At 50.2% G+C, this 286,573-nt stretch overlaps 3 protein-coding genes across 3 annotated transcripts; 1 reads left to right on the top strand and 2 right to left on the bottom strand.

The window, feature by feature from the left end:
- The first annotated feature begins 6,883 nt into the window (after positions 1 to 6,883).
- Positions 6,884 to 82,619, top strand: LOC111148542 (D-glutamate cyclase). Its single transcript, XM_022505183.1, has 13 exons — positions 6,884 to 6,930; positions 41,608 to 41,736; positions 45,615 to 45,767; positions 47,527 to 47,726; positions 50,878 to 51,025; positions 52,131 to 52,253; positions 56,258 to 56,461; positions 60,575 to 60,835; positions 65,411 to 65,510; positions 68,919 to 69,067; positions 71,748 to 71,867; positions 76,611 to 76,762; positions 81,905 to 82,619. The coding sequence occupies exons 2-13, from the start codon at positions 41,631 to 41,633 to the stop codon at positions 82,052 to 82,054; spliced, it is 1,866 nt and encodes a 621-aa protein (XP_022360891.1). The 5' UTR covers positions 6,884 to 6,930; positions 41,608 to 41,630; the 3' UTR covers positions 82,055 to 82,619.
- Positions 82,620 to 88,829: 6,210 nt separating this feature from the next.
- Positions 88,830 to 89,915, bottom strand: LOC111148768 (G protein-coupled receptor 68). Its single transcript, XM_022505566.1, has one exon. The coding sequence runs from the start codon at positions 89,910 to 89,912 to the stop codon at positions 88,830 to 88,832; it is 1,083 nt and encodes a 360-aa protein (XP_022361274.1). The 5' UTR covers positions 89,913 to 89,915.
- Positions 89,916 to 115,900: 25,985 nt separating this feature from the next.
- LOC111148641 (coiled-coil domain containing 88C) lies at positions 115,901 to 241,484 on the bottom strand. The gene is made up of 30 exons (XM_022505391.1): positions 241,332 to 241,484; positions 240,467 to 240,567; positions 232,869 to 232,977; positions 190,685 to 190,754; positions 177,321 to 177,379; positions 176,559 to 176,642; positions 173,969 to 174,109; positions 173,511 to 173,695; positions 172,746 to 172,827; positions 172,227 to 172,385; positions 163,302 to 163,448; positions 162,504 to 162,648; positions 159,306 to 159,490; positions 155,457 to 155,594; positions 153,373 to 154,443; positions 151,010 to 151,137; positions 149,793 to 149,934; positions 148,794 to 148,982; positions 147,043 to 147,204; positions 145,349 to 145,626; positions 142,458 to 142,601; positions 140,049 to 140,235; positions 138,250 to 138,395; positions 136,288 to 136,377; positions 134,742 to 134,977; positions 129,774 to 129,962; positions 126,715 to 126,780; positions 123,649 to 123,717; positions 121,731 to 122,020; positions 115,901 to 118,215 (listed from the first exon to the last, which is right to left on the bottom strand). The coding sequence occupies exons 1-30, from the start codon at positions 241,389 to 241,391 to the stop codon at positions 117,193 to 117,195; spliced, it is 6,075 nt and encodes a 2,024-aa protein (XP_022361099.1). The 5' UTR covers positions 241,392 to 241,484; the 3' UTR covers positions 115,901 to 117,192.
- Between the last annotated feature and the right edge of the window lie 45,089 nt (positions 241,485 to 286,573).

The following is a 286,573-nucleotide window of genomic DNA, read 5'->3' as shown; positions in this document are numbered from 1 at the left end:
GGGAGGTTGCAGGAAACCCTCCCCCGCCCCCAGGCTTTGGTCCTAGATAAACTGTTCAGTGGGAGGTAGAGCTTTGGGATGGGGAAACTCAGAGAGGTAAGGTAATTCAATTCCTAGAGCAGGAGGCAGACAGGAATGTGCCATGGGCCCCAAGGGTCTGGGCCTCCAGACCCTTCAGCAGCAACTTCTAGTCTCTGTTCAGTGGACTTGGAATTTCTGGCTCTGATTCCTCCTGATGGACTCACTCCCTGGGACTTCTCTGGTCATTATCTAAAATGAGATTTGACATTCTTTTGCAGACTAGTCTTTTGGAATCAGAGTCCAGTTTGAAACCTGCCTGTGGCTTCCTAGCTGTGTGACCTTGTATAGGTTGCTTGGTTTCTCTGAGCCTCAGTTCCCTCATGGAGTTTACATGACAAAACCCAGCAAGAGTCAAATCCCTGCTTCTCTGCTCGGTGTCCCTAGGACGGTGGGCCAGACACTTCACCCTTCAGAGCTTTGATGTTCTCGTCGTTGATAGGGCATAACTATAGAGCTTACTGCACTTGTCCAGATCAAAGGAGACAAACCCCTAAATAAGATAAAACATGAACGTGACAAATAGTAGGAACTCAGTAAGCAGTTACCGTGATTACTGCTATGGTTGGAAGTAGTAGCTCTTATAACGTTAACTCTGGAATAAGCTGCAGCAAACATGGGAGCAAGTTGAATTTCAGGGCCCCAGTGAGATCCTTTAGAACTCTCCTCTGGCTCCCCTTGACTGACCCAGCCAAGCGCTGACGGAGCACCTACTATGTGCCAGTCCCTGTGTTAGGCACAGGGGACCCAGCAGCAAAACAGATATGCTTCCTGCTCTCATGCAGCTTGAGGTCTAGTGGGAAAATCAGAAAACCGAATAATTTTATGAATTTAGAGTTCCCTAAAGTGATTTGAAGGAAGAATCTAGCAGTTAGGAGAAATTACAATAGAAGGTGCCAGCATGGTCTAGGAGGCCAGGGACAATTTCAGAGGAAGTAAAGGCTGATATGAGATCTGCTGATGAGGGATGTGATGAAGCCAGCCCTGTGTCCCTCCCTGGTCCTGCAGGGCTGTGATGCCTGGAGGTCTTCATACCTCGGCTCTCCTATACTCTGGGGGCCTCCTCTGCCGGGTGTTAAGTACAGTCTGTAATACCCAGGGATCTCCCTCCCTGCTCTCCCTTCCAGGAGTCGAGCAGACCAGAGATCAGAGTAACAGGTGCACTTTGCAGAAAGGGGAAGTTGTATGATGCCCGAGAAGGCAGAAAGGCAGCTGGAGACAAGAGCCGACAACCAGAATCCAGGTCCTTCCTGGCTACCTCTGCGGACACAGCAGACAGGGATTTGCATATTCCCTGCCTAACCCAGATTCCCCGGGCTGATGTAAAATGAGTGAAATGAGGCCAAGGGTTGCTGGCTGCGGGCCGATGGCGTGTGGTTTCTCCTCGAGGTCTCTGTGGAGCCCGAGCAAGACATGGCCTTTGATCTCTATTCAGCAGTTGGCAGAAACCTCAGGTCTAACCGGAGGCCAGATCTACTTTTGAGGACTGATCCCTCAGCCCCACCGCTATCAAGGGGCAGCCACTTCTGGAAGCTTCCCATCAAATTCAGGCTGGGCAAAGCATCTCGAATTCCCATTTCTATCAACCACTCAATCCCTTCCATGGCTTACCCTTTTCTTAACTTTGGAATAGTGTCAGTCACCTGTCATACAGTAATTACCTGGGTTTGTTTATTTATTTATTTATTTATTTATTTACTTATTTATTTATTTAAGGGGTCTCATGTTAGCTAAGCAATTACCAACAATAGCTTGATTATACTCCTAAATTCTTTGGACACAAGCAACTGCTTCTTCCCCCAAGCACGCTCTGACGCTATTGGAACATTGTACTGGTTGCCTCCCCTAGCAGTTTTGCCGAATCTCACCCCCTGAAGAAACCAACTGTAAATATTTGACATTCCTCATACCTCTGGTAGTCCCCGCAGCCTAACCTTCTGGGGCTTTCCATTTCAGCTTTATGCCTCAAGGAAAAAAACAGAAAGAAAAGGCCAGGGTGTGTTCCAGGCTGAAGATCTTTATAAAGATTCTTTATAAATAATCACCGCTTGTGGGATGGGCGTTAGTTAAGGTGTCCCTGTGGTTTAGGATACGAATAAAGCCTTTTGTGTGTGTTTGGTCAAATATAGACATACAGAATTTACCATTTGCACCATGTTTAAGTGTACAGTCCTGTGGTGTCAAGGACCTTCACAGGGTCGTTGCATCCATTTCCAGAACTTTGTCATCGTCCCAAACACAAGCTCAGTACCCAGTAAACAGAAGCTCCCCATTCTCCCCTCCTCCAGCCCCTGGTAACCACTCATCTATTCTGACTCTACGAATTCAACTCTTCTAAGTACCTCATGTAAGTAGAATCAGGTAATATTTGTCCTTTGTTGTCTGACTTTTCACCTAGCGGAATGTCTTCCAGGTTTATCCATGTTGTGGTGTGTACAGACTTCCATCCTTTTCTAGAGATCCCATACTGTGTTTATAGGACACGTGATGTTTATCCACTCATCTGCTGGTGGGCACTTGGGTTATTTCCATCTTTGGGTTAGTGTCCAATAAAGTTTAACATGGGCTCTGGCTCCTTTGTGACTTAGGACCAATGTGACAACTACCTTTTACTTTTAGTTCATCTGCTAGAAACAGGACGTCCATCAGAGCAACTTCCCACTCTGGGGCTCTGCAGGCAAAGCTGGGGCTGGGGACGGTGAAGGAGGAGCATCTGGGTCGCTGGGGACCTTGGCAAAGTGACACGGGAGTAGGGTCTGGCTGGTCAGAGGTAGCAGCCTGGTTGGGTGGGATGGCACAACATGGGGTTCCTGATTCTATAATATAAGAGAGCTTCCATTCATTCATTAGAGTAATTAATCCATTCATTATATTTTTCTTTCACTCATCCATTCCAATATTACTAAACACAGTCATGAGCTCAGACTTCCCCAAGCTTCCAACCATCAGAGGCAGAGAGACAAGCGAAGCCTAAGGGTATGTGGCTTTGGGGGGAGAAGTACGGCTGGGAACCCAGAGGAGGCACCTGTCCTGTACTCGGGAGCCAGGAAATGCTGTCTGGAGGAAGCTCGCACCTGTGCCAAGTCATCAGGGAAGGGAAGTATTTAGCCAGGGGAGCAGAGGATGGAAAGGGGGAACCAGGCCTGGAGGGGCACACGAGAGCCCAGAGATGAAAGGGAGGACCAGCCATTGGCCTACATGCGTGTGACTCATGTTTTGAGGTTGGGGGTGCAGAGACTCAGGAGAGGCAGGAGGGGAAGCCACGGATGTGAGCTGGGACCATTCAGTGAGGGAACTCGGGTGGTGTTTAGGCTTGATCCTGGGGCAAAAGAGAAGTCAGATGGCTTTGAAGTGGGAGAGGAAAGCAGATCCTGTTCTACTTTTGAGGGAGCCAGCATCCCCTGAGCCCTTCCGGAGGGCTCCATGCCTCCCTCGGTTAACACAACAGCTGGCCTCAGTGAGGGAGGAGGTCCCGTACTCCCCATGGGGGCGGCAGGGTGCTGTCACCACCATCCCTTCGGCTCTTCAGCGCGGTCTGTGGAGCTGGTTGGAAACGCAGAACCTTGGCCCTCTACCTTCTGGATCGGAATCTGCCTTTGAAGGGGATCTGCTCGTGGTCCCTGAGCACACTGAGGTCCGAGAAGTGCTGGGGTGATTCCCAAGACTCAGTGCATATTAGAATCTCCGGGACAGTGCTTTGGCCCTACTCCTGGATCACAGTTTCTGGGACTGCCATTCAGGCATCAGGACTTTTCGAAGTTCCCCCAAGCCCCGTGAATTCCGCGTCCTCTTTTCCAGGAGGGCGGGCTGTCTCCTGCAGGAAGCACCATTGGAGGCTCTGCCACTTTAAGAACCGGAGCTGGCTGGCTGCCCAGGAGGCCGCGGGAGGCCACCCTGCCAGGGCAGGGACCAAGTGAGGAAGGGCTGCAGGCTGCCACAGTCAGCGCTGGGCCTGGCCTGGGCTCCCGGACCCGAGCCCCACGAACAGCCCCAGTGGCGCGGTGGCGCGGGCGAGCCGAAGAAAGGGGACCTTTATGCCTTTTGGGGGAACCACACATTCTGCGAGGCCGTGGAAACAAAGAGAGGAACTGTTTGTAGCCCTAGTCCCGACGTCCCAAACCAACAGTAAGTCAGGAGGGCGCAGAACACGACACAGCCCCCTCCCCCAGGACAGCACACACACACGCCCCTCCCCCTGCGCCGCCACCACCCAGGGGCTGTTCCCTGAAATTCTTTCCCCAGGGGGTGGTGGGTGGGTGGGGTGCCTCTGAAGGTCAGGGCTCAGCTCCTGACAGGCAGCACCTGATGACCTCAGGTGTGGGTGGTGTTTCTCATTCTGTCCCCCCTCCTGCAGGGGCCTGGAGGTCCAAGCCACTGTGCCCCAGAAGGCCAAGGTCCTGTGAAAGCAGAGAAAGTAAAACTGAAACCTGTCAGTGTAACTGTCGGTCTTGGGACCGCAGGCTTGCCTGGGACACAGCAGTGAAGCTAATGGCCACAACAGGGGTGGCCATGGGGGCTGTGGCCGGCATGGGGCAGTTGGCCTGGACCTAGGCAGGGCTCTTGAAGGAGGGAAAGGGGCGTGGAGGCAGTTGCCCGATCATCGACTGGAGGCTGAGCTCTGTGAATCCCATTCCAGGCTCTCTCCAGGCCTCGCAACTTGGCTTGTCAGGCTTGTCTCCGTCTCCACTGGGGGCTGCAGTGACACACTTTGGACTGTGCGCCACCAAATGCTAAAGGCAAAGCCTTGTGACTTTGGAGTGTCTCTTCTCTCATGTTATCTGTGCCTCCCTGCCCCCCTCCTTCATTGCAGACAATGGAGAGCTAACTATAATCTGCCTTGCTTCCTGAGACCGTGTGCAAAAATTATCATGCGTTGGGGGCGGGTAGCAGGTTGAGCTTGTGTTGGCAGAAAGGAGAAGGTTGGCATTGATTGGCACGCAGAGGAGGGAAGCTGCTTTGTGTCTTCAAGATCACTGGGTATGCGCTAGAAGGAAGGGAAGGGGAGGTCTGAAAGTAGGGAGCACAGAGAAAGCTGGCTTTACCAGGAGGTGGAGTGGAGATGAGGAAGAAGGAAGAGGAAGGTGGCCTGGGGTGAAGGGCAGGGCAGGGCAGGGGCGCCGACTGTGGCTTGTCCAAAATGATGATGAAGCATCTGAAAGAGCCAGATACGACATCCAGCAGCAGGGCTAAGTCCCAGAGATCAGTTGCTGGCCCCTGAAGTGTTTTATTTATTGATTAATCGGAGCTTCCTTGGAAAATGGGGAGATTTCATGTTTGACTCTGAGAGGCCTGGACACCAGGCTTACACAGCGGTCCCCACTCACACGCAAACATGTTGGCTCCCCACCCCCAACTCCCCGACCTCTGTACCTGCCCAGTTCCCATGGGCATTGCAAATTGCTGCTACTCCTGGTCTTGATAATAATGATTCTTTTATATCGAGCCTTCTGTTGAGTGTGTGTGCATGGGACTGTGTGTGTGTGTGTCTGTGTGTGTGTGTGTGTGTGTGTGTGACTGTGCGTGCGTGCACACCAGGCACAGAGGTGTGCTCTCTTTCAATGAATTTCAATTAATCTCTCCCCTTTTCCATTGAGGGTGACAGATGCACAAAACCAGCATACCCCTCTCCTTAGCAGATTCCACAGCCTTTCCAGGCGATCTGCCAAATTGCTAGATGACATTTGCTTTAAAAAAAATTTGAGTGCATTTTCTTTCTTTTTTTTTTTTTTTTTTAAGATTTTATTTATTTGACAGAGACACAGAGAGAGAGGGAACACAAGCAGGGGGAGTGGGAGAGGGAGAAGCAGGCTTCCCGCAGAGCAGGGAACCTGATGGGGGCTTGAACCCAAGACCCTGGGATCATGACCTGAGCCGAAGGAAGACACTTAACGACCAAGCCACCCAGGCACCCCATGAGTGCATTTACTTATTTTGATTTTAAGTATTTCCCGGCCTGCATTAAGGTGCTATTTCACCTGTGCCATACTTGGTAGTTTTAAAAGCATTCCTTAAACATACGTGAATTCATTTTCTCCTTCCAGCAGTTCTGTGAGATCGATAGTTTGTGTCCCCTTCCTATGGTCTCTTGGAGAAAACTGACAGCACAGAAACCAAATGACTTGCCTTGGCCCTGCAATGATTTTGAAGAAAAGTTAGTAAAAGTAAGCTATGTCCTTTACACTGCATAGAACTAAAGACATTCTGCTCTGAAAAGCATAGTGGCTAAGGGTAGGCTCTCCATCCAGATACTGGTCTGACTACTAGTTAGGCCACTCAGTAGCTAAGCATCTTCAGACAAAGAATTGTATCTCCCAGGGCCTCCTTCTGTCAAATGGAGACCACAGCCCTTATCTAAGGAGCACCGGATGGATTAAATGAGATAACATATGCACGGTGTCTAGAACCGTGCCTGGTACACTGTAATTTTTTAATAAATATCCCACTGGGTACTCAAACTGTTAGTATCTGTATCTCTGGGAAACTCTCTGTAGGACTTTGGGCACAGAGTAAGTTGTAACAAAAAGACCCCAAAATACATTGACTCCAAAAGGATAGAAGTGTATTTCCCTTTCACCTACTGGCCAGGAGGTAGAAGGTCAGTGCAGGACAGGGAAACAACTCTGCTCCATAGGGCCATTCAGGAACCCAGGTTCCTTGACCTGTGTTTCTTCCCACCCCTTCGGGGCCTAGGGTGTCCCCCTCTTCACCCTAGTTGTAGTTTCTCAACCATGTCCACCTTCTGTTCCTGCCTGCAGGCAAACAGCCCCCTTCTCGATGACGTCTCTCAGAAGCTGTTCAGGCCCTTCCACTCGGATCGCTCTTTGACCAGAACTGGGGCACACTTAGCTGCCGGTGAGTCTGGGAAATGTAGTCTGTAGCTGGGCTAACTAAATGTGCCCAACAAACACGTAGGAGTTCTCTTACTAAAAGGAAGAAAGGGAGGGCAGAAATTGGGAGCAGGTCACGGTCATGGGGCCGTAACGTCCCAGAGGTGTGCTTTGGACTTGAATCTGGAGTGGCTAGTGCCTGCTCAGGCTGCCAGATTCTCAGCCTACCTGAGCTCCACTTCTTAGGGATGCCTGATTTACTCTTGGATTTCTTCTTTAGCGAAATCCAGGGACAGCTCTTGGCTCTACGTTTCAAACACCTCTGGTGGCAGCATGGTTATCTCCTGCCGGCACGTCAGACTGTCCATTGGGCTGGGCAGCCTTGTCCCCTTACCACCCAAACCTCCTAGCAAGGGTGGCATCGGCTCTGTTTATTTGTTTGCTTTCTTCTGGATCTTTCAACAACTTCCCCAACCTGCAATGTCAATTTCATACTCCAGAGGTTGTCTCCAGAGAGTCACTACTCCTTGTGATCTTGAGTCCGGGGTATCTGATGAAGGAAAGGTCCCAGCTCCTTCCATTCTCCTGGAGTCCACCCTTGCATGCGCGGAAGAGGGAACCTTCTCCCCACATCATCAAAGATTACCCACGAGCCCACAGGGCTGTAATGAAGTGATCAAGCCACACGTTTGGTGGGTGGTTGGGCAGCATGTGGTCTGGCAGTTCTGTGGTCTTAGAGGTCAACCTCCATGGTGCCTGCGTTTCTGAAAGCGCTTGAGTTCAATAGCAACCTGGCTCCATGAAAGGAAGTGTAGATCAACGTTCCATTCTTATCATTGCAAGTAACAGCTTGGATGGGCCAAAAAAGGGAATACCAATGGAAATCCCTTCTCTAGGGACAGAGAAGGTAGTTTGAAGTATATTGCCTAACAGATGAAGGAGGAACTTTGCATGTGTTGAGGCCCTACCACGTGCCAAGCACCTGCTCAAGGCAGACCCAGAGCCCTGAATAACAAAACAGGCACCTGATGGAGTCTACAGCCTAGCAGGCTTGCTCTGCATTAACCATCTCATTTAATCCTTGTACATTCTGCAAAGCATGTATTTTTCCTATTTTGTGGACCAAAAATGTGAGTAAAGGAAATGGTAGGGACAGTTTTAACCCCATGTCTGCCTGATTCTAAAACTCCTGCTCTTTCCATTTTTATTCTGTCTGCCCTCAGACACTGTCTTTGTTGAAGAGGGACTCAAGCCTACACACAGATGTGACCTGGCCCCTGTGCTAAACACCTGGACCAGTTATTGCTATTAACTCAGGGCTTGGCTTCACTTGACTGTGGTGGTTGGGATTTCGCTCTAATCTGCATCTCTCTCTCTCTCATCCCTCTTGCCTATTTATCCTTCTCTGTGCATCTATCAAGCTAAACTACCCTGCTCCTTCCTGGGGCTCTGACTGCTGTAGGAGGAATTGTCCATTACATCATCTGGACCATTAGAGTCCTGGGTTCCCAAGGCTGCCGGGAAACCCTTCCAAGTGTCCCTAGACCCTCCCCTGTCCCATTTGGTCCTTGGTGTCTCCTCCTGACTGTTCCTTTTCCATCAAGCCCTGTTTGAATCTCCATTGCTTTGTCTGTCATTATCATGTTAGAGGATCCATCCTGTCCACTGATAAAACTGAACAAAACTGAGGGCCCAAGAAATTCTCAAGATCTTCCCTGGTCATTCCCACAGTGTGTCTCCTACTCTGCTTCTCTGCTCCTCCCACACCAGGAAAGGGGTGTGCCCCTGCTAATGGATGACCTTCTCTGTGTGCTGCTGATGCCCATCTCCCCTGGAAACCCGCCTTTGTGTTCTCTTGCTCACGTCATTCCCTCTTGTCTACCGATATTCTCATCAGTCTCTCCCATCTGAACAGGACTCTGTTCTTGATCCCATATTTCTGTCTAACTTCTCCCTTCAGTTTCCCTTTCTCTCTCCCCTCACAGCCAAGCTTCTTGAAAGAATTGTCTACACTAGCTGTCAACACTGTCCACCTATACATTCAGACCTCCATCACCCATTGTGTTCCGGTATATGTTCCCATGATCAAATGCCAAGACAGATGTCATGAAAGGCAGCCATTCTCCAGGTCCAGCTGGTGTTTTTCTTCCCGGAGGTGACTCCATCTGTCTAGAACATTGGTACTATTGCACACGCCCACATTTTGAGCCTCTCTCTCGAGGTGCCTCTGCTCTCTAGGTTTCCACGTTACTTTGCTGGACACTGTTTTCCATCTCCTTATGGTCTCTTTATGGAGACTGCCTGTTCCCTGAATGTCCCCTGCACCTCTGTGTCTTACTCACTCCTCTTCTTGCCTTCTCCCTTGGTGTCCTTGGTGTCCTTCCCTGCTCTCCCTCCTGCCATTGGGTCCTGAATGTCTAGTTTTTCATGGACTGCTGCTGTGGCTGTCCCCGGGCTCCTCCCACTTAGCATTCTAAAGCCAGACTCCTCATCAGACTCTTCTAAGACTTACCCATCTTCTTATGTCCCTAATTTTCAGGAATGGTATCATTACGCCAGCTGCCTGTGCCAGAACAAGGAAATCTAGTCATTATCTTGGAATCCCACTTCTCATTGCATCTTTTGCTTTCAATCTGGTAACAATTCCAGTGAAACTAGCTCTTCCAACTCCTGTAATCCCCCTCCTCCTCCCATTCCCCTACCATTGGGGAAAGACTTTATTGCTTCTCACCCAGATATGGCAAAGGAAAGGACTCTTGAGGGACTGCCTCTACTCCTGTCCTCCATTGGAGTCCTGCCATAGTCATCCCTCTAATGCCTTTGGCTCAGGGCATTTTCCTGCTCGTCAGTGCTCCCAGAGACCTCTGATCAAGTTTACACGCCTTCAGTTAATCACCTGACCCTTCCGAGTAATTTCTTGCCTACCTTTCCACCCCACTCCATCTTGACGACAAGTGTGCCCACCACTCGAGGGGCTGCAGATTCATGCCTTAGGACATGCCTTCACCGGCAGGGCATGTCTTCTACCTTCTTCTACCTTCCTCCTGGGGCTAATTTCCAGTTGTCTGTCAAAGCTCAGCTCAAGCAGCATCTCGCAGACCACGACTGCTGGCTCTGCTCTCACGATCTCACTCACCAGTCTCCCCATCAGCAGCTCCAGGGCGGAAGCACGTTGCCAGCACATAGAAGGTGCTCTACAGATGGTGAAGGAACGGACTGTTTTTTCAGAAACTTCTAACTCTCACTCAGGAAGCCTGAGGCATCAGGTTAAGGTCCTTTGTAAAAAAAAAAAAAAAAACTCTTCAGGGTGTATCCAATTTTTTTTTAACAGAAGTGCACTTTGGCCTTGACAATCAGACATGTAGAAGCTGCACAGCCAGTCAGCTGAGGACAAGGTTAATCCGCCCTCCAGGAGCTAAGCAAAAGAAAGAGACACCACGGTCCCTCCTCCCCACTGTGTCTTTCCTCTGGGTTGTAAGAATACAGGGGATTTTTGCATTTGCCCAGGGGTTCTTTATTCTCCGGGGTTTCTGAATTCCTTCAGTTATGGCATTTGGCCTGGGGGGGTTGACGGTTCTGCAGGATTTAAGGCTTCAGGTAGGAAACAGGTCTCAGCTGGTGAGTTTGTGGTGGATTGGACTTTCTGTGAGCAGTGACTTTCCTCAGCAAGGAGCACAGAAGGCTGGAGAAAGCACTGGTAGAAGGCGGTGCTGCCCGGGCCAGGGAACGCCTTGTGCTCCAGATCCGTTGTTGGCATCTCCCTCGGATTCTGAGGTTCAGTAGAAGCAAATCTTCATCATTTACAGAAACTTTCATTGTTCGTGATGATGCGATTTCACCTCCATGCTTGAACTTTACTTGCTGCCAAATCTGTTCTTTGGAATGGCCGGGATTCTGTCTGTGGTAATCACCTCAGCGTTTCAGATAAGGCACTGGCTGGCTGTCCAGCTGGGCAGACTGGGCTTGGTCCAATGGCCCAGACCATGAGCGCCAGAGATGCCAGAAGCCTCAACCCTGTCACCCGAGGAGACCTCTACTTCTGCTGCTCCCCCAAGTCTGGGCTCCACGTGGCGGAGGAGATCGGTTGGGCTCAGCTACCTATCTGAATGTGCAGATCAGGCCCTGGGGTTTCCAAGTGACAGTCCCAACTTATGACTTACGTAAGAAAGATGAATTTACTGGCCGAAAAGTCCCAGAGGGAAATCTGTATTTAGCTATGCTTGTTTGTAGGGTCAGGGATAGCCTCTCCCTTCCTACCCCTTGGCCCTGCTTCCTTCTCAGCTGGCTCCCTTCTCAGGGCAGCTCCTTCTATGGAGGGAGAGAAATTGTCCTTGCATCTGGTGATTTCAGGGCAAGGAACTATTCTTTCCCAACAGCTATACAAATACAAAAGGTAACGCCGATCGTCTATTCTGGGTCGTGTGACTGAATCTGTTTGGGGTGCTAAAACAAAAATACCACTAACAAGGAGTTTAAACAACACACATTTATTTCTCACGGTTCTGGAGGCTGGGACATTCAAGATGGAGGTGTTAGCAGGTTTGATGTCTAGATAGAGCATGCTTCCTGGCCGGCAGATGGCCATCTTCTCATGAAGACCTCACAAGGCAGAGGGGAAAGGGAGCTCTGTGGGGTCTCCTCTACAAAAGCACTAATCCCACTCACGAGGGCTCTACCCTCATCACGTCATTACCTCCCAGAAGCCCATCTCCTGGGGTTTAGGATTTAGGTTTAGAATAGTCCATTGGAGTGACCATCCCCAAACCAGCCCATGTGATCTTGGGGACGGGGCATTTTGACAGGTCCCCTGGGTCTGAGAGAGTGACTGACAGCCCTGCTGGGGGAGGGACAGTCAAATGTCTGGGCGTGTATGAGTTTCTCAGGGCTGCCACAATAAATTTCCACAATTTGGTGGCTAAAAACAACAAAAATATATTATTTCGCCGTTCTGGAAGGCAGAAGTTTGAAGGCAAGTTGTTGGCGGAGCCACATTCCCTGCAAAGACTCAAGGGAATTACCCTTCCCGGCCTCCTGCAGCTTCTCTGGCCTCCAGCAGTCTTCAGTCTTGACTTACCGCCCTATCCTCCCAGTCTCGGCCTCTACCGGGCTGTGGCTGCTCGTTCTGTGTTTCTCTCGTTCTGTATCTCATCCTCCTGTAAAGACACGCATCACTGAATTCAAGATCCACTAGATTAATCTATAAGGATCTCTTCTGGAGATCCTTCCCTTAATTACATCGGCAAAGACCCTTTTCCCAAATAAATTCATATTCAGAGGTGCTGGGAGTTAGGACTTAGACATACTTTTGTGGGGGCGGGGGGAGAACATAAGTAAATTCATTACAGGGCAGAAAGAAACTAATAGATAGCCACTGCACTGTACCCCTTGACTGCCTAGCATACAATTTCAGAAATGTGTCACCCAGCCTGGTACGGGCTGCCCACATTGCAGCAGAGCTGGCGGCTGCACATTCTTCTTGGTCGAGTCTGGATGTTACTGTTAAGAATCTGCCAGCTGACGGCTAACGATCAAGTTCAATACCCTGGCATCATTTAATGGTGGCGGAAACAAAATAAGACCCTGGGAAGAAAAGCCACTTGGCATTGAACAAAGGGACTGAGGGAAACAGCCTGTTGTGATCACTCCGCCAACAGGCGGCAGAAGAAGGCTGGCAAGAAGCCAGATCCTACCTACTGGAAGACAGGAGTTCCTCCATCCTCCAAGGGTGCCTGGGGCTCTGCTTTCTGGAAGACTTTCCCTGGCTCACTGCCTTCCGTGAGTGGTATCAGAGAGGATGTGTCTTCTGCAGACGGTATCCTCCAGCAGGCCCTTAACGAGCCTCTCAGCCCAGAGGTCCGGGCCAGGCCCCAGCAGTTGAGCAATCTCGTGTCTGGGTTTGCTAGAGGGGGTGTCTCTGGCAGTATGAGTCTCTAAACTCGAGACAGTTGCTGAGCAGTGAGTTTTCTGATAAGTCTGTGAGCTGGCAACCGGGGCTGGAGCCGGGTCAAGTCAGGCTCCGGAATCTGGACCCTGTCCTCACCCCGTCTGTCTGCTAACATCATCTCTGGGTTCTGCCCTTCCCTAGCTCTCATTTAGGTTTACAGCCGTTTGGCCTCTGCCCTGGACACACTGGTGGGGCGGGGGAGGGTTGGGAGGGGGGCGGGGCTAATTAGTCTGCTTGCCCTCAGGCTGTTTCCCAATGGACACCTGTCCACACTGGGAGGGAATAGTCACTTTGGCCAGACCGGGAGGGCCCAGCAAGAGCTGCTGGGAAGAAGCCCTCTCCAGCCTTTCTCTCTTATCTCCCACTGTGTTTTCCTTCTCCCAGACTGTGCTGGCACCAACCTTAGCCCCACGCAGGGATCTGACTTTTGCAATACCAAAAGATGGTGTTCTGGTTCTCGGCTCAGTTGAATTACTGGCCACAGGCACAAGGAGGATCTCGTGGCTCTGTTTTCCCATTTCCCTGCTTTCAGAAAGGCGAGCTGAGATTCAAGTGTGTCTTTTGTTAGAGTACCTTTCTAAAGGCAGAACAAGGGCACTTGGGTGGCTCAGTCAGTTGAGCGTCTGCCTTTGGCTCAGGTCATGATCCCAGGGTCCTGGGATCGAGTCCCACATCGGGCTCCCTGCTCCGTGGGGAGTCTGTATCTCTGCCCTTTCCCTGGCTTATGTGTGCTCTCTCTCTCTCCTAAATAAAGAAATAAATAAAATCTTTTTAAAAGTCTGAAGATGTAGCCATCGCATACCCATTACCTGTTTTTTTTTGTTTTTTTGTTTTTTTGTTTTTAACAAGGTCTTTGAATTTCCAAACTCACTGAGCATTGTAGTCTGAATCCCCAGACCCAACAGGAGAGGGTTTAGCGGCTTTGCTCCACGTATCAGACACTGCTTACTTCCTGGTCAGGGAGGGGGAGCTCCACACTGCTCTGCTCCCCACCCCAATACAGCCCATGCCACATATTAGGACTTGTTGCTTGCAAACCCCTGCTCCTGATACAAAATTCTGTGCTACACAGCACGTTTTTGATCACAGCTGGATCCACAACTGTCTCCATGGTGGGAATCAGGAATAGCTGGATCAAGGCCCTCAAATGACAGGATGAGGACTTTGTCTGTCTCTTACCCTCTCTCTGCCCCTCTGTGACTCCCCAGTCCTCATTTCTGCTTTTCTCTCTGCTGGCTTCATTTTCAGGCTGATTTCATGGAGCTCTAGCCTCACCATGCATTACATATAGCAATATTACCTCTTTCTTGATTGTTCCAACAGAGAGACATGGACAGCTCTGACTGGGCTGGCTTGGGACCTCTGTTCATCCCAGTATTAGCCACTGAGGCCAGCCGAGAGGAGGTACCCTGATTAACTGTCCTGAGTCGCATGCCCACCAGACAGCCCCTCTGGGTTGCAGGGAAAGGCAGGTTCAGAAAGGGAAAAATGCTTGAGAGGCAAAAATAGATGTTCAGAAATTAAGCCTTCTTGGTTTACATTTTCCTGTTGGTCCAGAGTATGACAGCCTGCCCTGCCTTTGCCTGTCCTTCAGAGGATTTGACTTTTCTCCTGCATCCTTAACCATCACGGAGAGGCTCTTTATCTTTTATGTTACTTTCTTTAATTGTGAAATGTATCATGCATACTTATAAGGCATATGTTCATCTTAAAGAATAGCAAAACAAACACCTGCATCCCCACCACCCAAATTAAGAAATAGAACAGTGTGAGTTTCTTAGAAGCCTCAGAATGCCCCTCCCCAGTCAATACTCCTTTCTTTATCAGGGAGCACCTACACAGAATTCATCTGCCAGGCTTTCCTTTATAGTTTTACCCCCCGCCCCCCACACACACATACCCACACACACGCACACACTCATGCATGCACACACTTAAATCTCTAGCAGTATATTATTTGATCTCGCAGAGCGTGGATGCCTACTTTAATGCTATATTATAAAATACAATACATATTCTTCTGTGACTTCTTTCATCCAACATTACATTTTTGAGATTCCTTACTGTTGATGCAAGTCACTGTAGTTCTTTTTTTTTTTTTTAAGATTTTATTTATTTATTTCATACAGAGAGAGAGAGAGAGCAGGAACACAAGCAGGGGGAGTAGAAGAGGGAGAAGCAGGTTTCCTGTGGAGCAAGGAACCTGACATGGGGCTCGATCCCAGGACCCTGGGATCACAACCTGAGCCCAAGGCAGATGCTTAATGACTGAGCCACCCAGGCGCCCCACTGTAGTTCATTTTTACTGCTACATACTAGTCCGCTGTGGGAGTATCCCACACTGCGTGGAGCTCTTCTATTCTTTCGAGTGTATACCGATGCGTGGAATGGCCAACCTGAAGGGCGCTCACAACTTCAAGTCTCCTGGATGATGCTAATTTAGCCCCCCACCAGCCCCCCAAGAGACTGTAATAATTTATGCTTCCAATTGTGGTCAGTGGTAGTGTTTTGGTTGATCTCATTTTTGTCAACTCTAATTTTTGTCGGTCGTGTGGGCGTGGTCTGGGGCTCCTTGTGGTTGTAATTTTTATGTATCATCTGCTTTTCCTCTGCTGTGAAATGCCCTGTTTATGTCTCTTGCCTATTTTTGACTGGGCTGTTGATATTTTTTTTATTGATTCCTAAGAGCTCTTTAAGGGTTTACAAGATTATAATCTGGTATCAGTTCTGTACGTTCAGATACCTACCTGCAGCTTGGGATTGCCTTTGCATTTTATTTATGGTGACTTGAACAAAAGCCGTTCATTTTCATGTGAGATTTTTTTCTTATCCAAGACACCTTTACCAAGCTGAGTCATAAAGGTATTTCCCGATACTATCTTCTAAGAATTTCTTATTTTGTCTTTCATATTTTAAGTGTTAAATCTTTCGTGTTTTAAGTATTTAATCTACCTGGATTTGATTTTTGTGCTTGCTGTAAGATGCTTGCCTCCCAGTTTTACTTTCTTCCCCATTTATTTGCAATGTCCTCTCCATCAGAAATCAACTTTCCATGTGTGAGCGGTTGCTTTTTTTTTCCTCTAAGCTCCCAAACTTTCTGTCTTGAAAGGGAGAGAGAGAGAATCTCAAGCAGACTCCATGTTGAGTGGAGCCAGATGTGGGGCTCTGTCCCATGACCCCAAGACTATGACCCAAGCCAAAACTAAGAGTCAGAGGCCCAGCTGACTTGGTACCCAGGCGCCCCTCACCCAATCTTTTAAAAAAATGTGGTAAACTATCCATAACTTCAAATTTACCATCTTAACCATTTTTAAATACACATTTCAGTGGCATTAGGTACATTCACTTAATATACAACCATCAACACCATCCATCTCTGGAACTTTGTCAGAATCCCAAACTGAACCTCTGTCCTCATCAAACAATAATTCCCCATTCCCCCCCTCTTCCTAGCCCTAGAAAGTGGAATAAGTGGGATCACATGGGATTTGTGTATGGCTTACTTCACAAGTGCAATGTCATCAAGGTTCATCCATGTAGCACATGTCAGAATGTCCTTCCTTTTGGAAATATTCCGTTATATGCATGTACCATATTTTGTTTATCCATTCCTCCATCACTGGACCTATTATAGAATATTGTGAATAATAATATTGTGACTACTCTGCCTATGGTGGCTGTTGAGTGATGCTGCTAAGAACATGGTTGTGCAAATGTCTGTCTGAGTTCTTGCTTTCCATTCTTTTGGATCCATACCCAGAAGTGGGGCTGTAGTTTGACGTTTAATGATTTTGAGTATCTGCTATACTGTTTTCACAAAGGCTACCTACACCATCTTACATTTCTATTTCTACCAGCAATATACAAATGTTCCAATTTCTCCACATCCTCATCAACACTTGATATTTTCAGTTTTTATGTATTGTTTTGTTTTTAATAACAACCATCCTAATGGGTGGTGGAGCGAAGTGGTATTTTTTTTTTTTAAGACGTATTTAGTTATTTTAAAGAGAGACTGAGAGAGGGAGAGCAGGGGAGAGGGACGGAGAGAGTCTTAAGCAGACTCCTGGCCAAGCGTGGAGCCTGATGTGGGGCCTGATCCCCTGACCCTGAGATCCTGACCTGAGCCAAAACCAGAAGTCAGATGCTCAACCAACTGAGCCACCCAGGCACTCCTGAAGCAGCATTTTATTTGATTTTTCTTTGCATTTCTGTAACAATTAGTGATTTGAGCGTCTTTTCATGTGCCTATTAGCTCTTTATATAATTCTTTGGAGAAATGTCTTGTCAAGTCCTTTCTCATTATTTCATCGGGTTGAGGTTTTGTTTTTCTTGTATTCTTTTGTTTGTTTTTAGCTTGTTTGTTTTTGCTCTTGAGTTGTGGGAGTTCTTTCATTTACTCTTAATTGCTATGGTTTTCTAAGAAGTCTTGATATCTGATCAAGGAAGTGTCCTCTGCCGCCAAACAGACCCATACGTGTCTGTCCTTTAAAAAATGATCTGGCATTTCTTGGCCCTTTGCTCTTCCAAATAAACTTTGGCATCAGTTCGTTGAGTATCTTTTTAAAAATCTTGTTCAGATTTTGATTGGAATTGCCTAGAATATGTATATCAATTTGGGGATAACGGATATATTTACCAGATTGACTCTTTCTGTCACAAGCATGCTATCTCTCCACTTACTTGGGTCCTTTAAAGTCTTTCAGTAAAGTTTTACAATTTTCTCCATAACGGCTTTCTCATGGTTTGTTAGATTTACTCTGAAGGGTTGATATTTGCTCATGCTCTTATAGGTGGTATCTTTTTAAATTACATTTCCTAACAGTTACGGGTAAATAGAAATGCAACTGACTTCTACATATTGCTTTTGTATCCAGAAAACTTCCTGAGCTCTCATACCAATTTTAATAATTTATTTGTAGATCACGCTGGGTTTTCCATCCAGACAATCATAAGAGCTGCAAGGGTATTTGTCCTTCCTTACCAATCCTTCCACATTTCAATTTCCTTTTTCCCCCGTGTTCTACTACACCGACCAGTATAATGAGCTGATAATGGGACTTCCTAGGCCTTGTTCCAGATCTTAAAGGGAGTGCTCTCAACATTTTATCATTAAGTATGCTGTGGGGCTTTTTGTTCTTTTTTCTTGTCTTGAGAAACAGAACCAATAGGAAATATATCTGTATTATCTATTGTATCTTATGTATAAAATATAAGAAATTGCTCAAGGGATCGTGGAGGCTGAGAAGTCCCACAGTCTGTTATCTGCAAGCCAGAAACCCAAGGAAGCCAACGGTATACTTTCAGTCTAAGGGAGTCCAGAGGCCTGAGAACCGGGAGCACCAGGGGTGAGGTCCTAATTAGAAGGCAGGAGTAGACCAGTGTGTCAGCACAAACTGCCAGGCAAAGGCAGATCTCCCTTCCTCTGCTTCTTGCTCTATTCAGGACCTCCAGGAACTGCATGATGTCCACCCATGAGGGCCGGTTTGCTTTACTCAGCCCACTGATTCAAATGCTAATCTCATCTGGAAACACCCTCACAGATACCCCAGAAATAATGTTTAACCAACTCTCTGGGTACCCCATGACTCAATCAAGTTGACAGAAAAAATTAACTATCACAATATTCTTGGTTTTGTTACTTGTCTATTTTATTATTTTTATTTCGTTCTTTGCTATTGATATTGTTCCCCTCCTCCTTTTTTTTTTTAACAATGCTTAAAAAATATAAAGACCATTCTTAGCTCACAGGCTATGCAAAAGAATTTGCCAGTCCCTGGTTTAGATTACCACCCATCTCAATGAAGTTTTCCTGTTTCCTACAATAGAGTGATTGCCTGTGTGATTTCTTAAAGTAAATATCTTCGGAGGTGCTGAGTCAGAGACACAGTCACCACCCACCATACTAATGCACACCACCCAGCTGTGAAATTCACACTACTGTGTCTCCACCCACCAGATCTGGTGTCTTTTCAAACTAGTACCAACCTGGACCACACCAAGTGCCTCTAACACTCAGGCATGGTGACTGGAAAGGCTACAGTAAGACTCTGGCTCTCTCTTGCTGCCCTCTCCTGGCTGGCTCGTTTGTTGACAATTTGCTGTGAGTCCTGGTGGAGTTCCTGTGGATCATGATACCTCCCTGTCCGGTTGCTGGTCTGCAGACTTGTCAAAACCTGTACTGGTAGACTCTTAACACTGGTTGTGATGGCCAAGTTTATTTCTTGTACATAATAAGCTCCTGAGACTTTTTGAATGCAGTATTATATAAAAAGAAGAGTTAGCTAGACTGCAAGCATGGTTAAACAAGCATTATCTCGCTGCATCCTTGCAATAACCACAGAAGCACCATCCCTCTTGAGTGTTCAGCATTCCCCTTGTGCAAGTGATGATCTTGAGACCCAGAGAGATTACATAACCTGGCCAAGGTCCACAGGTAGTAGGGAATGGAGCTGAAGCTTGGGATTCAATCCTTACTGATCTGACTGTAAAACCCAAGCTCTTCATCTGCGACCCAAGGTTCTCTATCTTTGGTTAGCTGTCTAAATCAGTGGGAATCCTATGGAGCCAGAAGTTTGCAATTTTATAAAGCACTGTGTCCTGGGGATCTATACTTTGAGAGTGCCGCCTCCCATAAACAGAGAACTGCTTCCAGCAGAAACAAAGAACCATTTGACAGAAGCCTTTTAACCAGAAGCCTCATCCTGGGGTGGAACAAAATGCTGGGCAGACCCGCCTTCTCTGAATACAGGAGGAGATGAGAAGAATTGATAACATGTAGGGCATTTTATCTCTTCCTGTCCCTCGGGCTTCCCTGCCCCACTCCCCGCCTTAGACACAGAGAAGTGCCGCTCATTTACCGAAAGAGGTAGAATATTCCCCTCCAGTTGACAAAGAGCCTTGAGCAAGTGTGTGCTGGTTATACGAGAATGCTTAAAACCTCAGGGGGAGTCTGACTGTTCTGAGGAACAGTGTCACCTCTTAATTGAAAAAATACAGACTGAACCACCCAGCAAATCCCCTTTCCTTTCTTTAATAAGTTAGACCCAGGGCTCAGGCTGTCAGATCTGGAACTGTTCACGGCTTGCTGGGCAGAGACAAAAGGAGAAACACTTCGTTATAATCCAAACACAATGAACTTGCCGTGAAACAAAGCAGCTTGGGCCATAACCATTCCTCCTCGGTACGCTCTGGCTTTCCAGCTGCGAATCTATGTTTGGCCAGGAAGGGGATGGAAAGTTCTCCCCACCTGGTGGCCCATGTTTCCTTGAACTTCTCTATCTCTTTGGCTCCTGGGTAGGGCTGGCCAGCATCCATGGAGCAAGGGTGTGGACACACACCTATGTGAGAACCAGCCGCTGGTTCATGCCCAGCAAAGAAGAAATATAACAGAACAGAGCCAAAAGGATGCCATGCATTGCGCTGGGTGTTCGATACAATGGAATCTTCCCACAGCCCACAGAGGTGTTGGGATTAGATCATCATTTGACAAATGAGACAACCAAGGCACAAATACACTGAGTAACTTGCCCAAGACAAGCCAGATAATAAGAAGTAGAGCCAGAAATCGAACCCAGAGTCCTGGCCCCTTCCGTGTGCCATAGTAAGGGACCCTGCCCTCTGTGTTTGTTCTTCGGGAGAGAGCTTACACTTTCAGTCCAAACAGGTTCTGCTCACAGGCCTTGGCGAAAGGCCACTTGCCCTTGGGCCCAAGAATAATGTAAATACAGTGAGCCATTTATTAAAAATGAGAATACATATGTCAAGCACTTTGCCCAGCACCTGGTACTTCTTAAATAACTCAGCAGATCTCTGGGCATCGTCGGGCCCCTGGCCAGGGTGTTCCTGGCTGTAGGAGGTTCCCTTGGCCACTGGGTAACAAACACATCCCACGTGACTCCAATGGATGGTCCAAAGAGGAAGAAAACATGGCTTTGGACTCAAGAAAGTTAGAATCCTAACTGGGGAATTAAAATAATTTCATTTTTAGAAAAAGGAATAAAAGCTTACTCATAGCCTCCCTATCACACAGGGTCCTCATTTCTAGTCCCAATCTCACCAACTAATAAACAGGTAGCCATGGAGAAAACTTCACCGGGGCCTCATTGTTCTCGGTGGGAAAAATGGAGACACTACCAATTTTATTGTGAAGCTTCCACGCATGGTTGAGTCCTGAATAAATAGCACACAGGAGCCCAGGGGAAAGGAGGTAATGGGATTCGTTGGGCTTTCTTCAAGAGCTAGCTTGGGAACTGAGGTCTGAAGGTGATGGCTGCTTTGGAACTCCCAAGAGGAAATCATGTTCGTGGTGCATTTTTCCTCGTGTTATGGAAAACCCAACTCAAATTGCTTTACACCGAATGGGATTTATTGACCTCTGGACCCAACAGAGTCAGAGGGGGAGCCCATCTGAGACGCAGTGTGGTCCAGGGGTTCTAAAGCCATCATGGCACCGGCACCAGGTCTGGGTGGGGCTTTGGCCGTCACCCTTCATGTGTCTGTTCTGCCCAGAGGCTGGTCTTGCTTAGGAAAGTTAGATGACTGGAGCCGTCCAGGCCTCACGTCTACAGCCCCTGTGGACCTTCTGTTTCCCATTCGCAAGACAGTCCCAAGGGACATTCTGATTGGACCCACAGAGGCCCCATGAACCACTCCCTGGACGCGGGAGATGGAAATATGTGATCGCCTTACCTCCGGCCACAGGCTCCGTCCCCAGCACCTTGGAGGGGGGTCCAGTTTCCTGGAAGCACATGAATCCTCAAGTGGAAAGTGCGCCCTCTTGGGGGGTGGGACTTGTCAGAGAGATAAGCATTGTAGGGAAATTACATCGGGGAAATTACTTTTACAAAATAAAAGGGACAAGTAGGGGCGCCTGGGTGGTTCAGTCAGTGAAGCATCTGACTCTTGATTCCAACGCAGGTCGTGATCTCAGGGTTCTGAGATCGGGCCCCATGCAGGGAGTCAACTTGAAGATTCTCTCTCTCCCTCTGCCCCTTGCCCCTCCCCAGTGAATAAATAAATCTTAAAAAAAAGAAAAGAAAAAAGTCACAAATAAGACATGTGTGAGAGTGAGCCCACCATTTTGTTTGGCAGAGTGTTCTTGAGAGGTGGTGGTGAGGGAGGGCAGCCAGCAGAGGCCCCGGAGCCAGCCATGCCAACCCCAGAGGCCCCAGAGTCAGCCATGCCAACCCCAGGCCTGGCCTTGGGTGAGTTTGGGAGTTTCAGCATCTACCAGGACCTCAGCAAACTCAGGAAACACACCGGTTTCCTTCTATTATAAAGGCTAACCCTTAATTCATTAAAGAGAGTATTTACTTCACCTTAAAACATTCAGTGGGGGAACAGAGAAGAGGGGAGCCCACCAGGTGCTGACTCTGGGCTGGAGGCTCTTCCTGCCTCTTCTCCTTGAGTGCCCCAACCTCCCTCTGAGACAGGAAACGCGACCCCATTTCACGGATGGGGAAGGAAAGGGAAGGGAAGTTGAGTCACTCAGGCAACAGATAGGCAGAGGGGAGATTTGAGTCCCCAGGGGCTGCTTGACTCCAAAAGCCCACAAGCAGAGAACTGGGCTGGGATTTTCTCCTGTTCAGGGGGATTTCATTGTCCTGTGTGTCCCAGTAAATGCTAGGCTGATGAGCCTTCTGCCTGGCGACACCTGCTGTGAAGGGTGAGCTTGTCCTTAGCCACGTGTGTGCCCAAGGACACTGAGGAAGGTGGGGGTCTGGAGGCAGGGGGCAACTCAGGCCCAGGGGCCCTGCTCATACCTGCCCCACCAGGATGGAGGCAGGAAATCAGGCTGGGGAGAAATAGGGCAAGCTGAGCACCCTGTCCTGGCCTTTGTCACATTGTCACCGCCCCCCTCCTCACAGCTTCCTCTCGAGCAGCTCTGCATTCTCTGTTGGTGCTCTACACACAGTGTTTCCTCCACACTCTCAAAGCTCTTAAGGCTGGCAATGCCCCCATTTCATAGCTGGGCAAACCGAGGAAAAACCGTGAAGGCTGAGGTCACAGGAAGTGGCTTGTCCCTGAGGGCTGTGTCTTCTGCTCCCCGTGTCATAGATGAGCACATGAACCCAGGCCTCAGAGGTGGCCCCACGGATGTCACAGGGCTGGCAGGTGCCCGAAGCAGGATTCAGACTCAGACTCTGCTGGACTCCAGAGCCTGGTGTGAGGCCTGGCTGGAAAGGATGGCCCGTAACTTAAGGAAAACCTTCTGGGAAGCTGTTTGGCCTCATGGATCTCCCCCTGGAGAGTGTCCCACATGCTCCCAGAGAAGCTCGTGGTCCACTTTGTTGGAATAAGCGCGTGTCCTTTCCTGGGTCATCTGTGTACACTGATGTCACCATCCCTCTCCCCTGTGCCCCACTTTCCCCGCCTTCCCCAAAACACCTCCCAGGAGGCCTCGAACAAACCCTGGGAGGAGCCATTTCAGAGAGGCTGCCTGGGCCTGGGAGTTTTACCCCCCAGGGCAAGTGAAGCGCAAACTCCCCAGAGCCTCGCGCCACATCACCCACAAGATGAGGCGGATGCTGAGACCAAGGCTTTTATTTTTCAAAGCCGCCTCCAACAAAATCGCGGAAACCAGGAAAGCATGAGGTCTGCATGAGCACACGAAAGGTCTGACACCAGCTGCGGGAGAAGGGGACTGACTGCGGAGAAGTGGATTGCCCCCCTTTCCTTCAGGTTCTGTTTTTAGCCTGTGTTTTTCAGAGCAAGTAGGTGCCATGGTGACAGGTACCATAGAAATAGATGGGGCACCCCGCCTAGTGTGGGGCTGCCAAGCTGTTCCCATGGAGATGCACCAAGAGCTGGGGAGCCCGGGCTTCGGCTGTGTGCTGGCTGCCCACCCGCCAGGACCCCCCCAGGGGCCTGGCACACCTGCCAGCCGCTCGGTCAGGGGAGAAGGCACCACAGGAGGCTGGCCCGCAGAGGCTCCTAACTCTCTCCCTGTGACTGTCCGAGGTCTCAGTTGGCATCCATCCAAGGGCACCAGTGGGGGCCTTCTCTCTGGGGATCCCACTGGACCCCCTTCGGGGGATTGGCCTTTGCCCAGCACGGGGAGCACCGAGGCCAACAGTGGCCTCTGAAGTAACGCCTTGCCATCGGCAGTGCGCCGTCCCCTGCAGGGTCCCTATCCTGCCCATATGTGGGACTGGCATGAAACTCGGTGTCTGTTGATGGGCAACAAGGAGCTCGCGTTGTGGGCTCTGGGTCCCGAATGGTTGGTGTCAGGGATACTCATAAAAGGAAACCTCCGAGAATCTCAGCCACGACCCAGTACAGGGAATGGCATCATCCCGTCTGAGAGTGTGTTTCTCAGTTCGTGAAAGCTCCGGCCATCAGGACCAAGGCCCGGCCTTGACTATTTCTGGACACGGCCTTAATGGGACCGAAAGACCCTTTGAAACAGCGGCCCAGGCCATCCCAGGGCGTTCACACAACCGTCTCCGCACAGCTGTTGAGAGACGTACGTAAATGAGACGGGTCCAAGCTTAGCTCATTTTTACTTGGGTTTACACAATTACAGTGTCTTCTGAAATGTGACCCATAGATACATATGTCCTTTAAAGCTGAATTGTACTGGGCCTGGCATAAGAGGGTTAAGTCTAAAGGGCTTGTGTTATTCCAGCTGCCCCACAATATCTGTTCTGGAACGGGGCTCTAGTCCTATAGTATTTGTTGCCATACAAGTACGCTATCAGGTGGCACGCTTCCTTAAGGGAAGGGCAAGTATAATTCTGGACTAATGTATGGTTCTCAGACCAATCATTCCAAGAACGGACCAACTAAGAGTCAATTTTACTCTCAAAGACACACACACACACGCCCTAACAAAGGAATTAAAAAAAAAAAAAACCTTTAATAATCAATACCTCCATCAACTCATAAATTATTGCCAAGTAGTTACAGATTATGAAAACCGTAGAACTGGAAGCCACTAAAGAAGGGTCTATCCTGGGGACCCTAGGTGGCTCCATCGGTTAGGTGTCTGCCTTCAGCTCAGGTCATGATTCCAGGGCCCATGGATCGAGCCCCGCATCGGACCCCCTGCTCAGCAGAGAGTCTGCTCCTCCCTTTCTCTCTTTCTGCCTCTCCCCCTGCTCGAGCTCATGCATTCGTGCTCTCTCTCTCAAATAATAAATAAAACCTTAAAAAAAAAAGTTTCTTCTGGCATGTCTGGCATTTGACACAAAGGGACCATGGCCCAAAATGTCAAAGGGTTTTTCTGTTTGGGTCACCGTATCTTCTTCTACACTATGCCAGAGTATTACCACTAGGCAAGACCTTTCCCAGCAGTGGAAGTGCGTGGAGCCACCAGCTCCTCCAGCCAGAGAGTTGTGCCTACTGTGACCCTGAAGTAGGCTTGTAGGTCATGCCATTGGTTGAGCTGTGCAGTGACATTAAAGCAACTGTTAGGTTTATCCCTAGTATTCACCTATGGAACTACGTGACAGCATTTACTGTTACTAACATTGTATACTTAACCTGCATCTGGATGGCTGTGTCACAATGGCTGTGGGAATTTGCTCTGACAGAGCATTCCAGTACCTCCATATTAAATATGCAGACACGCGAGTTCTAGTTTTATAGGGCCAAGCAAACTATGAAACAGAAGGATTTGCCTTGTTTGCCCATAGCAATCTCATACCTTGGAGTTCTGCCACTAGGTTGGATTGCTTTATTTAGCTAAGTAACTGAAAGCAGTTTTACTTTGAAGAATGAGCTCTCAAATATTCTATAACTCTCTAAGAATGGACATTCACAGTTTGGCAGAGAGTTTTTCCTAAATTTCTACAGAGTCGTAAAGTTACTGCTTGGCCATGTGAAGCATAGACATGAAAATTTTCCTTTTCCAAGATGCACTCCTTCTCACGGAGCTGGAACAGGAACCCTGAGCTGGAGAATATTTGACACTGAATTCAAGACACACACCGACACCTGTGTCACTTTTCATAGCAACAGTCCGAAACTGAACATTTAATGTGAATGCACCTTAACAATCACAGTTTCCTTTGTTCAATTTACATTTCATGTTGTAGTAAAACTGATAGAACATAAAATTTACTCCCTTAACCAGTTTTACATGTACAGTTCAGTGACATTGAATACATCCATGTAGTCCTACAACCATCACCACCCTCCATCTCCAGAACTTTTCATCATCCCAGACTTACAGTCTGTTCCCAATAGACTCTAACTCCCCATTGCCCCCAACCCAGCCCCTGGCAACCACCCTTCTACTTTCTGTCTCTGTGAATTTGACTATTCCAGGTACCTCTCATAAGTACCATCATACAGTATTTGTCCCTTGTGGTGGGCTTTTTTTACTTATCATAATGCCTTTTTTCCCTTAAAGATTTACTTATTTACTTGAGAGAGAGAGAGCACGAGTGGGAGGGGCAAAAGGAGAGTGAGCGAGAATCCCAAGCAGACTCTGCACGGAGCATGGAGCCTGATACAGGGCTCAATTCCATAACCCTGAGATCAGGACCTGAGCCGAAACCAAGTCAGATGCTCGGTCAACTACACCATCAAGGTGCCCCACTCATCCTAATGCCTTTAAGCTTCATCATTGTCATAGCATCTGTTAGAATTTCTTCCCTTTTAAAGGCTAAATACTATTCCATTGTAGGTATATGTCACATTTTGTTTAATTACAATTTAATTTTTCAATACTTGTTTTCATCATTTCTGAATTTTGAAACAATCACAAAGTGACAGGAAAGTTACCAGGGTGGTACCAAAAAAACAACAACAAAAAAACCCTCTTTTTTTTTTTCTTGAACTTCTCAGGAATAAGTTGTCCCAATAACTCCATCATCTTCTAATACTGTCCTATGTTTTTCCTACAAAGACACTTCCCCACCTAACCACAATACTACCAATTTTTGCAGTCGTGTCTTTTACCACAAGAGGATCCAGTTCAAAATCCCTCTTGGATTTAGGTATGTCTGTTTAGTCTCCTTCTGTCTAGAAGGACAGCTTCTTGGTGTCTCCTTGACTTTCATGATTTTGACACTTTTAAAGATCACAGACGTTATAGAACATCCCTCAGTTAAGATCAGATTTAAGTTATGCATTGTGGCGGGAATATCGTAACAGTGACTGCCTTCTCCTTGTACCCTACCAAGGGATCTGCCATTTTGGTTTGCTCCTATACTTTGACCACATGATCAAGGTGGTGTCTCCCAGGTCTAAAGATAAAACTAGTCTTTTCCTCTTCGTAATGGATAGGTATTTTATGGGGAGGAACTTCGAAACTGTGTCACTATCTCCTTCCTCATCAACTTATATTACTTCTATCTCCACATGAATGTATGGATTCCTGTATTAGTTAGTGGGTTATATCCATTCCCATCATTATTTAATTTAAAGCTCACACTGTCCCCAATTTGACTGCTGTTATCTCTTTCATTCTGTGTCCATTCTGTATGGCCCCATCATTCTTTGAGCATGTCCTTACTTTCTAACACAACGAGATGTTCTAGGCTCATCTTCCGACTTCCTGGCCCTGGTTGTGGAATCAACCATTTTCCCAAGGACTCCTCACTCATTTTAATGGAAGATGGTATTTTGAATCCAAGAGTGGGACACCAGATGGGCTCGTGCCTATTGAAATGTTGCTGCTCCCAGGCAGAGCTAAGGAATATATGTTTCCCTGCATGTAGGTGCACACACACACACAGATACATGCACACGTGGGTACACTCCTTACCCTCTGATGCTACATACTAGGCCACCCTTCTCTGACCCTAGGAAGCATCCCTCCTTGCCCTGAATCAGGCAGTGACACCACAGACCAGGCCACCCTCCCTGGGGTTGTCCTTCTCATCACTTGAGCTCCAATCCCCTGCTTTGGGCCACCATGGCTCCCTCCTTCTCTCCCCCACCATGGACCTAATGACTTTAGGTAGGACTGGATTGTTTAGGAAGGGGAAGTAAAAGGGACGACCATTGGCTTTGGTTGAGAAAACTGTTTTGTTAACAATCTTTTTGCTTATTGGGAGCATGCGTATCTGACCTCTTAGATAAACAATACTAAACATGACTGCCAGAATTTCCCCTGATCTTTTGTCTCTGTGATTATAATGAAGCTAAATGTATGAATTATTTATTACAGTTAGGATGCATCTTCCATATGACGGCATCTATTTCCAAACGTACCATTGTATTTGGGCTGTCATCAGCCACTCTCCTGGCAAATATTGAGTAACTCCCATCACAAAAATTTATGAGTGAAGAAAAGTTCTATACACCTACTTGCTCTGCTCTTTCATTATCAAGTTGTAGGACTCTATGCAAGGGACCCAGGGGCCTCGAAAGAAACCAGAGATGGAGTTTTGTATTACTGCGAATTGGCTTGTGCTTGTGAGTAAGTGCGATACTCCTGGCAGGGCTGTGAACATCAAGGAAACGGACTAGGTCTCCTACTAATTTTTTCATACCCTTCAAAGTCAGGGGCTAAGCACCATCCTGCTTCTGGTGTGGATGCTCCCCGTGCTTGTTAGCCGACAGAACCATGATGACTTCATCATGGCAGCGAGGGAGAAAGGGTGTGAGTTTCAAATGCTGATGGATGTTATCCTCCTTGACCTCCTTGATCTCAAATTCCTGCTTGCGATACTTGCTTCCCTGGGTTTCTGAGTTGTATGGTTTCTCTCCTGCCTCCTGGGCTTTCTCATCATGGTTGTCTTTGTGCCTGTCACTTGCTCTGCTTGTCTCCCCCAACAGCGGACTTTTATTGGGTGTTTTCCAAGATACAGTAAGGAATAAAGCAGATCAGAAGTCCTTCTCTGGCAGAACTGAAGGGAAACAGAAAGCCTCCTTCCTTAGCCACGTGTGTGCCCAAGGACACTGAGGAAGGTGGGGGTCTGGAGGCAGGGGGCAACTCAGGCCCAGGGGCCCTGCTCATACCTGCCCCACCAGGATGGAGGCAGGAAATCAGGCTGGGGAGAAATAGGGCAAGCTGAGCACCCTGTCCTGGCCTTTGTCACATTGTCACCGCCCCCCTCCTCACAGCTTCCTCTCGAGCAGCTCTGCATTCTCTGTTGGTGCTCTACACACAGTGTTTCCTCCACACTCTCAAAGCTCTTAAGGCTGGCAATGCCCCCATTTCATAGCTGGGCAAACCGAGGAAAAACCGTGAAGGCTGAGGTCACAGGAAGTGGCTTGTCCCTGAGGGCTGTGTCTTCTGCTCCCCGTGTCATAGATGAGCACATGAACCCAGGCCTCAGAGGTGGCCCCACGGATGTCACAGGGCTGGCAGGTGCCCGAAGCAGGATTCAGACTCAGACTCTGCTGGACTCCAGAGCCTGGTGTGAGGCCTGGCTGGAAAGGATGGCCCGTAACTTAAGGAAAACCTTCTGGGAAGCTGTTTGGCCTCATGGATCTCCCCCTGGAGAGTGTCCCACATGCTCCCAGAGAAGCTCGTGGTCCACTTTGTTGGAATAAGCGCGTGTCCTTTCCTGGGTCATCTGTGTACACTGATGTCACCATCCCTCTCCCCTGTGCCCCACTTTCCCCGCCTTCCCCAAAACACCTCCCAGGAGGCCTCGAACAAACCCTGGGAGGAGCCATTTCAGAGAGGCTGCCTGGGCCTGGGAGTTTTACCCCCCAGGGCAAGTGAAGCGCAAACTCCCCAGAGCCTCGCGCCACATCACCCACAAGATGAGGCGGATGCTGAGACCAAGGCTTTTATTTTTCAAAGCCGCCTCCAACAAAATCGCGGAAACCAGGAAAGCATGAGGTCTGCATGAGCACACGAAAGGTCTGACACCAGCTGCGGGAGAAGGGGACTGACTGCGGAGAAGTGGATTGCCCCCCTTTCCTTCAGGTTCTGTTTTTAGCCTGTGTTTTTCAGAGCAAGTAGGTGCCATGGTGACAGGTACCATAGAAATAGATGGGGCACCCCGCCTAGTGTGGGGCTGCCAAGCTGTTCCCATGGAGATGCACCAAGAGCTGGGGAGCCCGGGCTTCGGCTGTGTGCTGGCTGCCCACCCGCCAGGACCCCCCCAGGGGCCTGGCACACCTGCCAGCCGCTCGGTCAGGGGAGAAGGCACCACAGGAGGCTGGCCCGCAGAGGCTCCTAACTCTCTCCCTGTGACTGTCCGAGGTCTCAGTTGGCATCCATCCAAGGGCACCAGTGGGGGCCTTCTCTCTGGGGATCCCACTGGACCCCCTTCGGGGGATTGGCCTTTGCCCAGCACGGGGAGCACCGAGGCCAACAGTGGCCTCTGAAGTAACGCCTTGCCATCGGCAGTGCGCCGTCCCCTGCAGGGTCCCTATCCTGCCCATATGTGGGACTGGCATGAAACTCGGTGTCTGTTGATGGGCAACAAGGAGCTCGCGTTGTGGGCTCTGGGTCCCGAATGGTTGGTGTCAGGGATACTCATAAAAGGAAACCTCCGAGAATCTCAGCCACGACCCAGTACAGGGAATGGCATCATCCCGTCTGAGAGTGTGTTTCTCAGTTCGTGAAAGCTCCGGCCATCAGGACCAAGGCCCGGCCTTGACTATTTCTGGACACGGCCTTAATGGGACCGAAAGACCCTTTGAAACAGCGGCCCAGGCCATCCCAGGGCGTTCACACAACCGTCTCCGCACAGCTGTTGAGAGACGTACGTAAATGAGACGGGTCCAAGCTTAGCTCATTTTTACTTGGGTTTACACAATTACAGTGTCTTCTGAAATGTGACCCATAGATACATATGTCCTTTAAAGCTGAATTGTACTGGGCCTGGCATAAGAGGGTTAAGTCTAAAGGGCTTGTGTTATTCCAGCTGCCCCACAATATCTGTTCTGGAACGGGGCTCTAGTCCTATAGTATTTGTTGCCATACAAGTACGCTATCAGGTGGCACGCTTCCTTAAGGGAAGGGCAAGTATAATTCTGGACTAATGTATGGTTCTCAGACCAATCATTCCAAGAACGGACCAACTAAGAGTCAATTTTACTCTCAAAGACACACACACACACGCCCTAACAAAGGAATTAAAAAAAAAAAAAACCTTTAATAATCAATACCTCCATCAACTCATAAATTATTGCCAAGTAGTTACAGATTATGAAAACCGTAGAACTGGAAGCCACTAAAGAAGGGTCTATCCTGGGGACCCTAGGTGGCTCCATCGGTTAGGTGTCTGCCTTCAGCTCAGGTCATGATTCCAGGGCCCATGGATCGAGCCCCGCATCGGACCCCCTGCTCAGCAGAGAGTCTGCTCCTCCCTTTCTCTCTTTCTGCCTCTCCCCCTGCTCGAGCTCATGCATTCGTGCTCTCTCTCTCAAATAATAAATAAAACCTTAAAAAAAAAAGTTTCTTCTGGCATGTCTGGCATTTGACACAAAGGGACCATGGCCCAAAATGTCAAAGGGTTTTTCTGTTTGGGTCACCGTATCTTCTTCTACACTATGCCAGAGTATTACCACTAGGCAAGACCTTTCCCAGCAGTGGAAGTGCGTGGAGCCACCAGCTCCTCCAGCCAGAGAGTTGTGCCTACTGTGACCCTGAAGTAGGCTTGTAGGTCATGCCATTGGTTGAGCTGTGCAGTGACATTAAAGCAACTGTTAGGTTTATCCCTAGTATTCACCTATGGAACTACGTGACAGCATTTACTGTTACTAACATTGTATACTTAACCTGCATCTGGATGGCTGTGTCACAATGGCTGTGGGAATTTGCTCTGACAGAGCATTCCAGTACCTCCATATTAAATATGCAGACACGCGAGTTCTAGTTTTATAGGGCCAAGCAAACTATGAAACAGAAGGATTTGCCTTGTTTGCCCATAGCAATCTCATACCTTGGAGTTCTGCCACTAGGTTGGATTGCTTTATTTAGCTAAGTAACTGAAAGCAGTTTTACTTTGAAGAATGAGCTCTCAAATATTCTATAACTCTCTAAGAATGGACATTCACAGTTTGGCAGAGAGTTTTTCCTAAATTTCTACAGAGTCGTAAAGTTACTGCTTGGCCATGTGAAGCATAGACATGAAAATTTTCCTTTTCCAAGATGCACTCCTTCTCACGGAGCTGGAACAGGAACCCTGAGCTGGAGAATATTTGACACTGAATTCAAGACACACACCGACACCTGTGTCACTTTTCATAGCAACAGTCCGAAACTGAACATTTAATGTGAATGCACCTTAACAATCACAGTTTCCTTTGTTCAATTTACATTTCATGTTGTAGTAAAACTGATAGAACATAAAATTTACTCCCTTAACCAGTTTTACATGTACAGTTCAGTGACATTGAATACATCCATGTAGTCCTACAACCATCACCACCCTCCATCTCCAGAACTTTTCATCATCCCAGACTTACAGTCTGTTCCCAATAGACTCTAACTCCCCATTGCCCCCAACCCAGCCCCTGGCAACCACCCTTCTACTTTCTGTCTCTGTGAATTTGACTATTCCAGGTACCTCTCATAAGTACCATCATACAGTATTTGTCCCTTGTGGTGGGCTTTTTTTACTTATCATAATGCCTTTTTTCCCTTAAAGATTTACTTATTTACTTGAGAGAGAGAGAGCACGAGTGGGAGGGGCAAAAGGAGAGTGAGCGAGAATCCCAAGCAGACTCTGCACGGAGCATGGAGCCTGATACAGGGCTCAATTCCATAACCCTGAGATCAGGACCTGAGCCGAAACCAAGTCAGATGCTCGGTCAACTACACCATCAAGGTGCCCCACTCATCCTAATGCCTTTAAGCTTCATCATTGTCATAGCATCTGTTAGAATTTCTTCCCTTTTAAAGGCTAAATACTATTCCATTGTAGGTATATGTCACATTTTGTTTAATTACAATTTAATTTTTCAATACTTGTTTTCATCATTTCTGAATTTTGAAACAATCACAAAGTGACAGGAAAGTTACCAGGGTGGTACCAAAAAAACAACAACAAAAAAACCCTCTTTTTTTTTTTCTTGAACTTCTCAGGAATAAGTTGTCCCAATAACTCCATCATCTTCTAATACTGTCCTATGTTTTTCCTACAAAGACACTTCCCCACCTAACCACAATACTACCAATTTTTGCAGTCGTGTCTTTTACCACAAGAGGATCCAGTTCAAAATCCCTCTTGGATTTAGGTATGTCTGTTTAGTCTCCTTCTGTCTAGAAGGACAGCTTCTTGGTGTCTCCTTGACTTTCATGATTTTGACACTTTTAAAGATCACAGACGTTATAGAACATCCCTCAGTTAAGATCAGATTTAAGTTATGCATTGTGGCGGGAATATCGTAACAGTGACTGCCTTCTCCTTGTACCCTACCAAGGGATCTGCCATTTTGGTTTGCTCCTATACTTTGACCACATGATCAAGGTGGTGTCTCCCAGGTCTAAAGATAAAACTAGTCTTTTCCTCTTCGTAATGGATAGGTATTTTATGGGGAGGAACTTCGAAACTGTGTCACTATCTCCTTCCTCATCAACTTATATTACTTCTATCTCCACATGAATGTATGGATTCCTGTATTAGTTAGTGGGTTATATCCATTCCCATCATTATTTAATTTAAAGCTCACACTGTCCCCAATTTGACTGCTGTTATCTCTTTCATTCTGTGTCCATTCTGTATGGCCCCATCATTCTTTGAGCATGTCCTTACTTTCTAACACAACGAGATGTTCTAGGCTCATCTTCCGACTTCCTGGCCCTGGTTGTGGAATCAACCATTTTCCCAAGGACTCCTCACTCATTTTAATGGAAGATGGTATTTTGAATCCAAGAGTGGGACACCAGATGGGCTCGTGCCTATTGAAATGTTGCTGCTCCCAGGCAGAGCTAAGGAATATATGTTTCCCTGCATGTAGGTGCACACACACACACAGATACATGCACACGTGGGTACACTCCTTACCCTCTGATGCTACATACTAGGCCACCCTTCTCTGACCCTAGGAAGCATCCCTCCTTGCCCTGAATCAGGCAGTGACACCACAGACCAGGCCACCCTCCCTGGGGTTGTCCTTCTCATCACTTGAGCTCCAATCCCCTGCTTTGGGCCACCATGGCTCCCTCCTTCTCTCCCCCACCATGGACCTAATGACTTTAGGTAGGACTGGATTGTTTAGGAAGGGGAAGTAAAAGGGACGACCATTGGCTTTGGTTGAGAAAACTGTTTTGTTAACAATCTTTTTGCTTATTGGGAGCATGCGTATCTGACCTCTTAGATAAACAATACTAAACATGACTGCCAGAATTTCCCCTGATCTTTTGTCTCTGTGATTATAATGAAGCTAAATGTATGAATTATTTATTACAGTTAGGATGCATCTTCCATATGACGGCATCTATTTCCAAACGTACCATTGTATTTGGGCTGTCATCAGCCACTCTCCTGGCAAATATTGAGTAACTCCCATCACAAAAATTTATGAGTGAAGAAAAGTTCTATACACCTACTTGCTCTGCTCTTTCATTATCAAGTTGTAGGACTCTATGCAAGGGACCCAGGGGCCTCGAAAGAAACCAGAGATGGAGTTTTGTATTACTGCGAATTGGCTTGTGCTTGTGAGTAAGTGCGATACTCCTGGCAGGGCTGTGAACATCAAGGAAACGGACTAGGTCTCCTACTAATTTTTTCATACCCTTCAAAGTCAGGGGCTAAGCACCATCCTGCTTCTGGTGTGGATGCTCCCCGTGCTTGTTAGCCGACAGAACCATGATGACTTCATCATGGCAGCGAGGGAGAAAGGGTGTGAGTTTCAAATGCTGATGGATGTTATCCTCCTTGACCTCCTTGATCTCAAATTCCTGCTTGCGATACTTGCTTCCCTGGGTTTCTGAGTTGTATGGTTTCTCTCCTGCCTCCTGGGCTTTCTCATCATGGTTGTCTTTGTGCCTGTCACTTGCTCTGCTTGTCTCCCCCAACAGCGGACTTTTATTGGGTGTTTTCCAAGATACAGTAAGGAATAAAGCAGATCAGAAGTCCTTCTCTGGCAGAACTGAAGGGAAACAGAAAGCCTCCTTCTGTGTGTGTGTGTGTGTGTGTGTGTGTGTGTGTGTGTGTGTGTGTGTGTGATTTTTTACCCCCATTTCAGAGGAGCAACAGTTATGGACCCCCGGAAGGGTGTTGAGCCTGGCTGGTTCAGCCCAGCAAATGAAGGGTTAAGGCACCCACTCCCCTTCAGGGTTCTTGTCTAGGAGGGAGACTTTCTGGATGCTCATCCTTTAGCAGGCCTCCCCTCTCCTCTGCCAGCCTCCTACTTAGCTTGCGCTGTGGTCCAGTCCCCTACCTGTCCCCGGAACCTTCCTGGTAAAAGGCGAGTCTTACGGAGTCCCTCTACCATGGAACACCATGACTTCCCTTCACTCTTGGATCGCCCAGGAGCTGACTTCTGCTTGCCCTCCCAGCCCCTGCTCCGCCACCTACTCCCTTACCTCAAATATTCCAGCAGCACAGGAAGCCCGTTCCCTTCACAGGCCTTCCTGCTTTTGCTCATGCTGTCTCCTGGCCTAGAGAACCCCCTCCCCACCCGTCCGCTAGTCTGACCCCCACTCTTGCTGGTAGACCCAGCCTCTTTCCCTCCTCCCCTCCCAGTCCACGTGGCCCGGGAACGCTTAGCATGTGGTGTTGCAGCTACAGAAGACAGATAGGGCGGTAATTATGTGCTTCACGTCTGTATCCGGGGATGGTAAACCCCCCGTGAGCGGGGGCGGAGGCTGTCTTCTTCCCCGAAGTCCCTGCCGCAGGCTGGGTGCCAAGTGACAAACAGGTGGACCTTCCAGGGTGCTAAGTGTGGATCCCTGGCTAAGAACTGTTCTAAGACCCTCACATGTGCCAGCTCCTCGGATCCTTCCCACCACTCAGTGGGGCACAGATTGTTATTAGCCCCGGTTTACGGAGGAGAAGGTGGGCATGGGGAGGTCGGTGATCCCCTGCCGAGTGTGGAGGCAGGTTTGGGATCCTCACAGCCTCCCTCATCATCTGTGCTCTCTACCACCTGCCTGCTGGATGACAGTTGGAGGATGGATTGTACCTGGGACACCTAGCGGTCATCCAGGAAGTGACAGCTGTCATTGTTATCACCACGCTGTCCACTCTCCCAGGCGTGCAGGACTTTTACATGGGGATAAGTTTTGCTTTACTCACCTCTGTGTACTCAGTGCAACCCATACAGTAGGAACTAAATAATGTTTCCCAAATGAATGAAAAACTTATGACAAACGTATAAGGAATGACTTCATATTTATTATTATTTTATTAGTATTATTGGATTTTAGAGAGGGGGAGAGGGGTGGAGGAGAGAGGCAGAAGGAGAGAGAGTCTTAAGCAGGCTTTGTGCCCACAAAAGAGCCCGATGGGGGACTCAGTTTCGCAACCCTTGAGATATAACCTGAGCTGAAATGAAGAGTCGGATGCAGGGGCACATGGGTGTCTTAGTCAGTTAAGAATCTGTCTTTGGCTCAGGTCATGATCTCAGGGTCCTGGGATGGAGCCCTACATTGGACTCCCTGTTCAGTGGGGAGTCTGCTTCTCCCTCTATCCTTCTCCCAACTCATTCTCTCTCTCTCTCTCTCTCAAATAAATAAATAAATATCTTAAAAAAGAAAAGAGTTAGATGCTTAACCAACTAAGCCCCCCAGTGCTCCCAGGAATGATTTATTTGATCATAATATTTTATTTCTTTATAAAGAACCTAGTCCTGGGGTGCCCAGGCAGCTCAGTCGGTAGAGCATATGACCACAGGTCTCAAGGTTGTGAGTTCAAGCCCCACACTGGGTGTAAAGATGACTTTAAAAAGATCTGATTCTAACTTCTTTATATATGTTTAAATTAAATGTCATTTTTTAATCACATAATATGTCCATGTTGTCCCACTCAAAGGTGCAGGAAGGATAGATGCAAAAGATACCTCTTCCCTCAGGGCCACCCCATGGCACAACTCCAGAGGGTGCCATTCACATAAAATACAGTGTGGCAGCCACTGCTCCTGCTCAGGACCCCATCCACCTAATTTCCCTCTCTACAGGCAGCTCTTCTCCAATCTTCCAGAGATCGTCCAATACACTCAAACGCATCATGGGTGTTATTCAACATAGAATAACCTTGCCTTGTGTTATTCATTTTATCCATTTTCCATTGTTCATTTTATGTCTTTGGGAAATTGTTTCTCATGAAGTGTATAGACTAGCCTCATTCTTTGTAATGGTCACATAGTATCTCTTTGTATGGTAGGGATGTACCATAGCTTAGTTACTCTTCTATTTAACCAGTCCTCCATGTATCTGATCAACCTCTATTAGGTTGTTTCTAAATTGTTTCTATTACAAATAGGGCTGCCATGTGCTCCTATCATTTGGCCCCACTGCTTGAGCACATCTGGAGCATGCCTTCCTACAACTGGATTACTTGGGTAAAGCAGAGAAATGAATTTCTAATGGTGGAATTTCAGTTATCTGTGACAGGCATAGCTGAGATATTTTTACACTGATCTTTGGGGCGTGTCAGATTCTTCTAAGGAACTGATGGGCTGTGGGCCCCTCTCTGGTATATTCGAGGCTAGAGAATGATATTTGTGGACCTGAAGTTTGTTATTCTCTAATAAGAAAAGAATTCACAGTGTAAAGTAGCGTCTTAGGGTCCAACCAGTGCTCACTGATTAGTCCCTTATTTAGAGTAAGACCTCACTGGGCATTGAGGCACCTGGACCACTCAGGGCCACTCAGCAGTGAGTTCACTGGAGGCCCTGATGGAACGCCTGAGAAACTTCACTTTGTGTGGTCTAATGGTTTGAACCCATTCTCTACCTTTGAGTTCAGTCCCCCCAAAACACATAGAGACCCAAGAGACTCTGGCTCTGGAATCACCTTATGTGGGAAAGGGGAAGGTCCCTGCTATTCCTACTGAGGATGTGATTCCTTTTTTTTTTTTTTTTTTTTTGGAGAGAGAGAACATGAGTGGGAGGGGCCGAGGGAGAGGGAGAGAGAATCTGAAGCAGACTGCTCTGAGCAGGTAGCCTGACATGGGGCTCAATCTCACGACCCTGAGATCATAACCTGAGCAGAAACCAAGAGTGGGATGCATAACAACTGTGCCATCCAAGCCCCAGGATGAGATTCCTATTAATACAGAGGATGGGGCGTCTGAGTGGCTCAGTGGGTTAAAGCCTCTGCCTTCGGCTCAGGTCATGATCCCAGGGTCCTGGGATCGAGCCCCACATCGGGCTCTCTGCTCAGCAGGGAGCCTGCTTCCCTTCCTCTCTCTCTGCCTCCCTTTCTGCCTACTTGTGATCTCTGTCTGTCAAATAAATAAATAAAATCTTTTTAAAAAAATACAGAGGATGGATGGTGGGATCGATGGATGGATGGATGGATGGATGGATGGGATATGTATATACATAGACATAGGAAGGTAGAGTCAGTCAAATAAGCATGCACTTAGACTTTGTTCTTGGGGTTGAGCTCTACAATTTACTAGTTATGGGATTTCAGGGAGTTTCTTTGGTCTCCCCAAGACCCATTCCTTGTCCATAATGGGGTTAACAATGTCTTCTTTGTGAAGCAGTGATGAGGAAGCAATGGTTGTAAACCAGTGAGAAGAAAGGGTCTGGCTCACAGTGGGTTCTCGTATATGGTGGGTTGGTGACTGCTATCATTTATTACATGATCAGGCATTCTCTGGTTGGTGTAGTGAAGGCACTTCTCTGGCAGGAGCCAATGAGCACGCACTTCACGCCCTGTTTGACCCCTGCCTCCAGGGGATGACTCTGTAAGGGAGGGGTCTCGTCTTCTTTCCCTCCTGACATACTCAGTGGATGGTATTTGTGTGCCGGGCACCCTCCCAGTGTGCATTTCACAGGGCAGGATTTCAAGCTGCCCTCGTTTATCTTCAGGTCAGGAAAGCAACCTTATTAAAGGAATGACCTAGATCCACCTACATTTATATTAAAACAATAAATAAAAGAGAAGAAAAAAAGAGAAGGTTTGGGTGTTTGGGCTATAATTTATTGGCAAAACAGCACCCCGTTCCCACCGGCTATCTTCTTGAGTGATAATAATGAGGGGAAAGGGCTCACAGGTACCCCTGGGGTCTCTCATTTTGGTAGGTTTGGGGTAAAATCCATTCTCTTCAATAGACATGAGGTGAAGGCCATTATCAGTGTGGTCTGGCCACTGTCCCCACCCGATTATGGAATGGTTCTCTCTTTGACCTTTGCTGAGTTGCCTGCCTGAGGTGCTAAGCCTTCTGCTGTGACCCTAGGGGAACCTCAGACATCAGGCCTGCAGCTGGCCGAGAGGTCAGGCCTGCCACATCCAGGAGGGCTCTCTCAGCCCAGCGGGCAAGCTCAGGCTTGACCTGTGGAAGCAGCTGCTTTAACACTCAGTATCTTTCCCTGGGGAATGGAATCCTACCTGGCCTGATCCTCCAGGCACACAGCCCCCTCAACCCTATGGGACCAGCTGTTCTCTCCTCTGTGTCCCTGAAGCACTTTGTTCTGTAGCCATGAAAGCACTCACCATCGGTTTAAAATACATCTCTACCCTTTCCAGGGCAATGATTTCTTACATTTTGTTTGTTATAGAGTTTTCATACAATCTCAAATTCTCCATTAAAATGGCAATGGGGTTCGCATGGTTTTCTATCTATGAACTTGGAGTTGAAAACATACATTGGTGGTTTGGAATCTCATTGGGGTCTTCTCTAGATGGAAAGGGTTGTGGAGGGGTGCCTGGGTGGCTCAGTCTGTTAAGCATCTGCCTTGGGCTCAGGTCATGATGCTGGAGTCCCAGAATTGGGATTGGGATTGAACCCCGCATCAGGCTAGCTGCTCAGCAGGGAGTCTGCTTCTCCCTCTTCCTCTCCCCTCTACCCCAGACTTGTGTTTTCTCTCTCTCACTCATTCACTCTCTGTGTCTCTCTCAAATAAATAAATAAATTCTTTAAGAAAAAAACACAGAAAGGGTTGTGGAACATCCTGCTTGTCCAGAACCTTCACTGTGGACACTGCCCTGGATTCCTGCTGTCATCCATTCTGCAGTCAGCTAGTCATTCAACGAACACTAAACTCCCACTTTTGTGTCAGGCACGGTGCTAGGCACATGGTATATTGAGAGGTAGAAGACTGGGCTGTGCCTTGGAGGCTGACACGATGTGACTGTCTAACTCTAGATTGTTTTGTAATTGAAGTCTAGGTGACATACAATGTTGTATTAGATTCAGGTGTACAAATACTGATTCAATAATTGATATGCATTACTCAGTGCTCACCATAAGGGTGATAGTCACTGCCTGTCAACAACACAGGACTGCAATGTTATTGACCATATTCTCTATGCTGTACTTTTCACCTCATTTTTTCCCTTTCTTCACCTACCTAGCCCTAGATTTTAAAAATAAAACTGCCAGCTATTTTACCAGCAAAAATGGGCCTATTTGGAGATAGCAGAGAATTGCAATTCAGGGCAAGCCAGTTGTGGCCAAACCACAGGCAAGTCCAGAGGCGAGTCAGGGGGGGAAAGGAGAGAGGTAGCTCCTTTCCAGAGAAAGGCTGTTACAGAAACAAAGAGTCATTGGAGTAAACTCGGGGTTGAGGCTCCTCATTGACTGGGCTGTTGTGGGAGAGGAGGAAACCTTTCTTCCTCCTACTGGGGTGGTGAAATGGGAGCTCAAATCGAACTTGGGAAGTGCAAGGTGGAGGGCTTCTGTTGGGTGGGCCAAGGGTAGGGTGCGAGAGCGCCCCCTGCTGGCCGCCCAGCTCCATTTTTAAACCAAACTATAAACCAAAGTAAGCCGAAGGTTTCGTTTTAAAAATTTTCACAGGGAAGTCAACATACAGGATTCCTTTCTGGGTGTAATTTCCTAGAGCTTGGACACCATCTCCATATTTAAAAATCTACAGTATTTTATTCATTCACCAAAAGTCTCTGTGAGGCACAGTACCTAGAGTCGTGGGGGCGGAGCAGGGAGTATAAGGCAGAAAACATGAAACCTGTTCCTTCTGGGCACCCAAATCTAAGTAAGAGGAGTCACACGTGGGCAGAACATCTGGCCTCTCGTTTCGTTTGTGAGTGCACGTGGTATGCCATTGTCTGTTCTCTGGCGCGGGAGTGCTTCAGCGGTGTAAGCCCTGGGAGAGGTCCAGGAGGTGGCCGGGCTCTCCAGACACGTGGGAGTCTCCCTGGGAAAGAGAAAGGGGGCGATTCAGAGTCAAGTGAAGCATCAGGCCCAAGTCAGTGGCCCAGAGAACACTCTGGGGGCACAGAGGCCCAGCAGCAGCGGGTGTGGGCCTCTGGGCTGCTGCCTAGACGGGGAAGATGCCAGCTGGTTTTGAGGAATGGGAAGGCCTTCAGGAGGGAGGGATAGAGGACTTTCCCGGGCAGGGAAAGGGCTTGAGCAAAACTCTTGAAGTTCTGGGCATTTCTCATTAAAAATTGAGACATGAGGGGCCCCTGGGTGGCTCATCTGGATCTAGGTTTCTGCTCAGGTCATGATCTCAAGGTCAAGAGATCGAGCCCCTCGTTGACTGCACACTTGGGCCGGGCAGGGGAGTCCGTTTGAGATTCTCTCCCTCTCCCTCTGCTCCTCCTCTCTCTCTCTCTCAAAATGAATAAATAAAATCTGAAAAAAGAAGAGAAAGAGGAAAGGAAGTAACTGAGATATAAGATGGGAGTTTACTCCAAACAATGCCCACCTAGGGCAGGGCCAGGATAGGGCCAGCGGGGAGGTGGTAGGTACCCGAGGCCGAGTCTGCCATCTTCGGGAAATCTGTACCCCTCATTCTGTCCCCCTTCTTTCCTTCACCCAGACTCTGGCCCCTTCGAGGACGCCATGATATCCTTCACACTCCACCTGAAGTCCTGCCTTCTGCCTGCTATCAGGACCCTGATTCTACAAAAGAAACCAAACATCAGGAGTGTGTCCAGCATGACTGGGGGTGAGTGGTGCCAGACGGTTTAAAAAAGAAAGAAAAACTCCCTAGAAATACGAGCTGTCCCGGGCCCAGGAATCCCTGAGATTTCTAGCTTCTGCTTGGGAAACAGGAAGTAAGGGCAGGAGGCTGTAACTTCCAGTAGCTACTTGATTTCGCAGAAGGAGATGTGGCACCTGGGCCAAGACTCAGGTGTGAAAACCTTATCAGACGGCTCAGCACCAGCAGTTCTGCCCGGTCACCTCCCCACCTCCACGGGGGGCACCGCCCATGGCCTTAGATCATGCAGTGGGTTTTCCCTCAGGGGAAAGGTGCCCCCACATCACACTGCATTTTAATCTGGCTTTGATTCAGACCAGTTATCCCTGGTTTGGTCTCCTCTGGGTGCACCGTCTCCTGTGAGAGAAAACAGACATCCAAGTTGTCATTGACCCGAGTCCCAGCAAAATTTCATGACAAGGAAGACTTTTCTGGAAATGGGAACGGCCAGAGGGAGAGCCAGTGGCATGGTTTCAAGTGCTAGAGCAGGACAGTTTTCGTTGCTGACTGACACGTATGGCTCTGTTACTATTTTCAGGCCAGTAGAATTATCTATTGTTGCATAACAAAGCGCCCCCAAATTAAGCAATTTAAACCATATTCTGCCATGAGGCTGTGCAGAGTGGGTGGTTCTTCTGCCTCACGGGCTGTCCTGTCTGCTGGGGCTGGACTGTCTATGAGGGCTCCTTCCCTCATGTGTCTGTGGAGTGTCTCCTGGGAGGATCTGGAGCAGCCAGGGCTGGCCTCATGTTTCTGTCTTGCCAGGAAGCCTTCCCAGCAATGGCAGCCCAACTTCTTTACAAGGTAGCTCAGGATTCCAGGAGGATGGGCCATAATTAGCACATATTAAACACCTGCTTGAGTCACACTTCCTAGCGTCCCATTGTCAAAGCAAGGCATGTGGCCAAGGACAGAGTCAACTGGGAAGGGGCCACTCAGGGCTGTGAACATGGGGGAATGTGCCTTATTGAAAGCCACCAAGGTTATGATCTCCCACAGCCCTTCGTGCACACGACGTACCAGGGAACACCAGCTGTACCCCACAGCTCCCTAGAACTTCCCGGAGCCAAGAGAGCCACGTGTATCGGAGAGACTGGGTGCAAATCCCCACTTGGCCCCTTACTGACCAAAGCTGTGGGTGAGCTGTGTGACCTCTCTAAGCTCACCTGGGAACTGGAAGTAACAATACAATCCTCCCTAAGGAGCTCGTGGGTAAGATGGTCCATCCAAGTTGGCCGCTGTCATGGAATGTGCCACAAGGAAAGAAGCTCATTTTGCAGAACGTCTGAAACACCCCAGTTTGGGACTGTCTTCCAGGGATTTACATCAAATTAGGAACATTAAAGGGGCTTTTCTCTCTCTCCCTCTCTCTCATCATTAAATTAAAAAAGAAAAAGGAAAATACTGCATTGAGGTAAAAGGACTCAGAAGACTCACTTCATTTCTCTTCACAAAGAAAAGGCCATCAGGACCTTAGTTAGAGCTACCCAGGGGTTGCAGCGATCACTTCAGACCCTCCCCTCACGTGTCCATCACCCCCTCCAAAGAGCCACCCGTCACAGAGCCCTCTCTTGGAGTCCTGTCACTAATGGGGGCAACTCAGGGGACTCTCTCTGATCAGCAGTGGAGATGAACAAACCCCAAACACAGTGCCCTCTGAAGTGCATTTAATTAAAAAGGAAACAAAGAAGCTTTGTGCACATAATACCTCTCTGATTTGTGGTATTCAAAATCCAATTTGCTCTCCCAACAGGCTTTGGAGGTGAGAGAGGGCAGCTGAGGAAAGCCGGGCTTCTAGGCTGGCTGAATTCCCTTCTACCCCACTCTAGAGTATTTTTGGAGACACACCGGGCTTGCTCGAGACATGCAGTCGGCTTCCTTGGGCTTGCAGGGGCTGGGAGTGTCTAGTCTGTCCGCATTTTGAAAGTCTGCAGTGTGGGCAGGCACTGAGGGTTTGAGGTCATGAGTTCCAGGCTGTTAGACACAAAGGCTTGTTCTAGAACTTTCCCTGCGGATGGTTGCTGCTGCTTCATTCTACCATCCCCAAGGAGGAAGGTGCCAGAGGGGGTGGTGGACCCATCCTCGGGAGGCACGGTGCCTGCAGCCATGTGGTGACCCAAGAGGGACTCGGGTTCCCCCCATCTCAGGCTTAACTCCTGGCTATGCCACTCGCCAGCTGTGTGATGTCACTCATCCCTTCGAGGCTTGTTCTCCTCGTGTATAAAATACAAGTGACTACATCTATAAATGACTCTGCACGTAGTAAGCACTCTGAAAGTACCAGCTGACAGTTTCATGGTGGAAAACAGAGGGCCACACGTTGATACAGCAAACTGAGCATTTAGAATTGTCACCAAGTTCATTTCTTCAAAACGGCGTAATTATGTTTTTCTTTGGGATGGTCTTTTTAAAGGAAATAATTTTTTTAAAAAACATAACTTTTTCTTGTTTGTTTTTTCTCTAGTTACAGAAAGATACTATTTATTACATAAATTTTAGAATATTGAGAAAAGCATAAAAGAGAACATAAAAAAGCACCCAGTCTTGTCACTGGAGATCACCAGATTAACATGCAGATGTATTTCCTTCTAGTTCTTTCTCTCATCAATTTTATTAAAAGGAGAATATGCCGAACATACTGTTTTGTTATCTGGTATTGTTTCTTTTTAACCCTATGCTACCAACATCTTTTCATATCATTAAACATTCCTTCTGTCCCATAATTTTAAATGTCTACACCACATTCCACTGAATGAATGTAACTCCAACTCGTGCTTCCTGTACGTCTGTGTGTTGGGTAATTGACGCACAGGAACGAACTCACGGGGTTCCCTTTGAGGTGGGTGTCATTACGGCCATCTTGTCCGTGGGAGTACCAAGACGGAGTTCACACTGCTGCTCGGAGGCAGAATCAGGATTCAAACACAGTTCTGTTTACCCCAGAGGAAGTCATGGCATGCAAGGTGAGGGGGTCCTCCTCCATGGCTGCAGCAAGCCCGTCTGCTTGGAGGGAGAGTCAAGGATCCTGGGAGCTGCCCAGCCAAGAATCTGCCCAGACAGAAGACACAAGCAGTCTCTGTCCCATAAAGGATACCCAAATGGCTAATAAAATGTGCGGGAGGGCTCCCCGCTGTTTCCAGCCTCAGGGCAATGTGACCCCCGAGTGCACCTGCCAAGGGGCTAGAATGCAAAGACGGGCAACACCAAGCACTGGGGAAGAGAAGGAGCCAGCAAGAACCCACACAACCATTTTGGAAACTGCTTTGCTGAACTCCTAAATCTGGACGTGCACACACCCTACCACCCCAGGTCTATGCCAAACAGAAACGCACGCAGGCATGCCCCGAATTCCATCTATTAATATGCTCGTGATAGCACCATTGATAAGAACCCCAAACCGGAAGCCACTCGAATGTCCATCTGCAACAGGGCTGGGTAAGTACGTCGCGGCAGAGACAGTATCACCCAGCAACGAGGCTGAACAAGCTACTGTCAAACGCGGCAGAAAGGATGGCTCTCCCGAAATCATGGCTGAGTGACAGAAGCCAGACCCAGAAGGCTCACGCTGTAGGATTCCATCAGAGGAAGAACAGGCAAAAGTAATCCGTGGTGTTAGAAGTGGGGGGTGATGATCGTGAGGGGCCCAGAGGGATACTGGGACGTTGACAATGTTCTGTTTCTTGACCTAGGTGCTGGTGACCTGGGTAGGTTCGTTTCTTGAAAATTCACCAAGCTGTATACCGAAGGGCATTTTTCTGTGCTGGGCTACAAGAAAGAGTTCAAACAAAGTTTCCACCAAGAAGCAACTGACGAGGCGTGTGTCTCTTCTCTTGCCCCAAACCCAGGGCTCCGACCAGCCAGCGTGGTGGTCCTGCACCGGTCCCTGGCTCCAGCCTTTGAAAAGTTCTGCCAAGCCAACGATGGCCCTCTGCCCCTGCTGGGCCTCTGCGAGCCAGGCACGTGGTCCCTGCCCGCCCTGAACGCAGTCCCGGACCCCAGGTAAAATGCTTGGGAGTGTCAACAGGGACCTCTGTGTCCAGCCACAGGGACCCTCCATGCCTGGCACAGAGCCTTGCTCATGACTCTCTCAGAAACGAGCTGTCCTCCCCTCCATTCCCATCCCTACCCCGTTCTCGTCCTCTGCCCCTGCTCTGGGAAGAATCTTGGGGACCACCCAGAAAGTCCTACACTGGCTGCAGAAATGCTGATGCTGTCACCCACCCACTTCATCACCCAGGCCAGAAACCGTCGGCACAGCCTGCGGAAGAAGACAGAAACACTCGTAGGGACCATCCCTGGAGACAGCCATTGCTGACCCTGTGCGGTGTGACCCCCAGACTCAGGAATAGAACATACAGCTTCACGGCCCCGCAGACTGCTTCCACAGTAGCATTGCAGGGAGCCCCCCCGTGCTCCTACCGCCCCGGCTCAAGCTCCCATCTTCTCTGGCTTCTACTTGCCCACCAGAGCGACTTTTCCCAATGCGACATCTGGTCGCCTGACTTTCCCACTTCAAATCTTCAGTGCCTTCCCATGCCTTGCATCTTAGCTTGATGGCAAGACCTGTGTGGGGTGACTGGGGGAGGGGACTCAGTGGGTTGAGCATCTGACTCTTGATTTCAGCTCAGGTCATGATCTCAGGGTTGTGAAATTGAGCCCACGTCAGGCCCTGCGTTCTGCAGGGAGTCTGTTTTTCTCCCTCTCTCCCTCTCCCTGCTCTCACATGTGTGCGCTCGCTCACTCTCACTCTCTCTCTCTCTCTAACAAAATCTTTAAAAGGCCTGTAGTGACTTGCCCTCAGCTCCATGTTCTTCCCCACCCCTGACACTCCAGCCATCCCCAGTTCTCTCCCCAGAGAGAAAGCTTCTCAAAAACATTCTGCTTTTATCATTTTGTAGACTGTGGGGTGGGAGGGTCCCTCGGAGACCCACCCTGGACCCGAGGTCAGCTCCTTACGTTTTTCCCTCGCACCCCCTCTGCTGTCATCTCAGGGACTCCTAGAGCAGACCATCCCCTGATGGGTCACATGTTTGAGGCCTCCTGCTGTTCCCATACTGCTCCCTCTGCCTAGGATGTGCTTTCCTCCTTGTCCGACTGGCGAACTCCTATTCGTCCTTCAGGACCCAGCTCCGTCACCACCGCCTTTGTGGGAGAGAACGGATTTCTCCCTTCTCTGAGTCACTCCTCTACCTGGACTGTTAACACTCGCTGCTCTGTGTTCTCTGCTGTGTTCTCTGCTGACAATGTAGGATGGCAAGCTTCTTAGGGGCTTGGCCGGTGTCCTCTCCATCACTATGGTACCATCACCTGGCTTGTGCCTGGCATGAAGGAATGGCTCAGCAAATGATTTTGGAGTGAATGAAAAATAGGCTTATAACAACTCTATGGAAAAGTTTCTTTAAGGGAAGAGAAAGGCCTCACCCACTGCTAGCCCTGGAAACTTCTTGAGACACGTGTCCTTTGTCCCTTTGGTCTGCTGGCCCTGCCTCAGTGACAGAGAGGCCACCATCTTTTCTTCCTTGCTGGTGTGGTTGGTCCTGGGCGGAGGTTATAGGAAATATAATGGGGTGGGGGCAGGGAGTACGTTACACTCACACTGATTTAGTAGTTCCCAGTCTGGCATGATTTGAAGGATGCCAGCAGGTGCCTGAAATTTCAGTCCCAGACATCCTCTTCGTTCTCCCTCATCCGTTTAAGCAATACACGGTCAGGGGCCGTCTTGAGTCTGGGGACTGTGAGCCTTCCCTTGTGTCCCCGGGACGGGCCGTCCCCAGTTCCGCAAGTATGAGTTCGGTGCCTGCACGGGCAGCCTGACCTCGCTGGAGGAACACGGGGAGCTCCTGAAGGACATGGTGGCCTTCTGCTTGGACTGCAGCTTCTCCCCGGAAGCAGCCCTGGAGAAGGTGGGGCTCCCCAGAAGAGACTCCCCAGGCCACGGCCTCGCGGGGGCCTACAAGGTAAGGGCACGATCGACAAGGGGCAGGATGACCTGAACAGGTGGGTCACCTTGTGTTTTCTCGTGGCGGGGAGAGAACGCTGACACGGGAGGGAGGAGACCGATGTGCCCCCAGCTCAGCCACTTCCTAGGTGTGCAGCCTCTCCGAGCTCGCCTCCTCAGCTGGGGAATGGGATGTCCAGCCTCTCCCCTGCCGCCGTGGGATCACTGTGAGCGCCCCGTGTGGCCTTGGGCCCAGGAGTGGAGACCTTACAGCAGGGTCGTTGCTGCCGTGTACGCCGAACCCGTTTGGAGTTTTGTCTGGCTCCTTTAACTCGGAGCATGTCAGTAGCTTTTTGAAAAATCCTCCTAAGCTCCAAAATCCTTGCCGGGATTGGGGAGAGCGTGTCTGGCCCGTGAAAGGCCCAAGGATTTGTGGCAGAGCCTGGGCCGGCCCGCTGGTAGCCGGGCTGGGTTTCTCAGCCCATGGTGGCCCCTGGTGGCCCCTGGTGGTCGCCTCTCAAGACCCTCGTGCTGTTGGGGGTCACCCCCCTGCTGTGTGTTCTGAGCTTCTATCCCAGCCCCTGGTTGTCAATGAGAGAAAACCAGATTCCCTCAGGCCACTGACCCCTCCCAGGACATCTGTGTGAAACCTGAGAGGCCACCGTGCTGGAGGGACAGTTGGCTTGCGGGTGTCTCTGTGGAGACCTCGGGCTACAGATGTTGTCCTGGGCTCCCAGGTGCTGACTAAAATTGGCCCGGTGGGGGCTCCTGCCAGGGAGGCCTGAGCTGCCTCTGATGAGAAGCAATTTTATTCTCTCTTTTTTTAAAGATTTTATTTACTGATTTATTTGAGAGTGAGAGAGAAAGAGTGAGCGGGAAGGAGAGGGAGAGAGAATGTGAAGTAGACTCCACACGGAGTGCAGAGCCCGACGCGGGGGCTCAATCCAGTGACCGCTCGATCCAGTGACCGCAGGATCACAACCTAAGCCGAAACCAAGAGTTGGATGTTTGAGCAACTGAGCTACCCAGGTGCCCTGAGAAGCAATTTTCATGTGTGAAGTGTGTGCCTGAGCGGTTTTCACAGGCAGGGGAGGGCGGGGGGCAGAAGTGCAGCTATGGGAGTGGGGGCAGGGGTCCTGGGCATAGTCTGTCCTCCCCCCCCAAACACATGGCCATGTGTAGCAGACACCCACGCTCAGCCTTTCATTTAGATGAGGAGCTGAAAGCCCGGAGAGAGACAAGGACTTGCCTGCCTCCCCAAACCAGCCTGGAACCCAGGACCCCAGCTCCTATCTGTGAATGTCACCGGTGGGCGTGTAACACGAGGAAGGGATGCTTGGCACAGAGGGCTTGTCACTGCCCCTAGTCCGTGCTCAGCAGAGCCGTCCTTTTCCCATGACCTTGCACCTAGCCATGGGCTTCGGTTCAGCACGGTCGCATCTGGCCCAGGGCTCTATCCACAAAGGCCCGCCAGCCCTCCTGGATTCAGTGTTGGCCCTGAGGGGAACTCGGCCTGTTCCCTGTGAAAGTCCCTGACCTGCGTCCCTTCCCAAGTGCTGTGATTTACACGCCAACCGGGCAGACACAGCCAGCGTGCTGCAGGGGAAGGAAAGCTGCGCCTTCTTCCCTTCGAGGTCCTTCGGCTGGTCTATTACTTAAAGTGACCTAAGATGGATCAACAGGAGAAGAACAAGTTTAGTGTCAGCCCTGCAGGAGCCCCAAAGGGGTGAGACTCCAAGAAGTGACCAAAGCAGGTGGCTTTTGTGTTTTTCAGACAAACAGTGGGTTTGGGAAGGATTGACAAGATGGAGAAGTTTGGGCTTGGGGTAGTAAATCAGCCAGGAAGTCCCAAGGTTGTTGAGAGAGCTCTCTCGGCTTGGATGTCCCATCGCTGGAGACAAGGATGCCTTCTACCCTCCTGGTGCAGGGCGGGCGCCTTCACGTGGGACCTTTATTTCTTGCTTTTCGGTGGGCGGGGGGGAGGGTGTCAGAGTGTTCTTCTTGCACTGGCATTTTCTCAGGTAGCTTGAATTCAGAATAATAGTATACTGAAGTGGTGTGTTTGCCGGTGGCCTATTTCCCCCCTCAGCGCCAACAGCAAGCCCTTTGGGCAGCAGCCAAGACTGTCCCAGCGAGTCATCATCCTGGCCATGTCCTAAATCTTTTGTAAGCCCCACTGCAGCGACCAGAAACCACTCAAGGGAGAAAACACCACCACCAGAGAAAGGCAGGCAGGTCATCCCAAGGCAGGAGGAGGGAGGCAGGGCTCGGTGGGGTCTGGGCACAGACCGGCAGTCCCCTGTGTGGACTCAGGAGGAAAAGCAGACCCCAGCACCTCCTGCGAGATCCTTGTCCCTTGGGTTGCTCTGCCTCTGCCTCTCCTGGAGGTCTTCACCTGTGGTCCACGGGCCTCCTGAAGTCCGTGGAGAAAATTCAGAAGCTCATGGAATTAGATGCAAAAAATTACATTTTGCTAGTCATAGCCTCACACGGAGATTGAGCATTTCCTTCCATTCCAAACGCAGGCAACAAGCCACTGTTGCATCAGCAGATCCCGTGACCCTGGCTTCCCAAAGGACCCCTTATGCCCAGATGCCCAGATATTTTCGTGTCCCACAGCAGTTCTTCCTGAGAGCTCAGAAATATCCTATATGCTGGTCACTACTTCATATTCATATCGGTACATCTGCCAGCTCGTTCCTTAAGCTGTTAATGAAGCATGTGTATCTCTCTATCACACCTCTTCATAATTTGTTAAGCACATTTGCAATATAACTGGTTTCCTTTGTAAACCTATGCATTTCCTCTTATGCAATCAAAACCTTTACTCGGAGGGGGGGGTCCCTAGCTGCACCACGCTACCAGAAGGGTCCACAGCACAGACAAACTGAAGGTTCTCTGTTTTAAACCAATCACTACCAGCAGCCTTTCTCATTTCTATGTCACATGAAAGTAGAAGCTCTATTTTTATACTAGCTACTTGGACACCCTTTTTCATTCAACAGCCCTGAACTCGGTGCTCAGGGTTTCCATCTGGGTCAGTTCTGTTTTTCAACATCTTTTCCTTGATTTTTTTTTTTTTTTTAAGCAAAAAAAAAAAAAAATTTTTTTTTTGTGTTGTGTTAGTCCCCATTGGAGCCAAGTTGCCCTTTTCCTCCATTTCTTTTCAGACAACCGTGCCTTGTGCCTCCATGGCTGGCTTTTGCTGCCCCCTGGTGGTCACAATGAGGCCCATCCCCAAGGACAAGCTGGAAAGGCTGGTGCAGGCCAGCGGCTCCATGGGAAATAAGGGACAACCCATTCATATCGGCGACCCAGGTGAGTGTCCACTGTCCTTCATGATTCTGACAGCCACTCATGAACTTCAGCCTGAGAAGACGGGAACTTGCTATGTTCCTGAACTCCCCTGGCTTGTCCTTCTCCTCCCCAGAGTTCCTGGGGGTCCTGGACAAGGCGGAACTCCCGCAACAGCAGGAGGGCTGGGTTTACAGGGGCCCCTCAGGTCTGAAAGTGCACCCCGGCCAGAAGAGCCAGCCTCACCCACTGTCTCCTGTGAACTTCAGGTGAACCTGGGATGGGAGGAGCCGGAGGCAGAGGATGGCAGCTGAGCTATTGGTCCTGGAACTTGAGCTCTGAGCCACCTCTAATTTAGGGTGTTGTTCAGTAACATATTTGGGCAGAGGAGGGCTCTGTTCCAATTGTTAACTTGAACTGATGCCCTGTGTATTAACTCGGTCTGAGAGCGAGGGAGAAAATCCCAGCTTGGCGGCGTCTAGGCCTCTTTGTGGTTCTCAGAGAGCCTGATGGAAACTTGGGATTGGGTCTCGGGTGACAGAGCTCAGTGTACCTGGACTTCAGAATCACACAAAGCCTGCGTTCTGCAACGATGCAGTCAGCCCTGGACACCTCCCGCATAGAAAGATCTCAGGACCAGCCAAAGCAAAGTGTATTGCTGAATCCTTGACTTGTTTTCTCATTATTGGAGCTGGGTTGGGCCCAACACATCCATCTTTGCTGTCCTCGTGAACCTTCTGATGCCGGGCCACGCGTAGGGACGCTGTTGTTGGTAGTCAAGCGACAGAGCTTATGTCTGTGTTATGTGACCGGTAGCCTGTGCCAAGATAAATGCCAGCTCACAAATACTGCACGGAGTGTCGGGCTCAGTGCACCCCGGGCTCCTCCAGCAATCACAGCAGGTGTCTGATATCCATGTTCTGAAACTGTACTACTCAGAATACACTAGAACTTAGCCAGCGTCCTGGGTCCTTAAGGTCCCGAATTCTTTTCTCTGGTACCATCGACGACAATCCTATGATTAGAGTTTCTCTGGGAGAAAGAAACATAAACTATTCAATGTGTTCAATCTGGATATGAACTGCCAGGGCAGGACCCGCAGGAATTCATTTTCTTTTTCCATTTGCAGAATGGCTGGGAATCAAAGATCTTTCCAAACCTCACTACGGGGATCCTGTGGTGTGTCAGCCAGGGGACGTCCCAGTGTTCTGGCCTTCTCAGATGACCAGTTTTGAAGCCGTCAGCAGCTGCAGTATGTCGGGGCTTGAAGGGGGCTGTGACTATGACCCAGGATGGAAACGGCTGGGTCTCCAGCTCTTGGAAGCGCAGGGCTGCAGTGTAGTGGCTTAGGAAACTGAGTCACAAAACAAAACATAAAACATACAGCTCTCCCAGGACTGGGTCTCACCAGCAGCTTGTACGTTTTGATGAGATATATTTCCACCTGCAGAAAGATCAATGTTTAGCTTGACTTTCTGAGACCTTCTGAAGGTTTGTAGGGCTTTGAAAAGAAGAGTGAAGGCAAACAGCGGCACTAAACAGCCTATTTCACGTGGTATTTGCAGGGTGCAAGGTCCCCCCTTCCCCACAATTCCACTTCCTGAGGTTTGTTACCTGCAATCAGCTGAGTCAAGAAGCAGATGACCGTCCTTCTGATGAATCGGAGGGTCATAGTGGCCTCAGGTTACGACGCATGCCTACTGCGCTCCCCTCTCTTCCTCGAGTCATGTGGTTATGTTTTCATCTCACGTTGTCACAAGAAGAAGGGTGAGGACAGTACAGTAAGGTATTTTTAGAAAGGGAGACCACATTCACAACACTTTTATTATAGTATATTTTCTAATTGTTCTATTTATTATTAGTTATTATTGCTGTTAATCTCTTACTGGGCCTAATGTACAAATTAAAATTCATCCTAGGGATGTACAGATAGGAATAAAACATAATCTATACAGGGTTCAGTGCTATGCACTGTTTCTTGTCCACCAGGGGTCTTGGAACGTATCTTTATAAGGTTGGGGGGACCTCTGCATTTTAAAGCCATACTGTCCATTTGTTTTTTTCAAAGACATAGGGTGATATTACAACAAAGAGACACACGAGGGCGCCCTAACTAGCTCGCTGTAAGGTAGGGAAGTGCTAGAAACATTAAGAATAACTATGGCAGGGGCACCTGGGTGGCTCAGTGGGTTGAGCCGTTGCCTTCGGCTCAGGTCATGATCTCAGGGTCCTGGGATCGAGTCCCGCATCGGGCTCTCTGCTCAGCAGGGAGCCTGCTTCCCTCTCTCCCTCTCTCTCTCTCTCTCTCTCTCTCTGCCTGACTCTCCATCTATTTGTGATCTCTCTCTGTCAAATAAATAAATAAAATCTTCAAAAAAAAAAAAAAGAATAACTATGGCAGCCCATTTCATAGACACCAGAAAATTCTAGCCAGGTCAGCCACACTTGCACGACAAATCACAGAATTTAATGTTACTTTATTATTATTGTTTTTTTAAAGCATTCATATAAGTTTAGCTATCAGAATGGCCTCACGATAAAGGAAGATTACTTCTAATATGGCAGTGAGGCATAAATGCAAGACGCATGGAATTCTATTCGTTTGTTTATTTTTTAAAAGAATTTATTTATTTGACAGAGAGAGAGAGAGAGAGAGAGCGCACAAGCAGAGGGAGGGGCAGAGGGAGAGGGAGAAGCAGACTCCCCACTGAGCAGGAAGCCTGAGGCGGGACTCGATCCTAGGACCCTGGAATCATTACCTGAGCTGAAGGCAGACACTTAACTGACTGAGCCACCCAGGCCCCCCTACTCCTTTGTTTATTTAACATTAAATGTTTGGACACCTGCTATGTGTCAGGTAAGGACCCAGATCTTGGGAACACAGTGTTACACCAAACAAGATGCCGTTCTCAGGGAGTTTGTGGTCATTTCCGAGTGTGCGTGTGCTCATGTGTGTTCACACACCCACACATGGTGGTAAATATGGTCCAGCACGATGGCGTCACACATCTTCTGCACCAGCCATGGGGGATGGGCTGCAGAAGAGCGCTCACTGCCTCGGGCATCCCGGCGAACTGCAGGCATTAGCTCTGGCTTGAAATAGCACAACTGCTTTGTAACTGAGGCCAAATGACATCATTGGCTTAGGGACAACTCTGAATAGTTTTATAAAAATCGTGCTGGGACGCCTGGGTGGCTCAGTCGGTTGGGCATCCAACTCTTGATTTGTGCTCAGGTCATAATCTCAGGGTTGTGAGATCGGGCTCTGAGCTCAGTAGGGAGTCTGCTTCTCTCTCTCTCTCTCTTTCTCCCCCTCTCCCTCTGCTTCTTCCCCCACTAGTGCTCTCTCTCTCTCTAAAAATAAATAAATCTTTTAAAAAAAATCTTGTTCAAACCTCTATATAATATTTAAACTTTTATTATTTTTTTCTCAGATTTTTATTTATTTATTTGACCAACAGAGATCACAAGTAGGCAGAGAGGCAGGCAGAGGGAGAAGAGGAAGCAGGCTGCCCGCTGAGGAGAGAGCCGGATACGGGGCTCGACCCCTGGACCCTGGGATCATGACCCGAGCTGAAGGCAGAGGCTTTAACCCACTGAGCCACCCAGGCGCCCCTAAACTTCTATTATTTAAACTTCTATTAGTGGGGGGCCAGGCTGTCTCAGTTGGTGAAGCGTCTGCCTTTGGCTCAGGTAATGATCTCAGCGTCCTGGGATCAGGCTCCCTGCTCAGCGGAGAGTCTGTTTCTGTTTCTCCCTCTCCCCCTGCTCATGCTCTCTGTCTCTGTCTCTCTCTCTCTCAAATAAATAAATAAAATCTTTTTTATTTATTTATTAAGATTTTATTTATTTGACAGAGAGAGAGATCACAAGTAGAGAGAGAGAGAGGAGGAAGCAGGCTCCCTGCCTAGCAGAGAGCCTGATGAGGGACTCGATCCTAGGACCCTGAGATCATGACCCGAGCCGAGGGCAGAGGCTTAACCCACTGAGCCACCCAGGCAGCCCCAATAAAACCTTTTTTAAAATTAGAAATAAAGAAAATAAACTTCTCTTGGTGATAGATCAGTTGCTACATTACAGACCTCTCAGCTGATGGGGCAAAAGCCTGTGTCACACTTGAAGCTGACTAACCTGGCGTGTGCCTGGCATTAGAATGACCCGTTTTAGGTGCTGTCCAAAACACAGAAAAACAGTGATCGCATTCATCAAAATCCTTGATTCTTGCCTCTCTAAAAATTAAGTTAGAATGCTTCATGCAATTATCAGTAGATTTTCCTTCTGAAGTGTTCACCTGGCTTTCTGTTGAATTTGAAAAAAAAAAAAAAGTTACTGTTTTCGGTGACATTCATGGCATTGTTACTTACTCAATTCACACCAATTCACACGGAGCCCCTTTTCTGTGCAAGGTACTATATGGTGTTCTGAGATCAGTAAACAACGGTCCTCGTCTTTGGGAGCACACAGCTGCATGGAGTTAACGTACCCAAGGATAATAAGGACACTGAAGAAAGCAGGTGGTGTAAATTAAGTATTGTAAATATGAAGCCCCTAATGGGCCAGGCAAAAGGACATGGAGACTCAGTAACACGAACCTTCATTTACTGAGGGCTGGTTCTGAACCACGTTGCGAAAAACACTTCTATGTGCGTTTTCCAGTTTAGCTCTGACAACAAACACCTGAAGCATTATCATTATTTTATAGTTGAGGAAACAGGCTTAGAGAGAATCAAGTCTCATCTCTCTGTTTGGCACACGAAAACCATGTTCTTAATAATGACACTCGAGTGTTTCACATTGCCCGGAACTGAGTACGGGAGAGTTTTTTAAAGAATGAAATTAGCAAGCAAGGTGAAAGTGCTGTGGGAAAAGCAGATGCTACGTTCAGAGAGAGCTCTTTATTAGCAAAGTCCAGAAAGGTGTCTTCATGCATCTGAAAGCGTTCAGTAAGTACTTTCTGACACCCCTGGGATTCAGCTGATGGAAATTCCTAGAGCCCTTTCTAGAGCTGTGGTGGCACCTCCCTCATTCCCCACACTCAGCTCATCTTCACTTTCCTCAACACTGGAAGCACCTGTTTAAGTGGGGCTTGATTTAGTCATCAGCTGGTTTTTCTGATTTGGTGCAACAAGCTGTGTGAGGAACATTGTTGACAGCATTGACGCCTGGCACCATCTTGCCCATCAACCGTGGGCTAGATGAGAATGGACTGAATCTGATGACGTGAGCAGACTCAGCCCCTCCTCTTGTGTGTTTTAGAGACCCCGCTGGCTTTCACCAGTGCACCGGGTTGTACCGTCATGACCAACCTGAAGGATACAAAAGCTCCAGCCTGTTGTCTTACCCCTGAGGGAATTCCAGAGGTCCATCACATTTCCCAAGATCCTTTGCACTACAGCATGGCATCGGCTTCAGCTGTTCAGAAGATTAGAGAGCTAGAGGCTATAATTGCCATAGACCCAGGTAAGAAACAAAGCGTTCTCACCTTAATGACCTGGAGAAATTCATCACTGGTGTAAGGGTCAGTGAAAAAGGCCACATGCAAACCCCCTGTGAATTTTTTTTTTTTTAAGATTTTATTTATTTATTTGACAGAGAGAGATCACAAGCAGGCAGAGAGGCAGGCAGAGAGAGAGGAGGAAGCAGGCTCCCCGCCGAGCAGAGAGCCCGATGCGGGGCTCGATCCCAGGACCCCGAGATCATGACCTGAGCCGAAGGCAGCGGCTTAACCCACTGAGCCACCCAGGCGCCCTGAATTTTTTTTAAGAGAAGAATATATTCCTCTTTATTTAGCTAACACTATCAAAGAGAAGAGATTGATATTTTATCAAGAAAGCAGGCATAGCCTTAATGTCATGCAACGACTATAACATTTTTCATTAAATTATGAAGATTGAGACTGCATCCAATGAGAGTTAAGTTTCCACCTGTAAGGTCATTCTAAAGCACGAACCTCAAAAACCAATGTTATAACAAGGCTTCAAGGTATTTAGAATCCAAACTCTTTAAAAAGTTCCTTGGGAATAATTAAGGTATTTTCTTGAGTCCTCTTTCCCCTCTGCCTCCACCTTCATTCACAAGGGTCAGCTGCCTAAACTCTCTTTGTCTCTACTGTGCATTCCCACGGTGTGCTTTTCTAAATGCTTAGAGCGCATATGAATCCCCAAAAGAAGTAAATGGACCAAAATCCTGATGTTGATGATCTCTGGGTAGTTCAATTGTGAATAATTTTTGGATTTTTATTTAAGTTTTTCCCCCAAATTTTCAACACAAAACATAAGAGGGAGTTTGGAAGGCGAGCTTATTAGCCGTGCACATTGCCATAGCAATTACATTGGGACTGGGATGGTAAGGAAAAAGGGTATAGTATGGTTCTTAAGTCATCAACTGCCACCATTTAAATGAAGTCAGCCTTGTGTGCCCAATCTCCTTTTGCACCATTGCCCTGGGGTTGGATGTGGAATACATTTTTTAATGCTGGGCAGCAGAGGTTGGGGCAGGGGGCTGGATCCCCGCTCTCCCGGGGATGCTGGTGGGGCAGGACCCTGCAGTGAACAGCTTCACAAGACTTTGCAATCAATATTGTGCATTGCATCTCAGACAAAGGACAGCCCTTCTGTGACTTGCGCCCCGCTGGCTTCTAGAGATGGAATCCACTAGGGGTCTTCTGGTTGCAGTTAGGAGGAAGTTGGCCACCAGCAAGTTGACCACCCCATGGTCATGGAAGAGCCGCATGTCTTATCCAAGCCGGCCAGCAGAGGGCGCTAGTGGGCACGGAAACGATCCATTTGCTGGCAAAGGCTCCAGAGAGAATGAAGGTGCAGCCTTCCCTGCCCCTCTCTGCCTCAGTTTCTCATCAGTATAAGAGGAGAAATAACACCTAGACCTCCCTTTTGGGGGGTGTGATAGGAAATAAGAATGACAGCTATCGTCTACTGAGTTTTACCATGGGCCAGGCATGTGCTAAAAGCTTTAGGAAGTTTCATCTTCAGTTCTTCCGCGGATCCTATGAGGCCACTATGACTAACTGCGTTTAAGAGACGAGGAGACGGAGGCATACAGGGTCAAGAAACTTGCCCAAGCCCACAGACCTGGTACATGGTGGGAGCAGACGTTGAATCCGCGCCCACTGACTCCAAGGTCCACGACCTTAATAAGTACTAGAGAAATTGGAATCTGGGTTCGCATGGTATTATCACCAGGCCAGTCCCGGTGGGAAGCAGAGGGGGAGGTCAGCCCGGAGAGCTGGAGCCAGAGTCCCAGCACCCAGACAGAGCTGATGATGGTGACAGTGGGACAGAGAACAGCACCTGGGCGGAGCCACAGTGCCACCAAGCTGGGTGTATTTTTCTGTGAACGAAGATCATGGCCAGAACCGAACAATACAGAACAGCCTTAAAAATGTCTGCTCTCTCCCTTCCCTGCAGACCCAAAGTTCTGCAGTAGCAAAACTTCCTTCAGAACTACAAAGTCTAGCTTTTGGATGTTTTGTTTGTCTGTTAGGTTGTTCATTCATTCATTCTTTTGGCAGAGAGTCTGGTTTCTTTTGAATATAAACCCCCAGTAAATTCGGGATCTATGCCTAACCCCCCCCCGCCCCCCCCGCCGATTCCTCTCTTGGGACACACGCACCCATAGAGATGGAAGCTCATGGCTGGGTGTACAGAGCCTCTTACATAGCTGAGCTCCTGGGTGGATATATTTTTCTAAATTTTTGCAATCCTTTCTCCCTCACGAACATTCTTACCCAGGCTGACAGCCCTTCCATCCAGCACAAGGGTTGTGGGGGAAGAAGAATTATTAACTCTGCCATTAGCTCAGATGAAAAACTAAGTGGGAAGTAAATTTACGGCAGACCCGGGGCAACCCAACTGAATTAAAATGACCTGGGAGGTCATCCGCAAAACCTCCCCTTGGGGGCTTATGCAGACGGGGTCTAGGTTTGCAGCATGAGCGAGGGAAGGGCAGATTTACGATGGCCCAGAAACGCCAATACCGTAGATTACGGAGCATTGTCCAGCCTCAAGAACAAGAGATGCTTTGGGTCCTGCTGTAGTAAATAAGCACAAAATAAGATTAATGGCATTATACTGAGCATTGCTCACTGGGCTTAAATAACAGAGCTGCTCAGTCATTTTTGAGAGGATGTTGGCTTGCATTTGAGGTGCCTGAGAACAAGAAGGAACGCAGAGTTCATAGTGATGATGTCAGCCCTCATGCTAAAACCATCACAAGTGATAAAATCATTGACTGTCCTAAATTTGACAAAGTTCTCTCTCTCCTCCTCCTCTCTCTTTTGAGGCTTATCCCATCCTATGAAATAGGTTACATTCTGATTTTTTTCTTATACGGTGTTATACTTCTCCCCTTCCACTGACAGCCATTCACGTTGGTTGTAGAAATATCAGAAAATATATGAACGTAAAGAGGCTGTGAAAATAAGCAGAATCCCCTCACAATTCACTCACAGTTCAATATTTGCCCCTAAAGTCTTTTTCTTCAGTCCTAAGTCTGTAAGGCTGAAAAAAGAATATATATTTCCTTTTTTAATATATTGTGAACATCCTCCCATGTCATTAATCTTCTACAACATCCTTTTTAATGTTTGCATAGAATTCCATTTTGCAAGCATCCCACCATTTTTATTAACATCCATCATTTGACACCATAGTCAAGGCTGCAATGACCACGTGTGTGGACCTCCCTGCGATCACTTTATCAGGATAAATTCCTGGATGCAAATGGCTGGAAAGTACGAATCTGAGTGGAACATACAAATCTTAGTACTAATGACCCTCCAGACAGGGGCTCCTGTCTCCACTCCCACAGCAGGCATGCAGAGAGCCCTTTCCTGCAGCCTCCCTCCACCTGGAACCCCCACCCCTACCCCACCCATGCTCCATGTAGGAAAATGGAGACCCAGAGCAATCCAGGGATGAGGTCAAGGTCACACAGCTACTTTGGGCTTGAATGTTAAGTTTCTAGATTCCAAGTCTGGAACTGTCTCTTTACAACAGGAACCCCAACTCTGTGTCCTTTCGTGTTCTCCTGGCACCTCAAGGGGAAGCTGACACCCTCTGGCCACATCCTTCGGTCTACCTGTCAACTCAGCCACAGCCAGGGGGACATTCTGAGTCACATCCTGCCGTCACCGGATACAGATATGCTCTGAGGTGACCTGTGTATGGACAGGGCCACAATGATACGTAATGGGCCCTGGGGGTCTGTGCTGCCCAGCTGGGACCAGGTTAGCAGCCACTGGAGGACGTTAGAGCATCCCCTCAAATCCTCTGCAGAAACAAGAGTAAATTAAAAACCAAACTGCTCCTTACGTGTAAGTTTCCACTTAAAACACACGACGTTATTGTATGACTTTTAAAATGAAAATAACGAGCATCTGGGTGGCTCAGTCAGCTGGGTCACCGACTCTTGGTTTCAGCTCAGGTCGTGATCTCAGGGTCGTGAGATCGAGCCCCGAGCTGGGCTCCCCACTTAGTGTGGAGTCTGCTTCTCTCTCTCTCCCTCTGCCCTCCCCCTTTCTCTAGAGTGAATAAATGAATCTTTAACAAATTTTAGGCCAGCGGGGGATCAGACACCTGCTTGGGAGAGATGAACTGCTGCGAGCCTCCCTGTCACTGTCCCATGCCCACTCTGTGCTCGTCACCACTGGCTTCCCCACACACTTCAACCACCAGCCCCCAGAAGAGACGGACGGGCCACCGGGAGCCGTGGCCCTCGCCGCCTTCCTGCAGGCCTTGGGGAAGGGGGTCTCCATGATCGTTGACCTGAGAGCCTTGAGTTTGTTCGAGAAGCTTATGGAAGAGGCTGTCGAGCAAGGTAAGGAGTGAAAGGAGGACAGTCCGTTTCCCCCAAATGGGCCTTTGGGGGCAGAGGATGTGGGAGGTAGGGGGGACCACTGTGTGTGCAATTCCTGCCAGGCACCCAGCTCAGGACCATGCACCGGACAGGGGGCGTTTTCCTTCCTTTTTGAAACCTCTCTGGTATCAGCAGCATTAGCCCCATTTTACGGATGAAGACGCTGAGTCTCTGAGAGGGGCAGGTGAGTTCCCTGGGTGGGAATGGTGAGCTCGAGTTTGAACCTGGGTCCTCCAGGCTTTGGAGCCCTGGGTCCCACTGTGCACCTGCTCCCTTCCCTGTGTGACCTGCAGGGAACTCAGGAACCCAGGCCAGCCCAGGCCCCCCCAGGTAGGAGGAGTCAAGAACAGAGATGGTAGTGCCCCCCTCCGCGCCCCCGCTGGGCCAGCTGGGCAGCTGCCCAGGTTCCTGGAGCACACAGGTACATGACCGCAGGGGACGCTGGCATGAGGCCGTGATGCTCTGGTCCTGGGTGAGGATCGGTCTGGGGTGCACTCTGAGAGGACGCTCTTCAGCTCTCCTCTTTCTACCAGGGTGGTTGGGGCATCAGTGGAGAGCCTGGTACTAACCTACTTCCCACTGCCTGTCTCAGTGTCCAGAAAATGCGTTCTTTAGAAACACATTTTTCCATCTTAGCCTCTCAATGGGCTTTCAACCCCAGTAAGGCATGCCCTATAGCACCGTGACATTGGAAGCTTCCCAAAGGCTGTATCTGAGCACACAGAAGCCATGTCACACAACAAATATGTACGGAACACCTACTCTGTGCCAGGCACAGTCATGGAATGTTGAGAGCCATTGATGGCTAAGACTGACACCGTCCTGCCCTCATGGGCAAGCGCATCCCAGGGGAGCGTGGCAGGCGGCAAACCACATGGGGATAAAGGGAAGTGTGTGGTCCGTAAGCAGGTGTAATGCTGGGGGTGGGGGAGCAGACCAGGATAAGGGCATGGGGACTGACAGCCCAGGTGGTAGGCTGCTGTTCTAAACAGGATGGTCAGGGAAGGCCCTGTGACAGCGGAGCCAAGACTGATGAAGTTGCTGAAGGAAGAGGCCTTGTGCTGTGACCATGGCCAAAGCAGAAGCCAGGCAGTCTGGGAGTCCTGGTAGGTTTAAGAAAGAGCTACCGGCCAGCTGAGTGGCCTGGTACACATGAGGACAAGAGAAGCCAGAAGGGAGGACAGAAGGGTCATGGGGGCAGCCTGGAAGGGCCTCAAGGGACATGGGAGCAACTGGGCTTTTATTCCAGGTGGGAGGGGAGCCCTAGAAGGGCACCGAGCAGAGGAGGGCCACATTCTGGCTTCAGCTTTAAAGAATCACCCAGGTAGGGCGCCTGGGTGGCTCAGTGGGTTAAGCCGCTGCCTTCGGCTCAGGTCATGATCTCAGGGTCCTGGGATCGAGTCCCACATCGGGCTCTCTGCTCAGCAGGGAGCCTGCTTCCCCCTCTCTCTCTGCCTGCCTCTCTGTCTACTTGTGATCTCTGTCTGTCAAATAAATAAATAAAATCTTTAAAAAAAAAAAAAAAAGAATCACCCAGGTAGTTGTAGGGACAAGGGTAGAAACTGGATAGGTCCCTGCAAGGGGGAGATGGAGTGGCTTGGGGTGCCCGTCTCTTTGGTCCCCAGTAACTTCAGCCACCGCTGGAATGACCACATGGGGCACCACACGGACCTGACCAGACCCCATGGCAAGCTGGTGTTTTCAGGTTTTCTTCAAAGCTGTGCAAACCCACTCAGTCCACTAGTAAGGGGACTGATGTTTCTGGGAACCCCTCAACCAGGAGGGATCCCTGCCTCTTGTCTCTCAGAGACAGGCAGGTCCCCATGGAACTGGGACCCCATTGCCTAGAGCAGTGACCTCGAATGTGCCCATTCCCTCCTGTTGGGTTTTCCTCCTTCCCACCCTCACTTTCTGCCCATCACCTGCCTCCTGGGATCATCTTCCAAATAAACCGCCTGCACCCAAGTCTTTGGGTCAGACTCTGGTTTCAGAGAACCCCAAACAGACAAATGGTGTGGGTGGAGGTCTCGAGAAGTAGACAGCCCTGTCTCTATTTTGAATGTAGGGTCATGATTCTGGGTGGATTGGATGCAGGGGTGAGATGGAAGAAGAGGAGGCCTCCACAGTTCAGGGAGGGTGATGGAGAGGGTGCAGCGGCAGGGGACCCACATCAGTGGAGACATCAAGTAGACAGATCTACAAGTCAAGTTCAGGAGAGCCGTCTGGGCTGGAAAGATAAATTGGAGACCAGTTGGCATGTTGATGGCATATTGATGGCCTTTTAAGTCCAGACACGGAGTGAGATCACCCAGAGAAAAAGAGACAGAGAGAAGGTCCCAGGATTATACCCTGGGACGCTCCACATTGAAAGGTCAAGGAGGAGAGAGGGAGCCAGCCAGGGAGGTTGGTAAGGAACTGCACGGAGAACCAAGGGAAACTGAAGGACGGTATGGTGAACAAGGAGGAAGCATGGGCCACAGCCCTGCTGCCAGCCGCTGCCAGCAGGCTCAGCAGCCTCCCCCATCTGACAAGTGGCTTGGATATTTTTAGCTGTCCACTTTCCCAGAAGCAGGTCTGCCCTCGCAGCTCACCGGCTGGCCCGGCTCAGAGGCTCCCGTTGCCCGGGAGCTCAGAACTGGGCTCACCCATGGGGTGGTTTCGAAGGCGGCATCTGCTCTATTAGGTTTTGCAGAACCTTTGTGACAGGTGGACGAAGAAAGGGAAAGAGATTTGGCCTTTTAATGAAAATTAGTTCAGTTGCCCTTATAACCAGAGGCTGCACATGTTTAAAGAAGAAAAAGCTTAGTCATTTCTTCCTTATCTTGGGCCTCAATGGACTAAATGGATAAATGGATTCTTTGCAGCTCAGGTGCGGGTTTCCATCTTGCCGACGTTCCTTTGCAGAGGCTCTTTCTGTGTGTGCCCCCTGAGGGGTATGTTATGTTCCCTGCCCTGTTTGGCTCCCCGGTGCCCCTTCTGACCAGTATCCTGTATCCATGATCCGATGTCAGGAAGGAAGAACACACCAGCCTTAACTTAGCACCTACTACATGCCAGACCCCCAGCTCACACCATCGCATCCACAGCAATCCTGGCTCAGGGGACACATGACTAACCCCATTTTGCAGAGGAGGAAACCCCAGCTAAGGGAGTCTCTGTGGCTTGTCCAAGGTCACACAGCTGGGAATGTTGTTTGGCGGTGGTCAGTCCCCGTGCCAGGTCATCAGGCTGCTCCTCCAGCACAGAAAGGGGCGGGGTCTTTCATATTGTGACCACGCCCCCAGCCCAGCCCCAGTCCCTTGTCCCTTGTAGAATGTGCTTGGTGAGTATCCCCGATGGACTGACTGTTCTCTCCTTGACTTTCCCCCTTAGACAGCAGGTGGGTCTGGGGAAGGAGGTTGGAGGGAGTCACACGGGGGGCCCCTTAGGGTCTCTGATAATGATTCTGTCTCCTCCACCCACTGGGGAGGCAGTGGCAGCTCCCAAAGGGCTAGGGGCAGCCCTATTGTGAAGCCGGGGTGGGAAGCAGCATTTATAACACGAGCCCATGGTTTTAACTTAGACGGGGTGCTTGTTGGGCTGTGGGCCACAGAGTGGGGCGGCGGGGGTGGGAGGGTCCTGTAGAACCAGGGGAACCGTAAGTGCTGGGTCCGTCCCTGTCACAGGCCCACTGTTAACCATCTGCGTGGAGACCTCATCCTGGGCCTGGGAATGCACAAGCCTTCTACCCCCAACTGCTAGGAAGTGGATTCCTTCATAAAAACCAAGTCACTCTTATTTTAATCTAGGGTCTGTGTGTGCTTCCCACATATTCTATGTTAATATGTATTGTTAGTGTAATTAGGGAAGGTGCTGTTTTTGAGAGTCAAATTCACTCTGGCAATCACTCCAATACCAGTAGCCAATTCCACACCCAGCCTCTAGGACTTTCCACTGTTGTTCTGGAACTTCTCTGAAGGTATGCAGGGAGGAGAGCAGATGAGAACTTGGAGTGTTCTGGGGTTGGGACACTGACCTCCGTTCTTGGCTTCACCCAACTTATGTAGCACCTCTGAGCCTCCGTTTTCCTCTTCTGTAAAATGGGCTTAATAATGGTTCTTATCACAGAGAATTGTTGTGACGATTAAGTGAGAGCATGCATGCCCCGTGCTTAGCGGAGGCCCAGCTCCCCATCACCATGGGCACCATGTGTCCCTGGCACTCACGATGTCAGTGAGCCAGAATAGGCCTCCGTTCACGGGGGTCTCGTGACCCCGTGAACAGGCAGCATATTTGCTTGCCCCCGAGAGTGGTGAAAGAGCCCAATTCCACGCCACTCAGGGTCACACAATCCACCAACACTAGGGTTTACTCAGGACTAAAAGTAAGCAAATATTCTTGTGCTGAGGTCTCGGGTTTCCTAACAAAGTATTCGACAGGTAGGTGCAGCTCCATAATGATAGTGATATTTTCCAAAGAAGCTTTTGAAAAGCCACCATGAATTCCCAAAATGCAGCACCAGGGCTGACGTGTCCGTCCTTCGCCTTTATTTTCAAGGTGTTCTGAAGACAGCAGTCCCCTTGCTAACTTTCCAAGGTGAATCAGTGGGAGCTGCTCAAACATTTCTCTGCAAAGATGGGGACCCCAAATCACCGAGGTACGTGTGTCCCATCCCAGTGTAAACCGGCGATGGTCGTCACTTTCATGACTCCAGGAAGAACAGAGCCACGAGCCTGGGGGGTCTAATGGGGCAGGCTTCTGAGTTTCAGGGTGTCCTGGGGGCTTCTCACGGCATCTCTGGGCATAGCAGCTCCCTGAGAGATGGCATGTCCATAGATGGAGAAGAGAGGAAAATTACAAGAACCAAAACCTAGCATGGGTCAAACAGGGTCATGACCCCTTAGAGAACAGGGAGTCATTTTGGTGGGGTCACCGGCACGTTTGCAAGGAGAATGAGAAGCAGACATACCATCGTCTGTCCTGTGTGGTAACGGTAAGTACGCTGTCGTGACATTTTGTGCAAGTGGGTGTATTTTTTACTGTGTGTTGTGATCAGATATTTTGAAGAATACATCTTTATTGTATGTAGGGTGTATTTCAGATCTTATCTTTTTAATAGTGTTTTTTAAACTTTTTTGACAATGGTGATACCTTTTGCACTGTAAACTGGTATGCACATGCGTGTACACACACATGCACACACATATGCACAACTAAAACAAAGATTCAGAAAACAGTATTTACCCTTGCTATGTGCAATATATTCTGACGTTTTCTACCCCAGTCTGTTCTAGTCTATTCTACAGTGTTCTGTTTTACTTTTCTGGAAATGTCAACCTAGCCTAATAAATTTATTTCACAACCCACTAATAAGTGTCCAGTTAGAGCTTAGAAACACTGCTTCCATAGGCCTGGCGGGCATGCTGTTCTGCAGCTCACAGCAGAATTGATGATCATAACGAGGACCACGAGTCACCAAGACAAAGTTCAATTGTGGCTCCCATATGCTATTTAAAACTGCAAAAACATGTGTGGTTCCTATTAGAGATGTTTCTATTCTCCAGATGGTTGACATGTAAACAGAGCTCCGGATCTTCAGGGAGAAGCTAGAAAATTCTCTTGGGTGGGATCCCCAATGCCTGTTAACGCAGGTGCTGCTCTGTTCGCTGAGCGGAGGGGGCCAGACAGATCAGATTATTGTGGCGAGAGAGGCGTGTGCTGTCTTTGGAGAATATGTGTTAACTCTTCTCAGGCAGCCAGCTTCCCAGGAGTGCATTACTTCCCACTGTAGCTAAATGGTTCCTGCTGGCCTGAAAAAAAAAAAATCAATCTGCCCATAAGGTATGTAACTGACATTCTCCTGGGGGGGGGGGGTCCAGAAGTGGTGTTCTCCCTGATGGACAGAGAACATACTGATCTTAGTCGGAGGTCCTGTTCCAAACAGCCTTTTCATCACCATGGATATAGGTCTAGGGGAAATTCAAGGTTAAGGCTCCTTCCTCCTGTTGACTCTGCTTCTCGGTGGCTGCTTTTTTCCGGCCCCGGGCATGTAGTCTCAGGATTACATTCTAAAACCTTCTCAGTGGCCTGATCCCAGGCATCTATGATGTCACCACATTCTACACAACCGGGGGCATAGCCAGGCACTCAGAGTTTAGATTTTTTTTTATTAAGGTAAAATATACATAACATAAATGTTACCATTTTAAGCACGCAGTTCAGTGACATCAAGGTCGACTTGCACTGGTGTGCAGACATTCCCCCCGTCCATCTCCAGAACGTTTTCATCTTCCCAAATGGGAATGCTGTACCTGTTAAACAGCGACTGTCCATTCCCCCAGGACCCCAGCCCCTACCTTCTGTCTCTATGAATCGACTGCTGTCGTCCTTCATAAGAGTGAGACCATCCGGTATTTGTCCTTTGGTGATGGGCTTGTTTCAGTCCGCAAATTATCCTCAAGATTCATCCATGTTGCGGCTGCTGTTAGAATTTCCTTCCTTTGTAAGGCTGGATAATATTCCCTTGTATGTGCGTGCCGCAGTCTGCCTCTCTGTCCCTCTGTTTGTCCCTGTCGCCTAGTGTGAATAATGCTGCTGTGAACAAGGGGGTTCCAGCATCTCTTTGAGACCCTGCTTTCAGTACTTTGGGGTGCGCACCCAGACGTGCAATCCCTGGACCCTGTGGTGATTCTATTTCACATTTTTTGAGGAACAGCCACACGGTTTTCCACAGGAAAGATTTTAAAGAACTCCATCATGGGGCGCCTGGGTGGCTCAATCAATTAAGCACCTGACTCTTCATTTCAGCTCAGGTCACAATCTCAGGGTCGTGAGATCGAGCCCAGCTTCAGACTCCATGCTCAGCAGGGATCCCTGCTTGAAATTCTCTCTCTCCCTCGCCCTCTGACCCTCCCTCACCCCTGCTCTCTCTCTCTCTCTCTAAAATAAGTTAATCAACCTTACAAACAATAAAGAACTCCATCGTGGGGGATTTAGAGAGCCATAAAGGTGCAATTTTCACAAGTTGGTTTATCAAGACAAGATTCCTCCTGATAATGATAACAGCCACAAAGGCCACCATTTACCGCACACTGAGTAGGTACGGGCCTGTCCACAAAGTACCTCGTGTGCGTTTTCTCCATTATATTGTTGAAGCCTCTTTGAAACCCTGTGAAGTCGATAATGCAGTGTCCTACAGTGAGGCCCAGGGAGGTTCCTTTCACCACTGTATGAGACTGGCCCTACGGTCAGGTCATTGGATGTAGCAAACGTGGGTCAGAGAGGCTAAGCACTTGGCCAAAGCCAGGAGTGTGAGAGTCTGGACAGGAGCCTACACCATCTGATTCCGCACCCCACAAGCCTACTGTCACTGTCTGTGCCACCTATCTAATCTCGGTCTTGCATTAGATTCACTTGTCTTCCATTTCAACTCTTTAAGTCTGTCTGTGTACATAAATGGAACAAGATCCTGGGAGAAGGCAGTGGTGCGCCAAGAGCAGGCAACGCTCAGACCTCTGGGTGCTGGCGCCCACCGGCTGGTGGAGATTGGGCCAGGACACCGGCAGCATCCAGCATGTGACCCTGACCGTCAGCCTTCCTAGTGTCACAGCCTCTGACTCTAATGAACTGTTAAAGATTCTGATGATATTTTCATTTTTTTAAAGATTTTATTTGTGTATTTGAGAGAGAGCGCGTGTGCACGCATGCACATGTGCGGTGGGGAGGGGCGGAGGTAGAGAGAGAATCTCAAACAGACTGAGCAGAGCGTGGAGCCCAACATGGGGCTCGATCTCACAACCCTGAGATCAGACCTCAGTCAAAATCAAGAGTCGGATGCTCAACAAACTGAGTCACCCGGGTGCCCCAAGATTCTGATGATATTTTTCTAAATAATCTGATAGAGAAGCCCCCAGTACAAGCCCTGGCAGTTAGACCTAAAGGCTCAGCCAAATTCTGTAGGAGTGAAGGAATCAGAGAAAAAATGCAAGGGTCCTTCACACAAACACATGACCCAGCCAGGCAGCCACCCTCCCCATAAGGCCCCCACGTCCTTGCTTCCTGGCAGATTCGACCATCTGGTGGCAATAGAGCATGTAGGAAGGGCCGCCGATGGCAATTACTACAACGCCAGGAAGATGAACATCAAGCACTTGGTTGACCCCATTGATGACCTTTTCCTGGAAACACGGAAGATTCCTGGAATCTCATCCACTGGTAAGCGGGGAGCACTGAGAATTCAGCAAGAATGTGTCAGCGCTAACTGCCTTTTCACTGACTATAGAACACTACAGAACGACAGGGAGGAGTTCTATGGGGACCACAGCTTTCTGCCCCAGCATTGTTTATTATGGCCAGTCTAGATGATAAAGACGCCATCACTTAGAAATCCAGCATTCCCACAAGCAAGAAAGGGAGATGACACTTAATCGAGCGTGTCTACTGGCCCAGCTCTAAAATATTAAAACTAATAATCAAATAATAACAATAATAAAATCGACACAGGGTATATACTATCAGTCATACAGGACACAGGTACCACGTATACTGTTTCATCTTCTGAGTGCACTCATTTTTAATATGACTTAAATAGGTGATTAGTGCAATATTTTGACTGCTAATGATATAGTAATATGACCATTTGTGTTTGTACAGAACTGCATGGTCTTCAAAGAGGTTTCACATCCATATGTCGTCGAAGTTTCTTTAAAACCCTGGAAGGTAGATAAAGCAGGCTGAGTGTTCAAAAATGAAGCCCAGGGAGGTTCCTCGAGGTCACCTAGCCCATTAGTGATGCAGGTAGAATTTAGGAGTCCAGACTCCCAGAATCCCTTCCGACATGTTTTTCATGGAATCCTGTTGCCTTAATGAATTTCTGAAAGGCTTGACACAACTCCCAGAAGAGCGTTCCTCCCCTGAGGGTGGGTATAGACCCTCGGGTAATGAAGGCAAGTTTCTCGTTCTGTGTTTACTTGTTCTCTTTGTTCAGACACTTCAGAGTGGTTCCCGGACTCATTAGTCACCTTTGGCTTTTGAGGTTTTGATGAGACAATGAAAGTCTTCCTGGTTGAGTAGAAAATTTCTGCAAAGCGCCTGGTCTTTCCCAGAAGAGGCCTTGGGTGTGGTACCCACAGCACACTTGGCTTTAGCTTCCTGCCTCTCTGGGCTGGACAGGCCAAGGACTTGAGGGCTGGAGGAAGGAATGCCCAGAGTGGAGAAGGAAGGGGTCTCCCAGTCAAAGGGGAAATCAGGATCCGAAGGTGCTATTCTTCCCCTGCCAAATGGACCCCCAATCTTTGCTGATCCCCCAAGGCTGTCCCCAAGACTGCAGAGGAAGCAAGTAGAGCTATTTGTGCCTTCAAACTGCTCCCTCTGTGGACCTCTGGAGCCTTCTCTTATCCTCAGGAGCCCAGGCTTCTCCTGTGGTCCCCACGGTCCCCTGCCCTGTAGGACCATCCCTGTCTTTTCTCTCCTCTGTTCCATCGACACCCCGTTCCTCAGTTTCCACAGGCCGCTGGCTTGTCATGGACATAACACTGACCTGCCACTTCACACCCAGCTCCCGCCCCTCTCAGAGACCCCGGGAGTGCTTTCAAGTGAAGAAAACAAGGCCCGGGCAGGACTGACCTGGGGAACAAACAGGACAAAATTCATAAAGTACGAAAGACCAGAGGCAGACGTAGACAAACACCAATGCTAGCTTTGTCATGGTTTCCCTTCATTCTGTTGCTGCCGTGGGCCTAGAAAAGGATGTGTGTCAGTCCGTCTTAGTCTGATGAAGAGAGAAGTCCTCAGGGTGTGGACCTGAGGCACCAGGCCATTGAGACCGTCTGATTCTTTCGGCTGTGTCCAGGTCTCCGGTGCTCGAGGTGGGGAGATCTCATCCCCGTCCACACCTCACGATGAATGTGGCCTCAGGTGGATTTCTTGCACGCGTTCCAGGCCTCCGTAGAAATCCACACAGAAACAGCCATGCAACCATGCCTCAGGCCAGCGCCTGGGGGAGCTGTTACCTTGAGGCAGTGACAACTGTCTCCCTGCTAACCTCTGACCCACGGAATCCTCCAGAAACAGCAGGACACAGGACCAATGGTGGTCTTCTAGCACCACCCGAGACAGCGGCAGGCTGTGGGGTTGGTTAGATTATTTTCACCGTGTGCCTGTGAGGTGGGAACCCTGGTTTTTATTTTTAGCCAACGCCCCTATCTTCAACACCATTCCCCAAAGAGTTAAATAATTTCGAACACTGATTTATTTTAGCATGTTTGTTCTAGCATTTATTATGCGAATTAACAAACCCTCGGATGCCTCTTCCGCCTTTAGATGGGGTCTCTTTCACCTGCCAACCAACTCCTCTGTGGTACATAGTCCTGATTCAGCTACTTCCCAGGGCACCGGGCACCCCTCTAGCGTAGACGAAGATGAACTGACACACCTGTATTTCATCCTCTTTCACCAGAAACCTTTAAAGTAAATGGCAGAATTGACCTTAACCATCTCTACCTGTTCGCCACCACACAGATGGGGCTCATGACCTTGTAGCCCATCCCTGAGCAGGAGCCACTCAAAAGTTGAGGAAAGCCACACCTGCTTCTCCCATGGGCCTAGTAGCACCAGCATAGGGGTCCCTATCGGTGACTAGAGAGCGTGACTCAGTAGGGGACATGGCCGCACACTGGTGAGTTCCAAACTTCAACTCACTTTTAACTAAAGAAGCCTCTAGAAGACCTGAAGGAGAAGTACATCTCCTGGTTGTCTGAAAATAGACCCCGAGCCCATTCTTTTCCCCTTCCTGAGGCAACACAACACATGCGAAGGGGCTCCCCTGCCCCCAAACCGTCCCCCCCAGTTCTGTCGGATCCTGTACATGGACTGACTTGGTTCTTCTTCCCTTTAGGGGTTGGTGATGGGGGCAATGAGCTTGGGATGGGCAAAGTCAAGGAGGCTGTGAAGAGACACATACGAAATGGGGATGTGATCGCCTGTGACGTGGAGGCTGACTTTGCCATCATCACTGGTGAGTGCTCAGATGGTGGGCCAGTCAGGCCCGGCTCCCCAGGAGGAGGGTCACCTGGAGGCCTGGAGCCTGTCCAGCCAGAAGCTCCCCTCCTCTGTGAGTGGAGTCTCCAGGGTGCCAGGTCAAGATGGGGACCTGGTTCTCAGCCTTAGGTCTCTCATTCAGTCATCCAACAAACATTGGTCCTGGAGTTAGTGTGGCAAGGGTCGGGCTCCACAGGGCTCTTGCTCTAGTGGGGGCAGATGGACAAGGAGCCCTAAGAAAGAAATACACCAGCTTGTGCTAAGCAGTATGAGGAGCTACAGGGAGATGAAAGACAGGGCCGGCAGGCCACTTTAGATCGGTGGTCAGGGAAGACCTCTCTGAAGAGGAGTCATCCATGTTTCCCTCTGTGCCTCCTGCATGGTGGAAGGGAGGTGAACAATCTGGTAAATCTTCGGAGAGGGCAAAATTCTTCCCACCTCTCTTCAGACTTACCTCTGCCCCAGGCTGCCCTGTCCCTCCCTTTCCCATCAGGACCGACCTTGCCCATATCCAGGTCCTGAAGGAACCCATCTCTGCTCCCTTGCCTGCACCACAAGCGTCAGGACTTTTGACAGATACCCAAGAGAGGCTCTCCCATTTCCTCAAAACAGAGCCTGGAGAGGAGTAGAAATCTCTGAGGGTTATTAGTACCAGGGTAGGAAAACCTGCAACTGATGGATGGCTGGAGGTTCAGTGTGGACAGGTCTAAGAGTTCAAAACTCCACGGGGCCCTGGTCACAAGGGGTCCCCACACTTTTGTGACTTTTGCCCCATTAGTTCTACCTGGTCCACACCATGGATATCAGAGAAAAATCCCCTTGTGCTTTTGGGGGTAGAGGGAAGAAGCCGTTTTGAAATACATCAGAGCTCTCCATTTTTTTTTTTTAAGATTTTATTTATTTATTTGAGAGAGAGCGAGTGAGCAGGTGTGCACAACAGGGGAGAAGGACAAGGGAGAAGCAGACTCCCCACTGAGCAGGGAGCCCCATGCAGGGCTTGACCGCAGGACCCTGAGATCATGACCTGAGCCAAAGGCAGACGTTCAACCCACTGAGCCACCCAGGCGCCCCCAGAGCACTCCATTCTTAACAAGGCCCGCCCTCAGGAGAAACCATTTTATCTGAGCCTAGCGGGCTGGGGTTTTATCAGATCCCAACCTACCTGGGGGGAAGGGAAACACCCAAAAGTAGTCAACATGCAACAACAGATGGTCATATAAGCAGAGACATGGAAATTCTGAGAAAAATGAAAAAGAAATGCCAGAAATCAAAAACACTGCAACAGAAATGATGAATGCTCTGGATGGGCCCACTGGCAGGCTGGACACAGCTGAGAAAAATCACCTCTGACCTTGAACATACGACAATAGGAACTTCTAAAACTAGAAAGGCAAGAGAAAAAGACTGGATGAAACAGAAGAGAATATCCAAGCATTGTGGAACAATTACAAACATCCATGTAATGGGAATATCAGAAGGAGAAGAAAGACAGAAAGGAAGAGAAGCAATATTTAAAACAATAATGAGGGGCACCTGGGTGGCTCAGTGGGTTGAGCCTCTGCCTTCAGCTCAGGTCACCATCTCAGGGTCCTGGGATCGAGCCCCGCATCAGGCTCTCTGCTCAGCAGGGAGCCTGCTTCCCCCTCCTCTCTGCCTGCCTCTCTATTTGTGATTTCTCTCCCTGTCAAGTAAATAAACAAAATCTTTAAAAAAAAATAAATAAATAAAACAATAATGACTGAGATTTTCCCCCCCTAGATTAATGTCAAACACCAAACCATAGATCCAGGAAGCTCAGAGATCACCAGCAGGATAAATGAGGAGCTCAGATAGGAATTACATCCAACTTCTCCTCAGAAACCACACAGGCCATAGAGTAGCATGACATATTTCAAGTGTTGACAGAAAAAAACCCACTAACCTAGAATTCCGTGCCCTGTGAAATTATCCTTCAAAAGTGAAAGAGAAAGAAAGAATTTCTCAAACAGGGCATCATTTCTAGTAGATCTGCCTTGCAAGAAATGTAAAAAGAAATTTTCAGGGAGAAGGAAAACTGCATAGGTCAGAAACTCAGATCTACACCAAGAAGAGCATTGGGGAATACATAAGTGAAGGCAAAATAACTTTAATTTTTCTTGTTCTGAAATTGGTCTAACAGGTAACACCTTATTCAAAATAATAATAGGAATGACTCATTCAATTACGTTCCTGTATGTAAGTGAAGTGATTGACAGCAATCATTCAAGCAATGGGAAGGAAGAATGAGGAGTGTTTGCCCTAACTGTGAAATGGTTGTTTGAAAGTGAGCTTGGACTTGTTGTAAAGGTATATTGCAAACTCTAGGGCAACCACTAAAAATAATTTTTTTTTAAAAAGAGGTATTATGGATATGCTAAGAAAGGAGAGAAAATAGAATCCTATAACATGTTCATTTAAAACCACAACAGGCAGAAAAGGGGTGGAAGACAAAAATAGGGGTAAAAAAAAAAAGAGCTAGAACAACAAACAGACAATAGTAATCAATGTGGAAGATATTAATCCAGCCGTATCACTGAACACCTTACATGTCAGTGGTCTAACTACCCCAATTAAAAGGCAGAGATTGTCAGAGCAGATCAGAAAATAAGACTCAACTATAATTGTAAGAAACCCACTTTAACTATAAAAACACACATAGATTAAAAGTGGATGGAGGGAGGAAAATCTACCAGGCGAACAATAACCAAAAGAAAGCATTAGTCCCTATATTAATCTCAGACAGAGCAAACTTCAGAGCAGGGAAAGTTATCAGTGAGGCAGTCCATGATGTAAAGGGGTCATAGTCCAAGAAGAAATAACAATTTTTTTGTTTGTTTGTTTGTTTGTTTTGGTTTTGAAGACATAACAATTCTTTTTTTCAAGTTTTATTTAAGTAATCTTTACACCCAGTGTTGGGATTTGAACTCACAACCCCAAGGTCAAGAGTCACATGCTTTTCTGATGGAGCCAGCCAGGTGCCCCAAAGACACAACAATTTCTTTTAAAGTTTTTATTTATTCATTTATTATTAGAGAGAGTGTGTGTGTGAGTGTGAGTTAGGGGAGGGGCAGAAGGGGAAGGAGAGAATCCCAAGCAGACTCCTCAGGGTTCAATTCCATGACCCCGAGACCACCACCTGAGCGGAAACCAAGAGTTGGACACCCGACCAGCTGAGCCACCCAGGCGCCCCAAGACATAAAATTCTTCATGCGTATGCTCCTAACACAGAGTGTCAAATATGTGAGGCAAAAGCTGATAGAAACACAAAGAGAAATGGGTGATTCTACTCTAAAATCTACGGAGACTTTATTAGGCTTCTGTCAGAAAGGGACAGATCCAGCAGGCAGAAAATGAGTAAGGGCATAGTTGAAATCGACAACACCATCTAACTAGCTGGAAATAATTGAGGGCCGCCTGGGTGGCTCAGTGGGTTAAACATCTGACTCTTGATTTCGGCTCAGGTCACGATCTCAGGGTCATGAGATCAAGCCCCATGTTGGGCTCCACACTAAGAGTGAAGCCTGCTTGAGATTGTTTCCCTCTCCTGCTGCCCCTCCCCACACCAGCCCCCCGTCCCCCGCCTAGTTCTGATGTATGTCTTCTATTTATGTGCCACACGCCTTTGTACTCACCTGCATATTGGGACTTTTTCCTACCTCCAGGGCCCCCACTCTCCACCCTTCCTCTGATAAATCCTGCCCAGCCTACAAGCCCCGTATGAAATGACCCCTCTTCTGTGAACTTTTCCTAGACCAGGCGGGACAAGTGGTCCCTCCTGAGTGCTCCCATCACCCTCCGTGAGCACTTCCCTCGCTGTGCGTTAGCTGTGTGCACAGGCCCTCTCTCCCCGGGTCCGGAGCTCCTCTTTCTTTCTTAGCTCTGACGCCCAGAGTCTAGCAGGTCCTTCGTCAATCCTTCTTCAGTTGAAGGGAGAACTCCGGCAGGTGTCAGAGAAGAGCCGGGGAGGTTGTCCCCGAGCTGGGGAATAGGCGCCTTGGGGCTGGCTCACAGAAAAGGAAGGCAGGTAGAAGCTAACCTAGGAACACTCTTCGAGTACAGTCAGCCAGCCCCTCCAAGGACCGGCTTCGGCACAGCATGATGGACACAGGTCTGCCATGCAGGAGAGTTTCTTTTCCTTTTTTTTTTTTTTTAAAGATTTTATTTATTTATTTGAAAGACAGAGATCACAAGTAGGCAGAGAGACAGGCAGAGAGAGAGGAGGAAGCAGGCTCACCGCTGAGCAGAGAGCCCGATGCGGGGCTCGATCCCAGGACCCTGGGATCATGACCTGAGCCAAAGGGAGAGGCTTAACCCACTGAGCCACCCAGGTGCCCCAGGAGGGTTTCTTAATGTCAGAAGATCTGCAGTGGCTTCCTAGGGGGAGAGCCTGAAGCTTCTCAGCTGGTCAGTGGGTAATCGTAGGTAACCCAAGTGGTTTGGAGCAATGCCTCTCGACCTTTAACTTGAATCAGCATCCCCTGGAGAGCTGATTACTACTCCGTGTGCTTCCTGTCTTTCCTGCGGAGTTCCTCTGACGTAGGTCTGCACTGGGACCCACGGATCTGTTTCTCACAAGTTCTCTGGTGCCACGCGTGCCCCTGACCTTGGGGCCATTCTCTGAGGTGAGTTCTAGCTGCTGAGTGGCAGGGTGACGGACCTCATTACCTTTCCACTTCTATGATAGAATCATTTTTTGTTCTAGGTGTTTCTAACTGGGGAGGCTATGCCTTGGCCTGTGTGCTGTACATCCTAAACTCATGTGAGGTCCACCGACATTACCTCAGGAAGGCAGTTGGGCCCTCCAGATCACCTGGGGAGCAGAATTGGACTCAAGCCCTTCCATCTGTTGCCAAGGTAACATACCAGATGGCCACATCCCGGCATGACGAGCAGCCCTGTTCCCAGCTATAAACCAAGGGTTCCAGGCTATAAACAGAGGGTTCCAGGTTATAAGTTGAGGGTTCTGGGTTATAAACTGATGGCCAGCACCACTGCTGGAAGCACCACAGCACCACCACAGCTAGAAGCAGAGCCTGCCTCTATAGGGAAGCAGAATTTGCCACCACACAATGTGGCTCTTTGACATGTGGATTATTTTAGCCTGATTATTTTAAAAAAAAAACAGAAGGACTCAATGACTCCGCCATTCCCTCCTTGGGCCTCATTTCCTGCGGCCCCATCTGCTGACTCTGATTCCAGGCTCAAACCCACCTCTTCATGCCCTGCTCCTCCCAGAGCCTGGAGCCCCTTCTGTGGGAATTTTCCAGAGTAATTTGGATCTTGGGAAATTGGCACCAAAGCCCTGACTTTATGTCGAAATTCCAAGCCTGAGGTGACTTCTCCTGAGAGCTGTAGCTTCTGCCTGAGCTTCCCCTTCACCTGACAGCAGGCAGCAGGCTGACAGGGCTGCAGAGCCTGAATCAGTGGAAGGAGCTGGGGTGTGTGGCCTGGAAGGGGCAAGACTTGGGGGCCTGAGGCCTCACACCTGAATGGTGTCCTCGGGGTGGGGGGGAGACCATGCCCTCGGCCACTTGAGAGAGACAAAAGCTGGCCAAGGGGCAGAGGTCACAAGAGCAGACTATGGTTCACAGAAAGGAAGAGCTTGTCTTCTGCAGAGCTGCCCAGCCCTGTGAGGAGGAAGGCCCTGACAGGGGCCCAGTCAGGGTTGAGGGAAGGATTCCTGTGCTAGGTCAGGCTGGGCCACTAACCTCATGGCCACTCCTAACCAGTCCAAAAGCAGTCTCCGGCACCTTCCCACCTCACTTTCCCGGTCTGGTCCCCCAGAGGTCTAGACTGCTAAATGCAAGACCAGGAACTGAGTTTCTTGCGTCTGCTTTCCCAGCAACCAGCAGAGGGAAACAGGGCTCTTGGTAAATTCTAGAGAATGAATGAATAAATGAACAAATGAACGTATGGATGGATGGATGGATGGACGGACAGATGCAGTGCCCTGTTAGGACAGCAGTTCCCCAACCTCAAAGGCATCTGAATGACCTCGGGGTCATCTTAAACCCCAGAATGCAAAGCCCAACCTAGGTTTCTGGCTCAGTTGGCCTGAAGTAGGCCGGACAAGCAGCCTACCTGACACGTTCTGGGTGACCACACTCGGAGACCCTGGATTCGACGGCTGGTCTGGGAAGACGGGAATGCAGTCTAAGGGCAGGAAGGTTCCCGAGCGTTGAGCCTGGACATAACAGCTCAGGTGGGGAGAGCAGCTGTGATGAGTGCCCAGGCAGCCAGTGGCTGAGGCCCAGAGCCGCTCACTGCTGAGAAGCATGAGCTTCCAGAGCCTGGCGTCTCCCTGTTTCTCTCTTTCTGTCTCCTGCCAGCCCATTTCTCCCTAACACCTCTCTGGATTGACATTGTGCCCCCTTTACAGATGAGGGAGCTGGGATTCCCACAGGGGAGGTGGCTTGTCCCACACACCCAGCTGAGAGGGGGAGCTGGGACCTGAGTCTGCGTCTCTCTGACTCCATTCTCTGGGCTCATTCCAGGGCTCAGAAGTTTTCCGGTTCCTGGTAATGCCAGGGTGCCACAGGGGGTGGAGTGGGGGGACTAGATTTGCTGAAGGATATTTTCAAGGGAAGTGGCCTGCCCCAGTGGTGCCCAGAGGGCCTTGGGTACTTTCTTTGCATTTCCTGGATCCGAACTGGAAAAAAAGCCTCAGGGGCCTGCCTCACGCATGATTCCTGATTCACACAGACACAAAAGAATGAACCCAGCCAGGAAAATTCATACAACCCAAACGCTTACCTTCCAGGGATGGAAAATTCTCCCTTTGGGTTTCCACACCATTCTTCATAGATACATTAATAATGTATCACCCTTAGGAGGAAAATAAAAGGGAACATTTTCAAAACAAAAGTAACAAACACATGTGTGTTGAGCCCCTCCTCTGGGCCATGCCAGTTTTGCTCTGGGTGAAAATGGAGGGTCAGACCCAGCCCCTGGGTAGGGAACTCGGGATCCACTGCGGGTGGATGGAGGGTAGAAGGATAGAAGTGTGCAGGGCATGGGGACAGAGAACAGGCCCTTAGCTCATTCAGAGAGCTCAAGAAAGGCTGTCTGGAGGAGGGGGCACTGAGCTGGGTCTTGGAGAGTGAGTAGGCTCTAAGTAACCAGGTAGGAGAGGGTGGGAAGGGCCTTACAGGCAGCAAGTCCCACAAAACAAAGGTGCAGGGGCATGAAGCAATGCCACGTACAGGAGAAAGAACTGGAATCATCACAGCGGAGCTCTGTAGGTTGCTCCCTGCACATCCCTGAGTCATCAAGGTGTGCTGGGCAGAGCTGTGGCCTGAGCGGGTGGTGCAGCTAGATTGGCTAGGGCGGGAGGAATGTCCTTCATCTCGGCAGTGTGTGTTGCTTGTCAGCGGGGCCTCCTCTATCAGGGGTCTGATCTGATCATGACTGTGTCGGGTGTGGGCACCATGCGGAGGAGCCCAGGGAAGGCAGCCGCCACCCTCTAGGGCACACCCTGCCCGCTCTGGCCTTTCGCTGTGCCCGGGAGGTTTATCTGAATGCATGTCTCAGACATTGTCAGGAGCTACAAGCTGACTGATGACAACTTACAGGAGGGACTACGGATGGATGGACGGATGGACGGATGGATAATGCAGATAATGGACAAGGCAGGAATGAGGCTTCATCCTGGGCTCCTGTTCTCTTCCAGCACTCCCATCCCACTCCATTTCTCTTGCTAGCTTGAAACACTGAGTTACATGGAATAGAGAAGCGCTTCAACCATAAGTGAACAGTAGGTGGATTTTTCCGTATGTACACATCCACGCAGCCATTGCCAAGGTCATGGCACAGAACAGTTCTAACTTCCCCGAGGGCCCCTATCTCCCACCCCACTTTGAAGAGCGACATCACCCCCCACTGTGAATATCAGCCTGCCAGGCTCCCTGTGTGAACCCCCGAGACCACCTCCATGCTCAGCCTCCAAGCCCAGAACTCATCCGGGCCTCTTTCCCTGCTCACAGTGCCCTGCGCCCCAGGCCCTGTCCTCCCGGTCTCACTTCAGACCTCTGTCTCTCCCCACATGCCACGCTGTCTCTGCCTGGCCTGGGATGTCACGGGAGGTCCTCTGCCTCCAGCTTGGTTCTCCTCTCCTTCTGCCACCTCCTCCACTTGGTGGAGTCTCTTGGAAGATGGTGAGATGGTTCAGTGATTCCTGGAAATTTGCCGGCTGTCCCTGCTGGCCCAGCTGTTCCTTGTGGCTCTTCCTAGAGGCTGAGTGCCAGCCTGTTCCTAAGCTGCTGATGGCTCACATGCACCCTGACAACCCAAGGACCCACCCTGGGGCCCAGAAGGATGGGAATGGTGCCAGCAGGCAGTGTGTGGGAGGAAATGCACCCCCCCACACACACTCCCGGATCCTAGAAGCACTCCCCCATAAAGAGAGGATATGACCCAATGGGGAGAGAAATGGAAGAATAAAACCCAAACAAAGGGCAGGAAATGGCATTCTGGGCCAGGCAGCCTCTGGGAAGGGGCCGGAGGACAAAGAGATGCCAGGAAATGCCCTTGGGGGTCCCTCCCAGGGCAGAATGGAAATGCAGGCTCTCAGGCCAGCTGAGAGGAGAGCCATTCCCAGGCGACCTTTGCCAGCTCATTCTCCATTGTTTGGACAAGTTTGCAGTGAGTGCTCCTCAAGCACCCCTGGCTTGGCTCATTCCTGCTCTTTTATCACCTGTGGTCCTAGATGCCCCTCCTCCAGAAAGCTTTTCCTGAGCCACTCTGATAATGGGGGTTGGATGCCCCTGCCCTGTGCCATGATCTCCATGGACCATTCCTGCCTGATCAGTCATCTGGACTGTGAACCCCCCAGAGCAGCGACCGTGTCCCATTCACCTCTGTATCCCCGGTTCAAGGCTTGGCAGGTAGCAGACGAGAAAACTTTGACTTTGACGGGGGTGGGATCACTGAGCAAGTGCCTGGGAAGGAAGGTGAGAGCCCTTCTCAGAGACTCTCTGCTGGAGAGTCTTGGTCTCCTCCACCCATCCCCCTCCTCTGCTGGTGGAGGAGGAGGGAGAGGATGGGCTGGACTTCCGCCCCTCGGGTACCATCCTCCTTGTGTCTTCACTTAAGACCCACCTTTCTCAGGGTGACCAGAACCTTCTAATCAGAGGGAGACGCATGGAGGGCAAGTAGGCAAGTAGTTCTTTGGGACCTTACTTTCAGAGGAAGTGAGGAGGAGAATCGAATCACTTAAAAAAAAAAAAATTCAGCAAGTACGGCAAAGGAAAAAAGCTCTGGGTTAAAGGCCAGGGGACCCAACCACGCCAATAATAATTTACCTGATTTCATGAGCACCTACTGTGTGCCAAGAACCACACTAGGTGCTTTACTTGCATTAGCGCATTTAATCCTTACAACAACCCAGTCAGGAGACACTATTATTATCATTAACATCCCCATTATATAGATGAGGACACTGAGGCACGGAGAGGCCAGGGAAGACCCAAGTCAGACCTGTCTGATCCCAAACCCTGCCTGCCGGGCCCAGGATCAGGCTGCATTTCCTGCAGGGCCCTGCTCCCTGCAGCTGCCCCCCCATCCGCACTGGAGAATGCTGAGGGAGATGGGACATGGCCCACACCAGCAGATGATCGGAGCCAAGCAGGGGCTGGTTTGCAGGAAGTAGCCCACACTATACCCACAGAAGTGAATCTTCCATGTTTTTAACAAACGCTAAATGCAATTTTCCATAATAACCACATTTAGTTACATGACTGTAACTCCCAGAAGAACACCCCAGATTCCTCAAAGTGGCTGCTTCTGAGGAGGGGCTTGGGGCAGTTGGGGAGTGATGTAGGACACCTAATCTTCATGATGAGTCTCTCAGTGGCATCTGTATGGTTAAGTGAAATTTTATTTTTAAAAAAGAGACCACACCAAGTCAAAAGCTCTTCCTCCCCTTGTAAATGTATGCATCTCTTTCTTTTTCCTCTCCCTCCCTCCACCACTTCTGTCTCTGTCCTCATTTTTTTCCAGGAAGAGAAGATGTTGGACATCCTGGTGCGGCACAAGGTCCGGAGTGGAGTGTCAGGGGTCGTGGGCATGGAGGTGGACGGGCTGCCCTTCCACGGCACCCATGCCCAGATGATCCAGAAGCTGGTGGATGTCACCACAGTGTGTATGTGACTGTGCTTGTGGCCCATGTACCAGATGGTCATGCCTGGACATGAGAAAGTGTTACCCAAGGGTCCCAGCTTCTTTCCACGATAGCCTTGCACATGAACCCTGGCTCTGGGTGAGCCCTGCCCAGGATATTACATGACCACTGCCTGGGACAGGGTCGTGTGGATGATACAGACCCAAGGAGAACAGTTCTTTGGGGTTTCCGGTTTTTTTCTTTTCTTCCTGAGTACGTGGAGGCATTGATTTCAAACCTCCTCCCCCTGGGCACCCACGTGGTCTGCTCTGAGAGTCTTCTGATCAGTCACGTATGGGGACACCAGCAAAAATATTCCTTGCCAGGCAGACACAAGAGTAGGCATGACCGGGACCGTGAATAATCCCACAGGCTAATTAAGAAATACTAAAATGTACAAATACGTAGTGCCTATTTACGAAGCTCTGGGACTTCACCACCAGTACCAAAATATTTATACCTTTGAAAGGCTTTCTTATTCAAACAATGTTTTGTTTATATGGTCCTTCAAACCTGATGTTTCTCGCCATCACCTCCTGTATGCCCCCCGCCTCTGTTTACCCCCACAGGTCCTGGCACCCCCCCACCCACCCTCCCCGCAGAGCCTGACACTTCTCCTACTCCTTCCCTATATGCTTAGCCCCAGCCAGGAGCCAGCGGCTTTGGCCTTCCCACAGAGGAGGGCAGGCACCCTCCTGAGCTGGGGGCTGGGTTGGGATGGTGTTGGGCTCAGGTGCCTCATCGGATCCTTCCGGACAACTGTAGTCAGCTGGCCCACATCTCCTTCACCATCTTGCACTGCATATTTCCCAAGAAAATTAGAAGTAGAGTCACTGACCACATCCCATTGCAGTCTCGTATTGAACGGGGACAGTACCTTGTGCTGACTCACGGCTGAGTGATGGCTGACTCATCCAGATGGCGGAGTCTGGCTTCCCGGCCATAGCCCCAAATGCTTACTGGGGCTTCTTCATTTTATTTCCTTAAATGCATCTACTCCAGTTCTTTAAGGGGCCTTAGTTGTAAAGCGTGGAACACATACTACCCCAAATTGTCTACCCAGCTGTGGAAGTTAAAGCCTGAGTTTACAGTAAGCAATCTGGGATTCACTTCCAGTGCATCCTACACCAGGGCATGGCCAAGAGCCCCTGGCCGGAAGCAGCTGGGGTGGGGACCGTCCAGACCTCCCCTTGTCATTTTGGCCAAGTGTCCCCACCTACAGGTCTGCGCTTCTGCTGGTGTGAGCTCAGAGCTGATGTGCTCATTTAATGAGCTCACGCTCCCTCCACCTGCAGTTTCTCACAGCTCACCGAGTCCCTCCCAGCCCCAGGCTTCATGGGCCAGGGGTCCTCCAGGGACAGTTTTGGTCCTGATTTGCAATGGCAAAGCTCCATGTCAGGCAGGCCTCTGAGAGCGTCCCCTGGCATTTTTGAAGTCTCGATGGCTAGGAGAGAGAAAAACCCCACTTCGGTAAAGCTGCCATCACTCTTCTGATTCATATTTTGGAGAAAGACACTAATGGGCCTTTGGTTTTGCAATAGTAATAAGAGAGTTCTGTTCTGACGTGCAGTGGTTTAAGGCAGGACCGTGTAATAGATTATCTGTACTGTGGCCAGAAGTTTATGGGGAGATGATGAACTTGTTTGGGAAAGAGGCTGAGACCCAGGTGGAGCCCAGAGAAGGCTGAGAGTGGGGGGTTCTCGCTCTGGATTGAGGCACCCAGAGGCCCCCCTGCAGGGAGAAAGGGGCTCAGATGCAAGAGAGAGCCAGGAGTATACCCCTTCGCTGGGCCTAGCCCAGGGACCACTAGAGCTCTGAGCTCCAGGATTCGGTTTTCATGTGTTTCTGTCCCACAGTAGAGATTCCTGGTCAAGCCTTTAGTAAAGTTTTGCTCAAATATGTCTCATCTTGGCCATGTTTTGATAAAGAGCCTGTGTCTTCGTCTGGGGTAGCATGGTGAGCATGGCTCTGACCTTGGGGAAGCCAGTTACAGCAGGACAAGAGTGACCCACAGGGAATGGTGGGACAGCTCAGGAGAAGAGATGGGTTAGGGCATCCAGTAGATTGGATTTGTGGGGCTGGTGAACATCTCTGGTCATTTCCAGGAATTTAGGGGTCTCCTGGCAAGCAGGGTCTAGGGTGCTCTTTGGGTGTTCAAGGGCAGGCTGGAGACGTTGGGCATATAATGGAGAACATACCCTGTAGACCCTGTAGGAGGTGAGACTCAAAGGCAAGCAAGCCAGCTAATGGGGTCAGGGTTCCTTAGTTCCCTGCTGTCCCTCTGGTCCAATGTTGTCCCATTGCTCATCTGGGGAAGACATTCCTCTGAATTCATTTCCTGCCCCTCTTTGCCCAGGCCCTGCTGATGGCCAGCCCCCCTTCAGTCCAGCCCTCTACATTGTGCTACTTCCTACCTGTTCCATATAGGTTCCTCTGCCCCTCAATGAAGTCTAAGTCTCAGAAGACCCCCCCGTTCCAGGCAGGATGGAGAAGATGTGGCTTAACAGCAGTTCCCATAAACTCAACATATGTCAGTCACGATGATTTGTTTGCCAGAAAAATTAATGTGTCAACAGAAGCACGGAGCGGTAAATGGTCCTTTTCTCCTCAGTGCACATCAGACAGGCTTAATTTCACTTCAGATCCAAGCATCACATTTGAAGGTGTGAGTTTTGTTCAGGTGAGGTACACGAAGGTGAGAGCTTAAAACCTGTTGAGTGGAGGGAGGTGGCTTAAAGAGCTGTCTGAGACTGGGCTGGATGCTCACCACTTCTGCTTCCTCTTCCTGCATACATAGGAAAACTACCTTTCCCAGCCTCCCTTGCAGTTGGGTTGGACCATGTGACTGGAATCTGGCCAATGGAGTTTGAGTAATATATATATCAACCACTTCCAGACTTGGCCACAAATGCGCAGAGAGATCTTGTTGCTTCCCTACCCTGTGTGGTTGGAAGAAGACACCAAGATGTTGGAACCTCTTGACAAAAGGATCCTGAATCACATCCATCACTTGGATAAAGACTTGCCAGAATTGGCAGCCTCTCATTGGACTTTGCGTGAACAGGAGACAAACTTTTCTTGTTTCAAGGCACTGTGATTTGGGGGGTTATATTTATTACTATAGTATAATGCAGCTTTGTCTAATTCAAATTTAGAGAGTTTAATACTGAGAAGTGGGGTAAGAAAACTGTCTTTAGATGCTAGTACCTGAAGGACCATGTGCCCCAGAGGCACAGTTCATGTGCTCTAAGGTCAGTGGAGCTCATTCAGAGTTAAGATTTTCTCCCCAACCTTGGAATGACTTATCTTGGTTAGTAGCAAATTGGTGTCATTAGCGGTATTTGTTCAGAAACTGGACCATCATTTGAGGGGGGAGGGGATATGTCTGGGATAATTCAATGGAGAGGAAATTGGATATCATGACCTCTATGGTACATTCCAGCACTGCTATCTAATGTCTAATCTAGCAGTGTCCCGATAGTTGTTGAATTAAAGCAGATGGAATTGAAATCCTACCATTTCTCCTGATCATTGGGTACCATTGTGACCTGAGGGTGATTGGCATCAAAGGCCATTGTCTTGCTAGATGAGTTCCAGGATCACCAGCTTCAAGAAGCAGGTTTTTGAGAAAAGCACTGAACCAAGCAGACCACTTTCTGGCTCTCTTGGTTATACCCGTCAGAGGAAAGCAGCAGATGGGGATGTATTCCGTGCTGAAAATTTCTCCCACTCTTGTCTGGCCAACCCACAGACCAGTGTATATAAACAGGAAGATGAGCCTTCATCTTGCTAAGCAACACTGCTGAATGAGAAAGGAATCTAATCACTCTGTCACCTTCTGTCCAAACCAGATGAGCCTTTTCCTCCATCCATTCTCTCAGGAGAGAAACGAGTCTTAATCCCCAATGATGTCCTCACTTAATCTGTTTGGAAGAAGGATCAATTCTTGCAGAATCCTCCAGGACTCCAGGAATCTGACCCAGGAAAGGATTAAGTAACCAAAACCAAATTTATGTTTTAATATGATGCAGCTGATCTTGAGCAATAAACATGTAGCCTGTCACTGTTGAGAAAAAGCTAAAACCTAAGAGGGCTGGTCAACAAATGTGAGCCTCCCCAAACAAAGCTCAAGTGGTGAGGACACCCCCTAGAGATGACTCAACAGGTCTTTCTACTTTGGCTGTCTTTCATTAATGAAGAGGGTGGTCTCTCTGATCAAGCCTGTCCTCACTGTGGGGAAAAGCCACCTAGAGGGCAGAAGGGGTCATGTGTCCAAGGACAGAGTGATAGTCTCCAAATCACAGGGTCAGACTCTGTCCTCAAAGGGGAGGGGGCCAAATTAAGTCCCAGAGTGGATTTGCAACAATGTGCTAAAGAGTTGAAGACACTTTGTGACTCTCAAGAAGAGGGAGAGAAGACCCAACTTCACTTGAAGGTTCCATCTTTGTGGGTCACTGCTGGGTAACCAAGGGCAAATACCCTAATTTCTCTGAGTTTTCTCTAAGAAGGCCGATCCCTGGAACTTCCTGACTCTACTGGGTATTTCAAGAGCCCTCTAGGTTCCCCCTGGTATCAAAACACCCTTTTCCCCCCTAAGGACTGCAGCACACTCCAGCTGTGGCTGGTTACTTTGCTTTATTTGCAGACTCAAGTTTGCTACATAAATCCAGTGCACAGTCCAACACGCACATAATTGGCATTAAAGAGAGGACAATACAAAAATACAACTCTTGATAGTAAAAGGAACCACCCTCAGCTCACCTCAGTCCATCCCAGTGGGAATGCTCATGTTTAAGGTCAAAATAGGAGGAAATTTGCGATGAGGGGGCATGGAGGCCTCAACCAGTGCCCCTGCCCCAGTAAGATTCTGGGGTGAGACTAGGTAGACTTTTCTTGGCAGGATGGCCACTTCTGCCACCTTCATATCTGGTCACTTCTTCCTTCAGGAAGGGAAGAGAAGCTCCCCAGGTTATGGGAGGCCCTCCCTAAGGAGCTACAGTAGGGCTACCCAGTCAAAGCCAATGTCACTTCCAGCATGGGGCCTCTACCTCTGGGTAGCCCTGATTGGAGGGTAAGAGAATCAGGATAAATGGACTTCTTAGAGAAGGATGGGAGGAAAGGGGAAGAGAGATTGGAGATATTCTCCTTGGCCTTCCTTTCAGCAGATTCCAGAAATGTTCTGTGGATGCCAGCTTGAATCTCCCCATCCCTGGTCCCATTCTAGGCTTGAGTCCACCCAGTCCACCCAGCCCCTTGGGTATGGGGAGCTTAGCTTGAATCCCAGAACTCTGAGGGAAGTCAGAGCTGGCTCCAGCCCACGGCCAGGAAACCTGAAGGGCTAACATTTGTGCAAAAGTGGCCAGATGCTTGGAGCAGCGAGAAGTTCTTCTGGTCCTTGGCATGTGCACCAGGGTGGAGGCTCAACATGGCTGGGCACAAAGGTGTAGGAGAGATGAGACCCGTACTGAGCCTTCGGGGACAGAACAAGAGAGAGCAGTCAGTACCCTGGGCTACACGCGGCCCCTGGGACCTGTTGTCACCTTCCAGGGAGTGAGGTGGGCCACCTGGCAGAGGAGCCGTGCTGGGGAACAAGGGCGGCAGGAGGAGCCCGGGGCCCCCTCCTCTCCTTGTCCCAGGGGCTATTTAAACCATCATGGAGCTTAACCGCAGGCCTTTGGGCTGAGAGATGCTAGAGAATGTGTCTCTGTTTTACTTTGTTATAGCTGAGGACAGCGAGAGGATATCATGAGACTGCTGGACACTCCACAGGGTGTGTGGTGGGAGACAAAGTGGGAACTAGGGGGCAGGGGGAGGCAACACCACCAGCAGTCACACAACCCCAGCCTCAGTGTCTTGGCACACAGCTGTCATGGAGACTGGCATTTGAACCATGAACACATGCACGTGTGCGTGCACACACACACACACACACACACACACACACACACACACACAGCTTCCGCGTCCGGTGCTTCTGGGCAGATGGAAACAGAAAACTAACGAGCAGGACTCTGCTTGCTGGGAACTCTGTACTGACACAGAGCTTTCAGTACCGGCTGTTTGAAAGGACCACAGACATGGCCCCAGGGAGCTCCGGGGAGCCCTGGGATTTGTCTCCTATCAGTCCCGGGGCTTGGGAAGTCCCCTCAGCTCTCCCTCTGAACGTGAGATGAGCCTGGAGCTGGGGTCTCTCCTCTGCTGTCATTCCCCTCACTGTCCCCCACCACACACTTCCAGTGCCCAAACACCTCCCCACCTCCCTTCTCCCCATCCAACCTCCCAGCCGGTCCTCTTCCAACAAAGGGGTAAGGCCCAATTGTCCGTGATGACAACACAGCTTCACGTGTCGTGACCCCAGGAAGCACCGGGGCCTCTGGACGGGGTCATCTGTGACAACGGCACTGGAAGGGCCTCTCACACGTGCACCCAGGAACCTGCCCTCACGCCCCAGTCCCATCCTCCATGCCCTCACACTCTGCACCAATCCCCTCCCTTCAGCTTCTCTCATGGAAGAACCTCATGGAAGTGACAGTTCGCCCTCTTCTCCTCCCTAGGAGCCCAACCAGCAGCAGATGACAGCCATCAACTCCCGGGGCTCATCCCCACCGGGTTCAGCAAGCTGGAGCGGGCTCCCCGGGCCAGAGAGGTTCTCACTCCAGTAGAAAGAGGCACCTGTCCTTGGCCAAGGGCAGTGGCCAGCGGCAGCCGGCAAGCTCAGCCCTCACCAGCCCCCCCGCCGATGGTGAGACACTCACCGCCCCCGAACTAGGCCAAGCCGCCTGCAGGGGACCCACCGGCTCCGGGTGAGTTCGGGGTCTGGAAGGTTGAGTGGAGCCTGGTCAGCAGCTCGGGCTCGTCGCTTTTCCCGGAGGCGTCTGCGGCGCCCAGCGGGTAGGCCTCCCGGGCGCGGCCACCACCAGCGCAGGCGAGGAAAGCCAGGCAGGCCCCGCGGAGGCGGCCCAGGTCCCTGTGCGTGGACTCGCTGACAAAGCAGTAGAGCACGGGGTCGGCCACGCAGTTGAAGCTGGTGAGCAGCAGGGAGAAGTGGTAGGCGTTGAAGACGGCCCTGGCGAACTGGCAGCTGGCCTCCCAGAGGCTGCGCACGAGCAGCAGCGCGTGGTACGGCAGGAAGCAGGCCAGGAAGATGACCACGGTGCTGAGCACCAGCCGCTGGATCTGGTCCTTGCGGCTCTTCTGGGTGCCGTGGCTCCGGCGCACGGCCCGCAGGATGCCCCGGTAGGAGGCCAGCAGCAGGCAGAGCGGGAAGAGGAAGCCTACCAGGAAGCGGTAGTGGTTGATGCCGCGCTGCCGCGGCTCCAGCGGGTAGTGCTCGAAGCAGACGCGGTGCCTGTCCCCGTCCTCCACCACCTCCTTGTGCAGGAAAAAGTAGACGCTGGTCAGCAGCTCCTTGACCCAGATGAGCACGCTGACGGCCACGGCCGCCTTGAGCGTGCGGAACTGGTGGAAGCGGAAGGGGTGGGCCACGGCCAGGTAGCGGTCGATGGAGATGCAGCAGAGGAAGCCCACGCTGATGTAGATGTTCTCGTACAGCAGGATACCGCACACCCTGCAGGACAGGTCCCCGTGCGACCAGTTGTCATGCTGTAGCACGTACTGCAGCCAGAAGGGCAGCGAGCAGATGTAGAAGAGGTCGGCCACCGTCAGGTTGCACAGGTACACGCCCAGCTCGTTGCGGGCCTTGATCTGCAGGTAGCCGAAGTAGAGGGACAGGCAGTTGGCCGGGAAGCCCACCACCAGCACCGCCACGTAGACCACCGGGGCCAGGGTCTGGTGGATGGTGTGGTCAATGCTGCACAGCGAGGTGTTCTCCGCGGTAGCGTTCCCCATCGCTGGGCCCCAGAGCACCTCACCCGTCACGGGCACAGGGAACAGGCAGGTCTCTCCACGGCCATCTTGCTAGTCGGATACGGCTCGAGCTGTATGGAAAGCTGGGCCTCCTTGGTGGTGGGTAAACCCCTGAAAGGTAAAGGTGGGAAAGGCTTCGGATAACGGCTGCTGACATTTATGTAGCGCCTACTGTGTGTCAGGTACTGTGCTAAGGGCCTTCCTTAATGGAGAAGATGAACCAACCTCAACCCAACTCGACTATCTAGTTGACTCTCTTGGTCACATGCCAAGACACTAAATGGTGGTTTATGCCTCCCTGTCCCCCCTTCCCTGGCTTCCTGTTCCTTATTTATTTTCCTGGTCACTCAGGGCAGCAAGCAAGGGGAGGAGCTCTTATGAGCACAAATTCACCCCGAGTCCCACTCTCCAAGGGACGCCCAAGGTGAAGATCAATTCCAACCCACACACAACAGTGAGGGCTCCGGCCACTCTCCCCCATGACAGCACTAGGCATCACTCACATTTTCCTACTTGCTCCCAGGAAGGTACCAGGTCAGTCAGCACTGAGACCACAGCCTCTTCCGGGAGCCTCTCCAGAGAGCCCGGAAGTGGTCCCACCTTGCCACATCCTAGTGGGCTCTGGCAAGAAAGGAAGACCACGCTTCCCACAGGGCATGGTCTGGACTCCTGGGTGCTCATGGGGAGGTGCTACCTCACCTCCTCTCTGTGGAATTGAGGACACAGCGCAGGGAACAGCACAAGGAAGCAACAGAAACGAGCACCAGGCCAGGGTCAGCTGCTTACAGGCTGAGCGAGTGATTTCCCCTCTCTGAGCATCTTTGTCCTCATCTGTAACCCGGCTGTAGAAACACCTGCCCTCAGGTCAGTATCAGGGCCACGTAAAATGATGGATATGGATGCCAAAATCCACAGCATTGTTTTGCCAGAGGCAAAGGGGCAGAGTAAGAGATGGGAAGTCTTACATTGGTGAAAAGCCCATATTGTTGAGAATTTAACGAAGAAAACGCTATTGCTATGTGTACAGATACATTTGAACAAGAGAGAACAAAGATTTCTGTTGTAAGTCCACTTTATAAATTAATATATCGAAATGAAAGGCCTAAGCTACTCTGTTGATCGAACTCTTCTGGCTCCACAGAAAAATCTCACTGCCTCTAAATCAGGACTTCTCAATTTTTTGTTTGTTTAAGAATCATCCTCCCAGAAAGCCTCATTAGACAGTTTTTTCCCCCGACTGCCCCCTTTCCATGAAATTTTAATACCCCCAATATATTGCACATCTGTTTGTGTACTGGGGCCCTTTGAAGGGTGACAAATCATTGTAATAGCTCAGGGTTTTTTTTTCACCCCACCCAAGAACCAATTTCAGCCGTGCCTTGAGCATGTACGGCCCACATGATTGCAAATTCTGAGTGAGTGAGGTTTGAACGAAGCTGTTTTGAAGTATCAGGAGATCCACTCTGCCCGTTGCATTGTCCTGCCACCACAGTCAAGCTGAGCTCGAGGACCCAGAAGGGAGACCCCTCAGAGTCTGCTGGGCGGCCACCTCACCACCTGCTGACCACGGCCCCTCTGCCCACCGCCTTCCCCCTGCAGCTCTGTTGTGGCCCCTGCCTGGCCCTGGGGCCCCTGAAGCCAGGGCTCAGCCTGGAAGGGGGTGTAGCATGCTCGGAAGGGACTCAGAGACACCCAGCCCAGCAGTTCCAGTCCTGGGGTGCATGGAGGGAAAACTCGAGGGATTCCCCTACAACCCCCTGCTCAATCTTATAAACATGTAAGTATGGGCATTGTCCCTGGGAAAGTTCCCTGCAGCTTTCATAAAGGTCTCTCCTAAACGGGCAAGAGATGGTCTTACCAAAGCTACCCTCCAGCACCACCCCTCCCTCACCGCAGCTCTCCCGTCCATGTCCCTGCACATGACCCACATGGAAGCCACAGCCCTCTTTTTCTAAAACAACCAGGCCTCTTCTTCCTTGCTTAAAAGCCACGGAGATGGCTTCTTATCACATCTGCAGTAAAACCCAAACTCCTCATAGGACCTACAAGGCTCAGCGTTGCCCACCACCACCACACGCCATGCACTAGCCACAAAGGCCTGCTGTCCGTGGCTCAGGCCTCGGCTGCATAAGCGATGGCCTCTCGGGGGTGCTGTCTCCTGCCTTCCCCCCACCTCCACTTCTACCTCAGGCCTGGCTCCCTTTATGCAAGACCTCCGCTGACCGCCCCACATAAGCAGCCCCCCACCCCGCCACCCTCACACCTGCTGTTTGACCGCTCCTCAGAGCCCCCAGCAGCACGCAAGATTGCTCTTGCCGGTTTGCTTGTCTGCGGCTACTGGTCTCTCCCCTCCATGGGAATGCGAATCCCAAGAGGCCAGAGGCCAGGGGCACCTTGAACGCAGCCTGGCACCTCACACATACTCATGAACACTTCTGGAAGGAATAAGTGAAGACCGCCGCCTCGTTTCATAGGTGAGGACACCAAGGTTGCCAGATGGCAGACTGAGGGTTTTTCCCGCTGCATGTCCCACCTCCCTACCCCCACCCGAGACTCACTCCCAACCCCTCAGTCTCTAGAAGACGAGGACTCCCGCTCTGGCTCAGCTCTCTATCCTCTCCAGGACACAAGCCTAGAGTCTCAGTGATGGTGGTGGAGGGGAGTGCTTCTTGGTGTTTTTGATGGTGGGGAGATATGTATATATATCATATACCATTTACCTCGTGGAGCATTTTCAAGTGTACAGGTGATCACTCGCACTGTCATGCACCCAGCACCACTGTCCGTCTTCAGGACTTTCTCATTTTCCCAAACTAGAACTCTGTTCCCACAAAACGCTAACTCCCCACCCCCCTCTAGCCCCCAGTCCCTGGCACCCGCCGTTCTGCTCTCTGTTCCTGTGAATGTGACGATTCTAGGGCCCCCGTCTAAGGAAATCGTTCAGGGTTTGTCTTTTGGTGACTGGCTTATTTCACTCAGCGAATGTCCCCGAGATTCATACCCGCTGTGGCATTTGCAGAATTTCCTTCCTTTTTAAGGCTGAATAATATTCTGTTGTAGGTATTTACTAGATTTGGCTTTTCCATTCATTTGTCAGTGAACTTGAGTTGTTTCTGCCCTCCCTGTTGGCTGTGGCTGCTCTGAACATGGATGTTCAGTTATCTATTTGCGTCCCTGCTCTCAGTTCTTTTGGGTAGATACCCAGAAGTGGAATTACTAGATCATATGGTATTTCTATTTTTAATTTTTTGAGGAACTGCCATTCTGTTTTCCACAGCGGCTGCACCATTTTACATTCCCACCAATGGCGCCCAAGGGCATCTTCTTGTTTTTTGCTCTTTGTGTGTTTTGGTTTTGCTTCTACGTTTTGACGGTGAAAGGAAGGAGAAAGGGGCAGCTGAGGCCTGTGACCCCAAAACTCAGCTCGGTGTGTCAAACCATGTCTCCATTCACCTTCCTCTTGCCAGACCTCCTATCCCCGAATCCCAAGCCTACACCTGGGGCCGAACGGTCTGGCTGGCTTCCAGATGAGAAGTGGACCGCAGCACAGGGCCCCAAACAGTCCTCCGGAGCACTCACTCAGGGCGAACGAAGCCAGAGTGAAAAACACATCCTGTCAGGTCTTAGGAATTCATTGAGAGTCACTAGGCTGAAGCCTATTGTTTACTAGCGGTGAGTGTACACGTGTGTGTGGGAGGGGGAGGGGGGAAGGGGGGTTGGGAGCGGGACAGCGCTGGGGCACGGGCTTGTCCCTTCCTCCCTCCTAGGCCAACAGTAATCGAATTCTGGCGACCAGAGTCAAAAATATTCAAGCCTGCAGGGCATAGAAGAAACATTTACTATGTTTAGATTCAAGTACCTCCTACGTTCACTTGTAGCCAAAACAGGATTTGGGTGTTCGACGAGCAGCAGCTTTCGAATTTAGGTAACATACGAATGCCCTGGAAGATTTGTTGGAAACAGATTATTGAGCCTCCCCTTCAAGGTTTCTAAGTCAGTGGGTCTGAGGTGGGGCTTGAGAATTTCCAGCATGTTCCTAAGCTGATGCTGGTGTGGCTGGCCCATGGAGCACACTCTGCGTTCTAGAAGGTCTGGGTTTTGGCTCCTGGCAAGCGGCAGGATAGGCACCCAGACAACACAAGTTCCCAACCTGGGGAGCAGAGGTGGCTGGAGGGGAAACCGAAGCCCCAGCAGGACCTTGCGGGCGGAACCAGGAGATGGCCCGTGTGAGGTCAACAGCCTGATTCAGTCTCTCGAGAAGCAGTGACTAGATCTGCCAGGATACTCAGCCCTCGTATTTGCAAAATCTTTTGCAGAGCATTTCACACCTGCCCCTGCCCCCGTCTTCGCAACGGCCCTGTTATTTCCCCCCTTTGAGGGACGAGGCAACTGAGGCCTAGAGAGATGGAGTGGCCTGCCCAAGGGTCCAGCTTTTCTGTTTCTCCTGCCCTCAGGAGGCCTCCAATCTCACAGGACAGGAGCAGCACATGCACAAATTACTACCACCTGACGACAGGGTAGGGTATGGCGGTGCCATAAGCATCCCTCACGCTCACATTTAATGTTGTTTTGTTCTTTTCACTCCACACACACCCTCTGGGGGACAGCATCCCTCTGTCCTGCCAGGTGGATGGCAGACATCACCGGCATCCTCCTGCCTCACTGGCCAGGCTCAGTGAGACCCACCCCACTTCCATCATTTCTGCACGAATCTGCTCTTGGAAGGGGCATCCCTACCTGTCCAGTTGAAGGGCCTTCTGCTTTTTTCCTTATTTTCATCCAAGGCGTCCAGTTAACTACCCTGTTCTACCATTTTCAACTCCTAAATATTTCCCACATCAGTCTCTTCCTCTTCAGTTTCCTCACCAGTGCCCTAGACTGGCTTGGTCAAGACGTCATCCCCAGAATCAGCTCAGTGGCCTCCTATTGGATATCTTGGCTCCACCTTACCTCCCGTAAAGCCATCCACTAAAATACAAATCTAACATAACCATTCCTACTTCAGATCCTTCAACGGTTCTCCAATCTTCCTTCCTTCCATCAATTCATCTGTCTGTTCACTTATCCGTTCACGCAACAGAAACTTACTGAGCAACTATTGTATGGAAGCCACTGCGCCGGACACTGTCACTCAGTGTAACTCAAGCTGCGTTTACTCTCATGGGACAGTGAAGAAGACAAGTGAAACCAGCTCCTAAGGAGAGCACAGGATTTTAAGGGAGTTCGTAGGAGGTAACCCGGCCCAGCCCCAAAAGCTTTCCTGAGCAGCAAGTCAGGCTAAGACAGAAGAAGGGGGGAAAGGCTGCCCCAGCAGAGGGAAGTTTCTGTCTGTGGAAACAATGTGTGCAACAGGCCAAATCTGAGAGATAATGGGCACTTCTGGGGAACTGAGAGTAGCCTGGCATGATGGGGTCTAGGTATGAGGAAGTGTGGCCAGAGAGGAGAAAAGAAGAAGCTGTAGCCACTGACAAGGGAGGTGGATAAATCGGAGCCAGGGGCAAATCTGAGATGTTCCTCAGTGTTGGGTACTTATGAGCTCTCAGAAATTATTTGGTAGATGGATGGAGAGGTACAGAGGTACATGAGTGGGTGGGTTGAGTGGGTGGGTAGATGGAGGGGCAGGTGGATGAGGACATGAATGTATGAGGGTAGACGGACAGATGGGTAAGCGAATGGGTAGAGAGATGGAGGAATGGGTGGGTGGATGGGTGGACAGATGTGTAAACACCTAGATGGGTGCTAGGTAGATGGATAGATGGGTGGGTTAATGGGTAGAGAGGTGGATGAATGGGTGAGTGGATGGGTAGATGGGTTTGAGGTTGGGTGCTGGGACAGTAGGGATGTCATTCATAGAAAGGGAAAAGGAAGAAGGAAGATTTACTGTGGCCTTCACTCCAGCAGCTGGGAGTCTACCCAAGGCTCCAGAGCTGGTCCGAGGCAGAAGTTTTCTCACCCGGGTCTAATCCCAGCCAGCCGCCCCTTCTACTGGTTCCTGATGACACGTACCCTCAGATGGCAACTACGCCTTGCCAGGAGTGACTTTCTCTACCTGGTCTCCATAGGAAACTCGCTCCTCAAAAATCAAGGGACACAGTGAGTACAAAAGTAATCTGTAAATGGAAGAACGCAGACAGAGTGGCAGAACCAAGCCACGTCAGCGGAGAGCCCTCCACCTGCCAGGAACATTACCATACACTCGTTCTCTTTCAACACCACTCTTATCAGTGCTCACTTTACAGCCCAAAAAACTGAGGCTCAGAGACAGGAACCGACCCGCTCCAGATTCCACAGTCACAATGTGGCAGGCAGGTTTTGAACTCAGATCGGCCCACACTTTCTTCTGCGTCACGTTCTTTCTCTCCATCACGATTATCACTGAGCAGTCAACCCCCACCTCCAGGCCTCCCTGAGCCCAAGTCCTCAGATGCCACCAGGAAGGCCCCCAGGCTTAGTCCTGGGCTAGCTCCCTGCACCTGGCAGGTGCTCTACCAGGTCAACTGTTTCCTCAGCGGCCCGTGAGGAAAGCCCATGGTGTGCCCAATCCGTGGTTGCCCAAGGGGTGGAGGTCGGGGCGAAGAACCAACACAAGGAGCCCCTGCGTCGACCTCAAATGCTTCATCATGCAGCTAAGAAACCGAGAGACTCCACACAAAACAACCCAACACCTCGAGGCAAATCTTTACACAAACGCCCATCGGCACGGAGGTCTCCGAGGACTTTAACGACCATGAGAAATGAGCCCTGAGAGGAAGGAAGCACCTCTTTGAGGCAAACTCAGAGTCTCCTGCACATTCCCAGTCAGAAGGCGGAGGGGCTTGACGCTGGCCTTGATCTGATGCATAAACAGTGATCTAATCTTCACGTCTCTTCTGTGAGCTGCACACAGGCACGCACGCAGTTACTCACGGAGCCCCGAGCCCACGGAGTGGGGAGTTTCCGGCAAGCCCAGCTTCCCTTCCCTTCAGCGGTCAAACCTCTACATGCTTTCGGAGGCTGATATTTCCCTCCAGGACAGAAGTAGAAAATCAGCCCGCAGTCTTCCTTGGTCCCATCTGGCTCCCAACTATCCTCACTCCAGCACCACCAACGAGGAGACAATGTTGTTTCTAAAGCCCTCGCAACTGTTTCGAAGTTTGGTCCCATCGGGGCTCCAGCGGTCCCTCTAAGGCGGGTGGGGCTGGTACCACTATCCCTTTCCCAGAACCTGAAGCCCAGAGAGCCTAACCCAGTGGCTCAAGTTCAGACAGTAAGTCAGGTGGATCTGAATCCAGAACCCAGCATCACGGCATGAATTTGCTGCCTTTTAAGCTCTTTCGACCACAAGCCACAGCAAGAACACACTTGACATTGTAACCAAACCCGTACAGACATTATACACATGCATACTGAGAAACAAACTTCCCCAAAGCAATACTTACCCTACTACTTGTCACGCACTCTGATCATTTCTATTTCATTTTTGAAATGCAGGTCATTAGCTACTAAATTGATTTCTTGACCCACTAATGAGTCACCATCTTCAGTCTGGAAACAGTCTGGAAACAGTCTGGGCCGATCCCCCGCCTTGCTCGGCCTCCAGACCCCAGGAAGGCAATGACAATCTCTGCCACCAGGTGAGGAGCAGGCAGGGAGCAGCGGCGAAGGGGGAATCTGGCTCTTCTTTGACTGTCCAGCCAGGCTGAGCTCTGCCCTCAAACCTCAAACAGCCGGGCTCCCTCCAGCTGCTCCGGAGAAGCCTGGAGGAGGAGACCGGACCCACTTTGCTGGGCCCGGTGGACGCCCCAAGCCGGCCACCCTGCAGCCAGGACCCGAGCTTCCCCTCCGGAGATTTTCCACAGACCACACCTCCCCAGCTCGGTCTAGAAAATCCCAGCTGGAGGCTGCCCATTCCTGAGCTGAGGCAGAATCATGTGAACTCCGATCTGGTATCAGGCTGGGCGGTTGCCGAGAAACACTCCCCAGCTAAGGATGAGAGCGGGGACTGCATCCTTGCATCCTCGGAATGCTTGTCACACACCCCAAGGCGGGCAGGGAGAAACCTTGCCAGGGCTGTTCAAGCTGCACTTAGGGGCAGGGGGCCTGGGGAGTGGGAGGCAGGGGATGCCGGGAGAAGCCAAGGGCATTTATTCTACCCATCAAGCCACCTTGAGCACCTTCAATACCAGGAATGGGGGTGCAGGAGGTTGGACCCCTGCCCCAGGGGTCCTTGCTTGAGCCATTCAGACAAGCCAGGGCTCCGGCAACTAGAATGTACTGTGGACATGGGCAAAGACACTGGGATAACGGCCAAGGACAGGGGAGCACGGCTATTTCCGCTCCCATTCCCTGCCTGTCACCCTTCAGCCGCTCACAAAGAGCATCTGGGTCAGTGGGTCACAACTCACCTAAGAAAATACCTGGGGAGATGATAAAAATGAATGCCAGCCCCCATGCCCTACCTCGGATGGATGAAGTCATCCTTCCTGGAAGGGAGGCGTGAGCACCAGGGTTTTTCAAAACGTCTCTGGACAACCCCAGCTGGCAACCAGGTGCAGCCATGCTGATGGGGTGGAAGAGAGTTGGGTCCTGTTTTGTGGACCAACAGAGCCAGGGCGGCACAGGAAGTTTCTGGGTGCTGACGAAGGCAAACGGCAGTGTTGTAAACCCCGAGCAGGGGGCCGGACCAGAATCACTTCGGGATGAGGTCCAAGAGTCTGGCCTTGGAGCAATTCCTTCGGGATTGTCTGACACATGCCGAAATCTGAGAACCAGAGCTTGTTCAAGGCCCAGTTCAAATGCCACTTCCTCCACACAGCCCTCCTTGGGTTCTTTGTGTCTTGCCTTGGCCAACTCGAGACTTCTGAAAGGTGAGGTCTGGGTGTTCCACTGCCTTGACTGCCAGGGAGCTGGGACCACGGCTCCTCCTACAGAGAGAGGGCGGCTGGCGAGTTCCGATCGACAAACCGGCGGTGGACAAGGGGACGCCGGGGGTGGGGGGACGATTCTTACATATTTGGAGTTACCGCTATGTGCGAGACGCTGCGCATCCCAGAGTGTGCTTTGGTGATGCCTCACAGCAGCCCCGTAAAGTAAATATTATTATCCTGGCCTTACCACCGAAGGGACCGAGGTCACAGAGCTGGCTCACAGCAGAGCCAGGGTTCAAGTCAAGTCTAAATTAACTATATTTCAAAGATTAACAAGGCGGGGCGCCTGGGTGGCTCAGTGGGTTAAAGCCTCTGCCTTCGGCTCGGGTCATGATCCCAGGGTCCTGGGATCGAGCCCCGCATCGGGCTCTCTGCTCAGCGGGGACTCTGCTTCCCCCCTCTCTCTCTACCTGCCTCTCTGTCAAATAAATAAATAAAATCTTAAAAAAAAAAAAAGAAAAAGATTAACAAGGCAATGAGTGGGAATTTGTGTGAATATTTGCTCATGCCCCTCTCCCCTTCTAGACAGTAAGCCCCAGGAAGAAGGAGGAGCGGGGTCTGTTTTGTTCTCTGCAGGGAGAGGTGGGTCAGCCCAGGGAGAAGGTGGGTCAGCCCCAAAGAAACGCATGACACAAAAGTGTTGAATGTGTGAATGAAGACGTGAATCTCAAATCCACTTCTTCCTTCAGCCCAGTGTGGCTGAAACTGAAGTCAGGAGATGACGGACTGGGCCAGACAGTCAGGCTCTGGGATGAGGCAACAGGAAAGAGGGTTGGTTTTGACTCTAAGGACATGGGTGGGTGGTCGTGCGAAAATACATTACAGTGGAAACCTCTCTCTTTGGAGCGTCTGTGGTCTTTCTGAGAAGGTCTCAGCTGTCTTGGACATCCTTCCTGCTTGGACCCAAAGCACAAACCACAGTCCTGGAGGTTGCCATAGCTACTCCCAGGGCCTGCTGCCCTCTCCGGCCTCCTGCCTCCCCACCCACGGTGCTCCAACCCATCAGTTAATAACCTAATAATGTAGGACAACAGTCACTCCGAACACCCAGGCAGCAACCCTCTTGGAAAACAAACAGATTTTTCCAGGGAACTGAGAGATACGTCAGTGCTCATTACACTCAGCCCGAGCCACCTGCTAAAATCCACTTTTCTGAATCCAAATTACCTACCCTCTTCCTGGCTTCTCCCTTTTGTTTTAAAGACAAGGGGTTGGCAGAGCTGGGGACTGAAGCCTCCGGGGGTCCAAGGACACAGACACTAGAGAAGCCAGTATTTAAGGGGCCTGCTTCATCAGCCTGGAATCAGGCCCAGAGAGTGATCCTGACCAAAACAGGCTCTGTGATAAGGCCCTCGTTAGGGATATCTGGATCTTTACTGGTCTTCTTTGCAAAGTTGAATGAATTTGTCACCATGGCACCCAGCAGGGGGGAAAAAAAAGCCAATGCACAGGGAAGGCTTTCAAGCTGGGGTAGATTCAAGATAGTCAGAAATTATGTGATGCTTTTCTCATTGAGAGACAGCCTCGAAGTCCCCTCCCCTTGAATCGCAGTGGGCTCTGTTACTACTGAGGCCAACTCTGAAGAGACTGGAAGCTCCCATCTCCTATCATGTGGGATAGTTGCCCTTAAAACCTGGCCGCCATGCTGGGAGGAGGCTCAAGCAGCCTCTTGGAGTGGCCCACATTGACAGGAACACAAAGCCTGAAAGACGGTCCCAGATGAAGGCCAGGATCACCTGGCTTGTTGCACGAGCGTGTGATCTTGGAAGAAGATGCTTCCGCCCCAGCTGGCCGTATCAGCCGATGCTGCAAGGACAGAGATACACCACCCCACCCCCACGACCCTGCCCAATCACAGAATCCTGTGCTAAAAAGATGAATGCTCTTATTTTAAGCTGCTGTCTTTAAAGTGGTTTGTTTTACAGGAGGTGATAACTAGAATACGAGTTCTAGGTTTTTTTTTCTTTTCCAAAATCAGATGAAGGTTTATCATGGGCTAGATTCATTCATACAGTTATTTTCATTTTTTAAACAACTTTGTGAGGTGGATACAATAACAATAATTTTCCCCATGAGCTACTAAGTCTCAGAGAGGGAAGGCATCTTGTTTGAAACCAGTCAACTAGGAAGGACAAAACCCATTTTCCCACTGTTTGTTGTTGGATGAGGCTTCACTCCTTACAGTGTTCCTGTACCCAGAAGGGTGCGACATAATGGCAATAACAATATTCATACGTAATGTTTAGGGGGCACTGCAAGGCTTTCAAGGCAAGGTCTGCAGCTGTGTGATCTCAGGACCACCCTAGGAAGCAGGCTCTACCATCATGCCCATTTGACAGAAAGTAACACTGAGGCTTAAAAAGAGTCGGGGATTGGCCTAAGGTAATAGGGCTAATAAAAGGAAGCGCTGAGATGTGGACTGGAGTCCTCTAGCTCTGGAATGGAGCTCTCAGCTGCAGATGCCCTAGTCTATAGCTTCCACACTGCTCCAGCCCCTACTCCTCTGTTAAGCCTTCTCTTCGTAAGCTTACCTGTGCCGGCAGGCAGGGGGAGCAAGACAATCACATCATCTGACACTTGGACCATTCTCACATCTCTTTTGTCCTCACCACCGGCCGTGCCCATGCGGTGGCCCGGGCTAGTAGTTATTTCTGATTCACAGAGGCCCGGCGCCAGAAAGTGACAGCCTCTGGCTCCAAGTCAGCGCTCCCTCCTCTATTCCTCCTCCTAAATCCCCAAAGTGTCTTCCTCTGCCATTTGGCCACCACGTCACTCTTTTCCAGCTTGAGGACAACCTGAGCCCGCCGACTGCCGGGCAGGAGCCCTCGCCAACCCCATCCAGCGTTCCTTCGGCCAATCGCAGGCAAGCTTGCCCTGAGGCCGACACCTGCCCTTCATCCCTCCACGGTGTGCGGAGAAGGAAAGGAAAACCTGGCGAATCTTTGTGTCACTGTGCTGCCTGCCGAGCTCTGGGAAATGAAGGGTCGGGGTGGGGGTGGGGGGTGTGTGTGTGTGTAATTACCAGGTGGTCACAGAGCCGGCCGAGGGGGTGGCTGCCAAAGCAGGCAGCAACCGCGGACAGAGACATTCCACCCCAGAGAGGGACCGGGACGCGCCGGCGGCGCTGGGGGGCAGACACTAGGCTGGCCGCAACCGCGTCTGCCCGCTTCCGCTAGGCGCCCGCGGCGCTCATCCCGGGTGCGCCCGCACTTGGCCGCCTCCGCCCGGCCCCGAGCGCACGCGCACACGCCGCCGCTCCCGCGCTGGCCCGCCCCGCCCCGCGCACCCACGCGCGCACGCGGTGGCTCCGGCACTTGGTCGCTGCGCCCCGCGCACGTACACGTGGTCCCCAAGGGTCCGCAGCCTCAGCGCGCGCTCGCGGGGCCAGGCCCGGGGAAGGCACAGAACTGGCTGCCGGTGCCTGGCAGCGGGCCGCTCTCCGCAAGCGGTTTCCTGGGGCGCCAGGGACCCTGCGACCGACTGTGGCGAGGGGAAGAGGTCTGGCTCAGGGGGACACATACCTGCGCGGTGAACGGCCCGGGGTGCCTGTCGCAGTTACCCCGCGCGCCTTGTCCGCGCCCCCTCCTAGGGCCAGCGCGCAGCACGCAGGGTGGGCACTGCGTCCTCTGGTTGCGGGCAGAGGTGGTGTGGGAACGCCGGCGGGTCCATTTCCTGGCCGGGCCCTCCTCCTCCTGGTGTCCCGATTGATTTCTCCCATCCCCTCTCCTCTTCCCCCCCCCCCCCCCCCCCCGTCGGGCACACCAAGCCCTTGCAGGTCCTTTCCCTGCCCTTCATGACGACAGGCCCCAGGCTAGGCTACTGCCAGAAAAAACCACAGTCGCTCAGACCTGTCCTAGAGGTACAGCCCTCCCCACCCCCGCTACCATTGTGTCCCCGGCACAGGCTCTGGAGCACCTGAGTGTGGGTACAGAGGGGCCTTGCTTGCAAAAGGACAAGGGTCCTTCTTAGCCACATCCCTAGGTCAGCTGAGAGAAGAGTCCAGGAAGCACCTTTCTGTACTTTTCAAGTCCTTCTCCACAGCGCGGGCACCTGGTAGCCACTCAGTAAATGCAGTCTGTAGCGGCTGCCCTGAGCCTCTAGCTCAGCCCCAGTGGCCCAGCCTGGGAGTCTGCCCTTAGGTTTTCTGCCTTCTGGATCCCTGCCCTGGTGCTTCCTGGCCCGAGTATGCTTGAGTCATGGGTGGCCAGGCATAACACAGAGGACCTCCTGCTGGTTTTGTTGAGAATTCAAGGAGGTGTTAGAGCTGGTCTGCCTGCCCTCTGCCCCACACTCTCCCAGAGAACAGCAATAACTATAGCCAGGGCTTGCACTGTGGAGCACGTAGTGTGCGCCAGGCACCGTGCCAAGCACTTGGAGGTACGAAACACAACTGATCCTCGCCCCTCTCTTAGGTACATGCTGTTATCATCACCATTTTGCACATAGGGGGATGAGGCACAAAGAGGTCAAGTAATGAGCCCAAGGCCACGCAGGTGGTGAGTGGAGGCACTGAGATTCAAACCCAGGCAGGTGAGTCCAGAGCCAGTATCCTACCCAGTCTAGCTACCCTCAGCTGTTCCTCCAGCATCTCTTCTCTTTCACACTTGCAGATCTTAACTCTGTGTCTCCTGTCCTCATCTCTGGAACTCCAGCCCCAGTTTTTAGACCCAAAAATCCCTTTCCCTATCAAACCTTCTTGGCTCTCCCAGGCAATTTGTGCTATGCTCCCTTGGCTCCCTTTCCAGTGTCTTTTGCACCTTCCACTGGGGTCACTGGCACCCAGTGGTCTCTGTGCAGGACACTCACTCCCGGCCTAGCCCCTGGCTCCAAGGAGAGCACCCTAGTCCTGTTTGCAGCACGAGTGTCTTGGGAGTGTCACCATGGGAGTCTGCAGAATCTCATGCCATCATGGTCATTAGGACTGATGATCAGGTGGCAGGATGGAGGGCAACCAGAGAGCAGGCAGAGAGGTAAAGAGAGAAGTCGACGTCTCACCTTCAGCTAAGCTCTCCGGGTGGCTCAGAGCTGCCTGCTTTGTGATTAGGCCCCTCGGTGAGTCTCTGGAGGGAAATGGACAGTGACAAGAGGGGAGGGGAGAAGCTACCCTGGCTAGGGAGGCAGGGGAAGCAGAGGGAACCCAGAACCTCCCAGCAAGCTCTTCTCAGAGGCTGCATGAAACCATTGGCTGGTCCTCATTTTGAAATTCCTCCTCCTTGCAAAATCTTCACAAATGGAGTTTTCTGGATTAACTATGCTTGCCATAAAAATGCACATCTGCTTTTGAAAAATCACCAAGGTGAGAATAGTTGTTAAGAATTTGCCCTCAAAAGCCAGAGTGTCTAGAGTTTGAGCCCCAGCTCTACTACCTACTAGTAGGGCAACCTTGGATAAATCCCTCAACCTCTCTATGCCTTGTTCCTTATGTGGGAAATGGGAACACTTGTTCAAAAGGGAGTTGAGAGGACTCCACAATTAAATCAGGAAAAGCTCTTAGCTCAACACCCAGCAGATATTAGGGTTCCATAAATGTTCGCTGTTACTGTCCCCCCTACACACCCTCTTATATATGGCTCTTACCTTTTGAATGCTTACTGTGTTCCTGGTGCTTATGAATGGTCTCCTCAGGAAACTGAGCTTCAGTGAATTACCTGAGGGCACTCAGTTCTGAGTGTCTGAACCAGGACTTGAACAGAGCCCTAACTAAAGCTGCTTCATGTAGCAGTTATGATCTGCCTCATCCTATCGCCCCAGGAGGCAAGTGGGGTGTTTTAAAGCCCATGGTCAGTTGCCAGATTCAGGATTCTGGCTCCCAAGGGTATACAGTACATGCTGTGTAGGAAGTTTGTTACAAAGTGAATCCCATGTGGGCTGCCAGGTACACAATTCAGGGTGGGGGGTGCGAGGAGGCATACACATTGTAACTTACAATATGGTGGCCCCTTCTCTCCCCGCCTAGTACTAGGGATCTCCAAACCCAGAACCTTTTACAAGTGTCAATACTCTTCAATGAAAACAAGCTCCATTTGGATTCATGCTTCGCTTTTTAAAGACAGAACAGCATGGCACCTATTCTAGTTACTTAAAGATCTGAAATTGGCCAGTGGAAAAGGGCTGGCATCTCTGGCCCTGCTCTCCCTAAGAAGATGCTAGATTTGGAGAAGCGGAGATTCATCACGCTGCCTACCATGTCGCCTTTTGGCTAGACTTTGCTCTGTTTCTTGGTGTTAAGATGTCCAGTTCTTGGCAGGGGCAGCAAAATTTGTTCTTTTGTAAGTAAAACCTGGCCTTGTAAACAACAAACAGCTCACTAAGTTAAAATGATGCATGCATTGTTTTCCAGAATCTTCCTGGTTCTGGGGGATGGCAAATTATGGCCCATGCTCCTGGAATGCTGATTTGAGACACTGTACTAATAACCATCTTCCTTGCCCACAGCAATCATCTCCCACAATGGGCTGGCCTCCAGAGACGTGGGCAGAATTTCTCCATACCCTGCATAAGTGACGTTTACGTCCATTGCTTCTTTAAGAGCCTCTCCTGAATTTTTGGTCTCAGCGTTTGCATTTTCCCAGTGTCTGGTTAGGAAAGCCCTTGCAGGTGGTCAGAAATGGCAGCAGAGGGGATGGATGAAAGACGGTCGCACCAGGGCCAGAAGTGTGCCGAGGACTTCTTATCAGCCCATCCAGATCCTCTCTCTACCTGTCTCCTTCCTAACTCCATGGATTGGATCACCCGCGGCCTCCCTTGCCCTCTGGCTTCTGTTGGGTTTGGCCAATGGGAGGCGCCAACTGGGATCAGAGGATGGCAGGAGAATGGAGAGGAGGGAGTGTTTCTCCCCTTGCCAGGCTGGCTGCCTGCCTTTAGCTAGTGCTGGAGTCCTTGTCCGGCACTACTCTTCCCTCTCCTTCCAGCCTGGGGGAGTGACAACTGCCCTGAGATGCTTGGCTCAGGCTTGTGCACCGTCCTGCCGTGGTTCCCTTAACGCCAACCACACCTCGGAAAAACTGTGCGTGGGTTAACCTCTCCTCGGTCACCCTGCCCGACAGTGCCTCTATTCCTGCCAAGACCCTGACAGATACACACACGTGGAGACCAGATGTCTCTTCCCTGCAAACTTGCACGAATGGAAGCACATGCAGACAGTTTAGAATGTGCACAGATTATCTACTTTTAAAAATTACTGTTTCTTCCAGTTCGTTCTTCCAGTTAGCACAGCTGGCCAGCCTCGGAGGAAATCTGTCTTTATCCCCGGAATAGCAGAATGAGGGCCCTGCTTCCTCACTTGGCTCCGGCCCCAGCTCCTCGTCGTTGTCGTCCCTGCTTAGCTGCGGGCCTCCGCCTCTCGCGGACTCCCCTGCCCTGTGCTTCCTGCGGCCGTGAGCCTCCTAGCTACTCCTTTTGGTGTGTCTGACTTTCCTTTTGAGAAATGCTTGTCACAGTAGAGTCAGGCTCCTCCCTGGACAGTTTCAAGCAGCAAGAAGCTGGCTTTTTTGAGAATTCTCTTTCCTGGCACCAGCCATACTCCGGCAGGTTTGGGCCTGAACTGATTCATCAGACCGACCTGATTAACATAAGGTTGTTTCCACTCCCACTCAGATAATCCTTGGGCCCTCAGACAGTGTGACTAATGGGGCCACCCGAAGGCAGGAAACTCTGAGGCTGGTGGAGAGGGAGTGCAAGTCCAGAAGAAATGTGAGTGCACACATCTGGCACGCTGGGGAAACCCTGTTGCATGCCTGGCTAGACTGCAGACTTCTGGAGGAGGCCTTCAGGCTAGGCTCGCTCAGTCTCAGGCAGTTGGGAGAGGGAGTGGGGGAGCATCTGAATATCTGGGTTCAAATCCCAAACCTGTTGCTTTGTGGTTGGGGGAGCTCTGGCAAGTTTTCAGGCTCCCTGCAGCCTGCTTTTCCTCCTTTAAAAATGGAGGCAATAATGAAGGTCGGTGTAAGCATGAAATATAAAAGTGCTCTCAAGAAATCTGTTGACATAGAAACCAGGAGCCCAGCCCAGCCCAGCAGGTGCTAAGAGAGCAGGTTATGGTAGGAAGGCACAGAGGGGGCTTGGCCACTGTCATCGGGTGGGTCAGACTGGGACTGCTCAGCCCGCTTTGACCAGCCTCTGCTTGGTTCTCCTGCTTATGGAGAATGGATGGAATCCTGGATCTTCATACTGGCTATGGGACCTCGGAAAGTTACCTGACTGCTCTCTGCCCCCATTGCCTTATTTGTAAAATGGGGATAATAACAGGACCTCACAGGGTTGTTGTAGTCAATGAATTAATAAGTATAAAACTCTTAGAAATATGCTTGCCCCTCCTGGGTGCTCAGGGGATGTTAGGGCACCCCTCTCCATCCAGTGGCTGGAAGGTTTGTGTGTTCCCCTCTGGCTCAAGTATGCAGGCTTCTCCGTGATGGCGAGCTAGGGAAGTGTGGTGTAGTTTCCTGTGGGGCTCATAGGATTGGGGTGTGGCTGTGGGGGCAGGGCAGAGGTTAATTTGACCGGCAGGTGGCATCCAGGAGCTGTTCCAGACTCACCTGCCTCGACCCCCCCAAAGAGAACCTTTGAAAGCTCCCTGCGGCTCCCTGGGATAGGCTTGGATGCCTCTAATGGGGAGGAGAAAGGGCTGACATGGGAGGGGACTGGCAGAGAATCTGTGACCCAGATGGGGTCTCCCCCAGAAATTTCGGTGACAATTCTCCCTCTGTGTTGGGCTTCAGACCTTGCCTGGTCTCTCCCAGGCTCTGGGCTGGGATCCTGGAGGTGAGAATGGTGACAGAGTGGCAGTTAGGAGGTGAGGAGGTAAGGAGGATGCACATGGTGGAGCCAGACTGCCTGGGTTCAAATCCCGGCTCTGCCACTTGCCAAGGTATTTAATCTCTCGGTGCCTCTCCTGTACAGTGAGGGTGATAATGGTGGCACCCGCCTCAGGGTGTTGGGGAACGTGCTCGGAACGGTCCCTGGTCCAGAGTCAATGTTCAGCAAATGGCAGTTATTATTAATACACCACTGGCCACAGTGCCCTGTGATGAACCGGGACAGCTGTTACACAGCCTGCATAATGTTCGTCCTCAGAGATGTCCATGTCCCAATCCCCAGGACCTGTGACTGCGCTGCCTTTCATGGCAAAAGGGACTTTGCAGGGGCTGGGTAGCTCAGCTCGGGTCAAGGTCTCATGGGTCATGGGATGGAGACCCCTGTCTGGATCCACGATCAGCGGTGGGAGGGGGTAGGGGGGCAGGTCTGCTTGAGATGGTCTCCTTCTGTCCCTTCCCCCACTCTCATGAGCGCTCTCTCTCAACTAATTAATTAATTAATTTAAAAGAGAGAGAGATGCGGCATCTAGGTGTCTCAGTGAGTTGGGCGTCTGACTCTTGGTTTTGGCTCAGGTCATGATCTTGGGGTCCTGGGATTAAGCCCCGTGTCTGCTCAGTGCTCAGGGGAAGCCTGCTTGTCTCTCCCCCTGCTCTCTTTCTCTCTCTCTAATGAATAAATGGATCTCTTTTTTTTTTTTAAAGAGACTTTGCAGGTGTGATTCATTTAAGGATCTTGCAACGAGAGTATCCTGGATTTTCCACGGGTGGGAAAGACACAATCAGCAATAGTCAGCTTTGAAGATGGGAGCTGGCCACCAGCCAAGAAATGCAGGCAGCTTCTAGAAGCTGAAAAAGGAAACGAGATGGATTCTCTCCTAGAGCCTCCATAAAGGAACTCCACTGTGCTGACAGCTCGAGACCCACTTCTGACCTCCAGAATTGTAAGATTAAATTTGCGTTTTAAGCCACTAAGCTTATAGTGATTGTCACAGCAACACTAGGGAACCCATACAGTGTCCCGAGCCAACACAGCCACGTCCTTGAAGGGGGAACCACGCTGAGCCACTCCACATTAGATATCAAGCTTCTGTGGTGTCACCCATACTGCTTGTCACCCATACTGCATGTGGGGAACCCACTGTACCATGGAACCGAATGTCCCCTGGGCATAGGCAGTGCCAGGGATCAAAGATTCAACAGCAGGGGTGCTTGGGGTGGGCTCGGTGGGTTGAAAAAGGCCTGGAAAAACTGGGCTCTCAAGCAGGGCCTTGAAGGATGGAAGGTGTGGGGTTTGGGCAGGGAGGAGGAAGTGGAGGAGGAAGGAAAAGCATTGCTGGAGGTGGGAGGGGCAGCAAGACCAAAGTCAAGAAGGTCAACCCAGCTATGCATTCATTATTCATTCACCTGTTCAACCCCTGTGCTCCAGGCCCCGTGGGGACAGACACCTGGATAGTGAAGTGAGTGAGACGGACCTGGTGGTGGTTCTTATGAACTTCTGCTTGGGAGTAGAAGCCAATACCCCATTACAGTGAATCATAATGACCCTTAAAACAGGAGAAGTACAGCTGGCTAAGGAGCCCTGTCTGGGTGGGCTTCCTGGAGGAAGTGACCCTTCAGGGATGGATACACTGAAGGCTTGTTCTGCATCACTTCAGGCGTAGTGTGGTGCTCTGAACTCAGTAGGGGCAGACTGATAGAAGTTTGGCCATGTATTTTGTTCTTCCCTATCCATTTCTCTCTTAACCTGTTCTGCACTAGGGAGGAAGTCTCAGCTGGGTGTCAGTATGCCTTTAATTCTTAATTCTTGTTAATCTCCCTTTGTAAGCTAGAGAACTAGCCTCAGGTGTGTTCTGCAGGCAACAGGTGCTAATCTAAGTTTAAAACCAACACTGCTTGGTTTTCTTTGTTTTTATTTGTTCAATTACCTTGCTTTTGTGGCAGAGGATACTGATTTCCTACTTCTCTGAGTGGAACACAATTTCCTTTTAAAAATAAGGGTATTTAAGTGCCCCAGAACCATGAGTGTGTGTGTGGGAAGGTTCTCCCTCCTGTTCTGCAATTGACCACTGGGGTCCAGTTGAAGACCAAGAGGAGCACCCAGGATGTCCCTGAGCAGTGGGCCTGACCGCTCCAGGGCTTCCAGTGCTAATCCGGGTCCCTGGTCCACATCTGTAGGGCTGGGGAGGGTGAGCAGGAACTGGGAGCAGAGGGTGAGCCCTGAGAGGCTGAGATTCTCCAAGTGAACTCTCGTGGAGTGGGGTTGGGGCCGCTCCAGAGAGAGGAGCCCAGTGGTCCGTCTGCTGAAGCAGGTGATGCTAATCAGCTCTGTGTGCCTTTTTGGTCGGGAAGAAAAGAAGCCTGGAGAAAGGCAGGAGCCGGCCAGGGGAGACTGAACCCCCTGCATGTCCTCTACTTGTCCTGCGGGCTGGTGTGGCTAAGTGGATCTGGAGGACAGGAGCTGAGCTCCCATAGGGTTGTCTGGTGGGGTGGGAGCCAAGGCGCCATGTCAGGGATCTGGACAGCACGGAGACTCCAGGGGTTTTTTGCATGGTGTCCCCGAGGAGCCACCCAGGGGCCATTAGGGCCAGTGCAGATTGGCCAGAGAAGGGATGACCAACAGTGAGAGGACATCGATAGGGGAAGCCTGCAAAATGGGACACGGTCCTGGCCCCTCCTGCCCCCAATAAAGAGAGGGAGTCAGGCCCTAGAGGAATGAGAAGGAGGGGGCCCTGGTCCTTGTCCTCTCTTCAGAATATAGGTTCTCTTTGTCCTCGGTCAGGTGCCCCAGGGGTCATTCTGGGGTATCAGGGCTTGTCCCCAAGGTACCAAAAAACTGATGGACTCTGCATCAGAAGTTGTGAAGCAGCCTAGAGGAGATCTGAAAATAGTGGCAGCGACAGATTAAGTTTTAAGCTTCTGTTTCCTGAGTAGAGGTTCTGCCATAATACAGTTCCAAAGTAAAATAGTCAAGAAAAATATTATGTGTATAATAAAATGGAACTCGAATGGCTGAGTTTTTGTAAATGACTTAGCGGGGAAAACTAGGATTGACACAGCAATGACAATACTCTGATTACAGCTATGAGTAGAAGATGATGGGCAGGGAGGGCCAGGGTGCCTGATCAAGAGGAGGGCAGTCAGGGTAGCCTTCCTGGAATAGGTGATTTTTAAACTGAAACACGCAAGAGGATGGGGAGGCATCCTGGGAATCCTCCCAGTGACTGGTGTGTGGGTGCTGTGGAAGGGGTCCTGTGAATATTGATGGTGGGGGCTTAAGAATTTCTCATCAGTGCAGGGATAATACTGCCTTAGATTCTAATCGGCTAGGGCAGGAAAGAGAAGCACGGCGGACCTTCTACCAGTTAGAGTGTGAGTTGTATGGGTAGGGACCAGCTCCCCCCATATCGTGTTTCCGCCTGGCAGAGGGCCCATCTGCTGAATGAGTGATAGGGAGTGGAGGGGGCACGGCTGAGGCAGGTGGGAATGCTGACGGAGAAGTACTGTCACCGCAGGAACAGGCACTCAGGAGATGTCAGTTTGCTCTCTCCCCCTCTGCATCAGGAGAGTCTCCAGCCTGGGACCTGGTCTTTCCACTCTGCCCGCAGTGCTCCTTCCCAGGGCCTTAGCTGCAGTTATGCAGGGTCAGGGCATGTCCCCAGAGGACACGAATGGTGTTGGACTTTTGGGATCTGCCCCCATCGCAGGGACCCTGGGCAGGGCAGCCCCCTCTGGCCTCCTGCTCCCTCCCCCAAATGCCAGCGTTGTGACACATCCTCTGGGTGGTAGGTCCTTGAGCCCCCAAAGCGCTATAGATGTGGATCTTGGAATGACAGGACCTGCTTCCCAGCACTTCTCCTCCTCCACTCCCCACAAAGGCCTTTATCCAGAGACTGGATTTTGAATTTTCCGCCGCAGGAGATGTCCGGGAGCCGGTCTTGCCGGAAGGGCCAGCGATCCCCTCGGCCGCCGTCATCCCGGTGCTACCTGCCCCGCTGTCCGGGCCCAAACCCCGGCTGCCCGGGCGCACTCACCTCTCTCGGGTTCCCGGCGCAGGAAGCCTGGCGGCGGCTGAGCACAAACCGCGGCGGGCGGGCGGCAGCGGAGGGACGCGCGGCGGCGACGGCGGTGCGGGGACCGTGTGAGGACGGCGGGGGCGGCGGGGACGGGCGGGGGGCGTGGTGCGGGCGGCCCTGCGCAGCGCTCGGCTCCGGCTCACCCGCCGCCTCGGGAGAGGGTGAGGGGGCGGGGGCTCCTCCAGGGGCCCGGGAGGGAGCGGCTTCCAGAACCATTGCTCCAGAACCGCCGCGCTGCCGGTACCTAGGGGCCCGGGGGCTTTCCTGCCCGCTGTTTCTTAGGGGTCTCTTGGGAGAGGGGATGGTGGGGGGCGCAGGTGGCTGGCCTTGCTCGGCCAGATCTCAGACTGACAAGGACTCCCGGGGCCATGTGATCGCCCATAAACTTAACCTCAGTGGGCTGGACCGAAAAGCCAGAACTTGGGAAGGGGAGGACTGGTCTGAGTGCGGCCACGACCCTTTCCCTGTCCCCAGGAAGTGCCAGGCCTGCCAGGAGACCCAGGCTCCTGCCTGACCTTGTGTGGTTCACCGCCCTCCTTGACAGAGGCAGAGGGGGTGGGCTTTCCTCAGGCCCACTCTCCCGCTCTGCCGCCTGCCGAAGGGCAAGGGTGGGGATGGAGGGGAGAGAGCCGCCAGGGGCAGAGTTTCCAGCCTCCCGCTATGGCTCCGTGGCCCCGTGAGCCCTGTGTAACATGGAGTCGGTGGTCAGCCGTTCCTGGGTTCCTCCTCCTTTGGTCACTTCTCAGTTGTTCTGTGTCTGCTTTTTCAGCCCATCCCTAAAGGATTCTGCAAAGCCGTTTGTGAAACAGTCATCATTAAAAGCTGACTTATGTAAACCTCTGATTAAATACTGTATATTAAAAGCAAAGGTAATAAATACATAAAACCTGCCACTTCCTAAATATTTTACTGTTTCTTATACTCTTAAGGTTATTTACACCCACTGTATGGGGGTGTGGGGGGTCCTGTGACGGGGCTGCTGCACATCCCTTCCCACCTCCCTCCCAGCTTCCTGACGCCCTGTCAGCAGCTTGGAATCAGCCCTAGTGAGAGTATTGATACCACAGAACTGGCAAATATTCCCAGTCCAGGCTTGATGTATGTTTTCTTGAGGGTCTAGACTTAAGAAAACGATGGAGAAAATGTTAAGAAGCTGATTAAATATAAAAGTGGGTCTGGGGTGCATACTAATGGCACGTGTGCTCTGTTTGTAGCCAATACAATGTGAACAGTGGGGAAACTGAGGAAACTTGCTGGTCCTGCCTTCAGAACCATCACATGACTGAGCAGCCATTCCATCATCCACGGGGTGGGGTGGGGGGGGGTGGGTGAAGTTCTGACATGCATCTTTGGCTCGTTTCATTTTCATCTTCCTGGTTAACATAAACGAAAATACGAACCAGCCTTCCTGCAGGAACGACACGCATCCGTGACTGGCACGCATACGTTGGCTATAAATAAACGTCTGGCAAAAATCAGTGAGAGCTTTCTAAGAGAAGCAATGAGATGTGTGGATTTTGCAACAAAATGTATTGCACATTTTATTATTTGTAAGTTTTGTTACATATCTTTATATCAGCAAAACTATTCACACACACATACATTCTTTCCTCTTCCCCCACTTGGTTGATAAACATTTCGCTGGATATTAAACGCTGGCTGGATGCTTCCCAAGGTTTGTTCTATCCTTCTCTCATTTTCTCAATTTGGTGTCCTACCCAGGGTGAGCCCCTCCTGTCCGAGATGATCCCACTTCTCTTTCCAGGCAGACCACACCCCTGAGCAAAGGACATGAATACCAGCTATCAGTTGGCTCCTTCCCAGACACCAGGTCACACAGCTACCAGGCCAGTGCAGAGGGTGGGGGCCTGGAGCTCAGGAGACGCATCAACTGGGGTGTCCCGCTCAGCAGCAGGACCCTGGGGTGCCGCTCAGGGGGGAAGCTTGCCAGGGTTGGGCTGTGAATGTGAATGAGGTGTCAGAGTTGGAACCCGCTGATGAAGTCATGGATAGGACATGGGGAAGAGGGAAGGGAATATTGGATATCGTCTAGATGTAAGGGGACAGATAGGACAAGATGGGGAACATAGAGAAGCTTTGATGGGGGACGATGGTGACCTCCATGTTGAGCGTTCTGAGTTGGCGGTATCTTCGGAACATCCAAGCTGGAAATGCAGGTCAGGTCTGGAGGTTCCAAGGAGAGGCTGGGGCTGGAGATGTCTGGAGCCTTCTGGGAACAGATTGTAATTAAAATTGTGGATGTGTATGAGCTTGTCTGGGGTGAGAGGAGGGAGTGACAAGAGGGCTGGGTGCACCTCAAAGTGAGCCATGCAGAGGTCCCAGGCCACAAAGGGATGGGTGTGGTTAGTGTGGAGGCAGGCAGAGGGGGGATGGTTCAAAAGGTCACCTGGGGTGAATACCATGAGGACTAAGTCGTCCAAGGCAGGCAGCTTCAGCCAACCCCCAAGGCCAGGTGTGTGTGTGACCTGGGTTGAGAACAACTGGCTAAGATAAAGGTGGGGGTACAGATTCCAGACCCATCCTCAGACCAGGATGTGGCCAATAATATGTGGGGTGCGGAGACAAGGGCCAAGCCTGCATCCTGGGCTTCTGGTTTTTGTGATCGCAAGACAGTTTGCCCCTGGATGAGCTAGAGGAGCCAGAGGGGTGGGGGCGGGGGTGGCCAAGCTGAGGAGTTGAGGCCTACAGGCCCAGCAGGGGGAATCTGACAGCAGGTGTGACCTCAGGCCTCAAGGTCAGGATGGTCAACACTCGGCTAGCCCTGGGGGTGCGTGGAACTGGAAGCCTCTAGGACCTAGCACTTTAGCTTTTTTTGTTGTTTTTAATTTTATTTACATTCAATTAATTAACACAGTGTATTGGTTTCAGAGGTGGAGTTCAGGGATTCGTCAGCTGCACATAACCCCTAGTGCTCATTCCATCACGTGCCCTCCTTAATGCCTGTCACCCAGTTACCCCATCCCCCCACCCCCTTCCCTCCAGCAACCCTCAGTTTGTTTCCGATGGTTAGGAGTCTCCTACGGTTTGTCTCCCTCTGATTTCATTGTTTTATTGTTCCCTCCCTTCCTCTCTGCTCCTATGCTGTTTCTTAAATTCCACATGAGTGAAATCATATACTTGTCCTTCTCTGACTTATTTTGCTTAGCACAATACCCTCTAGTTCCATCCATGTCGTTGCAAATGATAAGATTTTTTTTTTTTTTTTAGATTTTATTTGTCAGAGAGAGAGAGCAAGCACAAGCAGGGGGTGGGACACACTGAGGGAGAAGCAGGCTCTCTGCCGAACAAGGAGCCTGATACGGAACTCCATCCCAGGACCCTGAGCCGAAGGTAGATGCTTAACTGACTGAGCCACCCAGACGCCCCAAGATTTCATTTTTTGATGGCTAATGTTCCACTCCTTAGCTTTCAGTGAGTCTGTGGAGAGAGAGTGAATGAACGAGGGGCTGGCAAGTGTGAGCACTGAAGAGACGTTCCAGAGGGCAGAGATTCACAGGCTAAGATCGAGGAGAAACAGGCCATGCCTCGGTGTCAAATCCCACCGAGGCCCCACAGGAGGAGGCCGCTGCCCAGTTGGGCCCAAGCTTGCCGGCGCCAGCTCTAAGTGGTCTTGGGCCACAGAGTGCAGAGCTCCAGAAGGTGGAAGGGGAGGAAAGAGGGGACTTTCACAGTCCAGGGATGGAGGAAGAAGACACTGAAGAAGCCGCTAGACAGAACAATCTGAAGAAAGATCTTATGTGTGGGCAGGTCTATGCCAGTCTCCTTCTCTCCATCTGACTTAAGCATCCGAACTGAGGCCCTGGAGATCTAAATTCCAGATCCGACCCTTCCGAGTTGAGTAGCCTCGGGAAAACCCAAAGGACCAGCTGAAGCTGAACTTCTATCACAAGATGAATCCCACACCAAAATGGGATCCAGCTCTTCCAAGCTGAACATAAATGCGAGTCTGGGAAAAAGCCGTTGCAGACTGAGCCCGAAAACCTTGCTCTTTTGTGTTCTGTGACCTGGAGGCAAAGGGAGCTGTGGGTTCCGGCGGCCGGGAAGGTTCTCTGGGGTGAAGCTGGGTGCCCGGAGAGCCCTGAGACCCCCCTGAGATCCCTCCGGCCACCATGGCCCGTCCAATGCCACCAGCCCCGCCCAGTGAGAAAAACCAGGACTCGAGTCTCTGCCGTTCCGTTTTATTATCAACCTGTCCTCGTGTTCAAGAATGAATGGCTATTTAGTACACAACCCAAAGCACTCCTACAACTGGTCTTGTTAACAGTCCCATTTCTTTCTCAGTATATTAAATCAAAAGAAAAAAATACCTTAAAAAAAAAAATCACCAGATTTAGTACATCCCAGAAAAAGCACCTTTACTAAACAGAAAACGTTTGTCAGGAATCCGACCAAATACACAAAGCAGCAGGTAAGATTCCTGAGAGAAAAGACAGACTCCCAATGGAACATAAATAGATCTCCCTTGAAGTATATATATTTCACAGGAGTGTGTACATATATTATATATTAAAAGAAATTTGGTTTCTACAAGAAGTTATTCAGAAATAATAAATCAGTCTCTCATCTGAGACTGGGGAAGGGGAGAGACGACAGCCACATTACCAAGCAGGCCTACGACCCACTCCTGCACATGCTTCCCCTCTGTACACGACGCCCGCTTGCTGGGAGGGGGCCAAGACTGGCGCTCCTCTCTGCCACGGCCCCTAGCCCCAGAAGATCCAGTGTTTCAAGAAGAGAGAGCCAGGGAAGGCAGGTCTCCACGGGGCCCCCAGAGCCCACCGTACGGAGCCCGGGAGCCAGCCTCGGGTGGGTGGGCCAAGCCTGAGGCCACCTGCCCTGGGGTAAAATGGAACTGCTTGGGACCCCAAGAAATGGCGTGGCCGCACTCCCGGTTTTCAGCAGCAATCCTAATTCTGGCGTCTCCCCGAGGTCCTCAAGCTCTTTGTAGTTTGGCCAGTCTGGACTTCTCCTAGGATCAAATGGCTTTTAGGGAAAGGACATGGAGTTTCCAGAACCACTAGAGCTTGGCCATGGGAACGTGTGTTTGCACACACACAAACACAAGTGCCTTAAGAGAGGTCGACAAGTTGTAAATAAGTGTTCTGCCAGGACGCACTCAAGTAGTGTCTACTCTGGGGTCAGTTGTGTCACTGTATTCTGAGTGTCCCCATGCTGAAATGGATTTGTTCAAAAGACAGCGGTTGCTGGAGGCTACACATACAGAAGACGCACGCGCGCACACACACATACACACACGCATATGGGAGTGTAATCCTCTCAGGGCTTGGCACAGTGTTTTCATTAAGAGAACAAGAGGGAGAGATGCCCAGGAACCCCGGTCTGCATTCTAAACCCCTTCCCGGCACCACAGGCAGACAGAAGAAGAGGCCATCATAATTAGAAGGTGAGTCAGTCGCTGGAAGGTTCAGAAGCCGCTGGCCCAGATGAGTCACACGCAGCCGTACTCATACCACACCGTCTGCGGGTCCCCACCAGGCTCGGGGGATGCCGGCGTGCTCTTCAAGCTGCTCCCGCGGCTGAAGTCCTCGGGGGCCCGGCTGGGGTGGGGAGCCAAGTCAGGAGACCTCCCCGGGCTCTTGGCGGGGAGCCCCTCACTGTGGCCTTGCCTTGGGACCCCATCACCCTCGGAGAGGCTGAGCGGCCCCCTGACAGGGGCGATGGGGGCCACCTCTGCCGCGTGGGGGGGCGTCTGGGCTTTGGTCCTGGTGGCTTGGGCTGCGGTGGGGGGGAAGTGCTGGGTCTGGGAGCTGCTGCTGCCACCGCAGGAACCGCCGGCCCCAGTGGCGATGGCCGGGGCTGTGGCGGACTGCTGCAGGGGGGCCAGCCTCTCCTCCTTTGGGGGAGCCAGTGAGAAACGCCTCACATCCGGGGGCCGGCTGCGGGGGCCTGGGCCCTGACCAGAGCCGCCAGTCTTTCCCACAAGTGGGGTCCGCTCCCGGGCCAGGCTGTGGGAGCTGGGGGGTGTGGGGCTTTGTAGGACATGGCTGCCTGTTTCTCTGCCCCCTGAGCTGTCAGGACCCCCCACCTTCTGAGGGGCTTCCTGTTTGCAAGCCTCTGGCCCGCTGGCCCGGAGAAGGTCGGCAGAGGCGAGGCTGAAAGCCCGGCTCAGAGACGCGCTCCGGCTGGCAGGCGTGTGGGATGTCGGAGGCATGGCGGCTTGCCGGGGTCTGCCCAGAGACAGGCTCTGGGGAGGCTGGACCTGCCTCAGGGGGCCACTGGGCAGGGCCTCGGCCTCAGCAGCTCTGAAGCTTGGTTTCACATACTGCCCGGGCTTCGGGAGCTTCCCCTCAGAGGTGCTGATGGCCATCTTGATGGTGGGGGCCACAAAGCTGGTGGGCATCTTGGCCCCTTCTTTCCTGGTAGGTGGTCCTGGCTGGCCTCCAGTGGCTGGGAGGTCGCTGGCCTTCCTGAAGTAGTCACTCAGCAGGTCATCCCGGCAACTGGGAGCATCCTACAGGGAGGAAAGGAAGAAGTGAGAGGTGGCTACGAGGGCCAGGCCGGTGCTAAGACAGCCCTCCCCCCAGCCCCCACCCCAGGATGTCTGCTGGGCAGTGCAGGTGGCCAGGGCGGAGGTTTTTTGGCTCCTGCTCGACCTCTTCGAGGTCTAATGTTGCCCCACCACTCACACACCAACCCGGTCAGGCTTTGGGGGCTATACATGGCTCACCAGGGCGAGAACAGCAGATGTCACTGTGGCAGCCCCCTAACTTCACAGACAAGCACACACATCAGACAGGAGAAGACTTCCCGCAAAGCTCATCCACGCTATGGAAAGGTCGGGACTGAAAGCCTGACCACAGCCAACTGTCCCCATCCGTTCTTGCTGTCCTACCAGGCAGGGCAGGGAGAGCAAGCCGACCCGTAGGGCTGTAGTCAGCCCACCACACTCAGACACACCCCAAGGGCTTTGTCTGGGGCCACTGAGGAAAGGGAGCAAGAGCGGCTCTTAAAAAGCCAGAACCCTCACTGCCGCTCAGACCACTGCCCTGTGAGAGGCAGGCACGGTGGGGGTGAGTGGGAGCCACAAACGCAGACTGCCCAGGACCCTGGGGCTGCCTGGGGGGAACCGAGGGCGAGGGCAGGGGATGGCGCAGCCCACCAGCCTGCTCCCCTCAAGGGCTGGGCTTCCCCGGGCTGGTGAACCAGTGTCCTCTCCATCACCCTGCAGACACACAGAGCCACCAGACGCCAGGGTCTATGATGCCGCTCGGTAGCCTCCTGTCAGGACCTCAGAGCCTGGAGGAGCCGAGCAGAGGTTCCTCCTTAGGCTGACGGATTCCGAAAACCCAGAAAAGGCAGTACATTCACTTGGCAGGTGGGGGTGGGGAGAGCCAAGCTCAGAAGCCATCCACACCTGCCAACAGCTCCTGGCCCCTAGAAACATCTGGATGCTCAACTTGACCGAGGCATACTCTGCTATCTGATGCTCGGCGAGGCCACACAAATTTTGGTGGAGTGTGTGTTAAGACCTTCCGTTGTTAACACTGACGGGAACCCTTTCTCGAGTGCTAGGCTCTGTGCTAAGAACTATGGGTGTAATCACCAAGAAACCAAACCCTCCCTTCATTGTCAAAGCAACCTTGCAAGGTTGTTTAAGTTGGACTAAAACAATCTTTAGCAGGTGAGGAAGCTGAAGCCTCAGGGTTGCCACAGGACCCACATCTAGAGAGCAGACCAGGGATGAACGCCTCCTGCTGCATCATGACGTCTGACTGCAGCGGCTGACGGGGCCACCTGGGTCCCTGTGGCACATTTTTAATTCTCCATATGCACCCTCAGGGGGCCACCCCCTCTGGCCACCCAGGAGCCCATTTTGAGACACCTGCCTCCTGGCATCATCAATATCCAGGGAGTGGAGGCCCGGGTGGGGCAGGCTGTGACTTCCTTGCGGGGGGGGGGCGGGGAGGGGTCATGTGCATGGGGTTGGCAGGGGGGCCGCATCCTGGGCAGGCAGAGAGGTAAGTGTGGCTCTCCAGGGCCATATGGCAGCCCCCAACATGAGCTGCCACCATGCAAGGTTATTTCGGGCTTGTTTAGGGACAGGTGACAATACGGAGCGTGAGTGAGGAGCAGTGCGAGGGACAGGTCCGCGCTGAACAGGGTGGGCCCTGTCGCTTTGCACAGAACTGCCCCTCTCCCCGGAAATCTGCAAAGGGAAAGCAAACTCACTGTGACAGATCCACAGTCAGAAAAGAGTGGAGAAGGAAAGTCTCCCAAGTGCAGGCAGCCCTGCTTTCTGGACTGTTTTCACTTATTCCACCAGATCGGGGCTCCTCGGTGTGGCATGCCTGGACACACGCCGAGAGCCAGAGCCTCATCCGGGAAGCCAGGACAGCTGCAGATTCTCTGCGAGCCCCAGCTCAGACCCACGGAGCCCGAAGCTCTGGGGGCAGCCTGTGTCCTGGCAAGGCCACCAGGTGAATATGGAAACCACTGAGCAGACCCTAAACCTCCTGAAAGCAGCAGGGCTTTTGTCTGGTTTCTCCAACTCCCAGCGCATAGAGTAAGTGGTTGCCAGAAGGAAATATCAAGGGAGGGAGCGCAGGGACCACGTTTTCCATGTCCTTTCAGGGCCAACCACGAGACCGCACTAGCAAGTGTGCCACTTGCCATTCACTGTTTTGCTCTGGCTTTCGAGAGCAGGCACTAGGCACACTGCGTCACACACGGTAGGTGTTCAGTGAACAGCTACTGAGCGAGAGTGTGCTCCCCCACGGCCTGCTGACGGGGCTCACAGAGCTTACCATGCAGCTAAGGAAAGTTCAGCGGTCGAAGGAGAATGAGAATCCTGGAAGCATTAAAAATCCTTAAAAGAGCTCAGCTGCAAGACGGCATGTTCATGTGTCCAGTAACGCAGCTGCTCCCACGACTGAAGTCAGGCACAGAGTGCAAAAGACACGCCTGTCGCTTCAGAAAAGCTGAACTGAGGCCCTGAAGAGGGGACAGAGGACGGGGACCCTCATGCACAGGACATCCGGGGGTCAGAGCCGCAGAACACAGGCCAGCAAACTCCAGCTGTGTGGCTCAATCTGTTTGCCACAAGTTCTTGCACAGCCCATGAGCTAAGAATAGCTTTTAGGTTTTTAAATGATCGAAAAAATTTTTTTTAAAAAGAACAGCCATGGGGCGCCTGGGTGCCTCAGTCCTTCAGTATCTGCCTTTGGCTCAGGTCATGACTACAGGGTCCTGGGATCGAGCCCCGAGTCGGGCTCCCTGCTCGGCAGAAAACCCTCTCCCACTCCCCCTGCTGGAGTTTCCTCTCTCACTGTCTCCCTCTGTCAAAAAAAGAAATAAAATCTTCCAAAAAAAAAAAAAAAAAAAAAAAACCAAAACCACACACACAAAACACCCAGCCTTACGTGACCCATGAAAATTATACGAAATTCAAATGTCAACGTCCGTGAGTCAAGTTTTGTGGGCCCACAGCCGCGCCCGTTGGCTGAGAGATGGGCTCCATCTGTGCTCTCACGGCAACGGCAGAGCTGAGCGGTCGACTAGAGATTGTACGGCCGGGAATGCCCAAGACATTTACTCTCTGGCCCTTTCCAGAAACAGCCTGCCGACCTCTGCTGGTGAAGGCTCAGGGTGAGTGGGTAATTCAGAGCTTCACCACAAAATTTACTGTGAGATCCTCCCCCTGCCAAGTCGGAGGCTGGCCCTATCTTGAGAGAAGCTCCTGGGTTGGGGGGGCACAGCCCATCCCTGCCCTCCGTGCTGGCAAAGAACTCCTACCGGCTCACTCCACAGATGGAGCCAACGGCCCCTGGGGTCCGGGGCTGGGGGCCAGTGCATGTGGCCTGCCGGCTGCTGGGTATCCTCCACCCACACCAGCTCTGCACCCAGGCCATGGCACCCCTACCCTGGCCCCTTCTCTGCCTCTGCTGTCAAGGTCTCTGCCCCGGGTCCCGACTCAGGGAGAGGGCGGGGGAAGAGAGGCATGCCGTGTCCCAGCCCTGGGCCACTCACAGGGGTCGGGGAGCTCCGGTTGCTCTCCTCCAGAAACTCCTCCAGCGTGACCATCTCACTGCTCGGCGAGGGAGAGCAGGGCCGTCCCCCCGCGTGGGGCTGTGCAGTGCCTCTCTTCTGGATGCCATCCTGGGGGAGAGGCCCGTTCCAGGGTGGGGGGTACTCATGGCGGCCGAGAGCGGTGCGTCCTGGGGTGCTGGCATCCCGTGGCAAAGCAGCCGTGTCCCTGATGGGGATCAGGTCTTCGCTGCTGAAGCTCTCGGACCTGCCGTGGAGCTGGTCGGAGGAACCTGGGTGGTAGGGCGGGGCGGTACAGAGGCACATACCTGAGTCTCCCTCCCCTCTCTTGCCTGCCTCTGGGGGCGGTCTGGACTGCCTTGGATTCACCCAAAACAGAGAGAATCCTGGCGGAGAAGCCGGGCGCACTTCTCCCAGGATGGGATTTTGATAGTAAGAACATTTAGGAGAGGGGCGCCTGGGTGGCTTGGCTGGTTAAGTGTCTGACTCTTGATCTCAACCTCAGCTCAGGTCGTGATCTCAGGGCTGTGAGTTCAAGGCCCATGATAAGCCCACTTAAAAAAAAAATTTTTTTTTTGAGAGCTTCAGCATTTCAGTCTGGCATTTGTTATTTTTATTTAAATTCAATTAACATATAGTATGTTATTCGTTTCAGAGATAGAGGTCTGTGATTCATAGTTGTACGTAACACCCAGTGCTCATTCCATCACGTGCCCTCCTTAATGCCCATCACCCAGTTACCCCATCTCCCCAACCCCTCCTCTCCAGCAACCCTCAGTTTGTTTCCTATGGTTAACAGTCTCCTATGGTTTGTCTCCCTCTCTGAGTTTATCTTGTTTTATTTTTCCCTCCCTTCCCCTATGCTCTTGTTTTTTTTTTCTTAAATTCCACATATTGAGTGAAATCATATAATTATCTTTCTCTGATTGACTTATTTTACTTAGCATAATACCCTCTAGTTCCAGCCACGTCATTGCAAATGGCAAAATTATTTGTTTTGATGGCTGAGTAATATTCCCTTGTATATCTCCACCGCATCTTCTTTATCCACTCATCTGCTGATGGACATCTGGGCTCTTTCCATAGTGTGGTTATTGTAGACATTAGGGTGCAGGTGCCCCTTCGGATCATGACCTTTATATGTTTGAGGTAAATCCCTAGTAGTGCAACTGCTGGGTCACAGGGTAGCTCTATTTTTAACTTTCTGAGGAACCTCCGTACTGTTTTCCAGAGTGGCTGCACCAGCTTGCCTTCCCACCAACAGCGTAGGAGGCTTCCCCTGTCTCCGTCTGGCATTTAAAAATAAAGTAACTTGAGATAAAAGTGGAGAGCTCCTGGTGAAGTTTAAGTGACTATCTAACATTCATCACTATGAGGCCCCACGTTCGTCAGGTGTCATCCGTTCACTGAAGGGTTATTTAGGCCTGCTACATGCTAGCGTCTTCCACGGGCTGGTCAGGTGCATGCTAAGAGAAAAAAAATCTTTGAAAACCTTCTAGTCTTGGGACAACACACACGTCCTTTTCAAATGCACAGAAATGTTCGTTAAGACAGACAATACCGTGCACTATAGCAGTTAAAACATGGAAAGAATCAGAATGCTGCAGCTGTGCTCTCTGGCCACCCCAGACTCCTGGCCCTAATGACCACCCCACTCTACAGATGAAGTAGCTTGGATTCAGAGCAGGGGTGCTGGGCCTGGGTGCCCTGGGCTGACCGGGGGTAAAGGGATTCACTCAGACATCCAGGTCTGGGCCTGAACCCGCATGACGTGGACCATATGTGCAAACGCGTGAGGCCGCAGAGAAGCCTGGTGTCTGCTCGAAGTATAAAAATAAATGAGCCCAGAACCAAAGACCCAAAGACAACGAGAAGTGCACGGAAGCCAAGGCTGACCTACCTTTCAGGTTAAGAGGCGAGCTGTCACTGGATGTGTTCCGACTGCTCTCCAAGCTGTCTGGCCGGGACACTGGAAGGAAGGGACACTCAGCCTGAATGGCCAGGGGCAGGTGGGCCCCACACCGAACCATCTAATCCGAGAAAAGCTGCATAACAAAGCCACTCTAACGCTGAAGTTAAGGCAATGTCCTTGGGAAGGACGGACTCTGGGGTTCTCTGTGCTCTCCCTTCAGAGGATCCAGCTTCACCAACGTGTGTGTGAGGCATAGCATCCCACAGGTGATCCAGAAATGACAACTAGCTGTTTTTATTAGCTCTAGTGCTAGGGACTCTGGCACTGCAAGCAGACTGGAGAGAAGGGAGGCTCGGGGTGAGCCAACAGCTGAGGTGGGAGGACTCACTCCCAAGATGGCACAGAGCTTTCTGGAACCGGTGAGACCCGGTGAGAGTGGGAGCCAGGCCTCCACGGGCCGCACACATGCACCTGTGCACAAGGGGGTGTGTGCCTGCACACGGGGAACCAGGGCGGGGGCCAGGGGTGGGGGAGAGCTGGCTTTCCCTGGTCGTTCGTGGACCCTCAGCTCCTTGCTTCCCCATCTCAAGTGCACATCTACCTGCGAGGGGAAAATCGACCTGTACAGGGACAAGGGCCAGAGAAACCAGCCCTTGTGGCTGCTGCCGGTGTGTGCCCGATGCAGCGTGTGGCAGCTCTCAGGTCATAGGCTGAGCCAGCAGGAGGGGCGGCTCTAACCCTGCAAAGGGCAGCTGCGCCTTCAAGGCCAGCAGACCTGCTTCTCCTGGTCCGCTCTTCCAAGAACCCTGCACCAGCATCTGTCCTGTGGGACCAGGAACCCCTGGGGGACAGGGACTGCACTTTCGTCATCCCTGCATCCTCTCAGCACACAGCAGGTGTTGGGTCGAACTACACAGAGACCTGGACACAGGCCAACATGGGAGATGCTCTGCTCCCCATGCCCTGGGGACACTCTCCTGACTGGGTCTATAGGGCGCTGGGTTCCCAAGTGCCGATGTACTCTGCAAAGAGCAGGCATCTGGAAAACTCCTATTAGCAAACGGGGTTTGGGGAGGCGCCAAAAAATACTTAAGCTTTCGCGAAAAGTGTAAAAGCAGAGTAAGTCTCCTCTCTGGGAGGGGGAAAAAAGACATAAAAAATGCACATCTCTCTTTTAAAAGGAATGAAATTTCATTAAGAGAAAAGGGTGATACAAATCAATAGGACCCAAAGCACTTTTTTTTTTCTTTTTAAAGATTTGAGAGAGAGAGAAGGGGTGCAAAGAGCATGGTGGGAGGGAAGCCAAGGGAGAAGGAAGCTCCCTGCTCAGCCCAATGCAGGACTTGATCCTAAGACCCTGAGATCCTGACCTGACCCTTAACCAAAAGCAGACCCTTAACCGACTGGGCTACCAGGAGTCCCCTAACCCCCAAAGCACTTTTGCTTTTCCTTCTTTTTGCTTTCCCTTCCTGCTAAGAAAAGCTCAAGGAATCAGAGTACCTAGGAAGAAAACCCCTCAGTGGTCAGCTTTTGGAGCACCAATCTGGCTCATCAGGGTGCCTTAACAGAGCACGGGGGCCAGTACCCCCGTGTGTGCTCCCTGCCCCTCAGTGTGAAGACATGAGGGCCCGTGCATTAAACTGTTCTGCCACAGAGCCTGTATTTTCTCACGCTGAGTGAGGTGTCTGTATCTGTCCAACACCAGCATCACAGAAGGTTTAAGACAATGACTAGGGTAGGAGGGGCGCCTGTGTGGCTCAGTCCGTTAAGCGTCTGACTCTTGATTTAGGCTCAGGTTGTGATCTCAGGGTCGTGAGATGGCACCCCGAGTTGGGCTCCGTGCTCAGCAGGGAGTCTCCTTGGGATTCTCTCTCTCTCTCCCTCTGCCCCACCCACCCCCAACTCATGCTCTTGCTCTCTAAAATAAATCTTAAAGGGTGCCTTGGTGGCTCAGTTGGTTAAGCGACCACCTTCAGCTTGGGTCATGATCCTGGAGTCCCAGGATCAAGTCCCATATCAGGCTCCCAGCACAGTGGGGAGCCTGACTCTGACTTCCTCTGACTCTCCCTCCTCTCATGTGCTCTCTTTCATTCTCTTTCTCCCAAATAAATAAATAAAATCTAAAAAAAATAAATAGGGGTGCCTGGGTGGCTCTGTTGAATAAAATAATATCTTGAAAATAAATAATCTTTAAAAAAAAGAAAATGACTAGAGTAGGAGACCATGCTAGCCCCTACATTTATTGTTGATTAGAAATAAACAACTCAGGGAGCCTGGGTGGCTCAGTGGGTTAAGCCTCTGCCTTTGGCTGAGGTCATGATCTCAGGGTCCTCAGATAGAGCCCTGCATCACACTCTCTGCTCACTGGGGAGCCCGCTTCCCCTCTCTCTCTGCCTGCCTCTCTGCCTACTTGTGATCTTTGTCAAATAAATAAAATCTTTAAAAACAAAACAAAACTCACTGTGAGTTCTGAGGGTTTTTTTTTTTTTTAAAGAATTATTTCCCCACCCTACTAGGACTTTTGTTTTTCAAAAATCATTAAAACCCAAAGCAGCTTTTAATTTTTGAGAAGGCTGGTATATAATTCACTATTTCCCTTCTGCAGAAACTTACAATATAGCTAAGTCAAATGGCCGAATGCTTCTAACAATTTCTAAGACCACACACATCTCAGAGCTACTCTAGACAATTAAAATCCAAGTGAGAACAATGAGAGGCTTCCCTGCCGTCAGTGTTCCCAGTGGGGTCAGCAGAACGTCCTGGCAAACCTCAGGGGCTTTTTCAAGCAAGGAGAGTTGGAACCTGTGGAAGTGGGATACTCTTAAGGTGGTGAGTTCCCTGTCACGGGAGGTATGGAAGCAAAGTCACATGCCCAGGCCCCTGGGGAGGGTGGATAGGAGCCTGGAGGAACTGTGGCCCTCTGCATTCCCATTCAACGTAGCAACGTCACGTCTACCTGTTTTCCACATGGGGACTGAGCTCGAAAGAAAAGCACTGCTGATGAAACCCAGTCTGAGACGCCGGGCCCAAGGGCACGAGGCACTGAGCACTCACCGTATGGCCTGTGGTTGAACTCCAGCTCCAGGGATGGGTCACAGAGGCTGTCATCTGAATTATAGCCTATGGTGGAAGTAAGGTCACTGGTTAAGATAGGGTTTTCTGGAACACTCTGAACAACTACAGACTCTTATTTAGGAAAAGTACATTTTTATTTGTCCTTTGACAGGACAATCCTGCTTCTAGAAATCAACTCTGGGGGCGGGGTGGTTGAAAGGATTAAGATGTGGGCATTTTCATTAGTATGGAGTTATAAAAAGACTAAGAAAGATCTCCATGATATATGCCCCGGGGGGGGGGGGGAAGGGGATCAAGGTGTGTAGATTTTGTTTATTTATTTATCATGGTTTTGCTTTTGAGTAGCCTCCACGCCCAATGTGGAACTCAACACAGGGCTTGAACTCACGACCCTGAGATCAAGACCTGAGCTGAGATTGAGAGTCAGATGCTTAACCTACTAAGTCACCCAGGCGTCCCTATTTTGGTTTATTTTTACAGAAAGAAATACCGGGAGTATAAACAAGGGACTAAGAAAAAAGCTTATCCAGAGAGTGTTTTTGGGAATGAAGCTGCGGGGACCAAGGGGGAGGGGGGCACCGAGTATACCTTTTCATGTAATTCAGGTTTTCGAATATTTTTCGTTTGGTTATTTTACACATTAGAACACACAGGGTTTAATTTACAAAGAAAAAAGTCTAAACCTAAAAACAGGAACAAAGCTTATTGTGTCAAACTGTTAACGTTAACAGAGAGAAACACTGATCGGCAGTGAATTTTTAATGTAAAACTCGGTGAGAGCATCCTTAGTGAGATACAATCCAAGGACTAAAAAGAACTACAAAGAAAACATTGCTTGCTGAATTTATGGTGACTGGTAGCACTAATAGGATTACTTTTTTTTAAATTTTTTTTTAAAGATTTTATTTATTTATTTGAGAGAGAGACAGTGAGAGAGAGCATGAGCGAGGAGAAGGTCAGAGAGAGAAGCAGACTCCCCGCGGAGCTGGGAGCCCAATGCGGGACTCGATCCCGGGACTCCAGGATCATGACCTGAGCCGAAGGCAGTCGTCCAACCAACTGAGCCACCCAGGCGTCCCAGTAGGATTACTTTTTAAACCATTATTGCAGGGGTGCCTGGGTGGCTCAGTGGGTTAAAGCCTCTGCCTTCGGCTTGAGTCATGATCCCAGGGTCCTGGGATCAAGCCCCGCATCAGGCTCTCTGCTCAGCAGGGAGCCTGCTTCCCCTCTCTCTCTCTGCCTGCCTCTCTGCCTACTTGTGATCTCTGTCAAATGAATAAATAAAATCTTAAAAAAAGAAAAAAACCATTATTGCATATTTTCAGGGGAAAAAATGTTTCAGGAGACAGGCAATCTGTAAAGCAAAGGACATGCAAATGTGAAATCCTGGAATGTTAAATCTGTATTGGAAACTGACACAAACCAGTAATATATATCTGTTCTCTCTTCCTTTACGGAAAGGGCCTAGAAGCAAAGGCAACTCCATAGGGCCCAGAGCATGTTTGTTAAATTTTGCTCTCAAAGAAACCAGAATGACTTAAAAAACGGCTGATTCTAAGGGGGTTTCCTTCCACTGAAGCTGGCTATGTGTCCACTGGACATGAACGTGGGAGTGTGAGAATGGGCTGCTGGGAAATCGTGTGGCCACGGCAGGGTCTGCAGCGGTGACCGACTTTCCCATGGGCTCTGTAGGTATAAGAACAGCCAGAGGTGTTTCTAGGCTCAGACTCTGGTTTAGGAACGGGACCTAGGCTGACACAGTCCGTGGGTTAGTCTGAAGGACTGGCCCTTGAGCCACACAGGCTGCTGAAGTCCGGGGGGAATTGGGAGTCCCCAGCCCCCACCCGGAGACCAGACAGGGCTTCTGTACCCCAAGCAGAGAGAGAACGGGGAGGGGAAATGCTGATTGTCCGTCCCAGCTGGTACACGACCCCATTCCCCTGACCCCCAGCAGCGAGCGACTTGCTGCTTCCAGGGTCAAGCCGGGAGCAGAGTAGGCCTGAGTGACCGCCCTGTGCTCGCTCCTCTCCTCTTCCCAGGGGCACCCTGAGGGCGGGGACCCTGTGCACTCTACCGGTCAAAGCAAGGCTCTGCACAGCCAGGTTTCAGGAGTCGAGTTGGGGGGTGTGATGATGAAATGCAATCGCCCTTCCCAGTTCTGACTCCCGACACCCGAGAGGCACCTCTCCCGGCTCCGCCAGCTGTGCCTTCGGATACGCTCATGTCTCTAGTTACACGAGGGGATGTCTTTTTTAGCCTGAGGCTTGATCTTCCTTTCTGTTCGCATATTTTAGATTCCCAAGCGCCCCTCCCTTCACTACTCTCGCTTACAGCATCCCGTTTCTGTTCTGTGGGGCGAACGCGTCACCTCTGTTCTGTGGGACCACGCCAACGACAGACACCGCACAGTGGCCGGCCGTCTCTGTGCTGCATGTCGGGTGACTCTGCGGCCCCACCCTCGTTTGGGTCACTACTGTTGGACGTCCAGGGAGTCCCTGAACTTTCAGAGGCTTCACTTGACAAGATCTGACTGAGCTGCTCTGTGGGGAATTCCTCAGGCTTATCAGATCGATTGAAGAACACTTTAACTTCATGTCTGAAGGTGCGACCAGGCATGGCTGCTGGCCCCTAGGAGAGGCTCGCTGTGTAAACCTTTCCCCGGATCCCCTTGTTCTCAGCAAAGGAGCCCTGCTTCCCGCTCTCCCAAGCCACCTCCAGATTCAGAGACACGTCACATCTCCTCCACAGAGAATAAGTCACCAAACTCCTACCAACATGGGTTAGGGTGTTGCCTGCTTTTAGCCCAAACTGTGGTTCACGTCCCTTCTGGAGCTACTTGGTGCCACCAATTCCTGAACGGGGGTGGTGAGAGCGGCTTACGATCGGGCCGCTAGCGGGTAAGGTTGTCTGCCCCACGCCACATGGCTGATGGGCCGAAGCTGGGCCTACGGGACGGCAAAGCAGGTCTACAGCCTCAGTGGCCTGCTGACCACCTGTCTCTGCAAGCCTGGGGTCTTCGGGAAGGACCCGTGACTCACCTTTGGTGCGGCCTGGGTGCCGGGAGAGGGAGGTGGAGCTGGAAGGGGTTGTAGTGATGGCTGAGGTTGAACAGGTCCGGGAGCTCAGCTCTGAGGGCCAGAGCTTCACGGCTGGGTCAGCGGAGGCATCCGTGCGGTCAAGGCTGCCTCTGTGCGGGGACCCTTGCTTTGGTTTTAGGTCCCCAGGGCCTGGGGCAGAGAAGGACATTGAGAAACAGAGTGGCACAATCCTGTGTAAGGCTGGGCTGCCACACCGAGGCCTAGAAGCAGGGGCACCGGGGTTGCACGGACCACAAGGACGGAAGCTGGGCTGTGGTGCTGACAGGAGGTCCCTGGCTACGGGCCTGTGGTGGGGGGTGGGGGCAGAGAGGCTGGCCCTGGCTCCACGCATGGGTCAGACTGGGGACCCTGAAAGGATGGGACAGGAGGACTCAGGAGGAGGAACCAGCTGTTGCCAGAAGGCCACCACATGAGCTGTGGGCACGTGTGTAACTCGGATGCCCGATGATAAAGGATCCTGATGACATCTGCTCAGGGTTCCGCCAGGCCTGCAGCCAACGTTCTGGAGGTCCAGGACGGACGGACGGATGGACAGAGGAATTCCCCACAGAGCAGAGCTTCATTTAGGATTTGAGGAAGCAGCTTACCCCTTCAGCAGCTTACCCACTTAAGAAGTCTGAACCTCTGTATGAGTGACTTTTTCCATTTCTTGCGCTAGTCTGCAATCGCTACATTATCTACCCTGAACACATACTCCCATTAAAACAATTTTTTTCTGTAAAAACATTAAAAAAAGAAAACAAAAAACTCTCCCACTGCCTAGTCGTAGGAACAGGGCCAGGCTCTCTCAATGGAAGATACGTGTGCAGCCGGAGCCTACAGCATGAGGACAGCACTGTTTCGCACAAAGTCCCCCTCCAGGCACCCCAAGGCTGGGACCTGGTGCCACGACCTCCCGTGGGGCTGATTCTGCCGGCCCTTCAGCCACTCGGGGATCTGCATTCCCTGGGACGTTTTCAATGCCCAAATCTTACAACTTGAAACCAAGGCAAAATTTGGATTCTGGAAGATACCCTTGATGAGAAGCAAGATTCAAGTCTGGAGGAATGAGTCGGGACAAGCATCCAACAGGTGCAGTTAAAATGAGGAGCGGAGGGGAGGCGGAGGGGAGCAGACAGCACGGATGGCAGAGAAACAGGACGAGGCCGACAGCATGCTGGCGAGACAGGGTCCCTGAGGACTGGGGCCATGGGGGCCCAGAGTCCCCAAGGCGAAGCGTGTGACATGAAGCCAATGCCACATCAACCGACTTCAACGGCTTAATAGGTATGTATCTGTCCGTACAGTTACCTTGTTTTTGTGGTGACACTGGTTTCTCACTGACAGCACTGCTAACAATCTCTCCCTTGAATTTAAAATAAATTTAAGTGATAACAGTGAGTCAATTCAAGGCAAGACATGTACGTGAACCACACAGGTGGACACAAAGATGTGGCAAAACCCAGAAGACGGCATGAGAATGACAGCAGACAGCAGACAGCGCAGTAGCTAAAGGCCTCTATCGACCAGCGTTACCCCTGCTCGGGGCGTGAGCGGTGTGTGGATGGGCTTTCTGTCCGAGACCGTCTAGCATCCATGTCCAAGAGGTCGTAAAACTTCATTCTGGGCTGACCTCTGGCTTGGCAACATCGATCCAATTATACAAACTGCTGGAACACAGCCATAAATCCTTTGGGACCCAGAGCACGTGTACAAAGGGCCTTGACAACAAAAGCCACAACTCAGTGCCCTGATGGAGGAGGAGGAAAGGACAGCAGCTTTAAATTCACTGCTTAGAAGCAAGTCTTCAAAAAATAAAAAAATACAAAAATCTCACTTGACAGAGGCCGTCTATTTTAGGAAGCAAAGCAACAACTGACCAGTTCTGCTTCACACACGGGCGCGACACAGGGCTGCGGGTGCGAGCATGGGGGGGCGGCACCCGGCCGCCGGACTTACTTAGCACGGACATCCTGGCCCACGGACCTGTGCGTGGATGTCCCGAGGCTCCCTACAACTGTGCTGTGCTGCAGAAATGGTCCAGAGGGTGTGACAACTCATCTTCTCTTTTGAAATCAGAATCCATGCTGGCTACTTTAAACTTGGCTTGGAATTGGGATCAGGAGGAGGAGTCCACTGGGGGTCATCAGGCCTTTAGGTACTTTTTTTTTTTTTTTTGGTTTGTTTGGAGTTCAGAAATGAAGGAGGATGCATGATGAAAACACATGATAAAGGAAAAGGATTAGAAATCCCCAATTTCTGAAAAAGGGACAGGCTCGTTAGGAGAGGATGGGATGTCAGAGGAAGACCAGAACCGCAGGCGTTTAGAGAGAGTCGGATGGGCCGTTGGAGACTTGTCTTTGTCTTTGCTTTTGCTTCTCAAAAAGGGACTCTTTTTGCGCTGAGTTGCTAAATGGTTATTCCCCGGATAACCCAAGAGAGGAAGGGAAAAAAAAAACAACAAAAAACAATAAATGAATGAAATGAATAATACAGCAAACGGCTCTAAATTAGCTAAACGCAGGCAGGAGGTCAGAATCCTGTCCGACCCAGGAAACACGGGAACAATACCCAGGACAAGCCCAGAATCAGGACTCGGTGAATCGTTTATCATCTGACTCAACGGGATCAATGCAGAGGCGTCTTAGTGCCAACGCTTCTCTTGCACGGGAGGAGAACTGTGTATCGCTCAAGGAGCCGAGGGCTGAGACTTTTTTCAATTTCGATGTGTTAAATTATTAAAGGAGGATGTTTATTAATTTAGGACCCGGCTTCTCTTACTCATCCATTTTAATGACAGGCCCCCTGACGCTCTGGGGCATGCTCCACTCCCGTTCCTGTTCAAGGGCCCGGGAAACACCTCACGGTGTGTTTCTGGCCAGATGTCACGAGAGGGCGGTCTACTGAAGCACTCACCAATAATTCTGTGCATCTCAACCTCTTCTGACGGGACAAGTTTCAAAATAATGAAAATACCTCTTTTTGCGCCCCCCCAACCCCACACCACCAAGAATCGTTTCCTTTAAAACCTCCTGCACACCCTCTACTCCAGTCCTGTACTTCATGGATGGTCAGAGCCCTCAGCCGTACTTTCTGAACACGGCGCACATGGACACAGCAGGGCCACGGGATTTCTGATTTAGGATCCGGGAGGACGCCACCGCCTTGCTTATTTCTGCCGCCACAGCGCCACCTGGTGGTCGGCGCTCGCGCCACAGAGTAAGGGGCCCCAGGCTGTTGGGCTCGTTCTAAAGGGCGTCACCGGCACACACAGCTGACTAGCTCCAGCTCCGCAGCCCTGAGGCCCCGCATGGGCCTCCCAGTTCCACCAGTGATTACACTGGCAAGTGTTTAACATTTCGTCAGGACTCCCTTCGAAGGAATGATTAATCGTGCCCACCTCAGGGGGTAGTTAGAACTCTGGGAGTCAGGTAAAGCGTGTCAGTCAGCTAAAAGGAGCCCGGAAGGGACGCCCAGGGCGTGCACAGCTGCGGCTGCTGTGAAGGATTTTCCCTGACCCGCTCGTGCGTGGGCCGGCACAACAGCCTGGACCAGTCAAGTACTTTTTTCCTCCCCAAGGTTTCCTGGCTCATTAGGCCGATGGTAGTTAATCAAGTCAGTTTAGAGAATAACACAAGTTGAGGGGATAAAGGCCAACAACTCTGAAGAGCCAACGGGAAAACCCGAGGCGAGAGCGCCCAGCTGGACAGAAACCAAGTTCAGCCTCATCATCGCTCAGTGGCTCCGGAGCCCTTTACCTAAACTGGTCTCAAGCATTCGTCCCGTGGGCGCACACGCACGCTTTCCCCTCTGCATTCGAAAGTGACACAACAGGACTCAATGAATGGTGCCCCCAAAAGGCTTGTGCCCATGTCACACTCACGGGGCAGCCTGTCACCACCAGCCCTCAGCACTGTCACATCAGCCTGCCGGGGCACAGGGCTCTCAGGCCTAGGCCTGGTCTTCAGAAAGTTCCAGCATCCTTCATAAAATTTAAATTGCTCAGGGTGCACGCCTGGCAGGTTTAGGGGTAAAGGATCCATAAACTAACATTTAAAAGGTAAAGCTGAAAACAATGTTTCTGGCAATTTCTGTGTTTAGTTGCTTCTGAGGTACACATTTTCCCCCCTTCCTTCACACTTTCCGCAATCCGGACACAGCTCTGATGGGTCTGATGGTCACCGCTGGCCAGGTGGGGCCTCTGACGGAGCGGTCACGGGCGCACCCCACGTACTGTGCTCTTGCGTTCCCCGTGTGTCTGTGCACAACAATCTGAGTCTGTAGAAGAGCCCTCTAACCAGAGTGTAACACAACCATGAACTCCTCAGGCTGCCTGTGTTTCTCCCGGTGGTATACATAGCAATTACACAGCGTACCTCTGAGAGCCTCTCAGATTACAGGAAATACACCACAAACGACTAGGAATCCATGTCAGAACTTCTGGCAAACTCCAGAACACAGCCTTAAGTACAAAGGTAAGCGGGGCTCTGTGGCTGGGAGGACTCGGAATTCCTGAAGATCCCATGTATGCACAGAAGGGGTTAAATGCACCTGGGATCTCCCTCCAGAAACAGCTGCCTCTGATCCTTTGATACACACATCCCCGAAACACACACCCCTGAGCCCGTCTCCGCTGCACCTGTGTCACCATCAGCCTGGGACGCTACCACGGCTTACGTGACGTGGGACGCTCCTCGTTCTAAAATAACAAAACTGTCACAGGACGAAGCTGCCGATGTGAATTTGTATTCTCTACTGGGCTGTGAACCTAGGCAAGGAGGCAGATCTGAGTGCAAGCAACACGTCCTCTTCACGCTCCTACAGGCACATGTGTGACACTCTGTCTCTCGTCCTGCCCCATCCAAGCAGAGCCCTTCCGAGCACCCATCCCCTCCTTTGCCCAACGGCAGCCTGGTCAGCTGCTCCTACCTTTCCCCACAGGCCCGTTGAGGGTGTCCCGCTCTTCTGTACTGTTGGAGCCAGGTGGGGTGGCCTCGGGGTTCTCTGGCTGCAATCTGAGAGCCTGAGGAGATGGCGAGGCCGGGTCTGGGGACTCCACCTGCCAAGGAGGGCTCTCTGCGGTGGACTTCAGTCGTTCTCTGGAACCTTCTTTCTTTGGTTTGATGAGTTTGACTAAGGCTTTGGCACCAATCCAGTGGTTCTTCCTAGTGAGAAGCAGACTGTTAGGAGGACACAACCAACCCTCGATGCCATTCCAGCAGGTCACGGGGTGCCCTGACGTGAGCCGGGCTATCCATCATAAGCCGTTAATTTGGGGTTCAGAATGATGGTGCTCCTTGCCATCACCACGATCACTGGATTTGGGGCGCAGGGATGGCAGAAGTGCACATCATGGCGGAAATCCACACTAGCCTCTTGGGGAAACAGAACTTCAAACATGGTGTCAACTTCCAACTCTTGATTATCTGTGCGAAACAAAGCCCCACCCGTGGGCAATTTTTCGGTCAAAATGCCATTTTGGGACTGTGTCACAGACCTCCTTATTTTCTGCTGAAGTTAAAAGTAAGTGGAATAAACTGACATTCTTCAACCAGTCCCTGGCATGAAGGAGCCTGGGAGAGCGAGGGGAGGGAAGAGTGGGCTGTTTAAATGAAAACCAGCGAATTTCAAGAGTAAGCAATAGAGTTGCAGCTGCGGGGAAATGGGGGCATTCTGATATCACCAAAAAAGTTATCTCTGAAACTAGATAGTACTGCGTTTGCACAAAGCATTGGATCTCATCTGGGCCTCCATTTCTGCCAGACAGAGGGAAGAGGACAGAGGTTCAGAAAATCTGTGGTTCACCAGAGAGCCTTAAGGATTCACGGTGATCCTGACTTTGAGGCTGGGCTGGGTTGGGACTCGGAAAAGACTGGCTCCTGGGGCTCAGGCCTGGTCCAGGGGAAGGCCTCCCGTAGGAGGCTGGCACTCCACAGAGACTGGGCCGGCCCCACCGCCAGGGGGCTGCTGCTCCCTGGAGAAAGGACTGAATTTGTGAACCCGCCCTGGGGTTCAGGGAGTCCAGAGGCATCTGTGGGAGGCCCAGAGGTTCCCGTGTTTAAAGGGTATGGGTACACCAGCTTCCGTCCCCCAAACAGGAATGTGATTTCCAATGTCTTGTTAAATCGTGAGACAGAATCTCATATGGCCACCTTCTGTCCCACTTTAATGGCTCCCAAACCACAGACTCTCCGCCCCCCTTGCCAAGGGCTGTGGCTAAATTGAGCCCGTGTCTCGTCAGGGTCAGCTGGCGTCCACTAACCCTCCCAGGACAAGCTGGAGGACAGAGGGTGAGACTGAAAATCTAACTCCTTCAGTCCCAGGGGAGGCCTACAACACCGAGGGCCTCCACAGAGCAGGAGGCATGGTCCCTCCAGGCCGGGCACTGCTCTAGGTGGGAGCGCATTCCACTCCACTCGTGCATGAGGAAGAGCTCTGCTCTGGGCTTACGTCCCTGACACATGAATCAACTCACTTCTTTGGAGCAGGATCGTAGAACTTGTACTGATCCATGATCTTTTCTTCCAGTTTCTCCTTATGCCTCCGCAAGGCATTTAATTTGTCTCTGTGAAGAGAGAGGGAAGGAGGGGTTCTCAATCCCATTTTATTTTATTTTTTTTAAAGATTTTATTTATTTGACAGACAGAGATCACAAGTAGGCAGAGAGGCAGGCAGAGAGAGAGGAGGAAGCAGGCTCCCGGCTGAGCAGAGAGCCCAATGCAGGGCTCGATCCCAGAACCCTGAGATCATGACCTGAGCTGAAGGCAGCGGCTTAACCCACTGAGCCACCCAGGCGCCCCCCATTTTATTTTTTTTAAAAGATTTATTTATTTGACAGAGATCACAAGTAGGCAGAGAGGCAGGCAGAGAGAGAGAGGAGGAAGCAGGCTCCCCGCTGAGCAGAGAGCCTGATGCGGGGCTCGATCCCAGGACCCTGGGATCGTGACCTGAGCTGAAGGCAGAGGCTTTAACCCACTGAGCCACACAGGCGACCCCTCAATCCCATTTTAAATAACATGAATTCATCCGCCCAGCCCAGGACCTTTTCTGGGATTTGGACGTCATCATGCTCATGACCATTATGACCCTGAAGTCGGGGATGTGTGCGTGGAAACGTCTGGCATGGGTCCGGGAACCCGGATACCCTGCAGAGTTGTGCTAGAACACTCAGGGTGCAAGTCAACTCAAGCAAAACCCTCACCATCTAAAACTTATGTACTTCTAGAAGCCCCAAGGACTTGCCAGCAGGTCGTTCACAACACTGGGCATGTGGGGTCGGACAAAGGGCTTGTGTATTAACAACAGCTGTGGTGAGGGGGAGAGGTGTGCCCTCCGGGCGCTGGGTGGGCATCAAGGTCGAGAGAGTCAGCTCTGCAAAGGCACACCTCTGACCCAGACCCACTCCGACACTGGGTTTCTGTTGACCTTCCCACGGGGCAAACTTGAAAGCTTTTGTGGGCCAGACCGAGGAAATAAGGAGCAAAACAGGCCTGGAAGGAGTAGGGGTAGGGGTGGGGACGGTAGCCCCAGCAGCTGGCTGCCAGGCAGGCACACGCGAGGCCTAGAGGGCAGATCTGCCAGTTTTTTCAGAGAAGCCAGGACACTGAGGTTACTGAGCCAAATCTCCTGTAAATGTTGGGAACGAGTTCACGTTTTCAGAAACATGGAAAGGATCAAGACACTTCTGGACCCCAGGCCTTGCGGTGCTTCTGCTTTATCTCAGGGAGTCTTGGGGGTTAGAGCCCTCAATCCGCCTTGCCCACCGGCCACCAGGGAAAGGAGGCCTCTGAACCAGAAGCAAGGGCTTGGGCCCCTCTGTTGGGAGGCTGGCAGGGTTCCACCCGAACCGAGTGCCGAACCTGCAGCACACAAATGCCTCCACAAAGAGTGACAGCTTCGTGAACCTCCCGTTTGAGTTCTTTCCCTGAGACCCTGCTTGTTGGCACCGTCCTGTTTTTTTTGTTTTGTTTTAAAGATTTATTTATTTGACAGAGATCACAAGCAGGCAGAGAGAGAGGAAGGGAAACAGGTTCCCTGCTGAGCAGAGAGCCCGATGTGGGGCTCGATCCCAGGACCCTGGCATCATGACCTGAGCCGAAGGCAGAGGCTTTAACCCACTGAGCCACCACCCAGGACGGTAAAAACCGTCCTGTTTTTACAAGTGAGCTTATATTCCAGAAGCAGATTCTGAAGCTTCTGGCGGTAGGCACTGCCTCTGAACAGCAAACTAGAGCTAACCACCACAGGTACACAAGCCCAGACCCATTCCAGGGACAACAAGAGAAGGACGTGCTGGTAAGACGGACTGTCCCTGAGCCCTCGGGACACCAACGGGCCCAGGGGCCGTTCCTTGCCCAGAATGTCACAGGTCCTAGCACAGGCCAGGGGAAGCCAGAGCCCCTCAGTCTACAGGCATCACTCGCACACACATCCTTACATGTACTGCTTCTGCTCCTCATGGTACTGCTCCTTACTCTCCAAGTTTTGCTCCAGAAGCAGCTGGTTCTGCTGGCTCAGCAGCTGGATCTGGCTCAGCAGGTGATGATTCTCTTCCTCCAGGTTCCCCTTGAGACGGGATAGCAGCTAAAAACACACATCAGCGTGTCAAACAGTGTGCAACCCTAGGATTCCACTGCTGGGAACCCGGCTTCCAGGGCAAGGTCACATGCACAGAGACATGCTCCTCTCCTCCACCCGTGAGAACTTGCAAGGACTGAGTGTGCCACCGGCCCAGGGACAGCCGAATCCCCACCTGCCCCGCCCCAGCTGGCGGCTGGCAGCCACGTGAGGCCATGGAGCACTGCAAATGTAGCTGGTCTGAGCGGCAACATGCCGAATTAAACAAGGATTCCAAAGACTTCATAGTAATAAAGAAGGGAACATAAGATATCTCAGTAAGGGTTTTGGGGGGGGGGTTCACACGTCAAAATGGTATTTTAGATATGTTGGCTAGACAGAGTAGATTATTAAAATGAGTCCTCCCCCGCCTCATCCTTTTCACTTTTTTAACGTGGGTTACTAGAAAACATTAACTCAGGTCTGTGGTGTGCATCATATTTCCGTGCGGCAGCTCTGCTCTGGACGAGGGCTGGCACACCTCTTCTGTGAAGGGCCCAAAACTAAGTATTTCAGGCTTGCGCGGCTGGACGGGGGTGTCTGTGGCAGTGTTCCCACTTGGCCGCCATCACCACTGGAAACAGCCACAGATGGCACACAAACACGGGTGCGGCTACGTCCCCATCACAGACACTTAAATTTCCGATCATTTCCACTTGCCACAAGCTATCGTTTGGGAGAATCTCCCCACCACTAAAACTGTACACAATGGTCTTAGGTCACAGCTGTCCAAGGACAGGCAGAGGGCTAGATGCGACCCTCGGCGGACTTGCCAGCCCCGGCCCTGGAGTACCGTCATGGAGATGCAGCAGGAACATCCCAAGCCTGGGCCTCAGACAGCCTCGGGGATCTGGCCCCCAACCTCTCCCACACAGCCCATGCCCCAGCCCCAGCGCAGGGGGGCCCGGAGGCAGCTGTGTACCCTGGGCCTCGGTTTCCTCAGCTGTGATGTCCCACTGGGCTACCGGGAGCTCGAAGGACAAGGCCTCCGAGAGGGTCTCTGGACAACGAGAGGCAAGAGCTGTGTCCCAGGGACGCTGCTGTCCTTGGGGCCTCTTGAAGGGGGATGGGACGACACTGCTCTTGCCGGCTCAACCCACGTTGCCTTTCTTATCTGTCCTGGGATCTGCTCATGATCTCACCTGAGATGGTTCTGCTGCTTAAGAAGACAAATTTCCCACCTAGCGCACCACATGGGACTGCTCTGCCTCTCTGGAAACCGGGGCACCCCCGAGTAAGCACCGTCCGAGCTGCCCCGGGAGCCGGAGCCAGAGTCAGCCACCCACGCCACTCCTCTAGAACAGTGTGGACATGGAATTGCAAAGGTGAAAGAGTGGCGGGGCTGGATTTGTCAGCTTGGAGTGGCGGGGCTGGATAGGAGACTGCCCCTGCTGCTCCCACACGCTTCCCTGAACCTGCGAGAAGCAAAGGGCAGCTAGACAGGTGCTTTCTGACACATCCCTGCCCACCGGGGTGGTTGTCTCCCTCTCCAATGCCTCCGTTCCCTCCTGGCCCCTGGGCCAACCCCCAACCCCCGCCCACAGTCTTCGAGCGCCAGCGCCAGCAAGGACCCACCAGCACCCCGGGCCCGGGGCTCTCGGCCGTGTCCCGAGGCCTCACCTCGCAGTGGTTGTCCAGCTTGGTCAGCGAGATGTCCATGCTCTGGTGCTGCCCCTTCAGCTCGTCGAACCGCGCCTGCCAGCGGCTCAGCTCCAGCTGGGAGTTGTTCAGGGAGGTCTTCAGCTCCTTGGCGTGGGCATGCAGCTCCTCGTACTCCCCTCTCAGCTGCTGGTGCAGGAAATTGACCCTGGGGGTGGAGAGCCAAGGGCTGGAGGGCACGGCAGGCTCCGTCCCTGCTGGGCACCCTGACCCAGGACAACAGCCTCTCTGGGCCTCAGTTTTTTCCAGGTGTAAAATGAGGGAGCTGAACAGAATGAGCAGTTTTCAAACTGTGCTCCTTGGGGGTTCTGTGAGGGTCCCCCTAATGCCCCACACTGGGCTGGGGGAGACAGAGTGGGCAGGCTCAGACAGGTGCCCCAACGCAGCCTCACCGTGATGCTCTCTTTTACATTTAACGCTTTGGCCTATCTGCATACGTACTTGGAAAAAAGATTTCGGCTGTTAACTTTTTTTTTTTTTTTTTTAAGAAACACTGAACCAGAATATTTTTGCCTAAAAATCATGTGTCTACATCTGCCTCTCCTTCCCAATTTCAAACTCTTTTCTAATTTCACCTCCTGAAATGAATAAAGTAGGAGATGCCAGGGTATTAGGGAAATCCACTAAAATTATCCTCATCATCACTATTATCCAATCAGGGCTTCTTAGGGGAAGATTTGCATCCAAAGCTGAGACTATTGGAGGCCCACAGACTATGTCTGGACACAGATGTGCCTTGTTCGGCCTAAACGCTTCTTTGAAATGGGTCAGCGTGCCAACACTTAAAAACCTGAAGGTCTCACATCCACGCTCAAATGTCCTATTTCTCTTAAGAAAAAAGCATAAGACGAAAAAAGAACCTGGAAAGCTCTGGGCCGGCTCTCCCTCCCCCGTGGGCCTGGCCTCCCCAGGTCACTGGAAGCCCCCAACTGTGTGGCCCCAGAGAACACTCGCAGAAGGACTTGGAGAGGAAGCAGCTTCATACGGTCATGCCTTTGTGGTGAGACAAGGCCTGATTCACGTCCTGACTCTGCCATTCACTAGAGATACTAAATCTGAACAGGTAAGTTCATCCCTGAGTCTGTTTACTTAACTGTTATTAAAAAAAAAAAAAAAAAAAGTGGGGGGGTGCCTGGGTGGCTCAGTGGGTTAAAGCCTCTACCTTCAGCTCGGGTCATGATCCCAGGGTCCTGGGATGGAGCCCTGGATCAGGCTCTGTGCTCAGCAGGGAGCCTGCTTCCTCCTCTCTCTCTGCCTGCTTCTCTGCCTACTTGTGATCTCTGTCAAATAAATAAATAAAATCTTAAAAAAAAAAAAGTGGGGGTTGGGATAACGGTTGTACAGCAGAGACTTGTTAATCAAGGGAGTGATGCTCTAGGAATACCGTGCTATCACTGGACTGGCGGGAATTGAACCATAGCCTCTTGGGGAAACATAAGACAGGGTATATGTTCCTGTAAGCCCTGGTCACATTTCAGTCAAAGGATCACGACATCGCTTATTTAATTGCGGATTCTGTTTGAAGACCCCTCAGGTAACATATGGCTACAGCACCGTAGCTTGTGCCTGAACAGAGTTTCTCGAATGTGTACTTTTCCCAGATGGGAGCAAAGTCTTGCACTAGGAGCCCTACACCACACTTCAGCCCTCCACTTGGGAGCTATTTTAAATAAATGTGGGGGCGCCTGGGTGGCTCAGTCGGTTAAGCATCTGCCTTTGGCTCAGGTCATGATCCCAGGGTCCTGGGATCAAGCCCAGCATTGGGCTCACTGCTCAACAGGGAGCCTGCTTCCTCCCTCTCACACTTCCCCTGCTTTCTCTTGCACAAATAAATAAAATCTTTAAAAAAAATAGCAAAATTGCCACCAAAAAGCGCAAAATTATAAAAACACCATGGTACTGAAGAGACTTCAAAAATGATGCCTATTCACGGTACGAGAACTACAGTAAGAAGGCAGAGCACCCTTGTTTGCCCTCAGCCAGAGACGTGTGCTCTGGGTCGTCCTGGGCACGTGAGTGAAAGCACCTTCTCAGTATCAATCTGGGGGCGATTTTAGCAAGGAGGTGAGTTCACAAATAGGGAATGTATGAGGAATGAGCATCTACAGCGTGTCCTGAGATCGCCACGTGGCCTACATCAGAGGGGGGTCCATGCCGGATACAAAGGCGCCATTCCCAGGTGTCACTTGGTCACTTGGGTCCTTCCATCCCAGCCACCAGCTAGAGTCCCCTCTCAGCCTGTGCCCCCCAGCTGTGAACATGCCGGCCAGGGGACCCTGCGGATCTCTTGCGGTGGGGCTGGGCGGGTCTACGTGAAATCTGGGAGGGCAGCTGTCCTGCACGGGGCCCGGCGGGGTTTCGGGTGCTCACCTGTCCAGCTCGCCCCGCAGCCGCTGGTTCTCACCCACGGCCATGGCGCCCGTCCTCTGCTCCTGCTGCAGAGCCTCCCTCTCAGTGTTCAAAACCTTCTCCCGCTCATCCAGCTCCGCCTTATGCTTCAGCATGTCCTCGTGCCTGTTGGAGGGGAACGCACCTGTTGGGAGCTTGCCCTGGGCCTTCCTTTCCCCTGGGGAACAAAGTCCCTGTAAAACTGGGAAACCTCCCACAGAAAACGGGGTTCCTAGGGCCACTGCTCTCTGCAAAGCGGAGGGGGACAGGGCAGGGAACAGGCGGGGCCTGTTCTTGCCACCCGACAAGTCCGCACAGTCCCCTGGACTTCCTGCCGAAGCAGGACCCCCTCCCTTGCCCACCTGGGCACACCGAGACTCTCTTTTCTGTACTTGGACAGCTTTGCTTCGGGTGTTATAAATACTTATGAGGTGCCTCACCAGGCACAAACAGATCTAAAAGGAACCACAAAATAAACAGCTCCATTCCAGCAGGTAATCCCTCTTGACCAGGGGCTGGGTAAGCCCTCCGCCTTCCTCCTCTTGGGAACCGAGTCTCCTTGTTCTTGGTCCGTCTCAGCTGCAGGGATGGAGGCTTGCCCGGCAGAGGCCCAGCAGCTGCCAGAGGCCAGGTCTTCACGTGCACACGCGTGTGTGAGCACACACACATGCACACACTCCCCCCTTTCTCATGGGCCCCAACCACAGCCCTTTCCCTCCCCCATCTGCTCGGTTCCTTTTCCTCCTTCCAGCAGCCCCCGTCTCCGAGGTTCTGGCACAGCGGGCTCTGGAGGGTAGCAGAGCGCAGATGATGAGCCCAGGCTGTCCCTCCTCCTGCGTGGCATCCGCCGTGCTCAGAGAGGACTCAGGATCCCCTTGGAGTCCAAGGCAGTGACTGACACACCGCCTTTCAGCCGTCCGCGTTCAGGGAAACCCCTCTTTCTAGACCCCCTCCCTTGTCTGAGCTGTTCATACTCGCAGACGGTCGGACCACAGTGTCCAATCAGTCTTCAGACCTCCACCCCTGGGCCCCCAGCCCCCATGGCAGCCGTGCTCGAACCATCCTACTGCCACCGGGAATCATCAGGGAGTGAAACTCAGAACCACGCTCAGGCGGCTGTTCGAGGACAAACTTTCGCCCGGCCTTCAGCCCCAGGGTGGAGGCTGACCCACTGCAGACAGGTGTACGACTGGAAGAGGAGGCTCGGTCTAGCTCCCCAGGTGATGATAAGTCACCCAGTTTTGACAAATCAGGGCCATGGGCAGATGATTAGGGTTCCCCAAATCCTGCTTCCCTACTGTAATGGCTTAGAAAAGGGCCAGTGACCAGGGATAACTGTAACCACTACTTAACCACCGAAGGGCAGGACGGACGCTGGGCGTCTTGCTCACCAGTGAATCCCGGGTATGAGGCTGGGCACTCAGTACATCTTTCTAAGAGAATTAAGAAATGAGCATCTAATTTCAGAGCCATCACTCCCGTGTTCCAGGTACCTACGTTCTCGAACTCCCAGCCCTGCTGCAGACAGACCAAAGGTGCCTCCTGCCCAGCCTGGGAAAATTCGAGTACTACAATAGTTCCGCCCACTGTATTGACCAGGAACCAGACGGTAACCCATAGTCTCTCCTCCCTCAAGGCTGGTCCAAATTCCGCCGGCAAAAACCTTCCCCCTCTAATCAGACACTAAGAATACCATGAGGGGCTATCATAACACTTAGGTGCCTGGTGAGTGGTGGGCATGGGGCTCATTCCAGAGCTCAGGGAATGCTGTGGGCTCTACTTCCCAAGCCTACTGGGAGCAACCCTCCACGTCCAGACAGAGCACATGCACATAGTCCATGCTAAGTGTCGCATGAAGCCTGGGTGGGCTCCGGGGGAGTGAGGGCAGAGATGCCTGGAAACAGAAGATGCTGATTTTGGCTTATTAGGGGCAGGTGCCCCAGCAGCCCCTGAAGGATGGCGATCTGGGTGGGTAAAGCAGAGGAGCCCAGAGAGAGGCAAAAAGGAAGGAGCAGGTGAGTGAATAAATGAACGTCACCACCTCTGTGCCCTCAGCGTCATCACATGCCCCCACAAGGCTCTGCTGGCCCAGCAATGAAGGCGAGTCAAGGGAAATGCCAGCCTCTCTGCAGAGACACAGCTTCCTCCTATGTCCCAGCCAGGTGCACCCCACCCCTCCCTCCCGCCAGACCCTGGGTCCCACCATAGCTGCCTGGGTGCCGGGGCTATCGGGGGCCCAGCCGGGGCAGGAGCTCAGGCAACACAAGCTGACCCAACAGACCCGACACCCAGGAGCCTGGGTTGTCAAGGGCGCCAAGTGAAGATCTGTCCAATTCAGTGCAGACAAATTTTAGATCAAGTAAGTAAAGGAGAGCAGGTAGGTATTGAGAGAGAGGGATGGCTAAAACGGACATGGTTTCACTCTACTGTTCTCTTCGCTTTCTACATATTCCAAAGCTGCCAAAGTTGAAGGCTGGAAAGCAAGGGTCCCACACCCAGACAGGGAAACGAAGCAAGTCACTGTGGACTGGCAGTGGTGGGGAATGTCCTCTATGTGCCCAGTCTGGAGTGGAGTGGGGAGGTGGTGGGAGTCCTCAGGGCAGCAGGGACCCCGAAGCTGGGTTTCCCTGAGATGGGACTCATCATGGCACCGCCTTCTCCACGCGGGGGGACCCTCCCGTCACTCAGGCTCCAGCTGCACATGCTCCCAATGGCTGAGAGTGACTCCGGATTTTACCCGCCCCTTCTGGAAAGTTCGGGGGTCCCGGGCAATGTGAAGCAGCGGGGCCAAGAGGGAAGGCGGGGGAGGCTCCCGGGCGGGGAGGTGACCACCGGTGGTCACGACCCCTGGTGACCCCGACACCCGCACACACCTCTCTCGGAGATCCCTGTGCTCCAGCTCCAGGTTGCGATGCAGCGTCTTGAGGCAGCTGTGCTGGCGGATGAGGGCCTCGTACTCCGAGGACTGGCGCTCATGCAGCGCGGCCAGGTGCTCGTGGTCCTGCATCAGGGCCTCGTGGGCCGCCGCCAGCCGCTCCTGCTGCCGCAGCAGGTTCTCGTTCTCGCTCTCCTTGGCCGTCTGCTGATTCTGCAGCTGGGTGTACTGCGCGGTGAGTGCGGCGTTCTGGGAGCTCAGGGTGGAGTTCTCCACCTGCGGAGGGAGAGAAGGGGTGGACTCACAGACCCCGCGTCCCCACGCACGGCCACCGCGCCAACACAGGAGGCAGACATCAAGACCACGGGGACCCTCCAGGCAGGCAGCACACGCCACCAGGACTGTTGTCTCTGAACTTTAGAACCGCTCTGGGGGATGGGGGCACAGCAGACCATCCCAGGCGGCTCCGTCTTGTGCCCCTCCCCACAGGTGACCTACTGGGGCAAACTGCATCCTTTCTCTGGATAAGCTCCTTCGGCGCCCTCTTTGACCACTTTTAAAGGCCTATTTTTCTAGGACCCGTAGAAAATCAGGAACGAGAGAGAACACCTGAATACCACCAGCAGCCACCCTCACTGAACTTATGTTTACAGAACGACCACCCAACAACATCCCAGACCCTCAGAAAACTGAGCAGGGAGCACTACCTAACTCACTCTGGGACCGGAGTGACCGACCGCAAAACCAGAGACCTCCCCACCACCACCACCAAAACCATGAACCAATACCCTATTTCATTATTTTTGTTTTGTTTTAAGATTTATTTATTTATTTATTTGACAGACAGAGATCACAAATAGGCAGAGAGGCAGGCAGAGAGAGAGAGGGGAAACAGGCTCCCCACTGAGCAGAGAGCCCGACGTGGGGCTCGATCCCAGGACCCTGAGACCATGACCTGAGCCGAAGGCAGACGCTTAACCCCCTGAGCCACCCAGGCGCCCCCTATTTCGTTATTTTAAAAGAATAAACCCTAGCCCCTTTGTCAAATAGTTTCCTACATACCATCCTGACCCAGGCTGCATATTTTCAAACGTTTTTCTCACAAACAGCATTAATGAAAGATTAATTAATTTCTCCACAATCTGTCAACCATAAATAAAAACCAACATCCTCAACTAGGTGGCATGGGATGGGAGTTTTGCTAGAAGCTCTCAACAGCCTTCCAGCCACCTCACTCCCAACTTCCTTTGTGGAGACTCAAAATTCTCATCAGCTTAAAAAAGGCTCTGCCAGCATTTATAGTAAACAAACCTGGTTAACTCTGTTGAGCTCAACACATCTGAGCCTAGGATCTCCTTCCAAGTCACTCCTAGTAAAATCTCAAGGAACACAGACTTGGGGAAATAGGCAACCCTACAGGGCAGAGCACAGAAACCGAGTCGCTAGCCCTGCCGTCAGACGCTCGGTGGTGGAAACGGCTGCACACCTGTACCACCTTCTAGCACCCTGAGACTTGGCACCCCCTGCTCACAAAGAGTCTATGAAACACAAAACAGAACAGCACAGCCTCCCACGCGTGGCCTGGCTTCCTGAGGAGGAGGAGCTGGCGTGCATGCTGGGGCCGGTCTCAGGGAGACACAGAGATACCCTCCCCACCGGCCCACTCCCTGGGGCCTACAGCACGGGGCTCACCTGCAGCTTGGCTGTCTGGGTCTGCAGCGTGGTGTTGTGCTCCTGTAGGAAGGCACTCTGCTTCTGCAGCGTCAGGATCTGAGAGCTGAAGGCCACGTTCTGCGTCTCCACGTGCTGTAGCTGTTCCTTGAGCAGCTGCTTCTCGGCCTGCAGAGCTGCATTCTAGGGGAGGCGGAAGCAGGAGGCCCATCAGACATCAGCTCGGTCAGTGTTCACCAGCCCCGGGCACAGGGGCTGTAAGGAACCGCCAAGAGCTGACACTTCGGGGACTAAAACCAGAGTCCACCAGTTAAGAGAAGTAGCATGTTTCCCTCCTGGAAAAGACGATCAACAGAATTGCAAGGGAAGGGGGAGAGAGGGCTCCTTTTCTTGGTATGTGCTTTCCAGACAGAAATGCATGCACATCATGGGGACACTGCTTCCAACCTGAGCATCTGAGTGCAAGGCCAAGGTGAGCTGGGGTTAAAGCCAAGGGATCTCTTCTCTCATTAATGCTTCTGCAGAACACCCCATGAGTGTACTTCTCTGAGCTTATCCCACTGGACAGGGAGTAAAAGCCTGTGACCACACCTCACCCTGCTCAGGAGTGACAGCGGATAGAGTAAATAAGTTGTTCCATAACACTGATAAAGACTGTGTGAAATATGCCACCAAGAAGGCCAGGGACCAGGACAGGTGGGCTGTAGCCTGGTGCTGTCCCTCGCTAACACAGGATGTAGCGTGGAGTCTTTCTTATTTTTTTAAAGATTTTTTTATTCATTAGAGATTGAGCACAAGCAGGGGGAGAGGCAGAGGGAGGAGCAGACTCCCCACTGAGCTGGGAGCCCGACTGAGGGACTCAATCTCAGGACCCGGAGATCATAGCTTGAGCTGAAGGCAGACGCCTAACAATCTGAGCCACCCAGATGCCCCATAGGGTCAAGTCTCTTAAACTCTATCTCCACTCACTCATCTGCCAATGGTGAAAATCCTCACTACCTGCTTCACAAGGTTGTTGGCAGAGTCAAACAGCATCAGGGGATTAGACGTGCACCGGCAAATTTCTTCTCTAAAGGGACAGATTGAATTTTAGGGTTTGCCAGACATGTGGTGGCCATTCCAACCAGTTACCTCTGCCGCCACTATGGTGGGAAGACGAACCCACACAGTATGTAAATAAATGGCATGTCTCTGGTCCAATAAAACTTTATTGACAAAAACAGGTGGCGGGCCATGCTTTGGTAACCCCTGGGAAAGCACCATGGAGACGGAGAACTGGTGTACAAGCTACAGGCCAAGTCTGATGGGAGGCAGTTGGATTCGCTGTGGGAAAATGTGATCGACACCTTTCCAGTAGAAAGGGCAAAGGGATCTCAAATGAAAATGAGAGTGTAGGAGTTGCCAGGACAGCTGAAGAAGTATTCAACTACAGAAGGGGCACCTGGGTGGCTGTTAAGCACTGTTAAGCGTCTGCCTTTAGCTCAGGTCACGATCCCGGGGTCCTGGGATTGAGTTCTGCATCAGGCTCCCAGCTCAGCGGAGAGTCTGCTTCTCCCCCACCTCTCCCCCTTCTTGTGCATCTGTCAAATAAATAAAATCTTTAAAAAAAAAAAAGAAAGAAAGAAAAAAGAAAGGGTATTCAACTAGATCTGGATAAATCTCAGCAGATTCTGACCTCCTGGGTCCTTCCCATGAATGGCGGCCTATCAGCGGGACAATCACTAGGGCACAGTGCCTTGCACTCTCTCTCTGAACCCGGGCAGCTCACTCACATTCCGCTCCAGCTCGATGGCCCGGTCCTTCACTCGGAGCAGCTCCATGGTGGCCTCCTTGTGGCTGGGCCCCCAGGGCTCCTTCCCCTGGTGGCCGGTGACCAAAGTCTCCACAGGGTGTTTGAAAGAGTTCTGTAAGTGCTTGCCTTCCTCCTGGTTCTGCCTGAGGATCTCACACTCTGTCTTCAGCTGCGGGGTGTGGGAACAGGAAAGCAGACTTGGGGCAGGAAGAGGCTCGCTCAGAGCTCTGTGTTCACTGCTAGAGGATAGTCCCACAGGGAACCCAATTCCTCAGCGTCCCCGACTCCTCGCCTGGCATTAGGGATAAACCTGACACCTGGCTCTTGCTCTGTGGGGAATGCCCACAGCCCATCCCATCCTCCCCCTTTCTCCTCCCAGAAATCTGCCTCAGTCCCAACTCCAGTCTTCTCGCTTCCCTAAGCCTCAGCAGCCCACTCCACAAAATGGAGGTGAGTCTGGGGAATATGGACCAGGGGAGGTTATAAAGTCCCTTCTAGCCCGAGAACTGCTTTTCTCTAGATTCCTTATTCAATCACACAGCCAAGAACTGTGCCAAGGCTTCAAGAAGGAAAGCTGGAAATCACGTATGTGCCAGGAGTGGACATCCTGACTGAGCCCTGGTGCACCCACACCTGTCCCATCTCAGGGTGCCCCTGGGACTCTATGTCTTTCTTGGTCCTGATGCTCACAGTCTCATGCCGATTCTCGCCAGTGTCTCAGACCCTGCCTAACAGACTCAAAGCTGCTCTGGACCTGGCTTCCTCTGCCCCCAGGCCTCTGGTTCACTCTGGTTCCATCCGGCCCCAATGAGTATGATTCTGATGGCAGCCCCGCTCAGAACCCCGTGGGTCAGCACATCTGCTCCGGGAGATGGGCATCCAGCCACCCCTCTACTACCCGGGTGAGGGGCTGGAGAAAGTGAGGCAGAGGCCTCGTGTCTGGGATTCACAGCTGGCCCGGAAAGGGGTCACATCTTACCACCTGGAGTTCATTCTGTAACTGGCGGTTCAGGCTGGCTTTCTCTTCTATCTGTGCTTCTAAGAACACAATCTTTTCTTCTTTCATGGCTAACGCTGTTTTTAGTGCTGACTCATTTCTGCCCTCCAAAATATTGCATTTTCTGAAAAATACAAATATACAGTAGTTTTTGTCTCTTCTGCTCACAGGCTCCCAATCTCCCAGCTGCCAACACCTGTCTCCCCCACTGAGCCGGTTTCCTTTGTAATTCTGCAGCATTTGGCCCAGAAGAACCATAAGAGCCATAAGCCATCATCCAGAGCCCTCCCCAGGGTTCTCCACAGAAACACACCCATGACAGCTTCAAATGAAATGTCACTGCGGCAGCTCTGCAAGCAGAGTCTTAGGGAGGGATTATCGTGGCCATTTTACAGATGGGGAAACCAAGTCTCAGAATGGTTAAGCAATTTGCCCAAGATCACAGTGCGAGCTAGGTAAGTGGTAAGTCTGCGTGGCCCTTTTGCCACACCAACAGGGTCACCCATCACGTGGAGCTGGGACTCTAGGTCTCTGCAAAAGTCCAGTAAAAGTCCACGATACCGGATTCCCTTGGAAAATAAGATCGATTTGGAAAAGAATTGCAGGCAAAATTCACAATAGTTAATTTTTTTTACAATTCAAGGGCTGGGGTAGGGGAGAGAGGAACAAATAGGTAGGCAGAGCACAGAGGACGTGTGGGGCTGTGAAACGAGTCTGTAGGATCCTGTAAGTAGACCTGGGCAGCACACCTGTGTCAACACCCATGGATGTGCAGCATCAGGAGTGAACCCTACGGTTCACTGCGGGCACTGGGGGATGAAGGGTCGATGGGGACACAGCAAGTATAACAGGTGCACCACTCTGGTGGGGGATTATGGACACTGGGGAGGTTATTCCTGGGCAGGGCAGAGAGCATTCAGGAACTCTCTGTATCTTCCCCTTAATTTTGCTTTGAACTTAAAACTGACTCTAAAAAAATCTATTTTAAAACAATTAAGAAGTCTTCCCACTGGACAAAAGAGTCTCCTTGCACTCCTCCCTGGGACTCTCCAGGAAGAAGCCCTGTCCCATAAGGGACGCCAGCCTCTTCCAGAGATCACATGCAAGCCCCAGGTTGTGCAGAGTGAACTGAGCTCTGGAGCTGAGGGTGTGCAGCGCGTGCTGAGAGGGCCCATAGACTGCAGCAGGGGGGTGCTCACGTGTTGCTGTGGCCGCTCTCATCCTGCAACAGCAGGTCCTTGTGGAGGCCGACCTTCTCCAGCCCCTGGCTCAGCTTGTCCAACTCGCTGCTCAGCTGCTGGCTCTTCAACTTCTCCAGCACCAGGTCCTGCCAGGACAGGGAGAGGACGGGGAGGGACGCGGGTGGGATGGAAGCCCAGTGGGGAGGGCCTGGCATAGGCCCCTTCTCAAGGCTGAGCAGCTGCCTTCCAGAGTCACAGCTGACTCAGGCGTCCTGAGGGCTGAGCTGACACTTCAGCGGGGACAGGTGAACCCCAGGAATGTCTTCCCAAGGGCAGGGGAGAGAAACACGTTCCCAGCCTCCTCGCACTGAAAGTGGACCAGACTACACGGCAATGTGTCCAGGACGTATGTCTGCAATACCATTTCCGTTGACCTTGGAGGAGGCAGCCTGGATTCTGACATGCCTGCCTTTTTCTGTGGAGTCATGGAATGAAATACTTTTTCCTATTGCAAATTCTCTGCAAGAAGTACTAGGAGGAGAAAGATTTTACTTTAAATCCTGGTTTTGGGGCACATGTGTGGCTCAGTCATTAAGTGTCTGCCTTTGGCCTGGGTCATGATCCCAGAGTCCAGGGATCAAGCCCCACATCGGGCTCCCAGCTCAGCGGAAAGCCTACTTCTCCCTCTCCCACTTTCCCTGCCTGTGTTCCCTCTTTTGCTACATCTCTGTCAAATAAATAAATAAAGTCTTAACAAAAAAAAAAAAATCCCTGGTTTTGGTTCGCTTTGCCAAAGTGGGGCTCTCTTTTAGGTGGGTCCCTTCCTGGAGGCCCAGCTTCCTTCCACGTGTCTCAGGAGCTCTCCAGGCAGGCACTGGTCTCTGTCTGGTACCACAGCTACTGGCATGTGAGCCACCACCCCCTCCCCAACAGCAAATCCTCAGGCCTGCGATGGCAGTAACGGAGCGGGACTCGCCAAACATTCCATCTGCTCCCCCAAATTTCCCAGCCACCCAGCAGCTGGCGGGTAGTTCTGGCCAGCAAGTTGCAGGTGGACGTGCCCTGAGTCACCGCAGGCCACGGCACAGAGCCTCTCTCCTGCCGCGTTGACTGCCTAGGCCCGTGCTGGGGGAGGAGGGGTGGAGCCATTCGTCCAAGCAGCCTGGACTGTGGAGTCACAGCACAGACGGCAGGGTCCCGGGGTGGGGGGGTGGTGGTGGCACACCTGGACTTTCATGAGTGAGAAGTCAGCCAGGGGTGAGGAGCTGCTATGATTCCGGGTTTGTCTGTGACCTCAGTGTAACTGATGTGAAGCTCACAGAGACAGGGATGAGGGGTTGTACTCATGTTGTGTGTCTCCCCCCACAGCATACAGACCTGCCTGCATCATCGTCTCTACTCCTTCTAGGACATGGAGATGACTGTGTGGTCCCCAAACCTACTTCCTTTTCTCCCCTGGCACACAGCTAATGCACATCTCGCCCGACCTGCAGCCAGACATGGGTGGGTGACCGAGTTCTGGACAGCACAGTGTGGTCCCTCTCACTCACGCTCCCCCTCATCCACCTGAGGCCACAGTCTGGCCACGCCACCCGGTGGCAAAACCGAGCGGCCAGACTCACTGCATTTAAGGCTGCCCGTGAACAGCCATGCTGGGTTCCTACAGGCACGAGACCCGACTTCTGTACCGCACCCTGTGGATGTTTGAGTCATTCCCAAAAGCAGTTTATTCCCCTGCCCAAATCCTGAAGGAATAGCCAGATGACCTGGGGGATAAATACTGGGGAAAAAGGAGGACAGAGACATAGTAGGAAACTTTAAAATGCTCGTACCCTTAGATGCCATAGTTTCACTTCTAGGAACACAGGCTGAAAAGAGAGATGTGTGTGTAAAGATGTCCGGCGTTATTTAAAATAATGAAAAAAAATCGGAAAACCACCTAAATGTCCAAAAAGTAATTGCAGTCAATCTACAGGATCAACAGAATTAATATCTCGCAGCCATTAGAAACCCACGGCTTAAAGCTTACTCGCTACACTGAGAAAAGTTATAGGAAGTGAAAGGCCAAAAAGATTAGGACGCAGGAAAGGACGATGTCAAGCATGTACATATGCAAACGCCCACGGGAGGTGATGGGACCAAGTGAGCCAGACCCGGAGTGGTGGTCAGCTCTGGCCAGGGAGACTGTAACAGGTGACGTCCCTCTTCATTCTCGTCCCCGCAGACACCATCCCGGGTAGCACCGGGGACAACACACACAATCCCACTTCTGTTTGGGAGGCGCACCCCACGGCGTGCCCCTGCGCCCTGGGACCGAGACGCCAACCCCGCCCCCTCCCCCTCCCCCGCGCACGCCGGCCCACCCGCCCGCAGCAGCTCACCTCTCGCAGGGTCGTCAGCGTCCGCGTGTGCACGGTGACTTGCTTGGTGAGGTCCCTGTTGTCCCTCTCCAGCTCCTTCAGCTTGCTGGCCGCGTCCCTGCAGCGGGCCAGCTCCTTGTCCAGGGCGCGGCTCTCCTTCTCCGCAGCGGACAGCTTGGCGGTGCTGTCGTCCAAGACCGCGTCCTTGAGCTCCACCTGCTGCCACAGCCGCTTGGCCTCCTTCTCCAGCAGCTTCTTGTCCTTCTCCAGCTGGACCACCTCCTGCTCCAGGGCCTTCCGGTCCTTCTCCGACCTCTCCAGCTGCTTGTTGGCGAGCCGGAGGGCCTCCAGGTCGCGCTGCAGGGCCTGGTTTTCGGCCTCCAGCTCCCTGAGCTCCTGCTCCAGGGCCTGGGCCTTCTGGCCACTGCTCTCCAGCGTCTGCTGCAGCCGCAGGTTCTCGGCGCTCACGCCCTGGTAGCTGAGCTCCAGGCGCTCGGACTTCTTGCTCAGGGCCTTGAGCAGCTCCACGTTTTTGCGCAGCTCCTCCTTCTCCCGCTCCAGCTCCTGGTTCTCGCGCTCGATCTGCGCCATCTTGGCGCCCGTGAAGCGCAGGGTCTCCACCATGCGGCGCAGCTCCAGGTTCTCCTCGTCCAGCTGCTTGTTGTCCCGCTCCAGGCCCTCCAGCTGCACCGACACGTTCTGCAGGGTGTCCAGCGACTTCCTCAGCTGCCGGTTCTCGAGCGCCAGGCCCCGACTCTCACGCTCCAGGGCGTCCGCCTTCTCGGTGGCGGTCTTCAGGGCGGCCACCTTCTTGGCTAGCTTCTCGTTCTCCTTCTCCAGCCGGTGCAGCTCCCTCTCCAGCTCCTCCGCCCGCTCCACCTTCTCCTTCACCTGCTCCAAGTCCTTGTGCAGCTGCTGCTTCTCGAACTCCAACTTGCTGAGTCGGCTACTCGTCTCTGTCACCGTCTGGTGGAGGGCTTTGTTCTCCTTTTCGATGTCCTTCGCGCGGGCCTCGCTGCTGACCTGCGACCTCTCCCGCAGCGACCACACCGCCTGGTTGAGACGATCCTTCTCTTGCTCGAGGACCTTGATCTGCAGAGAAACAGAATGGGCACGAATGACACAGCGGCTGCATGGATGTCGTTCAGTGATCTGGGTTCAAACCGGGAGACTCAAGTTCAGGCCCCCGAGAGAGCACCCAGATCCGTCCCGCTGCTTCCCCGGGGGCTGGTGTGGATAGCAGGTAAAGGGCACTCGTGACTTTGTTCAAGCCAAAACACACCCACAGCAGCCCGAGTGATTCAGAAATGCAAGCCACAGCTCTCCCTCTGATTCAAAAGAATGGATGAGATTTCCCGGGTACCTTTCACCCTGGCCGGTGGGACCCCCACGACCTGGGCCCGTCCGCCTGCGGCCTCCCCTTACACCACTCTCCCCCAGAAGACACTGCAGGTGTTCTCTCTCTGCCTCGAACATTCACCATCCTCAACGCCCCCACCCAACACCAACCTTTAGCACCCCTGGCTCCCCCTCATCCTGCAGGGCTCAGGGTGACTGTCAGCTCTGTGCCTCTAACATGCCTGGCACGCCACAGGACGCGTACCTTGGGCATCATGACCACTTTCCTGCCCAGAGCTTGGGGGTGGCATAGCGGGAAGAGAGAGGCCTGGCTTCTGGCTGGCATCCCCAAGCCGCTGCACCAGCCCTGGGCTGCCCACCCGGGGACTTCTTGTGGTGTGAGCCAAATAAAGCCTGGAGGCTGGCCGGGGCTGTCTACTAGGACGCTGCGGACGCCTGCAGCTGAGTCAGCTCCTTGTCCTGTGCATTGCAGGACATCTGGTAGCAGTTCTGACCTCCACCCACATGCCATCAGCCCCTTCCCTCCCCTTCTCCCAATCACGACAATCAAAACCAGGACAGCCGGTGTCCCCTGGGAGGCAAACTCTGACCACCTGCTCCTCCACTGTCAGTTCAAGAATCGCTGGTTTGGAGCAGCTCGGCTGGGCAAGTGGTGACCCGTGTGTCGCTCATCCACTACCGGGAAATGGCTGGAATCCTGGACGTGCCCTGTTGCGGGCGGGAGCATCCGTCCTGGAGACACCTACCTGCCTGGCTCTGTCAACCTTCAGGCTCTCCATGTCACTCTGCAGCTGCTCCTTCTCTCTGATCAGCTCCTCACTGAGGGTCTCCAAATCCTGGTTGCTCTGCTTCTCCCTCTCCAGCTGCGTCTGTAACTTCTCAATCTGTGGAGCCCAAAGACCCAGCCCATGCACGAGTCAGCCTTGCAAGGCGAGCTCCGCTTTAGGACAAACCCAAACCTGTCAGCTTCGCAGAATACTCTACTAGGTCTCTTCTCGAGGAAAAAAAAAACCATCCGGACGGTGTTCCGTAGCAACCTCAGTCCTGAGCCCACACCTTGCACTTTCTGCTTGGGAAGGAGGGGAAGGTCCTAGGCGCCAAGTCCTCCTCAGCCTCGCTGCCGTGTTCTCTGCCTCCTCCAGGTCCCTCGCCTCCGTCTCAGGCCTTGTCCACCCACGCGAGGGTCGGACCCCATGCTTCAGGGCCACCAGCCACTACCGTCTGATGCCCTGCTGGGACCTCCCGCTCACCCTCGTCCCTCCCCCTCCCCCACGAATGTCGCCTGGGTCGGTGACACTCCTGTTCACCCAGCTGCTTGGAGCCGTCTTCTGATGCATCTCTCCTTCCTCCTGCACCCTCCAGGTTTGTCCCCGAGTCATGTCCTGTCCGCCCGTGCTGCATCCTGCTCCACACGCCCATCGCCTGCCCCAGGCCAGGCCACATTTCATCTTGCCCAGTCGACCACCCAAGCCCCTCCTGGGCACCAAACTCTCCTGCTGGGCCCCAGCAGTGCCCGGGCTTCCTAAACATGAACCATCTAGCTCCAGCTTGTCACAGTTGTGCCCCATGCCCAGAGAGCGTGGCAGAGGCAGAAGCTGACTCAGCGGGCTGAGGCGATGCCCGTGGTGCCATTGGCAGCGCCAGGGTTTCAGGAGGGCGGCCGGCCTTCCTGCTGACACCAAAGTCCTCATCACTGCGGACAGGAGTTGGGAAAAGGGCAGGGACTGGCGTCAGAGGGACAAGGGTTCAGGATCTGGTCCCTTGCTCCTAGTGACAGGACCAGGAGCAAGTCTCTCTAACGGACATGGGGCCAGCAGTGTCCGCCTTCACAAGCTTCTGCCAGCACAGAGCGCTCAGCAGACGCCGGGCCCGTCAGGTGTGCCGATGTCAGCTGACCTCCCTAAGAGCGGGCAGACGGTTACGACCAATCATCACACGGAGGGCGACTCTGGGCGGGAGGAGCTCAGTGACTCACCCAAGGCCTTACAGTGAACACAAATCAGAGCGAGGACGCACACCAGTGGGCGACCCCAGCCCTGGTCTCGTGCACAGTCCGGGGCCCTGTGGTGCGTGCGCCCTGCCTTCCCAGCTCACCCCAAGCTCACCGTTAATCTACCTCACTGTCCCTTCTGTCCCAGAGAGAGAATTCTCGTCTGAAGACATGATTTCCCCACATTCCCCCATCCCTGCTGGATGCTCACTGTCCTCTTTCTCCCTTTCTGGTTCTTTCTGCCATGAAACTGGAGTCCCAATGCTTATTCATCCCTGAGGGACCACAGTGACCCTGGGGGAGCTCGCTGCCATCCTGCTAACCCAGAAAGGGCTTTCTGTCCTTCCTCAAGACCCCACTCAGGCTGTGGGCTCCCAGGATATGTGGGTGCCAGGGAGTTTCCTCTCAGCCGTGGGGCTGTGTGCTCCCCCAAAGGGTTGCCCCCTTCCTCTGAACATAAGGATTCTTTACTTCTCAGCTCAAGGTACAAACTCTCACGAGATCGACATAAAGTTACAGTCGCTAGAGGGAGGTGGTTTCTCTAAAGTCCGTGGAAGTTCCATGAGTGAGAGGGAGGATATTAACTTTGGGGAACGACATTTCCCACAGACATTGAAAACCTAAACAAGCTTACAGCCTGGGCTACACTCGGGATGGTGGGGAGAGCCAGGCTGGCACCAGGGGTCTGGGCCTCCAGATCACTATGTCCCCGCTGGCCCATGTCCGTCCTATGCTATGCTGTCTGGACTACCTCCAGGAAAGTCAGTGTCAGGGCTGCGTCCCTTGTGGGGCTCTGCCAGGTCGGTGGTTCACCTATGGGCCAAGAAACACCAGCCAGTGGCTGAAACACAGCCCACAGAGACAAGGATAGCAGGGTGAGGTGACCAAGGCTGGGGAAAGGAAAGAACATAACCCTCTGCACCAGGTCAGAACCAGCCCTGGGCAGGCTGAGCAGAACAGGGAGGAGAGGTGCTCTGGGGGGTAGGAGGACCTTCTTCCGGGGCTCCCTGCACCAGACACAGAGGGCTCCAGTCTGGGAATAGGGGCACCTCCTTTGCACCAGGAATGCTGTGCCAAGACATGTTTCCCATGGGCTGTGGCAGGGGAGGGGCTGTCCCCTGGGGAACTGATGCAAGAGGAAGTGGGGAGGGGCGAGAGACGGGGGCTCAGGAGTAACACCGGGCAAGCAGCCCCCACCGCCAGTCCTGTCCTGCCCTGGCGGACCCCGAGGGCAGAGGAAAGTGTGAGTGGTGGCCTCGGAGGCCAGCTGGGAGCTGGGCCAGCGAGATTACCCTGCCGCTTTTCTATGGCTGACTACGAGGACCTGCAGAGTCAAAGGTTCTCATCTCTCTAAAGGTCAATTTTTTTTTAATCTTGGCTGAGGTCGGATTGCCATTTATAAAGACATTTCCTGTGCTAGGCCCCCGTGAACGTAAAACCCCAAACTGTCTCAGTGCCTTCCACTTGCATGAGGAGCCAGGGCTCGAGAGGGGAGCTTCCCATTGTCCTCCGGGAGACCACAAAGTATCTGGCACCCAGCAGGCTGCAGAGCACACAAGCCTTCAAAGGGACGAGGAGGGTGAGTGCTGGAGCTGGGAGGCCCCCGGAGGGGACCGGAGAGACCGTTCCAGCCGCGCCTCACCCAGCGAGGAAGTGCCGGGATAGCCAGGGCGGGGTGCCTGGTCTCCGGCCTGCAGCCCCCATCCCCTGCCAATGCAGCCTCCGTACACAAGGCTGGCGGGACCTGTGTGCGGGACGGACCCCTGCACCCCTGAAGCAGCCGTCCTGCACAGCGGTTGGCAAGCGAGAGCTCCCCCCACTCTCTACCCCAGGTAGGATCTGGCAGAGGGTGTGCTCAGAGCCCACATAGCATCTGTGCCGTACCATGTGGGTGAGGAGTCTGGAAGCCCTGGGACCAACACGTGGGGGTAACCCCTAGCTCTCAACGGCCCCCTTGCACACCCTGGCATGAACTGGGGTCCTCATCACCACAGAGCAAAGACAGTTGGCAAGCCTGTGTCTATCCTCCCAGAGGTCTGGGCTCTACTGTGCTAAATCGAAGACCCAGCAGTTGTCCTGCAAGGCAAATACAATTCAGCCTTCTCTTCTTCCTCATCCCATAATCCAAGAGAAACTGAGCTCTGACCTTGTTTTACCACCAGCAATGCCCTAAAACCGTCCACCCATGTCACACACACACACACACACACACGCACACACGTGACTTACATCGCTGCTTCCTCTCCCATGTCCCATCCTATGCTTTTTAATAGTGCACTTACTCTGTGCCAGACCCTTGACCTACAGTAAGTCCTATCATCCTTACAATCCCCGTTAACCCCATTTCACAGATGAAGACAACAAGGCACACAGAGTTCAAGTCACATGTGGGCCACACCCTCAAAGAAGTGGTGCAGGGACGAGCCCCGCTGCCTCTTTACTCTTGTCGATGACCTTCCTGTCCCTCTATTACAACTGACTGTGGCTGCACTGCAGTCAGCATCTCTGCTGGGCTGTGTGTGCTTGCTACTCCTATGTGCTCTGCCCGCTGTATACTACAGACAAGGGCTGGGGGAGGAGGTCACCCACCCCTGGCTGGGGTTACCTTCTTGCTGAGCTGGTGGTTCTCCTTCTCCAGCTCCCCGCACTTCAGGCTGTTCTCCTCCAATGCCAGGGACGCGTCCCGCAGCCCCTGAATGGTGCTCTGGAGGCTCTGGTTCTCCTTCTCTAGCTTCAGGATGCGGCTGGAGGCACATTCGTTCAGCTCAAACACAAATGACTTCCTAGAGGCTAAAGCACAAAGTCGGGTAAGAGACCAACAGAGATGGACAGTCGGTGACATTTCTGTGCCAGCCCTGGGAGGCTCAGCAGGAAGGGCATGGTAATCGGCTAGTTATGTCTGCTAAGAGCAGTAAGGTGGCTGTGTGGGTATGTATGCCTGGTAGCTGCCATCCTTTAGACAGATTTTGTAATTTCACGACTGTACTGGAAAAAAATGAGATGATACATGTAAATTTGTTTAAAATTCTAAGTGAGATGAAAACGTGAGTTGAAGACAGAAAAAGGCAGATTATCTATTCTGCCCCAAAACAGCTCAAATACAAATGAAGAAGGGGGCACAGACCCAAGAGTCACGAACTAAACTTCTTGGCCCCCTCCTGCCACAAGCCGGGAAGGTAACTCAGGGGGGCTTTTTTGGAAAGGAAGAAAAGAATGTACATGAAAGCCCATGAAAGAAGGGACTGTGGGGGGTGGCGGTGGTGTCTGGGTGGGTCAGTCATTAAGCGTCTGACTTCCACTCAGGTCATGATCCCAGAGACCTGGGATCAAGCCCCTGCTCCCTGCTCACTGGGGAGTCTGCTTCTCTCTCTCTCTGTGCCCCTTCCCCCCGCTTATGCTTTCTCTCTCTTAAATAAATAAGATCTTAAAAAAAAAAAAAAAAGAAAGAAAAGAAGGGATCAGGGCTGTCCTGTCCCCACCTGTCCCGTCAGTAGTTCCACATGCTCCATTCTGGGAGCCTTACCACACTTGCTAACACAGCCTCCCCACCGGCTTCTTATTCATCAGGCCAGGGGTTGGAGGCACACAGAGGGGATGGCTTTCATAGCAAGCACATCAAGCTGGAAACAAAACGTGTGCATTCACACCCTCTGTCTGATCGTAAGAACTGGAGGCATCAGCATCCATCTTGAAGCGTTCCTCACCCACCGAGGATGGCAGAACATCCCCAACAAGCCGGAGTGTCCTACAGACCCCAGGCAACAGCAGGCACGCCGCGGAGGCGGTGGCGGGAGTGTTCGCCGTGCCGACCCTCCCAGGCCGGCGCACACGTCAGCACATGTATTCTCAAGGGACACACATGCATGGAGGGCTCAGTTCTCACCATGCTACAAATGCAACGAGCCCGACCTAAGACCCCAGGGACTCAGGACCTGGGATCACTCGGATCATACCTCTGCAGCAACCATGAGGAAAAATAACATTTTAAAATTGTGGTGTAATACACAGAACATAAAATTAACCATTTTAATCATCTTCCGCATGCAGCTCTGTGGCGTTTGGTACAGTCTCACTGTCCTGCCACCGGCCCCGCCGTCTACCTCCACTTTGTGGTCATTCCCGACTGCAGCTCTGTGCTCACGGCATCAAAGCGAAGGTTCCACAAGTTAAACAATGGAACTGATTACAAGCCTCATTTCCTCTTCAGTGAAAGGCAGGGCCTCAGAGACCACGATGAGGACACAACAGTTTATCACAAAGAAAACCAACGGCTCTTCGCCGAGCGCTGTGTTCATCAGCATCCCCAGCAATCGGGTGTGCGTGTGCATGTGTGTGCATGTGCATACGCGTGTGTGTGCAGGTGCATGTGGGGGGGATGGGTTTTGATGCGACCAAGAAGAAAGGTGCTCAGCACGGACTGCCCGCCCGTGGGCCAGGCACGGTGTAACGCTTCACGCTTCCTGTCACTGGATATTCACAGCAATCCTGCGAGGTGGCTTCGTTACCCCCCTTTTGCAGGATAAGAAACCGAGGTTTAAAGGAGGTCATCTAGCCAGCTGCTCTGACTGGAGAAGCCACCACAGCACACACGCACCAGGATGTTCAGGCTCTACTCCCCCTATGCCGCCATTCAAACCAACGCCCCTCAGCTTCCAGATAAGCACTAGGAGCTGGACCACCAAGAAGAAATCATCATCACTGACCTGAAAGGGCTCACAAACATACTTTAGTCTGAATTGGTGAGGCTTACCAACCCCATCAGCTGCCCCTCGCAGTTGGTCTGAGCCTGTCCTAGGCAGCCCGCACCACGTCTCTGCTCCACCAGGGGGCATCAGTCCTCCCCACTGGACCTCCACCCGCAGAGCAGGGGATCCCTGTGACCCCCCAGCCCTGCGGGCCCACCCTCCCAACAGCACTGGGGCACCAAAGCTCGGATAGAACTAACTTCTCACATAGATTAACAATTTACTCAACTGATTTTAGGTTCGGAGCTCAAAGATAAGAAATAACCAGCTGCTCTCAGCAACCTTTTCATTATGCTTAGGGATTGTACCAGAATTGAAAAAGCCACCCCCAAACCAGCCAATGCCCTACCAACGCTCTGTAAAGTTCTAAGTAAACATTAACTTGCGCTCTCAGGTGCAGGAGTACTATTTTTGAACAAAGGAACTGGCTTATTGTTTGCCCAGCAGGCAGAGCTTCCTGCTGCTGGGCTGACTCCTGCCCCACCCACCTTCCCCCAAGCCAACACCTCGTCTGGGGTGCTGGGCAGCCGCCGCGGCCGCGCAAGCACAGGGAGAGAGAAAGAGGTCCCGGTCCGGCGAGCAGTAGCCACTTAGCAATCCCCACCCGGAGAGACAGAAAACAGACTGCATCCATCTTGCCCAATTATGCAAATGAACAGAGGAAATAACGCTGGTGGTACAGCCAGAGTGGAGATTAATGGCCCCTGGGGATGTCACCTGCCATCCAGAGCTTTCAACCATCCACAGAGAAGCCCAAGATGTCCTCTGGGGGTCAGCATGCTGTAATCTGGAAGCTCCTAGGACGGTCCATATGGGAAATGAGAAAGCGGGCAACACTTAATTTGCATTTCGCGTCCCAACAAGGAGGCTGCCAGACCCCTCATGTTCTCCTGGGGGAGAACTGCAAGGAAACTGTTCCAAATGGCACTTGAAAGAAATTCTTTTTATTTGAGGGCGAATGGACAGACTGACATGGAAGATTCTGAGCCAAGTGTTCAGCTCCCTGGCCGAGGGAGAAGGGGCAGCTGGGTCGGCTGGAGACACCAGGTGCTACCCACCGTTGGACAGGTCCGCGTTCTTGGACAGCTGCTCCAGCTCCCAGCCGAGGTGGGCAGACTCATTCATGCTCTGCTTCTGGGCTATCTCAAGGACCATGTTTTCCTCCAGCAGCTCCTCGATTCTCTTCTTGTCTGTGTCCCGGTCCTGGTGCAGAAAGAGGGAAGGAGTAAGACCCTGGCCCCCCAGGCACCTGCCCTCATTTCCCCCAGGATGAAGGGACTCCATGCACCTGCTCACTGCAAAAAAAAAAAAAAAAACCCAAAAAACAAACAAAAAAACCCCCAAAAAAGCCCAGCTGCAAGGAAATGTCTCCAACCCCACAGCCAGCTGTGAGAGTTACAGCTGCTAAAAGACACCCTGTCCCAGTGACCTGGATGATGAACAGAGCCCCGAGGTCTCTAATGAACGCTGTCTGGACAGAGTGACATACCACGTGGGGCCTTAGAGAAAGTACCGTGAGGCCGGGCGGCTCTGTGGCCTTCAAGCAGGCCCAACGGGCCTTGAAGACGCTCCCGCATCACAGTTCAGCCCACACCGTGGAGGCCAGCAGAGACCTTCTTGTAACAGACACACGTGGACATCCATCCTTACAGAAAAGCATGAGCAGTCGAGCCCTATCTTGTAGGCATCAAATCCTGCCCCCTCCATGGCCCCCGGGAACACCATGGCAGCAGCAGCAGCGTGAGCCCAGGCCGAAAGCCCAGAGAAGGGCAGAGCGTAAACCTGAACCTGCCCCAGTCCATGGGGGATGCAGTGACGGCGGGGGGGTGGTGGGTGGGGGGGAGTGGTGGCAATACCAGTTCCAGGTCGTGAAGCTTGGACTTGAGCTGCAGGTTCTCTTTCTCTAGCTCGTGAACTTTGTCGCCCCGGGCCCGGGCCGCGGTCAGCTGCTCCTCCAGCATGGCCTTGGTCTCGATTAAAATGATGTTGTCTTCTCTCAGCTCCTGCTCCACAAAGACACACATGAGAACGGTCAGATGAAGGCACCCGGGTCACAAGGGCTCGAGACCCAGACCCATGCTGCAGGGGTGGGGTGGGGCTGCAGCACTGGGGGTGGGGGGTGCGGGTGTGGGCGGGGCTCCACCTCTGAGCACCTTCACCGTCAGGCTGCGCCAGGCCAGACGGGAGTCATTACTGGAAGAGAAAATCCACCATCAGGCAGCTCCCTGAACTCGGGCCCTCCTTCAGTGCACTCTTCCTTGGTGCCTACTTCGTGCCGCTGTGGTAGGAAGGCGTTTGGCACCTACAACCTCATCGGGGCGGACAAATGGATGCTGCCGACCGACATGGGACCTTGCTGAGCCCCATTTCCTTAAGCAGGAAGAGATGGGGCTGAGAAACAGTCCCGGGCTCGAAGGCTGAGTCCAGTCCTCGGGACTCAACATGTATTTCGTGATCAGGGTCCAGGGAAGAAAGGAGCTACTGACACGAGCTTTCATTCCAGATCCGGCTCCTACCCGAACATCCTACATACATGCTATTGGACAAACAATGGTTCTAGAAATGGGGACTCTCTAAGACTTAAGTCACAATCAGAGGGGAACCCCACAAATCAGCACCCCGCTCCTTGTGTGTTCGGCACGTGCCAGGTGTGGAATGAGATGGCCATTCCCTCGCAGAGCCCCTTCACATAAGAAGGGCTGCTGGACTCGTAATCCTGCACCATGCGGTGCCATTTCTCCTCCCCTCCCTACCCCACTTATGGGGCCTCTTGGTTTCTCCTCTCCCCAGAGCCCTTCCAGCACCACTCAGTATGTTGGAGGCACTGAGTTTCCCCAAATGCCTTCACAGTGTGCAAACACCCAGATGTGGGGACGTGTCTGCTTTTCTCGGTGGCGGTTTTCAAAGGCTTGTCCCGCTGACAGCTGGGTAGCTCCTGCTTGCCCACTGTGTGTTCAGTTTCCCTGCATCAGAGATTCTCAGGAAAGGGGAAACCACGTGCCTTCTGGTCAGCGGTCACGCTTCTGATCAAAGGCTGGCTGCTGAGAAGGCTTTAAGCCTCAGGATTACCTAAGTGCCCTCTTTCTGTTAAGAGAACATGTCCACCATGAGGCTGGTCCTGCACTGGGTGTTCTCCACCCCTCCCTCCCTCACTCGGTCCCACAGCCCCAAGATGGAAGTAGGGACTGTCCCCTCCTACAGAGGGAGACTCTTACTTGGGTAAATTAAGGAATGAACCCAAAGCCATGATGCTCGAGAGGAGCTGGGATTTGAATTCCGGCCCGAGAACTCCAGACTTGTGTTCTCTCCACTGCCTCAACTGCCTGCAAACCATCCTTAAGGGGTTCATGGGGGAAAGAGGCCCCAGCCAGCAATAATGACGTGACCTAGAGCACACAGAGGGGTTTTGAGCAGGAAGAAGGCCTGGCCTTCCCTCTCCGGCCTGCACAGTTCACACCCTGAGCTCTAGCAGACCCACCCAGCCGCACTCCCCATATCACCTCACGGCTGGGTCCTCAGCTCCCACCGCACAGGCTGTCCCTTCAGCCTCATAACCAGCTCCTAATCAGCATGCAAAACCCAGCCTGGGTTGCCCCCTCTGAGAAATGCTTGCAAATTCTTTCTGTCCTGCCTGCTGAGCCAGGTACTTGGGCTCCCAGAGTGCTCTGGACACACCGTGAGGCGACGTGGCCTTCACTCCTCCCTGAGACCCATCAGCTTCAGGGTAGGGCTGTTCCACGTCTGTTCTTGTGGGCCTCAGAGGTATGTTCAATAACACCTGTTGGCGGAATCATACCATGGGAGGGCGGGGGGCAGTCAGAGGGCATGTGACATGGGCCCTGAAGGACTCAGCGACCTCCAACAGGCAGGGATGGAGAAAAGTGTACAGGAGTGAAACAGAGCATGGAACATGACGGTTTTTAACTACTTCCCAAATACGTCTCCATCATCGCTTCTCGGCCCTTTGACTAAGATCAAGTGCAAATACGTCTCCCATCTTCTGGCCTCCACCTCGACCTCCACCATATTCAAGCCAACAGAAATAGCTCAGCTTGCCTCGTACACCCTACTCCCTCAGAAGCGAGAAACCGGATCCGCGCAAAGTTGTGCCCGAGCTGCTACAGCAAGCCGAAGGCTCGGCCTGGAGGACTGAGAGGCCTCGTTCCTCATGCTGGGGCAGCAGCCCGAAGCCAGCCGGCCCCCCTGCAGACCTGACCTCGACTGAACCAGGAGGCTATTTCAAGGCCTGACCCAGCTCTGCGAACAGCTGAGGGGCCACATTTAGGCAGTCACAGGCCATGCCTGATGGCTGGTCCCCAAGGGCTCGAGAGCTGCCACCACTAATCTGGCACGGAGACCGGGAGCAGGGACCGGGGATATAGGCCGACAGGCTATGGCTCCCAGGCCTGCCAACGCGCCGTTAGCTGTGGGACATGAGGCAAGAGCTTGTCCATCCATCAGGGATCCCTCCCTAACACCGACAGGGCGGACCCGGGATCAGGTGTGGTAATGCCCAGGATGTACTCCAGACACGGCGCCCAAGGCCCAGGGAGCAACGGGCTGTCACCATTTCCTCACACCCCTGGAAGACACCGGTCAGCCCGGCAGCCTCCGAGCCTCCATCCACCAAGGAGCAGGCAGAGACTCGTTTCCATGGGGCCTCCTTGACCCCAATGAGCACCAAACAGCAGAGGCAGCAGTGGGGTGGGCCTGGGGGGTGGGGGCAGAATCAAAGACACAACCAGCTCCTTCCCGCTGGGCTCAGACTGCAGCCTCCAGCCCAGAGGTGTCCTCGGGAGGGAGACAGGGCCCTCCACTCTGGCAGGCGGACCTCCTGCTCACTCCGTAGAGATCACCTCCTGGCGGAACACCATCTGCTCGGCCCTTTGCACCGCGGTCTGCTAAGCTCCATGGAAGGTTCCAGGAGCGTTGCGGACCGAAGTGTAAGCCCAGCATCAGATCTGCCCTGCTCTAACTTCACACCATACTGAATTTCATCAGAACTCCTTAGAACACAGAGAAACGCAAAGTCGCTGGTGGAAACGGAAGATCTAGGCTCCAAGGTTCTTGCTCCGTTCCCTGAGTCTGAACCTTCCCCGCTTACGGCATGATGTCTGAATCCCCACATGGTCTGCTGGAGGCCAGGCCCCCCCCCGCCCTTCTGCCATCATCCCCTCCTCGAGGCCCCCCATCTCTCCTCTCCCCCGCACCCTCTTTGTCTCTACAAGCCCCCTCCCTTATTTCCTTCCTCAGCAAGGCCGCAGCCCTGCAAACAGACACACGTGTTCCAACGCCAGGTGCGCCTCCTTACTGGCAGGGCCAGTTCCACGAGGGGTGGAGGAACCCTCAGCTTTCCCGTCTGGAGAAAGTGAGAGGAAGCCGCAGTGGCCGCTAAACCTGGTGGGCCACCCCGAGGTTTACATGTGATGATATGGCTGGAGCTTAGGCACTCCTGGCAGGCAGAAAAAGCTCCAAAAACCCAGTTCTTACTGCTCATCTAAAAACCTCGCTGTGCACCTGCCCTGGGCCAGACCACAGCTGTGTACTTCTGGCTTTTCAGGCCATCAGTTTCTGTCACAACGCCTCAACTCTGCAGGTGTACCAGAAGCCGCCACAGAAAACATTGTGCATGGATGGATGCAGCGACGTTCCAATAAAACTTTATACTTACAACGGATGGGGGGTGGGATTTCAGCCTTAATGGACTGTAGTTTGCCCATCCCCAAGCTACACAACACGCTCGAGGACTCAAGCTCTAGGTCAGTGAGGCACAAGTTGGTGGGGACAGAGGAACACTCACCATCACAGCCCCACGGGTTGAACACTGCTGGGGCTGTGCAGGGGGCCTATAGGAAATGAGAAGCTTCGGAAAGACCCGCAGAGCTTGACCTATCCTCTCCTCATCTGGCCTTGCTGGAGGAGACAGACTGGGCCCAGGATGCCTCAGTGGGGCAATGGGGAGACCTGAAGTGGGTGAGTGCTGGACAAGGCAGAGTGTGGATTTTAACCCCAGAGCAATGCACAGATGCCCAAGGAACTCTTAGAAGGGTCACCATGGTGGCAGGACAGAGAGGTATGAACGAGGACAGATGGAGGCTGAGCGGCCGGTTCAGATGCTTGTGGAGGGCATCTTGGGGGCAGGCCCTGGGGTCAATGACCAACGACAGAGAAGGTGGGCAGAGGCCCTCACTCTTCAGCCTGCCTTTGGGCAGTGGCAAGGACATGCTGGCAGGTGGGGAAATGGGCTCTGGAGGATGGGGAGCCCCTGGGGCCAGGCGGGGCTGGGGTGGACTGCTCACGAATCCAGCTGCTAACTGCTCTCCCAACAACCCACCCCACCCCTTGGTGCAGGATCAGTCGGTTCCCGGGTCTCACTAGGATAAGTGCACTGGAAACACGATGCCAGGGCACCCCCTTTTACAGATGGGGGCAAGCCTCCCTCAACAACCCAGCAGGATGTGTGGCAGCTAGGACTGTGCCCTGCTTGGTCTCCACCTCTCAGACTGAGTTGACTTTGGAGCCAGCACTGCCCAGAAAGCCATCAATCTCAGAAGAGTGAGGACAAGGCCCGTCTTACTTTTATTCTGCTTAAGACGCAGATGGTAGCGAGGCACCTGCCCTTTGCTGTTGGGAATTTCAGCCAAAAGCAAACTGTGGGACAAGACGAACCTCCAGGAAGCAGCTCTGCCTCTGTCCTCCTCCCACATGCCCTGCTGGCAGGAGTGGGGCGGGGGGTCACTGGCTTGCAAAGGGGAGTCAGGACCACCCGTGCACCCACCCCAGGCTTCCCTCCATGCCGGTCTCCTGCTGCGTGAGCCCTCGTACAAACCAGACTATGAGCCACAGAAGAGCTGCCAGGAGTGTAACAACAAAACATGGAAACTCATGGTCCATATTTTTCAAACCAAAATTAACCCTGCCCTTGCCCTGAACTCCAAGGCCTTTGATCAAAAATTTCCTCCCATGCGGAACTAACACTTGCTGCCCCCCAGGACACAGGTTATCGTGTTTCTCCTCAGTGAGACTGGCCAGGATCTCCGGGAAGGCACCTGGGCCACCTGCCACGCCCTGTGTCTAGAAGTGAGTCCCCTATGGGGTAGATATCCACAGCATGAGCGGGCATGAACACAACAATCACCTAACACCACTCCCTCCTGGAGGGGACAAGAGCTCTTGATCCTTCCTGTCCTTCTCCCCAGGCTAAGTCTCTCCATTGCTGAGCAATGGGGCTCTGCCCGACTCGTGGGGTGATTATGAAACGCCCAGTGAGTGCCAGGCCCCGGGCCATGCAGTCCGGTTAAGACCCGGTCCCTGCCCTCAGGGGCTCCAGGGGCACACAGAAGGCCTCCATGCAAGGTCCACCCACAGACCTGCCGTCCACCCCGCCCACCCCATCTCTGGCCCAGAAAAGCCAGCAGGAAGGAGAAAGCACCCTGTCCATCAGCGACTGGGGGCCTCGTGCCTGGCAGAGCAGAAGAGCCATCTGAGAGCGAGCCCGCAGAATGCACATTCCCGGGGTCCACTCCCAGGACCAAAGGTGGTACCCAGGAATCTGCATTTTGAACAGGCAACCTGAACAGATGGGGACACGGCCCCAGGTGGATACAGACCACATCTTGAGAAACAGAGATGATCTAACACTCCCCGTGGAGTGGTTTCACAGCTTGAAACTGATTAATATTTTACATTATCTCATTAGTAAATTGATGTTAATCCCAAATCAGCTTATTCAAAACAGTTAATGCCCACTGCTATCTTTTTACTTTCCACCCCTCCCTGTATTTTGTTATGGAAATTTAAAGTACCCTGAAAACTTGAAGTATTCTGAGCGTCTTGCACAGACCACCTAGATTCGTAATTAATGTTCTGCTCTCTCCTTGTCACACGTCCGCCCATCTACCCAGCCCTCTGTCCATTTGGTCTTTGGTTTTTGGATGTGTACACCAAGGTCGATCTCAAGTCACAGCCACATTTCTATCGCTGCACACTTCTCATTGTCTAGAAGTTGTTCGGGAATCCTATGGTGAATCCCTTGGGAATGGGCATCAGCACACCCTGGAAAATCTGATTTTCCATCAAAGCTGGGCAACCCTGCTTACTGAAACACAAGCACGGGCCCATCCAACACACCTGTGCATCAAGGCGGTGTTGCCCCTGACACAAAGCACTGGGGGGGACCAAGTAGCCCAGGCCTAGGCTCCCATATTCGGGGCCAGACGGCCTACCTCCATCCCTGGAGGCCCCCAATACTGCTGGCTCTCCTCTGAAAGCAGCCTGCTTTGAGGTCTCTGAGCGGCATTCCAGGTTCACTCCCAGCACAGAGTCAAGTGCTCTGGTGGGCGGCCAGCTGGGGGTCAGGGGTCTAGGCAGGGGTCTGGGAGGAGGATACTCCAGGTGGCCCAGCGGCAGACAGCTCTGCAGACGCTGCCCCAGGAAAACCCCAGACAGCATTCTTTCAGCAAGTATCTGTCCACTGGTCTAGATGCTGAGCACGGAGCCACAATCACAGCAAACATACTCCCCACCTCGGGGCCTTTGCCAGTGGGAGCGAGGGAAGCTGCAGCAGAAAAGGAGCCTGGAACATGAGGCAGACCCGGGTCCGCACGGGATGCCATCGACCCCGCGTGGTCCATGCAATGGCCCAGAGCTCAGTGCGTCCCCGGAGCTGCTGTGAGAAATGAACAAAAGCACACAGCTGTTGCTCTACTCCTGCTCAGCCCCTCCTGGCTTTGTGGCAGGGAGCGGGCAGGAGGAGGTGGGCCCGTCCGGGCAGGTGATACCTGGCTGGTAGACTTCTCATAGCCCGTGGCTTCCTGACAGCCTGTGATCCGTTCCCCACCCAGCAACCCCAATGAACTTTCTGAAACAGAAACCACACTGTTCCCCTCACTGACACGCTTCCTGAGGATGGCAGGTACCTTCCACGCGGAGGCCTGGGACTCCCCTCCAGACAGTGAGCAAGATCCAAGGAGGAGTGCCCACGTACTGCCATCCGCTGACCCCTGTTATCACGGGCATCACAGCACAGCACGACTCATTCTCTCTCCGACAGTCTGAACTCTGCGGACCAGTCCCAGGGCATCAGCCAGCCTAGGCGGCAAAGCATCTGTAAACCTGCCACCTGCCCCCAAGTAAACACCTCACGGAGACGCACGCTATTTCTTTCGTGGCTAAAAAAACTAAAGCAAAATTTCAAGCACTACCGGTTTCACGGTAGCTCTTCACTAGGACATGCATCAAGGTGAAAAATGTCGTGGTTGCCGCAGAGAGCCATGAAACATGAGAACTGGAAAAATCAGACTGGGGGTCCCAGGAGAAACCCTGAAAGTCTGGGAGCTCCGTGAAGCAGGGCACGTGTCATCCTGCATCTAGATCCCTCACTGCTGCTCTAGCTTCGCACGCCACGAACGCTCCACGGGCTGTGTCTGGAGGACTGCACAAGGCCGCTCGGACAGGGCAAAGGCATGAGCACGGAGATTAGAGGCTGGATCCTGACACCCATCACCCCAAGGGACAGAGCTGGGGGAAGAGGTGGGAATCACACTCTGCCCCTGATCCCACCTGGGGGCTGCATCGGGTGCTCCCCCCTCCCCCCCAGGCACCAGTGTGCAGGAGGCGCGGCTAGGGCAGTGGTCTGGGCAAACATGAAGGACTGTCTCTCCTTCTCCCAACTATGGCATTTCTAGTAAGTGAGGAGAGGCCCTGCTGTGTGCCCACGTCCCACAACCTGTCAGTCCCAGGATTTATGCCTTTCAAATTCAGCACGGCCAGCCAACCAGCCAACCATTTCCAGAACAAAGAGCTGGCGTCCCACACGCACCCCAGGCTCAGGCCAAGGCAGCAGCACCAAAGGCGCCTTCTCCACAGGAGGTAGGGTGTCACATTCCTCAGGGAACAGATACTCCTTGGGCAACAAACAGGCCCTGCCCCTACGGCCTCCCACCCTCCTCCCATGGCCCCGGGGCAGGCCCTGCCCGCTGCAGGAGCGCCTGTCTGGTCTTCAGCCACACAGCCTTCCCCAAGCATGCCTGCCAGCAGCATGGCTGGGAGAGGACCACTGTGCTCCCCAGACCTGTGCTCAGTCCCCTCAAAACCTCCTGGGTGGCAACTGGGATTATTTCTTACCAAACAAGCCCACTTGGTATGCGCTGACAACCTGATTCTACCAGCCCAGAACAACTACTTCCAGAGCCCCCGGCGTTAGTGATGGGGGCAAAACCCCCGAAGCCTTGGAAAAAAGGGTCCTAGAACCTGCAGCTGACATGAGGCAGTTGGGGTGAACGACTGAGGCATCACCTGGGTCTTGGTCTCCAGTCCCGTCAGCCCTGATGCCCTCCCCGGCACCATCCACCCAGAACCTCAAGATCCGAGTGGGTTCCACAACTGAGGGCTTACTATGGGACCAGCCCAAGTGCCAGGAATTCTGCCCCTTTCATCTGAAAAAAAAAAAAAAAAAACCTCATGAAGTGGTAGGACTATCTCTATTTTAAGGATGAAAAAACGGAGTTCTAGCAAGAGTTAACCACCAAAAACAGCAAGAAGAAGAAAAAGAAAAATCCTTGAGTAGAAGGTCATCACTGTGGTATGAAGCAGGAGAAGGAAAAATGCTAAAAGAAATCAGAGGACTTCATTACAGGAGCTCTCCCTCCTCCCACTGCCCTCCCCACCTCCAGCCAGGCAGGGAGCACAGAGCGGGACCTTCCAGGGAAGTATCGCCGTGGAGATCCCATGGCTCCCTTTTCCCCACACCTGGCAGGTGCGTCTGGGAGGCGTGGGCTCACCTCCATGCGGGCCTTGTAGAAGTCCACGTCATGCAGCTTCTCCTTGCAGCGCACGAGCTCCATCTCCAGCCTCTCCACGCGGTTCGCCTTCTCCCTCAGGGAGTCTAGCTCGTCTCGGTATGCGCGAGCAGAGCGGGCGTCAGCCGCCAGCTGGATGTTCTGGAAGGTGGGAAAAGGCAGGGGAACCCAGCTCAGGGCATCCCTCTGCAGAGGGAGGAGGGGTCGAGCCCCAGGGGTGTAACATTTCCAGGACACCCCAGGAGAAGCCAGGTTCTGGTGGCCGAGCACGTCCATGTTGGGGGAGGGTCCCCCACACACATGGTCACTCCCCCACCAAAGCAGTTCTTAGGACAACTGGCTCTCGGGCCGTGCTGCTTTGGGCCAGACAGAAACAGAGACCTTCGCTGGAAGCTCCTGAGGCCACATTCCCAAACCTCCAGGCCACAGTTCTGGGGGAGCCCCCCAGACATGGGCACAGCTCCCTACCCCACAGACATGGGCACAGCCCCTCCCACTCACCTCCTGCTTGACTTTCTGCAGCTCTAGCACCAGCTGGTCCACCTCATGCCTGGTGTCCCCAAGCTGCTCCGTCTTCTCCTCCCTGGGGGCGACGTGGAGGCACCATGGTGAGCCCTTCTCAGTTAGCAACCCCACCAGCCCCCCACCTCACGAGACCACAGCAGGGAGAGGGAAGGGGACACTTCCGGGAGCCAGGAGGGCAGTCTGCAGACCGAGCCCGCCAAAATGTTCCTACTCAAATTCTTCTCCCATTTCTAACCTTTAAAAACCTGCTCTCAAACACCCCCCACCAGACACGGGATTTCCTTCTGAGGGTGCGGGCAGGTAAGAAGGCTCTAACTACAGGTGCATCTCCCACAGCCAGGCAGGCAGCCAGGGGGAGGCAGGCAGCTCCCAGGGTGGGGTGAAGTGAATGTCACTTCACCTGCTGCAGGAAAGAGGGGACAACAGGTTCACCTGATGGGGGGAGCCACATCCTCCCTCCAGGCAAGAAAACCTCCCCGGGTGTGATTATTCCTGCCCCTGACCAGACGGGTGTGGACAGACGATCTGTAACCTGGACTCGCAGGAGCCCAGACAGGGAGGCGACCGGGCCATGTTCAAACTGCGACCAAGCTCGGGGCAGAGCCGAGCCCCGCTGACACTGGGGCCCACACCAGCGCGCTCCGGTCAGCCACACCGCGCCAAGGGAGATGGCACGACAGACTGTGCTGGCGAGCCCCCACACGACAGCAGAAGGGCAGCCCGGGGTCACTGGAGACTCACAGTTCCTGCCTGACACGGCGCAGCCTGGCCTTGGTGTCGGCCAGCTCCACGGCCAGGTGCTGCTTGTCCTCGCTGGAGAGGCTGCTGGTGGGGCTGGGGGTGGACTCGGTGCTGGACGACTTGAGCGGGCTGGGTGGCTGCTGCGCCTGCAGGTAGTCCCGCTCCTGGGTCAGGTCCACGATCAACTGTGGCGGGGGGGCAGGGGGAAGCAGTCTCACCAGTGCAGCCCACACGGTGCCCGTGCCCCCGCTCCCAACGAGGCCACACACATCAGAAGACAAGGAGTAAAACCCCCGCTGGGAGCCAGACACCCCGAGAGAGGGAGGCAGGAGAAAGGGGGTAGGAGTTTTAAGAGACAAAATATTCAGTGGGAAGACCAGGAGCATATGAATGGAGGAGTCCCCCTTGACCAGCTCGGCATTTCTAGAACCTTCTCCCACTGGTGTCAGGGGACGCACCTCTGTGCATTCGTCTCGTTCATCGATGAGCCTCCTGAGATGAAACACCATGTTCCTCGAGAGGGCCTCCAGCTCCTCTGGGGCCACGTCCGGGAGCTCCAGCCACTGCAGGTCAAACACATTCTCCTGGTTGTGGGTCACCTGTGGGCACAGGGGGAGGCGCTGCGGAGGCCGGCCAGGAGCATCCACCTCCGGCTGGCTGACTTGCCCCACCGACACCAGCAGCCCTTCATGGACAAGCCCTCTGCTGTGGGAACGGGGCCGTGTAAGGAAGTGCCAGCTCCCCTCAGCAAGTCACTCCCGTTTTCAACACCGCCTGAAATGAGGACCCGGGGGTTGGCTTTAATGCCAAAAAGCACTCCTCCAGTATGGTATTTCCCTAAAGAGTCCTCTGACGCTGTTCCCGGAGCACTGCCAGCTTCCAACACAAGGCAGGGAAGCCTCAGGGGCTCCAAGGGGGAGGAGAGGGACTGTGTGTTACTACTTCCAACCCAATGGGAATACACCAAATGTTAAATCAAACTCTTCTGCCAGAATGTTGGGCACACGACAATTTTATTTGGGGGCAGGAAACAGGTCTGAATCAATTTAAAGCAATCTTCAGGTAAAACTGTATCTTAGCCCCAAAGGTCATGTGAGATCTTCCCCTTTCCGACAGGTGTGAGCGGAGGCCCACGGCTACGTCTGTACTGGGCTGCCTCTCCGTGGCTTCTGCCAGCCTGACTTCTCACCTCCTCCCCTTCCAGACCTGCCAAGGGTGCACAAGCCCCCTGTTTTGAGTACCTGATGTTTCAGTTTGGGAAGAGAAGTAATCTCGGACACAGGTCTCAACAGGAAAATAAAAAATCAGGGCTATCCACTCAGTGAGGCACACCAAAATCATTCTTAAATTTTTAGAGCCGTGCAAAGAGACAGAAAATAGTTAAACAAAAATGAAAGGCAGAGGGGCGCCTGGATGGCTCAGTCGGTTTAGTGTCTGCCTTTGGCTCAGGTCACGATCCCAGGGTCCTGGGATCGAGTCCTACACTGCGCTCCCTGCTAAGCTTCTCCATCTCCTGCTCCCCCTGCTTATGCTTTCTCTCTCTCAGATAAATAAAATCTTAAAAAAAGAAAGAAAGAAAGAAAGAAAGAAAGAAAGAGTCCTTTAGTTTCTCAAAAGGCACCGCCTTTCTTACCTCTCCTCACCTTACAAAGGAAAAACAGATTCAGCTGATCATGAAGGATCAGGAGAAATCTCAGCCCGTGGTCCAGGGCAGTCTCAGGACGAGGAGTAGAGGCTGAGTGCTAGGCCTACCCCAAGCCAAGGCTAGGGAAAGGCCTCTGAGGAAGGAGCACAGGGGCTCAACCCTGGGAATACATCAGTCGCCCAAGAAGCTTTTAAAGGCTGGTGCCCATCCTCCCCCAGTTCTGCACACCTGGACATCTAAGCAGCACCCAGCCAATCATGAAGGCCAGGCCCCTCCACCAGCCTGAGAGAGATACAGGACTCCTTTCTGGCTACATCCCTTCTACCTCTCTAATATCCCGCTGTCTGAGCAGGAAAGGCAGCAAGTGGAAAGGACCAGTGAGTCTCAAGGACCCAGGTCCCGGAATAAACGCTATTTTCCAAACACACAGACGCGCAAGGAAAATTAAAGAGCAGAATCATTCTGAGGCTCACCATCGCTCAGCCCGATATGGGGGCTGAGGATATCCGCCACATTACTGCCTTTCCCTGACGGACCCTCCCTGTGGCGAGCTGCCTCCATCTCCTGCTTCCAATCCTGGCTCAGAACTCACCAGCCCCATGCACCATGCCCTGCGCAGCTGTGGGAGCCCCTAAGCCCAGGAGCTGCGGTCCCTCGTGCTGGCACGGGGAGCTCTGCCCCCAGGTGCCCCTGCCGGTTATCCACCTGCTCCTATGGGCTCCCGCTGTGTCTTTTCTGTGTCTTTGCCGCAGGCTGAACTGTATCTCCAGATGTGATTAAAGCATACAGTGATCCTTCTGGAGACAGGGTGGGGTGGTGGTTGGGGGAAGAATCAGGTGGGCTCTTGCCTTTCCAGTGAAACCACGTCCACCTAAGGGCAATGGTGGAGGGGCTGCTCTCGGGGCAGAGCCCTCCCGACCCAGGAGGCCTGGTCTCCTTACAGCCCCCTGGGACTTGCTGGGTTTTACCTCCCCAAGTGGGGGCGGCTTGTTTCTCTGCCGTGTCACCAACAGAGCCGGAGAATCTCTCTATAAAGATCTACCATTCGAAGGAGGGTGACATTTGCCAGAAGACATCCCCAGGGTCTGTAAATCAAATTCTGAGCCTAAACCACTTGACAGCTCTTAAAAATAGTCTGAGTCCATATTAGGCAAGAAGAAGAGGCAAAAGAAGACTTGATTGAGGGTTTAAAAAAATTTTTTTTTCTTATTTTTATCCCGTTTTAGCTTGCCGATGGTTACGTTTCCAAATAGAATCAATGTGTCTGCGGCGTCTGCATCTTATTAGTGGCAAGATCATTAACAGGTGATCTACTTGGTAAGCTTTTCGCCAGTGGAGCGTGCTCCGGTCCGGGTGGCCACAGGAGCAGTCTATAGCCACGCCCCCCAGAGCCACACACCTACCTCCTGTATATGAGCCACGATCCCAGCTTGGGTCTCAATGTCCAACTGTTTGATTCTTTCGATAAATTCCTCTTTCCTCTCACACTGTGGAGGGTTACAGGCATTAAAGGAAGCATCGTTCGAGGGCGACCTAGGGCCACCCCACCGCCTAAAAGTACGGTTTCAGACCAAACTGGCCAGCTACCCAAGCCTTCTCCTGGCTTTCTCCTTCACAACCAAGCAAGCTCCTGTCCACCCACCAGCCCTCCCACGGAGGTTTCCCTAGAAGTTGTCAGACGACCCGCATCAGACCTACAGCAGAATCACCTGGGGGGTGATTTTGAAAAAGCTCATCCCAGACTGACAACACCAGGTCAGGTGGGGGGGTGGGGATGCCAAAATCTGTAATTTAAATCAGCTCTCCAGGGGGATTCTTAAACAATCAAAGAACAAGAACACCGGGTCTTGACCAGAAGCTGGCCAACTTCATCTGTAAAGGGCCAGATGTTTAAAAAAAAAAAAAAAAAAAAAGCTGGCCACAAGCCAACGTGGCCACAGGCTCTAGTTTACTGATGCTCCTCTAGATCTCTGGATGCTTCGATACTGGCAACAGTGTGCTAACAGCATCCTGGCCCACGGGTCCCCACCTGCTGTCTGGCCCATGGTGCCTTGTACCAGACACAGTGGCCACCGCGCTCTCAGGAACCCTAAAACTCCTCCCTCAGGAACCCCAGCCCAAGACGGCTGAGAAGTGGACCTCCCCGTCCCTGGCCCAGTCCTTACCTGGACGGCACACCCCAGCACCAGCAGCAGCAGCTTCTTGATTTCTTCCATGCTCTTCCCTAAACCAAAGAACAACACATCTAGTAAAGCTCAACTGTTCGTGAAGTTTCACCGGGGATCTCTGTCTGCTGCAGGGGGGAGGGAGGGGAAACCCAGCTAGGAAAACGGTAGTCTTTCTGCCCAGTGATATTCATCTAGGTCAACATACTCCCACCTGTTTTCTTCATATGGGTGATTTTTTTTTTTTTTTAACAAATGAAAATTCCGTCCGTAGCTATCTGTGGCCCTTTTCCATTCCGATAACATAAATATCCTCTCATGATAATGAATGAACCGCATAACCAGCAGCTCTTTTTCGTGTGTGGGAAGCAAAGCACAGGGGAGAGAGTACTCCCCACAGGAAATACAGAGTCCTCCAAAATAAGGCTGCATGGAACTCCACCTTTCCATCATGCAGAATGTCAGACAAGGGAGCGCAGCTGCAAAACCCCCCACTCCATCCCCCCCACCTCACAGAATCAACAGTTTACCCATCGGTTCTACACCCCTCCCCCACGTCCTCTGTATCAGTGTGTGGCTGGAGTATTCTAGAGCAAATCCCAAATATATACGTGTCATTTTTTTTTTACGGTTTTATTCATTTGCGAGAGAGAGAGGAAGAGAGTGAGTGAGCACAAGTGGGGAGAGGGGCAGAGGGAAAGGGATAAGCAGGCTCCCAGCTGAGCAGAGAGCCTGACGCAGGGCTCGATCCCAGGACCCTGAGATCACAACCCAAGCTGAAGGCAGACGCTTAATCAATCGACTGAGCCCCCTAGGCGCCCCTGTATGCATCATTTGTGATGGTCTCATGTTGACTTTGTACAAAGGCCAAACACTTAATCAATCCCCTTCAAGGGTTCAAGTCTTCGGTATTTTGATGTGAACACTGCTACAGAGAACACCTCGTGGCTAAGTATGCGCGTCCCTCCTTCCTTCTTTAATAAATTGCCCCGCAGAAAGGCTTTGCCATTCTACTTTCTCACGACCCCAAAACAGCCAGTCCCAATACCCCATTCTCCCATGCCTCTGTCCTTCCAGTCCGCCTCCATTTTGCCAAAACACTCTTATTTCGCCGTTTCGCACTGTGTCTCTCCGATTAAGGGTTGAGGCCGCACACACCCTCCTCGGCCGGCCTAATTGATTTTGATCACGTAAATAAAGAGAGTCAGATACTGGGCTCCACACCGGCTCCGTCACCCAGAGAGGTGTGGCTCCAACCAGCCGAACTCTGTCTCGCAGCCTTGGTCTCCGTATCTACGAAACCGTCTCTCCACTTGTCTCTCCACTTTCCGATGCCATGAGCTGGGTGACGTGCAAGTTTGCTGCCAGGTGAAAAATTCCAGGGGGCTCTCCCTTTCTTATCATGTCCTGTTCTACTGCGGGGAGAGGCGACAAGCCACCAATAGCTCGGTTTTCTTGACAGACTTACCAGCACCCACTCACTCTGGGCAAAAACGGCCCAACATATCCCCAGGAACCGCTGGGACAAGCAAACCCAGCCAGAGCCCCAGGAATTAGTGTCATGGTTCGTTTCCAGTCCCTGGGTGTAACCTGTGTGGAGTGATGTGTGATCTTGTCCTAATATTTCTCCCGAGAAGCAGCTCAACATGGCTTTTCCCGAGATCACGGCTGAGTCTCAGGTATGGGGGCTGGGCATTCGCTGAACCAAAGCCACACCCCCCCCCCCCGTTATCACCTTCCAGGTGGGCAGGACGGGTTGGGGGACTGGGGCTCGGGGACCCCTGAGAGCACTCAGATCCACAGTCCTAAGAATATGCTTAAGGTCTGGTACTGCACGTGCGGGGAGACGGTCAAGCCCTTCTCTTTGCTGATAAAATACAGAACTTCATCAATGTCTGAAATGGAAAAAAATTCAGACTAAAGCCTTTTGTTACCTGGAGACCTTTTCCTTGGCCCCAGAGGTCCTAATCCACGGACATAAATAAATGCAAGACCACAATGACTAAGTTCTGCCTTAAACCTGAGCTGATGATCAATCACGGTTTTAGTCTGGATGACAAGGAAATGCCCACGGGAATATTCAGAGCCTACAGTCGGTCTCACCAAAATCTTTCCCTGGCCACAGTGCTGTATCCAGCCCACATGCGTGCTCTCACCTCTGGCCCCTCGGTCAGTCCCCGGACACCTGACAAGTGCCTCTCATAAGTCTTATGGTGGATCTAACAGGTGCGGGACCCCCCCCCCCAACCCGCCAAGCTGTTGCCAGTGATGATTCACCTTGCATAGGCCACACACCTGGTGTGTAACCAGCAGGGAGCGGACACGCAGGAGGAAAGCATTTGGAAGATCTCAGATCGGCCCAGACGGAAGTCAGAGTTCACAAGGCAAATCTCTACCTGCTCTGTTCACAGGAAAGGCCCCAAAGGTCCTAATTATATCACACTCTAGAATAATTTAAGCAACTCCAATGATCCACATTCCCAGCTCGCAACGGATAAAAACGGCAAACTGACCACGGGAACAAGTCCTGGGCAGGCCCACTGCCAGCAGCAGAGGCACCAGCTGCAGGGAAGAGCCCAGAAACCCCGTGTGCGTGTACACAAAGGGCTCAGCCCACATTCTGCTGCTCGGTGGGAGAACAAAGGGTTCTGTTCCCTCAGCACCCAGCAGCCACACACAATGACAACCGTGAGTCACTCACTCGCTCATACCCATTAGAAAAGTACGGAATTCCTGTTCGCTATGTCTTAGAACAGAGTTGGGGCAGAGGTTTTAAAGGGAGAGAGTGTCTTTGAAAAAATTTTCACGGAAAAAAAAATTATTTAAAGTGAACTTTCTGGCCATGAACGGGGTCCTAGGGAAATTACCTCTGCCCTCACTCATTTTTTTAAAGATTTTATTTATTTGAGAGAGAAAGAGAGAGAGACCACGTGCACAGAGTGAGAGGGAGAAGCAGACTCCCCGCCGAGCAGGGAGCCCGGGGCAGGGCTCCATCCCAGGACCCTGGGATCACGACCTGAGCCAGAGGCAGATGCTTAACCGACGGGGCCACCCGGGCGCCCACCTCTGCCCTCACTGAAATGAGGCTGTGCTGTGTGTGCTCGGTCTCACCAGGCGAAGTGAGTACAAACATTTGCTTACAACAGATGCACCCTGTGATTTTCACCCCGTACATAGATTCCTATGCAATTTAAAAAATAAATATATTTTAAAAAACACAAGATTCCTCGTTTCTCCTGGGAAGCTGCTGCCCAATTTCTCAAGATTTCAACAGTAAGGCAAACTACTGCTATTTTCATAAATCTGCCCGATCAGGGTTTTGAATAGTTTCAAAACATACCAGAAGACTCTGTACTGGGTCCCTGCCAGCGAGACTGGCTCAGGGACAGAGTTACGCAGGCAAAGAAGAAATAGACCTACCGACAACACCCTCCCAAGCACCTCCTACGTGCCAGGGGCCCGCTGAGCTCAGGAGCGCAGACTGAGACCTCCAGCAATTCTAAAAAGCCAACAAGCGCTGTGGAAACCCCGAGGAAGGACATCTAGCTTGCAGTGAGGCTCAGGCAAGGCTTCCTCAAGGAAGTGACCTCTGAGCTGCGACCCAAGGATGAGAAGCAATGTGGGAGGCAGGTGAACCAGAGCTTTTCAGGCACGGGACCAGCACATGCAAGGCCTGGAGGAAAGGGAACAGAGCGTGTGTCAAATTATAAATGCTTCGTGGTTAAGCTCACTAGGGTGGTTTTTCGGAGTGAGAAATGGGGGCAGGGCACGAAGCGATGTGGACTTCTGTACTGAGTGAGTCATAAGCAACCAAGGAGTGGGGGGAGGGCTGAAAACCTCCGACAGCCTCTGCATCTACTCGCAACCCCAGGGGGAATCCCATGACGGCCTGAGCTGATGGCTGAGTCTAAGAAAAACCTTAGTTACTTTACTACCTGCTTCCTGAAGCCTTGACACAGAGAAACTCACAGCGGCCTTTCTTCACAGAGCTGGAATGCATCTGCTGATCGAAACCACGTATAAAGCTACAGATGTGTGTGGTAATCAGCTTCCAAAACAGAAGAGAAGCTATCTGACATTGCACGTGGGGTGAGGGTGGGCTTGGGGATAGGAGGATGGTTGGACAATTAAAGTACATGAACATGGGGCACCTGGGTGGCTCAGTGGGTTAAGCCTCTGCCTTCAGCTCAGGTCATGATCTCAGGGTCCTGGAATCAAGCTCCGCATTGGGCTCTCTGCTCAGCAGGGAGCCTGCTTCCTCCTCTCTCTCTGCCTGCCCCTCTGCCTACTTGTGATTTTTCTTTGTGTCAAATAAATAAGATCTTAAAAAAAAAAAAAGTACATGAACTTCTGAAACGTGGCAGCTGGGTTAGATCTGGGTTGGAAAATCCCCTCTCTCATCTTGCGTCCATGGTACACATCATCTCACCGGCTTCTTACGGAACCTGAAATGAGGCCTCAGAATCCTCCTGAACAGAGCACACGACAGCCACTGTCGATCAATGGAAGCTGACACATGAAACAAAACCCGTCCCCCGTGCCCAGTACACAATCTCAAGAGTCCTTTTTGGCTCTACTCGGATTTGCTAAGAGGCAGCCACTTCCTAGTCTCTGGATACGGAAAATAAAGCTTATTGTCTATAAATGATCACTGAGCTATGAAGGTGGGGATTTGGGCAAGGGGGCACCAAGGCCCCTCTTAGATGGAGCTCCTCCAACCCCCAGCTGCACACCCTCTGCCTGGCTGCGGCTGGAAGACAGCGATTACCTTTAAGACCAGAGAAAGGTAGCAACAGAGAGTCCCCTCCATCTCGCTAACTCCACTCTCCACAACCACAGAGGCCCAAGATCTGCAAACGGCCACCAAGGCTGAGGGTTTAACCCTCACAGGCTGGAAAATGGACACATTCAAGTTAATTCTGTCTCCCCACGTGCCCGTCATGCCTACAGACCATGTCTGCCTTTGCACAGAACACACGGTCATTGGACTGAACCCCCAGAGGACAGTAGTCTCTCCATCTTACAAACAAGAACGGGTTTAGACAAGCGGGGTCCCGAACTCAGATCTGGTTCCAGATTGGCCACTGCTTGCTTTGCTCCAACTCCCTACCACCCCTGTCATTACCGATGGTCCCAGTTCCTTTCAGAGCAAGGCTCTATCTAGTTGAGCATCTGATCCCAGTGTGCTAGTGGGCGGGTAGTTAACCAGCGCCTGCAGACTAGACCAGTCACCTGAGCAGCTCACTTGGAACCCCTGGCAGAAGGACCCAGAGAACAGGCTCGCCTTCCTTCCCTGCCGCAATGGAGGCCTCACATACACACGAACATACTTTTCCTTAATACTTCCTCACGCTGCTCTCCTCTGCCTTATGGGCTTGAGTCAATCACCAACTATGCTCTTCCCAGTTTCTTATTTTAAAAACGGCCATTTCCTGAGGATGATCATGGGCCTGTTTTGTTGATTTGAAACTAGCCCTGCACTGAGCATGACCAATGTACGTGTCTCCTCAGTGGAGACACCCGGGACTCACCCACACGGGCACAGCTCTGCGGGCTCTCCTGGGGTTCCATTTATATAAAAAACAGCTGTTTATTACTATTTTAACAGTCAGGGTCACCTTCCCCGGGCATTGCTGGAAAACAGTATGAAGGGCGATTTCCTAGCAGGTGGGCCCATGGGGACCCTCCATGTACCTGTCCGGGTCTGTGCGGGCTGAGGCAGGCACCCCCCACACACCTGCTACCTCCCTGTCTGAAGCGTGAACCCTGTGAAACCTTTACCTAGCTTTCTCATACCCAGAACGCGGCCCCCACCAGGCATTACCATAACCCCTTTAATTATTAAGTAAATGGTCATCACAGGTGGGCTCTGGCAGGCACAGAGTCACATGTCTGTGCGAAATGGGGCAGAGGCCTCCCAAGCGCACAGTGACCAGCGGCCCCCACATCCCAGTGTCTGTCCACTGCCCACAGCAAGCCTGCCCCCACCCCTTGGGCCCCCCCCGCACCACCACGTGGGCAAAAAGAGGCCTCTGACGGGAGGCAGCTGCTCCCAGATGACAAAGAACACCCAAAACAGTCCCACCATGCCCCTCGGATGGCATCACCAACAAAAAGGACCCCCCCCCACCCGCCCTCGACCGCCACCGCACCCAGCCTTCCCCGTGCCCAGCAGGAGAGAGCTACTTCTCCCGAGCAGCCAGCCACAGAAGACCAGAAAAAGCAGAATCGACCACCAGAATTCAGCCGGAGACCCAGCGTCTGCGTGGGCAGGAGAGGACAGGAGGCAGGATCCTTCCCGACCACAAGACAAAAGACTCAAAGCCCAAATTCTCTCAGGGACCATAAAGACCTTTCACAAATAACATCTTGTCCCTCCTCGGCGGATGGCCACGGTCACAGGGCACAGTCCCGCTGGAAGCCATGGTGTGGTGATCGCAGCCAGGGGAGCCGTCTCTGTGTACAGCCCATCGCTAAGAAGTTTGCTAAACAAAGGCTGGTCTCCAGGCCGATCCCACGGGCTGTTCCGAAGGCCAGCCTTTGGCCGTGCTGGAACGCTTGCCTGGGCCTGGTGTTAGCAAAGCTCCTCACGTTCCTGGAGGAGCCAAGAGCTAGCTTGTCGATGAAGGGCCCAGCAACCCCCCACGTTCTAGATGGGACTGAAAAACTCATTTCTGAATCCAGCCAGCAGCACAGAAGCCAAGGGGCACGATGTGGCCTCGCCATGCGAAATAGGGTTTGGGAGATTTTCTGAGCCTATTCCCTCAAGGAGGGGACGGGGAGCATAAACAGAATCAGACAGCTGCAAGGTTGGTTTTCCTTTTTGTTCGCTTACTTCTTCCCTCTTCATTTCAAGGACCTGAGGTTTTTATAATAAAACCAGAAATAAAAATATATGCATACAAGACAAATCAGACTCAGGGAGAAATTGAAAAAAAAAAAAAAAAAAGTATGGAGAAAGAACCCAAGAATGTCTCATTAACCTCCAACGGTGGATGATTGCCACCATGTCCCTTGCCAAGCAGGACAGGGGGGAGAGTAGGACTGCAGGAAGATGGCAGGGGAGGGAAGCCAGCCCTTGTGGTCTTTAAGACAATAGTTCGTGGGGACAAGAAGACTGTTCATAATAATCCAGACTCTGGGCCCTCTTTCCTGGCTGCCATGGGCACACTAGCCCCGCACAATCTCCCTGTTTACCACTGAAACACGGAGCAGCACAGTGTGGACCACGAGGGAAGGCTTCCATGGGATCTGAAAAGTACTTCCAAAATGCCCTTGACAGGAGAGCAAGCAAACACTGTTAAATTCTGGAAGTCTCAGGGAGCTCCGTTTTCCTCTGGCCTTTGAATGTGTGTCAGCTGTGTCCCAAGTATGATGCCCTTCATTGGGAGTCCAACATAATTCTTCCCCCTCAAGCTCCTCCATCCCAGGACACCTTCCTTTCTGATGCTCTGCCAAACACCTCCTCCAGGAAGTCTTCCCGACCTGCCTAGGCAGAGCTTATTATCTGCTCTGCACTCTTTGGAAAGTACACTTGCATCACTTCTCATCCTGGAATAGATCTAATAGTTACCAATGCTGTCTTCCTCCTGTCCTTTCCCTAACAAAGACTGGGAGCTTCTTGAGCACAGATAGCCTGCTTGGTTCCGGGGCCCCTGGACCCACCGGGAGAGGGTGGGCATTGACACAAAAGCTGGAGGAGAGGGACAGGCTGAGCTTCTCTGTGGGGGCTCTGGCTGAAGGGTAGGTAGCCTTCGCAGAAAAGGAAAGGTATAGGGTCATTCTCATCTACTATGTGGGAGGTGAGTGGGGGGGTGCGGATTGGAAAGTGGCCCTCTGGTTTCCTCAGCCAGAGCAGCAATCAGAATGGAGGCCTGCATGGGCTGGGAGGAAGGACATTCACAGGATCTGTGGGCTCAGAACACTCTGACGCCTCATGGTGCTTTCTGTGTCTCTAGAAGCCGTTTTAGGACCCCCAGTGCATGGAGAAAACCGAAGAACAAGGGCAAGCACACTGAATAGGGATAAATGGAAGGCCCCAGACTCTCCTCCAAAGCTCCAGCCATGTTCTCAGGCAGCATGCTGTAGGCTCTGGGGTCAGCCCTCCCAGGGCCCCAGGATCTCACCGGGTATCTGCACCAGGCAGAACGAGGAGGGTGGCTGGCACTTCGGCCTGCCCACATACGCATCCCCTGCAGAACTCACAGTGACAGATAACGTCCCTCTTCCATGGGATCCTCACGCTGTGTGCCTCTGAATGCCTTCCCTCTCCTCTCTGGGCTGGGTTTCTGCACCTCAGTGGCTCCCTCCCTCCCGTTCTGCATGTCTGAGGTGGGATCAGCCATGTACAAGTCAGAATACCACAGCTGCACTTGGATACAAACCTGGCAAGAAGAGCCATGCTCTCTCCCAGCACGACTGTTGAATGACTCAGCGGAGAAATTAATTTGCTAACACCACCCTGGCTTCCCATCAGGCGAATCTAGTTTTTGTGTGTGGCACGGTGACAGGTCTGGCTGCTGAGAAAACGGGGCCTGAAGGGACGGGGAAGCTGGTCTAGGTCTGGTCCAGAACCTTCCCTTGCTTTACGGACAAAGCGGACATCCAGAAAAGACTCTGGTAAATCACGCCAGTGTACTTAATGGACGCGCAGCTGGCAAGACTGGGGCGAGGGCAGTTTCCAGGGCCTCACCTCGGGCCTTGCAGAGCCGCACACACGGGCTTGGGCAGAGAGCAGCTCTCACGAGACCCTGACCACGGACACCTGACCTTCGCATCTGGGAGAGCTTGTGTTTAACCCTCCTCAGGAGCACTCGCTTGAAGGAACAGGAAAGTGGGGACAGGAGAGAGGATGAAGATGGGTCTCCAGCCGTCGTCATTTACTGAGCACCTATGTGCCAGGCACTGCTCTAGACATCTGGAACATAGTGGCAACAATAGAAAAATAAAAAACCCAAGGATCTTGCCCTCATGAGAGATTACATCGTGTGTGTGTGCACACGCGCGTGCATGTATGTGTGTGTGTAGCGGGGGGTTGATAAACAATGCAACAGTCATGAAAAATAAATGATCAAGTATACCGGAGAGTGATAAATACTGTGAGAAAGGGAGGGCAGAGCAGGATGAGGGGATGGGATCCCAGAGGCCGAGGGGCTGAAGTCACAGGTAGCCCCTGAGCCAAGACCCATGCGTGCCTGGGAAAAGGGAGCCGGGTGGTGGAACGGGCCAGCGTGTGTGGGTCCTAGCACCAGGAGGGAGGGGGCAGTAAAGTAACACAATCTGACTCACAGGGCAGAGGACAGACAGCAGGGAGCAAGGACAGGGATGACAGGTGGGCAGAAGGCTACTCTGGTGTGTAGCCAGGTGAAAGTCAGGGGTGCCTGGAACCGGGGTGGCAGTGAGGCAGGGAGAGGGAAGAAGAGCTCAGGTGTTTGGAAGGTAGAGCCGAGGCATCAGCCTGATGTGTGGGTGAGAGAGGAGAGCAGGATTTGGCCAACCAGAAGCAGAACACACGACACCCTACAAGACCCAGCCCTGAGAGCCCCCAGCACAAGGCTTTCCCACCAACAGCTGTCATATAAAAGTGAGCAAGGGGCTCAGAGCAGGGTCCTGTGAGACCCCAGGCCAGGCTCTAAGACGTGGGGTCCACTGTAATGAGGCACTAGACAGACGCCTCCCAAGGGACTGATATCCAGTTGAGAGACCGCTGTAAAACCAAAAACCGACAGAGAGAAAACCCAGAGAGGCCATCAAGGTACAAAAGAGACAAGAGAGAAAGAGGATTTGGGGTCAGGCAGGGACAGACACTGAGGAGAGATTTTTTTTCAAAGATTTTATTTATTTATTTGACAGAGAGAGATCATAAGTAGGCAGAGAGGCAGGCAGAGAGAGAGAGAGGGAAGCAGGCTCCCTGCCGAGCAGAGAGCCCGATGCGGGACTTGATCCCAGGACCCTAAGATCATGATCTGAGCCGAAGGCAGAGGCTTAACCCATTGAGCCACCCAGGCGCCCCTGAGGAGAGATTTAAAAAGCAATTTAAAGTATATGAAGTTCTTCCTCACATTCATGGAGCTGTCCCTGAATCCCACCCAAGGCAGAAAAAAAAAAAAAAGAGAACATCCTTTTGTTCAATGGGTGTGGCAGGTTCTATACAGAGAAAAAATCTCTTAATAGTAGGAATTATGACATCTTCCTTCCCTAGGTCGGAGGTTGGGGGCAAATGCTTGGTGTCTCGGGATGGGTGTGTGTGTGTGTGTGTGTGTGTGTGTGTCTGACTAGACACTTTGCTGGGCTCTGTCCCGCCCCTAGCACCGGGCTCCACTGAGGTGCATTTGCCAAAAGAAAAAAAAAGAAAAAAAAAAAAGAAAAAAAAAAAGCCCCCACCCACCAAACAAAACCATGAACTGTGAAACGTTGTAAGTAACAGTTACGGTTCCTCCCCCAGCCAGCAAGAGCACAGACCTGCCCCTAAGATATGTGTGGCAGCATTAGTGAAAAGGCAGTGCCCCTCCCAACTCCCAAACCCACTTCTAGGCAACCACACAAAAAAGAAACTAAAAGGCTTTGTTCTTCATTTAAAAAGAAACCCAAAATGCTTCTTCACTCATCTATGTTTTAAAATTTAAGACAGAACACACTATTCCATAAACATGCCTCTGTGCCTTCTCACTGGCGGGCCTCCCTTGCCAACCTCCCCTGTTCTCAGAGGCCCTGGGACCCCTGTCAGAACTACCCAAGCGTGCACCCAGCTCACAGCTCCCCGCGGTGACGGCGGGGTGAGGCGGCCCCAGCCCCCCGGGCGAAGCTTGCTGAAGCCACGGGGAGTCAGGCCGGCCCAGAGGCCCCCCGAGCTTGCTGCCAGGCCGACGTGCACGCTCTCTTCCCGGCCTGTCCGTCAGAGCTGGTGACACCACCTTTTCGACGGGTGGGTACTGACTCTATTCGGTGCTAAGGACACTCCGTTCACCTGTCACAGCCTCAAAAGCAGCCGCCCCACAATGTTCTAAGCTTGAATGATGGTGAAGGCTGCCCAATTCTATACACTTACAACAAAAAATCACTACGTTGTATCCTGAGGGGGAGCGAATGTGATGGCACAAAACTATAGCTCAATAAAGCAATTTCGAAAACAAGTCACAGTGTCCACACCCGTGTAGATTCTTTTGCTCTGCACCAGACCCGAAGTGGGGACCCGGGTCCTCTGCATATAGATAGCCCCCTCTGGGCCCATGTGGTTCAGAGGCTGGAAGAGAGACTCTGCTGGGGGAGAGGCTGGAGCCAGTGTCCCAGGGTGTGGAGGCGGCTGGTGAGGGGGGGCCTCTGGAGGACAGGCTTCCAGGTGGCAGCAGGAAAGGGAGTGGGGGGGGCACGAAAAGGGAAGAGGAGGGACCCCACCAGAGGCAGGGTGGGCAAGTTACACGGCACAACGGGGTGACGGGATGGCTGGATGTGGGTGGGGGGGTGGGGGACATGTGTTTAATGTCAGGCTGAACCATATGCCACAGCCACATCTGTAGGTCAAAAGGGTCAAATCCTGGCCCAACCTGGCCTGTCTGCGTGTGACACAGGTGGGAAGCTCAGGCTCCAGGGTCTGCTAACAGGCCATGTAACCGCAGGCTTGTCACTTAGACCCCAAGGGCCTCTGTCTCCTCATCTGTAAGTGGGATGGCACAACTGCACCCCAGAAGGCACGATCCCATTCCCATGTTTTAACACATACACAATGCCCAGCACGTGGTGGGCTCACCAGGGGCTCGAGGAGGGAGCATCCTTCTTTCCTGCTGCTTTACCTGCCTCTTCACCTTACACCCCTGGCTGCCCCCCAGAGCAGATAGAATAGCGGAACTAAGTTTGAACCACCAACCTCCCACAGGCATCTCTCCCTGCCCCTATAAAACCAGCCGCTGAATAAATCAGGACAGAAAGCACAATTCTGCACAGCAAAGCAGACCCCCCACTTTCCTGATGTTACCACGGAAACACGGGAGTGCCAACTGCCCTTGGGGCCCGGGGCTATGGCTAGAATGGGCTGCATCTGGCATCCTCAACCTGGGGGAACCCTGAAATAAAGCCAGATGGCCCGAGGGCAGAGCCAGGGCCAAGGCAAACCAAGGGCTCCCTGTTACCGACGCACAGAGCGGGGAAGGGTGTTCGCTGCCAGGAGCCAGCAGGTGGGCCAGCAGGTGGGCCAGGGTGGCCTCTGCAAAGCCATCACTGTGCAACACGGCCCACAGTGCTAGTGATCAAGGGGAGGTCCAAGAAACCTCTTCCTTTTGGCTCATGCAGAGACAAGGCAACACGCCAGCCAGCGGGGCCCCTAAGGACACCTGCCACAAGCAAAGTGATTTGATGCTCCGTGGTCCTGACTCGGTGCCTCCAGATACGACAGCAGCTCCTGGGGCCACAGCACTCAGAGACGGCTTCTCTGTGGGGACTGTCCTGGGCCGGTCACTCAGGGTTCTCTTCCTTTAGTCCTGAGGCAACAACAGCTACTCTCATAAGAAAAGGGCAAGAGGGGCCAGACGCCAGTGGGAACAAGGTGAGGAGACGCCACAGAGGAAAGCTTGTCTTTTCTGTAAAAGCCACTCTTGTGTGGGGCCTTTCCTGCACTCCTTGGACCCTCACCTATTCTAGTAGGCTAGAGACAGACGTCAGCCAGGTCCTCACCGGAACAAGTCCCAGCCAGCGAGTACACTGTCCCTGGGCCTGCATACTGACGTCCATGAGCCATGGGTGCAGGTCAAGGCACACGATCGTGGCCCGGAAAAAAATCCATCACCCTCTTCAATTCACTCGGTGAGTTAGCTGGCAGGTATGAATTAATAAGCTCTGCTTTCCTAGAAGGTGTCTGGGAGGACATTTCCTTCAGTCCTTCAAAGTCACACCGAGGGTCCAAGCCCAGGACTTAGAAACTTTGCCCAACGCTGGTCTCCAGAGACCAGCGGAAGGTGTGAAAGCTGAAACAAGACAGGACATGCCGGAGAGATCCAACTCGGGGTCAATGAAAGCATGTCGGGATCCCCGAGGAAGGGACGTTCGTTCCCACAAAATACTCCGACCTTCTTGCCAACAGGTAAGATGGCGTGGATTCCGTGCTTACTACGGAGAGACCCCCAGCAACTCCAGAGAGAGCAGTGGGCTCGCCTGCCTCTGCACTTGCAAATGAGGGGTCCAGGGGTTGGGAGGACTCATTTGTAAGGGAAAAATACGCTCTTGGCTTCACGCCTCTGGGGAGTAAACCACCTTTCCAGAAGCTCGCCCAAACGATCCCGTGTTTTCACCAAGCTGGCTCAGAGCTGTGTGTCCAGCAGCTGCTCAGAGCCCACAGCGCTGCCCGGGCACCCCAGGGGGCAGCTGCCACTCACCAGACAGTGGGTCTTTGCCAATCATCAAGACATTGGGCAAATTCATTACGATCAGCTGCTGGAGAACTTCCTACAGGAACAAAGGGGAAAAGATACTGTTAAGAACAGGAAACAAAATTAAAGAATGACTAAGAAAATTACAGTCTGTCCCTGGATGAGCTTGTGGCCAGTAAGTGCTAAGTCTGAGGATCCTCTAAAATAGGAAGGAATATTTAGGACATAAATAAACGAGGAAAGCCCAAGTTAAGTACGTTTCCGCCTTGATCACTAACACATAAAAATCACGCCTGCCAATGCAGAGAGGCCAAGGATAGAGGATTAGGTCTAAGTTTCTTTTTAAGAGAGGTCTTTATTTTTATTGTATGGTTTGCTGGTGCAATTAAAAAAAAGTACAGAGCCAAGATGAGAGAGAGACTACGGAGTCTTTATAACCTGGTGATTCAGGATCCTAGCATTTGGGATGAGCTATAAATGAGGAGACTTCCCTCATTTACAGCAGCGGCGCCCCCGGGGGAGGGGATAAATCACAGCTAATCTGCGCCTGTTAAAGTAGGCTCGAGGAAATGAGCTGCCTTCTGGCCCTCACACCAAGGGGCTTTGAAAGAAGGGCCCAGGCACCAGCCATCAGTACTGCCCCCATGTCTGGGGTCTTTAACAAGCTCCCCCAGTGGAGCGTGCCTGCTCCGACGTGCCGAGCCTCCGCACCTGTTTCCCAGAGCACTTCTCAGGACAGGTCATCTTCTCCGCCCAGATGTGCCTTTTCACCAATTGGAAGATTAAAGTCTCATTTTTACAGAAGACAAGGAAGGGGGTAGGTTTCCCTAAGTATTCTCAGTCTGAAAAGATTACAAAAGGGGTCACTACAGAAATTTTTCACCGCAGCGCCTCCTGTGCCTTTTTTTTTTTTTTTTTTAAGATTATTTCTTTACTTATTTACTTGAGAGAGAGAGAGAGTGAGAGAGACAGCACGAGCAGGGCCAAGGGACAACCAGACTTCCCGCTGAACGAGCCCAGTTCAGGGCTAGACCTCAGCTAGACCTGGGGATCATGACCTGGGCCGAAGGCAAGTGCGTAACTGACTGAGTCACCCAGGTGCTCCTCTCTGATGCCTTTTGGGAAAATGCTTCTAGCAAGACAGCTTCTTTCCAGCATCACTCTATTGCACCAGGTGAACTCGAACATCTCTGTAATCTGTATAATGGCAACTAGCCCTGAGGAAGAAAACAGGGACAATCACACAGTCCTCTAACACCATGGGGCCCAGCTGAACAGCCCAGAATGATGTCCAGATCGTCAGATCAGAGTGGTAGCCTTGGCAAGCATGCCCGGAGAGGCCAATACCTTCAAAATGTACATAAAGTGATTTTCTCTTCCCCCCTCAGTGTCTCTCCATGGCTCCTGTCCACACCAGATTAGCGGCAGGGGGAGAGGAGCGGATGCAGACTCAAACACACCGGACCGCTTTCCACTCAATGCCGGTGAACGTTTTTATTATCTGGGGTTGCAGGTCACCACGTGAGAGGCTAATGGTATCCCAAACACACCTTCATTGGCGAGTGCCCGTGCCAGATAGAAGCATGAGTTGTAGAGCAGCCTCAGCCCTCCTTCGGGGCCGAGAGAAGTCAACATACATACAAAACAGTCTCTCAACCAAATGCTCCCGCGCCAAAAGATTCCACAGTCTCTCCCTGGGGCAAAACACACACGGAGAGTAAAATCAGCAAAATCCACTTTCTAGCTCACTCATCCAGCAAAAGGAAGGACTCCAGGCCAGATTAAGCCCATTCCGTCACGGAGTCGCTACTTTGTCTCCACGCTGAACTCAAGGGCTCAGCCCCGCTTCTGGAAGATTTACTTGCTGTCACCGTCCAACCAGCTACAGTCCCTTTGGAAGCCGGGGCTGGTTTCCCTCTCCCACCGACCAAGTGTCTGGGAGCACCAGAGCTATGACTGGGTGCTCACGCTTACAAAGGAGACACAATGTGAAATCATCTCGAAGAATTCTCCAGTAATAACAAGGTGGTATTTTTATGCTAATGATTATCTCAGCAAAAGATCATTGGAAACACTGCTAGAAACTATTGCTAGAAAAACCATGTATCTTTTCCCCAGAGTATTTCACGTCAGTGTTTTTAATTTTCCCACAAGAAATGTGTCCCTTGTGCAATCAAGAAGTATTACTTTATGAACTGATGATTTTTTAAATTTGTTCCTTTCAAACAACACCACCACCACCACCACTGTGGGTCTCCTAAGATCTAATCCTGTGGCGCAAAGCACTCGTGACACACTAACCTTCTCCCTACAGGCCCGCCAAGCACATTTTCAGCAAAAGCAGGCTCCAAGGTGTGAGGGCATGGACAGAGCTGTCCAGTAGAAATACAATATGAGGCACACATTAATTTCGAATGTTCTAGTAGCTACCCTAAAAAGGATAAGGAAAAAAAGGTGTGTTTGCATGTATGAAAATATTCGAATAATATCTTAAGCCAACATATCCAGAATATTACCATTTTGCCATACAACCAACATAAAATCATGAACGAGATATTTTACATTCTCTTCTGGTACCAAGGTCTCTAGAATCCACTAAGATTATACCCACAATCCGTGTCAACTCAGATGCTAAATTTTCACTGGAAACACTTGATCTGAAAAAAGTTTCCCAACACACTTAGAAGTCTTCCAACGACCGAATCAAGTGTCAGTTTTCAAATGTCAGGAAAATTTCACTTCCTCAGTCACACCAGTCACACACGGAGGCCCCAACAGCCACATGTGACTAGCAGCTGTCATGCCCAGGACGTATCAGTCACTCCCCAACACCACCGACAAGAGGACTCGGTGGCAGTCAGTCCCCGAGGAAAGTCGAGAAAATACATCTATCGTCCCCTCGGGGTGGCAGGGCCTCCAAGGCGACAGGCCAGGCCCTCCATCTAGTGGGGACGTGAGGTGGTTGCTGACAAGGAGACCCTCCCTCCTGGGAATCAGAACAGAAAGCCACTGTGCAGGCCGCAGCTGACTCCGGCCAGCTCGGTGGGCACCTGGTCACACCCCGGCCTGCGGCGTGGGGTGGGAAAGAGCCAGGATGGAGAACACAAGCCCAGGGCTGTGCTCTGAGCAGCTCTCTAACTTGCCAGCAAGCCCTCCTGGTGCCAACCCAGACCTCTGCAAAGAGCAGAAGCAAAAGGCAGTCACGGGCAGAAGCAAAGAGGAGGGAAAGGGGCACACACGAATCTCCATGCAGTTTCGTCTTGTCACCGCATCCCTGTGGCCTGATGGGCAGGAGGGAAGAGTCAGACTCAGGGTGCGGCTTTCCAGAGACATGCTCCCCCCTCCTTTCTGTGGGGGGTGGGGGGGGACACGACACAATGAAAGGTTAATGACGAAAGGTTAACTCCGGAGATCCAGGAGGGATTCTATACCTCTTCTCTGTGCCTCCCCTGGTCCCCTCCTCTGAGTGTGTTCTCAGATCCTAACATAAGATGCTAGGGAAGCCCCAGATGTGCCTTTTCATAAACTAACTGCCTCCTGGAAGGATCCCATTGGTAACTGCTGTAAACAAACCCAGAGTCTGGAGAATGGGGGAGAGGAGGGTGGGCGTAGCGGATTCTCAGTGGCGGAGGGCTGGAAAGTGCTCTGTGATGTAAGAAGGGGAGAGAGCCCCTGGACACCAGCCAGGCTACAAATCCAGAAGCTGGATCTTACCAGAATTCTGAAGTTCCTCCCGGGGCTGTCAGCCCTACCTGCTGGGGGAGCGATGGGGTCGGCCAGGACACTCCGCAGGGAGCGTCTGTCACCCCAGTTGGCGGTGCTGAGGGCTGCGCATCTGTGTTTGCACATGGTGTCAACAAGCCTGGAGGCTCCCCCTGACGACATCCCGGCCCCGGTCCGATTCCCAGCTTCCTGATTTCAGCAGCAACCCAAGGGCGAGAACGCAGGGTGTCACGGCTGGGGAGAAGTTCTGAGAACAGAACCAGGGAGCGGAGTGGGAGGAAAACACTCCCTTCCTATTAGAATTCTCTCCCGGCAAGTACAAATGTATTCAATGGGGGGAAAACACAGGAAACCGGAGGGGGAGCCCCATTCTGGGCCTCACGGGTCCTGGAGCACAGCTAGGGACAGGAAGGATGATAGAAGATGCTAATGAGCAGATTCCAGAGGTGGCTGGGGGACGCACACACCTCACACTTGATTACAACTAAGCGGGTGGCCCTGGTTGGACCCAGGAGCATGGCCTCACCACCGGTGACACAAAATGCTTGTCCTACTGATCTTTGAAGCCACTGTGGGGCCCGGGGCCACAATGTGGGCTGGCGCCACAAGGTCGGGCTACACCCTCGGCACCCCTTCAGTCCCCAGGCTTCCTCCTCAAACCCCCTCCCACCTCACTCCTCTCGGGGATGTTCAAGGTTTCCCGAACGTCTGCACTAGGCAGGTACCAGCAAAGTCTCAGGATGAAAAGACCTGGAAGGCTCTGTCACTGCCCTGTGGACAGGGCTGCCCCGCTAGAGGCAGGAGGACACAGTGAGGGGGGAGTCAGAGGCCTGAGGCAGCACAGCAGGGGCTGAGAGGGACCGGGGATGGACTCCAGCAGGGGCCTGATGGGACCCCCTCGCTCCCCAGGGCTTGTAGATGAAGCTCATTTGCTGCATTCTGTCCAGTCACCCCATTAAACTGTGAGGTCCCGGTGGAAGCTGGGCCCCCAATTCCATTCTGGCCAGTCCCCATTCAGGACTTACAGAGAGTGCACCTGTCTGCCGATGGCAGCCGAACATCCTGGAAGAACCAGAATGAGCCCATGCTTTCTCCCAGGACCTCTTCTCTTGGTTTAGGAATAGGGGGACACAGCTCAGGACCCTTAAAACCCCTCCATTGATCCCTGGGCATCAGTGCACGTACCCAGTGCACGTAAACAGTCCACCTCACAATACCACTGTCAACGGCAAGATAGTAAGTGGAGGACCGAAAACAGCCCCCCAACACCTCAAAATACAAAGGAAAGGATGACGAGCCAAGTGATCGAGGAGGGGCACCTCCGCACGGTGGCTACGAGTGGATCCCGGGGGCCGGTTAGGTCCGGGGAGATCCAGCACTCATCCTGGTTCCTGAGACCACGACCGATGTCTGAGCCTGGGATACACGACTGCACGGGCAGTCCTGAAGGCACGTCAGTGAAGAAAGAGAAACCCACAGAGAAGCTACCAAAATGACAGCACATTCTTTCCTACAGCCACCATGACAAGGGCACTGCCCAACATTTTCTAATGATCCTGGGGCTTGTACCCCCTTAAATGATGCTATTTTATCCCGTGACCTGGCTTCTCAGATTGTGTTGGCCGCATCGATTTGCCAGCGACTGAGCCGTGCAATGACAGGCTCCCAGAAATCATCTTTTCCTTTGAGACAACTCACCACGTATCCAAGAGGAAAATGACGGGATTCCACTTCCATTTTTTTTTAGAACACCAGCCCCTGCTCCCTCATCGAAGTGCACTCTGGCATCTCCCACCAGGAAACGCAAAGCCTCCCTCAGCTGGGCAGAGCAGGTGCCAGCCGGTAGGACCCTGGTGACCCCGGACTGGGGGCCGGGGGGGTGGGGAGGGCTCACTTACAGTCCCCGCTGCACCCTGGGGATGGAGGCTGGAGGCCCTGGGGGGAGGGGTGGGCTCCCAAGCACTAGGCCCTTGATGATCGGGGCTCGGGGGGGGGGGTCCCAGAAAAGTTCCATCCGCTACCTGGGGCAGTGTAAGGGCCTCCCTGAAGAGTCTCACAATCCTGCCAGGGCCCATCTGGACCTCTGCGCCTGCCCAAGCAGAAAGGTCATCTTCTCTTGTGGTGGAAGAGACGCAAGGTCCCGGAGAAGTTTCGGGGTGGAAACGCTTGTGTACATGTACGTGTGCATGCACACTGGGACTGCAGGATCAAGGATACAGGTGTCACGAAGACACTGAAAGAATTCTTTTTCTCCCCTCCAAATGAAACTCAGTTTTATGGCTTGATATTATGCTAGAAAGACAAAATAAGTGCTGTTGAAGGCCAGGTTCTCGGAATCACGAGAGACCTTCCATAGGGGTTTGACCAGGAGCTGATGCTGAGTAAATGAGGGGGGATCCCAGAAAAGTGCAGACAATCACCCAGCAGAGGCATCCAGAAGGTTACCAAGGAGGTCAGGATGGTCTGAATAGCAAAAATGTGCCTTCCACACAGCCAAAGAGACAAAGAGCCTTGTGTGGACCTGGCCATGTTCTCAGAGTCAATACTGAAAATCAGAAACACACATGGCATCAGCTTTGAGCATGTACCCAGCCGCCTCTAGGTCTGCGGTTCAGATCCTCAGAAGTTACACACTGAGCACTGTGCTGTGAGGTGAGCTCCCTCAGCCTGAATGGAAAGGCAGGGAGGTAGAAAATCATAGCCCAGAAGGCAGGGCAACACAGCGCAAGGAACACCGCCAAACCCTACCCAGGCAAGTCTGGGAAGGCTTCCTGGAGGTGGCTTTTGAGCTGGGCTAGGCAGAATGCTTAGGAGTCCCACAGGAGAAGGAGAAAGCACAGAGATGGCTGAACTGCTGAATGAGGCCAGCAAGTCAAGTCTTGGGTTACACTGTCCCACACACTCTACAGGTCCCACTGGGGCATGTTTTCTTCCCCTCACATCCCTAGCCTGTACTCCTCCCAGTCAGAATCCTATTCATCCTCCAAAGCTCACAGAAAGTATTACCTCCTCCATCTAGCTACCTTTGATGCCATGAAGCACATGCAACTTTCTTTCCTCTGAATTCCAAATGCTTCATTTGACCACGTCTGTGGTCCTTTCGCATTTTGCCTTGTCACGCAACACCCCACCACTCAGAGGCAGCGAAAAGCTGCTACAATGCCAGCTGACAAAATTAGACTGATCAGAAAAGATTTCTCAAAATTTATATTAAAAATTTTTTTTTTTTTTTAAATGGGGGCACCTGGCTGACTCAGTCCCGTAAGTGTTTGACTCCTGACCTCAGCTCAGGTCTCGATCTCAGGGTCCTGAGTTTAAGTCTCACATCGGGCTCCACACCCAGCATGGAACCTACTCAAAAAAATAAATAAAGGGGCGCCTGGGTGGCTCAGTTGGTTAAGTGACTGCCTTCAGGCTCAGGTCATGATCCCGGAGTCCTGGGATCGAGCCCCACATTGGGCTCCCAGCTCCATGGGGAGTCTGCTTCTCCCTCTGACCTCCCCTCTCATGCTCTCTCACTCTGTCTCTCTCTCTCAAGTAAATAAATAAAATCTTTAAAAAATAAATAAATAAATAAATATTAAAAATTCTCCTTTTTTAAGGGAAGAGGCATCTTCTCTGTCTCTTTCTCACTAATGGGGAAATCAGGTCCTAAAAACCATCTGCTTTGCTCCACCACCATGATCGAAGTAACTCACCTTTGTCTGGAAACCTGGTAAAACCAGCGGCCGTAGGCCTTAAGATTCACCAGCCTACAGGTGTTCACGAAAGTTAAAACATCTCATAGTGAGTTTGTAATGCTCCTTTGGATGTGCCATGCTTTCCCATTGTTAATTCCCTAATATGATTGTTCTAGGAGCAAACAAAGCAAAACAAGTTTCATTTAAAATTCCTACACTACCGAAGCGAGTCTGACAAGAAAGGTATCGCCCGAATTCCAATGCTCCCAGGGTCTATTACAGTGCCCTATACAAGAAGACACATCTAACACCCACAGCAAGAACCCTGCCGGGGCGTGCACAGCACCAGTGAGGGTTCACACAAAGGATGTACATCTGGGACTCCACAAGGCTCAGATGCTCATGGAGCACCCCAGACAGACCCACAGAGCTGGGATAGTGTCTGGGCCCTCTGCACACACGTCCTCCTCACTGTTTATGCTCATGTCACCAATGAACTGTCCTCCCAGCGACACATCTCAACACCTCGTACCCAGGTCTGGCCCAGAAGGGTTCCATAACACCCTTTGATACTCCCCGGTCAAAACAAAAACTGCCCAAAAGCCTGGCCTTGCCAGACACACGCCCAACCACAGAAAGGGTCCCATCTCTTTCCTGCTCCCCACAGTCCCATGAGGCGGTCAGGAAAAGAATCAGAATTTCCAATCTGAGGGAACCAGGACACGGTGCTGGCAACGAGGCTTCATGGTGGGGTCAGAGCGGGGGCCAGGAACGGCACTCTGGGTAGTAAGCTCTCCCCAGGACCATGCCACCTGCCCCATGGCCCAAATCAGAGTACTCCGTTATTGGTGATGCTGGCCTGTACCTTCCATGGGGATTCACGGCACCCATAGCCTGCTACCCCCAACCCCCAGCAAATCCTGCTTCCCACAGTTTTGCCCCATCTGAGGTCAATAGGGACCTGACTCCAACACCGTGCGCCCCAGCCCGCTTTCTGGGGTATCACCTCCAAGAGCATGAGTTTCTAATTGAACTGCTGGGAGGAGGTGCAAGCCTGATGATTTATCCTCGGCTGGCGTTCAAAGCCTGGGCCCATGGGGCCACGGGCTTGTAATCCCATCTGGACAAGGGGCTCTGGCTCCTAGTGCATTCCCTGTGGCTGGGGCAGGGAGCCCCGGCAAAACGAGTGGTAATGAAGTACTTTATGTTAAGAGGCTGTCATGTAAAGCTGCTGATAGATTCAATCCATCTGTTCTAACCCCTTTCAATTACTCCGGGGTCCCCAGGGCCTGACACCAGCGCAGAGTCGCACGAGCCTGACAACGCAGGCTCTCCTAACTAAGCCACACCACATTGCAGCAGCGGGTGATTTAAAGCTACCCGCTGGGGCCACCCGGGCTTACAGCAGCAGGAGAAAACCACCCGCCCCCGTGTTCGTGTTTGTAGCGGCCTCTCCCCATGGCTCTGTTCACAAAAACAAACTAAGACCGCGCTTTGTTCACAGAAAGGGAAACAAGTGTTTCCTCCGAGCGGATCGAGGAGCAGACCTGGGGGAAGGAGCCCCTGGAAATGCAATCACCACTGTGTGCGGGCAGAGCTAATTGCTGTGTGACCTCAGGCAGGCCACAGTTCCTCTCTGAGCTGCACCTTCCTCTGTTCTAGGACAGGGACCATCTCTAAGGGATGTCTGGCTCCTTCCAAAGTTGGGGGAGGGGAACTGGGAGAAGAGACACAGTGCTGACACAGAGGAACACAGCACACTTTTATGCAGTTACTAACTTAGGGTGGCCAACTCCGAACACGGGCAAGTGCCCACAAGGCCCGGAAGAACCCAGGGGAAACCCAACAGGGATGGGGCTGGAGGACGCTCAAGTGTCCCCACAAATGCCTGTCCCCTTCCCTCTAGGGCTGGTGTGATGCCTGGGGAGCTCTCTGTGAGAGGACCCATCTTATCTGATGCTGGGAAGTGCCTGTTCTGAGCTCCTGGCCCAAAAAAGGTGGTGGGGGAGCCCCGGAAGCATGGGGAGGGCACTGCATTCAGCTCCTCTGAGAACAATTTCTGCCCATAAATGGTGTTTCAGGAACCACTTCACACAGTAAATACAAGCCTGTCACCAGCACCCGAAGTGGGGCTCTAGGGAACAACGGCAACCACAGGTACAGGGGGCGGGGGCACGGGGCCCCAGATGGCCCAGCAGAGGGACACATGGCCTTGCCGATAGACCCCAGCCAGCAGCAGGGGGCCAGTGAGACCAGCTCTTGAAATAGAAAGAGCCTTCCAGATGACCTACAGAGCAAGGAAACTGAGGCCCAGAGAGGAAAGTCACAGAGGTGCTGCATCACCTTTGGGTCTAGAAACCCAGGTCTCTCCTCTGACTCTGCCGTGGAGCTCTTCCTGCTCCAGCAAGGAGCTCACTGCCCTCCATCAGTGTCTACGGAGGGCCTCCCACACCCAGGGCCGTGCTCCAGGAGGGGTCGCAGGGGAGACAGGGGTGGTCTTGTCCTCACACTCGTTGCCTGGAGTGGCTCAGAGCTGTCCTGTGCTGTCTCCCCAGCATGAACATCAGCACTGGTGCTTAGCGTTGACACGGGGAGCCCCCCTTCATGGCAGCAAGGGATCGTACAGCCGTGCGCCAGTACCTGGAGAACCTTTCTTCAAGCTTCTTGGCAGAGTTGACATATTTGTTGACCGGTAGGTGAGGGAGGGCGTGGGGCTCATACCGGCACCATCTGTTGACCAGAGTGCCGTGGGCGTGTGCACATAAAGGGAAGGCTGGAGGAGCCACCAACGCCACCTGGTCCAGGGGACCCAACTGCTCCCCTGCATCCCCAGCAAGTGGGAGTCCCAGACTGACTTCCTGGGCACCTTCCGCCCTGGGCCTGCCCACAGAGCATCAGGGGAAAGGCGTGGCTCTCCCCTGTCCCAGCAAGCTGCTGGGCTGGAGGCACACGGCGTCTGTGTGTCCGCCGGGTCCCACTCTCTTCCACTCCCTCCCCTAGCAGCCAGGGCAGGGCCAGAGCCGGTGCCACACCCTGGAAGCCATTCCCCCTGCCTGCGGGTGCTATGGCGGCTCCCAGGCTCCCAGGATACAAGTCAGAGCAGGAGGGGCACAGAGTACCCGGGAGCCTCCGGCTGCACATGGCAGCCTGCTGGGACCTGTGAGGGCAGGGAAAGGCAGGGAGGGAAGCCAGGCCATCACACCACCCCACAGGTGAGTGTCGATGCTCCCAAGTCAGCCAGGCCTCCACACATCCATCGCCCCAGGGCAGAACAGAAGGGCAGCCGATCCCTCTCTCTCTGGCACCACTGAGTTTCTGGGCACCTAAGGGTTGTCAGGTGGTGTGCTGGTGTGTGTGTGGGGGGGGGGTAGGGGGCTACACAGAGAAGATCTCTGTCCTCAAATCTATGATATGCAGACAGACAAGTTCAGCAAACCTGCAAAAAACAGTGAGGGTGTCCCGAGTGCATGTGCAAGAGCCTGGGAGAAAGACCCAGGGGACAGACTCGCCAGCCAGAGGGGATGTGAGGCATCTGAACTGAGGCACAACAACAGAGGCCAATCCAGGAAGGCTTTCAGGAAGAGGTGGCACTGAGCTACAGAGGGACAAAGAAGAACAGATGCCATCCAGGCATGTGAGTATGGACAGGGGTCATGCTGGTGGCTGAAAAAGTGTTCCCGTCACATAGATCACCACCTGGGAATGACAATAACAACAAACACACAGTACAAGCAAACAAATTTTATAAGAACCAGTCACTTCTCATCGTTACGGGAGTTTGCAACTGACGGCCAGACTTCATCTAGAGAGCAAGAAACTCTGGAAGTTTTTTTTTTTTCCCTATCACCAAAAATGCATTCTATAGCAGGAAACTGGGGGAGGGCAGCTCAGGACACAGCTGAAAAACTGGGGAGGAGGAAGGTTAAGAAATGACAAGTCTGTAATGGGTAATGTTTTAGCAGGAAGTGAAAATCTCAACAGATGGTATGGGCTTCAAGGCAGCTGGACCAGGGGTTGGCGGTAGCTCGACCCCCTCGCCCCCAGCACTGGAGGCAACCCTCACCATGCTACAGCACTCACGTCCAATGCCACCCTGTACCCAGATTCCTTGGCTGGAAATAACTCTCTCCTCTGGGCCCCCCTGAGCTCCTGCACCGTGTAGCCCCACAGTCAGTTCAAGGTGACTGGGAGCCTCAGGGTCTTGGGGGTGCTGTAAGGTGCTCCTCTCCGAGTCCCCCCTCCCCACCCCAGGCCTCCTGCACCTGCTGTCCACAGATGCTCACTAACCGCTGGCTAAACCAAAGCCACTGACCACAGGGAAGGAAGGTCTGGTGAGAACAGAGGCCCCAGGACCTCTGCCCACTGAACCCAGCCTCACCCTTCATCCAGAGGTCAACAGACCCTTGCTTATGAACAACAGTCAGAAGGCCTAAGGAGCTAGCCTTCTTGATCCCCAGGTCCTGGCTGGCTGGCTATTTGCCAGGGCAAGATCTGTTTGATCAATGACGACTTCGGCTGGTGGGGATAAGGCAGTAAATGAGAACAATGAAGAGGTCAGTGAATGTATCACACGTATGTGCCAGGAAATACTAAGTGGTTAAGGAAACTAAGCAGATAAGACAAGAGTGAAGGAGAAAGAAATTACAGACAGATAGCCAAAGAAGCCCCACCCCACCCCATCGATGAAGTGATGGTGGGACAAACGTGAGTGGAGAGGGTGGGAGACAGGGGGACATGACGAATGGGAGAATTCCAGCCACAGGGACCAGCAAGGGGGAAAGTCTTGCGGTGAGAATGTGCTGTGCAGTCCTACTGAGCACAATGCACGTGGAGAGTGGGGCCATTTCCAGGGTCAAACAGCCCCTGCTGACGCCTGAGGAAGCCCAGGAGCTCTCACACAGGGAACTCGTCAGGACACGGGGCTTTCAAAGACTCTGAGCCTGGACACCAGGCACAGGGGGACGGGTTGTAGAGACCTGGAGTGCCATGGTGAGGACCCGGAGGCCAGGGCTCAGAGTCAGAGAGTGCCCACATCGATGAGTGAGGTCTGCTTGAGCTACGCCACAGGGACACTCCCTGCTGTAACCGCTTGTGGCATACATATTGTGGGGACGAGAGGAAAGGGACCGGCAATTCTTAGTCCCTCGTTATGAGGCTGTGGACTGGGCTTCCTCTGCCAAACCAGCTTCACTTCTGAAGCCTTCTTACCAGGCTGTGGGTTCCCTAGGATGTGGATTGGCCATCTCCCTCCCCATGGCTCCCCCCAACCAGGGCATGGCACCAGGAGGGGCTCGCTTCGTGTCTGTCAGAGGAGCTAGGCTGGCACGGGGGCTCACTGTGTGAATGGCCTGAGGGAGGATCCCTACAGGACTGGCACAGAAACCGCGCCCTGCCTTTCTGCACTGAGGATGTGAGGACCGGTTGGGGCGGGGGGTGGGGGGGTGCTTTCCTTCAGCTGTGGGTAAGCTGGGTGTGACGACCACCAAAATCAAAGAACATTTGGGAGGAGGTGGGAAAACGAAGGCATGCAGACCCTCCCCACCACCTGGTCACAAGGCTGGCCAGCTGCTCCGGCTCCCCCAGGGGCTAGCTGAGCGCCTACACTTCTAGACAAAGGCACCCTCACCAGCTGTTCCTGAACTCAAGTCAAGCAGGACAACGGTCTGTGCCTGACCCGCCACGCAGAAGGTGGCCTCTCCCAGGCCAAGCCAATGACAATGAGACTCATCCACACACACTGCCCAAGCACCCACTGCCGGCGCCCACATTATGCAGGGTGTGTGAAGAAGAGCTCACTCTGGTCCAGTGGGGACATAGCATCTCCTGGTCACTGGGGCCGGTGCCCATTTTACATCCGCTGTCTCACTCGTACGCTCATCAGGGAACTCACTGAACACGTATTCACCAAGCCTGGGTCTATTCCAGGCGGCGTGCTAGGAGTCAGGGACGTGACAGTGAGTGAACACGGACCCGTGGCTGAGCCGGCTGTGCACCCACCTGCCTTGAGAGTGAGCTCAGAGTCAGGAGCGGAGCTCTGGTTGGGCCCGGTGGCCGGACTCCGGGTAAATGTTTCCCGAATGAACGCAGCTGAGAGAAGGCAGGCTGGAAGGCCAGCAGCTGGCCGTCATAAACCCCACCTCCCACACAGCAGCAGAGAGGAAAGACACAGAAAGGTGGGACATGCTGGGTCCTCGCAGCCAGGGCCACAGGCCCGAGGGAAGACCGGGCTTGGCTCTGGGCTTGGCTCACAGCACACTCCCCGGGGCGGGGGGGCACACCAGGGCTGCGGAGGCAGGAAAGCCGCTTCTCCCACAGTCACACTGCTGCTCCCCTAGCTATGGAGACGCAGGAAACTGAGGCTGCACGCTGGCTCCAGGTGGGCAGACTGGCTGCCCCCCGGGGCTCCTGTGGCCGCCGCCTCACGTGCACACAAGCCTACCCCTCTGCCGCGCCCCTTAGGCCAGCATTGCCGCCTGCCCCCGCTGCAGAGGGCCTCTAACCCTGTGTCTGACACACTGGTCTCTGCTAAAGGCAGGAAGGTAAGGAGAAACCGAGGCCATGAGAAAGCACCCCCACCCCCGAAAGAGCAAGCTCATCTCATCTCACACCGTCCACCCGAGCCTTCTCTAGACACTCGGGGGGGGGGGGGGTTGCTGTGACCGCTAAGGGCTGGCAGCATTAGGCTGGGTCACGGGGGGTCGGGGCAGGCCTGAATCCATTCTGGGGGAGCAGCACCGCTGCTGAGGGCAGGCCGAGCTGTGACTTTACTCCTCCACAGTGGTACTCCGGAGCTCATGGGGCTGCTGAGGAAGTGACAGCACCCGGGACACGGGGTTCCCCACAGCTGGCTGACCATCCACGCTGATTAACTCAGGTGCCCGGAGGCACCGTCCTAACTCCCTAAACTAGCTGGGTTTAGAGGGGTTAAGTGACACCCAGGCCACCAGCGGGTGAGTGGAGCATGGGACCCAATGCCAGCTCCTGGGAGTCCAGATGCCAGTTGAAGGCCCCGCTGACCTAACCCACAGGCCTCACTGTGCGGTCATGCCACACCTTGCAGAGCTAGAAATCATGGAGGTGGGGGCGGGTTCCATGAAAACAGCCTTGACAATGACAGTAATCTGTGAGTACGGATGACCTGACAACAGAGAGACCCAAGAGTCAAGACTGAGAAGCCAGACCAACCACGAGAACCACCACTCCAAGCACGGCTCCAGGTGTCAGGGAGCTGGGCACCGAGAACATTCCCGGCAATGGCAATGGCTGCCTCCCAGGCGGGCTTCCCAGAAAGGGCTCTCCACACTGCCCACGGAGAGGACACGGGCCCCAGGGCCCGCCTCGCTGGCAGCGACTGTCTGGAACCCTGTGGGGTAAGCGGCAGCTCTGGGGACGCTGGAACTGCTTTTAGTGAGGGGGAGAATGGGAGAGTGGCCGGGATCTGGGGAGGAATCTACCCTGTAAGGTAGGAGATAAAACACGACCTCTGGCCTCGTGCAAGTTACCGCCTCCTTAGAAAGACTCACACATGTGGAAATGATTGGTGGGTGAGGCCGTCTCTAGCCAGGCCCTTCGACACACAGGAAACAGGTGGTTAAGGAAGAACAGAGCCATAAGCCACAGAGGTTGCAACAGCCGGCAGGCCTTGTGGAAGAGGGAGGCCTGAGCCGGACGGGGGTGGCTGGGTGGGGGGGCGTGGGTGAGGTGAGACAGCAGCGGGGGAGGGCGGTTCTGGAAAAGGGGACCCCCTAACTCCACATGAACACTAGGTCATCACAGCCTTTGCTCCAACTAACTTGGCAGTGGCAGGCGAGGGTTGGGGGGCAGTGTATGCTGGACCCCCTAGGCACAGAACTGGGTTAATTATTAATCACAATCCTTGGCTCACGACACTCCTCTGTGGTCACACATGGCTCACTTTCATTTAGTTACTTTTCACAATGTAAGAACCACCTGCACACCCACCACCCCGAACACAGGCTCCGACCTTGATAATCTATCTAACCAGATGGCGCCCCCATCCCGCCCTGCCTCCTCCCATCCAGGACACCTCCATCCTGAATCACTTTTTTTTTAACAGCTTTACTTCATCCATGAATATTCCTGAAAAGCACATTTTTATCGCTTTTAACATTGTAAGAAAAGGAATGATGCTGTATGTACTCTTCGGGAGCACATGCTCTTTTTACCTGGCATTTATAATTGCTAAAATTCATCTACATCACCTCACACTGCCGCAGGTAATCCATTTCAACAGCTGTCTAATATTCCATTGTGTGGCCACATCTCAGCATATTCATCCTTATTCCTGCACTGATGGGCATCTGGGCTGTTTCCAGGTCTCTGCCGTTGGGAACAGAACTGCTATGAACATTCTTGTACGAGTCTCCCAGAGTCCCCATGCCCGAGACCCCTTTGGGTATACCCCTAGGTGTAAAATGAGTGGGACGCCAGAGTACATGGATGCAGAACTTTTGGCATTCATGCCAGACTGTTTTCCAAAGCCACTGCACCAATCTGCACTCTCTAGCAGTGTTTGAGAAATAGAAAATCAAGCAGAACAGCAACACCCAAGCATTAACCAAGAGCTTTAACCCTTCCCGACAGCCTCAAGCCAGCCTGGGAGCAAACACTGACCCCGCGCCACGACCCCCGAATGCAGGCAAGAATCGGGTCTTGACCCCTTGCCAGCCTGACTTTAAAACCCTGCGTTCCCAGCCACAAAGGCCTCCCACAGGACAGGCCAACTCCCGCCAGACAGAGAAGGCTGGAAGGGCAAGGATGAGGCCGCAGGCAGAGCATGACATCAAAGACACCTCAAAAGGATCGAGGTCAATGTCAAGGGCTGAAACAGAGATACCCCAGGCCAGTATGTACAGGATCCCGCCCTTGTCACTCAGGACTAGAGATGAGCTGTTGTGAGGTCTGGTCTAACTGGTCTTCCATGGCCAGAATTTTTCTCACTCTGCCGTCTGCAGCCCAGGGCTCTCGAGCCTCCTCCGGGTGAGCCTGTGTGAGGAGGAGGCTGCTGGGACCACACAAGCGTTGGCCCCTCGAGCTTGCCTCCGACTCCATTCCAGCACCTGCTCTCATCCTGGGCTCCAGGGACAGGTGACAGCGATGGCCTTCCATGGTACCCACATTGATGCTTGGGCCTCCCATTGGAGTGCCTTGTTCCCATTTGCAGCAGGTCTGCTGGAGACCCACACACAAAAAACTGAACATTCCCTGCCTTTCGGTAGTTTAATGACTGGCGAAACGGTCTACCCTGAAAACAGAAAGGAAAGGCAAAGGGGTCTGAGTGGACTGTAAGTGTTATGGGACATCGGGCCAGGGTGAGATGGCTGGGGACTGAACAAGGCACCTCCATGCTATGCCATGGGGCCCCATGATGCTCCCTCTTCCCAGGGCCTCACCTTCCAGCTTCACGTGTCATCTCGACACTAGCAGGGCCCTTCCCCCCACGTCACTTCCGCACAGCTGTCTGGTCTTCACACACAGATGCTCAATAAACACTTGCCCAATAAAAACAACGCTCACATTACTATTTATACAAGAGTGCCCCAAAACCTTTGTAAAATGCTATGGATAGAATTCTGGTCATCCTGAGGGTGGCTGAACGTTCCACCAACTCTTCAGAAAACAGTACATGAAGAAGCACATCTGTTTCAACAAACAGCAAGAGAAGCAAGGACACAAGAGCCACGTGTCAGTATGAGAGTCAGACATGTGCCTCGAAGCAGGTAGAGAAGCTTAATCGAAGACCATCAAAAATTACACGCAAGCCAAAAATTTTCCGGGAGAATCCTATACACTTTTACAACAAGGTTGTTGTGGAAATTTTCCAAATGGAAATAAAAGGAGACAACAGTGCAATCAGCAAGCCCCATGTACACATGCATCACTCCAACAATGTGCAAGACCTAGTTCATCCATCATGTCTCCCTTTGCTCCAAAAATTATTGTAATGCGAACTCCAACGTCATTTCGCCTCATCAGAATGTTTCTCTAATGAACAATGGCGTTTTCTTACAAAACCACAAGTACATGCTTTCATTTTTGTTTTCCTATGTGCTTCTTAAAATGAAGCACTCTGGGGGCGCCTGGGTGGCTCAGTGGGTTGAGCCACTGCCTTCGGCTTGGGTCGTGATCTCGGGGTCCTGGGATCGAGCCCCGCTTCGGGCTCTCTGCTCGGCGGGGAGCCTGCTTCCTCCTCTCTCTCTGCCTGCCCCTCTGCCTGCTTGTGATCTCTCTCTGTCAAATAAATAAATAAAATCTTAAAAAAAAAAAAAAAAAAAAAAAAAAGAAGAAGCACTCTGTACATTTTCGGAGGCCAGCCGGAAGTGGAAGAGAAGGGGTGGGGTGGGGAGGGGTGGGGAGTGTGTGGATACAGAGTTCACTGTTAGGGAGCCTGCAGAAGCTCCAGGGCGGGTTTCCTATATGCACGCCCATGAAGACTTGTTCCTTCTGTGACTCTAACCACTGGCCAAGGAGCATGTGAAATGGAGGGGTGGGGCGGGCAGGGACTGACAACATGCAAGGGTGTGGTAACATATGGAGAAATTGAACGTGCAGGGGCTTCTCTGGGGGGAGTCAGAGTCTCCCATCCCTCGCCTATCCTAGGAAGGGGGTTGTGACCCACCAGACCCATCACACATCACCAAAGGGGATCCTTCTGGGGGGTGGGGAAGAAAACCTCAGATCTCAGAAACACTAGTGCACAGATGCAGGGGACACAGCAAGTGTGACAAGCCAGGGAAACCGTCTTTTGGGTTTAGGATTTTATCTTCAGACTCTACATTCCCCTACGCCCACAAAGTTATACATTCCTCCTGCTAGTGAAGGTCGGTGCTTCCAAGCCTGACCCGTCAAGGGAAGGCTGAAGACAGCAGCTTCTGCACCTTCTGCCCTAGGCGGCCAGGCTTGCCTAGTGGCGGGGGGTTGGGGGGGTGGGGAATAGCAGAACTGCCTTCTGTCCAAATGGGCCCTCTCCTGCAAAACCCAGCTCACTCCCCTCTCCAGCCCAAGCCCATCTCCCAGTCACCTTTCTGATTCTTTCTTAGGTATATTTTCTGACCAGCCCATTTGACCCGGGCCAGTCTATTTTTCCCTCCCTGCTTCACCCTTGCATGTCTGGCCTCTCTAGCTAGGATGGCTTCTTCAGCGTCCGGGCAGCAGAAAGAGCCCTGGGCTGAGACTGAGCACCCTTAGGTTCTGGTCCCAGACTCACTGTTAAACACAGAGTGAGTCCAAATTTCTCCAGGTCTCTGTTTCTTCATCTGTGAAATGAGAAGGAACACCCATTGTCCTCCTCCTGTCTCTGTGGCAGACATCGCTACCACAGATCCAGGTCACAGCCTCTCAGCCCTTCTCGACACAGGACTCGGGGCTGCCGCCACAACTGTTCTCTCTGTGATAAACCCATATGCCACCTCCCCCCAGTGAGATGGTTTCTAAGGACACTATAAATAAGGGGGGGGGGGACACAACACAGCACCCAGGGCCCTGGAGTAGGGGTGACATCTCCCGTCTCTCCATCCTTCCTCAGGGCCCAGCCCCAACCACCCTACACCCTAAGGCACCCAGCAGTTGAGTGAGAGGGCAGAGGAGGAAAGAGACAGCCACCGAAGTTGAGGGACAACACCTCCCCTGACTTCAGCCTGAGAAGGGGGTGAGGCACAAGGGAAGTCTCTTCGGGGTCCCACAGACTGTCTAGTCTACAGAAAATCCAAGGGGAGACCACAGCCTGGACACAAGGCACAGACTTGCCCACACCAGGATTAAATCCTGACTTATCCCACTCAGGACACATAGCCTGATCTGACTGCGCCTCTTTAAACACCTGTGCCAGGGCGCCTGGGTGGCTCAGTCATTAAGCGTCTACCTTCGGCTCAGGTCATGACCCCAGGGTCCTGGGATGGAGCCCGGAATAGAGCTCCTGCTCCTCGGGGAGCCTGCTTCTCCCTCTCCCACTCCTGCTGCTTGTGTTCCCTCTCTCACTGTGTCTGTCCAATAAATAAAATTAAAAATAATAATAAACACCTGTGCCATAGGAGGAAGAGGAGGCTGCCACCCCTGCTGGGGGGGGGCCGTTCCTTAACCTCAAGCCCCCAGGGAGAGAACAAGGCCCTCGCTCCTGAAATGCCTGCCCTCCACCCCCCCAGCTTGTGGCTGCCCTCCCTCATCTCAGCTTCTTGTGCTGCAGCCTCTAAGGTCAGGCTGAGAACTGCTGAAGGACCCCAGGGTCTGGCGCCCATACCTCACTGCACCTCCTCTCAGCCCCCGATGTGCTCCAGAGCCTTCCTGCCAAACCCTGCCAAGAAACTTTAAAAAGCCCACAGCAAAACTGCAGGAGCCCCCTTCTCATCAGCTCGGAAGAGTCAGGGTGATGGAAAGGCTCATCCCCCCAAGGGATCTGTTTTAAGCCCAGGAGTCCCCCTACCCAGTGAAGGGCCCCAGGCAAGACTGGCCATGACTATCAAGCCCTTCCCCCCACAAGGCCGAGGAAAGGCCAGGCCCTCCCTCATTCTGCGTGTGCACTCGAGTGTTAAGGACCCAGAGCAAAAGGGGGTGGGGGAAAAGGCCAGGAGCCAGGGTCATCCGGCCTCCTCAAAGGTCCGCCAGTAACTTATTAAGCTGCTCCATGCTTATTCGGAAGAATCCCCGCGGAAGTATCAGTTTACTTTGCAAAACTAGTTTCTGCCCCTTGAAGACCAGGCTGGGTGAGTGGCACTGGGAAACCGGACACCCCTGGGAACAGCGCCGTTCTGGCAGAGAAAGGAAGCGCTGGGAAAAGACACAAGCGCTCCCGCAGGTCATCAACCACTTTATTGTCAGCTGTGTGCTAGGACAGGGAGCTGGGGCCACCCGCGGAGAGGACGGACCCCCGAAACATGATCACCTCAAACTACAGGAGCTCCGTTTTCCTCCCAGGGAGACAGAAATAAATTTATCCATGTGTATCAACTCTTCCAGTAACAGGTGACACCGTGAAGCCTGCAGAAAGCCGGCATCCTCCATTTCCATGGGGGGGGGGTGCTTCTGGACAGTCACAGCTGCAGACCCCGGAGCACAAGGGGATCCCGGGGAGATACTCGGAGAGCCCACCTGGGGACCATGGTGCTCTCGTGCCCCCGGTAAGCCCAAGGGGAGACAATCAACGCATCGAAATCCAAGCCACCGGGATCCTCCAGATACTTGCAGGAGGAAAGGCCGTGACTTCCACTACCGGGCTGTGCGCCACGTGCCAGCACAGGGGAGGAAGGGCCACTCACCATTCCTCCAGCAACCCCCAGGGCCCCATCAGCCACACGCTCCTGCACTTACAGTGGCTCCACTGGCCATCGGGCAAATCGGGCTCCTCACGATGGGCCCTGCAATCCTCACTCCCCTTCCTCCCTGGTCACAGCCCACGTGGATCCAGGCCCACTGTGCCCTCAGCCACTGGAGAACCCCAAGAGAGGACACACGGCCGAATCTGGTGAGGCCTCAGACCCATAGCATGGAGCGGCTCTTAGGTCACCATCCACCCAGCATCAAAGGACAGTACGGTCCCTACTCTCTGAAGATCAACTTTTCCATTGTTTGCCTTCAAAGTAACTTCTCCCCGGGGATGCCTGGGTGGCTCAGTCAGTGAAGCGTCTCAGGTCACCATCCCAGGGTCCTAGGATGGAGCCCCAAGTCAAGCTCCCTGCTCAGTGTGGAGTCTCCTTCGCCTTCTCCCTCCCCCACCTCTTTGCTAATAAAATCTTTAAAAAACATACAAAAACCTAAGTAACTCCTCCCCATGAAGCACAGCAGTGCGATAGCTTAGGTCCCCAAGAGCCCTTCCTAATCAACCACATGGCTGAGACCAGCACACACAAATTCTCCCTTTCTGACAGAAAAGATCCATCAGGAACACGGGCCCAAGATGGTACTACTTTGAGGTTTCAGTTCAAGGGTATCCAAGACTCCAAAGCATTGGAACTGCGGGTGAAACATGGTTTGTTGGCCAGGATTTATCTACAGGACTCCGGATACTTTTTTTTTTTATAATTTTTTTTATTTTTTATAAACATATAATGTATTATTAGCCCCAGGGGCACAGATCTATGAATCACCAGGTTTACACACTTCACAGCACTCACCATAGCACATACCCTCCCCAATGTCCATAACCCCACCCCCCTCTCCCTACCCTCAATTCCAAATACTTCTAACAAGCTGGGAAAACAAGGAGCCTACCAACAAATTCATCCAACCAGAGTCCCAACAATACCTTTACCCATTTCTGTGGTAGGGAAGCATTCTCTCGTCCTGCTGAAACGGGGAATTTTAACACCAGCCATGCCCCCGTGGCTGCCCTCCCCATCAGGCCGGTGGCCCAGATGTTCTCTGGTTCCGGTTCTGACAGCAGCCTCTAGGCATGCATCACCAAGCTGGGAGCCACCTGCCGCCTCAATGAGAAAGGGAGCCGACGGGCAGGACAAGGCGCAGGGCGTTTTGCATCTCCGCTGGCCCTCCGCCATGGGGGGGTTTCCATCACAGCAAACCTGTGCTTGGAGATGGGCTTCAGGTCACCAGCTGCTGGATGACGTTGAAGCCAGAAGCTGGTGTCCTTCCTGGGAAGTGCAGGGTATGCCCAGGGATCTGGATATCAGGGCGGGGTTGTGTTTTTGTTTTAAATTTTATTTATTTAGGGGTGGGGGGAAAGTGTGTGTGTATGTGTGTGGGTGTACACGAACTGGGGAGGGGCAGAGCGAGGAAGAAAGAGAGAACGTGAAGCAGACTCTACAGTTGAGTGTGAGGCCCCACTCTGGGCTCAAGCTCACGACCCTGAGAGAATGACCTGAGCCAGAATCAAGAGGCAAAGGCTTCACCGACTGAGCCACCCCAGGAGCCCCTATTTCAGGCATTAAAAGTCTATTTTTGTCACCAGGTACAAGGTTTGTTGCTTGTGGCCCATCTCCACCCACCTTTCTCGTCGCCCAGAAAACCCCGCGTGCGTATTTATCCGCCAGGTCCTCCAGCACAGAGGAAAACACTGCATTGGGACCAGAAAGGCCCAGTTTCCAATTTCAGGTCTGACACCCACGAGCTGCTTGTGACCCTGAGTCAGCCACTGTGCAATGGAAATGAAGTCAAGGCCTCATCTCCTCATCTGTGAAATGGGGCTGATAATCCCTGAGCCATTCGCCATATACTTTTTATGGATCTCCTGACGACTGGGCGTTCTCTCTCTCGCTCTCCTACGATGAACCTACAATTAACATAAATGCGGCCAGCAGACTCAGGCCGGGACCAACGGGATTTGTGTGTATTTGCACATGCGTGCACACACACATCCTCACCGTGGTCACATCCCGGTTCCTCTCTGCTCTGGTGGCTGACAGTCTCCGCTGTAGAGGCCCATCTGTTTTCTGCCCGTGGAGCCTGCCTCCTGCGAGGCCACCATCACGGTGTGGGACACGACTGCTCAGACTGGGGGAGATCCTCACCAATTCCTTAGGCTGACACCCTTCCTCCTCATACCCCATGCTGGGATGACCTGAGGGACCCAGAGGGACCACCTAGCCCCCTAGACCACCTCAGGGGCCTGAGAACTACCTGTGGCACCTGCCCAAGAAGGCGGCCAGAACCTGATGCCACAGGCTGGTCTGGGCCCCTTCTACCGTCAGACGCAGTGATGACAGTGCTTGCCGACAGTTACCTACCGAGGGCCAGGCCCTCCTCAATATACTGGCTGCTTTATCCTCTGTCCAACCTTGTTATGATTCCCATTTTACAAACGAGGGAAACTGAGGCACAAAGGAGCGGAGTCACAAGCCCGAGGTGACATCAGCTTTCGGTGCCACTGTTCATGTCAACATGGGTGGAGGCCTCTAACACGGGGACGCATGTTGGGAAAGAAAATGAACCACAGGGCTGGAAACACAAAATGTTTCCGCGAGGATCACTGAACTTGTTTGTGAGGTCTGTCACAGAGAGTTCGGGCTCCGAACCTGGTGAAGGCGTTGCCTCGGCCTGGTTATGGTGCCGGACCACTGGGCGGCTCAGTTCCCGCATCGCAGAGCCTCTCCGGACGCCACGGAAAGCTGTGTGCACACAGCAGGCGCTCAGCCCAGAGGCTCCCAGCCTGCAGCGCAGAGCAGTGACTGCGGGCAATGAGCACCCTGGGTTTTCCGCGGAAGGCTTTCAGCGGAGCAGCAGCGAAATGCGAAAAGAGCATCCGACACTCCGGAAAAACACCTCCGGATGGTTAAAGTTTAAAACAAGATAATGACACCGAACAGGAGCAATCCATCTGCCTAAGGACAACCTCCAAGGTCTCTGCCAACAGTGCGTGTTTTCCAGCCTTATCTTGAGGGGCCCAATGACAAGTCAGATCTGGTTCAAAGGGCCCGAGTTGATAAGGTGAGCCCCTGGAGGAGAGGCTCCTGCTCGGATAGCTCCGGGGCTGTCCTGAGCGCTGTGCTGGGGCAGACCGGGGAGAGAAGCCAGTCCACAGCCCTGGGAGGCCTGGACAGCAGGCTCCCCTGTGTCCTCTCCCAGAAGCCCGCTCAGGCCATGCCACTCAAGCGGCAGGCATCGTTAGGAAACACACTCCAGACAAAACCACCCTGCGACAGCGCGGACAGCTGCTGCACGCTTCTGTGTGCTCACTTTCTGTCTCCCCCGATGTCCGCAGCAACTGAAAGCCGGGAGCCACCTTGCCCTGTCCGGTCAGGCTGGGAAAAGGCACCTAGAAGCAAAGGCAGGCGTTCCCAGGTCGACCCGCCTCCGAGAAGCTCACAACGCCTCCGAGAAGCTCACAATGAGGGGGAGACAGGAGCGGAGGCCTCGGGTCCTGGGCTCAGCTGCCGGCTGCCTACAAATCGCCGGAGGGACAAAAGGAAACCACTCCACGACCCGGGGCTTCTGCCCCCCTCCCCCCACCCCGCGGTCTGCTAAACGAGCGGCAGGCTGGACAGGATCAGAGGCTCTCGGCCTAGCAGCTCATCGCAGTCATCGGATTAGAAGCTTCGGAGAGAGCTCTGAAACAGTATTGATACCCAAGCCCAGCAGGACCAACTAAAAGCCAAATCTCTCACTTTGGGCGGAAGGGTCCACACACTGCCTTTGAGGAGCTCCGGGTACTCTGGAGTGAGAACGCTGCACTGGGCCACTCCTCACTTCCCTCCCGGCTTTCACGCTGCCAGCCAAGCCCCATTGTTCGGAACCAGCCCCCCCCCACCCCCGCCACCCCGGCCCCATTACATTCTCCTGAGCCTGACCACCACCATGTATCAGGCCCCAGGCATGTCCCACCCGCAGCTCTGGCAGGCAAGAGAGAGGATGGGAGTCGTAAGTGAGCCCCAATCAACGTACACAGATTTTGGTCATGTCACAGGAGGTCTGACTTGCAGCTCGGCTCACCGTGTGGCTACAGCCAAGCCCTTCTCCCACTCCCCCTGCCTCCACACCCCGACCCCCCTTCCCGGGTAATAAACCTCAGCACAGCCTTCCAGAGCTTTGAGGCTGCCCCTAAACCCTTGGGGTCCTCAAACACTGAGATCCGGGCTCAGGGTACCAGGGGGTGGGTACCTGGTACCCTGAGGTGTCTGTCACGCTCCGCCACCGTGACTCTAGATCCTGGCCGAGAACCTCAGCCGTTCCCGCGAGACACAAGCTCCAGGCACCGCTCAGAGCAGACCATGTGTGTGTCCGCACCCAGGCTCTCAGTCAGGAGCTCACATTAAGCTCTCAAAGCCATCTGTAAATAAAAAATACACATGGCAAGCTGTCAGCCACTGGGGCAGCACAGAAAATGACTAAAAAAGGCTCGAAAACACTCTAACACATGACGTTTCAACCAAATAAAGACCAAGATCTGTTCTCACAGTGGGCTGTGCCCCAGAAGCAAGCTTGGGGGCAGAGAGGCTCACTCCTCCCCCTTCGGGGCCTATGTGAAGGACTTCCTTGGGTATTAATAACCCCCAGCTGTCCCCGAGAAAGCCGGAGATTCCCTTCCCAGGGCAGAGCCACAGGCTGGGAGGGACCGTGAACTCCGAACCACTTTAATGTGCTGAGCTGGCAGGATGGTAGGGAGACATCTGCCTTCTCTCTTTTTATGTGACGATTTATTCTGAGTACCATCCTGTTCTGTGGTAACAATAGAAGGCAGCAAAGAGAGCATCCAGATACCTGGTTCTGGAGAGTAGGCCAAGGTCTCCTTCAAGGGGCGGGAGGCGGGGTGGGGGGGGTGTTGCGGAAAAAGCTCATTTCCAGATGGAAAAGGACCTCTCCCCCGGCAATTGTTCCCCAGCCCAAGGCAGGATATCAGTCTGGATGTCAGGCCACCACAGATCCAGGACCGACGGAGGAACGCAGGGAGCATGCCTGCCTTTCACCTGGAGGAGGGTCCAATTAGTTCATAGTAAGGCCCAACCGCCCAGGGCAGTGGGGCCATAGGTCAGGTAGGGTTAGGTAAGGGGTCGTGGGGGCTGGGAGAAAAAAAACAGCTCCAACCACTCTCTAAGTCCAGACACTAAAATGGGAATAGGAGGGGCTACAGGCCGTCACCTCCACTACAGCTCCCTCAGCCTCCCGGTGAGGAAGGTGGTGCGGGGGAGGGAGTCACAGGCCGCTCTTCTAGACAGACAGTGATCCCAAATTCAAAGTGGAGGTCATTGACCTAGACCCAAAAGACTTCAAGGGGAAAGGGACGCTTCTGTGTCTGACAATTTAATCCTTGTTTGATTTAAGCAAGAGCTTCTAAAAAGTCCTCGTCTCCCAGGACTATCCATCATCCCCAGGGACAGCCTGGCTGCCCAAATTTAAGATTAATTGCTTTGAGGTGGAAAGAGCCCTATGCTGACTCCAGGTGAAAAGGTTATTCTTTTAAACAAGAGGGGAAAAAAAGGAAAAAAAAAAAAAAAAAAGAAAGAAAGAAAACAAGGAAAGATGGGGGATAAAGGAAAGGGAAATAAAAGAAATGCTGACTGACCCTGCTCAACTAGCCACACAGGGTCCATCAGCCACCGGAGTGGGACAGACACACGCCACTCTTAAGCTGGGGCCGGGGTTTCGAGCCCTTGGTGACCAACATCACGTACTTTCTTACTAGATGCTCTCTTCATTCCTGTGGAAAATATTTGAGACCAGTGTCTGGCGCAGAGCCACATGTTCCACAGAAACCTTCTATCTTCCTCTTCATTTATGCTTTTAGCATCTCCATCTCATTACGGTATGGAGGCGGGAGCATCTAACTCAGTGTCACACTCACACACATGCCTCGAGCTCTGTGCTAAATGCAGGAACACCAAAGGCTGCATGTCCCAGGTACCAGTGCTAAATAAAGCGCCCCCACTGCGGAAATCCTTGGGGCTGTGATGCACACGTCTCCCGGGAGCACGCACCGGCCCAACCTCTTGATTCTCTAACTGGCTGTGTCTAGTCCACACTGCCAAACCCGAGGAAGTAAAGCCCACAACTACCCCCCCCCCCAGTATCCTCCTAAAAAGTGTCACTGAAGCCACCGTCCTGGTACCATATGCAAAAAGCCAACAGTTGGTCTCATTCTACTATGAGGATTCCCAGAGCCCAAAGGAGTTAGAAACAAAGAAATCCAAAACAACACAGACTCTCCCAAAACAGAGAAAGGAGTGGAAACTTCCTACTTCCTGTCCCTGGGTCACAGGTCATCTATCTGAACCAGAAAATGGAGGGACCAGGGGCTTCCACAAGGAAAGGGTATGGGTTCAGTCCTTTATTTTTTATTTATTTTTGGTAAAACTATGTAGAACACACAACATAAAAACCACAGAAAATACACATTCACACTTACCAGCTTAACCGATCTCAAGTGTACAGTGTAGTAGTGTTAAGTACATTCACAACTACACCAACCTCCAGAATCCTCTTCATCCTGCGAAGTCAAACTATCCCACCGGACAGCGTAACTCCCCATTTCCTCTACCCTGTTCCCCAGTCCCCGGCAACCACCATTCTGCTTTCCATCTCTACAGATCTGACTGCTCCAGGTCCCTTACAGAAGTGGGATCACGCAGCCTGCGTGTCTCCGTGACTGGCTTACTTCACAAGCACCCTGTCATCTGGGTTCATCATGCTGTGGCAGGCGTCAGAAATTCCCTTTATAAGGTGAATATCCCATTATATGTATGTATTTTGTAATCCATCCACCCAGAGATGGGACACTTGGGTCACTTCACCTCCCAGCTTTTACGAATAAATCTATGAGCATGGGCGTTCTTCCTCGCTTTTTAAGTCAAAGACGATTTCTAAAATCAGATAGCCTAAGACTCAACTCAAAGACTAAAAGGTCAATTTTCCTCAACATACCATGTTTTTTTTTTCCTCTTTCTTTCTTTCGGTTGTGATCTCTTACACGTTCTAAACTCCTCCCACCCAAATCTGAATACACACTCCAATTTCAAAGTCATATCATGAATTCCCTTCTCAACTCCCGCCAGCTGCTCCCAGCCCTGTCAGGACTCTCAGGGTGGCAGCCACCACCAGGACCACCATAAAAGCCATTCCCAGTTGCCCATGTTCCTGCCAACCTGGCCATCCCCGGTGGCTCAAGCTCTCCCTTCCACAGACTGTACCTAGGAGCTCCAATGCACTGGAAACATAAATGACCGACAACTTTGGCACTGGGTCACCTCCTCTACCATATGCCTGCCCTCCAGCTCCCAAAAGAACCCAACCCCCTATCCTTTGGAGGTGGAGGGTGGTTATGAACATGGAACCCTCACGCCCTGACCTTGACCTGCCAAGAGCAGGGAGGGAAACCTCAGTGAGAACCAGAGGAGGAAACTTTCACAGGGAAAAGAGGAAGGTTCTGCTGGTGACAATTCCGATTACTTTCTGTCTAAAAAAGGCTGCTAAAGGGCTTATCAAAGTGACTCTGCCTTTGGAAACCAACGTATCCCACCTTTTGAGCCCCAGAGTCAACAAAGACCCAGAGTCTCAGTGTAGGGAATGCACTCTAGCAGAAACACTGGACTCCAGCCTGTCACAGACAGCTTGCCCTGGGCAGTTCTCAGCCTGGCCCCGTGCCACCTCTTTCAGACACAGCTCTTGGGATCACACCAAGTGACAGGGTGGCCCATCAGCCAGCATTTATTAACCCCCCAGTCCCTGGGAGGGCACAGGCTGCCAGTTCCAGCCCTGAGAAAAACCTGTAAACTGGTGTAGGACCCAGAGAAGGCAGGTGGGCTCTGAAATGATGGGGATCAGGAAAAATCATTAAAAAAAATCATTAAACCCAGGTTTAAAGAGGCAGGCAAGGGAATGTGCTCCGATGGAAGAAAGTGCCAAGACAAGATGTAGAGGTGTATGGGGAGGGGGAGTGGGCATGGAAGGAACAAAGACAGTACTACAGCCTGGTAACAGGTCCTATCCACCCGCACCAGCCTCCAGCTCTGCAGTGAGTGCCAGGCTGACTGCCACATGCTGCCTGCCACACCCTCTCTGACCCAGGGAGTCAAGGGCAGCTGTCCCCCTCGGACAAAGGAGAAATGGCACCGAGGGTCAGATCGCTTCCCCGGGGGAGGAAAGACCACACTGCCTGCTGTCTGTACAACAGTGGGGGGAGGTCACTATCCAGAGGCCTCCCCAGGACACTAGCCAGGGGCAGACAAGTTAAAGGTGGCCTCAGAGTTTACCTCCCAAAGAAGAAACCGGAGTAGTGACAGGTGATGACAGGTGAAGCAGGTCAGATCTAAGCACCTCTACCTCCCCGGTGACCTACACCACTGTCCCCATCTGCCGTTCAGGATTAACTGCCCTGGGCAGCCAAAGAAAAGAAGGGCCTGGACTCATCAGAAACCACCAGCTCTTCTTTCTTTTGGCATCTCAACCTTGGGACATCACAGCTATAACATAGTTTCCATCTAAAAAGTCCAATTTTATAAACTGTAGTCTATAAAATTCCAACATCACAAATTCTCACTGTAAAGGGGCAGGGCGGGGGAAGCATCTAGAAGACCAGCTTTGCACCAAAAGTGCCAAAATGCCTTCAGAGTTTCTGATAACTTCAGCAGCCACCGTTCCACACTGTAAAGGGAAATAAGGAGGAGGAGGAGCCTGTTTGGTGGTTGTGGTTTGGAAAGGAGGCATTCATTTTCAAGTTTTAAAGTCATTAAGCCTAACCTACAAAGCTCCAGGGAGCCAAGCTGGCTAGACAAAGTTGAAAACAACCAATGTAATTTCCACCCCCCAGGGACTGAGCCTTCCCAATACCTGACATATGGCATCTCCATCAACAAAGCGGAACACCACATGAAAAGCCTACATGTTGGTGTGAAAGCAGTAGGGGACCCCTCGAAGACTGGGATTCAAAGGCTCCAGCCACCCAACCCCAGCCACCCCACTGCATCTCTGACCTCCTCAATGGTCAGGTCCTAAGTCCCTGAGATGTGTCAGGCACTCAAGGGACACAGAACAAATAAAGCAATGCCCTGTCCTCCCAATTACTCAGTCTACAAAGGAGCCACAGGGCGGAGAACTTTCTAGGGCCACTCTAGCCTAGAGACAGGATCCTGGGTCCAGGCCCAGCACCATAACAAGTTTCCCGAATGCCAGGACTGACTGACTTTCTGAATTGCTTACTCCAGACTCATGGGTCCTGTTGTGTTGCATCTTGTCTCTAACACATGTAACAGGTAGACCTGTTTCCACGCTGGTGGGCTGGGACACAAAATGCAGTGCCTGCTTTTAAGAGAGTTTACTGCTGGCAGCAGATAAAACCATGAGCTAACAGGTCTAGACACTCAGGGCACTGTAGGCACACAGGAAGCTCAAAAAGATCACAGAGGAGGGAAACGCACAGGCTGAGTCAAGCACGTGTGGACGTGGTTATTAGACTGATCCAAACATATCACAGTGGACCCCGGGGGAGGGCCTTCCTCAGTCCCCCCACTCATGTCAGTGAAGCACGCCCCGTGAGGCAGATCGGCTCACAACTCTGCCCGACCAGCGGGCGTCTTACCCTCGAAGTACGGGCACCAGGCCCTCATTCAACCCCCGTCACGGTCCTTAAGGCAGACACTATCAATATCCCGTCGCAGATAAGAAAGACTCTTGGGAGATGAAGCTTCCCAAGGTCACAGCGCGAGTGGTGAGCTCCAGGGAACCCCACCTCTACCTCTTGCCTCTGCAGATAGGCCCCCCCGCTGCTTTCCTTGCCGGCTCTCTGGGCTCGGCCCTTACAGGATATAGACCGACTGCACTCAAGGCCTCCAGAAACTTGGCATCACTCCAGGTGAAGCAGAGAGACAACCGCAATACGGTATCACCTGAATTTTACAGGTGAAGTTACATGATGCGCCCTAAGTCACAACGGTAGTAACAATGACACACGCGTCTCTAGACCCTTGCAAGAACTAAATGACCTGACCTGACAAAGCAGTGAGCTTGCCCTTACTTCCGCCCACTACCCCCACTCTTCCATCTTGTTCTCCCCACTCTTGCTTCACCTTCCTGCCTCCCCCACCCCCCATCCACTGGGGGCAGTGGCCAACCTGCTCCCCCCGCTGGGAAAGCAAACCTGACTCCTCCTCCTCCAGAACCAACACCAGGACACCCCCCCCTCCCTCGAGGGGGCGGCCCGTGGAAGTGTGGAACAAGACATCCCATTTTCCAGCTCCATCTTCCTTTCCAAGGGATTAACTCTTGACCTGGGGCAGAAGTGGCAAGAGTTTAACAGGCAATTGCTCATAACATTTCAACAGAACAACATATGGTCGTATCGCAGGAGGACAGGAAGGTTAATACATACATACCCGGGACAGTTCTGTTTGCTGGCATCAATAAAATAATCAATGAGAAAGTAATCAGAAGCGACCCAGCCAGTCAGCCCCCAATTAGCCGTTGGCTTTTTTCCCCCCTCTTTTCTTCCCTAGGTACATCATGCAATTCACCCTTCTTTCTCATAAAAAAAAAAAAAAAAAAAAAAAAACAAAACCCTTGCTTTTCCCACACCAGTGGATACTTTTCTGGTTACTCTGGGATCTGTGCTCCCTGGATTGCGGTTCTGAGACCCCAAGTGAAGAAGGCCTTGTTCTTCAGTTCTGACTCTTTTCTGGGTGGACAGAAGCAATGGGAGGCATCCCCCCCACCCCGGCCACAACGTGCCCCCTTTCCTCCCTCACAGAGTGGTCCTGTATTTAGAACACCTCCCCTCCCCTCTTAACCTGTGGAGAAACCTAATCCCAAGTCAATGGAACCCTCGCAGGGCGTACCTGGCAGCCCTTCTGAAACCTTCCCCTCCCTTCAAAATATCACCCACACACTCCGAGCTGGGGCCTCTCTTCAAGGCCGCTCTCATCCTTGGTGAACCCACTGATTTCAGACACGCACTTCCTCATCCTCCTCAGGCTTTCTCCTCAACACCAGAAAAACGACTCAAATTCGATCATAAAGGGAAAGGACCAAGGCCCTGAATGCTTCGGTGCCGTTGCAGGAAAACGCTGCCTTTCCAAAAAGAACAGTTGAACAACAAAAACTGTTATTAGCCTTGGAAGTGAGCCATGCAGGAGGCCCGACAGAGGGGCGAAGCCTGCCCGGGCAAGTTCTTCGGAGACTCCTTTTGACAAAGCAGTTGTAACATCCAACATGCGGAGGTTGGCACCAAACACCAAAACCCAAGGCAAGGGAGACTCTTTTTTTTTTTTTTCTCCTCAAAACAAGAAATCCATTTCCCTCCTTCTCATTGCAAAAGGAATGCGTACTTCTTAGCACTTCCTCCACCTCTCTGATGACCCGGCAGTGCTGGACTCCCATGGCCCTGACCACTCACAGCCCGGTTCTAAACGTGACCAACAGGAGCTAACTGAAAAGGAGGCCTGTTCACTCCCCCTTAAGAGCAGTGCAGCCTGCCCTCGGCATCTGAGCGCTTCGCAGTCGTGGCTTGGCTAATATTTTGCTGCAAGCACACATTCAGATTACCTGCCCGATGTGGGGGGGGTGACCTCCCCCCCGGCCCCAACTTCCACCCCCAGGTCTCTTCTATGCCAGGCTGGAAAAAGGACAATTCTTACAGGCGTGGCCACAGACCATGAGAAACCTTGAACAAAAAGGTATGGAGAAGTAAATCCATGGTGAGAGAACATGTATCAGAAACAGGATTCTGGAAAGAAGTGCCATTCAGAGTTAGTAGAGGAGCCAGGACAAGGCTCGGATCTGCAGATTCAAAGGTCTGAGTGGGCCATCCCTGTATGGGGTGTGTGGGCTCAGTGCTGTGCCCAGTGGCCCGAGCCAGGAGGCAGCCCACGGGGCCTTGGAGGAAAGGAGAGCGTGGCAGCTCAGGGGCAGGAGGGAAAGCCCCAGTGATTCAAGGTTTGGACCCAAGGTCCAAGAGGGGGAGCCCAGAGAAACCAGGAAAAGGGTGTCTACACAGATTCTCCCCGCCTCCTGTCTCTGTACCTCCCTCTCTCTCTCTCCCCTCGCCTTCAGCCTCCACGGTCTGGCCAAGTTCCAGGTCCACTAATTACATCAGACCCACCTTTCACCCCTCTCCACCCTCCGCAATTAGCCTTGATTCTCTGCTTCCTGCTGCTCTGGGGGTGCAGTCTGAGGCCAGCTGCTCCCTGCATCCCACCCCTGGCCCAGCCCCGGAAGTGCTGGCTTCAGAAGGGGCCTGAAGCGATCTGTTCCCTTCCTCTGCGGCTCCAGGCTGGTGTGAAGTCTAGTTCTCAACAAGGGGGAGGCCAAGCAGAAGACCCCCCGGGAGGCAGCATTCTCAGCCTGGCCTGCCACACGAGGCTCCTGGCTCAGCAAACCCCCTTGCACGGGTGTCCGTGCAGATCCAGAGGGGGCCCTGCCCACCTTCACAGCATAGTGCCTCGGCCTGCCCCAAGCTACCTCCCGGCACTATACATGCAGAAAGCCTGATTTTCAAAAAGACATTTCACTAAGCAGCTGATGACCAAGAAAACCTGCAGCTCTCTGGGGCTGTTTCTAGATCTTACTCGAAGAGCCTCACTTTACTAATCTGTAAAATGGAGACAGCAATTTCTCCCCGCAGGGCCAAGGCCTGGCTCACAGGAGGCACTATTATCTTCCCTCAAGCTTCTGACTGGGCCAAGAAGCTGAATCTCAAAGTCCTGGCTTGCTATTCAATATGTCTGGACAGCATTTTTTCTAAAAACAGGAAGGAGAAAAGACAAGTCAAGTCATCCGATGCTTGGAGACCACCACCATCCGATGTGTGGTCTCCTGTTGGGCAGAAACAAAGCCTGCGTCTGGAAAGGTCTGGGATGGTGCAGCACGTGACCAGGTATTCTCAGCCCTGGTTGCTCTATCCCTGGTCAGCAGGACAAGGAGGGTCATAGGTCAAGAGCAAATGCCTCTGTTTAGTGTAGAAAAGGGCAATTCCAGTGGCCCGGAGAGCTGCCCCCTCCTGCAGTGGCTCCCCTTCCAGCTGACCCTGAGTTACAGCCACTCAGCCCCACGGGGCAGGCCCTGAACCCCGAGGCCCTGGTGAGAGCAGGGAGATCTGCTGCAGACCTCAGAGGTCCGAGGCCTGGGAAAGCATTTACCTTCCCCCCAGATGCTCGCTCCAGGTGGGGCATGGAGCAAGCTGCCATCCACGGCCCCACATGGGCAATACCCCATGTGGGGTATCTCTCAGAGCTTGTCTCCTCTGCCCCAGCTTTGGTCCAGGCCCCCACGATCTGCACCAACTCCCCACTCCCTCCTGACACTAATCTACTTTTTTTTTTTTTTTTTTAAGATTTTATTCATTTGAGAGAGAGAGTAAGGGAAAGAGAGCATGAGAGGGCAGAAGGAGAGGCAGAGGGAGAAGCAGGCTCCCCACCAAGCAGGGAGCCCAATGCAGAGCTCAATCCCCGGAGCCTGGGATCATGACCCGATCTGAAGGCAGATGCCCAACCAACTGAGCCACCCAGGTGCCCCAACACCAACCCATTTTTAATATGAGGACCAGCATTGCCTTTTTTCAACTTTCCCTTTTAAAAATTCTCCTGGGTGTGCCTGGCACAGATGGTTAGCCATCTGCCTTTGGCTCAGGTCATGATCTTGGGGCCCTGAGATCTAGCCCCGCGTTGGACTCCCTGCTCAGTCAGGCTCCCTGCTTCTCCCTCTACTGTTCCCCCTGCTTGTGCTCTCTCGCTCTGTCAAATAAATAAATAAAATCTTTTTTAAAAAAATATTTAAAAATAAAAATGCTCCCAAAGACTCTCGAGTCCCCCAGGATAAAGTCTGAATTCATCAGCATGGTATCTGCTCCCCCCCCCCCCCCCACCCTGGCACCTCATCGTCTTCCTGCCTCACCCATCACCGCCGGGAAAGACACCCAACCTCTAGCCACCTTGAGGGGATTTAATCAGCCCTCAGGCTATTTTATGTCTCTACAGCTTTGCAGATGCTGTTCCTCTCCCAGGACACCCCCATGGACCTCATTTTCTGCCAGTCTAGTTCACTGCCAAGCTTCCAAGACTCAGGGCAAATGTCACCCACCACTAGAGAAAGCTCCCTATGAACGTCACCCCTCCCCAGGCTGTGATCACCCAAGTGTCACAGCGGCTGGTTTACCGGCCTCTCTCCCACGCCACTAGATGTGGGTACCTCAGGCATGGAGAATGGCCTTCAGAACAAGAAAGGAAAGAACCAGGCAGCCCCTGGCAAGGGACACCCATCTCTCTGGGTTCCCAGAGCTTCCCTATCCCCCATTCCATCACTACCCTAGAGACAACAAGGGCCAGGAAGTGAGACGAAGGAAAGAAGAAAGGAGGGGTCCATGCAGACCACCGCCCCTCTAGGGCTCACTTCCCAACAGAGTCTGGAAGGTCCCCTCTTGAACTGCACACGGACAGCTCCCAGTTCCAGGGAAGCAGGAAAGCTCCCGGGTCAAGTCCACAGCACAAAAAGAACTCCCACTGCTGACCCGGGGACAGGATGCCGGGGCCTCTCTGTTGAAGACCGCCCAACCTCACCACCGTGCTGTCACCACGCCACGATTGCCGGGAGGCTGTCCCACTGGAGACCCCAAACCAGACTCTGACAGTACTCCCCACGCAAGGAAACCCGCCTGGGGGGTACAGTAAAAACCTCAGCCCTTCATCTGCATGGCAGAGACCCAGAAACAGTCGTCACGCACTCAACAGCAACATGGAACACGGCGGGTCTTAATACTACACGAGGGGCATGAACGGGCAAGTCGGCAAGAAACACAGAAGACCTCAAAGTATTCATGCCCCGTGACCCGGGAATTCCATACCGGGCCTGTAGTGCAAGGAAATGAAAACATTTGGTGAAAGGGTTAAGTACCAGGTATGTTCATGGTGGTGGTGTTTGTAATTCTGAGACACGAGTAACTCAGTATCAGCCATAAAGGCAAAGCCACATGATGGCAGGACTGTGTAGACACGAGTAACTCAGTATCAGCCATAATGGCAGCCACATGATGGAAGGGCTATGTAGACGCTAAAATTCCTACTATGAAAGAACATTTAACAACGTGGGAAAACGCTCACTGCACAGTAAATGAAAAGAAAGACGACACCTGGTCTAGATAAGGTAATCCACACTTTGAAACCCAGGTGCCCACAGACGCAGAGAGGGAAGGCATCAATACCAAATGTTAACGATGGCACCTCTTAGAGGTGAGATAACCGGTAAACATCATTTTCCTTATTTCTCCCAATCAGCAATCAGAACATATCTTTTTAATACAAGAGACTACTCTCTACACCCTCAGACTATAAGTCCAAGTTACAAAATCAAGAATATCCACTCTCCTCCTGTGGAGCCTCACGGGCCTGCTCTATAAAACTGAAAGCAGAAGGGCACCCAGATGGCTCAGTGGGTTAAGTGTCAGACCCTTGAGCTCAGCTCAGCTCATGACCTCAGGGTCATGAGATCGAGGCCTGCATCCAGAATTCAGCATGCGGATCCGCACTGAGCTGGGAATCTGCGTTTCTCTCTCTCGCCCCTCCCCACACCACTCCTCCTCTGCTCATGCTTTCACTCTAAGTAAATCTTAAAAAACAAACAAACATTGGCAAAACCTCTGCCCTGCAAATGTGATACATTACTTGTCATAAAGCAAATTCCACTGGTATTGCAGAAATGGCCCATGTGGACTGTTGTATGTTCCCTCGAACACTGTCCCCATCCATGACAGCAGGTCACACCCACCTACGCAGGCTTCACTTTAACTGAACCCTACCCACCCCCCCAGAATGGGACAGAGCTACTCGAGCTTGCCATATTCCCACCGACAATATCAAATGTACGTTTCCTTCAATTCTTCCTTGTGACAAGTCTTTCATTTCTCAAATTGAGTGCTCATATTTCTAGAGATAATTCTAATTTTAACTAGTCAGCCCATGCTTATCTAAAACCACCACCACTGAAAATGGACAGATCTCAAAAACAGGAGGAATGGGGAAAAAGTACAGGCCAAGTGTATGGAGTTTTATCTAAAGGCACCACACAAAACATATATATATATGTATATATATATATATATATAAACACACACACACACATACACATAAATACACACACACCCATATATACAGAGAATGAGAGTATAAAATCGCGAACCAGATACCCACGAAATTAACAATGGGGATTATCCCCAGGGCTGGAGGGAAGGATAAATGGACAAAGGTAATCCACACACTGGAAATGTCCTGGGGACTTTGAAAACAAAAATTTTATTTAAGGGGGAAAAAAGCCTCAAACAGCTATGAACTATATTCATGTGTTCATATTTAACAGATACACAAGTGTTTATTTGAAACATCTGTACTTCTTTAATTTTCCAAAGCAATGAAGAAAAAAAAATGACATAAGATAAAGCAACCCCAGACTCTTCATTGTGCCATTTCTTCTGAGGTAAAGAACAATATTCGGGACAGCTGGGTAGCTCAGTCAGTGAAGCTTCTGCCTTCAGCTCAGGTCACGATCCCAGGGTCCTGAGATTGAGCCCCATGTTGGACTCCCTGCTCAGCAGGAACCCTGCTTCTCCCTCTCTTTCTACCTCTCCCCACTGTTCCTGTGCAGACTCGCTCTCAAATAAGTAACTTTTTAAAAAGACTTTATTTGACAGAGAGACACAGCGAGAGAGGGAACACAAGCAGGGGGAGAGGGAGAAGCAGGCTTCCCACTGAGCAGAGAGCCCAAAGCGGGGCTTGATCCCAGGACCCTGGGATCATGACCGAGCCGAAGGCAGATGCTGAATGAGCCGCCCAAGTGCCTCTAAAGAAGGAAAATCTTAAAGTACATCATTCTGGGTCGGTCCTGGCCTCCTGACCATGGTGAGAGACCAGAGCTCACAAGGATGGAACTCGGCCCATCCTCTTCTGGACAGACAAGAACTCAGGCCCAGAGAAGGAAAGCAGACGGTTCTGGCACATGACCCATAAGGGAAACAGCTCCAAGAAACTGCAGATTTCTCATTTCAAGGTAAGTTCTGCAGGTGGGTCCCTATATCCACCTGAGGGTCCCGATTTCCAGACAGAGATCTACGTAGACCTGAAAACAAAGACCAACACACACCCGAATTTATCCAGGTTGCTGTTCAAACTGCTTCCCACTGGCATAAGGCCAAAGAAGCCTCTGTAATTCACGTGACAAGCAGGCCCCAACTGTTGGGAGGAGCAGGACAGCAGGTGTCAGGGGCAGGGCATGGCAGTGGGACACAGTGCACAGCCCCCAAGGAATAAACACACACCAGCCCCTGCTGCACCCAGGACTTCTGCTTCTACTAGATGCCCTTTCCCACTGGCTCGACTGTCTAATGAACGTGCATTTAATGTAAATCCTCAAGAATCTGAATATAAAGTAATCATTCTATAAATCCAAAATTTAACATTAAAGAAAAAAGGACTCAGAGGAAAAAGTTTGGCTTTGAGTAAATAAAACCAGCATCATATGATGGCGGGGCACAGAGCTGGCCCGTCGGGGCTTGAGGCAGCACGCCGGTCTGGTCTAAGCTTGCCTTTCCTCCAGGCCTCTCAGATGTTCCTCCGCCTGTGCAGGCTCGTCCTGGAGCGAGAACCTCCACCTCAGGCTGTCAGCCTTTTCTTCTGCAAAAGGCAACGACTAAACCAAGCACTCTCTTCCTGCTTCCCTGTTCCCAGACACACGAGATGTTCGTCCATCGTACGTGACAGACAGGAGTTACCTGGGGGGACCTGGCCGAAGGTGCCTCTTCTGGACGTCACTAGAAACATTCTAACCCCTTGTTCCCACAAGAGTGCACAGCAGAATAGCCTGGAGGGCTTGTGAAGACAGATTGCCGGACAGCCACAGCTGGTCTGGGGGGCGGGAGGGCTGACGATCTACATTTCTAACAGGTTCCCAGGTGATGTTGATGCTGCAGGTCTGGGTACCACACTTTGAGAAGCCCACTGATTCCCCAGCTTGCTGGAAGGATGGTGAGAGCAACAGCTGGGGAACTTCTGAAAATGCCAGTTCTAGGCCCCAGCCCCAGAGAAGTCCAAGCAGCAGGTCAGGAGGCAGCCTGGGACGCTGGCTGACACACCAGTGGTCAGACTGAGGCCGGCCATGCTGGTTTCCACGCACCATCTACTGTCTGCCCCAGACAAAGGTCAAGGGTCATTATCTCCACAGGTTTTCAGAGGCAAAACTTGAGCTTCCTTGTAGGATAAGCCCATGCTACTCAAGAGAGGTCCCCATCCTTTCTAATGGTCGCTGCCTTGTGGTGCCTCAGAAAAGAAAGGGACAGCCAGTGGGCAGAACCGCTGCTTGGCAAACAAGACCCAAGGTGGGATTCTGTGACCTCAAGGAGTCTACCAACAAAAAACTATGGGCAAGCCGTAGTCTCAATCGCTCGAGGGGCAATCTCTCGCTCTTCCAGACTACCCTGCACCAGTAAGGAGCGGCATCTGCCTTGCTCCATCCCGAGCCCTCCCAAGCTGGAGGGCCACTTTCACAGGGGGACTCGGGCCATACTCCTCTTGGGAGACTTTCTTCCACCTCTTATAATAACAACCAAGTATGTGTACACTTGAATGTCAGGGGGCAGGGAAAAAGGCAGGATATGCAATTGTATATATGGGACGACCACGACCATATAAAACAAAAACTATTCATGCAAAAACTGGAAGGAAGTTCTTTTTCTTCTTGCTACTTGTTCTCCAAGCTGTTTATAAAGAGCAGCGACTACTTCCAGGACCAAGACTTAACTTTATTTTACAATAAATCGGAAAGAAAAAATATACAGAGCTGCCCACACACCTAACCTGTGCCAGCCCTGAGAGGAAGCAGCCGGCTAGCCTCCCAGGGAGCAGGACTGACTGAGGAGGGGGGAACAGCTCGCAGCAAATGCTTGCCCGGGGCTGGGGCTGCCAACGCACCCCGTCCCCGAAGAGTTAACAGCATAGGAGCAGAACAAGGACGCAGGGTCCCCATTTCCACCTGTGAGTCTTTCTGGGCCCTGAGAATGGACTGGACATCTTTTCCTCCCCCTGACCGTGTCTCGTCTCCTGTAACTCTACACAGAGCAGCTACCTGACTCCAAACTGACACAGTCTCGAGTGGGTGTCACGCTCTGTCCAGCCAGCCCAGATCTGGATGGTCGGGACCCGCAGCTCAGCACCAGCGAGGGACTCCTGGGGCCAGCAAGAGCCGAGGACAGCCCCCGGGCGGCTGACAGCTTGCAGCATGGGGCTGATGCGGCATGCTGCTCACGGACAGCTCGCGGCCCCCCGGGGAGAGGTTACCATCCCTCAGCCGCACCTGTGGCCCAAGAGACACCTGTGGAGCTATCGCCACCAGCTGTGGCCAGTCTTGCAAGCCTGCTGTTCTGAGTTTCTGTCTCTCTCGTGTTCACATCCTCCCGAGTTTGGATTCATGTGAAATTGGGTAAAGCAGACCTTTATCTGAGCAACTGTGCAAAACTCGGACCTTGACAGATCAAGGACAGGCCGGTCTCATGCCTCCATGTCTTCCTCTACCTCTATATGCTTTCCCCTTCTCTCTTTCCCATGACCCTCCAAACATGGAAACTCAAGTCATCTGCCAAGACTCCACTCAAGTGCCCCCTCCTCCAAGAAGCCTTCCCCACCCTCTCTGCAGCATGGGTTAAGGCTCTTAAGCTACCTGCACTCCACGGCCCCTGGCACTTAGCACACAGCATCAAAAGCCCCTGCTCACCAGGAATGATGCCTACAGATTGGGATCAAGTCCTGAGGACATGCTGAACCACGAGCCCCGCCACCAGACAGCCCCCGCCATGCCCAGACCCGATTCACGGGCAGCCCCACTGTCTTTGCTCAGCTTCCCCTGCCCATGGCCATCCCCAGGAAAACACTCGCTGAGTATTTCCCACCTGTCTACAGCATGCCCGGGTCTGAGTGTGGCGGCCCTCAGGGGAAAGCAAACCCATTCAGCCCCATAGATCCAGCTCGCCCAGGCCCCCCATCCCAGCAGAGCTGCCATCTATCTGGAACTAAAAGGATGGGGCTGGATCTAAGCCTCACAGAGGCTGCTCAGGAAGTCCACAGCACTGGGCCACCAATGGTCCATGCAGGGAGCCCGCGTGACTTGCAGAACTGGCCATGCAGGGAAAGAGTCCCAGCACAGTAACCCTCTCTCACGCACCCCAATCACGGTGGGAGGGACGACAGAAACAATCATCTCAGAAAACCCAGGACACTGTCCACTCCCTCCCTCTCCCATCCATCTTCAAATTCGTACTGAGTCCTCAGAAGGGACGCTCCCACGGCAACCGCAGCCTCCTGCAGGAGATGGCCCAGCATGTGGTGTGATGCCTCAGATGACTTCAGAACCAGCAATGACTGCATAAGGACAGAGAGTGAACCACGGTGGCCTGAGGACTCCCTCATATTGACAGGGACCTCACCACCCTGCAGATGCCCCTAAATCCCAGCACAGAGACTGAGTTACAATCCAGGAACCTGATGCTAGGAAGAGGTCCCAGAGGCAGAGTCTGTTCAAGGAATCGGCAAAGCCCCAGCATGAATTCTGGAAAAGATATCTTCCTGAGCAGCCGTTCTCAAACCGTGTTCCCTAAGGTCCTGGCAACCAACAGAGATGACCCAGTGGGAAAGGAGGGTGCCAAGCAGAGAAAACCAGAGCCCCCTGACCCTGAAGTCAATCACAGTCACAAGGGCTTCACCTGGGGTTGCAAGAAAAATGCACAGCGGGGAGTAAAGTTTCACCACTAGGAAGTTTAAAAACCAGGGCTCTGAGAGACACAGTTTAAATTCATTTCCCATCAACATTAACAATTCTCACCTGACCTTCCGAAGGCGAACAGCCCTTCCCCATCAGGCCCCCTTGCCCAACCCATCACCTATCTGCTGCTGAGACACAGGGAGCACCTGCCACTTGGCACCGTGAACCCCAGTGCTCCCGTCTGCATGCTGGGGGCACGAACATAACCCTTCCGCAGTCTCTTCTTTCCCTCAACCCTGTCATTTACTCCTGAACAAAGACTCACTCACTGTGGGTGACACCATGTCAGGGTCCCCGTTTAAGAGCATGCTTGGGGCTGCAGCTGTGAATCACGGCCCATCCCTGGGGTCCTGCCATACCGAGCACGATGCTCTGCACACAGCTCAAAGGATATCCACTGGACAAAGTGATAAAGCATCTGACACGCTTCCCACAATGCAAAAAAAAAAAAAAAAAAAAAAGGGATGCAAGTGAAAACACACCAAGCGTGAGCAAGCAGATGCTTAACCATGAACACCATTTCCTCTCGGCTTCCTGCGGGGAAACCTTTCAGTGACGATACCACCAAATGCACAGCCAAACTCCAGGGGAACAGGGTTCCCAGTCCTTACCTGGTAGTACGTCTTAATGTTTCTCACCAAGATGGTCAAGTTCTGAATGCGAAGGTTTACGTCGTTGTTGACGTGCTTGTTGATGCGCTGATTTGTTGGCCTGGGGTCTCTGGAGAAGGAAGAGAATGGAGGAAACTGCTTATCCCAGCATTTGCCACACACCCCGTTTCCGGCCGAGAGCCAGCTCCAGGCCACCCCCAGCCTCACTAACTACATGGTTATGATAACGTGGCTCAAGTCAAATCCTTATTCCGTTACTGCCAAGCCATGGACCTTGGGGCTGGGGGGGGCCATCACCGCCCTGATCACCCATCCCCCATCACCAACCCATCACGGGCCCTGAGTCAACATTATTTCCGCTCCCGCTGCTAGCAGCACCCAGAAACCACCACCAAAGGTCAAAGCAGACCCCAAAAGTGATACTGTCTGAAAACCAATAACCTCTCCCAAGATAGATTTCAAGATTAAGAAGAGCAAACCAAAATACAGGAGATGCCAAGAAGTGGGGGGAGGGGGGGAGTACATTTTCTGAGTTAGTAAATCAAAATCATTCATGTTCCATCTCACCGGGGTCCTCCACCCCTGTCCCCAGATTGGTCTAGGGCCGGTGGTGCCTGTGATTTACATCTCAGGGACACAAATCTACCTTGAAAAACCAACAGCAGGAGTCTGTGATGTGACCTAGTATACCACATACTCTACGAGAAATGCTAAGCACAGAGATATAAATAATTCATGTGGGAAACCCCCACGGTGTCATTTACTTTCCGATCTCGGGCAAAAGTCAGGTCTGGTTGGGATGAAACTAGAAATCAATCAAGTGATTTGTATTTCCACTCATCCACGTCCAGGACGTTTCTCAAAATGTTTCTTATGTGACGAGAACAGACTGGGGAGACTGTAGACCGGATTTAGCTTCTACCTTCCCATTTACCACACAATGTGTCTAACAAAGCTCTCAGTCCCATGTCACTGTCTCATTCAAATGAGGGCTGTTTTCAGGGTTTCATCTGTCATCCCGGCCCTGGGAGACAGTCATGAGGGCAGAATGTCAGTCCTCTTCCTCGGTAATCACCCCCACAAAGGGACAGGAGCCCAGACGGGACTTGGGCAGTTAGGGAGATCAACCTCCATGCCACGCGGCTCATTCCAAAGCCAGTAATTAACACAAAATTGACAAACAGAAAAAAAAAAAAAAAAAAAAATTCACAAGGGGAAATCATTTCAGTCCTCACTGTAAGTACAACCTTTTTTTTTTTCCTTTAATAATATGAGCTATTTAGAATTCGACCATTAAATATTTGACATATACACGAGGAGTCCCCACCGTGCATGGTGTGTTCACAAACCGCTTTACCTGTGACACCCACTCATAGCCACGGATTTTATCCAGTCAGCCTGTATCCCCCTAAAATAATCACATGGGCACCTTGGGGCAACCACAGAATTTCTTTTCAACTGTCATGTGACAATGTTTCTTATTGTCCCCACACAGTAATGGAGTCTGGCCAAGCCATTTGCACGTTACATTTCTCTTGGAGCCATTCATTACTGAGAAAACAAAGGTTAACAGTTCAGTGGAAATTAATTTAGGAATAGAGGCCGCATTCAGAATTTAAACCACAAAGGCATTTTTAGCTACAGAAGTATACTTGACATTACAAACAATTTATCGTAAAGGCTCACTTCTCCTCTCTTTAGATACCTCAAGAGAGAAGAAGCAATTTCATTAAGTGACTAAAGTACTTCTTAAAACAGAACTCAGAGAGCACACAGAGCTTTCTCCACTTTGTCTCTGTAGTCCCAGCTTTAAGTCAGGCGGACTCACACACGTGTTGGAAAACACGGTGCAGTGCCTGCGTGTGCAAAGGCACATCACACACCCAGGGTGGGGACCTGTGGGTCCCCCAGATAATAACAGAGGAGCCCCTGCCCAGCTCTGCTTTTGTTCTCCCAGGTCAGCTAACTGAAACTACACTCCAAAAAAGCCTCCACATTCACTGTAGAAATAAAGACTAATTATCACGATCATTAGTGCTCCATCCTTCAGCGAAGGCTCTCAGGGTCAAGAGGTTATAAAGAAATAACTGGAAGCAAAAGTCAACTATGGTTAAGAAAGGCTCATCCTGGGACGCCTGGGTGGCTCAGTTGGTTAAGCAGCTGCCTTCGGCTCAGGTCATGATCCCAGTGTCCTGGGATCGAGTCCCACATCGGGCTCCTTGCTCATCGGGGAGCCTGCTTCTCCCTCTGCCTCTGCCTGCCATTCTGTCTGCCTGTGCTTGCTCTCTCTCCCTCTCTCTCTCTCTGACAAATAAATAAATAAAATCTTTAAAAAAAAAAAAAAAAAAGGCTCATCCTCACTCTCCCAGCACGGAGTAACCCCCACCTTTCTGTGCTACAAAAAGGGGACAGGAGACACAGATGCCAGTCCACGGCCAAGGTTCTTGGGGCCCCAGGGCACTCATCAGCAAAATGACTACAGGATTCTTCCAGCCCTAGGTGGTCACTCAAGAAGGTCAGCTCTGCACAGGCAAACATGGACGTATATATACCAGGAAGAGGACAACCCATAACCACTGCACAACTGTATGTCCCCAAAAGCCATCATTACTAACAAGGATCTTTTTTTCATGATAACCCTAGAATGCAAAGGCCCAAGAGCCCCATATCAAGAGGTCAGAGGACAGGAGACAGGCACTGGGTGCAAGCATCTGGTAGCTTGTCCAAATTCAGGAACATCTGGAGTCCAAAGTTTGGGGGCCACAGCACTTCCTTATAAAAACTCCTAACTAGGGGGTACCTGGGTGGCTCAGTCAGGTGAGCGTCTGCATCTTGACTTCAGCTCAGGTCATGGGCTTGGGCTCCTCATTCAGCGGGGAGTCTGCTTGAGAGTCTCTCTCTCCCTCTGCCCTCCCACTCCTGGGCACACGTGCGTTCTCTAATAAATCAATCTTTCAAAAACAAAAACTAGAAAAAAGCAAATCAACTTGACCTAGAATTTTAAAGACAGAGGATTTACATTTATGGCAACCTTGCCCCCTCCCTTGGGAAAGCCAGCCTGCAAATTTTAGTTGTATTCCAAAGGCTTCCGAAATTTAAAAATGAATCAAGAAATGATCTATTGGGGCACCTGGGTGGCTCAGTGGGTGCCTTTTGGCTCAGGTCATGATCCCTGGGTTCGAGCCCCACATCGGGCTCTCTGCTCACCAGGGAGCCTGCTTCCTTCTCTCTCTATGCCTACCTCTCTGCCTACTTGTGATCTCTCTCTCTCTCTCTCTCTCTGTCAAATAAATAAATAAATAAATCTATCTATCTTAAAAAAAAAAATGATCTATTGACATAGAGATGTCCATGTCCACAATGTATCATGGGTTGAAAAACAGGGATGCTGAAAGACAACAGCATGGGCCCATGGCTGCATAAAATACCTTAAGGAGAATATATCTACATACTATAAACATCTGAAGACACCAGAATAAAAGCATTGCTACCTCTATATGGTAAAATCATGGACAATTTTATTTGGCTCATCTGTCTCTTCTACTCTCCTACAACCAATGTAAATTTTTGATATAATTTTTAAGGACTCAAAGCTCCCACGAAGAGTCTCATACTCTGTAGCCAAAAAAGGAAATCACTTAAGTTCACAAAAATCTTTTTTATTCTAACACTTTTCTGCCAACACAAACTCATTCAACTAACAAGTACTTGCTCTCAGCTTTTATATATGTAGAATGGGACTAGAACTCCTCTTGCAACACATTAGGGGGGAAATTATTCTACAAATGCCTTTTAGAAACATAGGAAACTCAGGGTGCCTGGCTGTTTTGGTTGGTGGAGTGTGCAACTCTTGATCTTGGGGTTGTGAATTCGAGTCCCATGTTAGGTGTAGAGATCACTTAAAAAGGGTGGGTTGGCGCCTGGGTGGCTCAGTGGGTTAAAGCCTCTGCCTTTGGCTCGGGTCACAATTCCAGGGTCCTGGGATCGAGCCCCTCATCGGGCTCTCTGCTCAGCAGGGAGCCTGCTTCCTCCTCTCTCTCTGCCTGCCTCTCTGCCTACTTGTGATCTGTCAAATAAATAAATAAAGTCTTAAAAAAAAAAGTCTTTAAAATAAAAAAAGAAGTTCAGGAAACTGTTTGACTTGAGAATGTTTCCAACCCCTGAATAATATATTATCCTGATTTTCACAGTAAGCACCGAGGGAAAATCTGAACAAAACAAATAATGCTGGACTTACTACAAGCCTTGCAAAGGCACAAGCTTACCTCAGGCCCAATCCCAAGTTCCCAACTGCACTCAACAGCCATTGCCTTAAATCAGGTGTCCATTCTCAAAAGTACAGATGCATATTGGCTCAGGCACGTGGGGACACAAACACACACCCCCCTGGGCCCTTGGCCTCGCTCCGAACAATGCTAAATGTTTTGGGGCATTTTCTAGATGCATAATCTTATTTAATCCTCCCAAGTGTATAAAATATAATCCCCTTATTACAGATCAGGAAGTTGAGGCTTAAAAATTTTAAGTAATTTGCCCAAGGAAGCAGAAGAAGTGGTAGAGAGGGGAGTGTAAAATTGTCCATCCAGTGCTTTCAGAGCCCAAGGGCTTAAATATCTTTCTACAAGACAGTGAGAAATGTGTCCAAAGTGAATGAGCAATCTGGTTTTCCCTTGGGTACCAGCAGATTACCCAGAAAGACTGCATTTACAGAGGAACGATTCAGCACGTTCTCCCATGAATCGTGGTCCATGCCATTCAAGGCTTTTCACTGGGAATTCTCCTCCACCTGGGCCTCCCCTGAAAGCTGAGCCCACAGGGCTTTCCTGCTTCCAGGCACTGATGTCACTGGGAGGCCAGGGCCAAGAGACTACGACCGCAGCCTTCTTCAGTTGCCAGAGACAATGCCCAGGTGCGGCCACGTGACCCCCGCCGGCCTCCATATGGCTCTGAAGTGTTCGGTAACACGCCTCTTATCTGAGCTCCATACCCACTTAGCATACTGCTCTCTTAATCTTCCTGGTCCTACCAACTTGGGGAGAATTTATCAAAATAGGCAAATAACACCCCTTGGAGCTACTAGCAGAGGAGATAAGGCAGACTATAGCCTTACCACTGACCTGCCCGTTAGCCTGACATTTCTGCATTTGGCAGAAGTGAACACAGAGGCTTTTGTACAGCATTAGATGAAGGGCTTGGACGCGGGTCCAGGAGTCCAGTTCTGCTTTAGTTCTCCTTACGAGAGGGCCCAGGCTAAGAATGATGCAGTCATCTAGGAGATTAAGAATGTGGGAGAAAGGAAGACTAGAAAAATTCTTACAGGGCACCTCCAATCCTTTCTGGATTAAGATGGAGTTATTTGTAATTGACACTAGTACCTATTAAGTGATAAGGACTGTGCTAATTGCTAACATGTCATCCCATTTAATCCTCACATCCATCTCTTAAGGGAGGCACTTTAGTTCCCATTGTACAGATGAGGAAAACAAAATCCTCGAGTGGTATGCGCAGCATCACTTGGCCAGTGGGAGACAGACCTAGAGTTCCTAAGCTGTCAACACCAGGGCTGAAATATACTTTTTTGTATACTTTTTTAAATTGAGATCATCTTTACATAGAGTGAAATACATAGATCTTAAGTTACAGCTTGATGAGTTCTGAAAAATAAGACGTACTCCCACGAACACACAGAACGTTATCACCATTCCCACACCCCGCAGAAGTTCACCTGTGTCTCCTTCACAGACAATCCCCACCCACCCCCAGGAGCAACCAGTGTTCTGATTTCTATCCTATCATCTGGAACAGGTTTATTCTGATCATACAATCAGTATTGTATGATCAGAATAGGTGCTGCTGGTGCCCCTCACTCCTTGATTTCCTCAGCTGGAAAGCCACCCACACAGCTTCCCGCTGTCCCTTCCTCTGCTCCTGACCCTGGCCAGAAGGCACCAGAAGCCCGGCTTGAGGCCGTAAGAGCTGCGAACTTCTCAGTCCCCACTCCTAGAATGATTATCTCGGCATATCACAAAGGAGAGAACAGGTAAAAACTGCCAAGGGAAGTGGAGACGCCCTTAAGCTGAATTTAGCCATGGGCTAAGTGTGAACCAGGCCAAGTGTGAACCCGCACTTCTCGAAGGAATGGTCCAAGAGGCTTTCCCGATTTACAAGCAAGCAGTAAACGCTTCAGGAATTCCAAAGGTCAGGGAAGAAAGAGAAACAGTCCCAGGGCTTTTGTTCTCCCCTCCGCCTGGGTGTAAAAACTGAATGAAAAGGCCGGGAATACTGCTGTTTTTAATTAAACACTCTTGGGTTTGGGTAAGGACACAGCGGTCACTGCACCAATGGAATCCAGTCATTTTTGGGGTCCACCAAAATGGGGGCAGTTGCCAGAAATTAGACATGCCACTAGACAACCCCAGGAAAACTCCTTTTCGTCAATGTTCTCAGACAAGGGCTGCCAAACCTGGTAACACATACGTCGTTTTAGGATCTAATCAAACAAGATTAGTAAGATGAGTTGTGCCTTTAAAAAAAAAAAAAAAAAAAAAACCCAAAACTAAGGTGTCTCTCCCACAACATGACACCAAGTGATTTATTAAAAGAAGCAGTGTTCCCAGAAAATTTTCAAAGCAGACCTTATTTTAGGTAGATCTATTTAAACCACTTTCTGAATATGCCAAAGATAATTGTTTCCCCTCAGGGGCCACAAAGCTGATTCTCATTAGCTAATGGGCTCATACTAGAGTAGGACAACTTGCTTAGTAGCAGGTGAGTAAGTGAGCCTAAGTGGCTGATCTGCAGAGAACATGAGGACGTTTTGCTTCCAGGGCCCGTGAATCATACCAACAGTCACTTCCAATATGTTCCCTGCACTTGGAGTTAAAAACAGAACACAGCCTCAGGAGCCAACACCTACTTGTGGCAGGCTGTCAATCAGACAGACTCTGCAGAATTCTGCTGCAGGAAAGGATGTGGTCAAATGTACAAGCTAGTAAGTTTAACTTCCACCAAGACCCTGTTTAAGCTCTAGGGCTTTAAGACAAACAGTACGCCAGCATTCAGACTCCCAGGACTCTCTTAACACAGTAACTTTAAATCCAAGTCATGAGAAAGGCCTTAACCGATTGCACTTGCTACAGGGCACCTGAAAAAGTACAATCACGTGAAGAGAGCTCAGAAACACAGGCATCCCACCCTACCGTGAAACCTTATAGTCACACGGATGCTCTGGGTCCGCCCTAGACACTTCCTGTAACCAGACTCTGTTACAGTTCCTTGCCCCCAAAAAGGGTGGTTGTTTTTTTTTTAAACGTCCTTGCTCAAACCTCAGTCAACTATCTGAGTCTGAAGTCCGTTGTGCTATTTACACCATGTGGATGACAGTCATTCAATTCCAAATTGCCTTTACCAAACAAGCTGTCAAACCGTCGACCCAGAATTCTTCATATCCACACGAATGGAAAGAAGTCACCTTAAAACAGAGACACACCAGGGGCCCCACTGAAAAAGAACCCTCCTGTTGGAACTTCATGCTCCATTGCTACAACCTTAAACTTTCTGAAGCACCGTTCTTTCCTTCTTCCCTGGAGATAACTTACATTTGCAACATGATTTGGTTCAAAAAGATGCCGTCGGCTAGATCCATGTACATTGTCAGGTTGTCCTGGTTGCTGCTTCCGAAGGAGCCAAAAGTTTTCACCTGCCGGGTAGGGGGCGCGGAGAGAAAGGCAGGAAAAGTCACCCCGGAGCGTCCTGGCCAATGATCTCCAGGGCCAAGGCGGGCAGGGCCCCTGTGGGAAGAGTGGGTCACCCACGCACGCCCGCCCGCCCACCCTTCCGCAGGCGAGAAGCCCACCCTTCTCCAGGGCCTCTACCCCACCCCGCGCCAGGAAACAGACAAAACTTCCTCCCTGCTGTTCTCCAGTGTCCCAGGGCGAAAAACAACAACAAAAACAACAAAACCAAAAGGGACTTTTTAATAAATTTCTCACGTCTCAAATCTACTTGAAATGACTGCTCCGAACCCAGCCTGTACGCATTCTCACTGGGAGACCCAATCCCCGCCGCCACCCACCTGCTGGTCTCAGAGGTTCAGAAACTACACGAGGATATTTTCGGGGAATGGGTCCTTTTCTCGAGCGGTCAAGCCATGACGGGGCCCAGGTGACTCCTCGGATCGTGTCCGCTACGGGGACGTAGCCCAAGGCCCGGTCGGGAACAGGTGTACCGGCTCAACCCCTGGCCGGGCCAAGAGCGCGGCGAGGTCCCGCACCCAGTGTGCGGGCTCCCGAGTTGGAAATGCCTCCAGACCCCAGGGCTCAGACCCCGACCTCCGCCGGGAGCACTTGCTGAGTCCCCCGCGTCCCGGAGGCTACCCGGGACCCCGGGAAGGGAGATCCACGGCAGGCAGCGGGGGAAGAAGCCGGTGCACCAACAATGGGGCAGGGAGCTGGGCGCACTCACCCAGGTCACCAGAGGGCTCTGCAAGAAGAGCTCCATGAGCTCCGAGACCGTCACGTCCATGCTGAGGCTGCGCCAGCCGGCTCCACGCCCGGGTCCCCCGCGCCGCGGTACAAAGCCGCTCTGGCAGCGGGCGCGGGGCTGCGGCGGCTCGCACCCGGGAGACAAAGGCGGGGCGCGAGCCCACGTTCCGCGGCTTCGGCGGCCCCGCGCCCCGCCCGGGGCTGGGGGAAGGGGAGGGCCCGCCACTCGGGGAGGAACAATGCGGGCGGCAGCCCCGCCCCTCGGCGGCCCTAGGCAGCCGGTGCGCCGCCTCGCGGTGCCGGGGACCCGAGCCCGGGCGCGGACGCGGCTGCGCCAGGCGCGGGGAGGGGGCGCGGCTCGCACGTGTATGGGAGGGAGGGGTCTCCGTGCGGCGTCCCCGGCAACCTGCACGTGGGGCCGCAGCCACGCGCCCACGCTGAGCGCAGCCTCAGCGCTCTGGGCCCCAGCACGTGGCGCCTCGCGGCGCTCGCGCGCCTGTGGCGGGCCAGGACGCCAAGTGCTGGCGGGAGCCCGCGGGTGCTGGCGCTCCTCTGCCTCCCCGGGGGGCGCGCGGGAGGCTCGGGCAAAGCCGCCAGCCGGAGTTGTCTCCGGCCCACCGTACGCTAGGACGCGGCAGAGCTCGATCCCGAGACTGCCGGCCCCGGGCAGGTGCAGCCCATCGGCCGCGCGGAGCTCCAGCCCCCCAGGTGCCGCCAGAGGACCCTCCCCGGCCGGTGGCAGAAGAGCGGAGCCCGCGCTCTTCACGTGGAGGTGTCGTCCTCGCTGTCAGGTGGGACGCGAGCCCGGGGGTCAAAGGACGAAACCTAGTGTTGAGTTTAGATCGTAAGAGCGCGACCTCTGGCGTCCCACCGCGCCACCTGCCTTCTAGAAGTTCCTGCAGGAAGCCGGTGATGTGGCAGAACAGCCCTGGGGCCGCCCCACCTGTGACCCCGACCCCTCAAACTACCGTCACTTTGCAGTAGAGGAGCCAAATCCCGGATTCCAAGTTGGAGACATAGCAGCAGCTTAGTGGAGGGTGACAGAAGAAAGGACAGTGGAAAGAACTGGAAGGAAAGCAAGCCCTGTGCCCAGACCAACTTGCTGAGACAGCTGCGGTGGACCCAAGTTCCCGTGCGTCTTTGCCACCTCACCTCAGGCTGGTAATAATTTCACACTACAGTTCAGTTCATTGTTCAAAGCACTTCATGCGATTTAAGTAATCTAGACCTCACGAGTTGTCCAGATGAGCCAGCCGGTGCGGAGTTGACCGGAAGTGCCTAGTGTAATGCTCTTCAAGTATACAGTAGGCAAGGGGCCTGGGTGGCTCAGTCGGTTGGGCATCTGACTCTTGATCTCAGCTCAGGTCTTGATGTCAAGGTCATGAGTTCAAGCCACCGGTTGAAATCCACGCTAGGCGCGGAGGTTACTTAAAAAAAAAAAAAAAAAGGCATACAGTAGGCACTAAATGGCTGCCGGTTGTGTTGTTAGTAATTTGAAAGTTTGCCGTCAAGTATTGAGGCTGCGGCATCTGCCGGTGAGGTGTGGTATTGCAGCCGAATTCCGTCGCTGGTCACCTGGTGAGGAAGTGACATTGTGGCCCTCCAGGAGCCAAGGGGGGAGATCAGGAGACCCTAAAGAGAAATGTGGAAGTCAGGGTAACTGGGGAAAGAAGGGGGACAGTGCGGAGGAACTAAAATTTCTACTATAGTCGTTTTCTTATGCACCAGAAATGCAGTAATTCGCTGATTGCCCTGATTGTAAAATCACTTGGAAAACAGGTGTAAGCGGTAGCCACATCCATCTTTGCTTAGAAGGTCCTTGCCCTGTCAAAGTAGGGAATGCCTGTGAGACCAGAGTGCTTTTCACATTGACCCCAGCTCTTTTGGGGAGACTAAAGTTATTTGATAAGCATATTATTTCACACTGAGATGCACATTGGACCAATGAACGCTTTCTGATCGTTGTGTTGAGACATTTCTCATGGTGGTGAGAGAACATGTCCCTGGGGATATTGGCCGTCCCTGGGCCACAGCCAGGTCAGGAATTTCTGATTTGGGGGTCACTTAGCTGCTGTGATGGTTCATGATCATTGATGTATCTGTCATTCTTTTATTCAGCCTTGCATCACCCAGAGAGAACTAGCTCAGCATCCTTGTTCTGTGGGAGGCAGGAGGTCAGGTAAACTAGAAGGTGCCCAGCTTACAGGGTTGAAGAGCTTTGAAGGGCTGGACGACCTAGACAAAGTACTTCCTAGAAGTCTCTCAATCCCTAAAATTGGAATGAGACTATTTCCCTCTATATGACTTTATAATTTTGGGGAGTCAATGTGGCACGTGTGAAACAATTTATAAATATATTAATGACTATCTTCCTGATATTTTGCTGGGTCCTATCACTACTTTAATAAGAATTGTTTTTTCTAAGCCACCTTTGGGTTGGGGGATAAGCTTCAGGAAACATACACACCAACCACATGCTAACCTCTAAGCAGAGTCCTTCCAGCCGTGCCTGAATGCCCCTTGGCATTCACTCTGAGACCTCACCATTTAAAATTTTTTTTCTTGCTCATTTCTGCATAAAAGTAATATCTCTGCTTTATACATTGCTTCCTGGACAGAACTATTTTAATTATGTTCTTCATTCTGAAAAGGAATTTTCCTTCCCTTTCTGGAAAATGCTGGCTCAGCACTGTAAGCTAATGGCGTGTCTAGGTTACCTGATAGGAGCTGAAATTATTTGTACAACTTGGGGGCTAGGGGAGGAATAGCTATTTGTTAACATGTCTCTGCATTTGATTTTTTATTATAACAAGTGTAAATTACTTTCATGATTTAAAAATATTTTTTATATTTTTGTCAAAATAGAACTAACCTAAAACCATCTTAACCACTGAGTGTACAACTTTAGTAAAATTAAATACATTCGAATTGTTAGGCAGCCACCGCCGTTTACCTCCATCACTCTTCCTTTTGCACATCTGAAACTCTATACCTATTAAACAATCACTCTCCATTCTTCCTCCCCACCCCCGCCCCCGAGCCCCTGGCAACCTCCATGCTACTTTCTGTCTTTAGGATTTGACTATTCAAAGTACCTCCTATAAGTGGAATCAGACAGTATTTGTCTTTTTGCGACTGGCTTATTTCCCTGAGCATAATGTCCACATTCATCCATGGTATGCCAACATATTGCAGAATTTCCTTCCTTTTTAGAGCTGAATATTATCCCATTGTATGTATATATCACATTTTGTTTACCCGTTTACTGATCAATAAACACTTGTATTGCTTCTGTGCTTTAGCTGTTATGAAGAACGCTGCTGTAAACACAAGAGTGCAACTACCTCTTCGAGACCTTGCTTTCAGTTCTTTGGAGTTTATATCCAGAAGTGGGATTGGTGGATCCTATGGTGATGCTATTTTTAGTTTCGGGGGGAAATCTCCTTCCTATTTTCCACAGTGGCACTACCATCTGTTTCCCACCGGCAGAGCACAAGGGCTCTGATTTCTTCACACCCTCTGCAACACTAGTTTTCTGGTGTTTTATAGTAACCATCCTAATGGGTGTGAATGGTATCTCAATGTAGTTTTGATTTGCACGAAGATTCGTGACATTGACCATCTTTTCCTGTACTTATTGGCCATTTGTTCGTATCTCCCCTTTGGAGAATGTCTATTTTTGAATGTCTTTGGTGGTGGTTACATTTAAGGTGTCCTATATATTCTGAACATGAATCCCTTATCAGATAAGTGATTTGCAGATATCTTCTATCGTTCCATGGGTTGCCTTTTTACTCTCTAGATAATGTCCCTTGACATACAAATTTTTAAAATTTTCACGAAGTTCATCTTGTCTGTTTTTTTCTTTCATTGCCTAACGGCATCATATTCAAGAACTCATCACCAAATCCAAAATCATGAAGTTTTATCTTACGTTTTCTTCTAAGTTTTATTGTTTTAGGTACTTAATTCATTTTGAATTAATGTTTGTATGTGGCCTTAGTTAAGGGTTCAGTTTCATCTTTCTGCATGTGGGTCATCCAGTTTTCCCTGCAACATTTTTGGGAAAGACCGCCCTTTCCCCATGAATGGTCACGGCACCATTTTGTCATTATGTCAAAAATCATTTGACCCTCTATGCAAAGGTTTATCTGTGGACTCTCCATTCCACTGGTCTAGATGTATGTCTTTATGCTAATACCGCAGTGTTTTGATTACCGTCGCTTTATAGTAGACTTTGAACATTTTTATTTTTTTACAGTTTGAGGGAAAATTGAACTACAGCAATGTTAAAGGCTGCAATGATTTAACTTACATGCTGTGAAATGATTACCCTAAGTAGTTAGCACCTGTCATTTCATATACAGCATTAACTAGAAACACCATGTTGTACATTACATTACCTAGTACTTATTTATCTTATAACTGGAAGTTTGTACCTTTTGACCACCTTTATTCAATTTCCCCTCCCCCGCAGCCCCTGCTTCTGGGGACCAAATTTCTACAAGTTTGCGTGGAGTTTTTTTTGTGTTTTGTTTTTGATTCCGTGTAAAAGTAAAATCACATGGTATTTGTCTTTCTCTGACTTAGTTCACTTAGCGTGATCCCCTGAGGGTCCATCCATGTTGTTGCGAATGACATTTCAGTCTTTTTGGTGGGCGAACTGTGTTCCACTGTATACGTGTACCACAAATTATTTATCCATTCATCCATCAGTGGAGGGACACATAGGTTGCTTCCATGGCTAGGCTGTTGTAAGTAATGTTGCTCTGAACATGAGCATGCAGGTATCTTTTTGAGTTAGTGTTTTTGGGTTTTTTGGATAAATACCCAGAAGTGGAGTTGCTGGTAGTTTCTATTTTATCTATCATATGGTAGTTCTATTTTTAATTTCTTGGGGAACCTCCATACTGTTTTCTGTTGTGGCTGTATCAATTTACATTCCCACCAACAGTGCAGATGCGTTCCCTTTTCTCCACACCCCTGCCAGCATTTGTTATCTCTTGTCTTTTTGGTCATTCCTGACAGGTTGTGAGGTAACATGTCATTGCCGGTTTGATTTACATTTCCCTAATGATTAGTGATATTGAGTATCCGTTCACATACCTATTGGTCATTCTTATGTCTTATTTGTTTTTTTAAGATTTTATTTATTTATTGGAATAGAAAGAGGGCACGCACGAGGCGGGGGTGAAGGGTGGAGAAGGGAGGGGCAGAGGGAGAAGCAGACCCCCTGCTGAGCAGGGATCCAGCCTCAGGGCTCTGATCCTAGGATCCTGAGATCATGACCTGAGCCTAAGGCAGACGCTTAATGGACCGAGCCACACAAGCACGCCCATTCTTACATCTTCTTTGGAAAAATGTCTATTCATGTCCTTTGCCCATTTTTTAATTGGATTGTTCTTCTGCTTTTTTTTTTTTTAAGATTTTATTTATTTATTTGACAGAGAGATCACAAGCAGGCAGAGAGGCAGGCAGAGAGAGAGGAGGAAGCAGGCTCCCTGCTGAGCAGAGAGCCCGATGCGGGGCTCGATCCCAGGACTCTGAGATCATGACCTGAGCCAAAGGCAGCGGCTTAACCCACTGAGCCACCCAGGCACCCCTGTTCTTCTGCTTTTGAGTTATATGAGTTCATTATTATATTTTGAGTGTGAATCCCTTAGCAGATACGTGGTTTGCAAATATATTTTCCCATTCTGTAGGTTGTCTTTTCATTTTGTTGATAATTTTTTTCACTGTGCAGAAACTTTAAGTTTGATGTAGTCCCTCTTGTTTATCTCTGATTTTGTCATTTGCGTTTTAGGTGTCCTATCTAAAAAAATCATTGCCAAGACCTATGTCAAGGATCTTTTTTTCCTGTATTTTCTTTTAGGATATTCATGGTTTCCAGTCTTATATTTAAGTTTATATCCATTTTCAGTTAATTTTTGTGAGTAGTGTAAGATAGGGGTCTAGTTTCAATCTATTACCTACAAATACCCAATTTTCTTGGCATCATTTATTGAAGAGACTCTCTTTTCTCCGTTGAGTATTCTTGGCTCCCTTGTCAAATATTAGCTGATCATATATGCATGGGTTTACTTCTGGGGTCTCAGTTCTGTTCCTTTGGTCTATATGATGTTTTTTATGCCAATATAGTATTTTGATTACTATAGCTTTATAATATAGATTAAAATCAGGAAGTGATTGTGATGCCTCCTGCTTTGTTCTTCTTTCTCATGATTGCTTTAGCTATTCAGGGTCTTTTGTGGTTCCGTATAAATTTTATTTTTTTTTTTACTTTTTAAAAAATGCTTTTGGAACTTAATAGGGATTGCATTAAATCTATAGGTGTCTTTGGGTACTAAGGACATTTTAACAATATTAATTCTTCCAATCTATGAACACAGGATACCTTTACATTTATTTGTATCTTTTTTCATCATGTGTTATAGTTTTCGGTATAGTGATGGTTCACCTTCTTGGCTAAATTGTTCCTAAGTATTTTATTGTTTTTGATCCTACTATAAATGGATTTTTTTTTCTTTTTCAAATAGTTCATTGTTCGTGTATAGCAATGCTACAGATTTTTGTATATTAATGTTGTATCCTACAACTTGACTGAATTTGTTGATTAGATCTAAGTTCTTTGGTGGAGTCGTTAGGATTTTTCATATATAAAATCATGATGTCATCTGCAAATAGAGAAAATTTCACTTCTTCCTTTGCATTTCTGATCCCTTTACTTATTATTCTTGCCCAATTGCTCTGGCTAGGACTTCAGTACTAGGTTGAATAGGAGTAGTGAAAGTGGGCACCCTTGTCTTTTTTTCTGATCTTAGAGCAAAGGCTTTCAACCTTTCACCCTTGAGTATGCCGTTGGCTGTGGGCTTGTCATATGTAGCCTTCATTATGTTGCGATATGTTCCTCCTGTACCTAATTTGTGAAGAGGTTTTCTCATGAATGGATGTCAAATGCTAAAGCTTTCTGTGTCTATTGAAATGATCATATGATTTTTTCCTTTTCATTCTATAAGGTACATCACATTGATTTGCGCATATTGAATCACCCTGGCATCCCAGGGGTACATTCCATTTGATCATGGTTAATGATCTTTTTACTGTGCTGCTTAATTCAATTTGCTAGTATTTTACTAAGAATTTTTTGGCTTTGATATCAAGGTAATGTTGATCTTATAAAATGAGTTCAGGAATGTTTCCTCCTCTTCCATGTCTTTTATTTTAGGTCATTTTGGTGACATAATTAATAACATTATGTTAGTTTCAGGTATACTTCATAATTATTATTTGTATGTGTAACAAAGTGATGACCGCAATAATCCTAGTCAACATGTCACTGTATGTGGTTATAAATTACTTTTCTTGTCATAAGAACTTTTAAGCTACTCTGTTGGCAACTTCCAATAGACGATACCGTCTTATTATCTATAGTCACCAACCTGTACATTATATACCCTTGACTTATTTTACAGCTGTGAGTCAACTTATTTTGACTCACCTATTTCTGCTAGCCCCTCTCCCCACCCCCTTACCACTGCCAACATCCAAACTGTTCTCTGTGGGTTTAAGATTCCACATACAAACTATATCAAAGGTATTTGTTTTTCTTTGATTTAACTTAGCACGATGTTCTCCAGGTCCACCTATGTCGTTGCAAATTGCAACATATCATTCTATTTTATGGCTAAATAATGCCATTGTATGTATGTACCACATTTTCTTTCTCCACTCATTGGTCAATGGACACTTAAGTTGTTTCCATATCTTCGCTCTTGCAAATAATGCCCTGAACATGGCATGGGAATGCATATATCTTTTTGAGTTAATGTTTTTGTTTTCTTCAGATAAGTATCCAGAAGTGGAGTTGTTGGATCTTAATGTTAACTCTATTTTTTTTTTAAGATTTTTTATTTATTTGACAGAGATCACAAATACGCAGCGAGGCAAGCAGAGAGAGAGAGAGAGAGGAGGAAGCAGGCTCCCCGCCGAGCAGAGAGCCCGATGCGGGACTCAATCCCAGAACCCTGAGATCATGACCTGAGTGGAAGGCAGAGGCTTAACCCACTGAGCCACCCAGGTGCCCCTATTTTTAATTTTTTGAGGAAGAGCCATACTGTTTTCTGTAGGGGCTGCATTAATTTAGATTTCCATCAACAGTGCACAAGGGTTCCCTTTTCTCCACATTCTCACCAACACTTATTACTTGTCTTTTTGATAATAACCATTCTAACATGTGTGAGATGATGTCTCATGTGGTTTTATTTGCTTTTCCCTAGTGGTTTGCCGGCATCTTTCATGTATCAGCTTTATGTAGGTCTCTTCGGGAAAATGTCTTTTTTTTTTTTTTTTAAGATTTTATTTATTAGAAAGAGCACGAGCAGGGGGAGTGGCAGGGGAAGGGGGGAAAGCAGGCTCCCCACAGAGCAGGGAGCCTGATGCAGGACTTGATCCCAGGACCCTGGGATCATGACCTGAGTCAAAGGGAGATGCTTAACTGACTGAGCCACCCAGGCATCCCTCTTTGGAAAAATGTCTATTCAGATATTCTTCCCATTTCTCTTTATTTTTCCTTGTTTAGTATCATTATATGAGTTCCTTTTATATTTGGGATATTAACCTTTTAGATACATAATTTGCAAATATTTTCTCCCATTTATTAGGTTGCCCTTTCCATGTTGTGGATTATTTCTTGTACTGTGCAGAAGCATTTCAGTTTGATGTAGTTCCATTTGTTTATTTTTGCTTTTGTTGCCTTTGCTTTTGGTGTCAGATTTAAAAAGTAGCACCACGACCAATGTCATGTTACAGCCTGTTTTCTTTCAGGAGCTTTATGGTTTCAGGTGTTATGTTCAAGTCTTTAATTCCTTTTGAGCTAATTTTTGTGTGTGGTGTAAGATACTCATTATTTTCATACTTTTACATGTGGCTGTTTTGTTTTCCCAGCACCACTTACTGAGAAGGCTATCCTTTCCCCATTGTGTATTACTGGCTCCTTGGTTGTGAATTAATTGCTATATGTGTGGGTTTATTTCTGGGCTCTCTTTTCAGTTCCCTCAGTCTATGTGTCTGTTTTTTCTGCTGCTACCATACTGTGTTGATTACTATGGCTTTGTCATGTAGTTTGAAATCCGAGCATGATGCTTCCCACTCTGTCGTTGATTTTCAAGATTAGTTGGCTATTCCTGGTCCTTGGTGGTTCTATACAAATTTTAGGATTGTTCTTTTTTTTGTTTTGTGTGAGATTTTATTTATTTGTTGGGAAGAGAGAGAGAAAGACAGAGGGGAGACAAAACATGAGCTGGGGGAGGGGCAGACGGAGAGGCGACTCCCCTGATGAGCAGGGAGCACGGTGTGGGGCTCCATCCCAGGACCCCAAGATCATGACCTGAACCAAAGGCAGACACTTAACCGACGGAATCTCCCACACACCCCTAGATTTGATTTTTTTTTTTGACAAGTATATTTCATGGGAGTTGGTCTGTACTTCTACCAGGAGGCACATAACATCCGTGATCTTAGCTTCATTTGGGGATCCATTAATTTATTAGGAGTTGTCAATGACTTTTTTTAAAGAATTTACTTATTTGAGAGGGTGCACTCACATACAAGTGAGGTGAGGGGAAGAGGGAGAAGCAGACTCCTCTCTGAGCAGGGAGCCTGATTCGAGACTGGATCCTGGGACTCTGGGATCATGACCCAAGCAGAAAGCAGGCGCTTAATCAACTGAGCCACCCAGGGGCCCCTAGGATTAAAATGCTATTGGAATTGTGATAGGAACGGCATTGAATCTGTAGTTTGTGGGGACCGTATGGACATTTTAACAATATTCTCCCAATTCTCTGCATGATTATCTTTCCATTTGTTTGTATTTTGTAGTTCATCTTTTACTTTCCTTTTCCCTTTCTCTCTGTTGTGGTTCGAGGAACTTCTTCAGTGATGTGCTTGGATCCCTTTCTCGTTATCTTTTGTGTATCTGCTGTAGGTTTTTGCTTGTGGTTACCATGAGGATTACTTAAGACAGTTTATAACAGTCTATTTTAAGTTGATAACAACTTAAGTTTGAAGGCATTCTAAAGCTCTGAATTTCTACTGCCCCCACATGTTTCATATTTTTGATGTCATATTTCACATCTTTTAAAGTCGTGTACCCCTTTACTAATTACCGTATAGTTATTTTTGCTACTTTTGTCCTTTAACCTTCACACTGGCTTTATGTGATTCATCTACTGCCTTTACTGTACATTTACCTCTGCAGTGAGGTTTCTTCTGTCGGGCGTTTTCTTGTTACCAGTCAGCCTGAGGAAGTCCCTTCAACGTGTCTTCTAGGGCTGGTTTAGCGGTGATGAAATCCTGCATGTCTGGAAAACACTCTCTTCCTCCATTCTGAGTGATAATCTTTCCAAGCAGTGTGTTTTGGGTTAGTGACTTTTAGCACTTTTTAAAAACTTTTTAAAATTTTAATCCTGGATAGTTAATTAACATACAGTGTCCCATTAGTTCCTGGTGTACAACACAGCGATTCAGCAATTTTTTCCATGACTCGGTGCCCATCACGGTGAGTTTACTTTTCATCCCCTTCACCCTTTTCTCCCATCCTCCCACCCAGCTCCCCGCTGCACACCACCAGTTCGTTCTCCTTAGGTAGGAATCTGTTCTTTGGTTTGTCTTTTTTTTCCCCGCTTTGTTCATTTGTTTCTTAAATTCCACATATGAGTGAAATCATACAATATTTGTCTTTGTTTCGCTTAACACTGCTTCGCCTGCATTGTTGCAAATGGCAAGACCTCCTTCTTTTACGACCAAATAATATTCCATCATACATATACACACCACATCTTCTTCCTCCATTCATCAATCGATGCACACTTGACCTATTTCCATAATTTAGCTCTTGTAAATAATGCTGTGATAAACATAGGGGTGCGTACATCCCTTTGATTAAGTATTTTTGTACTTTTTAGGTAAATACCCAGTAGTGTAATTGCTGGATCTCCGGGCCATTTTATTTCTTTTTGAGGACCCTCCATACTGTCTTCCAGAGTGGCTGCCTCCGGTTGCATTCCCACCCATGGTTCGTGAGGGGTCCTTTCTCTCCACATCCGTGCCAGGACTTGTTTCTCCTTGTGGTTTTTATTTTAGCCATTCTCACAGCATGAGGTGGTATCTCATTGCAGTTTACAGTTGCCTCTCCCTGACGCTGAGTGATGGCAACCACTTTTTTATGCGTCTATTGACGCATCTGTGTGTCTTCTTTGGAGAAACGTCTGTTCATGTCTTCTGCCCATGTTTAAATTGGATTATTTTGTTTTGGGGGGGGATGTTGAGTTGTATAAATTCTTTATTTGGATACTGGTCCTTAGATATGTCCTTTGCAAATCTCTTCTCCCATTCAGTAGGTTGCCTTTTAGTTTTCTTGATTGTTTCCTTCACTTTGCGGAAGCTTTTTATTTAGATGTAGTCCTAATAGTTTATTTTTGTTTTCATTTCCCTTGCCTCCGGAGACGTATCTAGGAAAATGTTGTTAAGGCCTATGTCAGAGAGGTTGCTGCCTTTGCTGTCTTCTAGGATTTTTATGGTTTAAGGTCTCATATTTAGATCTTAAATTCACTTTGAGTTTATTTTTATGTATGGTGTAAGAGAGTGGTCCAGTTTCATTATTTTGCATGTAGCTGTCCAGGTTTCCCAACATCATTTTTTAAAGAGACTGTCTTTTTCCCATTCTGTGTTCCTTCTTCCTTTGTTAGAGATTAATTGACCATATAATTGTGGGTTTATTTCTGGATTTTCTATTATGTTCCATTGATCTATGTGTCTGTTTCTATGCCAGTATCACAGTATTTTGATTACTCAGGCTTTATAAGATAACTTGAAGTCTGGAATTGTAATACCTCCAGTTTGTTTGTTTGTTTTTCAAGATTGCTTTGGCTGTTTAGGGTGTTGTGTGGTTCCATACAAATTTTAGGATTGTTTGTTCTCCTTCTGCAAAAAAAAAAAAAAAAAAAAAAAAATGCTATTGGTACTTTGATAAGGATTGCATTAAATCTGCAGGTTTCTTTGAGTGGTATAGACATTTCAACAATATTTGCTTTTACCAATCTGTGAGCATGAAATGTCTTTATTTTGTGTTGTCTTTAATTTCTTTCATTAGTGTTTTATAGTTTTTAGAGTACAGGTCTTTCACCTCTTTGGTTAAGTTGTTTCCTATATGTTTTATTGTTTTTGCTGCAGTTGTAAATGGGATTGTTTTCTTAATTTCACTTTCTGCTGCTTCATTATTAGTGTACAGGAGTGCAACAGATTTCTGTATGTTAATTTTGTATCCTGCAACTGTACTAAATTCATTGATCAGTTCTAGTAGGTTTTTGGTGGAGTCTTTAGGGTTTTTGATATGTAATATCATGTCATCTGCAAGTAGTGAAAGTTTTACTTTTTTCTTACCAATTTGGATGCCTTTTATCTCTTTTTTTAATCTAATTCCAGTACTGTGTTGAATAAAGGTGGTGAGAATAGACACCCTTTTCTTGTTCCTGTTCTTAGGGGAAAAGCTTAGTTTTTTTTCCATTGAGTATGATATACACTGTGGGTTTTTCATATAAGGCCTTTATTCTGTTGAGTTATGTTCCCTCTAGAACTTCCTCTGTTGAGAATTTTTATCACAAATAGATGTTGTACTTTGTCAAATGCTTTTTCTACATCTTTTGAAATGCTCATAGGGTTTTTATCTTACTGATATAATGTGTCCTGCTGATTGACTTGCAAAAACTGAACCACCCTTACATCCTGGATAAAACCCAATTGATCATGGTGAATGATTTTTTTAATGTATTGTTGGATTTGGTTTGTTAGTATTTCATTGAGGATTTTTGCTGTATGTTCATCAGAGATACTGGCCTTAGTTCTTCTTTCTTGTGATACATTTATCTGGTTTTGGTAATAGGGAGATACTGGCCCCAGAATGACTGTGGAAGTTTTCCTTTCTCTTCTATTTTTTGGGATAGTTTGAGAGGCATAGGTATTAACTCTTCCTTAAATGTTTGGTAGCATTCACCAAACTGTCTGGTCCTGGATTTTTGTTTGTTGGAAGTTTTTTTTGTTTTTTTTTTTTTTAAATTACAGATCCAGTTTCATTGCTGGTAATTGGTCTGCTCAAATTATCTATTTCTTCCTGCTTTGGTTTTGGTAGGTTATGTATTTCTAGGAATTTATCCATTTCTTCTAGATTGTCCAATTTGTTAGCATATAATTTTTTATAATGTTGTCTTACAATTTTTATTTCTGTGGTGGTGCTATTTCTTCCTGTTTCATCTGTGAGTTGTTTCTTTGGGTCATTCTCTCTCACTTGCTCTCTTATGAGTCTGGCTAGTGGTTTAAAAATGTTGGTCTTTTCAGAGGACTAGCTTCTGGTTTCATTGATCTGTTCCTTTTTTTTTTTTTTCCTATATCATTTATTTCTGCTCTAATCTTTATTCTTTCTTTCTGCTGGTTTGGGATTTTGTTTGTTAAATCTGTCTGGCCCAGTGTTTCACTTAAAGCCACTATTTCCTTGGTGATTTTCTGTTTGGATGATTTGTCCCATTGACATAAATGGGATGTTAAAATTCCCTACTATTATTGTATTCCTATTGATTAATTCATTTATGTTTGTTATTCACTGTTCTGTGTATTTGGGTGCTCCCATATGGGGTGCATAAATATTTACAGTTGTTAAATATTATTGGATTGTCCCCTTTATTATTATATAGTATGCTTTTTGTTTCTTTTTACTGACTGTTTTAAAGTCTGTTTTGTCCAGAGTAAGTATTGCTACTCTGGCTTTTCTTTTGACATCCATATGCATGATATATGTTCTCCATCCCCTCACTTTCAATTTGCAGGTGTCTTTAGGTCTTAATGAGTCTCTTGCAGATGGGTTATTGTTGTTATCTACTCTGTCACCATTTGTCTTTTGATTGGAGCATTTACTCCATTTACATTCAATGGAATTATTGATATATATTTGTTATTTTGTTACTTGTTTAGTGGTGGTTTTTGTAATTCTCTGATATTTTATTCTCTTTCTCGCTTTCATGGTTGCTGGCTTTTTTTAGTGATATACATGGATTCCTTTCTCTTTATTCTTGGCATATCAGTGTTTTTTGATTTATGGTTACCATTAGGTTCGTATATAATATGTATATAGCAATCTATATTAAGTTCATGGTCACTTAAATTCAAGCCCATTCTTTATTCCTCTTCCCACCCCCCTCATGTTAAGTGTCATACTTTACATCGTTTTATTTTGTGAATCCTTGACTGATTTTTTTCAGAAATACTTATTTTTACTGCTTTTGTGTTTCATACTTTTAATACTCTCATTTATGGTTTTTCCATTCAAAGGCTCCCCTTTAACATTTCTTGCAGGGCTAGTTTGATGGTCATGAACTCCTTTAGTTTGTTGTTTTTTCTTTTTTTAAGATTTTATTTATTTATTTGACAGAGATCACAAGTAGGCAGAGAGGCAGGCAGAGAGAGAGAGGGAAGCAGGCTCCCCACTGAGCAGAGAGCCTGATGCAGGGCTCGATCCCAGGACACTGAGATCATGACCTGAGCAGAAGGCAGAGGCTTAACCCACTGAGCCACGCAGGTGCCCCTCCTTTAGTTTTTGTTTGAGAAGCTTGCTCCTATTTTGAATGATAGCCTTGTTGGATAGATTATATTGGCTGTAGGTTTTTTTCCTTTCAGTACCTTGAATATATCATGCCATTCTCTTCTGGCTTGCAAAGTTTCCACTTATAAATCTGCTGATAGCTGCATGGGGTTTCCCTTGCATGTAACTGTCTTCTTTCATTGATTTAATTTTTTTTTCTTTAACATCACTTTTTGCCATTTTGATCAGAATATGTCTTGGTGTGGACCTCTTCAGGTTGATTTTGGCAGTGGGGGTTGTGTCTCCTAGACCTGGATATCTCTTTACTTCCTCAGATTCAGGATGTTTTCAGCTATTATTTTTCTATTTTTTAAAAAGTTTTCCTTATTTATTTATTTTAGAAAGTAGGAGGGGCGGGGGGAGAGGGAAAGAGTCTTAAGCAGACTCCATGCTGAATGTGGAACCTGACGTGGGGCTCAGTCTCATGACCCTGAGATCATGACCTGAGCCTAAACTGAGAGTCACATGCTTAACTGACCATGCCACCGAGACACCCCATCAGCTATTATTTCTTTCAATAAATTTTCTGCCCCCTTTCTTCTTTTTCTGTGGCCCATATAATGTGAATGTTATTATGCTGTTATTATGCTAGATTATGATATTATTATCACTGAGTCCCCTTAGACTATTCTCAATTTGAATAATTTTTTTCTCTCATTTGCTTATCTTGGTTACTCTTTATAACTCTGTCTTTCAGGTCATTAACTTATTCCTCTGCTTCCTGTAGCCTGCTATATATTCCATCCAGTGTATTTTTAATTCCATGTTTTATGTTCTTCATCTCTGATTTGTTTTTTTAATCTCTTTTTTAAGGGTCTCACTGATGTTCTCCACCCTTTTCTAGGGATAGATTTATTAAGAGTGTGTGCTTGGGAGGGGGAGGGGCAAAGGAAAGGTAGGAAGAGAATCTCAAGCAGACTCCCCACTGAGTGAGGAGCCCGACATGGGGCTCAGTCTCACACCCCTGAAATCATGACCTGAGCCAAAATCAGGAGTCACATGCTTAACCAGCTGAGCCACCCAGGCACCCCACATGTCCTCCACTTTTTTCTTCAAGTCCAGTGAGTATCTTCATGATTATTACTTACTTCAGTTTCACTTAGGTCCCTTGCTGTGGTTTGGTCCTCCTCTTTAATTTGGGACATATTCCTCTGTCTCCTCATTTTGTCTAACTCTCTGTTGTCTGTTTCTCTGTGTTAAGAGACTCAGCTGCATCTTTTGCTCTTAAAGGTAATGGTCTTATGAAGAAGAGGTCCTTTGGTGCCCTGCAGTGCAGTGTCCCCTGTCTCCAGAACCTGGCACTTCAGGGAGTGTCTCCTTTGTGTGCTGCCTATGTTCTGCTCTTGAGTCCTGGCCTCTTGTCCCTTCAGTTCACTTGTTTGCAGAGGCTCTCTTTGCCTGCTGTGGGTAATGTTCGGTCCCCAGCCAGGTGTCTTTTAGAAATTTGAATATCTCATGTCACTCCCTCTGGCCTGCAAAGTGTCTGCTGAAAAATCTGCATATGGTCTCATTGGGGTTCTTCTGTATGTAACAAGTTTTTTTTTTCCCCTATTTGTGCTTTCAGTATTCTTTATCTTTAACTTTTGATGTTTCAATTATAATGTGTCTTGTGGGTCTCTTTGGGTTTGTCTTATTTGGAACTTTTTTGGCTTCCTGGATCTGAATGTCTGTTTCCTTCTTGAAGTTAGGGACATTTTCAGCAATTATTTTTTAAAATAAGTTTTCTGCCCCTTCTTCTTCTGGGGTACCTATAGTGCAAATGTTGGTCCTCTTTATGTTGTCCCATAAGTCTCAGGCTATCTTCATTTTTAATTTTTTCTTCTTTTAGCTGCTCTGATTCAGTGAGTTCCTCTGCCCAGTCTTCAAATTTCTTATCCTTCATCTATTCTGCTGTTTGAACCGTCCTGCAGATGGTTACATCTGGATAAACTCTTTGCAAGTTGAATATATCATAAGTTGAAAATGAATTTAATACACCTAACTTACCAAACATCATAACTTAGCCTAGCCTACCTTAAATGTGCTCAGAACATTTACATTAGCCTGCAATTGGGCAACATGATCAATCATTTAACAGCATATTTTATAATAAAGTGTTGAATATCTCATGTAACTTATTGATTACCATACTGGAAGTGAAAAAATATAATGGTTCTATGCATACAGAATGGTTGCAAGGGTATCCATTGTTTACCTTTGTGATTGTGTGGCTGATTGGGAGCTCTGGCTTGCTGCCACTACCTAGCATCACAAAAGAGTATTGTACTGTATACACTAGCCTGGGAAAAGATCAAAATTCAGAATTTGAATTATGGTTTCTACCAAGTACATACCACTTTCATACCACTGCAAAGTCAAGAAATCAAAAGATGAACTCTAAGTCAGGAGCTTTCTACAGTGTGGCCTTCAGGTCTGTCACTTCTGTTTGGTACTTTTCCTATATTTTTTGTCTCTTTGTTGAAGTTCTTCCTATTGTCTTCCATTCTTCTGTGTTCAGTGAGCATCTTTGGGACCATTACTTTGAACTCTTCATCAGATAAAGTTATTATTTCTATTTTATTAAGGTTTTTTCCCTGAGGTTTTAATTTTGTTTATTTATTTGAAACTTACTACCCTGTTTCTCATTTTGTTTGGTTCTCTGTGTTGGCTTCTAACATTAGATGAAACTACCACCTCTCCCGTCTTGAGGAGTGGCTTCTTGTAGGAAATGAACTTTGTTGTTCACCCCTGCCTACCTCTTAGTTGCCTCTCAAACCTTTGTGATGGTCCAAGCAGCCTATTTCATTTTTAATAGCTCCTAGTATTTGAGGTTTGCCAAGACTTGTTAGATTCAGACTGACTGGCAGCCAGACACCGAAGGCAGTGTTTTTTAATCTATGTGAATATGTCTGTAACGGTCCTGTGGGGTCACAACTGCAAGCCTCACTGGCCACCAGAGGTGAGCAATCTGGAAGTGTTCCCTGGGAGGTAGTTGTGAAAATTGAGGCTTCAAGCACATGTGTAAGCTCCTTTCTGGGAGATAATGGCAAGCTATAGTGAGGCAGAAGGACAGCCCAAGGAAAGCCTCCCTCAACCTACATTCCCTGAGAGCCCCTCAGTAGACCCCTAGATGTGTGCCAGACCTAGACCCTGCCCCTGAGGGATGGGACAAGCAGATAGGCCTCTACCACTGAACGACTAGGGCTGTTTTCAATATGCTGTTTGTGCCATGCCCTAGAAGTGGTAGGCCACCAACACCTGTCTCTCTGATTGTTAACAGTCTCATGGGACACCCCAACACCTGCCTCCAGAACCATACAGTCAAGGGGCCTTCCCTGGGTGGATCTACCAAAAACAGATGATGGCATGTAAAGCCAGAGCACCTGATGCACGTAGGAAGGAGGTCCCCTCTGGAGCACCTGGCATTCAAGAGTGCCATGGAGGAGGAGTGTGCACATGGTACCTGCCAGCTGGAACAAGGCAGGGTAAGTGTCAAGATGGCACCAGGGGTGGTGGGGGTAGAGCAGAAAGAGACTAAAGAATAAGGGAAAACATGGCACGTGCCTGTGCTAGCAAGGCAGAGGTGGAGCACGAAAATGGCACACATCAGTCCATTTCTGGAGGGTATCCCAGCAGGCCACTGCCCCTCAGTCCAGTGCTTTTAAATTACCAAACAAGCCTGCTTCACATAAAGTAGGGGTGCTTTTAAAGCAGCTGCTTCTGTGCTGTGCTGTGGGGCAGGTGCGCGTCCTTGCAAGCCACTGAAGAGTGTCTTCTCAGTTTGCTACAGGTCCATGGTGCTTACGTGCTTAAGGCCCATCAGTTTTCACAACTAGATGTTGTGGGTGCTAGTCTCTCAAGTTCAGGTCATAAACACTGAGGTGCCACATGTGGAGTATTGAACCCTTCAGCCCTTAGGGGGAATTCTCAGGGTTTTGAATTCCCTCCCGAGTGTGGGTCGCTGTACCACAAGCTAGGGTATATGGCGAGATTGTGTCTCAGCCTTTCCTACCGCTTCTATGTGATTTACTTCTCACTTCAATATGTAAAGTCTCACCACTAGTTTTAAGAGGTTTGTGGGGGTTTTCTCCCCCCATAGGAACTTCTTTCATGTAGATTCAGTGTGTCCATGGGAAGAGGGGAGTTCAGGATTTTCTTACATCACCTTTTTTTTTTTTCCTGCTAATGGAATGTGTTACATGGCTGATTACTGAATTATTTTTATTTTTAAGGTTTTATTTATTTAACCAAGAGAGCACAGCCTGAAGAGCAGCTGGCAGAGGGAGAGGGAGAAACAGGCTTGCCAAGAAGGGAGCACTATGTGGGGCTTGATCTCAAGACCCTGGGATCATGACCTGAGCCAAAGGCAGATGCTTAATGACTGAGCCACCCAGGCACCCCTACTGAGGTTTTTTTTTTTTTTTAAGATTTATTTTTATTTGAGAGAGAGGGAGAGTGAGAGAGTGAGCATGCAGTAGGGAGATACAGATAGAGTAAGAGTCCCAAGCTGACCACGCTAGGTGCGGAGCCCAATACAGGGATTGATCTCACATCCTAAGATCATGACCTGAGCCAGAGCCAAGAGTCGGATGATTAACAACTGGGCCATCCAGGTGCCCCTGATATTTTAATTACTCCCATTTTCTAGTATATTCCAGTAGGTATTGATCTGTTTTCTTATATCACCTAATTTGTATGATAATGTACTTGAAATGTCTATTTCTTTGTATATAACTGTCACTATCTTGAACTGGGTCTCCTCTTCTGTCTTTTGGGGAGGGTTTGAGAAGGATTGGTGATAATTCTTATTTAAATGTTTGGTAAAATACATGGAGACTAAACAGCATCCTTCTAAAGAATGAATGGGTCAACCAGGAAATAAAAGAAGAATTGAAAAAAAATTCATGGAAACAAACGATAATGAAAACACAATGGTTCAAAATCTGTGGGACACAGCAAAGGCAGTCCTGAGAGGAAAATATATAGCGGTACAAGCCTTTCTCAAGAAACAAGAAAGGTCTCAAATACACATCCTAACCCTAACCTAAAGGAGCTGAGAACGAACAACAAACAAAGCCTAAACCCAGCAGGAGAAGTGAAATAATAAAGAGCAGAGCAGAAATCATTGAAATAGAAACCAAAAAAACAATAGAACAAATCAACGAAACTAGGAGCTGGTTCTTCGAAAGAATTAATAAGATTGATAAACCCCTGGCCAGACTTATCAAAAAGAAAAGAGAAAGGAACCAAATAAATAAAATCATGAATGAAAGAGGAGAGATCACAACCAACACCAAAGAAATACAAACAATTATAAGAACATACTATGAACAACTCTACGGAAACAAATTTGACAATCTGGAAGAAATGGATGCATTCCTAGAGACATATAAACTACCACAACTGAACCAGGAAGAAATACAAAACCTGAACAGACCCATAACCAGTAAGGAGATTGAAACAGTCATCAAAAATCTCCAAACAAACAAAAACCCAGGGCCAGACAGCTTCCCAGGGGAATTCTACCAAACATTTAAAGAAAAATTAATTCCTATCCTCCTGAAACTGTTCCAAAAAATAGAAATGGAAGGAAAACTTCCAAATTCATTTTATGAGGCCAGCATCACCTTGATCCCAAAACCACACAAGGATGCCATCAAAAAAGAGAATTACAGACCAATATCCTTGATGAACACAGATGTGAAAATTCTCACCAAAATACTAGCCAATAGGATCCAACAGTACATTAAAAGAATTATTCACCACGACCAAGTGGGATTTATTCCAGGGCTGCAAGGTTGGTTCAACATCTGCAAATCAATGTGATACAACACATTAATAAAAGAAAGAACAAGAACCATATGATACTCTCCATAGATGCTGAAAAAGCATTTGACAAAGTACAGCATCCCTTCCTGATCAAAACTCTTCAAAGTGTAGGGACAGAGGGCACATACCTCAATATTATCAAAGCCATCTATGAAAAACCCACTGCAAATATCATTCTCAATGGAGAAAAACTGAAAGCTTTTCCTCTAAGGTCAGGAACATGGCAGGGATGTCCATTATCACCACTGCTGTTCAATATAGTACTAGAAGTCCTAGCCTCAGCAATCAGACAACAAAAAGAAATTAAAGGCATCCAAATCGGCAAAGAAGAAGTCAAACTATCACTCTTTGCAGATGATATGATACTATATGTGGAAAACCCAAAAGACTCCACTCCAAAACTGCTAGAACTTGTACAGGAATTCAGTAAAGTGTCAGGATATAAAATCAATGCACAGAAATCAGTTGCATTTCTCTACACCAACAACAAGACAGAAGAAAGAGAAATTAAGGAGTCCATCCCATTTATAATTGCACCCCAAACCATAAGATACCTAGGAATAAACCTAACCAAAGAGGCAAAGAATCTATATTCAGAAAACTATAAAATACTCATGAAAGAAATTGAAGAAGACCCGAAGAAATGGAAAAATGTTCCATGCTCATGGATTGGAAGAACAAATATTGTGAAAATGTCTATGCAACCTAAAGCAATCTACACATTTAATGCAATCCGTATCAAAATCCCACCCATTTTTTTCAAAGAAATGGAACAAATAATCCTAAAATTTATATGGAACCAGAAAAGACCTCGAATAGCCAAAGGAATATTGAAAAAGAAAGCCAGAGTTGGTGGCATCACATTTCTGGACTTTAAGCTCTATTACAAAGCTGTATGGTACTGGCACAAAAACACATAGATTCATGGAACAGAATAGAGAGCCCAGAAATAGACCCTTAACTCTATGGTCAACTAATCTTCGACAAAGCAGGAAAGAATGTCCAATGGAAAAAAGACCGCCTGTTCAATAAATGGTGTTGGGAAAATTAGAAAGCCACATGGAGAAAAATGAAATTGGACCATTTCCTTAAACCACACACAAAAATAGACTCAAAATGGATGAAGGACCTCAATGTGAGAAAGGAATCCATCAAAATCCTTGAGGAGAACACAGGCAGCAACCTCTTCGACCTCAGCCACAGCAACTTCTTCCTAGGAACATCGCCAAAGGCAAGGGAAGCAAGGGCAAAAATGAACTATTGGGATTTCATCAAGATCAAAAGCTTTTACACAGCAAAGGAAACAGTAAATAAAACCAAAAGACAACTGACAGAATGGGAGAAGATATTTGCAAACGAACTATCAGATAAAGGGCTAGTATCCAAAATCTATAAAGAACTTTTCAAACTCAACACCCAAAGAACAAATAATCCAATCAAGAAATGGGCAGAAGACATGAACAGACATTTCTGCAAAGAAGACATCCAGATGGCCAATGGACACATGAAAAAATGCTCCACATGACTCGGCATCAGGGAAATACAAATCAAAACCACAATGAGATACCACCTCACACCAGTCAGAATGGCTAAAATTAACAAGTCAGGAAATGACAGATGCTGGCGAGGATGCGGAGAAAGGGGAGCCCTCCTACACTGTTGGTAGGAATGCAAGCTGGTGCAGCCACTCTGGAAAACAGCATGGAGGTTCCTCAAAAAGTTGAAAATAGAGCTACCCTATGACCCAGCAAATGCACTACTGGGTATTTACCCTAAAGATACAAACGTAGTGATCCAAAGGGGCACGTGCACCCGCATGTTTATAGCAGCAATGTTTACAATAGCCAAACTATGGAAAGAACCTAGATGTCCATCAACAGATGAATGGATAAAGAAGATGTGGTATATATATACAATGGAATACTATGCAGCCATCAAAAGAAATGAAATCTTGCCGTTTGCGACGACGTGGATGGAACTAGAGGGTATTATGCTTAGCGAAATAAGTCAATCGGAGAAAGACAACTATCATATGATCTCCCTGATATGAGGGAGAGGAGATGCAACATGGGGAGTTTTGGGGGTATGAAAAGAATAAATGAAACAAGATGGGATCGAGAGGGAGACAAACCATAAGTGACTCTTATTCTCACAAAACAAACTGAGGGTTGCTGGGGGGAGGGAGGTCAGGAGAGGGGAGTGGGGTTATGGATATTGGGGAGGGTATGTGCTATATAGTGAGTGCTGTGAAGTGTGTAAACCTGGCGATTCACAGACCTGTACCCCTGGGGATAAAAATACATTATATGGGGGCGCCTGGGTGGCTCAGTGGGTTAAGCCGCTGCCTTCAGCTCGGGTCATGATCTCAGGGTTCTGGGATCGAGCCCCACATCAGGCTCTCTGCTCAGCGGGGAGCCTGCTTCCTCCTCTCTCTCTGCCTGTTTGTGATCTCTGTCTGTCAAATAAATAAATAAAATCTTTTTAAAAAAAATACATTATATGTTTATAAAAAAATAAAAAATTTAAAAAATTTAATAAATAAATAAATAAATAAATGTATGTTTGGTAAAATTCACCTGTGAAGCCATCTGGTCCTGGGCTTTTCTTCACTAGGAGACTTTTTATTACTGATCCAATCTTCTTGTTAGTGCTTGGTCTATTCAGATTTTCTATTTCTTTCTGATTCAATCTTAGTGGGTTGAATGTTTCTAAGAATTTTTCCATGATTCCTAGGTTGTCCAGTTAGTGTATAGTTTAAAGTGCATAGTAGCCTTTTAATGAACTTTTATGTATTTGTGGTATCAGTTATAATGTCTTCCTTTTTATTTATAATTTTGTTGATTGGGTCCTCTCTTTTGCTCAGTCTAGCTAAAGGCTTATCAATTTTGTTTACCTTTGCAAAGAACTCTTAGTTTTGTAGCATAGTAGGTTTTGAAATCAGGAAATGTGAGTCCTCCAATTTTGTTGTTCTTTTTCAAAACTGTTTTTTGGCTACTCAGGGTCCCTTGAGATTTCATGCAGATTTTAGGATAAGTCTTTCTATTTCTGCAAAAAATGTCATTGGGATTTTGATAGGGATTACACTGAGTAAATTTAGTAAATTGCTTTGGGTTAAGTCTTCCAGTCCATGAACATGGGATGTGATTCCATTTATATATGTCTTCTTTAATTACTTTCAGAGGCCTTTTGTAGATTTCATCCTGCAAGTCTTTCATCTCTCCTGTTAAATTCATTTCTAAGTATTTTACTCTTTTTGATGTTATTGTAAATGTAGTTTTTTTTCCTCATTTTCTTTTCTGATTATTCATTGTAAATATATGGAAGCAAATCTGATTTTTGCATGTTAATTTTATATCCTATTACTTTGTTGAATTTATTTATCCTAACACTTTTCTTTTTGTGGAATATTTATGGCTTTCTACATTTAAGATCCTAACATCTGCAAACAGGTAATTTTACTTCTTCCAAATTTGGACAACATTTATTTCTTGTTTAATTGCTCTGGCTAGAAGTACTGTGTTGAATGGAGGTGGTGAAAATGAACACCCTTCTCTTATTCCTGATCTTAGAGGAAAAGCTTAAAAATGTTTTTTAAAAGCCAAGTGCAGATAAGAAAACTTGATCTTCCTAAGTTGAGTGAGTGTTTATGCATTCAGGGTTTGTCACAAATGTCCTTTAAATGGTCAGTTCTTAGTTGAATTCATTTAACTTTGTCATTTCATTTGAAATTTTCATGGTTTTAATTTAAATACAACCTTTTAGGAATATATCTCTGCAGAAATTTGTGTAAGTTAATGGAATATGAACATATATAGCAAAAGATGGTATTCTTTTTTTTTTTAAATTTGAGAGTGAGAGAAAGAGAGCCTTTGCTCCATGCTAAACATGATAAGCACTTCGAATAAGATCTGAACCTTTTTTTAAGATGGAGTGAGAAATGAATACAGGTCAAGTTGAATATTCAGCATTTTTAAGAGCCATATATAGAGCAATAAAAATAAATGTTGTCATTCATTAGGAGGCTGGGTTATTAAACAATGCAGTATAATTTCAGGCAGTGAGAATACCGTGCATGAGACCTTACTAGAAAATGCCTAAGTTCAGGGCCAACAAGGATCCCGGGGTATTACTGTAAGTAAGAGTCTTTTTTTTTTTTCTTTTCAGTGTAACAGAATTCATTGTTTTTGCACCACACCCAGTGCTCCATGCAATGTGTGCCCTCCATAATACCCACCACCTGGCTCCCCCAACCTCCCACCCCCCGCCCCTTCAAAACCCTCAGGTTGTTTTTCAGAGTCCATAGTCTCTCATGGTTCATCTCCCCCTCCAATTTCCCTCAACTTCCTTCTCCTCTCCATCTCCCCATGTCCTCTGTGTTATTTGTAATGCTCCGCAAATAAGTGAAACCGTATGATAATTGACCCTCTCTGCTTGACTTATTTCACTCAGCATAATCTCTTCCAGTCCCGTCCATGTTGCTACAAAAGTTGGGTATTCCTCCTTTCTGATGGAGGCATAATACTCCATAGTGTATATGGACCACATGTTCCTTATCCATTCGTCCGTTGAAGGGCATCTTGGTTCTTTCCACAGTTTGGCGACCGTGGCCATTGCTGCTATAAACATTGGGGTACAGATGGCCTTTCTTTTCACTACATCTGTATCTTTGGGGTAAATACCCAGTAGTGCAATGGCAGGGTCATAGGGAAGCTCTATTTTTAATTTCTTGAGGAATCTCCACACTGTTCTCCAAAGTGGCTGCACCAAGATGCATTCCCACCAACATTGTAAGAGGGTTCCCCTTTCTCCACATCCTCTCCAACACACGTTGTTTCCTGTCTTGCTAATTTTGGCCATTTCTAATTTGGTGTAATTTTCTAAATTTTGGCCAATTTCTAACTGGTGTAAGGTGGTATCTCAATGTGGTTTTAATTTGAATCTCCCTGATGGCTAGTGATGATGAACATTTTTTCATGTGTCTGATAGCCATTTGTATGTCTTCATTGGAGAAGTGTCTGTTCATATCTTCTGCCCATTTTTTGATATGATTATCTGTTTTGTGTGTGTTGAGTTTGAGGAGTTCTTTATAGATCCTGGATATCAACCTTTTGTCTGTACTGTCATTTGCAAATATCTTCTCCCATTCCGTGGGTTGCCTCTTTGTTTTGTTGACTGTTTCCTTTGCTGTGCAGAAGCTTTTGATTTTGATGAAGTCCCAAAAGTTCATTTTTGCTTTTGTTTCCTTTGCCTTTGGAGACATATCTTGAAAGAAGTTGCTGTGGCTGAAGTAAGAGTCTTAACTTCTCCTAGCTCTGGTTTGCCTCTCTGCACTGTGGGGCTCCACTCCTACCTCACCAGTGTTGTGAGGATTAGAATGGAAAGTTCATGTTAGACTGGAAGCATTTGGCGGAAGGGGACTTTTTTATTGGTCAAATTATTGCAGCACTTGCTAGTTTTCAAAGCATTCTAGTTTATATTGTGCCTAAAGTTACTGGGCATTGGCAGATTTGGGGCCAAGAGCCAGGCATCCTGAATGAATCTTTTGCTGTCTGTTTCTGATGACTTTGAAGACAAGTGCCACATTGCAGAGCTGTGGGTCCACTCAAAACTCTGTGTTCAGGACACCTGGGTGGCTCAGTCGGTTAAGCGTCTGACTTCAGCTTATGTCAGAGTGCTGGGATCGAGTCCTGCATCAGACTCCTTGCTCGGCAGGGAGCCTTCTTCTCCTTCTCCCTCTGCTGGCTACTCCCCCTGCTGGTCTCTCTCTCTCTTTCTCTCTCTCTCTCTCTCTGACAAATAAAATCTTTAAAAAAGAAAGAAAGAAACAAAGACAAACCAGAAAAAAACCTCTGTGTTGACTAAGAACATGATGAAGACTAGAACATGGTACCTGACCTTGGGAGACTTCTGGTCCATAGAGGGATGGCATGTGGATTAATCACTTTCAAATATGTCTTCAAAAGCCCATGTAAGGTATAGAAATAGTACAAAGAAGGGTGTGATTAACCCTTCACTTTGCTGAGGATGGATATTGGACCAGAATTTTTAGGAGTAAGAGTTTGCCTTCAGAGAGGTGGGCCTATCATGGGCACAGATCCACGGAGGAACGGCAGGTGACCTGACATGCTGAGACATCGAGTGGGAGATGCGGGCAAGGCAGGCAGGACACAGCCTGTGAGGGACCTGCTGGGCCCAGTCAAGGAGTGTAGACATTAACGTGAGGAAAAGGGAAGCCATCAAAAGGACTGAGGCTGGCTGGGTCCTGTCTAGGTCTGCATTTTAGGAAGATCTCTGTGCGACCTCTAAGGATTTACTAAAGATGCAGGAGAGGCCAGCAGGTAAGTCTGGAGGCTTTTGCAGTAATCCACGTGAGGGACACCTAGACTAGAGCAGGGGAAGTGGAGAAGAGGTTGGTGTGGGGGCAGAAGATGAAGCCTGAGTGTGCCACCAACCCCGGGGAGCCTACCCAAATCTCTCTCTCGTGGCCCCTTGCTTGGCAAAACCCAAGCTGTGGACCGGCAGCATTAGCATCACCTAGGAACTTGGTAGAAATGCAGAATCTCCGAGCTCTCCCAAGACCTCCTTGACCTAGAATCTGCATCTTAAGGAGATCTCTGGTTGATTCTTGGCACTTGGGAGTTTGAGAAGCAAGGCTCTGGGAAGTACAGCTTCCATTCACCTTTCCCTGACCAGCTGGCGTCTAGTGTGACCTTCCATTTTGGCAAAGCTGGAGTCACTGCAAAGAGGCAGGATTGGAAGACCTGTCACAATAATGATGTGTTCGGTGGCCTCTGGCATCAGAAGTATGTGGGGAGGGGCGTCTGGGTGGCTCAGTTGTTAAACGTTTGCCTTCGGCTTAGGTCATGATCCCGGGGTCCTGGGATCGAGCCCCATATTGGGCTCCCTGCTCAGCAGGAAGCCTGCTTCTCCCTCTCTGTCTACCCCTGCTTGGATTCCCTCTCTCACCATCTCTTTCTCTGCCAAATAAGTGAATAAAATCTTAAAAAAAAAAAAAAAAAAGAAGTATGTGGTTAATGGACAGAAACAGGTTTGAAAGGCACAGGGCCACCCAGATGTCACAGCGTGACAAGACAGGATCCACATTTGTAGTATGCTTTCATTTGTGACAGCTACGGGCGAGACCTCTGTTTACTGTCTGGCACCTGAGAGGGAGCGGATATTCAACAAAGGCTGGCTGGTTGGAGGGAATTTTTAAAAATCAACAGGAAGATGACTCTACCTTGCTACTGAGAAGGTTACCTCAGAACCTCTGCTCCTAACAGCCAAACCAGAGCAGAACAAAATGTTTTCAGGGCCCGTTGCAGGCTCTGACTGGTGTCCTAACTCGGCCTCATTTTGTGATCAAATATTAAGACCTAAGGGAATGTCCCCAAATATATGAAAGTGCCTGTGTGTTCTCACCGCCCCACGACAAAGGGCGTTGTCCTGCTTTTGAGTCTGTGGTGTGGTGTGTTTCTCTAACTGGGAGTGACCTTGAACATCATGCTTACAGGCTGCCTTTGGATATCTCTATCTGTGAACTATCTTTTCAAATATCTTTTGTCCATTTTTTCCTACAAGATTTTTGAAGTCTAAAATTTTTTTAAGTTTCTTCACATAAATTATAGGTTTTGCCCCCTAATCTGTGATACACGATGTGCATACATTCTGCCAGTGTATGATTTCTTTTCACTTTATTTATGGTGTTTGTTTTTGCCATGAAAATGTGAGGTATTGCTATATACTCACATTTATCAGTATGGTGGATTCCATTGATTTTTCAAATGCTGAACCAGCTTTGCGTTCTTGGGCTAAACCCAAGTTGACCTTGATTCTTTTCATGTGCTCTTATTCTCAGTTGGCTAGTAATTTCTTGAGAATTTTCCCATCTGTAATCTTGAGGGATATTGGTTAGTGGTGTTCTTTTTCTGTAATGTCTTTTTCTGATTTTGGTGTGGAGTGTTGCTAACCTTCTAAATGAATTAGGACATATTCCCTCTTCTATCCTAAAAGAGTTTGTGTAGAGTTGGCATGTGTTTCTTAAATATTTGTTACAATTTCCCCCAAGACATCTGGGCCTGGAGTTTTTATTGCTGGAAGGTTTTGAACTATAAATTTAATTTCTATAATAGATACAAACTATTCAGGTTACCTCTTTATTTATTTATTTTTTTTTGGTAAAGATTTTATTTATATGTTTGACAGAGAGAGAGACAGAGAGAGAGGGAACACAAGCAGGGGGAGTGGGAGAGGGAGAAGCAGGCTTCCCACTGAGCAGGGGGCCCTGTGTGGGACTCGATCCCAGGACCTTGGGATCATGGCCCGAGCTATAGGCAGATGCTTCATGACTGAGCCAACTAGGCGCCCCCAGGTTATCTCTTTCTTCTTGATTGAACTTTGGTAGTTTGTGTCTTTTAAAAAGGAATTTCTCTATTTAAATCGTCAAATTTTAATGAGCCTAAAGCTGTCATACTAGTCTCTCATCCTTTTAACATTTGTGGCATTGATATTGATGCTTCTTTCTTCTTTCATTCTTGTTGTTTGCTGTTTGTGTCTTCTCTCTTTTTGTTCCATTGGACAATTTGGCTAGATCTGAACTTTGATACTGGTTTAAGAAAAAAATTTTTTCATTTTTCTATTCTTAATTTCAATTTCTTCTCTTCATTTTCTCATTTCTGCTTGATTTGGGTCTAATTACCCTTTTCTGTAGTTTCTTAAAGAGGAAGCTAGGTCCTTGTTTTGAACTTTTTTTTTTTCCTTATTTCTAAAAGTGCCTGTATTGAGGTATAATTATAGTAGCATACTGTTCATCTATTTGATGTGTACAACTTGATGTGTTCATAGTTCTTTGCAATAATCACCACAATTTTAGAGCTTTTTATCCCCTCAGAAAGAAACCCTGGATCTTTTTTTGCCACCTCTATTAGCTACCTAATAAACCTTCCATTTATTAAAGTGTTGTTAAAATACAACGTTATAGGGGCACCTGGGTGGCTTAGTGGGTTAAGCCTCTGCCTTTGGCTCAGGTCATGATCTCAGGGTCCTGGAATCGAGTCCCACATCAGGCTCTCTGCTCAGCGGGTAGCCTGCTTCCCCCTTTCTCTCTGCCGACTTGTGATCTCTGTCTGTCAATAAATAAATAAAATTTAAAAAAAAAAACGTTATCTTAGTTTCAGGTGTATGACATAGTGAATGGAGAATTCTGTGCATTATTAAACTGTGGTCACGATTGTAAGTGTAGCGAACATCTGTCTCCATACAGTGTTATTTATTAGAATATTATTGACTATATTTTATGCTGTACTTTTCATCCCTGTGACTTATTTCTATGTAACTAGGTAGGACTCTTAATTTCCTTCTCCTATTTTGCCCATCTCCCCAAAACCCTCCCCTCTGGCAACCACGAGCTCTCTGTATTTGATTCTGTTGCATTTTTGTTTTGATTTTTAGATTCCTCATATAAGTGATATCATATGGTATTTGTTTTTCTCTGTCTGACTTAGCATAAAATACCCTCTACGTCCATCCATGTTGTCACAAATGGGAAGACCTCTATTTTCTTTTTTTCTTTTCTTTTTTAAAAGATTTTATTTATTTGAGAGAGAGGACAAGGGGAAGGGGCAGAGAGAGAGGGAGAAACAGTCTCCTCACAGAGCAGGGAGCCCAGTGTGGGGGGCTCAGTCCCAGGACTCTGGGATCATGACCTGAGCCGAAGGCAGTCACCCAATCAACTGAGCAACCCAGGTGCCCCTCCATTGTTTTTTTTATGGCTGAATATGATCCCATTGTGTATATAAAGCACATCTTTTTTATCCATTCATCAGTGGACTCAGGTTGCTTCCATATCTTGGCTGTTTTGTAAATAATGATGCAATGAACCTAGGGGGTGCATGTGTCTTTCTGAATTAGTATTTTTATCTATTTTTGGATAAATACCCAGTAGTGGAATTGTCAGATCATATAGTATTTCTATTTTTATTTTTAATTTTTAGAGGAACTTCCATATAGTTTTCTGCCATGGTCGCACCAATTTACATTCCTACCAGCAGTGCAGGTGGGTTCCCTTTTCTCCACATTCTCGCTAACACTTATTTCTAGTCTTTTTCAAAATAGCCATTCTGACAAGTGTGAAGTGATATCTCATTGCAGTTTTGATTTGCGTTTCGCTAATGATGAGTGGTGTTGAGCATCTTTTCATGTGTCTGTTGGCCCTCTGTTGTCTTTGGAGAAATGTCCGTTCCGGTTCTCTGCCCATTTTTTAATCAGATTATTTGTATTTAGGTGCTGAGTCATATAAGCTCTTTATGAATTTTAGATATTAACCCCCTATCAGTTATATCATTTGCAAGTATTTTCTCCTCTTCAGTGGGTGACCTTTTTGTTTTGTTGATGGTTTCTTCGCTGTTCAAAGGTTTTAATTTTGGTGTGGTCCCAATAGTTTGTTTTTACTTTGTGTCCCTTGCCAGAGGCAGCCCATCTATAAAATTGTTGTTAAGGCTGATGTCAAAAAGATCACTGTCTCTGTTTTCTTGAAGGAGTTTTATGGTTTCTGTGATCTCACTTATATGGGGAATTTAAGAAACGAAACAGATGAACTTATGGGAGGGGGAAATAGAGAGAAGGAAAAGGAAACAAAACATAAGGGACTCTCTCTTATTTTTTTTTAATTTTAGTTAACATACAGTGCAATATTGGTTTCTGGAGTAGAATTCAGTGATTCATCACTTACATACAACATCCAATGCCCATCATAACAAGTGCCCTCCTTCATGCCCATCTAGCCCATCTCCCACCCATCTCCCTCCGTCAACCCTGCTTGTTCTCTGTCGTTAAGTCTCTTATGGCTTGTTTCCCTCTTCTTTTTTTCTTTTCATTCTTCCCATATGTTCTTCTGTTTTCTTCCTTAAAATCCACATATGAGTGAGATCATATAGTATTTGTCTTTCTCTGACTTATTTCTCTTAGCATAATACCCTCTAGTTCCAGCCACATCATTGCAAATGGCAATATTTAATTCCTTTTTATGGTTAAGTAATAGTCCATTGTATATATACACACCACATCTTTATACATTCATCTGTCGATGGACATTTGGGCTCTCTCCAGAGTTTGGTTATTACTGATAATTCTGCTGTAAACATCAGGGTGCATGGACCCCTTCAATTCTGTATTTTTTTTTATCCTTTGAGTAAATACCTAGTAGTGCAATTGCTGAATTGCTAGGTAGATGTATGTTTAACTTTTCGAGGAACCTCCAAACTGTTCTCCAGCATGTGTGTACCAGTTTGCATTCCTACCAACTGTACAAGAAGGTTCCCCTTTCTCTTCATCCTTGACAACACCTGTTGTTTCTTCTGTTGTTTAATTTTAGCCATTTTGGGGCTCAGTCAGTTGGGTACCTCAGTTGGTTAAATGTCTGCCTTTAGCTCAGGTCATGATCCCAGGGTCCTGGGATCAAGACCTGCTTTGGGCTCCCTGCTTAGCAGGGAGTCTGCCTCTCTGTCTACCCTCTAATCCTGGTTCATGATCTCCCAATCTCTCTCTCTCTCTCTCTCTCTCATAAATAAAATCTTTAAAAAAATTTTAGCCACTCTGACCAGCATGAGGTGGTATCACATTGTGGTTTTGATTTGTGTTTCCCTGACGAGTGACGTGGAACATCTTTTTCTGTGTCAGCCATCTGGATCTTTTTGGAAAAGTGTCTATGCGTGTCTTGCCCATTTCTTCACTGAATGTTGTTTTTGGGTGTTGAATTTGGTAAGTTCTCTATAGATTTTGGATACTAGCCCTATATGAGATGACGTCATTTGCAAATACCTTCTCCTGTAGGCTGTAGGCTGCATTTTAGTTTTGTTGATGGTTTCCTTTGCTATACAGATGCTTTTCAATCTTGATAAATCCTAATAGTTCATTTTTTTCTCTTTTTCTCTTGCCCCTGGAGGTCTATCTAGTAAGAAGTTGCTATGACCAATGTCAAAGAGGTTGCTGCCTGTGTTCTCTAGGATTTTGATGGTTTCCTGTCTGACATTCAGGTATTCTATCCATTTTTAATTTACGTTCATGTGTGGTATAAGAAAATGGTCTGGTTTCACTCTTCTACGTGTAGCTGTCCAGTTTTCCCAGCAGCATTTGTTGAAGAGACTATCTTTTTTTTTTTTCCATTTGATATTCTTTGTCGAAGACTAGTTGACCGTATAGCTACAAGCTGTAGCTATACAACTGAATTTCTCAGTTCCCTGTTCTGTTCCATTGTTCTGTTTTTGTGCCAGTTGCATACTGTTTTGATGACCACAGCTTTGTAATATAGCTTGAAATCTGGAATCGTATACCTCTAGTTTTGTTTTTCTTTTTCAGAATTGCTCTGGTTGTTTGGGATCTTTCAGGGTTCTATACAGATTTTAAGATTCTATGTTCTAGCTCTATGAAAAATGTGGTATTTTGATAGGGATTGCATTAAATGTGTAGACTGTTAAAATGTATATACTACCCAAAGCAATGTTTGTTCTTCCAATCCATGAGCATGTAATGTTTTTCCATTTGTGTTGTCCTCAATTTCTTTCATAAGTGTTCTGTAGTTTTCAGAGTACAGATTATTTACCTCTTTAGGCTTACTCCTGGGTATCTTACTGTTTTTGGTGCAATTGCAAAGGGGATTGATTCCTTGATTTCTTTTTTTGCTGCTTTGTTATTGGTGTATAGAAATGCAACAGATTTCTACACATTGATTTTATACCCTGCAACTTTGCTAAATTCATGTGTTAGTTCTAGTGATTTTTTGGTGGAGTCTTTTGGGTTTTCTACATAGAGTATCCTGTCATCCTCAAATAGTGAAAGTCTGACTTCTTCCTTACCATTTTGGATGTCTTTTATTTCTTTTTGTTGTTTGATTGCTGAAGCTGAGACTTCTAGTACCATGTTCAATAGTAATGGTGGAAGTGGACACCCATGTCTTGTTCTTGACTGTAGGGGAAAAGCTCTCTTTTTTCCCCATTGAAGATGATGTCAGCTATGGGTCTTTCATATATGGCCTTTATGATGTTGAGATATGATCCATTTAACCCTGCTTTGTGGAGGGTTTTTATCAAGAAAGGATATGGTATTATTGTGAAATGCTGTTTCTGCATCTACTGACAGGATCATGTGGTTCTTATCCTTTCTTTTATTAATGTGGTATATCATGTTGATTGATTTATGAATATTGAACCATCCCTGCAACCCAGGAATAAATCCCACTTGATTGTGGTGAATAGTTCTTTTAATGTCCTGTTGAATTCGATTTGTTAGTATTTTATTGAGAATTTTTACATCCATATTCATCAGAGATATTGGCCTGTAATTCTTTTTAGTGGGGTCTTTGGTTTTGAAATCAAGGTAATGCTGGCTTTATAGAATGTGTTTGAAAGTTTTGGAAGTTCTACTCTTCCTTCCTCCCTCCCAGCTCCTCTTTCTTTCTTTTCTTTCCCTTCCTCCCTTTCTTTTCTTTCTTTCTTCCTTTCTTTCCAGTTTGAGAAGAGTAGGTATTAACTTTTCTCTAAATATCTGGTAGAATTCCTCTGGGAAGTCATCTGGCCCAGGACTTTTTTTACTGGGATATTTCTGATTACTGATTTGATTTCTTTGCTGGTATGGGTCTGTTTAAATTTTCTATCTCTTCCAGTTTCAGTTTTGATAGTCTGTAGGTTTCTAGGAATTTGTCCATTTCTTCCAGGTTGCCCAGTTTGTTGGGATATAATTTTTCCAAAGTATTGTCTTATAATTGTTTGTATTTCTGTGGTGTTTGTTGTGATTGCTTCTCTTTCATTTGTTATTTAATCTATTCATGTCCTTTCTCTTTTCTTTTGATAAACCTGGCTAGGGGTTTATCAATTTTATTCATTCTTTTGAAGCATCAGCTCTTAGTTTTGTTAATCCGTTCTGTGTTTTGCTTGTTTCTAGATTATTTCTGCTCTAATCGCTATTATTTCACTTATTCTGGCTTTAGGATTTATTTGCTGTTCTTTTTCTAACTCCTTCAGGTATTAAATTAGGTCATATAGTTGAGATTTTTCTTACTTCTTGAGGTAGTCCTATTTCAATATACCTCTCTCTCTCAGGACTGCCTTTGCTGCATCCCAATGGTTTTGGACTGTTGTGTTTTCATTTTCACTTGCTTCCATGTATTTTTTATTTCTTTGACTTCCTTGTTGGCCCATTCATTCTTGAGGAGTATATTTTTTAACCTTCATGTATTTGTGGTCTTTCCAAGATTTTTTTCTTGTGGTTGACTTCAAGTTTCATGGCCCTGTGGTCTGAAAATATGCATAGTATGATCTCAGTTTTTTTGTACTAGTTGAGGCCTCATTTGTGACCCAGTATGTGATCTATTCTGGAGACTATTCCATGTGAACTTGAACGTGTATTCTACTGCTTTAGGATGAAATATTTTGAATATATCTGTTAAGTCCAGTGCATCATTCAAAGTCATTGTTTCCTTGTTGATTTTCTGCTTAGATGATCTGTCCATTTCTGTGAGTAGGGTGTTGACATTCCCTATTATTGCATTATTATCAATGAGTTTCTTTATGTTTATTGTTAATTGATTTATATATTTAGGTGGTCCCAAGTTGGGGGCATGAATGTGTATAATTGTTAGATCTTCTTGATGGATAGACTCCTAAATTATCATATAATGCCCTTCTTCATTTCTTGTTACAGTCTTTGTTTTAAAATCTAGATTTTTGATAAAAGAATGGCTACTCTAGCTTGTTTTATTTTTAATGTCCCTTAGCATGATAGGTGGTTCTCAATCCACTGACTTTCAATCTGCCGGTGTCTTTAAATCTAAAATGAATCTCTCCTTTTTTTTTTTTTTTAAGATTCTATTTATTTATTTGACAGAGAGAGAGATCACAAGTAGGCAGAGAGGCAAGCAGAGGGAGAGGGGGAAGAAGGCTCCCTGTTGAGCAGAGAGCCCCATGCGGGGCTCCATCCCAGGACCCTGAGATCATGACCCGAGCCAAAGGCAGAGTCCCAACCCACTGAGCCACCCAGGCGCCCCTAAAATAAATCTCTTATAGGCAGCATATAGATCTAGTTTTTTTATACATGTGATGCCCTATGTCTTTTGATTGGAACAATTAGTCCATTTACACTCAAGATAATTATTTTTTTAAAGATTTTATTTATTTATTTGACAGAGAGAGACACAGGGGAACAGAAGCAGGGGCAGTGGGAGAGGAAGAAGCAGGCTTCCCGCTGTGCAGGAACCGCCCCCCCCACCAATGCTAGGCTCAATCCCAGAACCCTGAGATCATGACGTGCGCTGAAGGCGGATGCCTAACGACTGAGCCCACCCGCCCCTACACTCAAGATAATTATTGAGAGATATGAATTTAGTGCCATTGTGTTATCTGTACAGTTGGTGTTTCTGATGCTGTTCTCTGGTCCTCTCTAGTCTTTGTTGCTTTGGGTCTTTTTTTTTTTTTTTCTCTCCACTAAGAGATTCTCCCTTAAAATTTCTTGCCAGGCTGGCTTAGTGGTCATGAACTCCTTTAGTTTTTGTTTTGGAAACCCTCCCCTTCTATTATGAATAATAGCTTTGCTGGATAAAGAATTCCTGGCTGCATGTTTTTTCCCATTCAACACATTGAATATTTCCTGCCACTTCTTTCTGTGGACAGCTTTGATGTGAACCTGATCTGTCTTACCTTGTAGGTTACGAACTTTTTTTCCCCTTACTGCTTTTAGGATTCTTTCCTTGTGTGTGCATTTTATGAATTTGACTATGATATGCCTTGGTAATGGTCAGCTTCTGTTGAATTTAATGGGAGTTCTCTGTGCTGCTTTGATTTTGATGTCTGGGTCCTTCTGCAGATTAGGGACGTTTTCAGCTATAATTTGTTCAAATAAGACTTCTGTCCCCTTTTTTCTCTTTACATCTTCTGGGACTCCTATGATATGAATGTTAGAATATTTTAATAAGTCACTGAGTTCCCTAAGTCTACCTTCATGGTCCATTACCTTTCTTTCCCTCTTCTTTTAAGATTCATAATTTTAAATAATTTTATCTTCAATATCACTGACTCACTCCTCTGCTTCATCCATCCTTGTTTTTATGGGCTCCATTTGGGATTGCATCTCAGTTGTAGCATTTTTAATTTTGACCTGACTAGATTTTAGTTCTTTTATCTCTGCAATAAGGGATTCTCTAGTGTCTCCTAAGCTTTTTTTCAAGCCCAGCTAGTACCCTGATAATCGTTTTACATTCTAGTTCAGATATCTTCTGTCTGTATTGATTAAATTCCTGGCTGTGAGTTCTACCTCCTGTTCTTTCTTTTGGGGTGAATTTCTCCATCTTGTCATTTTGTCCAGAGAATAAAGGAAGAAATAGGAAAACAAAACAAAACAAGCAAACAAACCCAAAAAACTAGATCCTGGGTGTGTTTTGGTCTGCTTGTTAAAAGAATCTATGTCCCAAAATAAAAACGTAAAATAAAATGCAGTGAAAATAAAGAAATAAATATATATAAAGTGTATGTATAAAAATAATTTTTCCTCTTTTTAAATTCAATTAACATATAATGTATTATTAGTTTCATATGTAAAGTTTAGTCAGTTGCATATAACACCCAGTGCTCATTCCATCAAGTGCCCTCCTTAATGCCCATCACCCAGTTACCACACATCCTCCCACCCATCTCCCCTCCAGCAACCCTCAGTTTGTTTTCTCAGTTTGTCTCTTATTGTTTGTCTCCCTCCCTGATTTTGTCTTTTCTTTCTCCCCTCCCTTCTCCTATGATCCTCTGTCTTGTTTTTTTTAAGTTCCACATATGAGTGAAATATATAGTTATCTTTCTCTGCTTGACTTATTTCGCTTAGCATAATATCCTTTAGTTTCATCCATGTCATTGTAAATGGAAAGATTTCATTTCTCTGATGGCTGAGTAACATTCCATTGTATATATATACCACATCTTCTTTATCCATTCATCTGTCAATGGCCATCTGGGCTCTTTCATAGTTTGGCTATTGTGGATATTGCTACTATAAACATGGGGTGCAGGTACCCCTTTGGATTACTGTTTGTATCCTTTGGGTAAATACCTAGTAGTACAATTGCTGGGTTGTAGCATAGTTCTATTTTTAATTTTTGAGGAACCTCCATACTGTTTTCCAGAGTGGTCGTACCAGCTTCCATTCCCACCACCAGTATAAGAGGGTTTCCCTTTCTCCACATCCTCACCAAAAATAAAAATGGTTTAAATGAAATATTGTAAGAATTGAAAAAAGTAAGAAAATAAATGAAAAAGAATAATAAATGAATAAAAGTACAATGAAAAGCTAGATACTATTTCCCCTAGTGCTATAGCTTTGTAGCACTCTATGATTAGTAGACTTTGTGTGAGCAAGTTATTTGCTGGTCTTCTGGGAAAGGGCTGTATTGCAGAGATTCTCAGGTGGATTTGCCCTAGTGGAACAGTACCTCCAGTGCACAGGGAGGCAGGGCCCTGTGTAAGCAGCTCTAGCCTCCACCAGGTAGTGATGTTTTATTCTTTGAAGGCTTGCAGTGCTGAGGAGTGGGATGAATATGGCGGTGCCCTGCTCTCTAGGTGAGGAGCTGAAATTTCCCCCCAACACATACACTCTTTAGTGAGCCCTCTCACAGAAGGTCAATCACTCTTGTGTCCCTGGTTTCTGTCACAACCCTGTGTTCATTCACCCTGCTTCTCCCCACTGCCTTATCCACTGCTCTCACTCTCAAGACCACTTCTGTACTTCCTGCCTTTCAAAAAATGGTCACTTTTCTACTTGTAGACTTGCAGTTTTTGTTCTCTCACCTCTGATTGATTTCTTGGGGGTTCAGAATGATTTGATAACTATCTACCTGTGTTCGAGAGATGAGACAAGCTTAGGGTCCTCCTACTCCTCCACCATCTTTTTTCTTTTTTCTTTTTTTTTAAGATTTTATTTATTTATTTGCCAGACAGAGATCACAAGTAGGCAGAGAGGCAGGCAGAGAGAGGGGGAAGCAGGCTCCCTGCAGAGCAGAGAGCCAGATGCAGGGCTCGATCCCAGGACCCTGGGAATCACGACCCGAGCTGAAGGCAGAGGCTTCAACCCACTGAGCCACCCAGGCGCCCCCTCCTCCGCCATCTTAACTCTTCAACCATAAGAGACTTGATGATAGTGAACAAACCGAGGGTTGATGGAGGGAGATGGGTGGGGAATGGGCTAGATGGATGATAGGTAATGAGGAGGGCACTTGTTAGGATGAGCCCTGGGTATTGTATATAAGTCATGAATCACTGAATTCTTCTGAAACCAATACTGCATTGTGTGTTGACTAACTAGAATTTAAATAAAAATTTGAAGGAAAAAATTAGTTTTATGGTTTCAATTCTCATATTTAGGTCTTTAATCCATTTTGAGTTTATTTTTATGTAAGGTATAAGAGAGTCGTCCCGTTTCATTATTTTGCATGTAGTTGTCCAGTTTTCCCAACATCATATACTGAAGCGGCTGACTTTTCTCCTCATGTATGATATATTAATTGAGCAGATTAGTGTTGGTTTATTTTTGGACGCTATCCTGTTCCATCAGTCTTTGTGTCTATTTATGCCCATATCATGCTGTTTTGATTACTGTAGCTTTGAAATGTATCGTGAAACTGGATTTGTGATACCTCCAGCTTCACACTTTTTACTTAAGATTGCTTTGGTTACTAGGGTCTTTTGTGATTCCATACAAATTTTAGTATTTGTTCTAGTTCTGTGAAAAATACTCTTGGTAGAGTGCTTGGGTGGCTCAGTCAGTTAAGCATCTGCCTTTGGCTCAGGTCATGATCCCAGGGTCCTGGGATCGAGTCCTGCATTGGGCTCTCTGCTCAACAGGGAGTCTGCCTCTCCTTTTCCCTCTGTCCCTACCCCCTTCTTGTGTTCCCCTTCACTCTTTATCTCTCTCTCTCTCTCTCTCTCAAAGTAAATTTAAAAAAATACTCTTGGTATTTTGATAGGGATTGCATTCGTTCTTTGGATTCCATTGGGTATAAAATACATTTCGAAAGTATTAATTTTTCAAATCCATGAGCATTGTATATCTTGCCATTTGTTCTCTTCAGTTTTTTATATTTCTGAGAATACAGGTCTTTCACGTCCTAGTTAAATTTATTCCTAGGCATTTTATTCTTTTTAGTATAATTTTAAATATAATTATCTTCTTTTTTTTCCTGCTACTTCATTATTAGTGTGTAAAAATGCAACTGATTTCTTATATTTTGTATCCTGCAACTTTACTGAATTTATTAGTTTCAGTAGTTTTTTAGTGGAGTCTTTAGGGTTTTCTATATATAGTATAATATCCTCTGCAAATAGTGACAGTTTTACTACCTCCTTACCTATTTGGTTCTTTTATTTCTTGTCTGACTGCTAACACTTCCAGTATTATATTGAATAAAAGTGGTATTAGCTGGCATCCTTGGAGCACAGGGGGGGCATCCAACCCTTGATTTAGGCTCAGGTCATGATCTCAGGGTCCTGAGATTGAACACTCGGTGCAGAGTCTTCTTGTCCCTCTCTCTCTCTGCTCCTCCCCCTGCGCTCACTTGCTTTCTTTTTCTCAAATAAAAATAAATAAATAAAATCTTAAAAAAAAGTTAGCATCTTTTTCTTGTTCCTGATCTTAGATTGAGTGTGGTGTTAGCTGTGGATTTTTCATATATGACCATTATTATATTGAGGTAAGTTTCCTCTAAGTCCACTTTATTAAGAGTTTTCATCAAATGCTTTTTCTTCATTTATTAAGGTGATCATATGATTTTTATTTTTCATTTTGTTAATGTGATGTATCACATTGATTGAATTATAGATATTAGACCAGCCTTACATCCCTAGAATAAACCCCACTTGATCGTGCTGAATGATATTTTTAATATATTATTGAATTCAGTTTGCTAATATTTTGCTGAGAATTTTTACATCGATGTTCATCAGGGCTATTGGCCCGTAGTTTTCTTTTTTGGTAGTGTCTATGTCTAGTTTTGGTATCAGGTTAATACTGACCTCATAAAATGAAATTGAAATTTTTATTTCTTTTATTTTTTAGAATAGTTTGAGGAGAATGAAATTAACTCTTCTTTAAATGTGTTTTGTAGAATTCACCTCTGAATTCCATCTAGTCTGGTACTTTTGTGTGTTGGGAGTGGGTTTTTTGGTTGTTGTTTTGTTTTTTTAACTGTGGATTTAATTTCATTACTGGTAATCGATCTGTTCAGGTTTTCTGTTTCTTCCTGATACACTTTTGGAAGATTTTATGTTTTTAGAACTTAAACATTTCTCCTAGGTTGTCCGGTTTGTTGGCATGTAATATTTTGTAGTACTTTTTTATAATCCTTTGTATTTCTGGTGTGTCAGTTGTTATTCCTCTTTCATTTCTGATTTGTATCCCTTCTACTTTTTTTTCCTTTAAAAATGTTATTTATTTACTAGAGAGTGAACATGAGTAAGTGAGAGAACAGAAGCATGAGCAGAAGGACAGGGCAGGGGAGAGGGAGAGGGAGAATCAGATTCTCCACTGAGCAGGGAGCCCAGTGTGGGCCTCCATCCCGGGACCCCAGAATCATGACCTGAGCCAAAGCCAGACACTTAACTGACTGAGCCACCCGTCTCTCTCTCTCTCTCTCTCTCTTTTTTTTTTTTAATGAGTCTGACTAAAGATTTGTCAATATTTATCTTTTTAAAGAACCACCTCTTGGTTTCTTCTTCTCCCTTGTTTTTCATTCTCTCTTTCACTCATTTCCACTCTGATCTTAATTACTTCCTTCTTTCTACTGACTTTGGGCTTTGCTTGTTTTTCTATTTCTAGTTCCTTTAGGGGTAAGATTAGACTGTTTATTTGAGATTTTTCTTGCTTTTTGGGGTAGGTCTGTAATGCTATGAACTTCCCACTTGGAACTACTTTTGTTGCATCCCAGTGATTTTGGATCATCGTGTTTTCATTTTTACTAGTCTTTGTGTATTTTTTTCTCTTTTCATCTTTGATTATTTTTTTGACCCATTGGTTGTTCAGTAGTGTATTGTGTAGTCTTCACATGTTTGTGTTCCTTCCAGTTTTTTTTTCTTATAATTGATTTCTAATTTAAAACCATTATGATCAGAAAAGATGCTTGATATGATTTCACTCTCCTTAAATTTATTGAGACTTCTTTTGTGGTCTAGCATGTGATCTGTCCTGGAGAATGTTCCATGTACACTTAAAACAATATATATTCTGTATTTGTATGGAATGTTTTATATGTACCTAATAAGCCTATTTGATCTAATTTGTCATTCAGACACTGTTTCCTTATTGATTTTCTATCTAGATCATCTATCCATTGATGTAGATTAGTGTTGAACTCCCCTGCTATTCTTGTATTACTCTCAGTTTCTCCTTATAAGTCTGATAATTTTTGTTCCATATATGTAAGTTCTCCTTTATTAGGTGCATAGATATTTATAATGGTTATATCCTCCTATTGGATTGATCCTTTATCATTATTTTAGTATATGTGCTGCCGAAGTGAGCACTCCTTTATCATTATTTAATGATCTTGCCTCTAGTTAAATTTTTTGTTTTAATGTTTATCTGGTATGTTGCTACCCTGGCTTTTTTTTTCCCTGCTTCCATTTGCATGGAATATCTTCCCATCCCTTCACTTTCAGTCTGTATTTGTCCTTAGATAGGTCTGAAGTGAGTCTCTTGTAGGCAGCATATAGATGGGTCTTGTTTTTTGTTTTTTTGTTTTTTTAATTCATTTAGTTACCCTATGTCTTTTCACTGGCATTTTTAGACAATTTACATTTAAGGTAATTATTAATATGTTCACATTGCCAGTTTATTGAATGTTTTGTGGTTATTTATGTAGTACTTCTCTGTTCTGTTCTATTTCTCTCGCTTACTTTCTTTAGTGTTGTGCTTGGATTACTTTCTCTGCATATATTACGGATTTTTGGTTTGTGATTACCATGAGGCTTGTATATAACATCCTACATATAAGTAGCAGTGCATATTAAGTTGATGGTCACTTAAGTTCCAACACATTCTAAAAGAATTTCAATTTTACTCCCCAACCCCACGTTTTATGTATATGTTGTCATATTTTACATATTTGTATTTTGTGAGTCCCCTTAACTAAGACTGATCTATTACCTTTCTTGTCTTTTACTCACGAAATTTTTTCCTTTCATAATTTTCTTTTAATTATGACCTTTCTTTTTCACTTAAATCTCTGTAATATTTTTTCTTTTTTCTTAAAGTAATAGGCTCCTCAACCAACATGGGTCTTGAATTCTTAACCCTGAAATCAAAAGTTGCATGGTTTTGACCAAGCCAGCTAGGCACCCCTCTTTTAACATTTCTTATAAGGTTGGTTTAGTGGTGATAAGCTTCTTTAACCTTTGTCTGGGGAACTCTTTATTTCTCCTTCATTTCTGAATTATAGGCCTGCCAGAAAGAGTATTCTTCCTTGTAGGTTTCTTCCTTTTAGCACTTTGAATATATCATGCTACTTCCTTTTGGCCAGTAAAGTTTCTTCTGAAAAATCAGCTCAGAGCCATATGGGGTTTCCCTTATATGTAAATAGTTGCTTTTGTCTTGCTGCTTTTAAGATTCTATCTCTTTATCTTTAGTCTTTCACATTTGAATTATTAGGTGCCTTGATGTGGACCTCTTGGGTTCTTATTTACAGCTCTCTGCTTCTTGGATTTGACTATCTCTTTTCTTCTCCAGGTTAGGAATGTTTTCAGGTGTTATTTCTTCAAGTAAGTTTTCTTTTCTTTTTTTCTCTTCTTTTTCTGAATAGACATGCAAATGTCAATATACCTGATGCCCCAGAGTTCCTTTAACATACCCCCACTTTTTAAAAATTCTTTTTGCTTACTGCTGTTCAGCGTGGGTGCTTTCCATCATCTTGTCATCCACATTGCTGATCTGTTCTTCTGCACCTTCTAATCTACTCTTGATTCCTTCTAATGTATTCTTCATTTCAGTTACTGCATTCTTTAACTCTGATTCCTTTTAATATTTCCTTTTTGTGAAGTTCTCAATGAGTTCATCTACTCTTTTCTCCAGTCTAGTCAGCATCTTTATGACCCTTACTTTGAACTCTTTATCAGGTAGATTGCTTAACTCTGTTTTGTTTAGTTCTTTTTCTCACATTTGTCTCATTCTTTTGTTTGGAATGTATTCCTCTGTCTCCTCATTTTGTTTGACTTTCTGTGTTTATTTCTATGAATTAGGCAGAACAGCTACTTCTAACATTGAAGTAATGGCCTTGTATAGGGATATTCCCTGTGTAGACTGTGTGCCTGGTGGCTTTGGCTGGCTGACTGGAGCTGTGGCAGATGTGGTGCCAGGCTGTCTTCCAAAATACATTATTTTATATTTCCACCAGTTACCTATGAGGATTATGATTTCTCTACGTGCTTGTCAACACTTGTTATTATCTGACTTTCTGATCTCAGCCATCCTAGTGGGTGTGAAGTATCATCTCATTGTGGTTTTGATTTGCAGTTCCATGAAGGCCAGTGATGTGTAGCAAGTTTTCATGTGCTTATTGACAATTTGTATATATCTTTTGGATAAATGTCTATTCAGATCCTTTGCCATTTTTTATTTGGCTTATTTGTCTTTTCACTTTTGAGTTGCAATGTACTTTATGTATTTCAGATACAAGTCTCTTATCAGGTGTATGATTTGAAAATATTTCTTCCCATTCTGTGAGTTATCCTTTTACCCTCTTGACATTGTCTTTTGAAGTATAAAACTTTAAAATTTTGATCAAGTTCAATTTATCTAATTTCTCTTTTGCTCATGTTTTTGGTTCATTGCCAAATCCAAGATCAAAAAGATGTGCCCCTATATTTTCTTGTAAGAAGTCCATAGTTTTAGCTTACACTTAGGGTTTTGATCCATTATGAGTCAATTATTTTATGAGGTAAGAATGAAGTTTCATTCTTTTTCCTGTGCCTGTCTGTTGTTCTAGCATCATTTGTTGAAAAGACTATTTTTCCCCTGTTGCGTGATCTTAGCTTGGCATCTCTACTACTCAGAGTTCTCCAGAGCATCATAACCAATAAGATGTGTGTATCTCTAGTCATATTTGTATGTACATTTAACATATATGTAGATATTGATATACCTAGAGAGGGAGAAAATGTGGAGGATTTATTTTAAGTAATTAGCTCTTGCAATTGTGGGGGCTGGCAAGTCCAGATATGCAGGGTTAGGCCAGCAGGCTAGAGACCCAGGAAGGAGGCGATATAGCAGCTCTTGTCCAAAGACAGTCCAGAGGCAGAACTGCCTGCTCTTCCAGGGACTGAAGTTATTTTCTCTGTATCCTCAACTGATTGGATGAGACCCACCCACACTCTGCAGGGCAGTCTCCTTTACTCAAATTAATCTCATATAAAAATGCCTTTACAGCTGTATTCAGATGTTTGATGAAATCTCTGGGTACTGTGGCTTAGCTAAGTTGGTACATAAAATTAATAATCACAGGCCTACCACTTATCAACTTGGTACCCAAACACATCTCCTTAAAGCATACTTGATCCCTGAATAAAAGAAAATAATGAGGTTATGCTTCTGCCTAACATGACAACAGTTATACTGTATACAACTGAAAACGTACTGAACTTTTCCCCAGAAGAGAATGTGAAGTCCTTTTGTGACGTGACCTGTTCTACTTGAAATCCTGTATCTGAAATACTGTG

This window comes from Enhydra lutris, unplaced genomic scaffold (assembly GCF_002288905.1).
Source record: "Enhydra lutris kenyoni isolate GAN:26980312 unplaced genomic scaffold, ASM228890v2 scaffoldscaffold20, whole genome shotgun sequence".
In the NCBI taxonomy this organism is placed as follows: domain Eukaryota; kingdom Metazoa; phylum Chordata; class Mammalia; order Carnivora; family Mustelidae; genus Enhydra; species Enhydra lutris.
Note: the sequence above shows the minus strand (reverse complement) of the source record. Positions and strands in the feature narration are given on the sequence as shown.

Excerpts from the sequence above, each read along its gene's own strand:
- LOC111148542 (XM_022505183.1), top strand. The coding sequence starts at position 41,631 with ATGATATCCTTCACACTCCACCTGAAGTCCTGCCTTCTGCCTGCTATC. Across the intron at positions 52,254-56,257 it reads TGAAGCCGTCAGCAGCTGCA|AGACCCCGCTGGCTTTCACC; the intron begins GTATGTCGGGGC and ends TGTGTGTTTTAG. Across the intron at positions 71,868-76,610 it reads TGACTTTGCCATCATCACTG|GTGTTTCTAACTGGGGAGGC; the intron begins GTGAGTGCTCAG and ends TTTTTGTTCTAG.
- LOC111148768 (XM_022505566.1), bottom strand. The coding sequence starts at position 89,912 with ATGGGGAACGCTACCGCGGAGAACACCTCGCTGTGCAGCATTGACCAC.
- LOC111148641 (XM_022505391.1), bottom strand. The coding sequence starts at position 241,391 with ATGGACGTGACGGTCTCGGAGCTCATGGAGCTCTTCTTGCAGAGCCCT. Across the intron at positions 176,643-177,320 it reads TGCTGGGGTGTGCCGTCCAG|TGTGAGAGGAAAGAGGAATT; the intron begins GTAAGGACTGGG and ends AACCCTCCACAG. Across the intron at positions 155,595-159,305 it reads ACCACCAGCTCAGCAAGAAG|ATTGAGAAGTTACAGACGCA; the intron begins GTAACCCCAGCC and ends TGGGCTCCACAG.